Raw genomic sequence first — 288,358 nt, 5'->3', positions numbered from 1 at the left:
AAAACACAGTAAATCCTGCAGGGTCATGACTACAAACCTCAGAATAAAATGAAGTGTTCAGGCTCCAGGGACCACCCTTCCAGCTGCAAAAATGCTACAGACTGAGCATCTTTGTCTTTCAAGGAGACCAAACAAAGATCAAATAATGGAGGGGGTGGGCAGTGGGAATACAGGACCCTCTAGCTTATTGACCTTGACACTGCATGAGATCTGGAAGCTTTGTTGGATCACATAAAAATCAGTCTCTTGGGCATTTAAAAACACATGTGTTAATAGTTATTTCATATCTGCATAAATAACTCAACCTATCCCCAAAGCTAATTAATAAGTCTTAACGAGGGCAGGTGTCTTGACTTCAAAGTGTTAGAAATACTCATGGGACCTGGTGAAGATGGTATCTGTCTAAGGCAATGGTTCGGCACCCTGGTTGCACATTAGAATCACCTGGAAAGTTTTAAAACATTGATTCCTGGAATCTAGCCTCAGAAATTCTGATTAAATGGTTTCATGGTAAGGCCAAAATATTATTTTTAGAACTTCGTCAGGTGATTTTAATGCAGGGAGCCATGAAACACAGATACTGGGATCCCAAGCTCTCCTAAACAATACTACCTTTCCTATGAGGTACACGGAGATGAAAACAAAAACAGATAACTCTTTACCAGCAGCTTGGGCCCCGAGTCTCCCTGCAGTACTTGTAGTGAGCTGGGCTGGAGCCAGTGATGAGTGCTTTGGCATACACCTGAACAACCAAAAATCAAAGCCAAGTAAGAGCTAACTCTCTCTCCATCCCCATATCTGAACCCAAGTCTCAGTTGTTACCACTCCAACAAGAAGGACAGCCACATTCACCAGCAGGAAGCGGAATAAACAATATATTTGCAACTCATATTTTCAACAAAGAGAGCATTCATAGCTCAAAATACAAATCAGTAAGAAAATAGCCACAACCCAATGGAAAAGCGAGCAAAGGCTATAAACAGCTACTTAAAGAGTAGCCTTGATAAACTAATAAACATATGAAAAGATCTTCAACTTTGACAGTGATCAGGGAATGCCAACGATAATCACAAATGAGATCGATACCATTTCACACTTAGCAAAATTACTAAAATCCAAATGTTTGGTAATACCAAAAGTTGGCAGGGATGCTGAGGAACGAGAACTCTGCTCTATTACTTGTTGGGGTATAAACCTGCACGATAACTCAGAAAAGCAGTTTTTAATATCTGCTAAATAGTAATGTAGAAGACGCGCATACCCTTCAAGAAGTCAGTTTCCCTTTCAGGTATATGCTGCTCAGATACTGAAGGAAATACAACACAGGGGTGTCCACTGCAGCATTCGCTGTAATGTGAATAGGTTGGAAGGTTACCATCCTCCAAGAGTGGAAGAGATAACTGTGGTTTCATCACCATACATGAAATAGTTTGGCCAGTTACAATGAATAATAACACTTACCTATTTCAACACAGATTAATCTAAAAAGTAACACTGAATGAAAAGTACAAGTTACAAAAAATCGTTTTCAGTAGGATACCCTTTATGGAAAATATTAAAACACAAACAGTATATATACTGATAAACAAATATGTAGAAAGAATATAAAAATGTGAGCAGGAAAAACCGTGCATGAACAATAAGAAAGTTACTACCTTTGAGGAGTGGTACTTATCTTCTCACGTGAGATTGGGAAGGCATTTCAACTGCAACTAGATGTTTTCCTTGCTTCCTTCCCTTCTTCCTTCCCTTCCTGGCTCCCTCCCTTCTTTCTACCTGCCTTCCTGCCTCCCTGCCTGCCTTTTCTTGTTTTTAAATTGGAAGCAAATGTGGCCAAATGTTCATTTAAAAACCTGAGTATAGGTAAATGAGTGCTGTTCTAGTTTTATCTGTATCTTATCATACATGGAAAATATTGAATAATTAATTTAAAATGTTTTTTTATTATTTTTCTTCTAATAATTAGCTTTTAAAAAACTTTCTAAGGAGCAAATAAAGAAGCCATAAGCATCTCCTTCAACAGGAGCTTCAGTGTATTTCCTCGCATCCTTTAATACTGAGATGGCGAAACAGCTGTGGTGAAGAAGCCTGCTGCCAGCTCCCAGGATCCATTGGTTGATGGGTGGAGACTTCAGGGCTCCCAGGTTGCCCATCCCACAGCCACCACACCAGGCTCTTGCTACATCATCGATGTCCATTCTCCACTTTGGAACGTAAGAGAGATTTAATCTGACCTCTGGAGAAACACAAACTCTAGAGTGAAGGACTCTCCTTACTTACATAACCAGTGTTTTATGTGGGAAAATTACTGGAGTTGTATTGAACCTACCTTTGATGTGTTTCACATGCTCTGGTCCCTACAAAGATCAGGTTATGGGTCACTGACGAGCAAGTCGAGGGGACCCTGGGAGCACCTGGGATGCCACTGATGCAGAGGAAACCGAGACCATAGAGGCAGGGGCTTCACAGAGCCTGCAGCTGAGCCACTGCTGCAGCCAGGGCCCCGGGTTCATGCCTCCCTGCCCAGTGTTCAGAGACCCTGGGCTGCCAAGGTGTCCTTTTCAGGGACAGACGAAACATCCTCAGAGGAGAAAGCTAGAAAAAGGTGAAATTTCTTGCCTATATCTTTTTCCCTCCATGGTGTTATTTTATTTCTACACTTAAAATTTACAGAAACTATGCCCTAAATAAACATTTTAGGTAACCAGTTTATTTGAAAACCCTCAAACTGAAGGATACGTAAGAAAAAGTCTTGATATCTCCTTTTATTACTGCTTTCAACCATGTCCTGTCCAATCATTCTCTCCATCCCTTAGTGTCATTGTAGGCAGATCTGATATCTCTCAGATCACTTTTAGATATTAAAACCTCTCCAAACTCATCTCATAAGGGATTCAAAGCTCTTCTCTCCTTCCCCAGGATAGGCTTGGAGTGTGTACTTCTGTGTGTGTGTGTCTCTGTGTGTTGGGTGTGGGGGATAAGACTTGGTTCTGACACCGCCAGCCTCTTGCTTCTCAGGCCCTAGCGTACTTGCTAGGGGCTTTTAGAGGGAAAGGAGAAGCTTAAGAAATGTGTTACTGTGACTAGCAGTCCTCTGTTGGAGCTGGGGACTGCTGGTATCACACTGCTTTGTTGTGATTCTCTCTGAAACTAGAGGCCTCTGGTGATTTAAGGGCCACCAAGAGTCCATATCAGAGAAGGTAATGGCAACCAGTACTCTTGCCTGGAAAATCCCATGGGCAGAGGAGACTGGTAGACTGCAGTCCATGGGGTCATGAAGAGTCGGACACAACTGAGCGACTTCACTTTCACTTTTCACTTTCATGCATTGGAGAAGGAAATGGCAACCCACTCCAGTGTTCTTGCCTGGAGAATCCCAGGGATGGGGGAGTCTGGTGGGCTGCCGCCTATGGGGTTGCAGAGAGTCAGACAGGACTGAAGCAACTTAGCAGCAGCAAGAGTCCATATGGTGATTGCAGCCATGAAATTAAAAGATACTTACTCCTTGGAAGAAAAGTTATGACCAACCTAGATAGCATATTAAAAAGCAGAGACATTACTTTGTCAACAAAGGTCCGTCTAGTCAAGGCTATGGTTTTTCCTGTGGTCATGTATGGATGTGAGAGTTGAACTATAAAGAAAGCTGGGTACAGAAGAATTGATGCTTTTGAAGTGTGGTGTTGGAGAAGACTCTTGAGAGTCCCTTGGACTGCAAAGACATCCAACCAGTCCATCCTAAAGGAAATCAGTTCTGAGTGTTCATTGGAAGGACTGATGTGGAAGCTGAAACTCCAATACTTTGGCCACCTGATGTGAAGAGCTGACTCATTAGAAAAGACCCTGATGCTGGGAAAGATTGAGGGCAGGAGAAGGGGACGACAGAGGATGAGATGGTTGGATGGCATCATTGACTCAACAGACATGAGTCTGGGTAAACTCCAGGAGTTGGTGATGGACAGGGAGGCCTGGCATGCCACGGTTCACGGGGTCGAAAAGAGTGGGGCACGACTGAGCGACTGAACTGAACTGAAGAGTCCATATGGTGCCTATACACTACTATGTATAAGACAGATAACTAACGAGAACCTGCTGTAGAGCACAGGGAACTCTCTTCAGTGCTCTGTAATGACCTAAATGGGAGGGAAATCTAAAGAAGGTGGGATATATGTATATGTGTAGCTGATTCATTTTGCTGTACAGCAGAACTAACACAACACTGTTAAGCAACTATTGTTGCTGTTCAGTCGCCAGTTGCTCAGTCATTTCTGACTCTTTGCAACCAATGGACTGCAGCACTCCAGGATTCCCTGTCATTCACCATTTCCCAGAGCTTGCTCAAACTCATGTCCATTGAGTCAGTGATGCCATTCAACCATCTTGTCCTCTGTCGTCCGCTTTTCCTGCCTTCAATCTTTCCCAGCATCAGGATCTTTTCTAATGAGTCAGCTTTCGCATCAGAGGGCCAAAGTATTGGAACGTCAGCTTCAGCATCAGTCCTTCCAATGAATATTCAGGACTGATTTCCTGTCCAATTGACTGGTTTGATCTCCCTGCAGTCCAAGTGACTCTCAAGAGTCTATATATACCCTCCCAATAAAATTTAAAACAAAAGAGTCCACATGGTGTCTAAGTCAATGAGAAAGGTGTTCCACTGGAACCTAAGGCATCCAGAGGAACTGTCCAGGATCTTCAGTCAAGCCCTTCAAAGCCAAGGGTAGCACAGAGAGCAGATTGCTGGAGAACACCAGCTACACAGGCATGGATTTTCCAGGCCCCACCGCCACCCAAACCCACATTGGCATCAAGATGCCTTCACTGATTCTGTGGAGCTGCCAGAAAGAGACTGAGTCCCTCTCCAACTCAAACAAGGCCGTGCTTTTACCCAGAGAGGAAACTGCTCTAATCTATTAAACTACAGGCTGGGTATTGAATCCTCCTGAATAATGTATCAGCACTTGTATCAGCGTTCTTTCAGTGAGGAGCTAGGAAAAGAGGGAGAGAACAATGGGCTGCACCCATCCAGGTGGTAATATATAAAGGTGAGAGAGGAGGCATTCAAAGCACTCATTCAAACGGCCATTTCATTGTTTGCTTGTCAGGAGGAAGGAAAAGAGGAGTGGGGGTGGGGAGGAAGACATGCCTGTTCTAATATATATATATATATATTTTTTTTTTTTTTTAAGAAAGGAGGTCACTAGGACGTTATCTCTGGAGAAAGCGTTAATTCCTCATCTGACCACGTCTGCCCTCTACAACCTTTACCTGTCCCTCCACCTCCAACTTACTTTAATGAAGGCTTTAGGTAGAGATTTCTTCTGAGGCTGACCTGTGTTTTAGACTTCTCCACACCGAGGGGTCTGTGAGCATTCAATTACTGAAAGGAAGCTGTCCTTAAACACAGGGCCCTCCACACCAAATGGCAGGTCTTTGGCTTTCTGGACCTTGTCAGGGACCTTCCATTTTTGATGGAACTCACCACATTTCAATCCCTTTCAATTTAGAGATCTTAAGCATTTAAGCATTCTTGCCTGGAAAACTTCATGGACAGAGGAGCCTGGCTGGTCCATGTGGTTGCAAAGAGTCAGACATGACTGAGCACACGCATCCACACACGTGTACACACACACACACACACAAGCATTTAAGGCTCTGTTTCTTATGCGCTCTTATTTAAAATGCTGTTTTTAGTGTCAAAACTTTCAAACCTTAGAAGGGTCACTACATGTATCTCTGGGTAGAAATGAATTTGAACTATACAGATCCTGAAAAAATCAATGGAATACTCTGGTTAAACACTACAATCTGTATATTAATGTTATTTCAATATTTTTCATGTTGCTGGGATGTTCCATAATCAATACATATTCTGTGCTTGAAAGATGTTTCCATTTCACACTGGTCAGAAATTACAGAAATGACATATAGTCAATATAAACTGCACTTATATCTTATAAATGTAGAGACCTAAATTCTACCAAACATTAAAAATAACATTCTGAGGGTAATGAAGGATATTCAGGGAAAGATTTTGTTTCTTTACATGGTCAACAAGAAAGTCTATCTTTTTACCAATTAAACATGCATTTTTTATTTTTCCCTCTTACCTTAAATTTTCAAGACATTAATTTCCCTTTCAAATGTCTAATCATTATATTTTATGTCATTCATGTTAGTTAAAATTCTACTATCCTTAAAATATTATTTAAAAACCCCAAATATAATGCTTTCTAGCTTTCTGATCAAATTGTGAGGAGCAACTTGGTATGCAATTCAGAGATGGAAGGATAAGTCACAGCTCAGATGAGAAGAGCACATGGATCTGAAATAATTATAATGTGGGCAGGTCAAGGGTAAACGCACTTGAGGGTGACTGAATGTGTGAAGTTAGCAGGATGCAGTGTCTAATGATAAAGTGACAGCTGCAAATACCATAAGCCTCTCTAGCTAAATATACATCTTCCAAATTTCCCTGGAACAGTTTAGTGTGTCTGTCATTAGCAGTTATCACAGTGATGGTTTTAAAGAACTACCACATCCTTTTGTAGAAGTGAGTCGCTGGTTCATTCTACCAATCTAGACGTGAATGAAGGCTCTAGTTTCCCATTAGAGAAAATTATATGGGTTTAAAAGGTATGTGTGAGAGAGAGAAAGACAAGAAGTCCAGGAGCCCAGTCATAAACGCACCCTTGGGCACCCAGGCTGCTAATGGCAGATCATGTATCGTGTGTTTTGCCTCACCTGACCCCTTAGGATGATTTAGCAGAGGCACTTTCTCTAGAGTCACTGAGAATTAACCCAGAAGTGCTGGCCAACAGGGAACTTTCCTTCAGCGGAAGTTTTAAAGCAAAGAAACTCCCTGGTTTTCTCTCCTGCACATCCCCTCTCTCCACCTCGAGGAAGTCAGTGAAGACCTAACTTCAGCCAGAGCTCTTATTGCTCTGGCTACTTGAGAGCATGACTCAAGGAAACTTCTTTTCCCCCCAGGGCAGTTTGTGTGCCTTGACCACTCTTATTCTACTCCAGGTGTCTATTAATTTTCTCATCTTTTTGTATTTTGGATAGTTTATGCTGGGCTTTTAGTTTTATATGCTCCATCTCAGAGTCTTTTTATCATGTCAAGGGAAAACGCTCACATTTTCCCACCATCAATTGAGCTGGCTGCTTGACTATAAGGCACATTATAGAAACATGTGTAGAAACACAAGCAGGACACTAATGTTTTTATAGTCTACTCAGCTGCCTTTCTCTGTGGTGAATGTGTATTGTGTCCATGTAGCTAAGCTTGGACTACATGTCCCAGAAATTCTCTTCCTTACACAGTTGGCTTGGGTCAGAAGAGAAACTCTGTTTGGGATTCAGAAAGTGGGAATGAGGCAGCCATATTCTTTTATGCTCAACTGGGCTGATGTTGGTGTGGGGTGTGACTGCCCCTCACAGGTGTCATCGCAGATGTGCTGGTCCCACTGCTTGGGGTGGGGCAGTGGCCTGGCCCACAGCTCCTCTGGATCCCACTAAGTCTCCTGGGTCAACTTCTCTGACTCCAGGACCAAGTCCATGCTTCTCTGTGAGAGAGGGTACCAGCTTATCCTGCAGGCCCCCTGTATCCAGCGTTGGAGGCTTGGATGTAGTTGAGCTTCCATTCCAGTACTCAGAACATTTTAAATGTTTTTTTTCCCAGCAACTTTTCTTTAGGTTCTCCGACATGAACGATTCTGGGATGGGTAGTGGAGTACTGAGAGGCCCAAGTATAATCTTGACTGCTGGGAGTGTCCTGCCGCCAGTCTTTTATTGAGGCTGGGCAGTTCAGGGCACCACAAGGCCCTCTGATCTGCCCAATAAGCCTCCCCACATTACAGGATGGGTTAAGAAGAGGGCTTCTTAGGGAAAACAGTAATCTCCTTTGGTAGCCAAGCAGTGAGAATTCATTTGACTCTTCTACGTGGGTGGTTCTGTTGATTTTAAAGGATGTGTTTTAAATTAAGAGAGTTGCCCCAAAGCCACAAAAATACATTTTGGTTATATGTGTGTTTATGCACAGAGTTGGTGGGATCTGGAAAACCCTTCAGGAAATTCTCAGCATTGTTCCCATGGTTGAACTTTCTTGAATGCCTTTTTTTTTTTTTTTTAATAAACAAGAGTTTCTTCTGGATCCACTTAGGTGCATGGGTCATGACTCGTACTGGATCTTAAATAATCTCAAACCTAGATGAATAAGGGCAGTTCCCAAACACAGCTGCTTGACAAAGAAGATTGCCAATGTTCTTTTTATGAAGGGAAGGAAAGGATATTTTCAGAAATCTGTTTTCTTTCCTCCTGGAGTTTGTTTTTCACTCAATCCCAGAATGAAGACTTATTTTTTTATTAACTCCAAATATCCATCCTTGAAATAATTTGCAGGTAGTTTTACTGCCTTAATCATCTTTACACCTTAGCTAAATGATGCTTGCTTCATTTTGTGTAAGTTCGAGAAAAAAGACTAAAATCATATTATGCTTAGTGAAATAAGTCAGGCAGAGAAAGACAAATACTGCATGGTATCATTTAACATGTAAAATCTAAAAAATAATACAAATGGATGTAGATGCAAAATAGAAACAAAGATTCAGAAAACACACCTGTTATTACCAAAGGGGAGAGGGAAGTGGGGAGGGAGAAATTAGGGGTATGGGATTAACAAATACAGTCCACTCTGGACAAAACAAATAAGCAACAAGGATATACTGTAGAGCACAAGGAACTACAGACAGTACCTTGTAACAACCTATAATGGAGTATATATATATATATATATATAGTAAAAAATCACTGAATTTTTGCAAAATAAGCCTGAATTTTTGAAAAAGCTGAATCACCAGGCTGTATACCTGAAATTAATATAATACTGTAAATCAATAAAAAATGAATAAAATAAAATGGCTTATGAAAAAAGACTAAAATCAGTCCAGCTAGGCCTATACATGTTCAACTACATGATTCTGGCAGGAAAAAGTTAATAGACATGGAAGTCAAACATTACCCAAATAAATGGGACTACATCTTTTGATGCTAGCTCCATATTCAAATTTAACAGTGTGGGTCATTAGAAACTTGAGTGTCCCCAGGCTATACCAGGCTGAGGATACAGAGGATTTCATGCATTTAGGGTTATTCACACATAATATCTTTACCCAATTGAGTTCAATAAAAAAAAAATTAAGAACTAGACACAGGTCTCAGAAAAAATAACAATCAAATTACTGGCTTCATCACTGATTAAGTCTAAGTTAGAGGATACAGCTGGGTTGTGCAACAGTAGGCTTATTCCATGCTGTCCCAGTCAAGGCACAGCTGGACAACCTCAGTCCTCAAGCACAGGGTCAAAGGCTGTCCACTAAGCTTCCTGCATAATCAGGAATACATGAGTCAGGAGATCCCAAGAGAATGCAGGAATGAGCTGAGCACGCCTAGTTCTTCCACCAAAAATCCCCCATCAGAGGAGTCTACTTCTCTAGCGGGGATAGTGGAGTAAGGGGTAGGGAGAGAGACCAAGATACTGTTCTAGGGAAGTTCCTCCACTGGGACACTGCCACCCTTCCTGAGCTCTGCTTCAGTTTTCTACCAGGTTCCACCAGAACTTCTGGAGCTGTCAAGGAACCCCATGATCTTCCTCAAAGCAGGAGAGAATTTATCTACTCTTTGTAAACTTTAGTGGCAGTATCTTGCTAACACAATTCCAATTCTGCTCAGGTAGGCAATATAACAAGCTAACTATAGTCTTCCCCAGCCCCTTTGCATCAAGGGATGGCTATGTGACACAATTTGGACCAATGACACATTAACAAAAGTCTCTTGAGCTTTTCTGTGAAATATTTCAAACTTAAAAGATATATATATATATATATAGAGAGAGAGAGAGAGAGAGAGAGAGAAAGCTATTAGCATGCTCTCCTCCCACTCCCTTCTTCCTCAGATTGGAAATGATAGATTTGTAGCCATCTTGCAATTACAAAGAGCCAAGGATGAAGATGAAAACTGGCACATTAAGGATGGTGTGACAGATACTAGGTGCCTGGTGGTACTATGATCAGCTGTGCTAAACAAGTTTCAGCCTACTTTTGTGTTTCCTATTTTGTGGGAAAACAAAATCAAGACAGAAAGACATTTGTGTAAGACACTTTGAGATGGTTTTTTGTTTTCTGTTACTTGCAGATAACTGTAATCTGAACTAACAGCAGCTGTTTCCCCAGGCAGCTTCAGGAGAGAATTTCATGAAAGCAGTAAAGGAGGAAGGAGGCACCTCACCCTCCCTTCCCTCTACCACTCAGCCAGCAGAGCACCCAAAGTAACACGGGAGACCACAGGGATGAAATCTGTGGCCGCCTGACCCCCACCCCATCCTCACTCAATTACATTGTGGGGCAGAGCCCTTTTCTTCACTCTTGTCACCCACATATTTAAACTCCACTTTCATTGCCTATACCAAGCCACCACCTCACTGACAGTAATCACAGAGTCCATCGTCCTGGCTTTCTTGTTTAACCTAAAGATCGGCTAACTTGCTGAGTCATCTACCATTTAGAAAAAACAGGGTAATTTGGAATGGTGCTTCTAACAGAGAGTCCATTTAGAATAAGTTATTTGGTCACCAACGTCTCCAGCTTTGGACAACCAATTGCTTTCTCAAAAAACCTCCAAAATTGTTACCTTCAAAACCAGATCTGTATTGAGTAGAGACAGAGGCTGAGTTAAAGAGTTTCCTGATATTATAGAGTAATAAAGAAATCATATTCTCACCCCTTAAGTGGTGTATCCTCAATTCCCAGGGAGCGCCATCTAACAACTCAGCAGTATTCTATGCTAGTCAAAGAGGTCGGAGGATTCAGGGAGGGAGAGAAACCACCACCACCTCACGCTCTAAGAGGCTGCTTCCTGACACATACAAACTTGAAAAAGATTATAAGCCAAAAAGGTGTCTGGATGCTTGTTTTATAATAAGTAGAACTATAAAATAATATATTTTTTTTCTATCAGGAAATATTAACAGATCCAGGGAGCTTTGCAACAAATAAATTCTTACCAGGTTATTAGTTTTTCACTTCCTTCTATAAGAGAACTACATTTTTCAAATTAATCTGTATATTTGTTGTGATGTTTCCTGTTCTTGTGTGGTTTCTATACAGTTAGCTCTGTGTGCCAATAGGTTTTAGTTTTGTCTGGCTGCATCAGTTAGAATGCACTGAGTTTCAAGTAACGGAAAACCTAATAGTGATTCAAACCACAAGGACATTTATTGTTATCAAGAAGTCTTAAGGCAGTCTGTCCTGGAGTTTATTCAGTGACTCGGTGATGCTGTAAGACAACATCATGTATCAAGGATCTTTCTATCATCCGGCACCACCCTCCTCAAACAGTTGGAGATGTTTCAAAATGGCTGCCACAGCTTCCAGAATCAGTCCGCATAAACAAAAAGACAAAGCAAAAAGGATTTTGTTTATGGGTCTCACTTCTTTATCAAGGAGGAAACTTTTCACAAGAGCAGCCTAGCAGGATTCCTCTTGGATTTCATTGGCCAGGAATGGGTCACATGGCACACGCTGGCTGCAAAGGGGGCTGGAAAATCCAACATGGCATTTTCAACCTTGTGCATAGGAGACGGGCAAAGAGGAAGGGCATTGGAAACAGCTGCTGGGGAGGCCACAAACATGTGCCACAGAGTATAAGCCTTTAAAGATCACCAATTCATATTTTATTTGCTCTCTGTGTCCTTTCATAACAAAACAAAAAAATGAAAACTATAATGGTAGTAAATATATTCAAATAGTACTTTGAAAAAAATAGAAGAAAAATCACCCATAATTCTATCCTTGTTACAAAGATTTCCTTTTTGTGTATTATTTTATATTCACTGCCCATAGTCTACTTATAAACATTTTTACCTTTTTACAAACTAATTTTGTACTTTTTCATTTACTATCACATCATAATTATTTTCCATTTTTCTATATATTTTTCATAATTATAATTTTTAATGTAAAAATAAATTTTTATAAGATCTAATATACATCACAATTTACTTAACCATGTCCCTATTACTGAACTCAGTTGACTTTTCATTTTGTGGCTAATATAGATTATAGTGCAATAGCATCTTTCTGTGCATACATTTCTGTGCAAGGAGGTTAAGTGTTGAAAAAACTACAAAGTCATAGGGAGTAAGGTATAGCATGGTGATTATAGTTTAAAATAGTAGTAAATTTGAAAGTTGCTAAGAGTGAATCTTAAACACTCCATCACATGAAGAAAAAATTTTAACTATCTATGGTAACAGATGTTAAGTAGACTTAATGTGGTGATCATTCTGTAATAGACACAAATATAGAATTATTATGTTGTATATGAGAAATTAATGTTATATATCAACTGTGCCTCAAAAACTATGAATATTTTTATAACTTTTAAAATGTCATAATCTCAATCTGAATGACTGTTCAAATTTAAAATACTACTAATTATATATATACACATATGCAAATTTCATCACAGCCTAACATGGTGCTATCATTATTTAGATGCTTGTTTGTTTGATCACTGATTCACCAACTATAAAATGTTAACACTATATTTTATTTCCATTATTTTCATTTTTTCTGACAGGGAGACCAGAGAACTAAGCTAGCGAGATCTTATTTGACTACCTTTGGAGCAAGACAGTTTCTTACCCAGAGCTAAGTTAAACCAAAATGCTAAAAATCTTTTGAATCTTTCTGAAAAGTATGTGAGAGAAATTTTGTCTGATTTTTATTTCCTGCCATGTTTTTTTCTAATTACACTATATATAGAGAGAGAATTACTTTATATGTATTTAAGCAATTACAATATATTATTTCACTTTCAATGAGTTAAACTTTGACAGCACTGTCATAGATGTGTAAGCAAAGAAAAGAGTCCAAACAAGTCATCAGAACATGGAGAACCTAAGAATACACAGATGGGATATACAGCCAAGGCTTGGGGAGTCCACACAGACCAGTGTCCAGATCAGCAGTCAGGAAGCTAGAAACAAGGGCTGAGGGACAGCTGCTTCTGAGACAAGGCAGAAGACAAACCAGATCTTTAGACTATGGAAGGAAGAACAAATTGTACCTGAGATTACTGCCTACGCGTCTTCTTACTGTTACTGTTCTTGACTGAATTATCTATTCACATCCTAAAACCTGCCTTTGTAATTATATTCATTCATTTCACAAATGTTTGTCGAATACTCCTTATGCACCAAGCACTGTGGTAAGTGCTAGGATGCAGTATTAAAGACAACAGACATAAAGTCCCTAACCAGAGAGGAAGGTTGACTGTCACAAAGAAAGGAAAAGAAGGACAATGGTATAGAGCGTGTCTGGCAGAAGAGGCAAGTCTCTCTCTCATATAGCAGGTCCAAGAATGCTTCTCTGAAGAGGTGACATTTGAAAGGGACCTGGATGAAAGGAGAAAATAGGTATGCAAATACCTGAGCAAACAGTCTTCTAGACTGAGAGAGAGAGAGAGAGGAAGCGAGCGAGCGAGCGAGCGGAAAGCACTCCCAAGATCTGAGTGAACTGGATGTGTTCAAGTAAGTGAGGGAGAAAGTGGTAAGAGATGTGACTGGAGAGAAACCTAGAAGCCAGATCCCATAGCTTTCACAGGCCAAGGTAGGAATTTGGGATTGTGCTCCCAGTATGGGAAAAGTAGTCGGGTTTGCAAAGACTTACGTTTTAAAGGAACCATGCATGGGTGCTGTTTGGAGACTAGACTGGGGGTGGGGGATGCTGGAGGCAAAAACGAAAGCTGAGACTTATTGCAATAGCCTAGGTGAGAGGAGCTAGGGGTTTGGACTGAGGCGGAGGTGATGAGCTAGTGAACAGCTGTCAGATTCCTGATTTTTCAGGATAGAGCGGCCAGAATTTGCTGATGGACTAAATGTGGCAAGCAAGAGAAAAGGAGGAATCCAGTGTGACTCCTGGGTTCTTGGCCAGGTGAATCTATAGTCCTTTGTACTGCACTCTGGAACACTGAGGGAGGGGCAGGTATGGACGAGAAAATCAGAAGCTCAGTTCTCTTAAGTGTGAGATTAGGAGTTCCATTGAGGATGTTGAGCTGGCAGTCGAATATATTTCTTTGGTGTCCTGGGCAGAAACTGGGACTGGAGGTTTAATTTCAAAATCATCAGGTATAGGTAGTATTTAAAGCCAAAAGCCCAGATGGGATGACCTAGGGAGTGAGTACAGGTGGAGAAGAGAAGCGGCTCTCTGTCACATGGGGCCTGGCACAACCAGGAGGATCCAGCCAAGGTCACTAAGGAGTGGCCAGAGAGGTGGGAAGAGAACTGGTGGGTTCAGGGTCCTGGAAGCCAGAGGAAGACACTATTTCAAGGACTATTGCAATTAACCATGTCAAATGCTACCAAAAAGTTTAGTGAGGTGAAGACTAAACGTTGATCTGCAGAGAGTGATGTTCCAGCGCTAGGTAAACTCCCACATGCCCAAGGTGGATCAAAGCATGAAAAGCAACCCCAGCAACCACCTCTCCCCAGATGCTTTCAAAGTAACACTGAGGATTCGGATCTGTCTTTATGTAAGTAAGGACTAGTTGGCTGGTAGCTGGAAGTCCCACAAGTTGCTGTAATTCCTTGTTGGAGATGAACGCTCTGGTATTCCTGAGGTTATTTTGAGAGGATTAAAGGGGCAGTAAATGCAAAGCATGAGGCACAAGGTCTGGCACATTGTAATCACCCAACACTATCAGTGTGAACTCTTACTGTAACCCTGGTGAGTCTCACCTAATGTTCGGCTCTCATTTCAGGCCACTGCTTAGCAGTCTTCCAAATATAAGCCCTAAGTTTTCTGGAGATGATTGAAAGTCATCACAATGCCTTATAGCTGAAAGGGCTACAGAGATTAATCACTCCATTCTCTTCACTTGACAGATGAGAAAACAGAGATCCACAAAGATTAGGTGACTTTCTCAAGGTCACCTACCAAATCTGTGGCAAGACTTAAACCAGAGCACAGGTCTCCAAATGCCAAATTCTTAAGAATTAGAGTAAAGCTTACAGTTAGAGAACTGAACATTCCATTCCAGGGGATCTCTCTCAGATAGCTAAAGCTTATTCTTTTTAACCAGGGAAATTTACCAACAATCATTATCACCATCATTTATCACTCTTGTTTAAAATCTTCTACTGCTTTTGATTAAAACAGTTCTGCAGAGTGGAGTTATTTCAGCCTAAAAGAGCTGAAATCCTTAGAGGAGCTTTTCTTGTTACCTCATTTCTTTACCAGCTGCTTTAAGCTTTGAGCCATCCCTTTGACTTATAAAGCAAGTGACAACTTCATTATGATAGTGTTAGAATATTGTCAAAGTGATCACTTGATATTTTCTGAAAAGACAAATCTAAGGAGTTAAGAACAGCAACAACCACATGATTCCGCATCTCAGAGTATCCACGTTATGAGTACATTTATTTATATTATATATGTATATGTAGATTTGTAAGTGTATTATCATGGAAATTTCAGTGCACAACACAGATCTGAAACTCATGGAGGAATTAATCTTAAATGAGTCTGTGTTATCTTTCAGTTTTTCAGAGTACACATGAGGCTCATATATATTTAGTTATTGAAAGTGTCTCCATAGTATTTTTCTGTAGAGAGATTCTGAACATCACTTCATTAAACACCTAAAGACTCCTATGAGAGATGAGGAATCAGATATTACTATTCCTATTCTAGAAACGAGAAAGCTAACATCCTCACATGTTAATATGCCCAGAGGACCTATATGAACAAGAACAAAGTCCTGTTCTCCCTTTGCCCTCTCATCAGGCAATCTTTGAGTCTCTCATCCTGGAGTCTGAATTTAGCCCTCAGGATTTTCAGCTGTTCCAGGAATAGGCCTTGCCAGAAAATAAAGCCCACTGATTCCTGATGCTTACAAATCCACCCTCAACTTTTCCCATCTCTGGTGACCTCAGGCTCAGCTTCTGCCTGCCTTTGAGGTCAGGGGGTCTCTGTTGCTACAACAACCATGAATCCATCGCTGTTATAAGGAAACTGCCAGTCACTTACATTGGCCCAATCTTGTTAGAGCAGACGAGCTGTGTTATCTCTAGAGTGGAGTAGCAAATAACAGGCCAGCAAAGGATTCCTTCTCTGCCTCATTAGATTTTGCTGCCTTTGAGTGATGGGAGATATGGCTGGATGTTGGGCATGTGAAAAGTCCTGGAGGAAGAAATGACACCTGAATAATTACAAGGTAGTTGAAAGGATTAATATTTAAAAAGGTAACATGTGTGAAGTGCTTGCTCAAGGGTCTTGCTCAAAGAATGTGTTCAACAGATGTTAGCAGTTGTTAGTATCTGTAGGTTAGCTGGTAGAATTTGCAAAGAGCTGATTATCATGATCACGATTGCCATTTATTCAGTTGGACTTAAATTTCACAGCAAGATTACAAGGTGATTGCCATTTTCCCTATTCCACAGAGCAGAAAGTGGCAGACTTGGGATATGACAAAGATTTCTCTGATTTTACCAAGCTTGTTCATTCATTCATTTATTCATTCACTCACAAGTACTAACTAAGCTACTGTGTACTAGGCACTGAGTTAGGCAAAGAGGAGAATAAGACAGACCTGTTCCCTGTCCTCACAGGATACGGAGCATAGACAGGAATACAGTCGGGTAAAACCCAAGGTCATTATATCCCCATTCTTGCTCCGTCACCTTGAATGCAAGCCTCTTCCCTTCTCTTCATCTTCCTAAAAGAAATCCATTCTATCAGGCAAGGAAGAAAAGGATATTTGACTGGAGAACACATAGGGGAAGAAGTTTACATTGCATAACACACAGAATTTCTCTCCATAAGTCCCCCACAAACTCTTTGTTTTTTTCTACCGGATCAACCCTAAACCTACTCACCCAACTCTACTTTACCCCCAGCCTCCCAGCCCAGGGACAGGCCCTGGCTCCTCCTTCCTTATGCAAACTAGTTAAGTCTTACATCTCCAGTACCAAAGGTCTTCTTATTAGCAAGATACCCTTCCTTATAAGATGAGCAGAGGATTCAGTTCAGTTCAGTCGCTCAGTCATGTCCAACTCTTTGCAACCCCATGGACTGCAGCATGCTAGGCTTCCCTGTCCATCACCAACTCCTAGAGCTTATTCAAATTCACATCCATTGAGTCGGTGATGCCATCCAACCATCTCATCCTCTGTCATCCCCTTCTTTTCCTGGCTTCAATCTTTCCCAGCATCAGGGTCTTTTCCAATGAGGCAGTTCTTCACATCAGGTGGCCAAATTATTGGAGTTTCAGCTTCAGCATCAGCCCTTCCAATGAATATTCAGGACTGATTTCCTTTAGGATGGACTGGTTGAATCTCCTCACAATTCAAAGGACTCAAAAAAAAAAAAAAAATTCAAAGGACTCTCAAGAGTCTTCTCCAACACCACAGTTCAAAAGCATCAATTCTTCGGTGCTCAGTTTTCTTTATAGTCCAACTCTCACATCCACACGTTGACTACCAGAAAAACCATAGCCTTGACTATACAGACCTTTGTTGGCAAAATAATGTCTCTGCTTTTAAATATGTTGTCTAGGTTAGTCCTAGCTTTTCTTCCAAGGAGCAAGTATCTTTTAATTTCATGGCTGCAGTCACCATCTGCAGGGATTTTTGAGACCCAAAAAATAAAGTCTCTCACTGTTTCCATTGTCTCCCCATCTATTTGCCATGAAGTGATGGGACTGGATGCCATGATCTTAGTTTTCTGAATGTTGAGTTTTAAGCCAGCTTTTTCATTCTCCTCTTTCACTTTCATCAAGAGGCTCTTTAGTTCTTCTTCACTTTCTGCCATAAGGGTGGTGTCATCTGCATATCTGAGGTTATTGATATTTCTCCCGGCAATCTTGATTCCAGCTTGTGCTTCATCCAGTCCAGCATTTCTCATGATGTACTCTGCATATAAGTTAAATAAGTAGGCTGACAACATACAGCCTTGACGTACTCTTTTCCCAACTTGGAACCAGTTTCTTGTTCCATGTCCAGTTCTAACTGTTGTTTCTTGACCTGCATACAGATATCTCAGGAGGCAGGTCAGGTGGTCTGGTATTCCCATCTGTTCACGGTTCATGTACTGTTGAAGCCTGGCTTAGAGAATTTTGAGCATTACTTCACTAGCATGTGAGATGAGTGCAACTGCGCGGTAGTCTGAGCATTATTTGGCATTGCCTTTCTTTGGGATTGGACCTTTCTCAGTCCTGTGGCCACTGCTGAGTTTTCCAAATTTGCTGGCATATTGAATGCACCACATTCACAGTTTCATCTTTTAGGATTTGAAATAGTTCAACTGGAATTCCATCACCTCCACTAGCTTTGTTTGTAGTGATGCTTCCTAAGGCCCACTTGACTTCGCATTCCAGGATGTCTGGTTCTAGGTGAGTGATCACACCATCGTGGTTATCTGGGTCATGAAGAGCAGAGGATTATAAATACATTATTTTTTCTTGGTCCCACAGAAAACAGTAAACAAGCAGATCTACTGTAGTATGTAGAAGATCATAGAGTGTCTTGGAACTTGGACTTACTTAGAGAGGCAGGGCAGGCGTCCTGGGAAGTGACATCTAAAGTGTGGTGGACATTATGGTTGCCTTCTGAACATCTATTGTTTAACCCTTGGTAATTGCTCTAATTTGGCTGGAGTGGAGTAATATTTGTATCCACAAGCTTTGGGGGAACAATTCCAAAGCCCCAACTCAAACCTCACTTCATCCCCATCCACCTGACCTCACCACAGTTATTGGTTCAGGGGTGAACAAAGACATAAGCTAAGCCAGTAAGACTGATAAAGATGTTGTGGAAAAGAGGAGGGGAGAAATGGGGAAAGGTCTAGAAAAGAAACGCTGTCTCCTCTTTAATGGATATAAATAAAGAAAGGCATGTGTTTAATCAATACTGTTGGCCGCTGATCACAAGGACCACCAGCCTCAGCAGGAAGGTTATGTGGCCCTGCAGACTGAAGAACGAAAAAGAAACTAAACCCTTTACTACCTGGTAGAGCTGCCGAACTAACCTCAGAGATGTGAATCTCTCTTATCTAGGGCAGTTTGGCTTGCGTTTTCTGATACCTACAATCACACCCAGCCTAACTGATAGAGGTGAGATTAGATCAACAAGTAGGTAGGCAAGTCTCAGATCTACAACATGAAGTTCATTTAAATAAAGATTTAGCAAATCTGTGAGGAAGAGACTTTTTTCCTTAAAACTTTATGAGGAATCACAAACAGAAAAAGATAGGCACATTCACATATAAATTTTAAACTTCTAGACAATAAAAAATATTAAAAACATAAAAAATACATAATATGAAAAATCTATAGCATATGTAACAAGTGACTGGGTCATAAATAAGATATAAAGGGAGTTTATTTAAATGTATTAGCTATATATCTTTGCTCTGATAGATAAATGGGCAAAGAACATAAACCAGCAATTCCCCCCAAGGAGAAAAACAGTAAATAAACACAAGAGAAAATGTTCAGCCCTGGTAATAATCAAAGAAATGCAAATTAAAGCAACCTTGAAATATCATTTGACACCTACTAAATTATTATTTTTAAAAAAGATGGGCTGGCAAGGTGACAGTGATATTGGCACACTCATTCATTTCAGGTGGCAATGCAAACTCGTACTGCCTTTGACAAAGCACTATGGCAACATGAGAAACATTCATGCCTTTTGACCCAGCTAATTCCAGTTTTTCTAATTAGTACTAAGGAGCATAATTTGACAGAAGCAAAGAAACACCCTCAGCACTGTTCTTCAGAGCCTTGGTGATTCAATTAAATTCAATTAGCATACATTGTATACCTTCCACCTGCCAAGCAGAGGCAACAGGGAATCAGAAATTAATAAGATACCGTATCTGACCTCAGGGGGCTCATAGTCTGGCAGAGGAGGCACGTAGGTAAATAGCTGCATTACAAAATGGTTCAGTAAGTCCAGCAAAAAACCCACAGGTGCTGTCAGGTAAGCTAGACTTTTATGATGGGGATGAGTGAGGTAGGTGAGCAGAGAGCAGGCAGGGTTAAGCAAAGGCTTACAAAGGGGACAAGGTGAAACTCCAGTCAAAACGGCAAAGAGAGTTAACACAGGGACAATGAGTGGTCCAGTACTATGGGAACAGAGATTCCAGGAAGAAGTCTGTGGAAAACCAAGATTTGTGCGCAGAGTGGAAGAAGAATTTTATTGCCCTTGTTTAACATCTGTAATCGCCAAAAAAAAAAAAAAAAAGGAACATTCTTAAATCACCAACATTGGAAATATCTCTTAATGAATTATGATACACAATGGACCACTATCCCACATGAAAAATACATAAGACACTTCAAAACATTTACGATATGCAGGCAGGATACCTAGGGGAGAGTGGCTGGCCTCGACAGCCCTAAGCATTGCTCCAAAATTCCCCTTTCTCCCTTTTGTCCTCAATTTTTAAAATTGAAATATAACTCACATACTATAAAATTCATTCTAAGTATACAAGCCAGTGCTTTTAATATATTCATAAAGTTGTGCAAAATTCACCACTAATTCCAGAACATTTTCATCACCTGAAAAAAGAACCCATCAGCAGTCACTCCTCATTCCTTCCAGCCTCTGGCAACCACTGACCTACCTCCTGTGTCTATACACTTGCCTGTTCCTCCTCACTTTGCCCTTGGAGTAGCCTCCCAAACCCCTGCTGTTCTCCCCAGGCCTGGTGACCAGGGGCAACATCTATTTGATGTGCTGGCCCTCCCCGGAGTGCAGCTGACTGAACATAAGTAAACACCATCCATTAAAGCCTCAGACAGACTACAGGGGAATTCAACATGGATTCAAGTGAAACTAAAGACTCTGCCACCGGAAGAGTTAGCTTGCTCTGTGGGGCGCTCAAGGTCATAAGCCAACTTGAGCCCCTTCTCCCTCAGGTGAGCATCAGCTTAGCTTCCCCTCCACCCCCAGCTTCCTTCTTTATATATCAAGAGCCAAGAGAGCAGGACCAGTGAAAACCAGCATGAGGAGAAAACGAGGGCAGGGCAGGAAGCACACCATCCTGAGCTAACACACACAAAGGAAACACACGGTACATTTTCATTTTTCTACTTTGGCACTTGCAGGAGGCCGCATGCTTCATGGGGCGGCTTGGCCTCCGGCTGCCTTCACCTAAGTGATTAACTCTTTTCCTCTCCAGCCTTATCTCCTGTAGGACACTGTTCTGTTCCTTTCTTGGTGACATTGAGTGTAAAAGCTCTAGTGCCCTGTGGAAATGACCACAGATGCATTTCTTTGCAATTTGGGTTTGTCGTGTTCTCCTGACCAGTTAAGGAGGACACTGTATATTTGATGGTGAAGTTTGACTTCTTTGTCACTAGGTGTCTCAAACGTTAGAAGTGGTCCCAGGGGTTAGAAGGCCTTACTCTTCACAAACAAACAACAGAATAGTTTATCACCTCATTCCGCCCAGTTTCCTGGTAACTGTGAAACACGGTGTTACAAGTTCAGTCACAGAGGCAACCTGCTGATGTGGCAGGTGGAGCACTGACCCAGGAATCAGGATCTGGCTGTAGCCTCTGCTCTCAGTTCCCTCACTGATAAAGTGAGGGTTGGAATAGAAGGAGCCCACAGGACTTGCTACTAATTGAAATTCCACAGTTTCTCTAAGTTAGTAAGGTTGAGAACCAGGCCTTTCTGTTTAGGAGTCATCTGGTCTCAGGCTCCTTGTGAGAGAAAAAAGGGGAGGGGAAGGAGAGGAGGGGACCTACAAAAAACATGGGAAGGGAGGGGAACTTCAGGAGGTGATGGAAGGAAAGGGGGTGAGAGGGGATAGGGAAAGACACAAAGAAAGGGAGGGGAGGCACAGGAAATGGGGGACAAGAGGAGAGAGAGAAGATGGACAGATGGACAGGAGGGGAGAGGAAAGGAATGGAGCGGACGGAACAGAACCATGGAGAGGACAGGAGCAGAGAAGAAGGGCAAATGAATGAGACTTCTTTGGAAAAAAGATGAGAAGAAGGGAACATTTCTGATATCCTACTAGATATTACTTCTCAAAACTGCCTCTAAGGTATGTGCCGCTACTGCCCTCTCACCAATGGGGCCCTGAAATTTCAGACTCTTCAGTACCCTCTCCTGTATGTTGGCTGAGCAATTCCTCTCTCCTCCAAGAGATTTCAGTGCAGTTGGACAGGCTCTGTAATAAGCTTGGCTAAGTAATGTGTCCAAAGTCTTACACTGAGTTAATCACAATGCTGAAATTTAGACTCAGGTCTCTCCAGTCCTAAGACCTTGTTCTTTCCACTTCTGCTAGGAAGCAAAACAGAAAACAGAAAGAGAAGTGAGGACAGGTTTCAGAGTGGATTCCTCTTCAGGTACATAATAAGAAATGGACTAAGAAACCCTCTCAATAAAATCCATCCTCAAAAAAAAAAAAAAAAAAAAGAGGAAGGAAAGAGTGGGCTGAGTTAAATCTATTCAATACAAGGGAACAGATTTAAGATAAAGTCTCAGAGGCATTCCTTGAACAATAGACTTTTTCCATAATTGACACATCTCCCTCTGCACTGGGCTGGCAATAAGTCTTACTGCCTTATTCTTTAACAATGATCTTGATGTAACAATAATGCTTTTCATTTTAAAGCACACTAACCATTTTTAAAGCATGTACACATTTATTATTCTTTTTGACACTTAACAATAACAATTATAATAGGCAGGTCAAACCAAAGTTTTGGAATAAGACCTCAGTTTGATTGACACCTTGGCCACTTATGAACTGTATGACCGTGGGCTGATTAGTTAACCATTCTTAGCCTCAATATTCTCTCCCATCAGATGGGATAATAAAAGTACCTACCTCACAGAGCTGTGGTGAGCATCCAAAGAGATAATACATGTCAAGTGTTGCCCAGCACATTGTCAGTGCTTAAGAAACACTAGCCAAGTATTATTTTTACATGTGCTTGTCAGAAAAATTATCTAGCATTCCAAAATAGAGGACTTCCCTAGTGGCTCAGACGGTAAAGTGTCTGTCTACAATGCAGGCGACCCAGGTTTGATCCCTGGATCAGGAAGATCCCCTGGAGAAGGAAATAGCAATCTACTCCAGTACTATTGCCTGGAAAATCCTGTGGACAGAGGAGCGTGGTAGGCTACAGTCCATGGGTTCGCAAAGAGTCGGACACGACTAAGTGACTTCACTCGAAAATAGAGACTATTGGGCCTTCTTTCAGGGCAGTAATGGAATTGATTTTCCGCTGTGCAGAGGCTAACATGAAGGTGAAGATACAAATGTTGTGTTGTTGTTTAGTCACTAAGTCATGTCCAGCTCTTTGCAACCCCATGGACTAGAGCACACCAGGCTTCTCTGTCCATGCGATTCATACTGGAGTGAGTTGCCATTTCCTCCTCCAGAGGATCTTTCCAACCCAGGGATCGAATCTGCATCTCCTGCATTGTGGGCAGATTCTTCGCCACTGAGCCCCCTAGGAAGTCCAAAGATGCAAATAATTTCTGTTTAATAGGGCAGATAAGCACAAAGATTACAGTTTATTGTCATGTTGGACATTAACCTGTTTTGTATCTAACTTGGCAATCTATTTTTAATTAAATTATATACACACACATAGCTCTAATGCTCTTTGAGCCAGTTTTAACATCTTAATGTTCCCTCAATAAATAAAATCTTTGACATGTATTCATATGATATTTGACTGAGAGATACGGTTTTACCCTTTTATATTGTAACATACTAACTAATTCAGACAGGCCTGCCCCATTTACTGAGGAACTCTGAAACTCAAAAGTGATTTCAACTTGCCCAGAGTTAGGAGCAGAATTTGTTTTCTCAAATTCCAGTCCTGTAGTTTTTGTTCTATCTTTTGCCTTTGTGCAAATGATTTATGAAGATAGGACAATAACAATGAAGAATATAAGGCCTCCTCTCTCAGGCTTTAGCAGCTCCCAGGCTATCTTCACAGCCATCACTCAATCAAAGAGGAATGTGAGAAACACCATGTGAAGCTGCTTTCAAATGTTCTACTTTTCTAAATGATTTTCAAACTTGTAGAGGAAAAGAACACTCTTTAACAAGACAGCAATGGTCGAGCAAAGGGATAAGGTGGGAAATCTGATATTTCACTAAACTGGTGAGTGGAAAATCAAAACTATTCTATGCAACATAAAGGTAATCTATATTGATTAGGTGGAGGGAGACTGAGTTGAATCTATCTTGGAATTTAAGCAGACTCAGCGTCTCTGAATATTTTATATTCTCTTTTCTCGGCATGAAAGGAAAGTAAGCTCTCAGAATTAGAGGGTAATTGAGAACGATCCCTGTGCCACTGGACTGAACGTGCTGTAATGCCCTCAACCCGGAAAGTAACCAAACCTAGCATGTTGCTCAGAGACCAGAGGCCCAGGCCTTTCTGGAAGGCAGAAGCACAAGCAGGGGAGAGCATGGAGCCAGGGTTAATTTAGATGAAGCAGTGCCTGAATCAAGTAAGAGGAACTACCTGTACATGTACTACAACTGTGGGTTTATTAAAACTACATAAATGAAGAGGGGTTTTGGTATTTTAAAAATTTCACCAACACTGCATTTTGGTACAGATGGCCCCTCATTTGTGCAATTCTTTTGTCTTCAAATTTCCCTGGACTTCCTCCTATCTCTCTAGCTGTTCCTTCTCAGTCTCCTGATTGTTTGCCCCTAATTCCTCAGTGTCTATTCACACAAGAGTCATTCATTCCTTGGCCCTATCTTTTCACCCCTACCTGATTTAAAAGTCATTCATAGACTAAGGCTTCCCAACAGCCTCAACCTCTTGCCTGAACTTAGAACTAATATATCCAGTTGCATATGTGAAATCTCCATCAGATGCCAATGATCAACTTAAAATGAGTATGTTCAGGACAGAGTTCTGATTTTCACACCACACCCCTGTCCCCTAGAGAACAAATTTCAGGTTAGGGCCTTTGCATAGGCTCTTCCCTGGGCCTGGAACAGACTTCTCACAATCATTCATGGAACACTCATTCAGATCTTGTCCAAACATCACTTCCTTCAGGGAGCTGCCTCTGAGCCTCCATCTGAAGCAGCTCTCCCTTCCCCAGCACAGATCATTCCAGCAGTCTTGGAGATGACCTGGAAACTGCTCCATAACCTCAGATTTATCACCATATGGACATCTGTTACTTAAGTGTTGACTTGTGACCCCTGCCCCCAAGTTCTGCCCCCACCTCAACAGAAAATGAGCCTCTGCGAGGTGGGACTCATATGTCCTAGTCACTGCTATTCTATCAACACCTAGGAACTCAATAAATTGTTACTGTATGCATACACACATGCAAAAAATGCACTTCTAGAGATCTGTTTTTCCGGAAAACTGGAGCGTAATTATCACAAAAAGCATGCATGATGACTGAGAAGGAAGAAGATACCAGTACAGTCATGACCTTGAATTTCTAAATTGATTCAGAGTTAGTAAATGCCATTGGGGTGATGAGGAGAGCAGAGGATGTGTGTGGGGGTAGGGGGAGGGGAGGAGGGGGGAGCAAACAGAACACAAGGAAGTGAATTGTTCAATTTCCAGACTCTGAGATTCCAATAATTCCTAAAGGCCCAGAAAACTAAGAGACTGACATAATCATTTTATTTATTTTGCCAAGTAAAATGATTAAGGGGAAACGTTATCATCTACTGTCACCACCACTGTCATAAAATAAAGGACATTTAATTTCCAAAGAGTAGAAAAGATGTAAATTTCACATTTTTTCAAGCTGAATAAACTTGGTTTCATGTAAACTTTCTATATTGACTATTTCTCTCATTGCTCTATGGTCCTTTGGAAAGGTCACCACGGACACTGTGGGGAAACACTGATTTAAATGACTGGTTAAGATCAATAAGGAATCACTGGGAAGTTTCCCAAGTCTGTACTTGTCGACATGTCTCTGGCTAAGTAAAGCTCTCTGATAAATATTCTCTACTAGGGCATTGTAATGTGCATGTGTCCTCAGAAACTTGGCATTGAAATGTTACTTAGAATTTTTCTCATACCTTAACCAATGATAGGGGCAGGCATGCAAAAAAAAAAAAAGGAAAGTATCTGAAATAAATAAATGAATATGTGAGTGTGCTTGCATGGGTGTGTGAGTGTGCATGTGTGTATAAAGAAGTTGGTGGTGGATCAATAGTGGTAATACGTAAAAAAGATCAGTAGATCTACTTAAATTAATAACCAAGACATCTCAGATCATAGTTCCATTACATAAAATACAAAATAGAATTTCTTTCATTTTACTGTAACTTGTTTTTAAAATAAATATTTTTTCAAAAGAGTAAGATTAAAAGGAGCACATAACAGAGACAAGCAAAAAAAAAATATATATATATATGTATCAAGGGTTCTTCACATTTACTGCTGAACCAATTCTCCAGGAATAAAAAACTCATATGAGAAGGAGAATATATTTTGAAAATGGAAATATGAATAATTTCCTCAGGTGATTTAGTTTATATGAAAAGAGAAAAAGCTGATTGCAGAGAATATGCAGGACACAAATGACAGTGAACAGAAACAAACTGGAAGGGGAGGAGGAGAGAAAGATCTGGGGCGAGGAGGCATCGGCCAAGCCCGTGCAGGAAAGAAGCAGGGGTGGCTGGGACCAGTGTCACAGCGCACGAGATGCCACTTTAAGAAATGAATTATTCAGGCTCGGGGGAGCACTGGGTGACTGTAGCCAAACAAATAAGCAAATAACAATAAGGACTACGTGTTCTGGTTACTTCACTGACCTACGGCTCCTGGAGGGCAGTAAGCAGGGACTAGGTGTCTGGCTATCTAGATACATAACAACAATAACAGAAAATAATAAGAGGAATAACGGCTCCGATATGTAACTCCAGCTCTGCAGGCAGCCGCATAATCCACTCAAGTCAAGAAGTAAGAAAACTCAATTAGCAGCTGTCTCGCCGCCCCCTCGGATGCGGGAAAGGAGGAGAATTTTCTCCCACACACTCTCTAAGCCGTAGGGGTGTCTTCTGAGCTGAACAGCAGTCAGGAAATGAGGCTATTCAGTAAGTTGATACTGTGAACCACACGTCCCCCGAAGAGCTTAAGCGGAAAATAATACCAGAAGATAGATTGGAACGCCCAAGAACAAACACCAAAGCAATTCTTTAGTTCTAGTATAAATTGTATTTTAAATAAACATTGTACTACTACATTTGTGACTTAGAAGCAAATTCAAAATCTTACCTTTTGACGCAACAAGGAGGCAAGCCTTTTACTGCTGTTCGGGACAAACAGTTGGTACCAAGTTTCTTGGAGCAGAGACCTTCCGCCCTGGGTGCTCCCCCCGGAAACAGCGTGAAAACAAAATGGCTCCTAGACCTTCTGGTTTCCCTTGGTTACCGCTGTCAGTGCGCTTCGTGGGCTTCAATACTGCGTACTGTCCGAGATATTGGGTTGGCCAAGAGGTTCATTTGGATCTTAAGGGGAAAAACCCGAATGACCCTTTTGGCCAACCCAATATATTCCCAAGCCGAAGACAACAGACCCAAAGACCCTGACCTATTTGAATTTTAGTAAAAAGGTTTCAGAGATTTCTATCATTTGTTCCAAAATTCATCTCAGCTGAACTCAGGTTAGTCTTTCACTCACCTGGAGAGTCTCTGTGACCAGCGAGGGAAGACAGGAGAGAGAAGGAGTCAGGAGACCTGGATTTGGTCTGCCTGGACCAGCAAGCAAGGCTAGTGGTGGTGGTCAGGCCTTGTCACTTACTTTCACTGTACTTTCCGTTCCTTGGCTGGGTAATTAGGGTATTGAGATCTCTCTCTCTCTCTCTGTCTTTTTGTGTACACTGTGGCATGCGTGCCAGATCTTAGTTCCCAGATGAGGAATCAAACCCCTGCCTGAAGCATTGGGAGTCTTAACCCCTGCACCACCAGGGAAGTCCCTTGGTGATCTTTAAGATTCTTTCTAGTTCCAAAATGATATGATTTGATGTTTGTAACTGTGTGATTGGACACAAAGTTTGAATAGGTCTGTTGCCCAAGAATAAATTGGCAATATCATTCAGTTATTTGAAATGACCAGGATAACTAGATTAAAAAAAAGAAAAAAAAAAAAAAGCTTGGTCGATTATTTCAGTAACACTGACATGACCATGGCTTCCCTGGTGGCTCAGAAGGTAAAGTGTCTGCCTGCAGTACAGACATGACCATGAAGCAGTCCTTTTGATTGCTTCTTTTTGTTGTGCTTAGTCGCTCAGTCATGTCCAACTCTTGATGACCCCATGGACTGCAGCCTGCCAGGCTCCTCTGTCCATGGGGATTCTCCATGCTAGAGTACTAGAGTGGGTTGCCATGCCCTCCTCCAGGGGATCTTCCCAACCCAGGGGTCGAACCCAGGTCTCCTGCATTGCAGGTGGATTTTTTACTGTCTGAGCAACCCAGGAAGCCCATGCTTACTACTACTACTACTAAGTCACTTCAGTTGTGTCCGACTCTGTGTGACCCCACAGACAGCAGCCCACCAGGCTTCGCCGTCCCTGGGATTCTCCAGGCAAGAACACTGGAGTGGGTTGCCATTGCCTTCTCCAATGCATGAAAGTGAAAAGTGAAAGTGAAGTCACTCAGTCATGTCCAACTCTTCGAGACCCCATGGACTGCAGCCTACCAGGCTCCTCTGTCCATGGGATTTTCCAGGCAAGAGTACTGGAGTGGGTTGCCATTGCCTTCTCCATTTGATTGCTTAAGATAGCTTAAAAAAAAAAAAAAGAACAGCAATCCATTGATCTCCATCACATAATCTGATCTTGTTCATGGATATCTTGAGACACGAGTCCCACAAGGTTATTTTGTAAACTCTCCCCTAGAGCACAGCGTTTTTGCTGCATCCTGGATGCTTCTTCTTGCTCTGTTTTCCAACGCCTCTTTGTCTGCCCACTCCCTACATATTACTTTCTTAGCGCTCCTTCTCAGAACTTTTCCTCTCTTGTTGTATTTGCCTTCTTTGGATGATTTCACCCTCAACCCACAATAGTGTGTGGTAAATGTTAACAAGCAGCTCTTCCAGGAGGATAAAAAAAAAGCCCAGATTTGTAGTGGTTGCTGATTTCTGTAGTGTACATGCGTTCTCTCTCCACCGTTGATTCCGTTCAGTTCAGTTCAGTTCAGTCACTCAGTCATGTCGGACTCTTTGTGACCCCATGAATCGCAGCATGCCAGGCCTCCCAAGCTACCAATCATTGTGGAGCTGGGAACTGATGCACAAAGTCAGCCCTTCCCATCTGTATGAGTCCGCTCCAACACACCACTGCACCACCAGTGCTAACTACCACCTACAGGCTCAAACCTCTCTCTTTTGTGTTGGTACCAAACTCAAATCTACTTGAATGTCATATCTTTTTAACATCATCAAAGGCAAAATGGACACACAATCTTCCTGTAAAACTTTTCCCATATTCCATGTTTCTTATGGTTTGTGCTCAGTCACTCAGTCATGTCCAACTCTTTGTGACCCCATGGACTGTAGCCCACCAGGCTCCTCTGTCCATGGAATTCTCCCAGCAAGAATACTGGAGTGGGTTGCCATGCCCTTCTCCAGGGCATCTTCCCAACCTAGGGATCAAACCCAGGTCTCCTGCACTGCAGGCAGATTCTTTACCATCTGAGCCATCAGGGAAGCTCTTCCTATGGTAACTGTGATTAAGAATTGATTTCCCAAGCCTATGGGAAATATGCTAGCCTTAAGCTCTTGTGTGAATGCATCTTTTGAGCAATAATAGAATACAACCACAGGCTGGTGGGTAGATATGGAGTTTCCCTCAGGAGAGAATGGATGTTTTTTTCTCCATCATCCTGTGAACTGGCTTTTCTTAGGACAAGAAATAGGAACAGGGGAAATACTTTGAACTGGAAGAGGAAACAAAGCTATAGGATTTAAGATCAACTGAGTCTGAACCTCAGATACAGAGAAGTCTAGAGTCATTTCACTAGCACCAGCAGAGTAACTGATGCTGTGACATGGAGGCAGTGAATGTTAACATCAAGTCTCTTAGCTAGCAGTAACGTGGAGGCTGGAAATGCGAAACAAACAAACAAACAAAGAAGAGGAGGAGGAATGGTGGGGAGGTGGGGGTTGGGGGGCAACTTGTGGAAAGTTGAGGCAGACTGCCAGACTGAGGCAGCAAATGTGGACATAGTTAGTCCCTGGAGGGCACATCCCATTTCCTTGGCTGGAATGGGGGTCCACAGGCAGCCATACTCATAAGTCATCTGATCCTGAAGTCCTGATCTCTGAAGGGCATGAACAGTAGCAGCAGCAATGAAGCAGTAAGATTAGAAGGTTAGAGGGGAAGAACCCAAGAGACTTGCTCTGTGACTCAACTGAGAGGCGCTTAAAGACACAGTCAGAAATAACAAACAAGGCCCTCTGACAGGAGCTGGTTTCTAGCAAGTGGTTTCAGGGCAGGCACTCTGCTATAGGGGTTTAGCTAGACTAAGGAAAAAATCACTTTCCACAGGCTAGTGGGGCCAGCGTATTCCTTCAGGATTACGTTTATTTTTATCTAAATCAGACCATTTACCCCAATGCCTAAGCCTCAAAACTAGGTATCATTCTGCATCGTATCTAACCCACCACGGATAATCAGTCACACAGTGCTGGCAGTGCCATCACCATTTTCTTGAATCCATCCTTGTGCCCACAGTCATTCCTTCATTCAGGCCTTCAACCTTTCTCACACGGATTTCTCTGAAAGCCTCCCAACTAGCTTCCCCGATTTCTATCTTGCTTCTTCCAATCAGACCATCTACCACATTGCTACAGAGAGATCTTCAAACAAAAACCAGTTCAAGTCACTCCTTTGCTAAAAATCCTTCAGCATAAAATCCAGACACCTTGGATTGGTGTGTGGGATCCTTGATAGTCTTTCTCAGCTCAGGTCATCCTCCCCTCTCCTCTCTTTCACACAGAGTCAGCTAGGTAGGAGAGAACTTTGGACCTTTGCCCTATCTTCTTTTTTTTTTTTTATCGTAATAATATGGTTTTAAACTTTCATGCCTTTTATTGTTGGTGGGAGTACACACTGGTGTAGCCACTATGAAGAATAGTATACAGATTCTCAAAAATTTAAACATAGAACCACCATGTGCTAAGTCGCTTCAGTCATGTCCAACTCTTCACAACACAGTGGACAGTAACCCACCAGGCTCCTCTGTCCATGGAGTTCTCTAGGCAAGGATACTGGAGTGGGTTGCCATGCCCTCCTCCAAAGGATCTTCCATATGACCCAGCTATCTCACTTCTGGATATTTATCCAAAGAATACAAAGCACTCATTTGGAAAGATATATGCACACCTATGTTCATTGCCACATTTACAATAGCTAAGATATAGAAGCAACCTGGGTGCCCATCAGTGGATGAATGGATAAAGAAGATATGGTGTGTGTATATATATACACATATATATGTATATGTATGCCATAAAAAGATGAAATCTTGCCATTTGCAACAACATGGATGCACCTTGAGAATATTATGCTAAGTGAAATAAGTCAGACAGAGAAAGACAAATTCTGTAGGATTTCGTTCACATGAAATATAAAAAACAAACAAAACAAAAACAAACCCATAGAAACAGTGAACAGAGTAGTGGTCATCAGAGGGAAAGGGGTGGTGAGCAGGAGGGTAAAATGGGTAAAGGGAATCAACTGTATAGTGACAGACAGAAACTAAATATTCGGTGGTGAGCATGCTGTAGAGTATACAGTAGAAATACTGTGTTGTACACATGAAACTTATAAACCAATGTTATCTCAGTTTTTAGAAATGAAAAACTGTGGGCAAAACTCTCATGCCTTTCTTCTACTATATTGGGTTGGCCAAAAAAATTGATCAGATTTTTCCATAAGATGTTATGGAAAACTTGATAGAATTTTTTGGCCAACTCAATACCACTCTCTTCTGGTTTTCCTCTTACGTCTCTGGTTGTTTCTTCTCACTTTCTTCCTCCTCTACTGCTGCTGCTGCTGCTAAGTCACTTCAGTCATGTCCGACTCTGTGTGACCCCATAGACGGCAGCCCACCAGGTTCCCCCGCCCCTGGGATTCTCCAGGCAAGAACACTGGAGTGGGTGCCATTTCCTTCTCCAATGCATGAAAGTGAAAAGTGAAAGGGAAGTCGCTCAGTCCTCCTCTATAGATGCCTTAAATATTGATTTTCCCCAGGGTTCTTTCCTCAGTTCTCTTTTCTCTCATCCTGGAAAAAGAAACTCATTTCTGGGGCATCTGCTTTCATCGAATGCTGAATACTGTTGAATCTTTGCCTTCAGATGAAACTTGACCTCTCAACACCTCTACACTGTGTTTCTTAGGTATAGTAAACTCTAAACATCTATTTCTGCTTTATTGACTATGTGAAAGCCTTTGACTGTGTTGATCACAATAAACTGTGGAAAATTCTGAAAGAGATGGGAATACCAGACCACCTGATCTGCCTCTTCAGAAATTTGTATGCAGGTCAGGAAGCAACAGTTAGAACTGGACATGGAACAACAGACTGGTTCCAAATAGGAAAAGGAGTATGTCAAGGCTGTATATTGTTACCCTGTTTATTTAACTTCTATGCAGAGTACATCATGAGAAATGCTAGGCTGGAAGAAGCACAAGCTGGAATCAAGATTGCCGGGAGAAATATCAATAACCTCAGATATGCAGATGACACCACCCTTATGGCAGAAAGTGAAGAGGAACTCAAAAGCCTCTTGATGAAAGTGAAAGTGGAGAGTGAGAGAGTTGGCTTAAAGCTCAACATTCAGAAAACGAAGATCATGGCATCCGGTCCCATCACTTCATGAGAAATAAATGGAGGAACAGTGGAAACAGTGTCAGACTTTATTTTTCTGGGCTCCAAAATCACTGCAGATGGTGACTGCAGCCAAGAAATTAAAAGACGCTTACTCCTTGGAAGGAAAGTTATGACCCACCTAGATAGCATATTCAAAAGCAGAGACATTACTTTGCCAACAAAGGTTTGTCTAGTCAAGGCTATGGTTTTTCCTGTGGTCATGTATGAATGTGAGAGTTGGACTGTGAAGAAGGCTGAGCGCCAAAGAATTGATGCTTTTGAACTGTGGTGTTGGAGAAGACTCTTGAGAGTCCCTTGGACTGCAAGGAGATCCAACCAGTCCATTCTGAAGGAGATCAGCCCTGGGATTTCTTTGGAAGGAATGATGCTAAAGCTGAAACTCTAGTACTTTGGCCACCTCATGTGAAGAGTTGACTCATTGGAAAAGACTCTGATGCTGGGAGGGATTGGGGGCAAGAGGAGAAGGGGACGACAGAGGATGAGATGGCTGGATGGTATCACTGACTCGATGGATGTGAGTCTGAGTGAACTCTGGGAGTTGGTGATGGACAGGGAGGCCTGGCGTGCTGCGATTCATGGGGTCGCAAAGAGTCGGACACGACTGAGCGACTGATCTGATCTGATCTGATGTGTCTCAAACAGAGTTCTTTGACCTTCACGTGGGCTTGCCCTCCTATATCCTCTCTCTCAGTTTATATCTGTTTGGAAGTCATATCAGTTATTTACTGTTGCCTGACAAATCACTCCCAAACAATGGCTTAATTCAATAGTCATCAGTAGTCATTTATTATTGTTCATAAGTCTATGGGTCAGCTGGGCATTTCTGCTGACTGGAACCAGACTCAGCTGATCCTGGCTGGGCTCTGTTGTGTCTGGAGGCTTGGGTGGGACAACTGGACTAACTTGGGCCCTTATGCTCTCTCACCCTCCACCAAGTTAGCCTCAGTTTATTCACGTGGCAGACGGGCAGAGTTCCAAGAGAGAAAGCAAAACTATTCAAGGCTTCTGGAAGCCTAAGACAGGAATGAACACACCATTACCTTCATTATATTCTATCGACCGAAGTCACAAAGCCAGTCCAAGCGCAAGGGATGGAGCACATCAGCTCTTGATGGCAGAAACTGCAAAGTCAAATTATAAGTGATGTAGAAATGTAGAGTGATATAGAAGTGCAGTAGTTTTTCAATCTACCACAGAAGTAATCCTAGATACCTCCTTAATGATAATGTGCTACTACTGCTGGTGGTATGGTGGCGATGATGACGATGGCAGTAAAGTTTCCTGATGCCTAGTGCCTACCTTGCTCTGAGTTAATGTCAAGGAAAATACAAATCCTGCATTGTTAGAGGATATTTATTAAAATCATCTTTCATTTTATTTATAAGAAAATCTCAACTTTATGATACAATATAGAATATGTGTACATTTAGTCAACTTATTTCATAAGGATCAAATCAAAACAAAATACTTGTCATTTAGTAGTACCTTTGATTTACTAGTCCCCTTGTACTGGACTGTTCTAACTATAGCTTTAAAGACTTTCTGAATATTTTCTCCCAAATTTTTTATCAACTAAATATGGGCAAAGAAAACTGAAAGATGTAATCTTATCATCTTCAATAAAGTACATGTTCATATTCTCTAAAATACTGCATTTAGAATATGATACAATATTTATACATATTCCACAGTTGCATGTATTCACAAAGAAAATGATAGAAAATAAGTGCTGAGACTTTTTAAAACTGTTCTCAGTCTTGCAAATTTAATAATAATAAACAAATACATTTTAATGATAAATAAATTGTATCCTCTGGTTTTAACTTTAATTTTGTTGTTGTTATTCAGTCACTCATTCCTGTCTGACTCTTTGCAACCCCATGAACTGCAGCATGCCAGGCTTCCCTATCTATCACCAACTCCCAGAGCTTGCTCAAACTCATGTCCATTGACTCAGTGATGCCATCCAACCATCTCATCCTTTGCCATCCCTTTCTTCTCCTACCTTTGATCTTTCCAAGCATTAGGGTCTTTTTAAATGAGTCAGCTCTTTGCATCAGGTGGCCAAAGTATTGGAGCTTCAGCATCAATCCTTTCAATGAATATTCAGGACTGATTTCCTTTAGGATTGACTGGTTTGATCTTGCAGTCCAAGGGACTCTCAAGAGTCTTCTCCAACACCACAGTTCAAAAGCATCAATTCATTAGCATTCATCCTTCTTTATGGTCCAACTCTCATATCCGTACAGACTACTGGAAAGACCATAGTTTTGACTATATAGACCCTTGCTGGCAAAGTGATGTCTCTACGTTTTAATATGCTGTCTAGGTTGGTCATAGCTTTTCTTCCAAGGAGCGTCTTTTAATTTCATGGCTGCAGTCACTATCTGCAGTGATTTTGGAGCCCAAGAAAATAAAATCTGTTACTGTTTCCCCATCTATTTGCCATGAAGTGATGGGACCGGATGCCGTGATCTTAGTTTTTTGAGTGTTGAGTTTTAATTAAGGCTAAATCAAATATATCTGGGGTTTTTGTGTGCATACTAAGTTGCTTTAGTCATGTCTGACTTTTTGCAACCCTATGATCTATAGCCCACAAGGCTCCTCTGTCCATGGGATTCTCCAGGCAAGAATATTGAAGTGGGTTGCCTTGCGCTCCTCCAGAGGATCTTTCTGACCCAGGGATCAAACCTGAGTCTCTTAGGTCTCCTGCATTGGCAGGTGGATTCTTTACCACTAACGCCACCTGGGAAACCCATTTGGGATTTATATGAACTTTTTTCCAAATAGGTACTTTTTATTAGCTCATTTAGTTCTCATAATAATTCTAAAAGGAAGTTATTGTTTTTATTAATTCCTTAATTTATAGTTGAGGTAATAGAAGTTTAGTATGATAAAATATGTAGCTCAAGGTCACACAGCTAGGAAATGATGTGTCTGGATTCATGTAGTCTGACTTCAGCTCCACTCTTAGACAAAACGCTATATTTTTATAGTGTTATTGTTTTTATAGACAATAGCTATATTGGCAATTCTCTTTCCTTATTCCCCATTGATCTGCCAATTTGATCTCTTTCTCATTTATTGACACAACCCCTCCTCTCCTATCCGCTGGTTCTAAGTTTGTTCAGGCTTTCTTAAACTCTTGCCGAGATTATTCCTGTAGCATTCTGATTAGTTTCCATGTTTCTAGTACTGCAACTAAAGTACAAATCTGATAACTTCCCTCCCCTATTTAAAAAACTTTGAGGAGTAACATATAAATTAAAACTCGAATGTGATGCCACTATTCTATTAGCCACCTTGGCTTTCCATAACAAGATACCACAGATTGGGTGGCTTAAACAACATATGCTTGTTTCCTCCCAGTTTTGAAGGTTGGAAGTTCAAGATCAAGGTTCCAGCAGTGTTTGTTTCTAATGAGGACTCTCCTCCTGGCTTGCAGTCAGCTGCCTTCTCACTGTGTCTTCACATGGCGTTTCGTGTGTGTGTGTGTGTGTGTGTCTGTGCCTGTGTGTGTGCAGAGAGAGAGAGGTGTCTGGAGTCTTTTTCTCTTCTTTTATGGACACCAGTCCTATTATATATTAGGGCCCCTCTCTTATGACTCAGTTTAGTCATAATTACCTTTATAATGGTTCTAATTTCAAATACAGCCACAATGGGGGATTAGGGCTTCAATATATGAATTTGAGGGTGAGGCAAAATTCAGCCCATAACAATTACACACACATGCACACGCACACAATGGCTAAAATGAAAAGGACAATATCAATTGTTGGAAACTGAAACAGCTGGTACTGTCATACATGGCTGCTGGGGTTTTAAATTAGTCCAACCACTTTGTAAAGCCAGAAGAATCCAATTAAGCTGGATATCTACTCAGCTTGTGACCCAGAGATTCCACTCCTGGGTATTTTATCCAGTGGAAATGAGTACATATACTCACCAAAAGACATGGACAAGAATGTTCACAGCAGCACTGTTCGTAATAGCCTAAAACTGGAAAGTACTCAAATGTTGAAACATAATAGAAATGATAAAATTATGGCAAATTTATAAAATGAGGTCTTGTTCAACCATGAGACTGAATGAACCACATCTCTATAGAATGGAACAGGTGGTTCTCAGAAACATCATGCTGGCTGGTAGGAAACACATGCGTATGTGCTTAGTCGCTCAGTCATGTCAATCTCTTTGTGACCCCAGGGACTGTAGCCCACTAGGGTCCTCTGTCCATGGGATTCTCCAGGCAAGAATACTGGAGTGGGTTGCTATTCTCTTTTCCAGGAGATCTTCCCAACCCACGGATCAAACCCAAGTTTTCTGCATTGCAGGCAGATTCTTCACTATCTGAGCCACCAGGGAAGCCCAGAAGACAACATATTTTACAATTTCTTTTAAGTAATGTTCAAAGACAGGCAAAATAAATCTCCCATGTTAGAAGTCAGGCCAGTAGCCCCCCTTCAAGAGGGAAATAGTGACTGGAAGGGAACAAGAAGGGCTTCAGGGGTTCTGGTTACATTATGACCTAGTTTCTGACTACAAAACTGTGTTGAAGTCGTAAAAATTCATCCATCTGAGCATTTGTCATATGTGCATGTTCCTGCACATATTTTATACTTCGATAAAAATTTTTTGAAAAAAGAAATATTCTGAAGATTCCATTTCAACCCAGAATAAATTTACAATACTTTGTGTCTATGCTCAGTCATGCCCAACGCTTGCAACCCCATGGACTGTATGTAGCCCATCTGTATGTAGTCTTCCTCTGTCCATGGAATTTTCCAAGCCAGAATACTGGAGTGGGTTGCCATTTCCTACTCTAGGGGATCTTCCCAACCCAGGGATCAAACCCACGTCTCTTGTGTCCCCTGTGCCATCTGGGAAGCCTGGCCTAAAGTCCTTTGTGACCTGGTCCCAGGCCAACCTCGCCAGCCCTATCTATTCTACTCCGGGCCTAAATTCCAGCCTAAATAAGCCATCATCAATACACACAAGGCATGATGCTCTCCCTCTTTCACACTCTCCCCCTGCCTTCATACTCTCCTCACTTGGTTTATTGGTTAACTCCTTTCTCAACTTTCAAAGTCAGCTCAGACCTCATTCTCCACTCAGAGGCTTTTCCTCACTCCACTCAACCCACGCTGAGTTAGGAGCCCCTGCTCTGTCCTCGTTCAGCGTTCTATGTACGTACACCCTTACTACATGGCACCGTCATTTATGGTTTATGCATCTGTTTTCACTGCTGGACTGTGAGTGTGATGAGACTAAGGACTGTGTCCTTTATCTCTGCATTTGCAGCATCTAATAGTGTCCAGCACATAGCAAATACCCAGTGAACAGCAAATGACTTCATAAAAAGATTAATGAAATTCCCCTTGCATCTTCATTTGGGCACAGAATTTTTCTTCAGTCATTCTAACAAAAAAAAGAGAAAGAAAGAAAGAAAAACTAATTTGATATAGATTACACCTTGCCCAAAATTTCATTCACAATGACTTCTTTGTTCCCTTTGAACATTCATGTCAGGGAAACGAAACACACGTTTCTTAAAACATATAATAGTAATATCGCTCATTCCCTAAAGACTGTCCAACTGTACAAAATGATTGCATTCCTCTGGAATATGGGTGAAGTGTTAATGTTCTTGGTTGGCTTGAAACTCAAGAAATTCCTCTGACATCTAGATTGGCCATGTTGCTTGGTGGATCTGCCAAAAATTCCTCAGATAATGCAGTCTGGGATTTATGGACTGAGAGGTTTATAATATTTTAGAGTGTAGAACAGGCTATTGTTTTATGTATTAGACAAGTCAAGCAAATGCAGAGAAAGCTGTGATTGGGCTGGGGGCCCAAAAAGCGAACCTGGTTGACAACAGTCATTTTCTGTGCAAGTTTAAAACAGACTTAAACCAAGCAAAATGCCAAGCAGTGATTATATTGATTCATAACAGTGCGCCTTTTTACTTTCAAGCTTGGGTGACAGATTCGGCTTCATAAGTCTCCATAATCAAAAGCCAGAAAAGGCATTAGTGATGACAGGTGGGATGATGGAGAAATTGCCATGACAACGATTTGTGGTGAATAAAGGTACACAAAGTGCAACAACAAGTACAGGTGGGAACCCAACTGCTTGTCATCCAAAAATGTTACGGCAAAGGTAAAGAGGTAGGAGTCGAACTATTTTAATAAATGTATAATCTGGGTAGTGAACCTCGGCCTACCCTTAGGTCATTTACCCACCCACTCTTCGCAAGGACTTCTCACCCTCTCCACCCCAAGGATCCCCCTAAAGGCTGATGTGTACTATCCCTTACTCTATACATCCTCTTGAGCCACCAGCTGATAGGACCAGACATGGTCACTTGGCTCAGGCTGGACCAATAAGATGCTCTGGATTTGGAACTGAGCTGCAGTTAAACCAGGGCTCCAAGCTAGAGGATGTGCAGAACCGTGCGCCCTGCTATTTGGAGTGTGAAGTAGTGGGGAAGCAGAAAAAGTGGTTTGCAGAGAGAAGGGAGAGATACAATAAACTATCATGGCGGGAGAGTGGTTGGCAAGAAGAGAGATCAGTTCCTGACACCTTTCCTATTTCTTTTTCCAAGCCTCTGGAAAGATCTGATATATCCCCTGCGCAAGTCCAGCCTGCTCTTTTCGACAAAATACCACGTTTTGTTCATGCTGCTGTGGGTGGATTTCTGAGGTTCCAGGACTAGGACACAAGCATTGGTATTTGGGTAGGTCTGTCTTCACTCCCCCAGTGCTTTCAGAAAAGGAGAGATGGTGTGAATGAGCCTAGATCCACAGCCACTGCTGGCTGGAGTTTTAGCTCTGAGTGCTGGGGCTTCCAAACTGCTGGTTTGTCGGGGTGTTACTGTGGTTCTTTAAAAAAAGGAGCAAGGCATTATGAATGTTGACATTTGAGCATCAACAATACAAGATTGAGCCTGTGGAAAATTTTAATTAAGATAACTGACACAGGAAATTGTATTTATGTATGGAGACTAAATTTAGAAGCCTGGACAGATTGACAGGATCCTTCCTAGATCCATGTAAACAGCCTATGCCAGGTGCCAGGAAGTAACTTCCTTAGAGGGACTGGCTAGGCCAGTAGGGCCATTGGCTGTCCTAAAATCTGAAGAAAGAGAAAGGACTTTCTCTAGCAAATTATATTTTCAGAAGTCTTATCTTCCAGAGTAAGAGAGAATGGACAGTTTTTGAAAGAACCATTTTCTAGGCGGTGCCTATTCTTTCTAGGCTTGGTGTCCATAAACAAGGAAAGGGTGTGGTCAGGATTTGGATTTGCTCTGGGTGATGTTTATGCAACCCGGCCAGCTGCCAGACAGGACCCAGTGGAAAAGGGGAAACGTGAGTGCGGGTGAGGGGAAATCTCTGTGCTTCCTACTCTTAGGGTTCCCTGCTTCTCACAGCATTCCTCTTCAGCTTCCAGTTCCAAATTGGTCTCAGAGGCAGAGGGGAGACATTAATGGTGGCTGAGTAGGGTAAAGACATTGGAACTGGGCAGACATGTTTGGAGCCCTTGTCAGCTTAAAAATAGTCTTAACCTAAAGATTGAGAGTTATGTTTTATTCTGTCGGAGTTTTTAGGACTTCAAGCCTGGGAGACAATATTGCCAGTAACCCTGAGAGAACGAGGAGGGTGTCAGGTTATATAGAAGTTTGCAACAAACGGCAAGAAATTTGAACATTGGAAGAATTTTTGTGAATTAAAGAAAACCAGATATCTCAAGTTAAGGAATTTAGCACTTAACTAAAATCATGTCATCCGGTCCCATCACTTCATAGCAAATAGATGGGAAAACAATGGAAACCATGACAGACTTTATTTTCTTGGGCTCTAAAATCACTGCAGATGGTGACTGCAGCCATGAAATTAAAAGACACTTGCTCCTTGGAAGAAAAGCTAGGACTAACCTGGACAACATATTAAAAAGCAGAGACATTACTTTGCCAACAAAGATCCATCTAGTTAAAGCTATGGTTTTTCCAGTAGTCAATGTTTGGATGTGAGACTTAGACTATAAAGAAAACTGAGCACTGAAGAATTGATGCTTTTGAACTGTGGTGTTGGAAAAGACTCTTGAGAGTCCCTTGGGCTACAAGGAGGTACAACTAGTCCATCCTAAAGGAAATCAGTCCTGAATATTCATTGGAAGGACTGATGCTGAAGCTGAAGCTCCAATACTTTGGCCACCTGATGAGAAGAGCTGACTCGTTAGAAAAGACCCTGATGCTGGGAAAGATTGAAGGCAGGAGGAGAAGGGGACGAAGAAGATGAGATGGTTGGATGGCATCACGGACTCAATGGACATGGGTTTGAATAAACTCTGAAATTTGGTGATGGACAGAGAGGCCTGGCGTGCTGAAGTCTTTGGGGTGGCAAACAGTCAGACATGACTGAGCAACTGAACTAAACTGATGTGTGGGAAGATGCAAGAGTCTGGGCTCACTGAAAGCATTCCTTTCATATGCATCTCCACTATCTGGGGTCAGTATTCTGCAGTTTTTCCTCAGTGCTCACTATAGGGAGTGGCTGCAACCTGATGGCTGCTGGATAACAGGTATTATTCTCCTTCCCAGCTGCCCTTAGGGCTCAGAAATTCACATTTGGAGGGCCAAAATGGATGATGACTGTGACAGCCTTGTTTACTGATATGGCAGGAAATACTCCATTTCTCACTCTGGTACTATGACCAATGCTACTGTCAGATCCAGACAAGCAGGTCCTCTTCTCTGGGCCATGAGCTCTAGAGGGCTCCACTGCAGCCCTTCTCAAGGTGTGCTTCATCTCATAGAGTGAAGGACAAAATGCAGGTCAAAAAATATGCCCCGCAGAGCCGATATCCACTGCTCTAGACCTTAATAAACACCAGAATTCCCTGCCAGTAGCCATGAGCCTGCTTCCAGGACCTGTGCAGGCTCCTTCCAGGTGTGTCCTCCCTAAGGGTCATATCACCTAGATTTCAGGATGCCTTAGGGGCAGCTGTTTGTAGAGTATGGACAGGAGTAGGTCATGGATGCTGGAGAATCTGTATGTGAGTTTCAGCGGTGAGAAGAGAAGGGCACTAGGCCAAGGACTGAAATCTAACTCTCTGCACCACCTCTTCTGGATCAAACCAAGAAGTCTGAAAACTAAATCTGAATCTGATCTTTCCAGATTGTTTCAGAGACTTATTTTTCAAAGCAAGAGAAGAGAACACATTTTATTTAATTTTAGACAAATGAGTCCCCAATTGTACTTTTGCTACAATCCTCCAAATGTTAGGGGTGGGCTCTGCCACCACTTCAACACTGTATGATCTTTAATCAGTTACTTGCCTCTGAGCCTCCACTTCCTTCTCTGCAAAATAAAGGCAGTATTAGTAATAGTTACTCTGAGAATTTAAAATGTAGTTAGTTTAATTATTATTATATTCCCTTTGCAAGTTATTTACTCTCTCTCTGTGCCTCAGTTTTCTCATCTGCCAGGTGGGACGGTACTATTTCTACCTGTCTTATAGGTGTTTATCAGTTGATGCGTACCAAAGTCTTGGAACAGTGTCTGGTACATAGTAAATGCTATGTAAATGTTAGCTGTTACTGTTATTATTATCCACTGCCCATGACGGGATTAAAGGAAACAGCATATGCCGTTTGTAGGTCATAGTGAAACACGCCTCTGGCACAGTTTTTAGTTACTTTGAGACTTGCCTCATACTCCAGACTCATCCTGTGATTTCAAAATCCCTACCAGACTTAGGAAGCATGAAGCCTGTTCTTGCCTCCAACTGGGACTGTTACTTTGGCCAAGTGTAATCTGATGAATACAAACTGAGTCCTGTCCTGGGATAACCCTTCTTTTTCTCTGTGAAGGGCTTTGAGATCCACTCAAAAAGGTGCAAAATAAATCTTAAGTCTCTGGGCAGAGACACGGTGGTGGCAGTGAGTGAAGAATGGGGTGGGACATTGACCCCTCTCCTGAAATCCACAGATTACCATTCCTCGCTATGGACGAGTTTCTTCAGCCCTTGTTTTGGCAGGCACTCAGGGCTAGGCTGTCTTTGGGAATTAACTTAAAATATTAGTTTTGTAAATATCTAGAGAGGGGTAATCTTCCTGAGGAGGAGACTTGATTGTATAGGAAGAAGCTATAAGCTAGAGTAAGCTACAAAAGTGTCTCCCACCTGCAAGTCCCATTTCTTACTCCTACACAACACTGCTGCTGTGAAGTAGCAGCTCTTTCTTTTGCTCAGGACCCAGGCAGCTCACTCTGCTTTAGCTTTGTGAAGGATCATCGACCCAAGAGGCAGCTCAGACACTGGTGCTCTGCATGGGAATGAAACTTACAAGGGGTACCGGGAGGAGCCCAAATGTTCATTGCAGGCAGGTTCTTCCTATATCCTTGAGCTCTGTGTACACTTATCTCAGCAACATGCTATTCTTTATTCATATTAAGAGATGAGTAACTCAGAACAGCATACAGTATTATACCTATTTCAAGTATTTTCATTTTAGAAAGACTTAGGAATGCCCTAAGCCAAAGAAATAAGGAGATTTCAGACAGCAGTTAGCAGTTAGAGAGGGTTATTATCACATTAGTGGTCCTGGGGAACCACAGGCCTATTCCAAAGTCCTTCTCATCTCAGGATCCATTTATTCAGTCTTGATGCTTCTTTATTTTAACTTTCAGGTATTATATTAGGGATCACTCCACAATATCACTGACATCACTGTGGTTAGGGGGCAGTATTACAACTATTCCCCAGGGCCTATAAGCTGTGACCAGTGGCCATGGTTTCCAGCAAGATCTTTGCTTTGAACTTCGCTTCACATTAGGTCAACAACTTTGAGCTCTATGGACAGTCATGGAATGGTGCCTAGACCACCTTTGATTGTGTTGGATGGTTCTGACCACATACATGCACTGCTACATCATAGGAATGGGATTATTTGAATAGCTTGGAAAATGTTAGAGAGAGGTAAAGCATTGCCAATGGAAGTACCTGATTTCATTGGCTTGAGCAGTGTATTTAAGATCCAATTTGAAGCTGGATGTAAATATGTAAGTTGATTTGCATGCTATGCTGAATGAGTCCAGCAATAAATTATAAGCATCTTTGTGACATTTCTTAAAGGAAGTAGTTGCTGTGTATGACTAGTAACCACTTTTTCAAGAGTTAAACATCTGAGCTATTTAAATTGCTCCACAAAGTATGAAAAGCATATTAAGTCATCATGGCACAATCACTCAAATCACAAGGATGAGGAGTGCAGTCGATTTTGGGTTTTTTGTGTTTTTTTCTCCTTCTTTTAACTGGTGAGGTGATAGGAGAACATTGAATCTGATTGTCAAAATTCAGTCTCAGAATCTCTGACAATTAAAAGTTTTTAAGAGATAAAGATCCCCCAAAGAGTACTAGCTAGGATGGATGTCCTTGTGCCACAATCACAACAACATGTATTTGATTGTTGACTGCTGTATACCACAGAGTGTGTGTAAGGCCAGGGTGTGGGGAGACCATTGTACGAGTGTGTCGTGGGTGTGTCTGTGAAGCAGCAGGATTATTTTTCTCAACATTCTGTTTATGAAGCCTAATTTGTTGAACAGCTGTTGAGAAGTCCGACCATCGCTTCTCGGCCTTTTGGCTAAGATCAAGTGTGAGAAGTCCGACCAAAGGATATGATCATTAGCATGTTTCATCCATAAGACCTAATTAGAGTAAATTTAACAATAGTACTATAAGCTATATATTATACCAGCTCTTTTCTGTAAAAAAAAAAAAAAAAACACAGAGATATTGCTAGTTTGTTTCCCATGAAGGAAAAGTTTTTATTCCATCCTGAATGTACCTTTGTTTATTTGTAAAGCAATTTCCTTTTTTTTCTTATCAAAATATTTCAGCTGTAGCTTAAACTGAGAAGGTATTGGAGGCTCTATCCCAACAGAGTCAGATGAATGTGTTTAATTACAGCCCTGAAGCTATGTTAGCAAGTAGAGCACTTAAAAAAAAATTAAAGGGAAAATATTTTTATTTCAGTGTCTCCCGTGGGGAAAAAGGCAGATGGGAAGAATAGCAGTGTTGAGACAAAATTAATATATCCATATTATATAACAACCGAAAAGGCTGCTGTGTAACATTTCCATATTTCCTTCTACAAATAATGTGCATTTTTTTCTTTGAATATGTGTTTAGGCTTGAGTGGACAGTAGTCAAGCCTTAAAGGCATAGGCTAGATAATTGACTTCTGTCCCTTTAAAGAGATTTTACTGTCTCGGCCCAGTGCCATTATGTGTTGATTTCATGGTTTATCACTCAGAAAGTATGTTTGTTTCCTTATTTCCTATTCCTTGGCTGTATGTATTTATTTCTCTGTTTCCTATTTTGTGGCTGTATTGGGGGTGGGGGTGGTTTTCTTACTTTTGCCCTCATGAACCTCCTCAGTTCAGTTCAGTTGTTCAGTCGTGTCCGACTCTTTGCCACCCCATGAACTGCCTACGTGTGTGAAATCAAATTCTGAAGTAACATATTCTAACTCCCTCTAGATGACATACGAAAATATTTTACTGTTGGAGACTGAATGTATTTCTGATTGCTGACAAATCCAGCTCTGAGATATCCAAAGTTGGAGATTTTCCCCTTTCTGTTTCTTTCTATAAAGGAGTCAATAGTATTGAACAAGAAAGAATTGCATTACTTTTAGGGCAGAAAAGGGCAGGCAGCACTTAGGAGAGGTAAGAGTGAATCACGTGTCCTAAATGGAGCTGGCGGCCATGTGCCTAGTGCATCCAGTTAACTAACCTTTAATTTGTGTACTGGGCACAGAGCCAGCACCTCCAGTGGACCGGGAGAGATGATTAGGGAGAACATTGTGAAAACTGCTGACCATAATTCACTATCCCAAATATAGGCATCTCTGAAGCTAACAATCTTATTCACAGGAAATGCAATGACATGATCCAAATTGTGAGAAAAGGATTCCAACTTGATTGGGATAGGAAAGACAAAATGAAAACAACAAAATTTTGGTCCACATGTCCTTTCTGTTTGGAAAGATTTCTAAAGATTAATCTTAGGCCTACAGTGCACCTAACAGCAAGATCTGCAGGCTGCTATAATGCCACCCCAGAACCAAACCCAGCAGAAAATTAAATGGACAGAGTCTACCTTCTGAAGATGCTGTCTTTTTCTTTTTTTTTCTTTTCTAGAGGGTGCTCATCTTATCAGAGCTTTCTGAGACCTTCCATAGTGATGGTTTCCAAACTATGCCCAGCCGTTGCAGGGGGGTGGGGGGAAGGGGGAAAGAGGGGATTTGTCCATCTGTGGACATTGGATTCAATTCCTTGCATCCTATTTCCAGCTTCAGAGCAATTTCTGCCTCTACCTTATAACCCACCACAGCACGATTTTAAAGAATCTAAAGTCGTTTATTTTTTTGACAGAAACTGGCCACAGAGAAAACATTACCCACTTTCAGTTATACATATAATATATGTATGTGTATAAATACATAGTGAAAAGTGAAAATATTAGTCACTCAGTCATGTCCAATTCTTTGTGACCCCACAGACTTAGGTCATCAGGCTCCTCTGTCCATGGGATTCTTCAGGCAAGAATACTGGAGTGAGTTACCATTCCCTTCTTCAGATGAATACATAACATTTATTTTATTCACACTAGAGATTTAAATCAAATGGCTGTTCAGGCTCTTTTCCCTATGTGGAGAGTTCACAGAGAAGGATCTAAACATGGTGTCTTCCTAAGTTAGGCATATTCTTTGGAGCACATTTCATAGGATGTTACTGAAGTATTCTAATTATCTGGACAAAATAATTATTTATACATACAGAAAACAAATGGTTAATTTCCTTGGTATAAAAATGAGCCTTAGACATCAATAAGTAAAAAAAACAGTTCGGTAGGGAAATAGGCAAAGGATATATACAGATCGTTCAGGGAAAGGAACAAAAACAGGAAATAAGCATGTAAAAATATTTACTCAACTTCGCTCATAGTTTAAAAATTCAAATGGTGATGAGATAGCAATTTTTACTTCCCATTAGCAAAGATTAAAAAGAGTAGTAATACCAGGATAAGATGTGAGGAAACCATCACTCTCATGCATTGTTGGTGAAAGTATTGATTGGGGTAATGTTTGTGTGGTGGCAAGTTTGCAATATCAAAGTTGACCCAGAAATTTTACTCCTAGGAAGGTAACCAGAAACACTCACATAAGTACACAAATATACATGAATGATGATTGCAGCATAGTTCCTTATAGCCAGAAGCTGGAAACAAACCCTAAAAAAAAAAAAAAAATGAGGTATACGTAGAACACAGAAAGTATTCTAAGATATGGCAACCAGTAAAAGGAGAAAGTTACAAAAATGACATAGAAATGGTTCCATTTTTGTTATATCCAAAGGAAAGAAATCTAATGGCATATATACTAAAATATAAATACTGGTTATTTCTAGGAGTGGCATTTTGTAGCACCTTCCATTTCTCCTTATGTATTTCTATAATATTTGATCTCATCTAAAAGGTAAAATAAAAAAGTTTTTAAAATAACAGTATGAACATCACTGAAGTCATTTTTCTGCCAAATATTAAATCTGAATCTCAACTTGAGGAGACAATCCCGTAAATTCAGATTATGTAATATTCTACAAGACATCCAGGCCAGACTCCTCAAATTTATCAGTGTTTTGAAAAATAGGAAGAAACTGTTTCTAGATTAAGAATAAAGAGAACTAATAACCAAGTGCAGTTTGTGATCTTTGATTGGATCCTGCATGCATAAAATATATTATAAAAGACCTTTTAGGACACAATTGCTGTGGTGAATCCAAGTGAAAGAATAGGATTTCTAGAATTATATTTTGGGAAATATTAGTATAGGAGATGCCCCTTTAACTGAAATGTATTGATGGCCTGTAAATGCCAGATGGTCCCATGGATATATTATCTTGCAAGAGAGGAAGATACTTCTTATTGGAGCTAAAACTTTAATTATTACTATTACTTCCAAGGGATACCAATAGATTCAATTCCAGAATATATTAACTGGTTTACAGATTTCCAATTAGTGTCTACATGCCAGCTAGGATTTGTTCAGTGGTAAAGAATCTGTCTGCTAATGCAGGAGCTGCAGGAGACGCAGGTTTGATCCCTGAGTCTGGAAGACCTCCTGTAGGAGGAAATGGCAACCCACTCCAGTTTTCTTGCTGGGATAATCCCATGGACAGAGGAGCCTGGCAGGTTACAGTCCATGGGGTTGGAAAGTTGAACACTACTGAGATCGAACACTTGGGGAATTTCAGAGCTAGAAGGTGTCTTTCAGATGACATGGCCAACTTTCATGGTTTTTAAGGATGGAAAAAAGGGACCCATTTGGGCTATGAGGTACCCATACTCAGAAGGAAAACTGGTTTTGGAAATCTTGCCGTAATTGAGTACACTTAAATAAAACCCTGTAGAATTATTGAACTCTTGCTGAAACATCAACAAGGGACTAGGGATCATAATGGTCCATCCTGTGATGGGCCCTTTCTGCATAGAAAGAGGCTTAACACTTAGAAAGAAACTGGGTGATAATCCCCAAAGCGCATAGAGCCTCCACCTCCCAGCACTTGTGATAATGTCGGCAGACTGCCGAGTCCAAGACGAACCAAGGCATGCCCTTTGCTTGACTTTTTTATTACATAAGAAAGCACGTGGAGTTCCACCCAACACTTTTTTTTCTCCATTAAAAAAAAAAAATACAAAAGCAAAAAGAAGTGCTTGCTTACAGAAGGTGGATAACAAAATAATCCTAAGTCCTTTACTATCCTCCTGATAAATGTTTCCCTCACGACATTCCCAGAGGACTTCATTCCATCTGGCGGAATGATAGGAGAGAGATTAAATCACTTTTTCTCTTTAAAATGTTTGTACCTCCTTCTTGACTAGACCAAGACTCCAGGTTTACATCCCCTATTTTATATTTCCTTCTGAGAAATAATCTCCTGACCTACATGGTGAATTAAAGAAAATCAAAAAGCTCCTCTCCATAAAATTATTTCCCTGACTGGCTTATCCTCTCCAGGAGTCCCACAATGGTGGTGGTGGAACTGTGACTTCTTGTAGGGGGGCAGGTACTGGCATGAGTCAGGCAAAAGTCTCTAGATGACACAGAGAGCACACAGGTGGACCAAGCTAACAATTGTAGAGGGAAGTCCAAGTCAAATAACTGGAAGAACATATACAAAGTCAAGTCAGGAGTCAACTGAGCTTGGGTTTGCTGCCTCAAGGGTTTGGAACTGAATGGAAGTGGGCTTGTAGGACAGACAGTTCAGAGCCAGGCAAGGTTTTTTGGAAAACAGTCCCAGGTTTGATCTGGCATACATGGCTCACCAGCTGTGACTGTCAGGACCTGGTGTCTTGAAACAGGATCAGGTGGACTTGGAAGAATCACTGGTCAGTGAACAATAGTTAAAAGCACCAGGGCCTGCATTAGGGTCTGGAACAAAAACTGGATCCCCACAGAAAAGGGGATCAGCATGATGTAAACTCAAGGATAAACCCATTGCTGCTCCAATAATCAAATCAAAGGAGGAGTAGGAATGGAAGCAGAAAGCCCCAATGGGAAGCAGCCAAGGTTGTCAGTATTGGAGATGTCCACATGGCGCTGGGGTGGGATGGGTTAGAGTGATGCCAGAATCAAAGGGTGGATGGTACGGCCACTCTCCATTCTGTTCCTACTGCTCTAAATGCGATGCGTCTTATGCCATCAAAAGTTCTACCAGAATATTTGTTTCCTCTGTTTCCTGGCAATTAACTGAGAGTGTGAAGGAGAAAGGACATGTTTGCTTATGGGGAAGATTGTATGTTAGTGTTGACAAGAAATTTGTCTCAAAAAGAATTCCAGAATTTTGATCCTGCAGGCATTCCTATTGGAATCTGCTGGGACAGCAGGAAATGGGGAATGCAGCCAGAAGGATTGCCCCGTGATCAGCCTCACTGAGTTTTCCAACTAACTCGTTGGGGATCCGTGAGTCAAGCCAAGGTGTTCTTTTTAGAAAAACTCTGTGAGAATGCACTTGCTTTGGGAAGGATAGGGAACATCAGCACACACTCAAGAGCTTTAACAGCTCAGCCAAGAGACAGTCATGCATAAGCCTGGAGAGAATGGAATGGAGGAAGCTTGGGTTCCAAGGAAGGCAAAGTTTCCAGCATGGCAGCCTGAGAACAGAAGGCACCAACAGGGCAGGAGGCAGAGGGAGGCTGCACCCTAGGCATGCTCCAGAGCTTGCTTGGAGGAGGCGGAGAGTGGAGCCAGCAGACCGGATGCCAAAGTACCCACCTTTACCTCCACTTCTACCACAGTAGGTCAACCTGAGTGTGTTTTGCACAATGAGTTTCTGTGATTTTCTTTCATTTGGCTTTAGATCACCTGAAAAGCACCCCTTGACACCAACAGCACTAAGTGTCGTCTATATTCTCAGCTCAGTGTCAGATGCTATCTTAGTTATTCATGTGGAAACCTCTCCTCCAAGAGTTTATATTCTCTCTGGAAATTTCCATTTTCTCTAATGGCAAAAAGGAGAGAACGCTCTAGGGTAGCACGTAAGTGCTAGGTGTGAGGGTCTAGAAGTGAATCACAGGTGCAAGAGAAAAGAAAGAGATCTCTGGGCTATGGAGGTGAGGGGCCATGTCAAAAAGGTACCCCCTCAAAAGTGGCATCTGACCCTTAAAGGAGACGAGGAGGAAAAGTGAGGAGGGTATTCTAAGCTGTGAGAACAGCATGAGCAAAGGTGTAGGGATAGGAACGCTCAGGGCCAGCTTGGAAAATAGTAGATGAAGAAAACATATGGATGACTGACTGTTTTCCATTTTCTAAATTACTTATTCAGACTGTATCCTGAGCAAGAACAATTTCCTGTGGTTTATAAATAGGTCTCAGTTATTTTAGTAGAATGTAATGCTGATGATCATTCATGGAATGTTCCACAGAGACTTCAGTTTTCCAAGAGTCAAGAGAAAAAGTATAAATGGATAAGACATAGGGCAGTATATGAAATATTATTCATTACCATAGGGTCATCAAACCTAGCACAAAGTTCATGCAGAAACCAAGTACTGGTCTCTGTCTCATTCTCTCTCCTGGATTTGTTCCTGATTTACTATGCAAAGTGGCGAAGGCTTCAGATGACATGTACCTCTGGATACAAAAGAAGAAGAGAAATCGGGAGATTGAAAAAAAAAAAAAAACAGGCACAAGAGATAAAGTCATTTGTTTGAGCTCACAGGAGGGTGGTGTCAAGGTTACAATTCAGGATGACATGTCAACTTTCCTTTCATCTAATATCTTGAAAACAGCCTGCTGCTGCTGCTAAGTCGCTTCAGTCGTGTCCGACTCTGTGCGACCCCATAGACGGCAGCCCACCAAGCTCCCCCATCCCTGAGATACTCCAGGCAAGAACACTAGAGTGTATTGCCATTTCCTTCTCCAATGCATGAAAGTAAAAAGTGAAAGTGAAGTCGCTCAGTCATGTCTGACTCTTAGCGACCCCATGGACTGCAGCCCACCAGGCTCCTCCATCCATGGGATTTTCCGGGCAAGAGTACTGCCTACCCACCTCCATAACAAGAAATCAATAGAATTGTACAGAGTTCCAATTCCTGTGATTCCTAAAATGAGGATTTTTTTTTTTTTACTAGGCTGGTATGTTTCTTGGGTTGTGGATCCCAATAGCCTATACTTGAGAAACATTCCAATGTATATGTTTCCACACAGTCAAAGGCTTTGGTATAGTCAATAAAGCAGAAATAGATGCTTTTCTGGAACTCTCTTGCTTTTTCCATGATCCAGTGGATGTTGGCAATTTGATCTCTGGTTCCTCTGCCTTTTCTAAAACCAGCTTGAACATCAGGAAGTTCATGGTTCACATATTGCTGAAGCCTGGCTTGGAGAATTTCGAGGATTACTTTACTAGTGTGTGAGATGAGTGCAATTGTGCGGTAGTTTGAGCATTCTTTGGCATTGCCTTTCTTTGGGATTGGAATGAAAACTGACCTTTTCCAGTCCTGTGGCCACTGCTGAGTTTTCCAAATTTGCTGGCATATTGACTGTAGCACTTTCACAGCATCATCTTTCAGGATTTGGAATAGCTCAACTGGAATTCCATCACCTCCACTAGCTTTGTTCGTAGTGATGCTTTCTAAGGTCCACTCGACTTCACATTCCAGGATGTCTGGCTCTAGGTCAGTGATCACACCATCGTGATTATCTGGGTCGTGAAGATCTTTTTTGTACAGTTCATCTGTGTATTCTTGCCATCTCTTCTTACTATCTTCTGCTTCTGTTAGGTCCATACCATTTCTGTCCTTTATCGAGCCCATCTTTGCATGAAATGTTCCTTTGGTATCTCTGATTTTCTTGAAGAGATCCCTAGTCTTTCCCATTCTGTTGTTTTCCTCTAATTCTTTGCATTGATCGCTGAAGAAGGCTTTCTTATCTCTTCTTGCTATTCTTTGGAACTCTGCATTCAGATGTTTATATCTTTCCTTTTCTCCTTTGCTTTTCACTTCTCCTCTTTTCACAGCTATTTGTAAGGCCTCCCATACAGCCATTTTGCTTTTTTGCATTTCTTTTCCATGGGGATGGTCTTGATCCCTGTCTCCTGTACAATGTCACGAACAAAGACTTTGACTGTGTGGATCACAATAAACTGTGGAAAATTCTGAAAGAGATGGGAATACCAGACCACCTGATCTGCCTCTTGAGAAATTTGTATGCAGGTCAGGAAGCAACAGTTAGAACTGGACATGGAACAACAGACTGGTTCCAAATAGGAAAAGGAGTACGTCAAGGCTGTATATTGTCACCCTATTTATTTAACTTATATGCAGAGTACATCGTGAGAAACGCTGGGCTGGAAGAAACACAAGCTGGAATCAAGATTGCCAGGAGAAATATCAATAACCTCAGATATGCAGATGACACCACCCTTATGGCAGAAAGTGAAGAGGAACTACAAAGCCTCTTGATGAAAGTGAAAGTGGAGAGTGAAAAAGTTGGCTTAAAGCTCAACATTCAGAAAATGAAGATCATGTCATCCAGTCCCATCACTTCATGGGAAGTAGATGGGGAAACAGTGGAAACAGTGTCAGACTTTATTTTTCTGGGCTCCAAAATCACTGCAGATGGTGACTGCAGCCATGAAATTAAAAGACGCTTACTCCTTGGAAGGAAAGTTATGACCCACCTAGATAGCATATTCAAAAGCAGAGACATTACTTTGCCAACAAAGGTTCGTCTGGTCAGGGCTATCGTTTTTCCTGTGGTCATGTATGAATGTGAGAGTTGGACTGTGAAGAAGGCTGAGCGCCGAAGAATTGATGCTTTTGAACTGTGGTGTTGGAGAAGACTCTTGAGAGTCCCTTGGACTGCAAGGAGATCCAACCAGTCCATTCTGAAGGAGATCAGCCCTGGGATTTCTTTGGAAGGAATGATGCTAAAGCTGAAACCCCAGTACTTTGGCCACCTCATGCAAAGAGTTGACTCATTGGAAAAGACTCTGATGCTGGGAGGGATTGGGGGCAAGAGGAGAAGGGGATGACAGAGGATGGGATGGCTGGATGGCATCACTGACTCGATGGATGTGAGTCTGTGTGAACTCCGGGAGTTGGTGATAGACAGGGAGGCCTGGCATGCTGTGATTCATGGGGTTGCAAAGAGTCGGACACGACTGAGCGACTGATCTGATCTGATATGGTTTCCAAGAGAAAAAAGATATTTATAGTGGTAATTAATTAGGTTAGGGATGGATCTGTATTCTGTTGCAATTAGCATTATCCTCAGTTCCTGTTCCATTTTCCAATCTGCTTCACTAGCATTTGCTTCAGAGAAGGCAATGGCACCCCACTCCAGTACTCTTGCCTGGAAAATCCCACGGGCGGAGGAGCCTGGCCGGCTGCAGTCCATGGGGTCTCGAAGAGTCGGACACGACTGAGCAACTTGACTTTCACTTTTCACTTTCATGCACTGGAGAAGGAAATGGCAGCCCACTCCAGTGTTCTTGCCTGGAGAATCCCCGGGACGGGGGAGCCTGATTGGCTGCCGTCTATGGGGTCGCACAGAGTCAGACACGACTGAAGCAACTTAGCAGCAGCAGTAGCAGCAGCATTTGCTTTACTATATACTATTCACTTTGGCCTAAGAAAGATTATGAATGAACACATTTTTTTAATTTGAATTTTCCTTTGGGCTCCTTTTCTCATATAAGCTAAGGATAAAAAATGAACTGATGATAAACCTCAACATCCCACCTTCTAGTAATAATGCAGTTGATAAAAAAGGGAGCCTAGACTTCACAGCTTTGAGTGGTGAAAATTAAGTTTTAGTGGCAGTAGCAGCAGCAGCAGTAAACTACTTATTACAAAAAATTTCTTATAAGACAAAAAGAACACTCAGTTCTGTCTTGGGGCTTACTAGGTGGCTCAGTGATAAAGAATCTGCCTGCCAAGCAGGAGACATAAGAGACATGGGTTCAATCCTTCAGTCGGGAAGATCCCCTGGAGGAGGAAATGGCAACCTGCTCCAATATCCTTGCCTGGAAAATCCCATGGACAGAGGAGCCTGGCGGTCTACAGTCCACGGGGTTGTGAAGAGTTGAACACGACTGAGCGACTAAGCACGCACACATGCACAGTTCTTATACCTAAACTGATCACTCTCAAACATCCCCTAGACTACAAAATAACACTACAAGTGATTCTATAAGTTTTTGCAAAAATTTGAAACCCACACCCCAGCTTTCAAAATAAGAACAAATGTTATTAAGTAGCCTTTTTATTCTTAAAATTAGGTCAGCTTATTGGTAACAAGGGCTTCCCAGGCTGTGCTAGTAGTAGAAGAACTTGCCTGCCAATTCACGAGATATAAGAGACGTGGGTTCAGTCCCTCAGTCGGGAAGATCCTCTTGGAGGAGGAAATGGCAACTCACTCCAGTATTTTTGCCTGGAGAATCCCATGGACTGAGGAGCCTGGCAGACTATGGTCCATAGGGTCACAAAGAGTCAGACACGACTGAAGCAATTTAGCATTCATGCACATTGGGTAATAAAACCACCATCAATAGCATTTTGGTCATTCCAACAATCCTTCCCCAAATTCTTAAAATACTACCAAAATTGAAAAGGAAACTCCACCCAACTTACCAAATGTATTAACAGTTGCCTACAAAAATGTCCTTTGATAGGTAGAATGTGTAGCCAGTCAAAGAGTATTATTTTCACAGTGTTTAAGATTGACAGAATCCTTTCTTAATGCCTAAAATTTTGCTTAGTTCAGTCATGCCATGTGTAAGTTTTATACTTTATGAGGATTTTCAGAAGGGAGAGGGTGAAGGTATTCTTTTTTGGACATGTTATCATATCACTATAGTGATAAGAGAGCAACCGTGGATTACATATTAAACCACCAGCTAATTGGAAATTAAGTTCACAGGGATAACCCAATCCAGCATGATCTACATATATTTTTTGGTTTCTGACATCCAAACACATTTACTTAGAGTATGAAAAAACTAGACTAGGAATTGGGAGATTTCTACCATAGAAAGCATATCAAGTTTTTCCATTTTGATCCCTAAAGCAAACAATTAAACAAAGACAAAAACAAAAACCCAAACATACTGGGTTTCTGAGATGTGGAAGTTTAGATAAGGTCTTTTCTGTGCAGTTCTCAGGAAGTAAGATTCAAGTGCCCTTTGTATTTCAGTGTTGTGTATCTACGAAGAGAGGCCACAGACCCAGGTGATCAGGAAACACACCTTTCCTTCCTTTCTTCGGGATGCTCTATGTAGGCTTTCCCAAACTAGTCAGTGACCTCCCAGGGCCATTTCCACTGAATGTGATCTGAACAAAGGGCTTGGGAGTGGTGGGAGAGGAGGACATCATGATAAAATTAGCTTCAGAAATGTGAGACATATACCTTATGAAGTATGGTAGTGTATTGACATCTGAGAAAATCTGCAGTTGTATTAAGGTCTGTTTTGGATCATCTGAGTGTTTCCCAAGCCAGGCTCACCCCAGAAGCCCATTCCTCTCTAGGCCCTGGACTAGCATTCTGTGGGCTATGTTTAGATGAGCAAGAGCACTGGCTTTTGCTGGTACATGGGGTCTTCAAAGGCTTTCTCTGCCCCTTGACAACTTTGAGAATTTGAATAATTCACATTCTCAGGGGCTTCCCAGGTGGCACTAGTGGTAAAGAACCCACCTTCAAGGCAGGAGACACAAGAGACGCGGGTTTGAACCCTGGGTCGGGAAGATCTCCTGGAGGAGGGCATGGCAACCCAGTCCAGTATTCTTGCCCAGCGAATTCCATGGACAGAGGAGCCTGGTGGGCTACAGTCCATGGGTCACACATGAGGGTCAGAGTCAGACATGACTGAAGCGACTTAGCATGAATGGACCCTCTTAGGGTCCTAGTTTTCCCATTTAAATTATGTAGAGAATAAATCTAGCTCTGCCCACCTGCCCTCAGCTCCACCACAGTGCCAAGGAGTGAACCTGGGACCCACATGCTGGTGGACACCCAGTGGAGCCGGCACCAGCTGCCTTCAGACACCCTGATGTCCAAGTAGCACAGGATTCCAAGTCTGTGGAAGACATAAATAACCTCCTGCCTGCCCTTCTGCCCTGCTCTCTGGCCTTGCTGGTGTCTCAGGATCTGAGATGCTGACCTTCACTGCTCAGTTAAAGGCTCAAGAACCCATCCAGCTGAGTAAACCTGGGATGTTGTTACACCTGAGGGAAGTGAGGAGTGGGTGGTCAAGGCGCCGGAGCAAGAGCCTTCTGTGACTCAGGCAGAGGAGTGAACCTGTAACCAAATGGGAAGATGAGTGAACTTGGGGACAAACTGGGCTGACATATATAGAGAAACCCCTGCTGAAGAAGAGGTGACAGATTGACTGTACTACAGTTAACAAACCAATGAACTTTGTCCGCCTGACTCACATTGGGTCTTTGGTGGTGGGGCCAGAGATCGACTTGCCATGACAGGGACAGCTCAGGAGCAGACGAGATCCAGGTGAAGACGAGATCCAGGCTAAGCTGAGACAGGCTGGGGAGCAATTCTAGATGCTCTAGACACCATGGTTCTGCTTTGTGTCTAGCCTTCACTCTGTCCAGCCAGAGTTGCTGCCCCCACCGGTTTCCCTCTTGCCCTGTCTGTCTAATAGAACCTCAAAAGGCTTGGGGCTGGGATCCCTGTACTCCCTCTGGCTAAATCCCATCCTGGAAATGGGGTCAAGGTCACACGACCGACCAAGTGACTGCTGGTTGGCCAGAGGAGCTCTACTGTAGCCCTGGACACTCTCAGATCTGAGGTAGATTTCTGGGAACCTGGAATGAGTTCCCTTCTCCTGATTGACAGACTAGGTGCCATATGTTGTTAAACTCTTAATCTGGAACTCCTTAAACGGGGTGGGTAGTGAGACAAATCCAGTGTCCTTGCCTGGAGAATCCCAGGGATGGGGGAGTCTGGTGGGCTGCCATCTCTAGGGTCGCACAGAGTCGGACACGACTGAAGCGACTTAGCAGCAGCAGCAGTGAGACGACCAGAGCTGAAGCCAGCTTTGCTGAGAAGCCCCCTACCTCCCTGCCCTTTTCTTTCCTCCTGGAATGAACCCAAGCAGAGGTCAAGCATGGCCTGGGAGGGTAACCACTGGCTAGTCTACTCTTTTCTCTTTAGATCTCAGACTTTAAACTCACAGTCCCTCTAATCTCTCTGCCAGTACTAGGGTCTTTCTCCAGGTAAGCCTTTAATCCTGTGTTTCTGTAGCATTGCTGGCTCCCTAAGATCTTTCTTTTTAAATTAATTTAAAATTTAATTTAAAAAAGAAAATAAATCGATCTGTCATATTTTGAAGATATAGTGTATATTTAATAAACATTTACCTCCTTTTCTTTGTAATTCATGATAGAATAAATCTGTGTTTCAACAAGTGTTCCAATATCCTTTCTAAAACAACCACTTTTTTGTTCAGTCTCATTTCCCAGTAACAGGAAGAAATATTATCACTCTTTTAAAGCCAGACTGTCTAGAATGTAAACTTACTAGCTGCATGAATTGTGATTTAAGGCCAGTTACCTACCCTGTCTTTGCTTGAGTGTTCCCACCTGGAAAATGGAGCTAATAATGGTAACTGCTTCAAAGCATTGTGAAGATTAAAGCACACTGATAAAGCACTCAGAATAATACTTTGTGTAAGGCGCTCATTACTTTGCCGACAAAAGTCTGTCTAGTCAAAGCTGTGGTTTTCCAGTAGTCCTGTATGGATTTGAGAGTTGGACCATAAAGAAAGCTGAACACCAAAGAATTGATGCTTCTGAACTGTGGTGTTGGAGAAGACTCTTGAGAGTCCCTTGGACTGCAAGGAGGTCAAACAGCCAATCCTAAAGGAAATCAGTCCTGAATATTCATTGGAAGGAGTGATGCTAAAGGTGAAGCTCCAATACTTTGGCCACTTGATGTGAAGAACTGAGTCATTGGAAAAGACCCTGATGCTGGGAAAGATTGAAGACAGGAGGGGAAGGGGACAACAGAGGATGAGATGGTTGTATGGCATCACTGACTCGATGGACATGAGTTTGAGCAAGCTCCAGGAGTTGGTGATAAACAGAGACACCTGGTGTGCTGCAGTCCATGGGGTCGCAAAGATTTGGACACAGCTGAGTGACTGATCTGAACTGAAGTGCTCAATAATCTCATTCAAGCTACAGTAGTTTTATCTTCTAATTATATTTCATATTCCAGACATATGTGGCTCTTGGATACCCAAACTTACCCCTGATGCTTTCCCACATCCAGGTCTTTGCTCTTGCTGATCTCTTCACCTGGAATGTCCTTCTTAACCTTGTTCTATCTGTTGAAATCCTACCCATTCTTCCAGACCCAACCATGAACACTACCTTCCTGATGAAGCCTTGCCAGATTTCCCTTAACCTGGTTATCTTCCTCTTCAAAGGACTCTCCTCAGGGCTTCATAGCTCTCTAGTGGCTTTTGTCATGTTCACTTTGGATCCAGGGAATTTTATGCTCCTAGAGGAGCAACACACACACACACACACACACACACACACAGAGCACTGAACAGTGTGATCTATCAGGGGCAACTTCAGGATGGGAATCAGGAAATCTGGAATCTGGTCCCAGAACAACCACTCTGTAATCTTGGGCAAGTCTTATTTATACACGCCTAAAGAGACCCTGGTCTCTGGCTGGTAAAGAATCCGTCTGCAATGCAGGAGACCCCAGTTTGATTCCTAGGTAAGGAAGATCCCCTGGAGAAGGGATAGTCTACCCACTCCAGTATTCTTGGGCTTCCCTGGTGGCTCAGATGGTAAAGAATCCGCCTGCAATGTGGGAAACCCAGGTTCGATCCCTGAGTTGGGAAGATCCCCTGGAGGAGGGCATGGCAACCTACCCTAGTATTCTTGCTTGGAGAATCCCCACAGACAGAGGAGCCTGGCGAAATACAGTCCATGGAGTCACAAAGAGTCAGACATGGCTCAGTGACTAAACATAGCACAAAGAGATGCTGGGCAGGTATCTCTTTTAGAGAGAGAGGTTCCCTGTTAGAATACATAGAAATTTATTTATTTATTTATTTGGCTGCAGTGAGTCTGAGTTGCAGGATCTGTAGCTAAGGCATGCAGGATCTAGTTCCCTGACTGGGGATTGAACCCATGCTTCCTGCATTGGAAGCATGGAGTCTTAGCCACTGGAGCACCAAGGAAATCCCTAGAGTACACAGACATTTTAAAAGTGGTTGCCTATAAATTGCTTCGGGTAGTATACTCATTTTCAGTATATTGATTCTTCCAATCCATGAACATGGTATATTTCTCCATCTGTTAGTGTCCTCTTTGATTTCTTTCACCAGTGTTTTACAGTTTTCTATACATAGGTCTTTAGTTTCTTTAGGTAGATATATTCCTAAGTACTTTATTCTTTTCGTTGCAATGGTGAATGGAATTGTTTCCTTAATTTCTCTTTCTATTTTCTCATTATTAGTGTATAGGAATGCAAGGGATTTCTGTGTGTTGATTTTATATCCTGCAACTTTACTATAATCATTGACTAGTTCTAGTAATTTTCTGGTGGAATCTTTAGGATTTTCTATGTAGAGGATCATGTCATCTGCAAATAGTGAGAGTTTTACTTCTTTTTTTCCACTTTGGATTCCTTTTATTTCTTTTTCTGCTCTGATTGCTGTGGCCAAAACTTCCAAAACTACCTTGAATAGTAGTGGTTAGAGTGGGCACCCTTGTCTTGTTCCTGACTTTAGAGGAAATGCTTTCAATTTTTCACCATTGAGGATAATGTTTGCTGTGGGTTTGTCATATATAGCTTTTTGATTCAATGCAATCCCTATCAAACTACCAACGGTATTCTTCACAGAGCTAGAACAAATAATTTCACAATTTGTATGGAAATACAAAAAACCTTGAATAGCCAAAGCTATCTTGAGAAAGAAGAATGGAACTGGAGGAATCAACCTGCCTGACTTCAGGCTCTACTACAAAGCCACAGTTATCAAGACAGTATGGTACTGGCACAAAGACAGAAATATTGATCAATGGAACAAAATAGAAAGCCCAGAGATAAATCCACGCACATATGGACACCTTATCTTTGACAAAGGAGGCAAGAATATACAATGGATTAAAGACAATCTCTTTAACAAGTGGTGCTGGGAAAACTGGTCAACCACTTGTAAAAGAATGAAACTGGAACACTTTCTAACACCATACACAAAAATAAACTCAAAATGGATTAAAGATCTAAATGTAAGACCAGAAACTATAAAACTCCTAGAGGAGAACATAGGCAAAACACTCTCCGACATACATCACAGCAGTATTCTCTATGACCCACCTCCCAGAATATTGGAAATAAAAGCAAAAATAAACAAATGGGACCTAATTAAACTTAAAAGCTTCTGCACAACAAAGGAAACTATTAGCAAGGTGAAAAGGCAGCCTTCAGAATGGGAGAAAATAATAGCAAATGAAGCAACTGACAAACAACTAATCTCAAAAATATACAAGCAACTCCTACAGCTCAATTCCAGAAAAATAAATGACCCAATCAAAAAATGGGCCAAAGAACTAAATAGACATTTCTCCAAAGAAGACATACAGATGGCTAACAAACACGTGAAAAGATGCTCAACATCACTCATTATCAGAGAAATGCAAATCAAAACCACTATGAGATACCATTTCACTCCAGTCAGAATGGCCGCGATCCATAAGTCTACAAGCAATAAATGCTGGAGAGGGTGTGGAGAAGAGGGAACGCTCTTACACTGTTGGTGGGAATGCAAACTAGTACAGCCACTATGGAGAACAGTGTGGAGATTCCTTAAAAAACTGGAAATAGAACTGCCTTATGATCCAGCAATCCCACTGCTGGGCATACACACTGAGGAAACCAGAATTGAAAGAGACATGTGTACCCCAATGTTCATCGCAGCACTGTTTATAATAGCCAGCACATGGAAGCAACCTAGATGCCCATCAGAAGATGAATGGATAAGAAAGCTGTGGTACGTATACACAATGGAGTATTACTCAGCCATTAAAAAGAATACATTTGAATCAGTTCTAATGAGATGGATGAAACTGGAACCTATTATACAGAGTGAAGTAAGCCAGAAAGAAAAACACCAATACAGTATACTAATGCATATATATGGAATTTAGAAAGATGGTTCTGAAAGAGATGGGAATACCAGACCACCTGATCTGCCTCTTGAGAAATCTGTATGCAGGTCAGGAAGCAACAGTTAGAACTGGACATGCAACAACAGACTGGTTCCAAATAGGAAAAGGAGTACGTCAAGGCTGTATATTGTCACCCTATTTATTTAACTTATATGCAGAGTACATCATGAGAAATGCTGTACTGGAAGAAACACAAGCTGGAATCAAGATTGCCAGGAGAAATATCAATAACCTCAGATATGCAGATGACACCACCCTTATGGCAGAAAGTGAAGAGGAACTACAAAGCCTCTTGATGAAAGTGAAAGTGGAGAGTGAAAAAGTTGGCTTAAAGCTCAACATTCAGAAAACGAAGATCATGGCATCTGGTCCCATCACTTCATGGGAAATAGATGGGGAAACAGTGGAAACAGTGTCAGGCTTTATTTTGGGGGGCTCCAAAATCACTGCAAATGGTAACTGCAGCCATGAAATTAATAGACGCTTACTCCTTGGAAGGAAAGTTATGTCCAACCTAGATAGCATATTCAAAAGCAGAGACATTACTTTGCCAACAAAGGTCCGTCTAGTCAAGGCTATGATTTTTCCTGTGATCATGTATGGATGTGAGAGTTGGACTGTGAAGAAGGCTGAGTGCCGAAGAATTGATGCTTTTGAACTGTGGTGTTGGAGAAGACTCTTGAGAGTCCCTTGGACTGCAAGGAGACCCAACCAGTCCATTCTGAAGGCGATCAGCCCTGGGATTTCTTTGGAAGGAATGATGCTAAAGCTGAAACTCCAGTACTTTGGCCACCTCATGCGAAGAGTTGACTCATTGGAAAAGACTCTGATGCTGGGAGGGATTGGGGGCAGGAGGAGAAAGGGATGACAGAGGATGAGATGGCTGGATGGCATCACTGACCCAATGGACGTGAGTCTGAGTGAAGTCCAGGAGTTGGTGATGGATAGGGAGGCCTGGCATGCTGCGATTCATGGGGTCGCAAAGAGTCGGACATGACTGAGCGACTGAACTGAACTGAACTGAACAATAACCCTGTATACGAGACAGCAAAAGAGACACTGATGTATAGAACAGTCTTGTGGACTCTGTGGGAGAGGGAGAGGGTGGGATGATTTGGGAGAATGGCATTGAAACATGAATAATATCATATATGAAATGAGTCGCCAGTCCAGGTTTGATGCACGATACTGGATGCTTGGGGATGGTGCACTAGGACGACTCAGATGGATGGTACGGGGAGGGAGGAGCGAGGAGGGTTCAGGATGGGGAACACGTGTATACCAGTGGTGGATTCATGTTGATATATGGCAAAACCAATACAATATTGTAAAGTTAAAAAAAAATCTGAAAGATTTACAAATATTCCTGGATAACTCAGGATAATATGATTAATGATTATGTCTGAAAAAAAAATAAAAAATAAAAGTGGTTACCCATGGGAAATGGAGGTGGGGCTGTGAGGTGAGTGGGGACAGAGTGAGAGAGAATTTCAATACCATTTTATACCTTTCAATACCATTTTGTTTATTTTAAAATGTGACTGTATTGCTTTGGCAAAGAAAAAGCTAGAGTTAAAAGAGAAGACTCTGACTGTGACTGTATTTTAAACAAAACCAGATATTTATCTTGTTGATTTTCAGTTTTCAGTGAGGCTAGGAAGGAACTAAGGAATGATTTACCAATTTATTGCCACAGCTTTGTACTGGGGTATAAATCCCTATGGCAAGCTTGTCATTGGAAAGAAGAAACTTTGGCAGTTGATATGTTCCTGGAGTTTTTTTCTCCAGTGAGCCACATGATGTGTCCAGTTTCTGACACAGATGCTCGGAAACCAGAGGCCTTCAGCTGTCTGGGGTGTGGCCAGTCATTGTGCGAAAGGCCCCTGACTCCAGCATCAGCACCCCTACCCTTTCTGGAAGATGGGGGAGAATTCAGTTAAGGAGGGGGACAGGGTCAGTCTAAGCAAATTCTCAGGTCCACTTGGAGGGCAAATTAAAGGAATTTATGACTGGAGTCGGCTCTTCTCTCATGGACAGGAGACAGTTGCACCTACCTGCTGATAACCAAAACATAATTTAGAGAAAGCTTTTGGATAACCTCCCCATATAATCTACCCCTCTGCATAAATCTTCCCACCAACTGGGTAAATCTTCAGTTCTCAAATTCAGTTAGCCCACCACCATAAGAAACTTAGACCTCAAAATATTTTTGTTCCTACCAGAGTCCCGCAGCAATCAGAAATCCAGTATTTGATTTTTCTCAGCTTGCTTTGGTCTCAGGTCCTCTTTGGAGAGACTCCTGAGTGTCAATTACTTGCAGCTGAGAAGGGCCCATACTGACCCAGCAGGTACCGTATCAAACCCCAGCATCCCGCCTGGCTGCTCCTGGGAAGACTTCAGAAGAGCTTTTCAAAGCAGACCTCATAAAAACAAACACTCCCACCTCTACTCCATCCTCCTGTCCCCTTCAGAAAACAAACAACAATACAGCTCTGTTCACTAAACACAGGGGGGTTTTCTGTTTCAAGTATTTTTTTCTTATTCCACATTGGCAGCACTTATTAAGGAACGGATGACTTTCAAGTTGGGTGAACTTTGAAACATAAGCACAAGAATCCAGGTGCTTAACATTTTTTCAAACTTAGACACATCCTTACAGCCCTTGCCTGAAAAATATCTTTTTAACGTTTTATTAGAACTATGTCAGTTTTTTTTTTTAAGATGACTTTGACCACGTATCTCGAATCACTGTTTGCTTTTAAAGCCTGTAGTAAAATGACTAAGATCCTATTTCTCTTTTCAAACTTTTGGAAACAGCTTTGGTGTCAGATGGACCTGGGTTTGAATTCTGTTTTCATCACCTGTTAGTTTTAAGACCTCAGGCAACTAACCCAACCTCTTTGTGCTTCAGTTTCTTCATCAATAAGATGGAGACAATTAGTACATACCATATAGATTAGTTGTGAGGGTTAAATAAGTACATGTAAAGTACTTAACAGAGTGCCTATAAATTGTTGTTGTTCAGTTACTAAGTCATCTATGATTCTTCTGTGACCCAGTGGACTGTAGCCTGCTAGGCTCCTCTGTTCATGGGATTTCTCAGGGAAGAGTACTGGAGTGGGTTGCTATTTCCTTCTCAGGGGACCTTCCTGACCCAAGGATCAAATCCACATCTCCTGCAAGTCTCCTGCATTGCAGATGGATACTTTACTGCTGAGCCACCAGGGAAACCCATGCCTATAAATACATTGTAAAAATAATAATGTTAAAGCGATAACAAAAAATTATTATACCTTTTATCGCATTTGAGGAAAATGCATATTAACTGAAATTTAGCAAATATTTCTTTTTGTGATTTTTTAAGGGCCTCAGTTTCAGTCTTAAATGAAGGTTTATTATTAAAATTGAACTCTTATTTCCAATATGTGTGTAAAATAAAGAACCCAGAACCAGTCTGCATACCATGAAGAATAGGCAAGGTCAGAATTTCATTGCCTCTAAGGCAAATGTTCAGATATTGTTTTTGTCATGTTCTGAGAATCAGATGTAACATTTGTGCTGTAACCTCACATCCCCACTCACCCAGTATCTGAGGGCACAGGATGGGAAATAAGGATGCCCCGATGTCAGAAGTGTGATTAGGGGGACAAGATCCAATCACACAATCCAGACCAAAGAGTTTCCCCTCAGACCAGCTACATGTTAGACTTCTCTGACCTCTGGAGGGAAGTGGTTTTTCTCTCTGTTTCTCATTCCTCACCCATCAGTTCAGTTCAGTCGCTCAGTCGTGTCTGACTTTTTGCGACCCCATGAACTGTAGCACGCCAAGCTCCTCTGTCCATGGGGATTCTCCAGGCAAGAATACTGGAATGGTTTGCCATGCCCTCCTCCAGGGGATCTTTCCAACCCAGGGATTGAACCCAGGTTTCCCACATTGTAGGCGGATTCTTTAGGGAAGAACACTTAACACTGTTCAGGGAACAGGGAAGCCCAAGAACACTGGAGTGGGTAGCCTATCTCTTCTTCAAAGGAACTTCCCAACCCAAGAATCCTCATCCATCAGCCTATGAATTTTTGCCATTTCTTGAATGAATTCTAGGCACGAATCTAGTCCACTTCTGGAATCCTTTACATAGGCTGGTAAAATATGTCAAATTGGGGTGGGTGGGCGGTTTATCTTGAGGCAATGGCATGATGTCATCGCCAAGGTCATCTTTGGACTTTCCAAAAGAATGACACCAGTCATGAAGACATTAGCCATGCCTACCTTCTGCTTTCAAGAAGAATCATGGCTTGCTGCCCACAGATACCAAGGCCGTTATGATGGAGGCATTATGGGAAGCCTGGGAGTTGGAAACGACCTCACTTTGGAGTCTTTGTTTTGTGGCATATTCCAAATTCTAGTTGCTTTTCTTCAGTTTCCTAAACTTAAATAGTCAGGATGCCAGTGATTGAGGTCCCTATTGAAAATGTCTGGAACAGAGTTACTCAATAGAATTATAATGTGAGCCATATACATAATTTTAAAATTTTGCAATAGTTATATTTGAAAAAAAATAAGAAAAGGTGAATTTAAAAAACTTTTAACCCATTATACCTGAGATGCTTCCCAGGTAGTTCAGCTGGTAAAGAATCTGCCTGCAATTCAGGAGATCTCAGTTCAATTTCTGGGTCCAGAAGTTCCCCTGGACGACGGATAGGCTACCCACTTCAGTGTTCTTGGGCTTCCCTGGTGGCTCAGATGGTAAAGAATCTGCTTGTAATGTGGGAGACCTGGGTTCAATCTCTGGGTTGGGAAGATCTCCTGGAGGAGGACATGGCAACCCATTCTAGTATTCTTGCCTGGAGAATCTCCATGGACAGAGGAGCCTGGTGGGCTATGGTCCATGGGGTCGCAAAAAGTCAGACACAACTGAGCGACTAAGCACAGCACATATCCAAGATAGTATCATTACAACATACAACTGATATTTTTAAAACAGAGATATTTCCACTTTTTAAAAACTAAGTCTCTGATTTTAGTATGTATACAAATTTCATAAAATGTAAGTGCTCACTAGCCATGTGTGCTGCTGCTGCTAAGTCGCTTCAGTCGTGTCCGACTCTGTGCAACCCCATAGACGGCAACCCATTAGGCTTCCCCATCCCTGGGATTCTCCAGGCAAGAACACTGGAGTGGGTTGCCATTGCCTTCTCCAATGCATGAAAGTGAAAAGTGAAAGTGAAGTTGCTCAATCGTGTCCGACTCTTAGCGACCCCATGGACTTCAGCCTACCAGGCTCCTCTGTCCATGGGATTTTCCAGGCAGGAGTACTGGAGTGGGATGCCATTGCCTTCTCCGAGCCATGTGTGGTTGGTGGTTATTGTACTGGACGGTGCAGGTTGAGAAGAAGAAGAAAAGTGCAGGTTGTTACCTGGAGCCTTTGCACTCTGCGCTCTTCCCCTCCTCATTCTCAGCTGCTACTGACCAAAAGGAGATTCCAAGAAACTCTTTTCTAAAATTTCTAGTTTTATTCAAACAATAAGGACTCAGAATCGCTTTTATATTCATGTGGTGGGATAATTACAATCAAGCTGCCTGAAAATATGCAAGTGGAATAACTAGTTTATATCTGAGAGGTTAACTGTGATAAACCCTTTCTCAAGAGGAGCATGCAGGAAAGTGTTAAAGAATATGCAGAAGCCCATTCACCTGATGTGACAAGTGGTTGGTTGGTTGTTAAAAATGATGCTAAATGGGGAATAAATTTTTTTTCAATTTTTATTTACATTTAAAAACTGAATGAAATTCAAATAATATAAAGGTATCCATTTTAAAAAGCAGAGGCATTACTTTGCCAACAAAGATCTGTCTAGTCAAGGCTATGGTTTTTCCAGTGGTCATGTATGGATGTAAGAGTTGGACTGTGAAGAAAGCTGGGCGCCAAAGAATTGATGCTTTTGAACTGTGGTGTTGGAGAAGACTCTTGAGAGTCCCTTGGACTGCAAGGAGATCCAACCAGTCCATCCTAAAGGGTGTTCCATCCCTGGGTGTTCATTGGAAGGACTGATGCTGAAGCTGAAACTCCAGTACTTTGGCCACCTCATGCGAAGAGTTGACTCATTGGAAAAGACTCTGATGCTGGGAGGGATTGGGGGCAGGAGGAGAAGGGGACGACAGAGGATGAGATGGCTGGATGGCATCACCGACTTGATGGCCATGAGTTTGGGTAAACTCCAGGAGTTGGTGATGGACAGGGAGGCCTGGCGTGCTGTGATTCACGGGGTCGCAAAGAGTTGGACATGACTGAGCAACTGAACTGAACTGAACTGGTCCATGTTAAAGCAACTGTTTCAGCGATATTTAGTATATTTGCTGTTATGCAATTATTGCCTCTATCTAGTTCTAAAACATTTTCATGACTCCAAAATAGAACTCCATACCCATTAAACAGTTATATCCCATTCTCATCCCCATGCCTCCACCAGGCCCTGGTAACCACAACCTGTTTTCTCCTGTATGGATTTACCCATTCTGAATATGTTATATAAATGGAATCATAAAACATATGACTTTGGGGCCTGGCTTTTTTCATTTTATGCTAAGGGTTCATATGCTAAGTGTACAATGTACCAAAACACTGTAGCATGTACCAGTGTTTCATTCTTTTCATGGCTGAGTAATATTCCACTGTGTGTATCCAACACAGTATCCATCCACTGATGAACTTTTGCATCGTCTCCACCTTTTGGCTATTGTGAATAGTGCTACTATGAATATTTGTATCCAGGTGTTTGAGTACCTGTTTTCAATTCTTCCGGGAATATAGCTAGGAGTGGAATTATAATATGGTAATTTAGTTTAACTTTTCGAAGGACTGCCAAACTGTTTCCCACAGCAGCTATACCACTTTACATTCCCACCAACAATGCATGGGATTCCAATTCCTCCACATTCTCACCAGTAATGATTATTTTCTGTTCCCTCCCCCTAATTTTGTTGAGATATAATTGACATATAGCACTGTATAGGTTTAAGGTATACAACGTAGTGACTTGACTTACATGTGTCCTGAAATGATTATGTAAATATCAAGTTTAGTTAATATCCATCATCTCTTAAATATACAAAATAAAAAAATTTTTTTTGTCTTATGATGAGAACTGTTAGGATTTACTGTCTCAAAAACTTTCACACACATCCTGGAGCAGTTGTCATCATGTTGTACATTATTTATTTTATAGCTGGAAATTTGTACCTTTTGATCATCTTCGTCTACCTTCCCCACATCCAACATCTCTCGTGACCACAAATTTCATCTCTTTCATTTTACTTTTTTTGTTGTTGTTTTAATTAAAGCTACCCTTGATCCTAGTGGTTTCATTTCCCTATGACTAATAATACTGAACATATTTTCACAGGCTTGTTGATCATTCATGTATCTTCTTTGGAGAAAATTCTACTCAACTCTTTTGCCTATTTCTTAATTGGGTCGTTTGTCATTTTGTTGTTGAGTTGTGAAAGGTTTTTATATATTCTGAATACTACATCCTTATCCGATGTATGATTTGCAAATATTTTCTCCTATTCTGTAGATTTTTTTCAATTTCTTGATACGTCCTTTGGTGCACAAAAGTTTCCATTTTGCCTATTTTTGGTAAAATCAATTTTGTCTATTTTTGTTATTGTTTATATTTTTGGTGTCATAGGTGTAGCAGCGGTAACGAATTCAGATGCCAGTGCAGGAGACGTGGGTTTGATTCCCCAGGTAGGGAAAATCCCCTGGAGGAGGGCATAGCAACCCACTCCAATGTTCTTACCTGGGAAATTCCATGGACAGGGGAGCCTAGAGGGCTGCAGTCCATGGGGTCGCAAAGCATCGGACATGACCGAGTGACTGAACTGAATGGAACTGACCACACATAATCTGATGGTAATATTTTTAGCCTTTCATCAGACATTTCAAAAATACACCACTTCGTTTCCACTGAAAGAACTCTTTCATATGCATATTTAATTGGTTTATATAATGCTTAATTATAATAAATGTAATTATTAGGTATAGTAAGTATAACTGGCGTAAACAAGTTTGAGGAGAGACATAACTGCCTTGGTAAATACACAACACAACTGGTGGGAACTGAAATACACAGATATAGAAGAGTAAAGCCTTCCAGCAGGGTGTGTTTATTGTACCATAGACATCAGTGTGCATACAACACAGCAAGTAAACAGTGTAATCTAACATGTGGGTTAAGTGAAGAATCGTTGAGAACATCTAATCTACTATTCCAGAGTAGAAATCTAAATTCAGAATTACTTTAAGAATTAAAAAAATGTAATATATACATAGTATTTACCATCTTAACCATTTTTATTTATTTTTTGATATGTCTTCATCTGTTTGCTGACTAACAGTCAATGGACAAAAGAGTCTATAAAGTACTAAAAATATTTTTAAACATTTTAAAAAATACTGCTTTTTGTTTTTTAATTGGAGGAAAAATTGCTTTACAATGTTGTGTCAGTTTCTGCCAAACAACTTGAATCAACCATAATAATACAAATATCCTCTCCCTTGTGAGCCTCCCTCCCCTCCCCCTACCCTACCCCTCTAGGTCATCACAGAGTGCCAGGCTGGGGTGCCTGTGTTATATAGCAACTTCCCACCAGCTCTCTTTTACATATGATAGTTTATATATGTCAACGCCACTTTCTCCATTTGTCCCACCCTCTCCTTCCCCTACCGTGTCTACAAGTCCATTCTCTATGTCTGCGTCATTCCTTCCCTGTATCGGTACTATTTTTCTAGATTCCATATATATGCCTTCAGTTCAGTTCAGTCGTTCAGTTGTGTCCGACTCTTTGCAACCCCATGAATTGCAGCATGCCAGGCCTCCCTGTCCCTCACCAACTCCCAGAGTTCACTCAAACTCACGTCCATTGAGTCGGTGATGCCATCCAGCCGTCTCATCCTCTGTTGTCCCCTTTTCCTCCTGCCCCCAATCCCTCCAGCATCACAGTCTTTTCCAATGAATCAACTCTTTCATTGGTCAAAGTACTGGAGTTTCAGCTTTAGCATCCTTCCCTCCAAAGAACACCCAGGACTGATCTCCTTTAGAATGGACTGGTTGGATCTCCTTACAGTCCAAGGGACTCTCAAGAGTCTTCTCCAACACCACAGTTCAAAAGCATCAATTCTTCAGCGCTCAGCCTTCTTCACAGTCCAACTCTCACATCCATACATGACCACTGGAAAAACCATAGCCTTGACTAGACAGATCTTTGTTGGCAAAGTAATGCCTCTGCTTTTGAATATGTTATCTAGGTTGGTCATAACTTTTCTTCCAAGGAGTAAGCGTCTTTTAATTTCATGGCTGCAGTCACCATCTGCAGTGATTTTGGAGCCCCAAAACATAAAGTCTGACTCTGTTTCCACTGTTTCCCTATCTATTTCGCATTAGTATACAATATTTATTTTTCTCTTTCTGACTTACTTCACTATGTATAACAGGCTGTAGGTTCATCCACCTCACTACCACTGAGTCAAATTCATTCCTTTTCATGGTGAGTAATATTTTATTGTTTATATGTATCACATCTTTATCCATTTGTTAGCACTTTAACCATTTTCAAATGTACAGTTCAATGTCATCAGTTCAGTCACATTGTTGTGCCCCCATCACCACCATCCATCTCTAGAACTTTTTTCATCTGGAAAAGAGAACTACTTTTTAATAATTAATATGCAATGCTCAAGCACACGGCTCTGATGTACTAGTTTCTAAGTAGATATCACTGTTACTTAGCACTTGTGTAAACTTAGAAACTCAAATTATGTCTCAGTTTTCTCATTTATAAAATGGGGTTAATATCTACCTCACAGAACTGACAAAAGGACAAGAAAGTATGTTATTTGCTGCTGCTGCTAAGTCGCTTCAGTCGTGTCCGACTCTGTGCAACCCCATAGACGGCAGCCCACCAGGCTCCCCGGTCCCTGGGATTCTCCAGGCAAGAACACTGGAGTGGGCTGCCATTTCCTTCTCCAATGCATGAAAGTGAAAAGTGAAAGTGAAGTTGCTCAGTCGTGTCCGACTCTTAGCGACCCCATGGACTGCAGTCTACCAGGCTCCTCTGTCCATGGGATTTTCCAGGCAAAAGTACTGGAGTGGGGTGTCATTGCCTTCTCCGTGTTATTTGCTAAAACACTGTAAAAACTGGAAAGTACTTTATAGTTGCTACTTACTGGGCTTTCCAGGTGGTGCTAGTGATAAAGACTCCACTTGCCAGTGCAGGAAACAAGAGAGACGGGTTTCATCCCTGGGTCAGGAAGATCCCCTGGAAGAGGGCATGGCAACCTACTCCAGTATTCTTGCCTGGAGAATCCCATGGACAGAGGAGCCTGGTGGGCTGCAGTCCATAGGGTTGCAAAGAGTAGGACACCACTGAGGTGACTTAGCACGCACACACATGATCCTTACCATTGTTAACAGAAAATTTTGAAGATCCTATATAGAAAGCTGAGACTATTTATTCTGATCATGTTATAAATACTGTTTCTAAACATTTATATTACCATATAGTCAGATTAATAATGATACATATATTGTACTTGTTTATTGATCATACCCTCTTCTACAATGGAAGCTCCCTGAAGGCAGTGATTTTTTTTTACTGTTTTGCCCACTGCTTTATTTCACAGCCCAGAACAGATTAAGGCATACATATTTCTTGAATAATTGAAAGAATGAATTATTTTACTGAGCAATAAATGTGCTATTGGTGCTCAGAAACTATTCATTAATGGTAATGATACTTGAAACATATAAGTCTGGAGGTTTCCCCAGTGCAAAATAAATATGTGTAAATCACCAGATGGAACATTTCTAATATGAGGAGACTTCTCAGACTAGTTCAGCGTGAAAAGGAAGTCAAGTTTAAGAATATTAGAAATGAAAAAAATTTATTCAAGTTTTCAAAATGTGTCCTTTTAAAATTTTAGCATGTTAATTAGTACAATAAAAGATGGGCTTTCTTTTTCTAAATTTTTATTGTGGTAAAATATATACAACTTAAAGTTTATAATCTTAATAATTTTTTTGTTATTTTAAAATATTGTCTGTATCCTCTGTGTTGTACAATATGTCGTTGTAGCTTATTTTATACATAATAGTTTGTAGGTATACAGGTATTAGTTGGGCTAATATAATCAAGTAAATAAAGTACCATTTCCTCTTTTCTAAATAAAACAAGTGGTGGCAGACATCACTATTGTTCATCAATCTTTGATTTTAGTTGTAGTCACCTGACAAAGCAAGTCATGTAAAATGCAAGTGGAGAAAACTTTGTGCCATTTCTGGGCAGAAGTATTTCTGATATGAAGGTACCATAGCATCTAAGTATTCCAGAATGCTGAGCTGACATTTGGAAGACAGCTTCCTCAGAGAGTTTCTTGGAACCACAGTTGACTGTGTATAAGCAACAAAGTTTTTGCTGATTCGTAACTAGCATATTATACTGAGATTTGGGGACTGGGTATTACAGCATCATAACCTAGTCTATACTGACTAATAAGTAGGTTGACAAGATTTCCCCCTACATTTCTAATGGAAAGTTAAAGTAACTATATATATCTGTAAAAAAATTTTGAAATAAAGTGCTATATCCACTTTATTGGAGACAAATAATGCCTGGCGACAAAGCCATATATACTCACAAGGTTTTGAAAATGGAGAGTAGGAAGTTACAGAGAGGACACTGATGAGTTTTAGGTTCCTTTAAATCAACCTTAAGTCTAATATGAGGAAAGACTTCAAAGCTGCATCTGAGATACTTAAGAATAATCCTTTTGAGTTACCTTTATTATTGCCTAAATGTTTTTTCTTTTTCTCGGTTCTGTCCTTCTACAGAGATATGTGCCTTCTTCAGTGATCTCTCCAGATTGACTTTTTTGGGGATGGGGGACATGTTAATTTTTCCTGGTCAGTGATACCCTGGGCTCTCCTGGGTGATGTTTTTTTCCCACCAAAGGTTGCTATCAGGTATTTACAGTGAAACTCTGAATCCTTGTCTTTCACATTTTTTGAATACTTGCTGCCACTTTACTGGAGTACCTTGCTAAAGATATGTCTGGCTTCCCTTTCTGAAGGAAAAATTTTTAAAGTAAGGGGGAGTAGACTGGGGTACGGCAGGTGACTCATCCATCAAATGAAGATTTATTCGAATACTGTTATCTGTGATAAAGGAAACAGTTAAGAGTCACAATTTCAGAATAACACTGAAAGAATTTAAACAGGCATTTCTCAGTACTGCCATTGTTTTCTTTGGTATTTCATTAACATTGTGTGTGGGGTGGGAAGGGGCTAGGGGCTCTGGCACAAAATAAGTGAAAGGGAAACAACTTTTATTTCTAGTCGGATTTCGCCTTACCTAATAAGGGCAGCCACAGACATGTTGATTCTGTTCAATTCAACAAGTATTTTTTGAGTACCTTTTAAATGCCTACTATGTATAAACAATGGACAAAGAAACCTGCCCTTTGAGAGTTCACCTGGCTGTGGTGATCAGCCTTGTGAGAAAAATGTTAAATTATTTGCCTTCCTCAATTTTTTTCATACAGTTCAAATATAAACTTTGGTCAAACATTCAAACATATGGTGAAGGCCTGAAAGGAAGGATCATCTTCACTTTGCTGAGATGATTTTGTTTAGTTTTATTTTTAAATATTCATTAAAACTACATACAAAAATACAGTAAATCTACCAGGTCCACTGATTGGAGATATAAGCATGATCGCATGGACCTGGTTGATTTATAGATCTCTCATGGTCTATTATTATTGTTATTATTAAAAAAAATTTTTTTTTTAAATTTAGGGTTTGAGGGTCATATCTTCAGGAGAAAAGCCTTAAGGCTTTAAAAACAAACAATGGAGAAAGGCCTCTTCCCTCGGAAGGCTTACACTGCCGCGTTGGGCACTTACAGAGCAGGCAGAAAGTCAGTTTCTCCAGACTGCTTTCTGAAGAGCGTTTCTATTTGTGGTCCTGGTGATGACACCATCTTTTCTCCTCAATAGTGGCGGTTCCAGAATTTCTACATAGCCCGAGGCATTGACAGGGTGAGCAAACTGGTTGAGAACCTGCTCGCACACTCGCCGAATCTCGAGGAAACGTCCGGTGTCCGTCTCACGGTATGTGGGTAAGAGGAGAACTCAGCCCTCCCGCCATCGCCGGGTCGCCAGTGCACCGGGGACGCCCCCACTCCGCGGGAGCGGCTCGGGAAGGGCACCCAACCAGGCTAAAGTGAGCGTTGGGGCGTCAGGCGAGGGAGGCAAGAGTTGCACGAACCACTTGTGGGGTCTATTACAGCTACCGCGAGGGAAAGGGTGAAAAATCACTCATGAAGGACGAAGATGTTGACTTCGCCGAGCAACAACCGCTCTCCTTCCATCACCCAGGTTCGTCACCATCGCTCTTCATCAGGCCGGGCAGAACCTATAAGGCATCACCAGCTAGATCTAAAACTAAACCAACCAAACGACTTTCCAAAGCCTCCCTCCACACGCTCTCTCCATCGCGTTTCAAACGCTAACGTCGCGGGCGAAAAGAGGCTGCACAAGTCACGTAGAAAATTAGGCTGCCCCTTTCCATGGCGATAATCGAATTAGCCTCAAATGAAACGTGAAATTGGACTTCGCCGGCTGTGGGGACAAAGCCACCACCGTCCCTTGGCTCGGAGAGCGCGGCGTCTGTGCCCACCCTGCCCAGGCCAGCCCCGGACAGTACCGGCGGCAGGGGACAAGGCTGGCGCTTGGCCAGGGCAGAGCCTCCGCGGGGAGAGCGTGGACGCGCCCGAGGTTCGGGTCGCGCGCGGAACAGGCGCCGGGTGGGCGACTGCGGGGCTCTGGACGAGCGCAGAGGTCCTGCGCTAGCGAGCAAACGAGGAGGGAGGAGCGCAGGGGCGGGGTGGAGGGTGTGCGGGAGAGAACGTGTGAGCGCGCGTGTGTGCGCGCGCCCGGCGCCCGCCCGTCCGCGTCCGCGCGCTCCTCTCCCCGCCCCTCGCCCCCTCCCTGCAGCTCCCTCCCCTCCTCCCCCCGCCCCGCGCTCCAGCCCAGCCCCCGGAATCAGTGCAGCTGTTGCCGTGCAGGCTGCGGATTCCTCCAGTCCCTCCCTCGGCCGCCTCTCCGCCCGGAGCGAGCGCGCAGCCCCGCGCAGCAGCGCCCACTGGTCCCGTCCTGTGAGCCCCGGCCCCAGCCGCGGACAGCCCCGCGGAGTCGCTTCCCGGCCCACCCGCCCGGCCGCCGAGGAGCGGGAGGAGGACGGGACCCCGGCGCCCCCACCCCCCTATCCGCGGGAGGTAGGTAGGGGGCCGGAGGCTGGAAGATGCCAACTCACTGGGGCTGCCTCCCGGGCTGGCTCCGGGGCGGCGGGAGGAGGGGCGCGGGCCCAGGCCGGGAGGACGCCGCTGCCCCGCCGCTGCCCTACGCCCGGGGAGCGGCGTGGGGGCAGGGAAACTGCAGAACCCGGGCGGGGGCGGCGCGGGGAGCCGGGTCCCCAGTGCTTCTGAGTACTCGGGCGGTGCGGGGCGGGGGTCGGCGGGCTTCTCAGTGAGGTGGCTGCACATCCGCGGAGCGCACCGCGGCCGCCTAGCCTCATCCCCTGGGCCGAATCCTCGTTCCTCCCTCCGCCGCCTCTTCCCTCCAGCTGGGGGCCGCTGCGCGGGGGTGGTTGCGGAGTGGGCAGACGCAAGGGTATATTTTCAGGTGCCCTCCCTCTAGCCCCGGCTGGTGGCGAGCGGGGGCGGCGTTGACAGGGCCGGGCTCTGAGCGTAACGGTACGGGGGATGCGGCCAGGCGTGGTCCCGGCTGCGCCGCGCTGCAGCTGAACCGGAGGCGGCGGCCCGGCGCCCCCACTCCCGCCCATCTTCACTCCCGCCCCCGCCCTCCCTGCGGTCCCTGCTCTCCCAGGGCTGGGCGGGAGCCGCCTCGGGGCGCGGAGCTGCCGCTGCGCCCGCCCTTCAGCTCCTGCCACCCTCTCTTCAACAGGTTTGTGCCAACGCGGGGACCCTCCGGGCCTGACTTTGGGGAGGTGAGCTGAAAGCCCCTATGGTCATCAGCCCTCACACCACGCCCGCGGCCCTCTTTTGCGGGGAGCCTTCCCTTTGTTTTTGTGATAGGAAAGATGCCAAGTGCCTGCCATCAGATAGGGGTGGGGGGGAGGAGGAGTGTTGTGGGGCTCGGTACACAAGCTGTGCCCGTTATTTTTCCAGTCAAAAGCTGGGCGAGATAGTGAGTGAGGAGAGGGCGAGTGTGGGGGGTGCTTCGGCGGAGGAGGAAAATGGATTCAGTAGGGTTTATCTGGACGGGGATGTGATTTTTTGGCAAGATGGATGGCTCCCGTTGCCTTCGCCGTGATGCAGCACAATGCAGCAGTATCGCAGCCTCCCCTGCTTCTCGCTGGCGGGGCTTGGCACGGCCACTGGGCGCCTGCGGCCCCCGCCCGGCCCCACCCAGGCCCAGGGCTGCCCTTGGCTGAGACCCGGAGCCGCTTCTACCTTGTCATGCTGCTTCAGCTGGATGGAGCGTAAGGAGGACCAGGTCACCTAGCTGTGAGGGGGGGAGGCTTCTCTTGGGGTGACCCCCGGCTGCCTCGCCTGTTGGCCGTTCTGGGATGAAGGGGTGTCCTGCAGTGCTAATGCGGGGCAGAGGGAGTCGGCCTGCGGCTGCGGACCGGAATGTAATCTCTAACCGAGGGACCTCAGCCTCGGTAGGGAGGGGCTGCGGAGAGGACCCGGCCCCAGCGGTGTGCGGAGGCCATGGTGCACTCTGTATTGGGAGTCTCAGCGTCTTTTGGTGGATCACCTGTAATCCGTAAACCACAACCCAATTCTCCATCAATTTCATCATATGTGGAAAGTTGATATTTATTAATTGAAGCGTTACAGCTACGGGATTACAGTACCTCTTTGATCAACACTATGAATTTTTCCTATAGGAAACCATTTTTTGAAATGAAACAATTGATATATTTTAGTTCATATGTCCCTGAGATATTTTTAAAAGATATTAACATGCAGTAGATTGTTTTAAAAGGAATTTACATACGTTTTTGACAGATGGTAAATGATTTCTTTAACCTGTATTTGCTTTGTTTTAGTCGTTTGCTTTTTCTGTATTCAAATACAATGACATATTTGGATTCTTTATTAAGGATTATTTAGTAAATGAGTATTATGATTGATGGTACATTGGTATTCAGGTTGGTTTTAATAGACGGGTTGTCTTCCGTCATGAATAGTGGGATTGTGGTAGTAACTGACTGCGTTTGTTTGTTTATATGTATGTATATTTTTATGCACATTTTTTTTTTGCAGATGGGGACCGGGTGGAGAAGGGCAGACCACTAAGGCCTGTGTGGCTCTATCTGGTTAGAAGGAGACGTTCCAGCGTCCTTGTCTATTTAGTCTGGGGTAGTACACAAGGAATTTCCCTTCTAAATGCCACTTCTACAGTTCAGTGTGGGATGGCCAACGGGATACATTTCAGATTGTGCACCCCTCCCCCCTCCCCTTTCTAGAATGTAGAGGTGAAAAGGGAATTTCAGTATGCTAACTGGAAGGGAAGATCAGTGTTTCAAAGCAAGGGTGTGTCTGCTTTTATTTTTTAGATCTCTAATTAGTCTAGGTTAATGGCATTTGATTTTCTGTAGACCAGCCACAGAAGTAGAATCTACTGCAGACTGTGTGGTTTACGTGCCTCATTTTGAGTTTCAGTAATAGAGGGCCATTAAAATATAGAATTTTTTAGATTTGGGCTTCGTTGTTGTGCTGGTTGTATAAAATCATGTTGCATTGAAATGTTTGGGAGTATTGTTTCCATGGATTATCCAAACATTTTGGATTTACTATGTTGTAAGAATATATCCTGTGTTGATGTCACCAGAGGTTTAGCTGTTCTGACTTAACCAGGTGCAGAATTCTGTTAGGTCAAGCTCTTTGTAGCTCTGTTGGCTCTGGTCTGACCAGAACCTTCATCAGAGAGAATGAGAAGCATCAGGCCAGTGAAGAAAATGCTGTCACTTGGTGGTCTCCTGCTGTGCAGGCTTTCAGTAAAGAGCAGCCCTTGGATGAGAGTAGTAACAACTGTCTGTGATGTTGTTGGAGCAAGGGACAAGACCTTGCTCCCCTTGTGACAGACACATCCTTAGCAGAGACTTGACAGTGGCAGAGTTTCCCTGGAAGAGTATTGAAGTGGTTATTTTGTCTTGCTGTATGGATTTTAAGTACTACTAAACAAACATAGACATGACAGGTGGAAATTATTTGATATTTTTATTGAGATAGTAAACTTTTCATTTTAAAAGCATACTCTTAGAATTTTAAAGCCCAACATATATATTTTTTACATGCAGTGATGTTATGCTCCACAATTGTGTTGTTCTCGCCACCACTATCTGCATCATAATCAAGGCTTAATTAATGCTCTGTGAATATCGTTTATGGTTGTCCTGGTTTCTTCTATTGAGACTGTTGGGAATGTAAACCATTATTCCATAAGAAAAGAGCTAATACCTAGGCTGAAAGAGCTACTTCTTTAGATCTCTGGAGGTGAGTAAAACCTCTCATGGAGTTCTCTTGTAAATTTTCAGTCTTTGCTATTTTCCCAAAGCACCTTTTCTTTGCAAAAGACCTAGTTAAGTATTCTTGATTTTTGGATAGAGATGTCCTGTATCTAAGTTTTTGTAATGTAGGAATAACGTCATCAGTCTCTACTTTGGGGGCAGAATGAAACTATCTGTACTCTTATATTTACATTTTTAAACATCACCAGAGAAGGCATTTTCATGATATCTCACTATCATCCTGAGGTTCAGCACAGGATCATTTACAAAATGGGAGCTTGTTGCATATGCAAATTCTTAGAGGCCCAGTCCTCCCAAATAGCATTTGCATTTTACCGTGACCCCTAAGTGATTTGTATGCACATTAAATAAAAAAACTGCTCTACACCTTCAGCTAAGGGACCTCCGTATCAAAAGGGTCCTTCTAGTATCTTACTTCTCTTTTGCTGAAGTATCAGCACATTTCCCCCCTTGCATCATTAAGAAATTGATACACATACTATATATAATACAGAAATACTTTTTAAAGTTCTTCTGTAACTTTTAGGTGGAAGAGTTCTATTTATTAATATTATGTTTATTTAGACTAGTCAATTTCTTTAGGTTCTTTTCTGAAACACCTCTGAAGTTGAAAAAAACAATCTTCTCCTCCTTCTCCAGAAGATGGTGTTAGCTTTGACACAGCAAAACTGGAGTCCAGGAGGCTAAACCCCTGAGCTCTACCTCTGGCATCTTGTTTTTTCTTATCAGCTGTTTTTCCTGGTATATTCAGTATCCTGACCTTCTGGCTCATTTTTCCCCCCTTACAGTTGTTTTTTATTAAGTGATTTGTATATACAGAATAATGTTCATCAAAGATGCTACTGAATCATAAACCAGTGAACACACAGGCAGTCAGCACCTAGTTCAAGAAGAAGAAACTGTCATACATTCAGAGTCACCCATGTGCCCCCCTATCATCCCATCTGAAACAACCACAGCCCTGAATTTTGTGTTTATCATTCCTTTGATCTTCTTTATGGGCTATCCTTTTTAAAATTCTTACTTATTTTTTTATGTTTCTGAACTTTATATTATATAAATGAAATTATACTTTATGTATTCTTCTGTGACTTGTCCTTTTAGATTAACATTCCTGAGACTCATTCATTTCTTTGCTATAGTTCATTCATTTTCATTGCTGTGTAGTATTCCATCATGACTTATTTATTCTTTCTACTGTAGATGGAGATTTGGATTGATTCTAGTTTTTTTCTTTTTTCTTTTATAAAAGGACAGCTATGAATGGGTCCTCTGCATGTCTCTTATTAAGTATGTAGGCGTACATGCATATGCACACAAACATGTTATTTTTCTCTCCTTCTCAGGAATGAAATTTGCCAGATCATAGGGTATGTGCATCACCAACCTTACTAGATAATGCCAGAGTGATTGTACTGATTATATTCCTACTAGAAGTATATAGCTGTTATAGTTGTTTTACAACCTTGCCAGACTTCAAAATGTTGTCCAGTAATACTTGTGAAATGTTATCTCATTAAGCTCTTTATTTGAAATTTCCCTGATTATTGGAAGTTAAGTATGTATTATTGACCTTTTGGGTTCTTTCTTTTGTGAAGTCCTGATTTAGTCATTTGTCTGTATTTCTTTTAGCTATTTTCTTATTGACTGATTTAATATAGATTGTCTTATAATCCGTTGTGGATTTCATGCGTTGCAAAAACTACTTCCCAGTTTATGTTTTGTTTTAAACTGTGGTTTCTTTTGATGAGCAATCACTCATAATTTCAGGAGAATCATAATCAGGTTTTGTTCTTTAAGGTTTGTGGGGATGATTATGTTATTACAGAATAACTTTCCTTAGTTTGGGAAGAACTTAGATTTTAGAGTCAAATCAATCTGGGCTCAAATCCTAAATGCTGTTATGTACCAGCCATGTGCTCACATCTAGGTCCTTGGGTTAGTTCATTATTCTTGAAACCACAGTTTCCTCATAAGTAAAAAGGGAATAATACTTCCTCATACAGTTGTGAGACAGCAGCGTACAGTCCTGGGCACCTAGTACGTGTTTAGCTGATAACAGTTCCATTCCTTTCTCTTTGGACTACAAGCTATACAAGCCACTAACCCCCTCTTGGAGTGTTTTCTCAAAACTACCTTAACATTTTTATGTCAAAAGAGCTTTATTCTTTTATTTTTTAAAATATTCTGTTACCAGTGGAATTTTTATATTGATTAACACAGGCTGTGCAAGACCACTTAGTGAAAACCCTTTGTCAGTTCAGTTCAGTTTCCTGTTCTTGAAAGGAGTGCTTCTTCTTCTACCAAGAAGCATTTATATGAATGTAATGCCTTTGCTCCTACTCTAAAGTTACTTTCCAGTATGATTTTTAATGCAGTAAATAATTATTGAGTACTATCTCTTGCCAAGACTTGTGATTGAGTTAGGATGATGGGCTGACCTACAGTTGAGTAAGAATCAGTTCTGATCCAAGGACTGTATACTCCTACTGTATAGAATATGCCCTGTTGCTGTGATGGAGGACCCTGCCCATCTTGAGCCAGGCTGAGGAGGTCACAGGGCAGCCGGGAGGAGGGCTGGACGCCTTGTGACAGTTGCCGGCCTCAAGACAACCTGGCTCTTACAGAAGAGCAGGTTTGGACACTGGTGTTCAGTTAAGTTCAGTCGCTCAGTCGTGTCCGACTCTTTGCAACCCCATGAATTGCAGCATGCCAGACCTCCCTGTCTATCACCAACTCCCGGAGTTCACCCAGACTCACATCCATCGAGTCAGTGATGCCATCCAGCCATCTCATCCTCTGTCGTCCCCTTCTCCTCCTGCCCACAATCCCTCCCAGCATCAGAGTCTTTTCCAATGAGTCAACTCTTCGCATGAGGTGGCCAAAGTACTGGAGTTTCAGCTTTAGCATCATTCCTTCCAAAGAAATCCCAGGGCTGATCTCCTTCAAAATGGACTGGTTGGATCTCCTTGCAGTCCAAGGGACTCTCAAGAGTCTTCTCCAACACCACAGTTCAAAAGCATCAGTTCTTCGGCATTCAGCCTTCTTCACAGCCCAACTCTGACATCCATACATGACCACAGGAAAAACCATAGCCTTGACTAGACGAACCTTTGTTGGCAAAGTAATGTCTCTGCTTTTGAATATGCTGTCTAGGTTGGTCATAACTTTCCTTCCAAAGAGTAAGCGTCTTTTAATTTCATGGCTGCAGTCACCATCTGTAGTGATTTTGGAACCCAAAAAAATAAAGTCTGACACTGTTTCCACTGTTTCCCCATCTATTTCCCATGAAGTGATGGGACCAGATGCCATGATCTTCGTTTTCTGAATGTTGAGCTTTAAGCCAACTCTCTCACTCTCCACTTTCACTTTCATCAAGAGGCTTTTGAGTTCCTCTTCACTTTCTGCCATAAGGGTGGTGTCATCTGCATATCTGAGGTTATTGATATTTCTCCCGGCAATCTTGATTCCAGCTTGTGCTTCTTCCAGTCCAGCGTTTCTCATGATGTACTCTGCATAGAAGTTAAATAAGCAGGGTGACAATATACAGCCTTGACGTACTCCTTTTCCTATTTGGAACCAGTCTGTTGTTCCATGTCCAGTTCTAACTGTTGCTTCCTGACCTGCATACAAATTTCTGAAGAGGCAGATCAGGTGGTCTGGTATTCCCATCTCTTTCAGAATTTTCCACAGTTTATTGTGATCCACATAGTCAAAGGCTTTGGCATAGTCAATAAAGCAGAAATAGATGTTTTTCTGGAACTCTCTTGCTTTTTCCATGATCCAGAGGATGTTGGCAATTTGATCTCTGGTTCCTCTGCCTTTTCTAAAACCAGCTTGAACATCAGGAAGTTCATAGTTCACATATTGCTGAAGCCTGGCTTGGAGAATTTCGAGGATTACTTTACTAGTGTGTGAGATGAGTGCAATTGTTCGGTAGTTTGAGCATTCTTTGGCATTGCCTTTCAGGGTACAGGAAGTTCCCACGATGGAGTTTTCCAACATGTACTTTCCTTTTGCATGCAATAAAGTCTTCAACTTAAAAAAAAAAAAGAATATGCTCTGTATGTGTAGAAGATAAAAGATCTTTTACTGACCAGGTATATGACTTCAGCAAGCCATTAATCCTTCTGGTCTCAGATCTAAATTTATAAAATGAAAAACTTAGGTGAAATCATGAAGAAATGAAGTGTTAGTCGCTCAGTTGTGTCCTATTCTTTGTGACCCCATGGACTGTAGCCCGCCAGGCTCCTCTGTCCATGGGACTCTTCAGGCAAGATATTGGAGTGGGTTGCCATTCCTTTCTCCAGGGGATCTTCCATAGTGAAGGTTAAAATCTGCCACAAGGGCACCACTCTCTGTGTCCCTAGCAGGCATAGAAAATCAGTCAGGGCACTCTTTCCACAGAGCTGATCTAGAGCTCCAGAAACTCTCCACACAGTGTTTGAATCCGGAACTACCAGCTGATCGTATCTGTTACTTAGTTTTTAAGATCCTGTACATCTAAAATTCTGTGATGATAGTTGAATAACACAACACTTCAGCCATGTTCAAAACACATGGAACAGAAGCTAGAAGCAGGGAGACAGGAACGAGGTGATGGTGTGAGTCCAGAGGTTAAGGGAGCAAGTGATGGTTGGAGGCTGAGAGAATGAGGAGGGGAGGGCTGGGAGAAAGGTTGTGAAGACTGGATCCTTTGCTGACTCTTTGTAGGATGACTGGATGGGAGTGGACCTGAGTGGATGAGAGCTAAAATAAAGAGTTCATATTTGAATAATGACAAAGAACATGGTCGTCATCACGATGAGAGACATAGACAAGTGAAGGGGAAGAGTGGATATCTCATTGGGAAGAAAATCAGTTTTCTTTAACTGTGCTGAATTTGAGGCTCTGGAAGAACTCTTAGTGGAGGTAATGTTCGAGAAACTGAAGGAGACAGGTCAGGGCTAGGGTGACTGGGGAGAGGCTGTTGGATGCGGGGGTCCCAAGCCTTAGGCCCTGGAATTCCTCCACCAGATCACTCCATCCACTGACCCTGGGCAAGCTGCCTTGACCTGTCTTCAAGCCCCAGTATCTTCATTTGCAAAATGGTAGCATTAAGTTTCTGTCACAAAGGACTAAGAAAGTTGAGTGGAATAATCCAGTGCCCATCACAATACATTTTAATTGTCATAAAATGTGGAAGTTTTGCTTAGTTTGTGTCACCTTTATGCTTCCTTGCAAATAAGTAGTTTGATTTATTCAGAAAAGATACATTCCCATAAGCAATACCATCTTGCACCTAAATAATGCTGTTTAGTCTATATTAAACTTGTCCCTATGTCTAAATTATAGGAAAGGAAAACCTAATTAATACTTATTTTTAATAAACAAGAAAATGCTAAAACCCTAGTGCTTAGGGAAAGGATAGGAACATAGTTTATAAAAGAAGGTAACAACGAAGCCAATAACCATATTCAGTTGTTCAAACTCAGCAGTAATATGAAATATTAACTAGAACAGTTAATTTTTCACTTAAACTGGTAGATAGGTAATGCTGTCTGGGATGCTGTGAGATTGGACCTCTGCATCACCTGTTGGAAGAATATTTGGATTAATACAGTTGTTGCTGCTGCTAAGTCACTTTAGTCGTGTCCAGCTCTGTGTGACCCCAGAGACGGCAGCCCATCAGGCTCCCCTGTCCCTGGGATTCTCCAGGCAAGAACACTAGAGTGGGTTGTCATTTCCTTCTCCAATGCATGAAAGTGAAAAGTGAAAGTGAAGTCGCTCAGTTGTGTCCGACTCTTAGCGACCTCATGGACTGCAGCCCACCAGGCTCCTCCGTCCATGGGATTTTCCAGGCAAGAGTACTGGAGTGGGGTGCCATTGCCTTCTCTGATACAATTGTTAGTACAGTAATAATAATATACATGTATTTATATGTATATATATATATAACCAAAAACATAAAAGTTTATACCATTTGGACTGAAATTCCCCTTGTAGTTCTGTAATCTAAAGAAAATTAAAAATAAGGACAGGTTTTTAAACAAGAATTTTCTTAGCATTATTAATAGTGAAAAAGCAAATGTGGCATAGTCAAATATATTATGGAGCAGTACATAGGATGGAATTCAATGTACTGAATGGTTTGTTAGAGTCTTACTGAAAAGGGCAAATGCTAATAATATAATATTCAGTGGAAATATCTCTATGCAAAGCTGTATAATGTGGTGTAACTCCTATTTTGTTATATTAAATAAAAGCCTGGAAGGAAATACGTGAAAATGTTAATGGTTTGCTTTGGATGGTAGGTTGATGGATGATTTCCTTTCTTGTATGAAAGGAAATTCCTATGACTTAATGTTTCTCATTTGGAGTTTTAAAATATTTTACAAATAAGAGTGCAATAAATAATAGACTACCATGAGGATCATTTTTTTCTTAGCCAAAAAAATCAATCAACCCTTTAATTTTTAAAAAAAGAAAAGAAAAAAGTAAGCCTGGCCAGTTGTAGATTATTGTTAGGGAATAGTTTAAGATTCCAAAGGATTGTCATATCTGTCTTCTGCTCTTATGTGGAGCAGTGGGAGAACATCAGCATGTGTAAGTCACTTCTGAATGAGTTTGAGAGGGCTAGAACATTCACATATGCTGGAATGCTAGCTTGACTTCACAGTCTGCATCAGTTTAAAGAGTGGGGAAGACCCGGTTTCTCTTATTATGTCCAAACTGTACAGTTGCTCGAAGAGAGCAGTGGAATTCTGTGACATATTTGTTCTCACTTGCAGAAGCCCAAACACTACTGCTGGAACTCATTTTGTAACCATTAGACCATCAGGTTTCATTGGAATTGGTCAGAAATGCAGAAAAAATTCCAAGTGAAAATGTTAAGATAAATATGACTTCCGATTTAGATTTTCTTCCAATTAATGGTTTCTTGGCATTTTGAGAATATTCAGTCTAAGAGTAGGAGGAATGAATTTTAATACTGTCCTTTTTTTATGAAAAGAGATTCTTATATAATGTTATATATGATATTTCTGTATGCATATAATGATATCTTTTTGTCTGTGTGTCACATAAATGAGAAAGAGATGTGTGTGATTGAAAATCCTCAGCCATGAAGGGAGACAAAGGACTATTTTAAGACTTTTTAAGTGGGGAATTTTATCGGGATAGTGGTTTGAAGGTGAATCCCAGAAATGAGTCACTTTGTCCTTAGCCGGTGAGGGAAATGTTAGAGAGGAAATAATATTATTAATGTTTTCTGGTTTATGGTCCAAGCCCTCAAATGTACTCAGTTCAGTTCAGATGCTCAGTCGTGTCCAACTGTTTGCGACCCCATAAACCGCAGCATGCCAGGCCTCCCTGTCCATCACCAACTCCTGGAGTTCACCCAAACTCATGTCCATCGAGTTGGTGATGCCATCCAACCATCTCATCCTCTGTCGTCCCCTTCTCCTCCTGCCCTCAATCTTTCCCAGCATCAGGGTCCTTTCAGATGAGTCAGCTCTTCGCATCAGGTGGCCAAAGTATTAGAGTTTCAGCTTCAACATCGGTCCTTCCAATGAACACCCAGGACTGGTCTCCTTTAGGATGGACTGGTTGGATCTCCTTGCAGTCCAAGGGACTCTCAAGAGTCTGCTCCAACACCACACTTCAAAAGCGTCACTTCTTTGGTGCTCAGCTTTCTTCACAGTCCAACTCTCACATCCATACATGACCACAGGAAAAACCATAGCCCTGACTAGATGGACCTTTGTTGGCAAAGTAATGTCTCTGCTTTTTAATATGCTATGTTGGTCATATTATTTTAATATTTTATATTTTAATTATATTTTAATAGTCTAGGTTGATTATAACTTTTCTTCCAAGGAGTAAGCGTCTTTTAATTTCATGGCTGCAATCACCATCTGCAGTGATTTTGGAGCCCAGAAAAATAAAGTCAGCCACTGTTTCCACTGTTTCCCCATCTATTTGCCATGACGTGATGGGACCGGATGCCATGATCTTAGTTTTCTGAATATTGACTTTTAAGCCAACTTTTTCACTCTTTAACTTTCATCAAGAGGCTCTTTAGTTCTTCACTTTCTGCCATAAGGGTAGTGCCATCTGCATATCTGAGGTTATTGGTATTTCTCCCGGCAATCTTGATTCCAGCTTGTGCTTCCTCCAGCCCAGCTTTTCTCATGATGTACTCTGCATATAAGTTAAATAAGCGGGGGGACAATATACAGCCTTGACATACTCCTTTTCCTATTTGGAACCAGTCTGTTGTTCCATGTCCAGTTCTAACTGTTGCTTCCTGACCTGCGTACAGGTTTCTCAAGAGGCAGGTCAGGTGGTCTGGTATTCCCATCTCTTTGAGAATTTTCCACAGTTTATTGTGATCCACACAGTCAAAGGCTTTTTACTTTGTAAATTGTAGCTTAGAAAAATGAACTTAGTTTACATTCAGGAATTTTGTGTTTTTTCCACCTTGAACTTTAAATGATTGATTGAGAAGGGTTTCAGGTGAAGTGTGCTTTGAGATATGAAGGTAAGATGTTATAATTTCAAGATTGCTATAACATTGGCCCATGTACATAGGCATCATAGTTCCATTCTTTGTGAACTCTTAACAGTACACGTAAACACCCAAATGGTTTTAGAACCATTTGGCATCTCTGCTTTAGAATCTGGAGTGCCTTGCTGGTTCTGATCTTTTAATACATTAACTTGAAGCCATTAGCTAGTCAATAAAATCTGTATCAGAATATAACTACAAATTTTTTTTACCCAACAGATAAACTAGGAAATTTAGAATGGTGTATAATTAGAATTCATTCTTTTGAAGTGTGTATGCTCAGTGTTTAATTTGTATAATAAAATATGTCTCTGCTTAGTAAGTTCATTAGTCTAACATTGATTATCTCTGGGTATGGGATTGTGGAGGAATTCTAATTTCATCTCTGCATATTTTGGAAAATACTTAGCAATAAACTTTTGGCCTTTATCAAGAACATCCTGACACTTCCTGTAACAAACCTCATTTTAGCTGGATAAAGACTAATGAATGAAATAATTAATTGGCTAAATATATGCCCTATTTGTTTCTACTGGGGCTTTCAGAAATGCAGCATTCATAGTACTGAAGGTGTAAAGAATGCTGAAGTTTTGAAAAGATTTTTCCATTCCTCATTTAAATATGCAATTTGTTAGAGCCTTGCCATTTCCGTAGAGTGTGGGAAAAGATGTAGAAACTGGGCCACAGGGGAGCGTGATAGGAGCATCCTCTGGCTGAAGGCCAAGCCTTTGGTTCTGGATGAAATTTTTTTTTGTTGTTTTCCTACCCTCTTGGGTGGCTGTTTCAGGGATAATTTTTGTCCAGGTATGTTTGCTTCAAAGCCAAATCTAAATATTCATGGACTACACATTTTTCTGGAATGTTCTTCACCAGCTATACAGAGACTTCGGGGTGGAACAATACATATTTTTATTCTGCTCTAGGGCTTTTTTCCCCTTTTATTTAAAGGGGAAGGAAAACCTAGATTCTTCCTTAAGACAATTTTTATTTATTTTTCTCTGTGATGTTTAAACATTTTCCTTTGTATTTTTTAACCTGTAGCATGGCAGTGCTCTGATAGTACAATTGTCTTAAAAGTTAAAATATTCATTTTTTCCACCTTTTTAGAATCCTTGAATTTTTGACAGTGTCTGCTAATTTATGCAGTATGCATAGTTTTTTCTGAACAATTTATGAAGAATATATACTTTCAAAAAAATGTAAATTAGCGTAAAGTCACCACAAAATAAAAATTTTAAAAATGTCAGGAACTTCCCTGGTGGTCCAGTGGTTAAGAATCTGCCTTGCAGTGTGGGGGACACAGGTTCAGTCTATGATGGGGGAACTAATATCTCAGATGCCACGAAGCAGCTCAGCCCTGGTGCCACAACTTCTGAGCCCTGGTGCCACAACTAGAGAATCCCTGCATAGTAACAAAATGCGGTAACAGTCTTTGTGTTGCAGTGAAGATCCATGTGCCACAGCGAAGACCTTTGCTGTTGTTGTTCAGTCACTCAGTCATGTCTGACTCTGCAACCCCATGGACTGCAGCAGGCTAGACTTCCCTGTCCTTCATCATCTCCTGGAACTTTCTCAAACTCATGTTCGTTGAGTCAGTGATGCCATCCAACCATCTCATCCTCTGTTGTCCCCTTCTCCTGCCCTCAGTCTTTCCCAGCATCAGGGTCTTTTCAAATGAGTTGGCTCTTCTCATCAGATGGCCACAGTATTGGAACTTCAGCTTCAGCATCAGTCCTTCCAATGAATATTCAGGACTGATTTCCTTTAGGATTGACTGATTCGATCTCCTTGCAGTCCAGGGGACTCTCAAGAGTCTTCTCTAACACCACAGTTCAAAAGCATCAATCCTTTGGTGCTCAGCCTTCTTTATGGTCCAACTCTCACATCCGTACATGACTACTGGAAAAATCATAGCTTTGACTAGACGGAAATTTGTTGGCATAGTGATGTCTCTGCTTCTTAATATGCTGTCTAGGTTGGTCATAGCTTTTATTCCAAGGAGCAAGCGTCTTTTAATTTCATGGCTGCAGTCATCATCTATAGCAGTTTTAGAGCCCAAGAAATAAAGTCTGTCACTTTTTCCATTGTTTCCCCATCTAAGATTCCCTGGAGAGGGAAATGGCAACCCACTCCACTACTCTTGCCTAGAAAATCCCATGGACTGAGGAGCCTGGTGCAGGCTACTGCCCATGGGGTCGCAAAGAGCCGGACATGACTGAGCGACTTCATTTTAATGGGACTGGATGCCATGAACTAATGGGACTAGATGCCATGATCTTCATTTTTTGAATGTTGAGTTTTAAGCCAGCTTTTTCAGTCTGCTTTTTCACTTTTATCAAAAGGCTATTTAGTTCCTCTTCACTTCTGCCATAAGGGTAGTGACATCTGCATATGTGAGGTTATTGGTATTTCTCACGGAAATCTCCCCACTCCAGTACTCTTGCCTGGAAAATCCCATGGATGGAGGAGCCTGGTAGGCTGCAGTCCATGGGGTCACTAAGAGTCGGACACGACTGAGTGACTTTGCTTTCACTTTTCACTTTCATGCACTGGAGAAGGAAATGGCAACCCACTCCAGTGTTCTTGCCTGGAGAATCCCAGGGACGGGGGAGCCTGGTGGCTGCCGTCTATGGGGTCACACAGAGTCGGACACGACTGAAGTGACTTAGCATAGCATAGCATAGCATGGAAATCTTGATTCCAGCTTGTGCTTCATCCAGCCTGACATTTCTCATGATGTACTCTGCATGTAAGTTAAATAAGCAGGGTGACAATATACAGCCTTGCTGTACTTCTTTCCCGATTTGGAACCAGTCCATTGTTCCATGTCCGGTTCTAACTGTTGCTTCTTGACCTGCATACAGGTTTCTCCAGAGCAGGTCAGGTGGTCTGGTATTCCCATCTCTTTCAGAATTTTCCACAGTTTGTTGTGATCCACACAGTCAAAGGCTTTAGTCAGTGAAGCAGAAGTAGATGTTTTTCTGGAACTCTCTTGCTAAGACCTAATGCAGCCCAATAAATATTTTTTTAAATTTCAAAATAATATTTATTAGCAAAATAATAAATATTGTAGAGCATATGGAAAATAAACATAAACACAAAGAAGAAAATTAAAGTTACTGACTCCATTTGGTGACCCCAGAAACATGCAGTTGTCATTTTGATGTTTGTCTTTTAAACCCCTTTTCCCTCTGTACATATTTGTTCATCTCATAAATGAAGATCAATTCTCAGACCTTAAGCTCAGTATGTGAATTTTTCACAGTCTAAATCATCCCTTGGTGTTTATCACCTTTCCAGTTTGTACACAAAGCATGACAGGACATAATATCTTATTGTTACTGTTCACATTTAAAACTGTGGCTTATGGATACTGTCGGTTTCCCCGAGTTGTTTTAGTGGTGAAGGTGTTAAGGAAAATGGCAAAGATTTAGAGAACCCCACATGTGCTTATTATAGATACTTTCTTTAAAAATTGTTTTACAGTGGAAAAGTACCAGAAATCAAGTTCTCATTAGATAATGTGTGCTTTCTGTTTTGTTTTAAGAGGAATTCCCATCAGAGTTGCATGAATTCCCTTGAGCGAGATCCCTCTATGCTTCAGACAACAACTGATTTTATTTCTGTCTTTAGATTTCAGAGTCTGAAACAGCTACCCTAGAAAGTGTGGTGGATAGGATGGAGGTGGTTATCATAATCTTGGTTTTAAATGTAATAAATTTTACGGGGCTGGGTTTGGTGGTAGCTGTTGAAGGCACACAGTAGGGCTCCGCTTTCCTAGGGTCTTTCTGTTAGCTGAACTCTTGAGAATTCTATCTTTGGATCCAGAATCTATTTATAGGAGAAAAGGCAGTATTGCATACTTGATTATGCAGACCTGTTCCTTGAGTCGTGGGGCAGCCGATGGATGGATGTGATGCGGATGACTTGCTGGTGCTTCTCTGTTGCCTTAATTCTAGTAGGTGGCCTCTTGAACTCCTGAAGAAGGTGGTAAAATGATTTCTTCATGTGCTGAGGGAATGAGGATGTGAGAAGAGGGGAGAAATGCCCTTTCATTGGAAGAGAAAGAAAGCCTTTGCCATCAATTTCTGTGAGGTTCTTTGTGGTTCTCACTTGGGTTGGTTGGCCCCAAGGAAAAGTGGCAAATGACCTTCTTCCCATGTTTATACACTAAGGCCAGTGGTAGCTCCTTGTGCAATTTAGAGGGGAGATCTGAGCTGGGCCCAATGATGGATGGGGGTGAGTAGATGGATGGAGCAAGTTTGGGTGATGGAACTCAGATACATTGTGTGAACTTAACTCTCTCCAAATGAGGAATTCTTCAGAAACTCCCAAACTGATGGGAACCATTTTCTTTGAGGGTGGCCAAATGCTTGATGGTTAATGTGCCTGGGCTGACCGAAGTGTGGAGCTGGGAGGGATCTCAGCTGACCTACAGGCAGCTACAGACATTGAGTCTTGACACGAGGGGAGGCATTGAGCGGAGACAGCGCCCAGAGCCTGGCCGTGGTACCCCAGGGTGGGGAGAGCAGGAGGCTGGAATGTAGCGTTGTCTGGCCCTCTGACTGGGTGAGCATGCCTGACACTGTTTTAGAAGGTATTGGTCAGCGATATCAGTCGGGTGACTTCTGTGAGAGGGGTCTGGTCCTTCTCACAGTGAGGTTGACAACTCTGCTGCCAGCTGTCCTTAAATACCCATCTTATCTCCTGGGGCGGAGTCCTGGTGCTTCCTGGAGCAGAGACATTTGTGTGCCATTTGAGCAGAGGAGAAACCAGGGCACACTTTGTGTTTTATTCTCTGTTTTATTTAAGGTGGGTTTTGTGTGTGTGTGTGTTTGCTGGTTTTACATTGGCATCCGCTGCTAAAAGAGTTCCTGAGTTTCCCTGATAATCAGGGTGATTTCTCATTTTGAAAGGATTGTTTTGCTTTGGAAGTATATGTTCCTCGCAGTAAGAACATCAGTTTTCATCCTAGTTCTGAAAATCTCCTCTGATTCAGAAAGGATGAAAGTTTAATTAGAGATCAGGCTAATTTATTGTCTTGTTCCTGGGGAAGACTGTTTCTTGTCTGTCAGTTGAGTTTTATATATATTTATATGCATATATTTATAAATATATATTTCCAGCTCTGAAGGATGATTTTGTTAGTATACATTTACATGAATATTTTAATCTAAATTATAGTATAGATTTCCTTTGGACTATACCCTTGTAGAAATGAACTTGTTCCCATGAAATAAATATATCTTTAGTGGGTCATGCTTGAGAACTGCTTCACAGTCTTCTCAACTTTTGAAGTGAGTAGTTATTTCATGTAGAGCCTGTGTCGATAGCTGGCCTATCACTGGAATGCTGTGCAGCTGTGCAGAGCATAAGGATCAAATGTGCTAATTAATTTTTTTTTTTTTTTAGCAAGAATGGAATGTAACATCGTGTGGTTAACCATTCCAGTTTGTTTTTGAAGAGGACTTTTTTTTTTTTTTTTTGGCCAAATATGAACAATTAGAGAGTACATTGACTTAGAGGATGTAATGCTATGTTAAATCATTCTTTTTATGGAGGTAATAGGACTCATTAAATACTGAGATTATCCTTTAAAATACACTCTGATTAATAATCTGCCTCAAAATGTAGGCAGTGGCAGCATGCCTGGGGTCTAACATCTGTAGTCAGGGTTTGAACTTGCTTTTGTCCTACAGTATCAATTCTCCTCCTGGGCTAGTGTGTAATCAGCCTTCCTCAGAACACTGTCACACAGCATTTCCTCCCAGTTTGAATAATATTCTGATCCATCTTTTGGGAACCCATGTGAATTAGATCATGTGGATTTAGCTGCATCCACGCAGATGGTGGTCTGATTTTTTGTTGTCATTGGGCAAAGTGAACGGATGGGAATAAATGGCAGGTTGGTTGTGTAATGTGGCAACATTTTACTTAGTGTGTCTTTAAAGTTAAGTGGGGTGAGATTCCAGCAAAACTGTGCATAAAAAGTTGGAATGTGTTGGAGAACTGCCAAGATTAGGAGCAAGCTGTGTGACGAGCACTGATGCGTCTTTGTCCTGTCTTAAAATAGCCACCATTTAACAAAATATCTTGAAACTTGTCATTTCACTTGAGCAAGTAAGTGAAACAGAGGTGGTGGCTTTCATGTTTAGTTTAGCAAGGTTTATTTTTACTGATTTATCTTTTTGTTCCAGTTATCTTAAATCTTGTGATGATATGGAGGCAAATATTTCTGTGTAACATCAAATCTTGAGTGGTTTTCCCTGGACTAATGAGACCTCATGTGGAGCATCCTCTACCCCACCTTTTCCACTCAAGGCAAAATATGCAATCTTTGTGGTTTGAATGAAAATTGGGACCCTGAAGTTAAAAAAAAAAAACTCCTATATTTTATATATCTGATAATCATTTGGATATGAATTATTGATGGTTGGATGCTAAAACATTGTAGAAGTAAAGCAAAAGGCATTGGTTGCTGCTGCTAAGTCACTTCAGTCATGTCTGACTCTGTGCGACCCCATAGACGGCAGCCCACCAGGCTCCCCCGTCCCTGGGATTCTCCAGGCAAGAACATTGGAGTGGGCTGCCATTTCCTTCTCCAATACATGAAAGTGAAAAGTGAAAGTGAAGTTGCTCCCTCATGTCCGACCTGCAAATTTTATTTTTTCTTTGATTACTCACTTTTTGACTTTGTTCATTGGCCATTTGTCTGTAGTACCTGATTCTTATGTGTATTGATGTGCTTTGTAACTGTAGTCTTTCAATTTTTTTTTAAATTGAAAGTCTTGTTTTTTTAAGTCAACATGATAAAAACAAGGTGGGTGTGGGGCGGAGATGTGCAGTCTTGCTGTGCAGGTCATTTGGAGCCTGATGGTGACATGAACAGCACATATGGGGGAGCTGAGGGGGCTGGATGAAGGCAGGGGGCTGCCCGTGTGGATAATCTGAACAACCTATCAGTTTGAGTTCTATGAAGATGAAATTTTCTGATACAATATTTGGATTACTGAGTGGAAATAAAAATGGAGGATTTCAATGTTAAATATAATATGAAAACAGTGAATGAACTTTATCTTAAAGGGCTTATATACAAACCAAGTTCCTAGTAAGAATTTTCTAAAGGTTTGTTTTAACAGATATCTTAATTATTCTCTAATTTAAAAGCCATTAGAAGTCTGGACTTAGAACTAATTGTAATAGTTTTATAGCTTTCTAGGGGACCGTGCAAATGGCTTTGTTTCTTTTATGTTGCCATCTTCAGATTTATATTTTGAATTTTGCTTTGCCACTTTTAGTATCTTACATTTATTTCAGAGGGCTTCTCCTTGTATAGAGACATCATTTCTGGCTCTATGTAGGTGCCTCATACAGAGGCAGATACTTAATAATTCTTAGGCGTTTGGTTAATAGAGTTAGGGTTGCTTTTCTAGGTGGTTTCAGAATCTTTGAAGAACATTTTGGTTTTTTACAACATGAAAAAGTTTTGTAGAAATTGTGGAGATACTTCTCAGAAGTATTGATCTTTTTAATTCTTAAATGACAAATGAATTCTCTATGTGATATGGTTGACATATTGGAAAATTTATGATTTCTAAATTTTTTAAATTAGTTTTTTCATTTCCCTTCTTTTACACATTCCGTGTCTTTTAAAACATGCTCTTGAATAGCCTTACTGGTAAGTTGAGTTCAGAAGGTGTGAAATGTGAGCCAGAGCCAGCAACCTTCCCTTTTTACGTACACCATAGTCTGATCTGCTTTCGAGATTCCATTTTGGGTTGTTTTCATTTCAAATCATTCCTTTAATATGGCAGAAGAGTTCAGTTATTCTCTGTAAACAGTGAAAAGCAAGCAAAAAGGAAAGTATTTGAATATCCCTTTTCTGGGTTATGGTCTAAATTAGAAAATTATTCGTTTCAATTTTATACATGCATATTGCATTTTATCTCTCTCTGTATGCCTTGTATTGTCAGAGCTTATAAGACTAGGAACAAATAAGGTTAGCATTTAAAGTATTCCAGACATAAAAATTTACAAGCATTTGCTTATGTATGTTGGGAGATGCACAGAACAGACCCACGGTTTTAATTGGTTCTTTGTGCCCTGTGAAGGCAGATGGAAACATTACAGACATCTGCTGTAGATGGCAGTGGGGTGGACAGGTGAGGACCACATGGAAGTTCATACCAGGGGTAGGTGGAGCAATGAGTTGGTTTATGAAATGCTAGCTGCCTTAGATGTTTCTACAGCTGTTGTCAGCTGAAAATAAATTGAACTTGTTGAAATGGGAAGAATTTAGCTGTCTGAATAGGCTTAGATAAAATACTGCTTCAGATGCCTATAAAAATGTCTATTGTAACATTATTATGTTAGAAAAAAATGGTGATAACCCAGATGCCTGTCATTGGTAAATAAGAGGAAGAAATATTATGGAGACAGTACAGTATAGTGGTTTAGAGTGCTCACCCAGAGGCTGCCTGGGTCTGGATCCCAACTCTACCACGGATTCACTTTGTGACCTTGGGCAAGTCGTTAACCGTACTCTGTCTCAGTTTCCTCATCTGTAAGATGGGGTCAGTTGTAGTACAGACCTTGGAGAGTTACTGTGAGGATTAAATATGTTAATATAAGTGAAGCGATTAGTCTAATACCTGGCAAATAAGTAGCTATTAGTTCTTATTAGACTGATAAAAATACTATTATTGAAAACCTCCTAATAACATGGAAAAGTTTTTAAAATAAGGGGAAGAAAGCAGAACACAGCCTTATATATGATGTGATTCCAACTATATAGAAAAACAAAGAAAAAAAGAAAAAAACAAAGGAAAAGAGATAAGAAAAATGCAAACATTAATTTTGAGGGGAGAGTGATAGGATGACTTGTGATTTTTGCTTTTGTGTCAGTGCTTTTCTGTATTTTCCACTGTTCTACAGTGAGTACATCTTACTTTTATAATTTGAAAAAATAAATTTTTTTTTGAGAAGTGCCTGTTATCCTTAGTAAGCAGTTAGTATGTTGATTATAAGTACATCCTGTTTATTCTTTAAAAGCTCAAGGTCTTTCATTTGAAAGTTTGGGCCTTTTTGATTCTATAATACTTTTACATTCTTACAAGGTGCATTAGAGTAATGATACTCCAAATTATTTTTTTTTAAGTTTCCTGATTTAGATATTTCTACTAATTCAGACTAGCAATATAAGAAAAAGAATATAGACACCTATAGTTCTATAAATACCATTTATTAGTGGTATGATCTTAGGCAAATTAGTAGAGTTTTCGTTTTCTCATGTGAAAGGGAGATGATGTGAAAAGTTACCTACCAACTATCGCAGAATCAAGATTAAAAGTAGCAGTCTGTACACTGTTTCTGAGTCTGGCACAGTATGGGCACTGGTTGAGTGATGTTACTGCTCTCACTCCCACCTGTGCCAACAAACGAAACTGCAGGCAAACTAAACTTGGCCACTTCAGTTTAGTCCATGCCATGGTATTTACTTTTAGCTCACTGATCTTTTGTTCTTGACTTAAGATTCTGTAGACCAAAGTGGCCTTCTTAAAGATGCATTCTTGTTGTATCTACCTTCCCATCCTTCAATTATTTCTATCTCTATATGTATCTTGTCTCTTAAGTCAACTCATTGATTTAAGAAAATCCACCCCCCGCCCCCGCGTCTCCCCACAAAGTGTATTAGGCAAGTTAACTGGTGCTGCAGTAACAAACATCTCCAAAATTTCAGTGACACAGAGGTGCATTCCTCATTCATACTCTATGCCCATCATAGGATGGCAGGGGGCTCTCCCCCATTTTTTCTCCCTCAAGAACTCTGACTGATGGGTCCATATGAGTTAGTAGCCAGAACTAGTCACATGACCTTGCCCAGGTGCAGGGGAGCAAGGCAAGTGTAATATGGATACCCATGTGACCAGAAAGAGAAGAGATTGGGTATGTGTGGGCATTAAAAGTTTCTGACCAATAGTATATGATAGTGTAGGTAGTATGATCTAATTCGGCATTCCTTATCAAGTTCTTCGAAGTACTAGTTTTGCAGTATGTTAACGTGTTATTTAAAAAGAGAATGCCAGGCGAAACAGACTGTAATGGGTTTCTTTCTCAGAGCCTTTATAAATAGGCGTTGTAGAAAGAAGAATGATGTATGTTTCCCAGACTTCGCTGACTTTGGAATTCTTTTTTCTTTTTTTCATAGCTTCTCTTAGATCAGGGTTTCATAGGATATACTTTGGGATGCTCTAGTCTACTCTGTTCTCCTACAAAGCAAAGCTACTAGAATCATGTTTTAATTATTACATATGCTGAGAAGAAGCTTTGTTTTTATCCTTTGCTAGAAGAGTTGATTGAAGAGTCTGATTTCTGCTACTATGAGTCAAATCACAGGCAGTGTTGTTTTAAAATTTTAGTCTATTGATTCCATGCCTGTGTTGAATCTGTAAGGTTTTGTTTTCATGTAGTTGCTTTTGTGTTCTAAACGTACCATTGAAAAGAGAAAGGTAAACAAATCGCGACCACACGTCTTTGTGGTGATAAAAGCCTAAATTGGTTTGAGCAGATGGCCTAAACATATATAATTGTTTATCGGTTTCTGCATTTTTCTTGATTCTCTCTGACTTTCCAATACAAATTTTCTGGAAGTTTCAACACTACTGAAATGAGGGCTCTGATAAGAAGCAGAGAGACAGGTTTTGTCAAGAGGTATTACTTATTTCTCAACCAGAAGGCTTTGGTTTAGTTTAAACATGATGCTTGTTGCCAGGGATTTTATGCCTGCAAATGTAACAAATCTCAATAAGCAAGTTTTCACTGAAATGTAAATTTCATGTGGTAAAACTTCGGGTGAGAAGGTGCTCCTCCTGTTTCATAACTATGCGTGAGTAGAACTTTATCATTACTAACTCCCCAGAGCGTTGAGCTTATGAGTTATTTTAAGTAATGAATTCAGTTTCTGTGAAAAAAAATCATGTGAAATCCAGGCTGAGAATTCAGTTTTTATTTTCTGTGTTTTTTTTTTTTTTTTTGTGAGTGATAAGACATGAAGGGCCATTGCTGTTACGTGACAGAAAACACACTTTTAACTCTATCAGTTGAATCAGCAGGCCCCGCCCCACCCCTTTCCCACTCCTGTTACAATTAGGACCTGACCAGTGTATATGCCTTTTGAAGGTGACTTGTGAGGATTTGAGGCAGGAGGAAAAAAGCTTCTTTGGAGCCATGATTCCTAGCTTTGTCCTTTTTGTTGATTTTACTGTCATTGTAGAAAAAGCATTCATGACCCGTCACAAAAATAAACATTGGAAACCATTTTTCACATGGCCTGGGGGTGACCGGAGTCAGGCTTAATGTATCAGCGAGTACGACAGACACAAGAACATAACTGCTTACCAAAGGCTGCTCCCGGGCCAGGTCACAGGACTGCCATCTCTTATGGTCTTTAAGGTGTTTGACCCCCTCAGATGCTTGTGTTGGCTTTCCACAAAAATAACTTTGGTTTAAGTCTGCTTTTAAGAGAGAAGTGTTGATTTCCTCACCTTTGGGGACTTGTGAAAAAAGGGAACGTGTTAGTCGTTCAGTTGTGTCCGACTCTTTGCGACCCCATGGACTGTAGCCCACCCGGCTCCTCTATCCATGGGGTTCTCCAGGTGAGAATATGGAAGTGGGTAGATCCCCCTTCTCCAAGGGATCTTCCCAACCCAGGGATCAAACCTGGGTCTCCTGAATTACAAGCAGATACTTTACTTCTGAGCCACCAGGTAATGCTGTGCTTCCGTAGACCATCCTTGTGGACCGGCCAGCTGAGAAGCCAGATGTTAGGAGAGTCTGTGGTGGAGCAGAGTTTTTACATTGTAGGTTGCAGTGGAGAAGGAAATGGCAACCCACTCCAGTATTCTTGCCTGGAGAATCCCATGGACAGAGGAGCCTGGCGGGCTTACAGTCCATGGGGTCGTAAGAGTCGGACACGACTGAGCGACTTCACTACTACTGCTAGGTTTCGGTACACGGTCAGGAAGACTGAAGGGAGCACATAGAATCAGAAGTTTCAGAATCAGGCTGGGCCCTGTGGACCTTAGTCCATCCTCTCCTTTGTATAAGGAGGAGGTAAGCTGGGAGAGGCCAGGGGGAGTCATACAACTTCAAGCGTTAAGGGCTGAAATTACCACATTAAGTGGGTGACAGTTTTTGTGAAGCATTTGCAACTGTGTGGGAACACTCAGTCTGCTTGTGACCATTTCCTTGTCCTGAGCCTTGAGGGGCATCTTACCTGTCCTTAATGGGACCACTTGTCATGCATTTCACAATGAGGTATATGAGGGGAGCCTACAGGTTATAAAAGTTCCTGTTCACTTTCTTCATGCTGTCAAACTAGCATTAATGTTTATTGGGAAGCATTTATTGGGAAAATCATGTTTTATCGAAGATTTTATTAGAAAAAATTTTTATTATTAGGGAAAGACAGGAAGTTCATTGTGTATGTAACTAAAAACCAGCACACACAGTATCTCAGTGGTAAAGAATCCACCTGCAGTGCAGGAGACTTGCAGGAGATATGGGTTCCATCCCTGGATCAGGAAGATCCCCTGGAGGAGGAAACGGCAACCCACTCCAGTATTTGTGCCTAAACAATCCCATGGACAGAGGAGCCTGGTGGGCTACAGTCCATTCGAGTGCAGAGGAGTCAGACATGACTGAGCGACTAAACAAACAGTGTGCTCACCTTTGTTTTAATAAAAATAGCCACAACCATGCTCTGGCTGCCTGGACCCAGCTGAAGGAAGATGAAGGTCATTCCAAAATAGAAAAAGATCTAGTTAAATATTACTCTGATTAGTTAAGTTAGTTTAAAAATTTTCAGACCCTGTGATGTGGATATAGCTTAGCTGAGGAATTCTCTCTGCTCACAAATGATTTTTGCTGGGTATTATCAATGATTTAAAGGCAGATAAGGGACAGATGTGAAAAACATGACCTTCACCTCTCCCCCGCCTTTACCCCACGTTGATTTGTAACCATGTAGGAAGCCTAGGGTATAATGGATAGACGGGAAAAGGTTAATCCCATCTCATTTTGGAATCCTCTTCCTGGAAGTTAGGACTGGATCCCTGTGTTTCAGTGGCTGGTTTCTGCTTCTGGAGCTGCACTGCCTAGATGGAGCCCCGCCTTTGCTACTTACTGACTGTGGGGCTTTGGTAAGTGACCATGTGCCCATCATCCACACTGGGTAATTCATGAGCATTTTAACAACTGTGCCAGCACAGTGGGCATAAACTGGAACTGTCTGAGGCAAGCTAGAAAATATTATCCCCCTAGTCTTATCAGATTACCTAATCTCTGTGTCTTGGTTTCTTCACCTTGTAAAGTGGACGTGATAACAGTACTCACTTCTTAGGGGATTAGAATTAAGTGCACTGGCGCATGTAAGGGGTTTGGAATGTTGTTTGGCACATTGTAATTGTTCAATAGAGTTAGTTATTTTAAAAAATATTGTTTATGGTGCTTAATTCACATAATAATCCCTTATATATTCAGTTTACTTTCTGTTGTCTTCATGTGATTTCTCCATAGCAAGTTTTGCTTTTAATTTTATTTAATCAATAATAGCATTTACTAATGACTTCTTCCATTTAGGGTACCATCATACTTAATGGCTTGTTATATCTGAGCCCTTTACCCCTGGCACTGTTTTATATAGTTAGCATCTGTGGTCCAGAGAAGCATAGAATTAGGACTCTTGTTTATCAGAAGGTGGCTAATTAGTAGCTGCACTAGAGGGCACAGTTTTCACAGTTGACCTTGAGATACGGGAATGGTTAGGTGCTTGAGTTCCCAAACTAGACTTCTTCCTTGCCTCTCTCAAATTGAATTTTCCCAGCATACTGATATGTAGGGTTGCTAGATTTAGGAAAAACAAGCAAGACTACTTCAAGTTTAGATTTCAGATAAACAGCATATCATTTTTAGTGGAAATATGTCTCATGGAATATATATGGGGTGTACTTGTACTAAAAGTTCATTGTTCATCTGAAATTCACCTTTAACTTGACATCCTGCATTTATCTGGCAGTTCAGTTATATAGTTGAGAAAGGTTTTTTATCCTGTAACCCACATTCAGATGTGTATACAAAAGTATAATCCCATTCCTATTAGAAGTACCGTGTCAGCTTTTAAAAGTCCATGTTTTTTATCCTCCATTGGAAACGACAGTTGAGAAGTTGTTACTGAGTGGCTGCTGCTGGGTATCCACTAAGACCAACACAAAAAGGACTTCAGTCTGGTTTGCCACAGCCTCAGGGATTACATTTGTTCCATGAGAACTTCTTGGCTGTGAGTGTGGGTGGACTCAGTCCAGCTCTTTCTCCTTGGAGGGGAGTCCATTTGTTAAGGTGACTTACTGAAGTCTTGACTGATTTTGGAGAGTTCTTAGTTTGAGATTGAACTACTTTGGTAATAATTTGGGAAAGGGATTTAACTTTGGATCATTTATATTTCACTTGTAGAGGCAATAGCTGTTAAGAGTGACCTTCAAATACTCTTCCCATTAAAATCACTTTTCCCGATTTTTTACTTTCCCATAGTGCTGTCTTGGAGAAGGCAATGGCACCCCACTTCAGTACTCTTGCCTGGAAAATCCCATGGACAGAGGAGCCTGGTAGGCTGCAGTCCATGGGGTCGCTAAGAGTTGGACATGACTGAGCGACCTCACTTTCACTTTTCACTTTCATGTATTGGAGAAGGAAATGGCAACCCACTCCAGTGTTCTTGCCTGGAGAATCCCAGGGACTGGGGAGCCTGGTAGGCTGCCATCTATGGGGTCGCACAGAGTCGGACACGACTGACGCGACTTAGCAGCAGCAGCAGCAGTGCTGTCTAGAAAATGCTGGTGAGGTTTTTGCATCAGTCTTGGAACTCTGTTAGCATTCAACCTGAAGGGTCCTGCATACCTTTGGGAAATACTGATTGGAGGATTAGAGGTCACGGAAACCTGAGTGTCTTGTATTTTTTCTTTTTTGCACTCTGGATATGATATCTCTGTTAAGCCAAGTCTCAGAGAAAAAGCTTCACCTGGTTAAGGATACACTGGGTGAGATTAGTAATGGCCAGTGAAGGTTGCCGCTGTCTGCTGAAGGACAGTGAGGCAGAGCGAATGGGTTTTGGACCAATGCTGGCATCTTAATTGCTACCATTTAAAAAGTTTAACACACCCAGTGAAAAAGCACAGGTTTCAGATTATCTTTTGAAGAAAAATGCACAGTGGTGAGAGCTTACTCTGAGGCACAGATAGTGTGTGGGTGGGTTAGCCAAGGAGAAAAAAATCCAATTATAGAGCTGTTTGTTCAGAGTATCCGATTTTGAGGTGGATTTTATCGTTAACTGGTAGCTTTCCAGAAAATAAATTACTTATGTGTAAGGACTCATGCTAGCTAGGCTTTGAATGCTGATGATTATTTGGAACAACTCTTTCTTTCCTTTCGGAGCTGGTCTCCTCATTACCTTTGATGGCCTTTTGCCTTTGGACAGAATTTGCTTCTCAGGCTACAACAAGCCTGAGGTTTATCTGACTGTAGTAGAATTAATTTGCAGGATGGCTTGAATATTCAACCTAGTTGTTTAAATGGCTTAGTACTTGGAGGTGTCTGATTGGATGAAGGTTGGCTCTTCATGGTAGGAATTTTCACCTTTTAGAGCAGTGATTCTCCATCTTGGCACCACATTGGAAATCCACTTGAGATTTTAAAAATGCAGAAACCTGGGTCCCACCCCTAAAGAATTTGGTTAAATTATCTGGGGTGCAGAATGGGCACTGTGGGACTTTTAAGGATTCCCCAGGTAATCCTGGGGCTTCCCTGGTGGCTCAGGCAGTAAAGAATCTACTTCCAATGCAGGAGACCCAGGTTCAGTCCCTGGGTTGGGAAGATCTCATGGAGAAGGGAATGACTACCCACTCCAGTATTCTTGCCTGGAAAATTCCATGGACAGAGAAGCCTGGAGGGCTACAATCCATGAGGTCACAAAGAGTCAGACGTGACTGAGCGACTAACACTTTCAGGTGATTCTAACCAAGTTTGCACATTAGCCTTTGGTCTCCTCAGAGTTATGGCTGTAATCTGTGCTGTTTGGAAGGGAAGCTAGGAGCCTTAGTGTGGCTACTAATATTTAAATTAATTAAGGAAAACGAAAGCCTCAGGTCCACGTTTCAGATGCTCAGTTGTCACATACAACTGAGAGCCACTGTAATGGATTTTGCAGATGCAGAATATTTGCAGCATGGTTGAAAGTTCTGGTAGACAGCCTGCATTTAGGCTGTCGTAGGATGTCAGCAGAACTGGGGTGGGGGGTGGGGAAGCTGTGAACATTTGAGAAGTCTGACACAGGAAGGACAGGCTTGGAATAGAGCGAATCCAGCAGGACTTGCCAGTACCAAATTGCCACATACATTTTTAGCAGCCTTTTTGTCAATGGTCTTTTGGCACCAGAAGCCCTGCCACAGTTGGTGCGATGTATTAGGTATCACATCTTGCTGAAAGGTCCGGTTTAGAGCAGGCTAGCCTGAAGGGGTGTGGTAAGCTCCGAGGGCAGGAAGATGTGAGCCCTGGGGAGTACAGGGCCAGGAAGGGGAGAAGTAAGTTTTATTCTTGCAGAGCTAAGGAAAGGCTCTTTTAGGGACCAAAGCCTGATATGTGGGGTAAAACTGGGTAGAGTAACTTCTGTCCCTTCTGTTCAAAAGACACCTGCCTCAGTCACTTGCCTCTCATGGCTCATCTCTAGTATGTGGGAGAGAAGGGTGGTAATGGCACATATTTCCAGAGAAATAAAGTTCCATGTGGGCCCCTGTGTTCTTGGAGCATTGAGGAGATAGGGCTTGAGAGGATGGGGAAGAATGAAATCACGTTTATTCAGACATCTCACCTAGACAGCCAAGTCGGGTAGGGTCTGGCAAAGAAAAGGGATAGAGGAAAAGAGGAGGACGCTAAAGGCTTGGATTTTCCAAACCACTCTCCCTTTGGGCAGGTCCTCTGCAGGAGTGGGAAACCTGCCAGGTGGAGAGGCTGCCATGAGGCTGGCGGTCTTGTCTGTACCCTCCAGCCTGAGCCCTCTCTCTCATGTTTCTCTGGACATTAGCACCTCCCCAGGAACAGATTTCTGTTGGTTTCTGTGAGCCCACTGAAAAGAAAATGCCAAGTATTCATGGGCACAGGGCAAGCACGGGAAGAGCTCTGATAACGGGAAGAACTCTGATAACACATGAATCAAAAGAATGCAAGTGGTTCCTGGTTGTGTGTGTGTGTCTCAATAGGGTCAATAGGGTCTCTGAGTCACTGGAGTTTTTCCTGTGTTATTTGTCATTGTCTGCTGTTAAATCAGGATGAAGTGTCAATGCCTGTCACAGGGCTCATTTCCTCACTTTGGGACACTTGCCAGGTAAGTGTTCTTGACATGGTTGCATCTAAATATCTGTATTACCAAATTATAACCACACAGCACTGCCTGCTTGCCCCAGTGGAGTAAGTGGTCAGGACATCCCCCCCACCCCCATTACTTACACTCTGTACTTTGGAGGAGGGGTTAATATTTTATTTATTTTTAATTTTTAGGATTTTTATTGAAGTATAGTTGATTTACAATGTTTCTGGTGTAGGTGCAGTGATTCAGTTTTATATATGCATACACACATACATATATTCTTTTTCAGATTCTTTTCCCTTATACATTATTACAAAATACTGAGTATAGTTCCCTGTGCTGTGCAGTAGGTCCTTGTTGGTTTTCTGTTTTTTCTACAATAATGTTTATCTGTGGGCTTCCCTCATGGCTCAGTGGTAAAAAAAATCCAGCTGCCAATGCTGGAGATGAGGGTTCGGTCCCTGGGTTAGGAAGAGCCCTGGAGAAGGAAATGGCAACCCACTCCAGTATTCTTGCCTGGGAAATCCCATGGACAGAGGAACCTGGCTGGCTATTGTCCTTGGGGTCACAAAAATCGGACATGACTTAGCAACTCAACAACAACAACGTGTATATGTTAATCCCAAGCTCCTAAATTATCCCTACCCCCTGTCCCCACCTTGCCCCTGTGGTAACCGTAATTTTGTTTTCTATATCTGTGGCTGTTTTTCTGTTTTGTAAGTAAGTTCATTTGTATCATATTTTAGATTCCACATAAAAGTGATATCATACGATATTTGTCTTTCTCTGACTTACTTCACTTAGGATAATCTCTAGGTCTTGCTGCAAATGCATTGCATCGTTTCCTTCTTTTTATGGCTAAGTAGTATTCCATTGTATATAGATACCAAAACTTCTTTACCCATTCCTCTGTTGATTGGTTGTTTCCGTGTCTTGGCTTCTGTAATGGTGCTACAGTGAAAATGAGGGCTCATGTGTCTGCTCTGCCTTTGACTGTTGGAAAAGAGGTATGTTTTCTTTTTGTCCCCTTGTCCGTAGTTTATACACACTTTATTAATGCTCATCTTTTATTTTGAACTACATCCAACACCTACTTTGCCTAATTTTCTGTATTCTCTTTTCTTAAGCTCAGAGAGCTAGAAAGGAAATGTTAACTTTTTTAAAAAAGCAGGAAAATGGTAGATTAGAAAGACCAAAAATAAATGCTAAGAAGATTAATAGAAAAGCAAGCATTGATTCATCAATATCTTGTGTAGTAGGAAGCCATCCTGGTAACTCATGGAGTGCAGCTGGTCCTCTTTTGCTTGTGGATTTCAGAGGTCTTTATAGAATTGAGTTTTAAAGGGCAAGTAGGAAACTTACCCCCAAACTATGGAAAATTTGTGTTCTGTAATACTGTAACCTTTCAGTTTTTAGTGTACTAAGTACACTGAGAAATCTTCCGGAAATAAATAGACCTGGATTCTTGACAGTGAGGTTAGGTTGCAATTAAAAAGATGAGGTGGTACCTTAGAGATCCTCTTGTTTGGTGGTTTCCAGACATGTACATCAGAATCACCTGAGAAACTTTTTAAACAATCACAGGTTCTGACCACATCACATCCCTGGTGAATAGAATTTATAGACATGGGCCCAGGAGTCTGTGTTTAAAATTCCTAGGTGATTTCCTAGGTGATTTTGGTCAGAGAAGGCAATGGCACCCCACTCCAGTACTCTTGCCTGGAAAATCCCATGGACGGAGGAGCCTGGTAGGCTGCAGTCCATGGGGTCGCTAAGAGTTGGACATGACTGAGCGACTTCACTTTCACTTCTCACTTTCATGCATTGGAGAAGGAAATGGCAACCCACTCCAGTGTTCTTGCCTGGAGAATCCCAGGGATGGGGGAGCCTGGTGGGCTGCCGTCTCTGGGGTCGCACAGAGTCGGACACGACTGAATCGACTTAGCAGCAGCAGCAGGTGATTTTGGTGAGTTGCCAAGTTTGAGAACCATTTCCTTCCATTTTCAGAAGAATAATCTGAGGACTAGGGAGGTGAACTGATTTCCTTGTTGTTACTGGCAGCCAGAAGGACGACAAGACCAGGGACCTTCCTAAGTCTCCCCCACCACCCCCAAGAATCAGTGATTCTCCAGTTTCACCTTAGTCAGATGTGATGTCTACCTCACTCTGTAGTCTTCTTTTTGAAATTGACTTCACGTTATTTTTAAAATTTGGCTGTCTTGAATTCTGCTCCCGTTTCCTTCCCAGAGTCCTATTTTTTTTTCTCTTCATTTTAAAAGGTGGCATGTTATAGGTCCTGTGTGGTCACACAGCTGGTGTGAGCTTGGAGGGTGATCTCTGGAACCCCTTTTCTCAGATTTCAGTGTCATTCGTTGTCTCATCCCAGTGGCAGTGAGACACTTTGGGATTTACCATTTCTTCTCAGCATTAAAATAAAAAGTCCTATCTCCTGATATATTTTTGGCTGCAAAAATAACTCCAGATGGTATGTTTTGTATAGGGAAAAAAACAACAGAGTTTTTCACACTTTCTCCATGAATTATTTTCCAGCTTTCAATTTTGATGAAGTTATTAATCTTACAAAGGACTCATTCTGTAGAGAGACTAAGCACTGAACAAATGCACTTGTATACAGCATTTAATTTTACTGGCAAAAATTAAGAGAATTGTTACTCTTGAATCTTTACATAATTTGTTACTCTTTTACATCTTTAACACCAGATGTTAAAATAACAGTCCAGTTTTCTAGAGATAGAAAATTAACAAAAAATTTTAATCCTTGGATTTGTCATTGAAAAGTGAGTGCCAAAAATGGGATCAAATAAAATGACATAATTGAAAGTACCTTGAAAAATACATGGCAATATACAGATGTAAGGTACTGATTTTTTAACTTTAAATTTATTTATTTAGTTGAAGGGTAATTGCTTTACAAAATTCTATTTGGTTTCTGCCAAACATCAATATGAATCAGCCATAGGTATATATATGTCCCCTCTGTCTTGAACCTCCCTTCCATTTCCCCAAGGTACTGATTTTTAAAAATCACAATCCTGATTTGATAGCTGATATTTTTCAGATGATTAAGAGCTTTTGCAAAGAGCATGCATACTGAAATCCCTAATTGGGACTTTTTTGCAAAATAGTATGTGGGTTATTTATAGATAATGTTCTTTGAAATGATCTTTTCACTGGGGTCTTTAATTAGTTGGATTTTTCTGGATCAAGGAGAGGACCTGTGATTATTCTTCAAGCCTAAAATATATTTATTCCTAGCTGTGTGTTTCCATAGGAATATGAGAGTACCTCAGCATTCCTCATTCAAGATTCAAGATAATCTCTCAGGCCACCCCAAATCTGTTTACTTTCGCTGGGTTGATGAGGCAGAGAATAGAAAACAACTCTTTGGAGATTTTATAAACAGATCTTTTTAATTCTGGAAGTATCTAAGGGGTCTCCTCTGGTAATGCTTTAATTCAGGTAGGGGCCACCAAAAAGGGAAAATAGGACATTTGCACAGTCTTCAACACGGAAATGGTGATAAGCGCATTCTTTCAAAAGGCAGTTTCTCCAGAAATTTTGGATTGAGAATGAGCCCTTTAAGATAACTGGATACTGTGATAAACTGACAGTGTCTGAGTTTCCTCTGAGTGGCAGAGGTGTTTTATGGGACTTAGTAGGGCCACTGCCTCACTGTCATTGGTGGACGTGGAGCTTCAGTCAGAATGTTGAGTACTTCCCTTTACAGACTCTGTGCGGGCACCTGGGCACAGAAACAAGACAGTTCTTCTCTTATGGGGCGAGTGCTCAGGGAGGAAACAGGGAACCAGTAATAAGTCTTTGTCCTGATCGGTGTAAACTGCAGGCACAGAACTGCTGTATCTTGGGCAGGTAGGTGATGGATAGGTGTAGGGACACCTTTCTGAAGAAGGATGATGCCTGAGATGACTCTTGAAGAATGAATGGTGTTAGCTGGAAAAATAAGGGTGTGGGAGGTCCCAAGCAGAGGAGGATCTCCCTGCATAAAAGGAAGGAGAAAGAAGATAGTATGCTTTGGTCAAAGGGCTCTATTACAGCTAGAACAAAGGGAATGTGTTGAGGATAAAGAGAAGTGAAGCAAGATATAAGGTCATGTACACCTTGAAAGGAAGTTTTTCCCAAAAGACGAAAGGGGGAGGGTGTTGAAAGATTTTAGGCAAGTTTGTGTGTTTTTCAAAGCTCACTTGAGCTCCAGTATGGAAGAGGATGAATTTTAGTGGGCATAATGGCAGAGTAAGCAATAATTAAGTCAAGAAATGCTCTAACCAAAGTCAAGGTTATAGTTCATAATTTTGGGGGGAGCCAAAGAAATTGCTAATAATAAACCTGACTGACAGGAAAAACTGTATCCCAGGGCATCATGGTCCATTACTGTGAGGGTGTCGGGTTAAATTGCTTCAGTCATGTCCGACTGTTTGTGACTCTATGGACTGTAGCCTGCCAGGCTCCTCCATCCATGGGATTCTCCAGGCAAGAATACTGCAGTGGGTTGCCATTTCCATTTTGACCTTTTCTCCCACATAGTCCTATATTATGAAGAGTCTCCAGATCCATATTCAAAAGTTGAAGATTTTTCCTACATGATTAATAAGACTCAAGAATTTTCAAATGTGTTCTCTTCTGATTACTGTAGAGTTAGGTAGAAAAAATTTTCATCACCTACTAGATATTAAGACTTGAGCTATTGTAGTAGTCAACGTTCTTGGTGAAGAACTGGTCAGAAATTTTTAGTCGTATTATGTTAGAATGATTTTTTGGAGTAACATATTCCTGAAGAGCTGTACGTGAAGTAAAATTTTGAACATTGTGTTTTAAGTGCCCTCTGAACGTGCAGCATTTAAATTAACCCTTTTGAAACTTCTGTGGTTTAAACAATCGCTTTTATGTAATTTTCTTCCTATTTTTCTCTTGTCTAAATCCAGATTTTCCAATTAGCCTTTGTTTACAGGCCCTTGAAGAAATTAACATCTGGCATCACTGGGGAACTTAGGTATTTCTTTAGATGTTTCCAGAGAAATAACATGGTACTATAAGAACTTAAAAAAACTGGTAAAATATTTGTTTTGCTAGTATATTGTAATTAAAATTAGCTTCTGATTATGATAGCAATACAGTTCTATAATCCCTTTTAACAGTTTAGTATACTTCTTCCTGGTCTTGCTTATTTGAACTTGCTCACACACACTTGTGTCCTTATTTAACACTTTTTAAATCGTGTTCATTTTGTTACATTATGTGTTGTATCCATGTTAATAATGTTTTCTGAAAACTTTTTTTCTGTGACTGTAAGATCCCTTATTAGGGATTTAAGTGGTCTTCAAATTTTTTCGCCCCTATAAAAAGTACAAGATGTGAGCATCATTGCACTCAAATTTTTATCCAAATACAGCTTTTCCCATACATGCCTAAGACAAGAATTGCTGAAACTAAAGAGTTTCATTTAACACCTGTTTGTAAAGCTGTGCTTTCCAGTAATCTCCTTGCAGGTATCTTACTGCCCCTGTGTTGACTGACTGACTTGTGTGGCAGATGCCTTCAAACTTAAGCAGGCTGCTGCTGCTGCTGCTGCTGCGTCGCTTCAGTTGTGTCCGACTCTGTGCGACCCCAGAGACGGCAGCCCACCAGGCTCCCTCATCCCTGGGATTCTCCAGGCAAGAACACTGGAGTGGGTTGCCGTTTCCTTCTCCAATGTATGAAAGTGAGAAGTGAAAGTGAAGTCGCTCAGTCGTGTCCGACTCTCAGCGACCCCATGGACTGCAGCCCACCAGGCTCCTCCGTCCATGGGATTTTCCAGGCAAGAGTACTGGAGTGGGGTGCCATTGCTTTCTCCAAAAGGTTTGCTTCTGGAGAAGTAAAGTGAAGTGAAGTTGCTCAGTCATGTCCGACTCTCTGCGATCCTGTGGACTGTAGCCCATCAGGCTCCTCCATCCATGGGATTCTCCAGGCAAGAATACTGGAGTGGGTTTCCATTTCCTTCTCCAGGGGAACTTCCTGACCCAGGGATCGAACCCAGGTCTCTCGCATTTCGGGCAGACGCTTTAACCTCTAAGCCACCAGGGACGCCCAATGTAAATCAGTGGTTTTCATGCTGAGGACACATGGACAAGTGTCTTATGTCTCAAGCAAAGATATTCCTAGCCTCCAATAGAAATGTAATTGAATTTCTACTGGGTGGGTTTCCTTTCTTTTCATGTGGAATAAGAATGAGATTTATTGGCTTATATCAACTAGAGCAGCAGAGTTAATAGAAATAATAAAAGCTGTCAGACTCTGTTTATCTCTATTATGCTTTTATACACAGATTCTTTTAAAACTATGTTTAGAAAATTATTATTCAGTTTAATGCATCTTCAGAATATTTAATACAATATTTACCAGAAAACCCAATCCTTTGAAGTTTAGATAGGGCCAAAGAGCAGTTTTCTTATAATTTTCTCTAGGCTCCTTATTACTTTTATATTCTATAAACCATATGCCTATATGTGTTCTGAGTTTAAATGGGTCTAAATCAAATCCCTTATGATTATACAGTGGAAGTGAGAAATAGATTTAAGGGACTAGATCTGATAGAGTGCCTGATGAACTATGGACAGAGGTTCATGACATTGTACAGGGGACAGGGATCAAGACCATCCCCAAGAAAAAGAAATGCAAAAAGGCAAAATGGCTGGCTGAGGAGGCCTTACTAAAAGAAGAGAAGTGAAAAGTAAAGGAGAAAAGAAAAGATATAAGCATCTGAATGCAGAGTTCCAAAGAATAGCAAGGAGAGATAAGAAAGCCTTCCTCAGCGATCAGTGCAAAGAAATAGAGGAAAACAACAGAATGGGAAAGACTAGAGATCTCTTCAAGAAAATTAGAGATACCAAGGGAACATTTCATGCAAAGATGGACTCAATAAAGGACAGAAATGGTATGGACCTAACAGAAGCAGAAGATATTAAGAAGAGGTGGCAAGAATACACAGATGAACTGTACAAAAAAGATCTTCACGACCCAGATAATCACAATGGTGTGATCACTCACCTAGAGCCAGACATCCTAGAATGTGAAGTCAAATGGGCCTTAGAAAGCATCTCTACGAACAAAGCTAGTGGAGGTGATGGAATTCCAGTTGAGTTATTTCAAATCATCAAGTTATTTGAAAGATGATGCTGTGAAAGTGCTACAGTCAATATGCCAGCAAATTTGGAAAACTCAGCAGTGGCCACAGGACTGGAAAAGGTCAGTTTTCATTCCAATCCCAAAGAAAGGCAATGCCAAAGAATGCTCAAACTACCGCACAATTGCACTCATCTCACACGCTAGTAAAGTAATGCTCAAAATTCTCCAAGCTAGGCTTTAGCAATATGTGAACCATGAACTTCCTGATGTTCAAGCTGGTTTTAGAAAAGGCAGAGGAACCAGAGATCAAATTGCCAACATCCGCTGGATCATGAGAGTTCCAGAAAAACATCTTTTTCTGCTTTATCGACTATGCCAAAGCCTTTGACTGTGTGGATCACAATAAACTGTGGAAAATTCTTCAAGAGATGGGAATACCAGACCACCTGACCTGCCTCTTGAGAAACCTATATGCAGGTCAGGAAGCAACAGTTAGAATTGGACATGGAACAACAGACTGGTTCCAAATAGGAAAAGGAGTTCATCAAGGCTGTATATTGTCACCCTGTTTATTTAACTTCTATGCAGAGTACATCATGAAAAGCACTGGGCTAGAAGAATCACAAGCTGCAATCAAGATTGCCGGGAGAAATATCAATAACCTCAGATATGCAGATGACACCACCCTTATGGCAGAAAGTGAAGAGGAATTTTTAAAAAGTGTCTTGATGAAAGTGAAAGAGGAGAGTGAAAAAGTTGGCTTAAAACTCAGTATTCAGAAAACGAAGATCATGGCATCTGGTCCCATCACTTCATGGCAAATAGATGGGGAAGCAGTGGAAATGGTGGCTGACTTTATTTTTCTGGTCTCCAAAATCACTTCAGATTGTGATTGCAGCCATGAAATTAAAAGATGCTTACTCCTTGGAAGGAAAGTTATGACCAACCTAGACAGCATATTAAAAAGCAGAGACATTACTTTGTCAGCAAAGGTCCATCTAGTCAAGGCTATGGTTTTTCCAGTGGTCGTATATGGATGTGAGATTTGGACTATAAAGAAAGCTGAGGGGTGAAGAATTGATGCTTTTGAAGTGTTGGAGAAGACTCTTGAGAATCCCTTGGACTGCAAGGAGATCCAACCAGTCCATCCTAAAGGGGATCAGCCCTGGGTGTTCATTGGAAGGATTGATGTTGAAGCTGAAACTCCAATACTTTGGCCACCTGATGTGAAGAGCTAATTCATTGAAAAGACCCTGAGGCTGAGAAAGATTGAGGGCCAGAGGAGAAGAGGACAGAGGATGAGATGGTTGGATGGCATCACTGACTGAATGAACATGGGTTTGGGTGAGCTCCAGGAGTTGGTGATGAACAGGGAGGCCTGGCATGCTGCAGTTCATGGGGTCGCAAAGAGTCGGACATGACTGAGTGACTGAACTGAACTGAAATTGGAGAGGGTCCCAGCCTAAGTGTCAAGATAGGATATTTCTATGTAGAATTGCTTTCTTTTTTCAGCTTATGTTGTACTAACTGCTGAATAGGCCTTTGCACAGAAGGCCTTTTAAATCTCCCAACTCATTTTGGGTGCTGATAGGGTGGCTGTCAAAGGCACAGAAAGTTACTATACCTCCCCCAAGTCACATGAGTGGGTTACTGTCTTTTCTTGGAACACATACAAAGAAGGATCCTTTTCAAGACTGATATAGTTACCACGTCATGCTCTTTCTTACAACACTGCTCTAGAGACTTCCAGTGAGAGAAGCAATTGAATGGTGCCGTCCAAATCCTGAAAAGAACAAGGCTCAGTGTAGGGAAATTGGTCAGTGGACAGAACGCAGATTTTTATATAACTGTAATTAATATAGGCATGACTCATTTGCATGGTAAAAAAAGCTTCATATGTGAAGATTGAATTTTAAAAGTCACAGAGAATGTTCACACTGTAAAATGACTCGTCTCTTATAAAAGGATTTATTATCTTTCTTTAAAAAGGATATTCCCCTGGTGCATCTGCTCATTGATTTCTGCTTTTTTAAAAAAATTTTATTAGAATGTCCTGTCGTGCAGTTTCTTTAAAAAAAAAAAAAAAGATCATTTGACCTTTAATATGACCCAAGGATTCCTAGGCATTTACGCAAGAGAAATGAAAGCACATTTTCCACATAGTAACTTGTACACAGATGTCCATAGCAGCCTCATTTGTGGTAGCCCTAAATGGAAACAGCTCAGGTGTCCATCACAGGTAAGCAGATACATAAGCTGAGTTATAGCCATATAGTTGAATACTACTCAGCAATAACAAAAGAATCAGTTATTGCTGTATGCAGCATATGAGTGAATCTCAAAATAATTGTGCTGAGTGAAGAGGCCAGACAGAAAAATAGTTCATACTAAATAATTTTATGTATATAGAAGATGCGGACTATAATCTGTGGGGACATAAAGCAGATCGGTGGGTATCTGGGGGTCAGAGATTGGAGGGGGGCGGTTAGGTGGAAGTGGGCCAGGAGGAGCGAAACATAGAGGGGAACAGAGAACCTTTCTGGAGTGATGGATATGCTCATTTTCTTCATGGTGGTGATGGTTTCACGGGTTGGTGTATTTATGTCAGAACTTATCAACTCATGTAGTTTATGTATGTGCAGTTCATTATAGCTATTAATTGTCAACTCTCCCTCAAGGAGTTCTGTCTCCACTTGTCTACTGACTCTCCCACTCTGCTTGCTGTATCCCTCCCAACTCACTCACAGTCAAGAAGGTGGGCAGGAATGAGCCGATGATTGTGGTTCAGTATGCAAAATGCTGTGCACAGGGATTACCATGAAGGCCCCCTGTGGGAGGGGAGCTTGAGCTGAGTGTGAGTGAGGGGTGTCTCAGTGGACATGCAGAGTCTGGGAACTGTGAGAGAGTTGAGCTGCCGAGAATTGAGGGTGTGCAGGTTTGTGGCAGGGGGTGACACTGGGGGAAAGCAGGGGCCTTGTGTGCTTATCATATAGTTGGAATCTTTCAAAGTTTGAAACTTTGTTTTGAAAGCCTCGGGGCATCATTGCTGGATGGTAAGCAGGAGAAAGATAAAATCAGCTCGGGCCTTTCCCCATGTCTATTGTCTAGGAGGATGGGGAGGCGGGAATTACCAACTTGAAGCTCAAGGAGCCCTGATGAGATTCCACTCCCCAGTCTGTCCAGAGAATGTTCCTGCCAGAGAGAATCTTGTTATCCAAGAGGGGCTGCCCTGCCAGACAGCTCTGCACTGTCCAAGAAACTGGACACCACACTGGAATCCCACCTGTAGAAATACTTAACATTTCTCCTTTCAAAAAATGCAGTGTTCTTTGCAGAAACTAAGGAGAACATGGTTTTCTTTCAAAAATAAAATTTAAATTGCCTTTTATACCATCACCCAGTGCTAAGAACTACTTTTAACATTCTGGTGTGTATATTACTCCTGATAAGTATACGTTTTCAAACAGAAATAGAATCATCATCTGTTTATTTTGTTACCTGGTATTTCATCTGAGCATTGTTCCATGTTTTACACCTAAATATTGATGCATGAGAGTCAACATATTACATATATCATGATTTATTTAACCAAACTTTGTTTTGGAATATTTTTTGTTATAAGATTTTATTATAAAGTTTTTAAAATTCTGGAAAAATGCAGAATTTTATTAAAATTAAATCTATGAATGTACAATTTATTAAAATTTGATTCAGATGTATTTTTTATTTATATTACAGAAAAATAGCCTTGATCTAGTGGATATTATAACTAAATGAAGGAGAGGGAGGTCCACTGGTACAATTACATGTAGATACATACAGTGATTCTTTGTTATCCAGTGATAATTATTTCATCTGTGCTGTTCAGAAAAAGTAACCACCAATGTGAACTCTATTGTTTCAAAGAAAGATTTCTTATCAGAAATAAGTTAAAAAGTATAAATAATAAGTTATTTTTAATGTTCTATGAATTGTTTTAAGCTTTTTATATGCATTAACTCAATTCTTTAAACAGTTTTATGAGATAGAGAATTATTATTATATAATAAGTGATATTATTATTATATATTACAATATTATAATTATTTTTATAAATTATTTTTCCTGTTTTACAGATAAACGGAAGCATAGAGAAGTTAGTAATTTGCCCAAAGAAGTGATCAGTTTAGATAATGAAAACGTTCAAGGTCACATCATTAGTAAGCAAAGACATGCAATTGAATCTCCTTATTTCTTATCTTAATTGGTGTGATCAGGGTGAAAGGAAAACAGGCCCTCTCCTGCAGTGCTGGTGGGAGAACCCATTTTTCCAGGGTAGTAGGTTTCTTATCTTGAAATTGACCCTAACAAAATAATGGACACAGTTAATAGTGATATTACCACATTCATGAAAATATTTTTGAGAATAGTGAACAAAACTTCCCTGGTGGCTTAGAGGGTAAAGCATCTGCCTGCAATGTGGGAGACCCGGGTTTGATCCCTGGGTCGGGAAGATCCCCTGGAGAAGGAAATGGCAACCCACTCTAGTACTTTTGCCTGGAAAATCCCATGGATTGAGGAGCCTGGTAGACCTACAGTCCATGGGGTCGCAAAGAGTCAGACACAACTGAGCGAGTTCACTTAGTAGGAACTTGGTTAAATAAAGTTATAGTACATCTATACTGTACAACAGCACTCAGCAGCAATCACAAATGATGATGTGAGCACATGTCTGTGGAGATAGTTGTTCAGGAAACTGTATTCTCATCTCTTGGTATCTGGGGGCATTGGTCCCAGGAACGCTCTCCCACTCCATACAAAATTCTACAGATGCTCAGGTCCCTTATATAAAGTGGCATAGTAGAGGCGGCCCTCTGTGGATGAACCCATGGATGCAGAGGGCCAGCTGTGAATGGGGACAGCCATATGGCATGGAACATGAAGATCTGATGTCCAGCCACATTGAGCTCCTGCTGCTGCTACTGCTAAGTCACTTCAGTCGTGTCCGACTCTGTGCGACCTCATAGATGGCAGCCCACCAGGCTCCCCTGTCCCTGGGATTCTCCAGGCGAGAACACTGGAGTGGGTTGCCATTTCCTTCTCCAATGCATGAAAGTGAAAAGTAAAAGTGAAGTTGCTCAGTCGTATCCGACCCTCAGCGACCCCATGGACTGCAGCCTACCAGGCTCCTCTGTCCATAGGATTTTCCAGGCAAGAGTACTGGAGTGAGGTGCCATTGCCTTCTCTGATTGAGCTCCTGGTTGTGGGTATTTGATGCCACCACCCCCACCCTGAGCCAGGAGGCCAGCATACCTGGCTCCCTCCTCTGTTTACTGCCAGAGAAACTTGTCATCTGTTGACCCATATGATGCATGGGTGTCAAGGAAACCCTGGAGTTTCTGTGGGGAACCCTCTGGAGTTCTCTGAAAGGAATCATCATTTTTTAAAAAATGCCTAGTTTAGAAAAGGGAGAGAAGGAATGCAAATATAATATTTTGTTATAGATCTTTTATTGGCTTCATTTAACAGAGAGAGAATTTTACAACTGGGACAGCCACAGCAGAAGTATGAATTCATTCTGTTTTGTTTGTTTTCAGTCTTCCTACTTTCATTCTTCTTCCCTTGATACTCACTCCACCCAAAGTTTTTTCCACTTTACTTCTTTGTTTTCCTAGCCCTTAGTTCTGGGACTTGACTCTTTTTCTACCAAAGTTTACCCGCCCTGTGTCTCATTTCCCCTTAAGTCTTTTTGGGTTCAGATGTTATATTGAACAATGATGTGATGTGTTACCCTTCTTAGGTAATTAAACTTTCACAACTGCTATTTTGGGAGTTGTAGTTATTTTGGGAGTTGCAGAAATCCTAACACCCCCTCCAGTCCACCCCTCAAAGGCAGCCCACTCTGAATCCTCCTCTGAGACAGAATTTAAAGCTGCCTTGATACCAAAAGCTTTTGTTTCCATGTTACAGAAAGAACCACATGTGATATGCGTTTTGCATTTTTTTTTAATGTCCACAAATATTTTGGGAGCTGAATTTTGGGAAGGGCTACCCTCTGGCTGAACTCTGCTTACAAAATCTATAAAACAGAATTTCTGCCCTTCACAGCAGGACAGGTGCAAGTGTGCACCAGTGACCTAACAGCCAGAGACCATTTCTGCAGACATCCTGCCAGGAGAAGAATAGAGTATAACAAAGGAAAAAACAAGCCCAGCTTTCTTGTTGAGGACATCTATCAAGAGTCAAGCTGCTATCGTTTTTACATACTTTTGCTTGAAGAATGGGTGTTACAGAACTCCAGTTGGAAAGCCCCTTCGTGTTCTATTTTGCTGCACTGGGGGCTCAGCACGGAGGTGGGAGTGCAAGGTCTGGGGCCACAGCCAGGTGGAGAGGCCGCAGTGGGGCATCGCCTGAGAGTGGAGACCACGCTTCCAGTGGGGCTTTCTGCTGTGGGGGAGTGTTCCCCCAGGCATGGTTCAGTTCTGTCGCCCTGAGCTACATGTGGTTCCTGAGTGCACATAGCTAGTACATTGAGGGGTTGAATTTTGATTTTCATTCCGTTTTAATTTATTTAAAATTAAATAGCCTCATGTGATTGCAGCAACCATATTGGACAGCAGAGGATAGACTCAGGAACTAGACTGGTTTCAAATCCTGACTCCACTAACTTTCTTTGACCTTAAGCAAGTTCCTTCACCACTCTGTGTCACAATTTTCTCATCTGTAAAATGTGAAAGATAAGCATGCCTGCCTAGAAAAGGACATTTTGAGGATTAAACGAGTTAGTATTTGTAAAGGTCAAAGACCTGACACATAGAGTTCTTAATATAAGTGTTTGTTAAGTAATACAAATATACATACATACATAAAATTAAAAATTACAGCCAGATCCATGTTATATTTCTTTCAGGAAGCTACCAGACATCAATCATCAATGCATCTTTCTTAAAATCCTTTAATACTGCAGAGGTGAGAAAAGTCATTATTTGGTAAATATTGATTGAGCCCTTACTTTGTGGCAACTGCTGTGCTAGGTGCTGGAGATACACACCGTGGGGCATAAGAGACATGGTTCTTATCCCTCGTCCTAATAAAATAGGTAACAGTCTAGCAGAGTGTTCTCATCTAATGGTTGTTGGACTTCAGAACAGGAAGGGACTTCAGAAGTAATGTCCAGGTAGAGATGCAGACGCCTGGAGGAGCCTTGTGCCTGTTCCTGATCAGGTGACTTGGGTTTCAGTGTTCGTCATCTGCCTACCAGCTTATGCTTCCCTTTGCACCTGTGGGACCAGGTGTGTCGTGGGTCGCTCACTGCCCACTTGAGAAGCCTGATGTGAGATCAGCGTTTGTCCTCTTCTGCATAGGGTACATACAGATCTTTGCATTTTCCGATGATGATGGTGATGGTCCTTGGAGTCTTTATAGAATAGTGGCAGTATCACGTAGTAGTCTTTCTTGTTTGTTGTAGTTTTTGTTCTTTACTTAATAGAAGTTAGAAACCTGTATTGGTCCCTTTTTTGTTGTTGTTTAGCTTTAGAGGTTCATGAGATTGAAAAGCCTGTACTGGACTTGTACCACTCCGTTTGGCTTTTATAAACGTTTCAAGAAAATGATAGAAACCCCAACATTTATGAAGTACTGAAAGTGAGAGACTTTTGAGCCATAATTGATGTGACAAGAAATGGACATAAGGAAAGAAGGGGACTGGTTGTTGGTCTGGTGATTTGTTTTCCGCACTTGCTAAAGAGTGGAGCCAGAGGGGAAGAACACTGACCGGTTTGCGTTACATATGAAAGATATTAAAATGTCAGCATGGCCCAGCCACTGACGTAAGAAAAATTGTTTAACGTTAAGTATCTAAATGATGTCCTAAAAATATAACGTTTGTAATTACCTAATTAATAAAGCCTCCAGGTAATAGAAATAACGTGGGAGGCATTTTCTGGCAAATAGAACTTCAGAAACGTTCACATCTGCACACGATTACGAAGCCCCTGTTGTTACTTCGCTTTCTCCATTCCCTAGCCCACGTTTCTCACTGTGAACTAATGGTACATAATAATAAAACCCTGGATGTCAGCCAGTCCAGAGTTCTGGCTAACTTTTAGAGTGTTTGTGTAAGTTGAAAAACCAATGCAGCTGTTATCCTGGGTACTTTCCAGCGGAGGATATGTTTTCCAGATGAAAGCGCAAATAGTGATTGAAATGTAATCAGTATTTTTGGCATCTTGGTATTATAATTCTTTTCAGTTTTTTGTTATGTTAATTGTTCATTTCTTAGGACTTGTTTTATGTTTTTTTCTGTGATCTGTTATCCACTGAAAGTGAGGAGATGAACGAATGCTTAAGTAGTTTTTCATTCTTTGTTTAAAAACAAATCAACAATGGCAAACAGTCTCATTTGTTAGCTGAAGACTTATTTAAAATAACCACAACATTTTCGTTGAAGATATAGTTTATTGTGAGACTCATGTTTCAGGCAGCATAGGGAAGAAAATCTAAATCCCAAATCCAGTGTCCACATTTCAGAGCTGACTGGAAACTTGAAGATCCTTCAGGGCGGCTGCAGCCTCTGTGCTCATCCCGTGTTCCTGGGGCCGGGATGGCTTTGACAGTACTTGCCTTACTTAGCAGTGCACTCACTTTTTAAATCCCCATCCACTGCCCTTTAAGGGGAGGAGCGCAGATGACGTCATTGATATTTGGGGCTTAGGAATTTTTTTTTCTGTTTAAGTTAGAAGGGGCTCTAGTTGATCCATTATTCTCAACACTTAAGTAAAGAATCGGCCTGCAATGCAGGAGACCCTGGTTCGATTCCTGGGTCGGGAAGATCCACTGGAGAAGGGATAGTCTACCCACTGCAGTATTCTTGGGCTTCCCTTGTGGCTTAGCTGGTAAAGAATCCGCCTGTAGTTCAGGGGACCTGGGTTTGATTCCTGCGTTGGGAAGAGTCCCTGGAGGAGGGAAAGGCTACTCACTCCAGTCTTCTGGCCTGGAGAATTCTATGGACTGTATAGTCCATGGTGTTGCAAAGAGTCGGACATGACTGAGCGACTTTCACTTTAGTTTTACAGATCCTGCTGCCTGAGTCTAATTTAATCACAGAATCACCAAAAGTGATTGTAATGTGTGCACAGGGTTGGGAACTGCTGTTCTGGCCCAGTCCTCTCTATAGACGAGGCAGCCGAGGCCCAGAGCCTCTGGGTTACCTGTCCCAAGCCTCCCCTGGTTCTGACCTGAATGTGGGGTAATTGGTTTCTGGAAGGGACAGCAGAGTCTCTGATTGCAGATCCCTGGTGATCTTTCCCCAAAGGCCCTTGGACTGCCCTGTGCAGAGTCAGGCCAGGAGGCTTCGGAAAACAGGACCCAGTGCAGAGGACAGGGCCTTGAGCTCCCTGTCCCTTTCCCCCAAGTAGAAACCCCCTCTGTTTTCCCACTGGAGCTGCCTCATTCCTCAGTGAGAAGGGAGGTGAACTGCCTCAGGTTCTTCTGCCCCACAGCCCGGATCCCCCCCCACCCCCCAGAAACAGATTTGTAATTAGCTAAATGAGATGGTAGCTTCTGGACCACTTGCTGTTTACCACCAAATAGCCGGTCCCCTCCTGCATCTCCCAGATGCTTCCTTCTCTTTTAGGGAACAGTATGTATTAATTAGGCACAGTGTTTGCTATAACTGACCATGGCTAATGCTGTGTATGTCCATTAAGGATAATTTAAGCCAATTAAGTGCTAACCTGCTGGACAACAAGGTGCAGGTGTGTGGTATCCAATGAGAGGGGATGGACCATGTGCACTCTGAGTTGGTCGTTTCCACCTCTTCTCATGTCTTTGTCTGCGAGGCCCTCCTCAACTGTACTTCATCTTGGTGGTTACTGCTCCGGCAGGTGGGTGCTCTGGCTGTGTGGTGGGCTGTGGTGCTGGGGGTGGTGACCCGGCTCACCCTGTCTGCTCACACCGGGCACTCCACTCGGGGGTAGAAGCCCCCTCTCCTAGAGGAGAGGAGATCACGAAGAAGGAGGACTGGGGAGTTGTGAGAGGAGAGGAAGCCAGGGGGTTGGAGCAGTTTATGTGCATGGAGACTTTTCTTGAAAGTTTGAAGAAATTTTGGTAAGTATGTATAGCTCCCTGAAAATGTGTGCTGCAGTAGATGATTAGCATATTTTGGAATGTGTGATAGAAAAACATTTGCATTGTAAAGCAAGACTGGACTAAAGAGCTTCGGTTCATTTCCAGACCTGCCGTCTATTCTTGTAATATGACAGTATCTGTTTCCAAATGTGGAACTCAGGGAAATGGAACAAATGAAGGAAAGGAAAATGTGTGTGTTTTTATTCTCAGGGTGTCAGTTGGAGAATTCACACATCCTTTATTTAAAGTACTCACTGGCCTTTGAAGTGACCCTGCACCCACACCCCTCCCAGAGAGACTGTGGCCGTGATGGGGAAGCTGGTGATTTTCTGCTTTCTGGACCTGAATACCTTAGCTCTGCTGTCATCGAGAGGCTGATGTGAAGGTTTGTGACTCTAGGAGCCGGTCACAAGGACCTGAGAATTGTAGGCTGCACTGGGCAGCGTGCGCTGAGCTCCTGTGGGATGGTCAGGCCGCCAGAGTGGTCTGATTTCCCTGCCTCCCACCTGCTGCTCTGTGAGGAGCTGGTTTACATCAGAGAGGCTGCTCCTGACCTCACTGTCTGTTTCTGGCAAGAGAGGCACAGCAGAGATGGAAGAGACCTCCTGCCATTCAGAGGAAGTCAGATAAATACTCACTTCAGAGAGTGTGTCTTGAGCCAAAATGCATATGAGTAGGTGACAGCTCCCAGCCTACATTGCCTGCACAGTCCTGGATGTAAAGATTAACGGATTTCTATTGGAGAAGGAAATGGCAATTCACTCCAGTGTTCTTGCCTGGAGAATCCCAGGGACGGGGGAGCCTGGTGGGCTGCCGTCTATGGGGTCGCACAGAGTTGGACACGACTGAAGTGACTTAGCAGCAGCAGCAGCAGCAGCTCTGAGTCAGAGACGTGTTAATGAAAACTCTCCATCAGTGCAAAACCAAGGGCAAGTGCTGGCCTTGCTGATTTTGTTTTCTTCTTCTTTTTGAAATGTACGCTGAGAGCAAGGGGGAGGGGACTCCTCATCCTTCACCTGGAAAGCCTGTCGAGCTGGTTAGCAGGAACTTTCTGGAACTTTAGAGAGAGTTCCTGGAGTGTGTGTGAGTGGTGAGCAGTCAGGTTGAAGAGAGCGAGTGTTTGTTGGCTGTGCCTCCCTTCAGTCAAGAGGGAGCTCTGCACAGAGTCCAGGGCTGACACAGCAGCCAGCTTGCCTCTGAGGAGAGAGCACTTGTCAGCACTGCATGGTCCCTCTGGGGGTGACCCTCCCTGCCTGCGAAGCTGGCACTGGATTTTCCACTAAGAAGGGCTTCAGCAACTGAGTACATTCTTAGTCTTCTGGTAGTGATCCCGAAGTTTAAAACAAATTTTGTTCCCTTGTAGAGCTTATTCTACTGAGCTTATTGGTTTAAAAGAAGAGACATTTTTGGACCCTGGTCATCCAATCTCCACCTGCCCGCAGAGGCTGGAGTCTCCATTCTGATGTATTTCACTCTGTTTCTTTCCATCTGGAGACAGGAGAATGATCTCGCGGGAACTTGGCCAGTCTTTCAACACTCTGTGTACACGGAAGACTAGGCGTCATGTGAGGGGTCTGTTTGCTCACTTGCTTAGTGCCTTTGCAGTCAGAGCATACAAAGAAGACCAGCACACTTCCTGTCATCCTTCTACAGACCAGTGTGGGGCAACATGCATTTTAGAGAAATCTCTTCGACAGCGGCTCCCTAGTCCCTCAGAGAATCTGAGGAATTTCAAAGTATCCAAGGTGAAAATGCAAAAAGTCTCCATAAGCTTGAGAATGATCATCATTGTAGGTCACCATGTTGATCCATACTCTCATCCCTGGTCTTACAAACAGGCCTTCTCTTTCTGTCTTTGAATATATCAATCAGTTCTTTTCAAGAAGCACATCAATGTCAGAGACCCATCTGACACTTTGTGACCCCAGGGACTATACGGTCCATGGAATTCTCCAAGCCAGAATACTGGAGTAGTAGCCTTTCCCTTCTCCAGGGGATCTTCCTAACCCAGGGATCGAACTCAGGTCTCCCTCATTGCAGGCGGATTCTTCACCAGCTGAGCCATAAGGGAAGCCCTAGAGACCCATCACCATAAGGCAAAAACAACCAGCTTCTGGCTTAGGAACTGCTAAATGCCTAACTCTTCATTGTCCCATAGCTTAGTGTGATTGCAGTGAATGGCTTTCTCATGTTTTCTTGATGCTTCCAAACATGTACGTTCACTTTTTTTCAGACATGTTTTGGTGGTATCATGATCTGCCTATAAAAAATGGGTGAGATAAGGATGCTTCTGGGAACTGCATTTTAAAATAGCCAAAATAAAACCAGTTTGGCAGCAGTGTGGTACCTTGGTTGTATATCTGGTTTGTCACCAGCTCATCTTCTGAGTATCCCCATCCTCATGTCAGAACTAAGCTGCAAAGTGACTGATGCTGGATATGTGAGCACCTTTAAGTACAGTGGGTGGGACTGATGCAGTCCAGTCCCCACCGTTAGAGCAAAACTCTGATCAGGAGAATCACAGAGTAATTTCTTAGGGAAATTTGAAACGCAGGTACAGTCTCCTCCTCAGACTGAAGAATCAAAGAAAGGTTTTCGTATAAGCTGTATCAACAGAAGAATTATAACGCACAAGCTGTTTCATATTGTGATGTTCTGTGACTTCCTTAGATTAAAAACTTTTTGCATCTTCACACCTGTTCAGATAGCAGGAATGTCTCCACTTTTTGTGAAGGACAAAATCCCTGACTCAGTAATAATGCCCTCAAAAATATGTCACATCAGCATGGGCAGTATTTTCTAAGGAAGTTTTTTTTTTTTAATGAACAGATGTTTTATTTGCTACCTGTGATATTAAAGAGTATAAACTTAACTAATAGTTGCAATGATAAATATTTCCAGTGGTACTCTTAAAATTAATGTTTGCATTAAAATATAAAAGGCATTCTCAAAACCTTTTGCCCATTTTTTTCCATGGGGTTGTGAAACCCAATGTGAATGTTTATAAATGTTTGCAGAAGAGTACTTTTATTTTAAAGAGAATGGAGACATTCTCTTAATATGAAAATACCCCAACAAAGAATGGTTGTAATTAAAGTAATAAAAGATTCCATTAAAAATACGAAAAACCGTTCTTTCGGAATATGCTCAGCCCGACGGAAGAGGGTATGGTGCATGCCTGGGGAACCACATTGTGAGCACTGTAGTTATGACTACAATGTGTGATCAGAAGAACGGTGAACACTTTGTGGTTAACCAAATCACAGAGGCCTGTTAGTTGAAAGGGATGTTGGAATTCCTGCAGCCCCTCTTTGCACCCAGTACTCAGCATGCTGCGGCTGCTCTGTCAAACGATACTTACCCACCCTGGGTGAGCCTCTGCCGATGCTGGTGAACTCCCTTGCTCTCTGGCCAGCCCTTTGCATTTTTGGACAGCTCTAGTTGTTAGAAAGCTCCTTCTAACCCTGAGTCACTATGAATTTGTTGCTCACAGCCTGCCAAGGAGTCTGTGCCAGTGCCCACATGAGAGCTCCTAAGCTACTTAAAGAGAGTTGTCTGGTGTTGCTTTAAGAGTGTTTTCCCCTCGGGGGTCCTAAGTTTTGTCCTGGACTCCCAAGGTGTCTTACAGCCTGGCTGCCCGCGTCTGGACCCTCTGAGCTGCTCAGAACCCTTGGTGATTATTTTATTTCTGACAGTTGCCCTGCCTTCTGCTGGTGCTTCCTATTGAGCTGACCACATTTTCTTTGCACTGCTGTCAGTTTTCACCTCTTCTAACTTTGGGTAGTTAAAAAATCTAAATGTAGAATGTGTTCTTAAATAAATAGGAGCCCCTTCTTGGTCCAGGGTCCTCTGTGTTGCTGACTGTGCCTTCTGATGAGGAGGAAAGTGTTGACCAGCCTGGGCGCTAGGCTTTGAATCTCTCCCACTACCTTTTAGTTTTGCAGTCAACCCTCTGAGTATTGCTATTCAGCCAGCAATAAAGACTTGACTTGGGAAATCAACCTTTGTAATTTAGATAGACATTTGAGGTTGCCATTTGAAGTTTTTCCTTTGATGATTATGGGAAATCAAAAAATTTAATGTTATAAGTATAGTAGAAAATGTAAAATATAAATAATTCTTAGATTTATTTCAGTTTTGTTTGAGTTTTTACTATTTATGGCTTTAATTTGAACAAAGTTACCTTTGGATAAACTGGAAATTTTTTGTTGATACAGCTGCTCTGTTAGGGACAGTGCCTCTAATACCGTTGGATGATTAAAAATTTTTCCATATGAAGTTTATTCATTAAATGTTTACCTATTGTCTACCATGTGCTACGCATTATACCTAGGGATATGTTGCTAAAAAGAGATACCTAGTAATTCATAGAGAGTATGGTAAATAAGGTGAGCTAATCTTTTAACAGGTAATTTTTTAAACACTCTTGGTACATGCCACGAGGAAAAGATTTAACAGGATGCCCTGGGTTGGGGGCTTCAGAATAGCCTTCCTGGAGAAAGGAATGTTTAGGCTGACTCAGTTCTTATTTGTCTGTTGTCCCTATCTTTAAAGTCACAAATGATTGAGAGAGAACGTCTCTGCTGATATGAGATTAGAAAGCCTTCCTGGGACTTCTCTGGTGGCCCAGTGGCTAGACTGTGTACTCCCAGCACAGGGGGTCCGGGTTTGATCCCTGGTCAGGGTACTTGATCCCACATGCCACAACTAAGACATGGCACAGATAAATAAATGAATATTTTAAAAAAGAAAGCCTTCCTAATTAGGATACTTTCTGGGTTGAAATTCGCATTTAATGCAGGAAAGGCAGCTTTAGAGTTCTCTCAGACACCACTAAAAATTGAGCCCCTGCTGAGGTGCCCACTCCATTTTCTCTCTGCACAGAATCAACGGATGCTAACATAATTTGATTCCCTCCAGTTCTCTAAATTGTCCTCCTGTCCTGTTCATTCTTTACTCCGTTGCTGAGTTTGACAAAAGAAACAGCAAACTTCTTTGAAAGTGTTTGGAGGAAGAAAAAACTAAAGTGTGTGTTATGTTGTAGATATTTTGGGAAGTAGAAAATTGGTTTATTAATAACGTATTTTTAAAATACGTTATTAATCACATAACAAGGAGATGACAGTACAGGCTTGACTTTGGTCAGATAAGAAATTTAAAAATAGTTTCCAAAATCACATCACCAGGGAACTCTTAAAGAAAGTCAAAGCTGTTTGGATCCTCTGATTCTTGTTCTTTTAAGCCTATATCCTTCTGCAGGAACAGGGAAGGTTGCTGGTTTCCTTTGCATTCTCTCCTTAAAAAAAATTTTTTTTTAATTATCAATATTTTAATTCAGGTATAGTTAATTTATAGTATTATGTTAGTTTCAGGTACGTAGCATAGTGATGCAGTATTTTTGTAGATTATACTCCATTGTAGGTTATTACGCTTGTTCCTACAAAGAAAAGGTATGACAAACCATGTGTTAAAAAGCATAGACATCATTCTGCTGACAAAGGTTGGTATAGTCAAAGCTATGGTTTTTCCAGTAGTCATGAGTGGATGTGAGAGTTGGACCATCAAGAAGGCTGAGCGCCAAAAAATTGATGCTTGGACACCAAGGAGATCAAACCAGTCAATCCTAAAAGAAATCAACCCTGAATATTCATTGGAAGGACTGATGCTGAAGCTCCAATTACGTTGACCATCTGACGTGAAGAGCTGGCTCATTGGAAAAGACTCTGATGCTGACAGAGATTGAGGGCAAGAGAAGGGGGCAACAGAGGATGAAATGGTTGGATGGTATCACTGACTCAATGGACATGAGTTTGAGCAAATTCTGGGAGATGCTGAAGGACAGGGAACCTTAGCATGTTTCAGTCCATGGAGTTGCAAAGAGTTGGACACAACTGAGCAACTAAACAACAGAAAATAAGTTGTTTCAAGATAATGACTGTAATTCCCTGTGCTGTACAGTGTAGCCTTGGTGTGCTTTTGCTTTTGAACCCGATTGAGGACTTCACCAGCTAAGACCTCATTTTCATTTTGAAGTAATTTGAGCAATAGAGCGGGAGCCAAGCAAAATATGGACAGGTTGTGCTTGCTGCTTTGCCTTTCTGCCCAGTTTGGAACATTGGTTGGGTTCTGGCTTGGCCCTTCAGTGGATGTGTGTGCTTGTGTCTGGTCACCTACAGTGAACACATACTTGGTTGTGTATCAGAGAGATCCTCTGTAATTCTAAGCTTAGGCAGTATTTTAACCAGGGTAGCTCATTTTTCTCCTATGCCATGCTAAGTCACTTAGTCATGTCTAGCTCTGTGCGACGCTATGGACTGTAGCCTGTCAGGCTCCTCTGTCCATGGGATTTTCCAGGCAAGAATACTGGAGTGGGTTGCCATGCCCTCCTCCAGGGGATCTTCCTAACCTAGGGATTGAACCTGTGTCTATTACATCTCCTGCATTGGCAAATGGGTTGTTTACCACTAAGGCCACTTGGGAAGCCCAATATCTGTGTTTAAATATTACCAAAAGTGAAAGGGAATCTCCACATTTGCTTTAACTGACCTTTGTTACCAGGCTTGGTGCTGAGGACCTTTGTAATCAAGTTTTAAACAGTAAAGTGTAAGATTCATATGGATTTCAGTCTGTATTGTTAAAAGTTTTTTTAAAAAAGAACAAACTTTTTTTTTTTCAAATTGAGAAAGTTTAAACAAATTTTGGTAGTAGAGGTTTGATCCTGTTAAAATGGTGATTATTTGAATGTTTCTTTCCGGGATTGATGTCATTTTTCCTTTTCGAGTATCATAGGCCAACCTTTACTCATTTTGTTTATTTGAAAAGTTGCAGATTTCTAAATAGTTTGGGAAACATTTACCAGTCACACAGAGGGGAGGGTTTGCTGCTAAAGTGTAAATCCAAGCAGTGAGGCTTGTTTGAACTGCTCTTCAAGACAAATGAATTCATATTATAATATTTAAACCTTTGGAAATTGGTATTATTAGACAAGCCTAAGATCTTAGCCATTTTGCAAAGGAGAATGATTCTCAGAATATGACATATTTAAGATCAGTATGTTTATTTATCCCAAATGAGATTTGTGAAATTTGTGATTATTCCATTCCTCTCCAGATAGGACCCTTCATACTTTGTGAGTTGAAAAGAAATTTCTTATAAAAATTCATTCTTTCCTAAATGAATCTGAGTTAGGAGACTGTCACCCCTTACATAACAGTTACAGTTTATCTGGATCCAGGATTCATAGAATTTAGGCAGAAGGAGGCATTGTGGCCCAGCATTAGAATGTTCCTTGGTGACACTGCCCATGCCTCGCGCCGTTTTCTTTCACCATTGTTTTTGAGCATCTGCGGGGGCTGAAGTGCTGGTGCTGAGGGTATAAAGGTTAGCAGGACAGGGAGGACCCCAGCTCTCACGGATCTTAGTGTGTGTGCCTTGTTCATCATTTCCTGTAGCGCTGCCTTGCGTTGTGGTTTTACATTTTTCTGTCATTTGATCATTATTCCAGAAAATTGAGATATGCGTTTTCACTTGATAAGATTTGCAGAGGATTTTGGCAATGGGCTGTTCTAGAAGTAAAAGTCAGCTTCCAAATAGCACGTTATTGCTCCTGTGTTGTGCAGGCACTCATTCCTGATACCATTTCCCAAAGAATAAGGCTGTGAAATGCCAAGCTCACTCAAAGTCAGGATTGGCGTTTTGGCAGCAGTACCATTAGACCGACATCCTAATGTAATTTAAAACTATCTGGAAGTAAAAGTAAGACCAAAGTGGTTATTTATGGTGGCTCAGAAACTCCACGTTGGCTATAAGACCGTGATGTTAGGTCTGCATTGAGGTAATGATTTCAATTGTAATTGCCTTTCTATGTTAATAGAACAAAAACAAGGATAACTGTAAAGTATATGAGGAAACCTTGTATTTTAATAGGAATTATTTTTAAATGTTTTTAATTGGTTCACATTAGGTGATTTTCAGGCTTATAGGTAGATACAGGAAAAGCTGACCTTACTTTTGCAAGTCTTTTTTTGAAATAAAGCTAGTGCTAAAAAATTTTAGACCTTACAAATTTGTATTTAGAATCTAGATGGTATCATATGTAGGTAGAGAAAAGAAATAAGGTACTTTGTTTAAAATTTTAATGTATGAATAGTACATGGGGATAAATTTCTATGCAGTATATAAGAATTTTTATTTTGTTTAAAGACACTCAATAAATCTGTTTATAATTTCACTGTTCATTGTAAAGTTTATAAAATGGGAAATGCTTTGTTATTCCCCCTACATTGTAATTTTCCTTAGAGAATAATATTCTTGGCCATACTGTATAGTAATGATAAGTTTTTAAGCCACCTTGATGTGATATTTTAAACAGATTGTTATAAAATGAATTATGGTCAGTGTATCTTCTGATAGTGAATCTTTTAAAATATGTAATTTTCTTTATAGTAAGGGTTAATTTTGCTCCTCCAAGTAGTAGAACCTATTTTAATTTGCCCATATTAGAAAATAAAATTTATCGCTAGAACTTTATTCATAAAATTAGAACTGGCCTTCCAGTGGCATCTATCATCTGGATAGTAAAGAAGTTACTTCTGAATGTTGGGAATGAAAGGGTCTTAGTCTGTATGGGCTGCTGTTACAACATATTATAGTCTGGGTGGTATATAAACAACATTTATTTCTCGTAGCTCTGCAGGCTGGAAAGTCCACCATCAAAGTGCTGGCACATTTGGTGTCTGGTGAGGGCCTACCTGCTTCCTGGTCCGTGTCTTCCTGGTCTGTGTCTCCTGCTGTGTCTTCACATGATGGAAGGAATGCCGACACTCTGGGGTTTCTAATTCCATTAGGTGACCTAATCACCTCCCAAGGCCCAGGTCCAAATGCCGTCACATTGGGTGTTAGGATTTAACATGTGAATTTTGGTGGGAGGGAGCACAAACATTCAGTCTGTAGCAGAAGGTTTGTTGTGAGTGCTTTAGGCTTTGAGTGTTGTAGACAGAAGATGGCTAAACCATCACCGCTTCCCTGAATTACTTATGTTAGTGTGAGGCAGGAGTCACTACTGTGAGTTTTTACATCAGAGATGTGATGAATGGGACCCATGGTATATGAAATTCCAATTCTTTAGTACAAAGTAATGTGCTCTTATGTTCTTGTCTTCTAAGCCCTGCCTTCAAATCTTAATTTGTTTAAAGGTAATACACACGTTTTCTTTAGCCTGAACAGTGGTTTCTTAACCTGTTTTTCATATTCCTTCATATCTTTTCACAGATATACCATATCTGTGCTTACATGAAAGAAACTTTTTTTCCCCAACCCCCAAGTGGGAATTTTCATTCTTCGGGAAATATTGTCCCCATTTGGGAATATGTGAGCTAGGACATCTGGCTACGTGGGTTGCCTGCCTTACATGGTAATTAGGCTTTAAAGGAGGCTAATCTATTTTCTTATTTATTAAAGAACTTTGGGTCCATTAGATAGTTTTCTGATATGGATCACTATTAAAGGGTTGTTCCTCAAAACACAAGCTATTTATTCATTCATATAGTCATAAATACTTGGTTCAAACCCTCCTGGCTTCCTCAGTTCCTTGCTCCACCACCACTGGCAGAGCAATTAATAAATAATTAAATTAATAAATATTAATTAATAAATTTATTAATCTATAAAATAAGGTAATAATGGTATCTAGCTCTGAAGGTTACTGGAGATGACTAATGAAAAAGCAAATAAAGCACCATGCTCAGCATAAAGTAAGCCAGCAAAAAAATTAAGTTGTTTTTAATAGTACTAGAGTTCTCATTCGGAGAAGGCAGTGGCAACCCACTCCAGTACTCTTGCCTGGAAAATCACATGGATGGAGGAGCCTAGTAGGCTGCAGTCCATGGGGTCTCGAAGAGTCGGACACAACTGAGCAACTTCACTTTCACTTTTCACTTCATGCATTGGAGAAGGAAATGGCAACCCACTCCAGTGTTCTTGCCTGGAGAATCCCAGGGACGGGGGAGCCTGGTGGGCTGCCGTCTATGGGGTCTCACAGAGTCGGACAGGACTGAAGCAACTTAGCAGAGAGAGAGAGCAGAGAGAGAGTGGTCATTGATTGCCAGCCTCATCAGCTCTCTGCATTTTAAAGATTAGATGATTCTAGTGGCTCTAGATTCAGTGGTGATAAAAAATTACAGATGTTGGGTTCATGGCTGTATGATTTGATCCTATTGTTTTAAGTCTTCAGGCCCCAGTTTCCACATTTTGTTAATTAAGATAGAAAGCAAAATAATTTGGTTGAAACTTCAAATATAGCAGTAATCCTAATAAATATACATGGGTTATATTTGCCCACTAACTGACAGACTCTTGGATTAGAATAAAAAATAAGAGACATACCTAAAACAAAATTAAAGAGCAGAATGAGGGTGGGGAGGGACAGGCAAATATTACTATCAATAAAAGTAGAATTAATATATGCATGGGGATAAAGTCAGAATATTTCATAATGTTGACAACCCACCAAGAAGATAATTATGATTTTGCATGTATCCAGGGAGCTACAAGGAAAGCGTGTTAATCCACAATCATAGCGGTAGATTTTAACACACTCTGTCACTCATAAGTAAAGCAGACAGATGTTAAGATGACTATAGAGTATTTGAAGACCACCTTTGTTAGTGAGATTTAAGTTTAAACAGGTCTTTGAGCACCCTTCCCTCTCAAAATGGTCTGAGTCGATGAATTTAGGCTGCTTTATGCAGCCGTATCATACTCTGTACAGTAGATGTGTTCCCATAAAAAGTTTCAAGTAAACTAGATAATCGCATAAGTGAATGGTAAACGTTTCTGAAGGACTTTGTGTGCCTTTTGTTATGTTGTCAGCTATCACACTGGGACTTTTCCTGGGCATCCTGGTGTTGGTGAGCAGAGAGCGTTGTTTAGGATGGACTTCTGGGCCTTTTTGTGGAACTGGCTCCATGAACCTGAGCAATGCTTGGTTAGCCAGATTTATTCATCACAGTGATTCCAGGTGTGGCTTCTTGCAAAGACTCCTCCCTCTTGGCTGACACGTGCTGCGCTTCAGAAAGCTTCAGGAGCAAACTGTGAACAGGGTGTGACTCTCTTGCTTTCTGGCCACTGAAGAGTTGAGAGGGTTAAGGCAGAACTCTCAGAGGTCCCTTTCTGGAACCTTTCAGATGTAGTTTGGTCCCTCCAGAGTCCCAGAGCAAGATCTTTTTGTTTTTTTAAGATGAGACCACCAGCAGTCCAATGTATCCTTTTTCAAGTTTTTTTTGTGAGCGAAGTGAGAGGGTTTTTTTTTAAGTGTTTGAAGAACATTTGGATTTGTAAGTCCTGTTGAAGTAATGGTTAGCATATGGTTTTCCTCCTCAAAAAGGGTTGGCAAATGTTAAGTCACCTTCTTCTTTATTTAGTTTATTTAAATCTTTAATTAATATTGGGTACTAATGAAGTATGTTTGTGCATGTATGTAGTGCCAATGGAAATTCCATTTATTCTCTCTTTGTTGCTTTGCTGTTTAATATCTGAGTAGTTGGGACAAAAAATAAATTACTTTCATGGACAAAAACTAAATTAAAAAGGGAAACATACATTTTAATATATGTGTATAGAGAAGCACTTTATTAAATGTATGTTCATTTTCATTAACTGCCTAGTCTAAAAGAGTGACTGCCTTGAAAGCAGAGAGCCCAGCATATCTGGGTAGCTCAGGAGAGTGTGTGTTCTGGGCTTTATATGACTGATGGAGATGGTACCAGTGTGGCAGCTTGAATTGCCGTTGCTTCTGTGGCCTCACCTTCCCATCTTCCATCCAATCTCCCACTCACCCAGCCAGTTCATAAATAATTGGCCAGCACTTAACTTCTAGGTACCTTGCTGGGAGTTGAGAAATATAAGGACATTGTGATGGAGACTTGAACTTAAGAGTTTGTGTCCTGCTGATGGTTAGTAAGTAGATGTTTTGAAATTATGAAACAGTCTTACAGTGATAGGGTAGAGGTGTATGAGAAGCCTAGGAGGGAGGACATAGGTGGGCTGCCTAACTCAGACCGGGTGGTGGTGGTGGAGGAAGCACCAGGTGTGGCTTCCGGGATGAGGTAACAGCTAGCATCTGTGGGAAGAGCAAAGAGTTGTTCTAGGCTGTAGTTTGGAGGTGAGACCAGAGTGTGCCTTTTCCTTCACGAGTTGTAAAACTTGAGAAGACTATTGAAACCAGGCTGGAGAGCTGGGCTGGGCCCTCACAGATGTTCTCATTTCTCTTCACAGGGTTCTGGGCATTATTCAGAAGGCATATGGATTTTTTATTCTGAAGGTTGGGGGCATTTGGTGGATTTTAGTTGTGGGAATCAAGTGATTAGAATTACATAGTAGAAAGGTCCCGCTGGTGGCAGTGTAAGGGGAGTGGGTTAGGGATTGAAATCAGAGGTGAGGCTCTGGAATGAGAAGCTATTGCTTGAGCCAATTTGAGATTTTTCAGGAGGTGCAGCAAACCAGGGGGCCTGCATATGGGAGGAGAGAAAAGTGAAGGATGACCACAAGGTTTCTAGCTGAGGTCGGTTAGGAAAATGAGGTGTCGTTCAGTGAGGGAGTGAGGCAGCAGTAAACGGGATTTGGAGGAAAGAATGAGTTTAGTTGTAGACACTGGCTTGGTGATCCTTAGGAGACTCTGCCCTTAGCCATCTGGGTTGTGATTGTTGGCACAGAGTAGCGGATAACATCATCCCACAAAACAGAAGAGGGCGTTGGAAGGAAACCTGGAGATAAACCATAAAGAACAAAACCCTGTGCGTTGATCTAATACCCATGTGACAGGGAAAATAGATTTAGTACCTTGGAAAATAAACAGATCATGTTTTCCCTCTAGACTTTGCCAGGTGTTGACTTTCAAAGAAGAGGAGAACTAATAACTCAACTCCCAAAGCTGGGAGTGGTGAAGCTCCAGTTTCTTTTCTGTTGTTTGTGACCTTGTGGCCACACAGGCCAAAGCCGGTGGCACCTCTTTGCCTCGTAGGGCTACAATAATAGTTTCCTCATCTATTTCTGTCTTTGCCAGCTTGAAGGAATAAAGTTGTCTTCTTCATGAAGTAGAAAATGATAAAGCTTTGTGGAATGTCTGTATTTTTGGAAAATTCCAGTTCATAGGAATTAGAGAAGGACAGAGGATTAGAGCAGACTAATTTGTGGAGGGGGCTTGTCTTTTTAACTTATTCCTTACTTAAACACACACACACACTCTCACGTGGTAAGAAAAGAGCAGAGATGCCCTTCTAATTATCTTCCCAATATGTAGCCACAGAAGACATGGGTTTTATTCATATCACATCTAGGGTATCAGTGATTTTTATTCACTCAAGGATTATTTAATGGATTCCTGCTGTGGTGATCAAGTCGGAATTCAGGCCCTCACTGAGCCAGGGAGGCAGTAAGAACCCCTCTCAGCAGTGGAGGTGGTTTTATCTCACGCCAGCCTTAAACAGTCCTCTCCAGCTTTTCTGATGGCAGACCAACCACCAGGCAGGGTTCCAAGATGGGCAGCCCTCCTCTCTTCTCTCCTCCTAATCTTCCCACAGCCATTGAAGTACAGATTGCTTCACTGGCCCTTGGGACACATGACTGATAGCACCTTGGGAAAATCTAGCCCTTCATAGATAACCTCCTGGGGACACCTGTATGTGTGCTGCAAGTTGGCCCCGCAGCTGACACCGTTGTCCTTGTTGAAGTGGGTTATAGGATAGTGATGTGTGTTGCTTGCTGGGCTTTCTGGAATCCCTGTGTCAAGGACATGCGCTTGTCCATGCTCTTGCCTTGTCTCTGAAGTTCCTTCACCGTCAGGTTCCTGCACGGTTGCTCTTGAATACCTAGAGGCACCTTTTCACTACGGCCCTGATGGGGAGGTGGGATTTTCAGCTTTGACATACCCCTGAAGTTTTTTTAAAAATTTTGTCATCATAAACACTCTATAGTTTGGCACGGGTATTGTCTTTGGACAGAGAACATTGAGGAAAAAAATGCCCCTGGTATCCAAGTTCTTAGGAGCTCAAGTGAAACAATCAAAAATAATATAATCGTATTTCTTTTGTTTATAGACTCATAGGAACTCTTGTTTCCCAGTCCCCTCTTGAGGTTTGGAGGAGCAATGGCATTATTAAAGAACACCATTAAAGAAGAAAACTTAGAGGGACTTCCCTGATGGTCCAGTGGTTAAGACTTAGCCTTTTAATGCAGGGAGTGCAATTTGATCCCTGGTTGAGGAATCCCGCATGCCTTATGGACAAAAACCTAAAACATAAAACAGAAGTAGAATTGTCATAAATTCAGTAAAGACTTTTAAAATTGTCCACATCAAAAAAAAAAAAAACTGGAAAAAAAAAGAAGAAAATGTAGAAAACCTGTGCTTATATTCTTAAAATTACTTATTTTAAACTTGCGTTAAGGACCCAATACTTGCTTGTTGAGGAATTTGTGGATAAGTCAGTGGTTGGAAGATTTATGGGTTGTAGTTGGTCTTACTGTATAGTCAGAGGTTGGCGGAGGTCAGGGTGGGGGGTGGCCGTTGGTGGAGCCCAGGTTGGTCACTGCCCTGACGTGGTGTGGGTTGCTCTCATCGGGCAGCAGGTGGCACCAAATAGCCAAAACAAATCTGGAAAGAGGTACGTGGTAGTCAGATTTCACCTTGGGTTGGCTTAAACATTTTGGAATTAACAGTACTTTCACATTTTTCCCCTTAGAGATCACATCCTCCAAGGCTAAATTTTGTAGAAATCTTTGGTTTTAATGGAGTCCTAAAAATTAACATCTCCAGGTTAAATGGTACATAACAATATTGATTTTCTTTTTGAAGGGATTATGACTGTGGATGTTGAAAGCAACTGTAAGATTCTTCTGTAGATACACTCACTGGCTTAGGTGTCTGAATTTTACTGTTTTTATGAAATCTTCTAAATACATTGCTAATGGAGGTGTTAAAATTAATCTACTGTTAAATGTATGTTGTTGACATGATAATGTCTGCCTCGATGGGAATCTGGGAGTGTACTCCCATCCAGGAAGTTTCTGTTTGAGCAGAGGTGGCTGACTCTGTGAGTTACAGCTGCGTGGCTCAGTTGTGAGGTGGACACGATACCTCTCACTTAGGAACATGGAGGATGTGCTGGTCGACAGCTTGTGAGAAAACAGCTAGTGATGAGAGGGGGTGTCTGTGCTTTTGGCACCACAAGGTGAACTGCACCTCAAGCAGTGCTTTTGTCCACAGCTCAAGTGGTCCCTTTGGGATTGCCAGGTGGTGTCTGGTTTGATTAGAGCTCCAGCGATTGGGTCTGCTGACTCTGGTCTCTGTGCGCATTCTTGGTGCACACTGAATGAGGTTTTCATGAAATGAGCATCCAGGTACAAAATCTTATCATTTTTGAATCTTAAGATGGGGCAGGTGGGGCAGGATAGTTGGGGAGATGACAAACATCTTTTTCCTTGGGACATTTTCCCACAACTAAGTGGAGGAGGGTAGGCATCTTTCTTCCTCTTCCCTTTTTTAATTTACTCGGATGGTTGTGTATACAAAACATGCAGGAATTTGACTACACTGATACAACTTAAGCACATATCGTTGCCTCCTAGAATCTGTTTTTCACACAGCACCAGGATTGACCTTTTAAAGACATTCGTCCAGTAACGTCAGTTTTTGGGTTAAAAGCCTGCTGTGTCTTCCATCACACTTAACAGCCCTTCGTGTCTGGCCCCACCTGCTGTTGTATCCCCATCTCCTTGTCTCTCACCCTGCCCACCTGACTCTGGCCACACCGAGCTCTTCATTCCTCCAACAAGCTGTGCTGGTCTCACTGTAGGGCCGTTACACGTGCGGTTTCCTTTGCCGAGAACGTTATTCCTCTTGATCTGAGTGTGAAAGATCATTGAGGTCTCAGTTTACATACTGACTCAGGCCTTCCCTGACCCACCACCAGCTCTAAAATAGCCATTCATCCATTCTTCTCTGTTTTATTTTTAAATTAAGATATAACCGACATATAAGATTAAGCTTGTAAGTTTAAAATGGTGTAAGATATGTTGTTTTGATATGTTTATATAATATAGTGTGATTACCACTGTAGCATTGGCTAAGACCTCTATCACTTCGCATAATTATCATTTCCTTTTTGTGGTAAGAATGATTAAGTCTGGCCTCTGAGCAGCTTTGAAGTTTATAACACAGCTAACACAGCATTATTGATGTTATCCTCTGTCACATCGCTATAGCTTCGTTTTATTTTCTTTCAGCTGTCTTGCCTTTTCTTGTGTGCTGTATGTCCAGCTCACCCTACTAGGGCGTAAGCTTCACTAGTGCTGGGTCCTTACCTTGTTTACTGTTATCCCCGGCACCTGGAACAGTGCTGAGCATGTACTGGGTCCTCAGTACATTTTGGTTCCATGAATGAATAATAGCTATATTGAAGGGAGAAGCTATATATTTACAGCTAAATATGTTTCACCTAACTCTCTTGAGGGCCCTGTGATAAAGCAAAGATGTCAGTGGGCCAAACATTGAGACCAAAGTTCTGAGAATTCCCATTTATCCCTGTAAAACACTGTGGCCGTGGTTGGGCCCCTGAGGCGGGGGTATTGGGGTTGGTAGTAGAATTTGAAATAACACAATCATATACGTAATTTCAGTCATTATTTAGTCACTTTTTTGATGCCTGTTAAACACCACCAGTACTGTCACTCAGTTCAGTTCAGTTCAGTTCAGTCTCTCAGTCGTGTCCAACCCTTTACGACCCCATGAATCGCAGCACGCCAGGCCTCCCTGTCCATCACCAACTCCCGGAGTTCACCCAGGCTCACGTCCATCGAGTCAGTGATGCCATCCAGCCATCTCATCCTCTGTCATCCCCTTCTCCTCCTGCCCACAATGCCTCCCAGCATCAGAGTCTTTTCCAGTGAGTCAACTCTTTGCATGAGGTGGCCAAAGTACTGGAGTTTCAGCTTTAGCATCATTCCTTCCAAAGAAATCCCAGGGCTGATCTCCTTCAGAATGGACTGTTTGGATCTCCTTGCAGTCCAAGGGATTCTCAAGAGTCCTCTCCAACACCACACTTCAAAAGCATCAATTCTTTGGTGCTCAGCCTTCTTCATGGTCCAACTCTCACATCCATACATGACCACTGGAAAAACCATAGCCTTGACTAGACAGACCTTTGTTGGTAAAGTAATGTCTCTGCTTTTCAATATGCTATCTAGGTTTACTATGTCATTTAATATTAGGCATCAGTTTTCTAACATGTAAATGAGATGGTTAGATAAAGTCATGTTAGTTCTCTCGCATCACGTTGTATGAATTTCTAGGAGAAGCTAAAAGCTTACAGTTTATGATGACATACAATAGAAATAAATTTGTTCATTCAGGGACTTCCCTGGTGGTCCACTGGCTACGACTCTGTACTCCCAATGCAGGCGGCCTGGGTTCAATCCCTGGTTAGGGAACTAGATCCCACATGCTGCATCTAAGACCTGGCACAGCCAAATAAGTAAATAAACATTAAAAAAAAAAATTTGTTCATTCAGAAGCCTGAGGGAGGTGTTCATCCAGCTCCAATGAAATTCTAAAATTACAAAGTTTAAGTATTAGAAAGAAGGAAGAACCCACCCTTTGTTGGGCATCTATCATCTCATTCAGTCTTCTCAACAATCTGTAGAGTATCTTCCCCCTTTAATGTCTGGGGGAACGGAGTCTCAGATGTTAAGTGCTGCGGCCAAGGTCACACACATGTTATGAGGCATTGCTGACCTTACAAACCAGCTCTTATGGACTCCCAAGACCTACTCTTGGCACGTAGGACCTGTGTTACCTTCTGCTCACCTTTGCTCAGTAGATTTGTAGGGACCAACGGCTTAGACATCTGACTAGGGTTTTCCTTTTCTTTCTCAGAGACCTGTAAGAAGGCGCTGATGTGGAGGAGCAGCTGAGACGGTCCAAGATGACGACCACAGTAGCCACAGACTACGACAACATTGAGATCCAGCAGCAGTACAGCGATGTCAACAACCGCTGGGACGTGGACGACTGGGACAATGAGAACAGCTCCGCACGGCTCTTTGAGCGGTCGCGCATCAAGGCTCTGGCAGGTAGGTCTCCCTCCCGCCCCACCGTCGAGGCCTGGGATGCCTTACAGATCCCTTTGAAATCAGGCACTCTGTTGCCCTTGCACGATAGACTCATATCTACTTGACCATGTCCTCCGAGAGCAAGCTGACCATTTTAGAAGATGGCCAGTCCCCTATTTGGAGAATGGTCGGTCTCAAGGCCAGAATGATTCAGAGCACAGGGTGTTTGTATAGCCATTCAGAAAGAGTTGCCCTGTGTTTGTCAGACTGTTTTATTTTTAGCACATCTTACGTTTCAGAATATTGAAGTGTACTGTACCTTAGACATAAAAATACAGTTGACCGTGGAACGACATGGGAGTTAGGGACACTGACCTGCTGCACATTCGAAAATCCACATTTAACTTTTGACTCCCCCAGAACTTAACTTCTAATAGCTCACTGTCAGAACTTAATACTAACATCCCACTGTTGACCTGAAACCTTATCGATAATATAAACAGTTGATGAATACATATTGTGTAAGTTAAATGTATTATATATTATATTCTTGCCATAAAGTAAGTTGGAGAAAAGAAGAAAATGTTAATAAGAAAATCATAAGGAAATACATTTACTGTGTATCTGTATATTTATTGAAAAAAATTGTGTAAGTGTACCTGCACAATTCAAACTCATGTTGTGTGAGGCGGGGGTCCCCAGCCTCTGGGCCATGGACTGGTACTTCCTGTCAGATCAGCAGCAGCTCTAGATTAGAAATAAAGTGCACAACAAATGTACTGCACTCGAATCATCCCAAAACCATCCCCCTACTCCTGGTCCATGGAAAAATAGTCTTCCACGAAAGTGGTCCCTGGTGCCAGCAAGGCTGGGGACTGCTGGTGTAAGGGTCAACAGAATACAAATAAACACGTTTACTTACGGACTGTGCTACATGAATTAACCAGATGTGTTACAGTACTCACTTTGAGTGGCTAAGGTTAGTTTGTATCACATGGCAGAAGTTTTTGATCTGAAGAGCAGTAGCTTAATCTGGTGAGGGCACATTTAATACAGGTAAGTCTGCCATTGATCAAGTTGACAGGCACGTGTCCCCTACGTTGTGATTTCTCACCCCCTTGTTGCTGTTCAGTTCTTAAAGCACACTTTTACCAGGGCCCTAGGTGAGCAGGGAGTGTTCTGTCCTGAGATGGCCCTGAAGATCAGGAAGGGGCTCAGTCACAGTGAAAAGTCAGCAGTACTGAATACATGTAAACCATGTGGAGTTTATTCAGAATCTTGCCTCTGTACTTTGAGATTTCAAATAAAATGATTTCTGAGTGAGAAAATCAGGTTTATGTATTTTTTCCTGATATCTTTAATTATGACCTATAAATTGAAGTCACAGCTTAAAAAGGTAAGTTTACTGTTAATTGTGAAGATAGCTCACTTTTTTGTTACCTTTACAGCATAATGTGATTAAGAGGCATGTACTGCTTAGAGGAGGAACTTAATCCTGAATGGTTTAGATGACAAAGAGAAGTGACAGAGCAGTAGATAAATTCACCTTTAAGCTAGACTTGCTCCTGACCTTAAATGGTGTGACCAGGATCCATTTTCTGTCTCTCTGCATTTTGGCTTTGCTTGCTGGTGTAGACGCCATTATCAGGTAGGCTTTTGGGTCCTGGAGTCCCAGGATGGCTGCCCCAGGTTCCGGATCTGTCTGAAAGGACATCCAGCAGAGAAGCACACCTCTGATTGCCCAGTCTTGTGCTTCTCCGAGGCCCTGGGATCGCCTCACCAGCTTGACTGATTATGCTCATTTCACATGCCTCTCTCAGAACCTTTCTCCACTGGAGTCACAAGAGGTTATGCTGGTTGACATCAGCTAATCAGGGTGCATCTTGGAGTGCAGGGAATGGGGAGTGGTGGGGTTGATGAGGGGTCAGTCCCACCCAGACAGCTAGGTTAAAAAGTGTGGAATATAATGGGAAAAGAGGAAGAGGGAAATGGATGTTGGGGATGAAGCCAACTGAATGCTGTGGGAAAATTTTCAGTTGCCCTTAGGAGAGTTTGTTTCTTGAGTGGTGGTGACTTAAAGATCTTTCTTGAACTTACCTGACTTGAGGTAAGTTGACTCAAGTAAGTGACTAACCAGATAGTCACTCTAGAATTGGAGTGTTGTTTTCTAGCTTATTCACTAACATGGAACCTCATGGAAACCATGATCCTGTCCTGTGCTAGTGGATTGATTTGTACTTCAGTCTCTTGCCTCATTTTCTTGAGTTTTCATTTGAGCCTTTAGACCAGTGTGGTACTATAGTGACCAGTCATATTTGATCACCAGTCAGCTGCTTTCTGGTTCCAGACTGCTGTGTACAGTTGACCCTTGAACAATGGGGATTTTTAACTGTGTGGAGAATTGGTGTCCCTCACCCCTGTGTTGTTCAAGGGTCAACTGTAGTATTTTGCTTTTACTTGCCGATTGCAGAGCACATCCTTGTTCTTTGTTACTGTAGTTCCAGAGGAGGTCCCCATCTGTTCTAGGATTAATCAGCTGTCCTTACACTTCCTAAAATGTCTTTCCTTCTGTGTTATCCAGGTGCTTGAACAAATGATAATGATAGTAAACGTGCTTCCTGTGTGTCAGGCACTATTCATGGCATATTTTAACAGTTAATCCCTTAGCAGTTGTGGGGGAGGTTATTATTACCTGCAGGTAAGCCCATGAACTGACTGAACTGACAGGTGAGGAAACTGAGGCACAGGTAGATTAAGTAGCTTGCCAAGGTCACACTGCTGACAAGCGGCTGAAGGCAGACCAGCTCTGAAGTGTATAGCCTACTATTTTTTTATATTCGATAAAATGCAAAATGATTCAGAGCTCATGGGTGAGAGGAATGATAATGGGTAATTCAGACGTGTTAGAAAGATCTTGAGAAGGCTCAGGAATGCATCCTGTGGCTTGAAGAAGCCATGAATAACTGTAAGGAGTTATTGAAAAGAAAACATGCTGCCTCCAGGATATTTAACGTGAAAAGAAAAAAGAAATTGCTTTTAGTGAATCCAGAAGACTCCAGGAAAACTATCTGTTTATTGAGGAAACTATCTTGCTTGTTTTCTGACTTCCCAGGTCTGTGTGACAGAACAATCTCTGAGCTCTCCAAAAAGCCTACCATGCTAATGGCAGGAATAACAGTCCAGTCCAGCAGTGTCTAGAACCGTGGTTCTGGAATTTGAGTGGGCTTCAGAATGTTGTGGAGATCTTATCAAAGCACAGATTATGGGCCCACTCCCAGAGTTTCTGATCCAGTAAGTCCAGGATGGTACTTGATGATTTACGTTCCTAGCAGTTTCCCACATGATGCTATCACGGCTGTCTGGGGAATCATGTGTTGAGACTGGTGTAGAGGACTGATGGTCATCTGGTCTACTTTGTCAGGTGTCTGAGGCCATTTCATCTAGAAACAAAACAAATGAACAAATAAACCAGAAACAAACTCACAGAGATCAGATTAGTGATTACGGTAGGGAAAGGGGGTGAGAGTGGGTAATGGGGGTAGAGGGTGTCGACTGGTGAATGGATGGTAACTGGAATTGTGCTGGCAATCACTTTGTAGTGTATATAGATGAGAATTCTATTGCTGTGAGCCTGAAGCTTACATGCTTTTTTAAAAAAAAGCTTTTACTCTTTTAAAGAAATGTAAAAGGTAAATGTTTTCTTTTTACAAGTGATGGGTGTTTATGGTTTAGGTTATATTTTGTAGAATCAACACAAATTAAGGCAGGTAGAAAAAGTAATCTTTTTTAAAAGTGTAACATTTAGCCTGATAAAGTAATTAGAATTAATATCTTTATATCAACACTCATAAACAGTGAATTTTAAAAAATAGGAGGCTGTGTACCAAAATATTTCGTGTTTCTTTCTGAGTGATTTTTTTTTTTTGTATCTGTATTTGAACTTTTTCCTGAAATAAATCTGAACAATTTGGTAATTAGGGAAAAAGCATAAAAACATCTTAACATCTAATATCACATCCCAAAATTTTGATTAATGTCCTCCCCCCCAATATAATGGCACAGAGAAGTAGTAGGAGAAAGCCTGTGTACAAATGAACATTTCAAAAAATGTCAGAAATTAAAACCAAAATGACTTTGGGAGTTGTCACTCATCAGCATTTATGAGCTAAAATTTTTCAGGAGAGCCTTTCTGCAAAGCTGTGGGAATGACAAAAGAAATTGACCTTGAGTTTATGTGGTTGTGGAGAATCAAGGAAGCTGAGAAAATGAAGTGAAAGCACCTAACTGTATCTTTTACATTACATGGATAGAGTAAATAACACTTATTTAGTAACTATGTATCAACTAGATTCCCTTTAAAGGGAAGTTTTCATTGGGGTGACCAAGCATTTCTTGCTGAAATCCCTGTCCTCATTATAGGCCCCTTCAGGGTGGATCCTCCTCCAGGAGGTGATTGAGGTTCCCCCCAACCCCCACTCCCACCCCCAGGCCCTGTGGTTGTATGGGTCTTTTAATTTGTAATCTCCGGGAGAGCAGGAAATTTCTTAGGGCACTAAATGAGCTCTCTAGTGCTAATTAAAATTAGTGGGGACGTTTCAAAACTATATCCTAAAAAAACTCTGCAGTTACAGATAAAAAAACTTAGGCCGAGGTTTTCTCCAGAAGAAAAGACCTGGATTCTATACAATGAGAGTTAGAGCAGAACTTGCCTCTACTTTCTGCCCGTTGATTGCAAATTTCAAGCTATCATTAAGGTTACATACTTATATGATTTAGTATACTTAATTCGCAAATGGGTAGACCTGCACAGATGGTGGAAACTTATTTTGAAACTGCAGAAGAGGAGATTTCCCTGGTGGTCCAGTGGCTGACTCTGAGCTCCCAGTGTAGGGGGCCTGGGTTCGATCCCTGGCCAGGAAACTAGATCCCACATGTGTGTGCTAAGTCACTTCAGTTGTGTCCAACTCTTTGACTATGGACCCTAACCCGCCAGGCTTCTCCATCCAAAGGATTCTCCAGGCAGGAAGACTGGAGTAGGTTGCTATGCCCTCCTCCAGGGGATCTTCCCAATTCAAGGGCTGAACTCCTATGTCTCCTGCATTGGCAGGCATTTTTTTTTTTTTTTTTTTACCACTAGCGCCACCTAGGAAGCCCGGATCACATATATCATAACTAAAGATCCTGCATGCTGAAACAGACCCAATGCAGCCAGATAAATTAATTAAAAGCAAAAAAAAAAAAAAAAAAACAGTAACTCCTGTTTAAAAAAAAAAGTAGAAGATTTTTTTAATTTACCTTTTTTGAGAGAGATGTCTTATTTTTTCTACCAGTAATGAGTTTTTTAATTAGATGGTTTAGATACTGGCTTCATATTTTTTAAGATCTCCTGTACTATAGTGGTTTTACATAGAATTCTGCTTCCCAGAATACGCCTGTTAATGTACAATCCATCACCCCTGCCAGGATGAATACATAAACAAACAAATATATATAAAATATTTTACTTCCTTCTAGTGAAAGTATGGCGCCAGCTTGCTGTTGAATATGCAAAGAGATCTATAAAACATGGTCTGGAATGATCCAATTAGGAAGATAAAAGCCTGTTTATTTGTATGCCAGTGCCAAGAAAGTAGTGTAGGCAACTAGCACTCTAGTAATTTAGAGAGACAGATTGATTGCAAGAGGGAAAAAAACCAAAACCATTTTTAAGAGTCTGAGTCTAGTAATATAAAACCCATTGGAACTTGGAGAGAGACTGAGTCTTGAACCTTTGTGCAGCTGCTTCCGTTTCCACTGCAGCAGAAGAGGAGAGGCTGGGCTGCAGGGCTCTGAGAATGCCTTTTATGAAAATAGAAAGCACTTTCAGCCTTCCAAGATGGTACACCACCTTGAGCTTGGACTCATTCCTTGAAAATTAAGCTAGAGCTTTTCTTATTCGCGTGCTCACCACCCTGTTCAGATGGAACACTTTTATGCCCCAAGGGAAAGGCTTTTTGCATGATGGAGTGGGGGGCTTCTCTGGTAGCTCAGTGCAGGAGACATGAGTTTAATCCCTGGGTCAGGAAGATCCTTTGGAGAAGGAAATGACAACCCACTCCGATATTCTTGCCTGGAGAACCCCATGGACAGAGGAGCCTGGCAAGGTTGCAAGAGTCAGACAGGAGTTAGTGACTAAATCACCAGTCTCTGTTCTCATCTACTCTTGAGGCTGTTTGCCTAAATTATGCATTATTTGGGATTATTTCTGAGAGCGGCATGGTCCCTAGTGCCCAGTAAATACACCACCTATTGTTTGTGAAATCTGAATCTGGAAGAATATTTCATATCAAAGGGGTTTATGCAAAGTTATTGAGAGAAAGTCTGTTTAGGTCATTACATGCAGTCCTGGATTATACCCTCAATTTATTTTTTGTATATATAAAGCTTCAGTAGTGTCCCATCCGTAGGACTACAGAAATCTTTTCTTTCTCTTTTAGATACAGATTCCTCAGATTTCCCTCCCATCTCTTTCTCCTTGCTGCTGTAGATGACCCCCTCCTGACTTTTGAAATCTGCTTGGATTCCTGCTCCTGTTCCTTATAGTCTTCAAATTCTCTCTCATCTCAGCAGTGGCTGAAACTCCATAGTAGCTGAGATGAATGATCCTGTCTGGGAGCACCAGCCTCTTCTTTATCAAACCTCTTAACCACACACCATTCCTCTTCCTAACCCAGCCCCCATTCCTGCCCCTCAGTCACTTTCAAGTTTTATTCATTTGGCAGAGAACTTCTCTATCTTCATTCCCTTATCATCTCTTGCTGCATCCCCGGTGGCTCAGACAATAAAGAATCTGCCTGCAATGCAGGAGACCTGGGTTCTATCCCTGGATCGGGAAGATCCCCTGGAGAAGGGAATGGCACCCCACTCCAGTATTCTTGCCTGGAGAATGCCATGGATGGAGGAGCCTGGCGGGCAACAACCTATAGGGTCGCAAAGAGTAGGACACAACTGAGTGACTAACACTTTTACCTTCACTACATCTTAGCCCTTTTCTTAACTTCTCACCCAACAAGAAAATTTTCCTTAAGTCAGTCTCTTATTTTTGAGGAACTCCGATCACCATTTTTAGGGGGAAATTCCTTATATTTTATGGTTGATTTATGATTTAACTTAGGGAATGTGACCTGTCTTTTGTTGGAGACTACCTAGGTAAGCAAAAGAGGAAAACATTATCATTTTTATCCAGTCTTCTGCTTTTCCTACTCTCTCTGCATATGTACACCCCCTACCCACAGCCATCTGTCTGTCTGTTAAGTATCAGCTTTATTGAGATATTACTTCAGTTGCTCAGTTGTGTCCAACTGTTTGTGACCCCATGGCCTGCAGCACGCCAGGCCTCCTTGTCCATCACCGGCTCCTGGAGCTTATTCAGACTCTTGTCTGCCAAGTCTGTGATGCCATCCAACCATCTCATCCTCTGTTGTCCCCTTTTCCTCCCTCCTTCAATCTTTCCCAGCCTCAGGGTCTTTTCCAATGAGTCAGTTCTTCGCATCAGGTGGCCGAAGTATTGAAGTTTCAGCTTCAGCATCAGTCCTTCCAATGAATATTCAGGACTGATTTCCTTTAGGATTGACTGGTTGGATCTCCTTGCAGTCTAAGGAGGTATTACTTACATATTGTAAAATTTACCCCTGTAAAGTATACAATTCAGTGGTTTTTAATATACTCACAGTTATATTTAATAACACTAATCTCAGAACATTTCATCACCCCCAAAAGAAGTCACATACACATTAGCAGTCACTTCCCATTTTCATTCCTCCCCATCTCCAGGCAGCCACTAATCTAGTTTCTGACTATGGATTTGTCTACTCTGGACATTTCAACTAAATTGAATCCTACAATATGTGGCTATTTGTGACCAATTTCTTTTACTTTAGCAAAATATTTTCATATTGCTTGCAGTGGCGTGTGTCAATACCTCATTTCTCCCTCTGTTCTCTTATGTAAGTAATGGTGGTAGATGAGTGGGAAGAACAGAAAAAATTCTGTAAAAGTTGCCAACACCATAATACTGTGATTTTATTTGGCAGTTGCCTTGGAGCAGGTGGCAGATCTCTCGTAGGCATCTGATACTGTGGAGTTAAATACTTCTTCATTTACTTGGATGTGGTCACCAGAAAAACCTACTGATGGATGTTTGGTCATCTTGTATGGTCATCTTTGTTCCCTCTGTTGAATTCACTTATACCGTTCAACTCTTTAGCCAGTGTTCCACCAAAGCGGACCCATGAGCAAATAAAGAAGAAAATATAAGAAAGTAACAAGATAATATATCATTTACATGCAAGGCATTTATAAAGTCTTGTCCACTTTAAAAACACATCTCACAATGAGAACAAACTAAAAATATCACAAAGTCAATTCTACAATGAAATTCAGATAGCTACGGTTTTTTATTTAACTGCCATTTTCAGCAGTACCATTCAGTTTAGTATTCTAATTTGTAGAGAAAACTGATCTGGGGAGATGTTAGTTTCTTGAATTACAGTTTTGATGTTTGACACCAAGCTGATTTAAGAAGATGGCTTTGGTTATTAAACGGTGTATCTGTCATGAGTTTTTACATGATCACATTCAATACAGTAATCCAGTGGGAAGGTTCTGGGTACCATGGTAACAAGCATTTGGTTTATGCCTGCTGATGGGCTTCTCTGGAAAGAATTCTGCATTCAGAATTATTATGGCTTCGCCCTTTCTGGTTGTCAGAAACAGGGATTCACTTAAGTATCTGAATAAAAAAAGGTAGAGTGTGGTGAAGTAGGGGCACAGGTTACTGCAAAGCTTCCAGCTTGGGAGACCCAGAAATTCGTTAGTGACTGAGGTTGCGGTAGGGCTGGAGGCGATCTTCATCTTTCAGGTGGGGTGGGTGCCTCGCTGACGGGAGCCCTTTGCATAGTGCTGGTGTCTGCTCACCATACGTCAGCTCACACGTGGCTGTGGTGTGTTGTAGTTCCAACTCTACCTCCTGCCAGTCTTTTCTGTTCTGGTCTCATTGCTAAATGATTCAATACCTTGGCTTCTCTAGTCCACATCTCTGTGAGGTTGAGCATGGAGATGGGGCTCCAGTTGGCCCAGAGAATCTTTTTATACCAGGTCATGACCAACTGATTACTTACAAATGACTACCTTTAGGAGCAGTATCCATAACATTGGTGAAGAGTAAGAAGCTATGTGGATAAAACACACCAACCCCGTCCATCCATGGCTTAGAGAGAATTCAGCTGGCAGTTGGAGGCTGTGGTTGGCATTTCTCATGCAGAATTGTGGTGTGGTGGGGGAAGGCACTTTATGTTAGGACTTTGGGGGAAAGATACTGGTGTATTTTGTGTGACCAAGGGAAGAGCCAAACAGCCGATCAGAAGAGAAGGCAAGGTGCAGACAGGCCCCAGAACAACAGAAAGTAAGGGTTTCTATTCCTCAGTCTGTTGATTTTAGCTTCTATTTCTGCTCCTGCAGGTAGTCTTCCAGGTAGCAGGGAATGTAGCTGCCATGTGCCCCTGAGCTTTGCTATCCACCTCTTGCCTCATTTTTCTAGTTTCAGTTGGCAACATTGGTGGCTGTTTGATAAGGAGGCTGTAATTTACTAGACTTTGGTCAAGGGGTAACTCCTGAACGGGTGAACTGTGATGTGGGGGTGCAGAGGGATGGAAGAACATGGTAGCTCTCCCTGGAACCACATGGAGCTCTTCCTACAAAAGGGGGTGGGTGCTGGGCAGATGGCAGTGCATAACAGTAGATGCTCATGGCCTGTTTTCGGATAGATTGATGTTCTTGATTCAGAGATAAAACTATTTTATAAAATGGCACGGTGACTTTCACCATTGATTAACTGCTTCTTTAAAACAAAGCAACCAGTAAGCTTATAGCTTCCTTTTGGTTAGTCGCTTAGTCATGTCCGACTCTTTGCAACCCCATGGACTGTAGCCCACCAGGCTCCTGTGTCCATGGCATTTTCCAGGCAAGAATACTGGAGTGGGTAGCCATTCGCTTCACCAGGGAATCTTCCTGACCCAGGGATCGAACCCAGGTCTCCTGCACTGCAGGTAGATTCCTTACTGTCTGAGCCACCAGGAAGGCTCAGCAGCTTCCTTTAATACCTTTGAAAAAATATAGAGAAATGAACATTAGTGTGTCAGTCTTTAGAGTGTGCCTTATTAGAGTTAACTGTTCAGTTTGTACCTAAATTAACTTGTGAATTTGCTTGGTGATTTAGGGACTTGGAAACAGTCTAGACTGTTGTTTCTTTTGGGGCCTCAACGACCAGAAGAGTGTGACAGGTGCCTGGTAATAGCATGTCACTCCAGATTTCTTAGCAGTATAGTGACGTAAGTACATTAGCATGTTCCTTACCAGTACATTTTCTATTTTGGGCAATAGGCTATATAAGACAGTCAGTACATGGGACGGTTATATCAAGGTGTCACAGTTTCCCAAAATCTGAATCTTAGTCTCCATTTTCCGATTGATAAACATACCCATTTCCCACAATTCTGATTTCAGATTATCATTATTTAATTTTCAAGGGAAGTTTTGATCTCTTTTCTGTAGACCTGTGAGTTTTCAGAACCCTAAGGTAGTGATGTATTACTGGGTGAGGCTGATAAAAATTTTGCCACACACGTTTAAATTTCTTCAGAGTCCTTTGATTTTTTGAGCATGTATGTGAAATGGCTTTATTAGCCACATGATTGTGTCTGTAGGCATCGTAAGAAACAGATAGCTGAAGTCAGGGAGATGCTGGGCCATTTGCCAGGTCCCCAGGCACCCTCTGCATTGCACATTACCATTTGGGTCACCTTCTTAAGTCTTCGGGAATACCAAGCTCTCACTGCTGCTCCAGCCTGAGTCTTATTAATTTTGTGTGTGTGCTCAAGGTGGATGTATCCGTGCTTTGTCTCTCTGGCTGATTGCTAAGAAGTCCTCAAAGACAGTAAAGGTGTGTCACATTTTTTCAACATTCTTTGTGTAAGTCAGAATGTGATACTGCTACTTGTGCTGAAGAACCAGTTTATGGTCAGAACTAATAAGTGTCACTTCATTGGGGAAAATTTCTCCCTAATTTCTGTAATACCCATTGAAAAATTAGTTCTATGTATTTAAGACTTTTAGCTTAAAATATATTATAAAATATTAATATTGCATTATATATCATACTTTGCAATACATGCACTGTAAAAAAAAAAAGAAAATCCAAACTCTTTGGAAGTAGACAGTGAATGTTCCCCTCCCCCAAGCCTGTCTCTATTCCTAAAGATAATTCCTTTTGAAAGTTTGATGTATGTCTTGATGACTGTTTTATACAGTCTATTTCCTCAAAACAGATTCCATGTTGGTGAGGAACATGCTGATGTTGTGCTTAATGTCACCATACTGGGAAAAAAATCTAGAATGGCACTTTCTTACAGGGCACCTGTCGTACTATAAAAGTTTGAAATATTTTCCATGTAAATTATTGTGAACAGTAGCAGGACCAGCTGATTGTTAGAATTGGGAGTTTAGTCTTCCCCCACCAAAGAGCATTGCTTTAGACTTCTGTCCTTGCAGGATCTGATCTCCCTACTGCATTGTTAATTGACAGTGAGGTTTCTAGGGGTTTGGGAAATTGTTTGGAAGCTGCTATAGACCATTATACGGTGGATCAGACATTCTTCCACGAAGCCGTCAGTATGGCCCCTGCCTCTTTTTGTTCTGCACAGGTCTGCCCCTAGGTTTTTTTGTCTGTTTGTTTATTTGTTTTTTGGCCAGAAGAGTTAAAGCTGAAGATTTCTTGTTTTGTCTGCTCCTCCTTCGGGTCACTGCAGTGTTTCTGGGCCTCTTCCCTCTTTGTCTCTCTCTCTCCCATGTTTCTGGGATACTATAGATGCTTAATGTGGGGCATCTCTAAAGAGGCAGGCACTCCTGGATGGTCCTGAAGTTTGCCTGTGTTCTCCTGTGTGTCATTGTTAACCTCAAGTGGGTGCCAGCAACTGGCGTTTGATAATTTAATGGTTCATCACAAATTTGTATGTCAGCCAGTTTTCCTCCTGGAATACTGTATCCTGACTTTAAGGGCATAGGGAATTTGGTACATGTGGTGAACATGCATGACAGAGAAGGGAATGCTATCAATATAGTGTGTGGCTCCTAGATTACTTCCCATTTTGCTGCGGTGGCTCAGATGGTAAAGCATTTGCCTGCAATGTGGGAGACCTGGGTTCGATTCCTGGATTGGGAAGATCCCCTGGAGAAGGAAATGGCAACCCACTCCAGTATTCTTGCCTGGAAAATCCCACAGATGGAGGACCCTGGTAGTCTATCGTCCATGGGGTCAGAAAGAATCGGACACAACTGAGTGACTTCACTTTTGCTGTGACAGCCAAGGACCACTCCTCTGTCCCCCAGACTAGGCTCCAGGTGGACTTGAGTGCTGTTGTCATGGTGGTTGCTTTCACTGTTGTATAATTTAAGCCTTTTTTTTTCTGTGGTTAGCAACAACAGAAACAATCTAGTAACTTTCTAAATCCACAGCGCTAGCAGCCTGTCATTTAGCCAGCTTGGCCCCCCGGTCAGTTTTACCTTTCTTCTAACCAGTATGTGGGTTTGATAGTTCCATGGATTGATAGTCCCAAAGCTGTGTTATATACTGATCTTGGAGAAATAAGATTAGAGATGAAATCTGTTACCCTCCGTGTGATTCTGCAGTGAAGATACAGACTTTTGTATTTGGAACTGGTCATTCTGCAGAGGATCAATGTATGCCTCCCGAGTTTGCCCTGAGCACACCATCCCTGGAACTGCCTCCAAGCATATGAGGGAAAGCCCATGTTCATAGGATGCTTGTAAATAATGGAGAAGTATTTAAGACTGCCTTGAGAAATACAGGATGGCAAGGAGGCCACGCTGGAGGAGGCACTTGATACTAATTTGAAACCCCAAACCCCTGGCACTGAATTAACAGGTGTGCTTGTGCCGTCTTTGTGCATTTAATCAGCCATAATCTTCAGGTGTGCCCACATGTTTTTTTTTTTTTTTCTTTTTAACTCTTTCACATTCAGGGAGCCATTGTAATTGGCACACTCAACATCATTATTATCTGAACTCAATTTTATCACGAAGCATGTAGTTTCTATGTTTTTAAAACTGAATGGAGGACCTTAGAGTAATCACATTGATCTAACCTATAACTGATTTAAGATTTTGAAACAAAAAATTTGAGGGAAATAATCAGTAAGAAATGAATTTTTGTAGCAGTACAGTATGCACATAAATTTGTGTCCAGATCTTCAATGAGGTTATGTCCTGATAAACCCATCAGCAAGTTGAAAATGTCACAAGTCCAAAATGCATTTAATACACCTAACCTGTCGAGCACCATAGCTTAGCCTAGCCCGTCTTAAATGTGCTCAGAACCACTTAATATTAGTCTGACTCTAATAAAGCCCGTTTGATAATAAAGTGTTGTCTGTCTCATGTAATGTATAGTGTACATGTAATGTACACTAAAAGTGGAAGCCAGAAGGGCTGTAGGTGTATTTGCCCTCTTGGTTGTTTGCCCTCTTGATCACCTGGCTGACTGGAGCTGCTGCACAGCATCACAAAGCAGTATCATAATGCAGACTGGTACTCTGGGAAAAGATCAAAATTCACAGATTGAAGTATGGTTTCTACCGAATGCATATTGCTTTTGCAAAATTAAGTTGAACTATCCTAAGGGACTATATATGGGTATATGTGTGTGTGTCCACCCACATTTGAATTTTGCGAAGTAGTGTTTACATGTATTTCATGCGTTGCTCTGATGTTTTCAGTTTCTATTTTTTAATGCTAGTATTGATATCCTCCTGCTGCTGCTAAGTTGCTTCAGTATTGTCTGACCCTGTGCGACCCCATAGACGGCAGCCTACCAGGCTCCCCCGTCCCTGGAATTCTCCAGGCAAGAACACTGGAGTGGGTTGCCATTTCCTTCTCCAATTCATGAAACTGAAAAGTGAAAGTGAAGTCGCTCAGTTGTGTCCTACTCTTAGCGACCCCATGGACTGCAGCCTACCAGGCTCCTCCATCCATGGGATTTTCCAGGCAAGTGTACTAGAGTGGGGTGCCATCGCCTTCTCCGATATCCTAGTTCGAGTTTATAGCAAGTGTTGGAAGATCCTGTGGTAACAGGTTCATTTGAAAGTACATCTGCATGGTCTCTGTTTTGAAACTATGAATCACGATGATTAGAGTGATTATTTCATGTTTTGTTTTATTCACTCATTAGTGAATGAATGAATGAAGTAGTTATTGAGCATTCATTATGTGCCAGGTACTGAGAATAGCATTAGAAATACAACTGATCCTGCAACAATGCAGGGGTTAGTGATGCCAACCCTCCATGCAATAGAAAATCTGGATATAACTTTATAGTCAACCTTCTGTGTTGTGGTTCCTCTGTATGTGTGGTTTTGCATCTGCTGGATTCAGCCAACCACGAATCATACAGCACTGTAGCATCTACTGTTGAAAGAAATCCATGTATAAGTGGACCTGCACAATTCAGACCCATGTTGTTCAAGGGTCAACTGTATAGAGATAGATGATGAAGTGGAAACAAGCCTGTGGTCAGCAGAAAAGATTTTCTGTAGTTCTTGCAGAGGAGAGACAGTGTCAGTAGATGCAACAGAGTTTCACGGTGAGCAGGTGGTGCCCTGAATGGCATGATGGTGCCCAGCTCCCTCGGGGAGCCACCAGAAGTGAGAAGGATCTCAAGCGAGAGCCATAAGAGTAAATGAGGAGGGCCTCGAATGTCATGCCAAGGAGTTCAGTCCTTCGTCCTTCAAGCTAGTGGCTTTCTACACTTGAGTTCAGGAGAGTTTTTAGGTAGACTCATACTTGTTATTTCAGTATGTAAAATGGCAAGCCTGGAGCCACTCTGCATGAAACAGAATGGCCTCACCTGGTTTTTTTAGCCCCAAGGATCCTGAACCTTCTGGTGACTTAACCTGAGAACACTGGTAGGTGGGACTTGAGCCCTCCTGGGGACACCATGGAGGAAGGCCAAGGAGAACAGCTAGATGGAGGGAAGCCATTTAAGGAGACTGTCAATTTGTCTGGAGATGAGGAGGAGGCCCTAAAACTGGGGCGATGGCCAAGGGTTTGAGAAAGCAAGGACTTAAACTGGATCTCTAGGCCTTGCTCTGTAGTGGACTGTTGAGGGGTGGGGTGGGAAAGGGCAGCTGGGGGAGAGGGAGCTTGGTTCTGCTCATATGAAGCCTCATGCTAAGTTGTTTGCTCTGGTGCCAGAAGCTGGGGTATCTTCAGAGTTTCGTGGGGCATTTTGGTCGCAAATATGCAAGGCAGGTCACTGTTAATTTTTATTTGTTTTTGCTCTATCCCATGGCCTCCAGTTTTCAGGACTATATTATGTTTTCCTTAGCTTGCATTTGCCTCTATTCTCCCTGGCTTTGGGGAACCATATGGGCCCTAGGGCGCTCTCATCTGCTTCCCCACACACCTATGCGCAGGTCCTCCTAGGGCCTGAGCACCCGGCTACTCCTAGGTTTGAATTCAGGCATCCAGGGCTGCCCATCTCCGGTCTGATGCTGAGACAGGAGAGTGGCTTTTGAGGCCTGGAGTCTGGGATTAAATGCCTATTCTGCTGCTTACCAGCTGTAAGGTAGTAGACAAAGTTAATTCTATAGGATGAGAACCATAATATCCTCCCTATGGAACTGTTGAGAGAACTTTAACATGGAAGGTGCCAAGCTCAGCATCTGTACACGGTAGGCATGCGGTAGGGGCTGTGAATTATAACACTGCATTAGGAAGAAGGGTGGCATGATAACCCACTCCAGTATTCTTGCCTGGAGAATTCCACGGGCAGAGGAGTCTGGGGGCTACAGTCCGAGGGGTTGCAAAGAGTCGAACCCAACTGAGCACCTAAGACACACACACATTTGGAAGATCAGTCTTGTGAAGAGAGGGCTCCTCTCTCCTCCTACAAGGAGGCCTTGCATATTGAGAAATGACACATGAATGCACAGTGGGTGGATCAGAAGTCAAGTGGAAAAACAGGAACGCGGGCATATGTCTGATGGCCTGAAGACAGGGCTGACCTGTGCCCTTTTGTGCTGTGGTGTTCACAGGGCATTTGTGAGGCCAGGCCTTCTCCTGGGAGTGGGGAGGGGGTGGGGGAGGGCATTGGAAAAGCCTCATTTTTTTAATTAAAAAAAAACTCTTAAGAAGTTCTTCACATTTGTGTCTTCTCTTGCTGCATTTTCCTATTTTGGGGTTTTTGCACTCAGTGCACATTACATGATCAGAACCTTAAACGTTTCTTGAGAGAATGATTTAGGGAAAGCGTGTCATAAAAAATATTTTAAATCTTTTCTTGGAGTGGAGGTTGAGAAAAAAAATTTTTTTTCTCTGCAAATAGCTAAGATTGGAGGGAGCGGGAGGGATGGAGATGTAAGTGGGAGACTCGTGTTCCTTGGAGGGAGACAGACGAGCTTAGCATAAATCATCGAAGTCGAGGGACTTCCCTGGCCATCCAGGGGTTAAGACTCTGCCTTCCAATGCAGGGGACTTGGGTTCAATCCCTGGTTAGGGAACTAAGGTCCCACATGCTGTGGGGCACAGCCAAAAAAAAAAGAACATCCAAGTCAAGTTGCCTGCACTTGCTGGGAGAAGGCTGGTCCTCTGCGGGGGTTATTAGCTTTAGGGCCCTGTTCCCTTTTGTTGAGACAGCTGTAGTCTGGTATCAGGGGATAGTAAAGAAGAAATATTGCTAGATTTTCAGGGGGATTATTTGTAATACTCAAAATTTGTGTATCACTTTCATCTTGGGCAAGATTATAAAAATATTACTATAATATTAAGAGCAGTCTTCAGTAGGGGGCATTAGCCCCTGTTTCACAGATTTCAGTCTGAGATTTTCTGAATTAGGTTGTTATTTGCCCAGCCTGCCTGCTTTAGTGGTGGTATAAATCAGGGGCCCTGCGTTCCAGGGCAGTAATTGAAAGCCTCTGATGCCTATCTGTGACCCAGCTTCTCTAACTCCCTTGGAAATTGTCCTCCTTCCCATAAGTATTTGTTGGCCTCTGAACACCCTTTAATTCATGGAAAAAAGAATATTGTACCTCTCCCTGTTAGAGAATTATGAATAAGACTTTGAGATACCTTGAGTAAACTTAGAAGATTAGAACTACTGTAGGAACAGATATTAGAACAAAGCTTTTAGATTTTTTTTTTTAAAGTAATGAATACTCATTTGTGGCATCAGTGGTGATTAAGCAGACTTTAAAACCTTTCCTGATAGAGTCAAATGTCACCAATGTTTAATAGGAAAGCTGAATAAAGAATCAGATATTTTATAGCGTTCTTTCTTCTGATTGTCAAGCACAAGAGAAGTGTGACCAGTTTTAAAAGGGAGACCTAAGTGACCTATTTTTTTTAAAGGTCAAACATTTGTGTTAAGTAGTATACTAAAAAGGTATGATGGTATAAATTACCTTATAAGGTATGGAGGTATAAAATATATCCTAGATATGACTGTTGGTAGGTTATAGAAACAACTTGGAAAACATCTTTTGAAAAGTGGTACGTTTTATTTAAGGAAGGATGAAATTAAATTAGTAAAGGTATCCTAGGATCCTGCAAAGTGACTGGGCACTTTATTTAAATACCTACTGTCCCACTGCTCTTCTACTGTTATAGAAAAGCCAGACATTAAAGATGGGCATTAAAGTCTAGGGAAAATTATTTTTAGGTCCCAAAGCTGTTTATGGCATTGATGAAAGTGCTGCTGTCAATACTATTAGTGCAGTCCGGAGATTGGGATGCTGCTGGGCTTGGCTAGTTGAGACTTTAGAGAAATCATCTAGCCTCTCTCAGCTTCACTGTCCTCATTTGAAAAACAAGGAGGTGGACTGGTTAGATATAATAAGGTCCATAGGCCCCCATGGACATGTGGTACTGGAGAAGACTCTTGAGAGTCCCTTGGAGCTCAAACCTAAAGGAGATCAACCCTGAATAGTCATTGAAAGGACTGATGCTGAAGCTGAAGCTCCAGTACTTTGGCCATCTAATGTGGCCAAAGAGCCAAAATGTGAAGAGCCAACTCATTAGAAAAGACCCTGATGGTGGGAGAGATTGAGGGCAGGAGGAGAAGGGGGCGACAGAGGATGAGATGGTTGGATGCCATCACTGACTCAACGGACATGAGTTTGAGCAAACTCTAGAAGATAGTGAGAGACAGGGAAGCCTGGCGTGCTGCAGTCCATGGGGTCACAAAGAGTCGGACACAATTTAGTGACTGAACAACAATAGGCCCCCAAGAGTGTGTGTGGGCTCCTGAGGAGTTAGCAGACTGCCTTCCTGTGGTTGCCAGGGTGAGTTATGGCCTCTTTTCCCAGTGGTTTGTGTGTACACAGTGAGATGTAGACTGTGTATTGATAATAGCAACCTTTGTCCTTCTCCAGGAAATATTAAATGCCATGTGACTCTGACTCAAGTCCTAGTCTCTTGTTAATTTTTTGTAAACTTTTTATGTTTGATGAGTCAGAAATGCAGGCTCTTACAGAGTGTTAACAAGACTTTGAGTATAATCACGTCCAATTACAGGCCCTTCTTCTATGTAATGATTTTTGCCATTTGCCCTTCCATACTCTTACCTAGGCAGGATGGAGGACACTTTGATCAGTCAGAGCTGTGATCCATTGCTTAATGGGCCCTTTTTACATGAAAATTATTCTTGACAGAAAACTATGGATGTACCCACACTAAGAGGGTATCAGTGAGTCTGAATATTTCAGGAGAGTTGATGATGGAGTATCACAAAACCTTAGGAGTATGGAAAGCATTTCTGTTTAATATCTGCCAAGGTGATCCTGTGCACCTGTGGGCCTGCTCATGGAGACACTCACTCACACCTGTACCCACACCCAGATTGTATAGGTGTGTGCATGCCTGCTGAACTATGATGTGTTGCCACTGATTCTTCCTAACGTACCAAAAACTGCTATTACAAATTTGTGGTTTGGGGATTCGACCTCAAAGAGGCTGATTGAAAAAATAATTTTTGAACAATTTCATGAAAGTTGGGCATGTAGAGATCAGAAGGCCTGACGTTAGGGGTAACTGGGGTGAACGGAAGTGACTCTGGAGGACTATGTACGCAGACATGAGGCTTGGAGGCAATTTGGAGTCAATAAGTAATTTATTGGGACTTTTGTTGTAAAAATGGGAGTTGGCAGAATTCCCATCCAGGTTTTTCTTTTTTTCCTTCTTAAGGGTTAAAGAGAGGACTTGAAGGAATCAGTGTGTTGGTTGATAGCTTTTGAGAACGTTTTGTTCAAGTTTAGAGTCATAGGCACGAAACTTGGCCTTAGATCTGCTTTTATAGCCATGCCCAGTAGTGGGTTCCCCCTGAGACTGTAAGACCTTTTTAATTTTATTTTTAATTGTGGTTAAAAAAACTCATTACATAGAATTTACCATGTTAACCATTTTTAAGTGGACAGGTCAATAGTGTTAACTGTATTGACATTGTCATGCAACAAATCTCTAGAACATTTTTATCTTGCAAAACTGAAACTCTATTCCCGTTAAACAACAGCTCCCAGGTTCCCCCTCCCCCAACTCCTGGCAACCTCCATTCCACTTTCTATTTCCTCGAGTCTGACTGCTCTACATACCTCATGTGAGTGGAATCATACAATACCCATCTTTTATTTTTAACTTTTTTATTTTGAATTGGAGTATAGGTGATTGACAATGTCATGATAGTTTCAGGTGAATAGCGAAGGGACTCAGCCATACGTGTACATGTATCCATTCACCTCTGTACTCCCCTCCCATCCAGGCTGCCACATAACATTGAGCAGAGTTCCATGTACTGTAAGTACCCGTCTTTTTATGACTGGCTTATTGCATAATGTCCTTGTAATGACAGCATAATGTCCTTAGGGTTCTTCCATGTTGAAACATGTGACAGGATTTCCTTCTTTTTTGTATGTATATGCCACATTTTCTTTATCCATTCACTCCTTCATAGACATTTGGATTACTTCCACCTCTTGGCTGCTCTGAATAATGCTGCGGTGAACATGGGTGTGCAGATATCACTTTGAGATTCTGTTTTCAGTTGTCTTGGGTAAACCCAGAATTGACATTTCTGGATCATCTGTAATTCTATTCTTAATTCTTTGAGAAGCGATCATACTGTTTTCCATAGCAGTGGCACCGTTTTCCATTCCCGTTAGCAGTAGACAAGGGTTCCAGTTTATACCCATCCTTTATTGAAGCATTTATTGTTATTAAGTCAAAGGTGCAAGTGGAAAAAAGGTATCATCATGGTTATAAGGCCTGGTTTTCCTGGTAGATGGTAATTTAAAAGGGTGATAGAAATGGTAGCAAAAGATGAGTGGAGAGGTGGTTATAAGTGAGCATAGCAGGTTTTAGAAAAGAACCTAGTCTCTCTCCTCTCTCTCATTATTTACCTGTCATTGAAGTGCTAGCTATAGTGAAAAAATCCATTGGTCAGATTAAAAAAAAAAAAAAAAGCCTCCTGAGTAAACTGTTCCCCTGAACATCATAAGAACAATAGAGGAAAGTCCAGTGAAGAAAACTGAGAGAGGTCGGGGCCGGGGTGGGGGGGGCGGGGAGGGGGGTGTCTTTGCACAACAGGCCTTGGGATTCAGGTTTCTGGTAGCTGACTGAGTCCAGGTCTCTACTAGGCTGGGAGGGTGGTATCAAAGAGGCCAGTACCATAGTCCAGGGCCTCCTTGTCTCTCTGCTGGTACAAGTTGGATATCAGAAAGATATGGGCCATCTGCCACTTAGTACCAGCCTGTAGGCTCCGTAGGCTTGGTGTTGGATGCTAGACAGGAGGCAGGTTGGATGCTGCAAAGGAGGCAGGTTGGATGCTGGAAGGGAGGTAGGAGATGGGATGAGTGTGCCCTTTCTCTGATTTCAAGCCCTGGACTCACTTCCCTGACCATAAGGCACAAGAAATGCGTGCCACTTCCTTTGTCCTCAGCCCCTGTTACCTTCAGGTTTTCCCTGGAAATGAAAGAGCAGCAAAGATTCAGAAGGCGTGCTTTCTGATTGCTGGTGTGCAGCAACTACCTGTGTCTCTGGGCATGCTGCTCTGGGCCTTGTTTTTCTTCTCTGTAAATAAGATGGTTGGCTCAGATGGGTGAATTTTGAGAAGGCCCTTTTTGACCCCGGTTTGGAGCTCTAGCTCTCATCCTCTTGTGAAAGATTAAGGTATGGACAAGGGAGTATAACATAAGGTGGACAGGCCCTGCAGTTCACCATAGAGTGTCAGTTCCCTTCACAGAGCCCTGACTCTGTTCTGTGTTCAGGCTTCTGATGTGGCTGTATCGCTTTTGAACAGTTGTTTCTTAGAGGATACTGGACTAGGTGTGAAGATTATGTGAGACTTGCGTCTTCCCTAAAACAGATCATGATGTATTTCCAAGAGCATTGTATCCATAGGACCCTGGAGATTTGGTGCTTCAGATCCCTTGGTTTTTAGCGAGAACGTTGTGAGCAGCCGAGGGACTTGAGTCAGGTCAGCAAGGCTGGTCAGCGTCAGTGGCTGAGACTGCAGCCCACTTTTCACTTCTGTGTAGCTGGTGCACTTTCCATTATTTTAATTAGGTAGATAAGACCGGTTCTTGGGAAGAGATAAGCAGTACTCTAGGGCAGCGGCAGCCCATGAAAGGTGCCAGACAAGGGGGGCCGACAGTGCAGGTGTAGGGTTTCTGAGAAAGAGCCAGAATCCCAGCTAGGATAGTCTGGGAAGCCTTCCTGGAGGAGGGAAGTTTTGAGCTGGGCTTGAAGGATGGGTGGACTTCAGACAGAGGGAGAGGAGAGGGGAGTGCCAGGACTGGAGGCGTGGAGATGGGAAAGCCTGAGACAGGTGATGGGGCAGGGACTGGTCTGGCTGAAGCAGACAGACAGGTAGGACGAGGGGATGGGGACTGACATTTATGGGGCATCTGTCTGGTGTCAGGCACAGCATCTGGCCCTTTACCTATGCATCTCAGCATGCTGAGCAGGGGAATGACACCCTAACCAAGTACTTGTTTGAGGAAGTCACTCCCCCGCCACTCAACACCATCTATACTTGGGACCCTGTCCTCCTTAGAGTAAAAGTCAACTACATTTAGATCTGGTGGAAAAGTACTTGGTTTCGCTTGGGAAGAAAAAGAGCATGGGGAAGGATTGTCAGTTCCTGTAAAGAAGGTCTCCGAGGTAGTTGATAGTATTTCATTCTTTCATCGTAGGCCTGGAGCCTGCCTCCCAGTTAATGCCAGCTGGCGGGCCTTGGCACTACTGAGTGACTGGGCGGACAATGAATTATTCAGGGCCTGTGCCCAGTGGGTGGCTGCCTCACCAGGCCCTGTGGGAAGGAGGCTGTGCTATCTCCTTGAGGGATCAGCAGAGGCTCAGGTGCTGAGAATGAAGAATGACTGCTCCCTTAAAGTATTTCACGCTTCGTCATGCTGGGGCCGTGAGCACTCTTCCATGGCCCTGCAACTGGGTTATCGGGGCCTGTTTTTCCAAGAGCAAGAAATCACATTTCTGCACCCCCCTTCCCCCCGCAATTAATAAACGCACTTACACTCGTGTTCGTATGGCACACGTTGGCAGAGATGTGGTGAGAAGCCACATTGAAACTGCTGACAGGATGGTGTGGCAACAGAGAGCGTTTGGGTGGAAGGAAGCCTGCTCTGCTCTGTTCTTCTCTCAGCAGGAAGAAAAGTACTGTTGTTGATCCATTCAGAGTGGTCCTCGCTGTGACTGTCACTAACCTAACTGTTAGGCATTACCACATCTTTGCATTTGGGTGTGTATGCGTGTGTTCTGTGTCCTCCACTAGGCTGAAAGTGCCTGCAGAGAAGAAATCACTTATAACGCTGTAGGTCCTTCCAATGGCCGGAGCTGGGGACATGGGGGGCCGAGAACTTGCTGGAGGGGTTGGCTTTTGCACTCCCCAGACCAGGAGGGGCGGGGCCTATGTCTTAAATGGAGTTTGCACCCCCTACTCCCTTTCCCTCCTTTCCTCTCCAGGTGCCTGTTCAGCCTGCTGTATTCCTCTTATTACAGCCTGGTCTGTGTTAAGCTCCTGGAAAAGATAAAGTGGGTGTGAATACCGGTGGGCAGGGTCCAAAGGCCTATTTTCACAAAGAATAGATTTGTATTTCCTCTTTTCCCGGGTCTTTCCCACGAGTTGTGCCACCAGGAAGCAGCGTCTTGTCACTGTCCCATCTGCCCCTTTGTGAAACGCTGGCCTGATGGCTCTGAACACCTGGGTGTCAGCCTTTCCCCTCCAACTTGGAGGTGGGGAGCAGAACCAGAAATCCTGGGCAAGAGCAGACCTGGCCCCAACTGCATTCCTCACATGTTCTTTCCTTTGAACCACTCTACCTGTGTACAGGAGCCTTGGCTCTGCCTGGTGTTGTATATTCACAGGCATAGCAACACCTGTTTGCCAAAGGTGGGGCTTCTAGACTGGGGCATTCTTTTGCCTGTATGGGGAAGCTTTGCATGTACAGATAACAGATGAGATAAGAATGCAGGATTAGCTTTGGCTGGGCTAGAAGATTCAAAAAACTGCATTCCTTCCTTCTCCGGGACCTTGGGTGCTTGTTACTGAGTGTAACTTGCCATTTTTTCTCCTTCTCAGCAGAGATGTCGGTCGTTTGTATTCAGTTCTGCTGTGACCCGTGAAACAAGAAACAGGAAAAGGATATAAATAAAAATTAGGTTTGCCTGCTTATTTCAGCCATATATAACTAGATGATTTTGTGGGAGGGGTGAGTGAGGTGTGTGTGTGTAAAGAGAGAGATCCATCCATCCATCCATCATCTTCAAGGCACAGAGACAGCAGTTGTGGATGCAAAATACCTTTAGCCCTCCCTTTAATCTTTGTTCTAGTTACTCTTAGTCTTGAAGTATCATATCTGATGTGCGTGTGTGCTCACTTGTGTCTCACTCTTTGTGACTCCATGGACTGTAGCCTGCCAGGCTTCTCTATCCATGGAATTTTCCAGGTGAGAATACTGGGGTGGGTTGCCATTTCCCTCTCAAGGAGATTTTCCTGACCCAGGGATCGAACCCGCATGTCTTGTAACTCCTGCATTGGCAGGTGGGTTCTTTACCACTGCACCACCCAGGAAGCATCAGCCCCACCTCAGAAGAACATTGGCCTTTCTAAAAACATAGGCCTTTTGTAACTTGTTTTATAGTGAGTACTGTGTTCTTACTATCTCTGAGATATTATTACTTTGACTATAAAATATGGTTTTGAATATGCCTTTCCCAGTGCATAATAGGGTGAGTTAAAGAAAAGGGAATGGGGTTTGTGAGTGCTTTCCAGGTGGAGGACTGGTCTTGCTCTTCCAAGTTGCCCTTGTCCCCACATCCAAAGGGATTCCCAGCCCGAGAACAGTGGTTTCATATGGAACCTGCAGCATCCTCCAGCTGGGAGCCTTCTTGGTGAAGAGGTGGGGCAGAATTAGTTTTGAGATTTCCTCCATGAGATGTTTAAAGACTATTACTCATAGCTGCTATGATGGCACTAAGATCTCTAAACATTTAACTCACTTAATTATACTCACTCAGTGAGGTTGGTACCATTTTTGTGCCAGTTTTTCAGTCTCAGAGAATCACAACAGTTAGAAAGTGGCAGAGCCAGCTGCCTAGATTCCAAGTCTGTCTTTAACTACTTTTCCCTCCTCTAGCTTTGCATTTCCAAGCCCTGACCCAGACCCTCAGTGGGCAGTGCTCCAGGGTTAAGTGTTGGGGTGGTCTCAGCCCTGATCCCGGAGTCGTGTGGGTTGTGAGGGAAGGGGAAGTGCTGCTGACTGCTTCCAGCTGCCCAGGCCCTGAAAATGGAGACATTCTGGAGAGGCTGGCAGGCAGGGAGCGATGGCACAGAAATGCCAGCGTCACAGATGTGTCTGCCAGTGGGACTTTGTGAGAATTGCTCTTTGTGGTGGAAAGAGGAGGTTTCAGATAATTTCTTGTTTCGGGGTTTTGGCTGGATTATGGTTGTATACTTGGTTGGTTGGTTGAGTTTTCTTCTAAGTGAGGCCCTTTCGACTGAGAAAAGGGATTTTTTTTTCCTTTCCTGAGAGCAGCTGCTTGCTGAGCAGGCTGTGGGGAGTAAGGGCAACGGTAATAGGTAGTTATTGTGTGGGAGGCTCTCCAGGCATTATGTATGGAAATAGAAGGAGAATGAAGACTGGAGGAGGTGGGCAGGAGGCTCCTGGAGGAGGGAGTGGCTGGACCAGAGAGGTAAGACAGACTGAGAATCAGGCAGATGAGACAGAACGATAATGATTGGAAGCTTGCTGGTCTGTCTGGCCACATGCTTGGAAGAGGATTATTTTTGTAGTAGTATTTTGGTTTCCTGTAAAGAACCGCTTGGGAGAAATTGGCTGTGGTCGTCCAACTGTCAAGAGATTTGACGGCAGTGAGCACGAAAGACAGATCTGGAAACCACAGAAGAAAGTGGCAGAGAATTTGGCAAAACAGTTTGTATGTGAAACCTTGTTTTCTGTCGCTCCCTGTTCCTACCACTGCTTTCCCAGCTTTTCAAGTCCTTGAATGTGCACAGATCCCATCACAGCTTAGCATTTTGGCCATCCTCCCCAGACATTTCAATCTCGCTAATGTTTAGATGTTCAGGAAATGAACACCCCGTGGTTTATACCCTGTCAAGCTTGCTGTGATGCAGGAAAAGCATTCCTTTTTTTTTTCCTTTTGACCTCCCAGACTACGTAAAGCCTTTTGGCACAACCAGAGGTTTAATCTCAACCCCTTAGTGTTCTCACATGCTCCATGCTAAATCATACTGAATGTTAGTTACAGGTCCACCAATTATGAGAAAAGGAAGAAAAACAAGACCAAACAAAACCTGTTCACAACAAGAGGACCCTCCAAGTGGTGACTTCGGTGTGAACCAGCAGAGAATGTGCCTGATCCTGACCCAAACCGAGTTTTGTCTAGGCGTGTGGAGGCTGTCTTGGGTTTTAGGTTCACCTTAATACCATTTCAAGAGTCTTAGGGCTTCCCGCATGGCTCAGCAATAAAGATCCATCTGCCAATGCAAGAGACGCAGGTTCAATCCCTGGGTCGGGAAGATCTCCCAGAGGAGAAAATGCAACCCACTCCAGTATTCTTGCCTGGGAAATCCCATGGACAGAGGAGCCTGGCAGGCTACAGTCTATGGGGTCACAAAGAGGTAAACATGACTTAGCAACTAAACAACAACAGGATTTTTCTGAGAAGCGCAGACACCATTAGTTAGCTGATATTACACTCTGAACACCTAGGAGAAACAGCACTAGACCAGTAGGTCTGCTGTCCAGCTGTGGCTCCGACTCAGCACCTGTGGGCCCTGGGCCCGCTATCTCTCTCTGAACCTTAGTTCCCTTGTCTGAAAAATGGACACCATACCTACCTTACTTGAGAAGATGCATGTGAAGGGTACAAGGTGCTATAATAATGTGATGTTGTTATTGTTATGGCCACTCAGTTTATGTGGAGATTGAACCAAAATCACTCATACTTTTAGAACCAGAAGGAGTTTTTATGACCATATATTCCAACCTGTTTGATTTGGGGGCGAGGATTGCAAGGTCCAGGGTGGTAAGGCACCCATGCAATTACTTAGCTCCTTGGGAGACCCTCAGGAGTTGAGGTGATCCTGAGTACCTGTCTGTGGACTTGAGTCTTTCCACCACACCCTAGCACTTCTGATTTGTGCTGTCTGCAGATAACCATAGCGACTGGGCTTTTCCCGTTCTGTCATCACAAAGATAGCAGATACATGTTACTTGGGCTTCAGTTGCTTTAGTCCCATAGCTGACTTGACCAGTTGTGTCCATTCATTACACCTTGGAACCGTTTTTTGTTTTTTTTTTCTTGGCAGTGCCATAAGGCTTGCAGGATCTTAGTCCCCTGACCAGGGATCAAACCTGTGCCCTCAGTAGTGAAAATGCCGAGTTGTAATCACTGGCTGCTGCTACTGCTGCTAAGTCACTTCAGTCGTGTCTGACTCTGAGCGACCCCATAGACGGCAGCCCACCAGGCTCTGCCATCCCTGGGATTCTCCAGGCAAGAACATTGGAGTGGGTTGCCATTTCCTTCTCCAATGCATGAAAGTGAAAAGTGAAAGTGAAGTCGCTCAGTCGTGTCCGACTCTTTGCGACCCCATGGACTGCAGCCTACCAGGCTCCTCCATCAATGGGATTTTCCAGGCAAGAGTACTGGAGTGGGTTGCCATTGCCTTCTCCGACCACCAGGGAATTCTCACGCCTTGAAATCTTGATGCAACCTGAAGGCAGGCACAACCAGTCCTCAGGGCTGGCCATGCGTGTTGATATCCTTGGCATGGGGGAGGGACAGTAATTTTTTAAGTTAGAGAAGATCGGCGGGGATAGGCCAAAATGGCAGGGGCTGTTTCTGTGGGCAGCTTAACTGTTGAGCGTTTTGACCCCTGATGTTCCTGACGCCATCTGATGTTCCTATTCACATGCTGCATGGTTCTGCCATAGGTGTCCTCAGGATTCTTTTTCATAGGTCACTATAAATAAAACTGTGACTTGGACCCTTGATTTCTTGCTTTATCAAGTTGGAGTTGGGCAAAGAGTGAAAGTGAAGTTGCTCAGTCGTGTCTGACTCTTTGCGACACCACAGACTGTAGCCGGCCAGTCTCCTCTGTGCATGGGATTTTCCAGGCAGGAATACTGGAGTGGGTAGCCATTCCCTTCTCCAGGGGATCTTCCTGACCCAGGGATCAAACCCGGGTCTTCCACGTAGCAGGCAGAGTCTTTACCATCTGAGCCACCTTAAAGAGCCTTAGAGATGGGCAAGCTCCTTTAAATTCCTCCTTTCCTCCTCAGAATATCTCTAGCCCTCTGGCCTCTGAAGGTAAGGGGGCCCCCTCTTGGCTAAGACAGCCTGTCCACACCTGTGAGCCGTTTCCCATCGGCTTTTTCCTGCCTGCACCAGCTTGAGGTTGAAGCGAAGGACATGCCAGCCGGACCGGCCCTAGAACCCTTTCCTAGTCCTGAAGCTCTCTTCCCTCATCTTGACTTCACCATAGCTACCTTCTTGTCCTCCATCTTCCCTCTTGTTCTCCAACTCCCCGTGGCCTCGCTTCAGCTCGTATTATCCCCATGACCTAATTCACACACTGGACCACCTGTTCTCTGTTCCTTGCTCTTTCTGCAGCACGTGCTGCCATCTGTCTGCCACCTTTCCTGCTTGAGTATCTCTTCCCCTCTCTGACTCCCTTGGTATCTCCACTGTTGTTTCTCCTTCCTCCCAGACACCAGCTTTCCCCACAACTCCCTGCTCGGCTACTTGCCTCTTATGCCCTTTCCTAGACCTCAGCTACTGCAGTCTCCACTCTGACCCTGTACGTGGACTTTATCTTCAGCCTTGAGCTCTGTTTCCACGTCCCTGACCACATCTGGACATATCACCCCATGGAGCTGCAGCCTGTCTGGAAGGAAGTGTTCAACCCACCCTGTACACCATGGCCATCTCTAAAATCCCCAGAGTCTGAAGTTCAACCCTGACCTTTGAACCTCCCGATGACTTTGAAGTCCTATAGGACTCGAGTTGGTTACCAAAGTCCTGTGGATTAACTCTTGCATCAGCCCATTCCTTTCTGTTTCTATTGCCACATGCTAACTAGCCTTTTGACCTGGACAACTGCAGTGAACACCTAAGTGACCTTGCTGCCTTTGGTCTCTCTGCTTTCTATTAATTCTACCTACCCTACCCTGCCAATTAATCATCCCTATAGCCCAACCCAGACCCTGTCCACCTCTGGTTCACAAATTTCTGTGGTTCCAAACCTGACTCTTTTGGCTTCTCTCTTGCCCTATCCCCCGCTGGTGCAGTTCCTTCAGTGCAGTCCCGCTCTTTTACTTGGGCTGCTCCCCGCCCCCAACTAGGAGAGGGGCTTCCCCCTCATCTTATTCTGTAGAGGGTCTGCCTGTGCTCCACGGTCTGGCCAGATGCCTGTCTCTCCTGGAGTTGTTCGTTCCTGCCTCCCTAGGCAGGTGTGCCCTTGTCTTCTGAACTCTAGTAGGTCCCCTGCCGACCCCACCTTCTGTTCTTCTGGTTTCGGACTATTGGCATACGTATCTGTCCCATTTCTTTTGGCCACCAGCTCTCCCAGTCATCTCTGACACCTCCAAAAACACCAGGCAGCGTGCCCTGCACACAGTTGGTGTCCAGGAGATACTGCATGGAATAAAGACTGAGCGCCTCTGGCCTGCCTTTCCCTTCTCCTCCCTGCTGAGGTGGAGGTGGTCACGTGAGCCATTAGGGTTGGGTCCTTTCTTCTTCCTTGGCCCCATCACACCAGACATTCTCACGTTTCACGTCTTGCCCCTAGGGGGTTATTTAACCCTTTGCTAACCTCAAAACCTTTCTAATATTTACACATGTTCACTTTGCCTGGCTTGTTCGAAGTCTGCTCTTTAGGATCAAATGTGGCTACAATAGTCCCAGCCGTCCCCTCCGCCATATCACATGTAACCTGGCTAATTAGAAAGCTTATTTTACCTAGTTCCCTATATCAGAGGGAACTGAAAGGGAGACTAAGAGTGGGGTGACTCATACTCTATTCACTAAGTGGCTTAAAGATTTAAATTGTGTTGTAAGTTGGCAAGCACTTTGCAGTCCCATTTTCTGTACCCATAGCTAGACACTTAAGAGACTTACCACACCACCAATATATTTAATAGTGAAGAGGGGCCTGTTAGGAGGACATTTTCAGTTCTGCCCTTTGTAGCTTTGATGTGATACATAGGGGGAAAATAAAATACTCCTAATTGTGAATACTATGATGACTTTTAGGGCATTTTCACATCATTCCCTCAGTAATCTTGTGGGTAGGCATTAATTATCCCTGCCTGACAGTGGAGATTTAGAAAGAATCCAGGGTTTCTTCTAAGGTCATAAGTGATTAAGCGGCTTGGCCAGGACTAGAAACTCAAGTCTTGGGAATCCTCCTCAAGTGCTGCTTCCAAGATCCCACATTTTGCCACCTTGCTGTCAGTGTTTTGAACTGCAGTAAAGTGGCTTTAGAAAATGCTCTACCTCTTGGAGGAGGAATAGCTTCGAATCCTGGGACTGGCTTTAGCACGCTGAGGGTTGACACTGGATGTATTAAAAACCCAGCAGTGTGGATGGGAGGAATGGAGGTTGTTCCAAGTTGAGCAGTTAGCTGGATGCTGGATTTGTTTTAACTTTAGCCCTGAATAGGATGCAGTTGCTTGAATTACAAGTGCCCTGGGGACTAAAGTAAACCTGTGGTGGAGGCCCACCTCTTTAGTGCAGGTTGGAATCCTTTAGGAATGAAATTACCTTCTTCAGCAAGTATGGCTGCAAGGCTCCACGCTTGAAACCCCAAGTTTGTAATTTGTTGTCTGCCTGTAGTTACTAAAAAAGGGGATGGCTGGGCGCGGGGTAATTAGGGTCAGTTATTTTCCAAGAACACATTTTGATCACTGTTCTATGTTGGGGGCTTCCCTGGTGGCTCAGACTGTAAAGAATCTGCCTGCAATGCTGGAGACCCGTGTTCCATCCCAGGGTCAGGAAGATCCCCTGGAGAAGGGAATGGCAACCCACCCAAGTATTCTTGCCTGGAGAATTCCATGGACAGAGGATCCTGGGGGGGGGGGGGACACCCCATGGGGTCGCAAAGAGTCGGACACGACTGAGCAACTAACACAGACATTTCCTATGTAGAGGATTTTATTTTGAGTTGAGATTGGTGGGAGAAGCCAGGGAGGAGAGTTTTAAAGTCCTGAAGAACTCAAAAACTGAAAGGTTTCGTTTTAAAAATCACAATAGGATTTGAGCGGGGTTTCTTTTATCTCCTCACTGGTTCCTCAGATCATCCAGGTCAGTGATCCCGGAGGTGTTTACCTGTGTACCTTTCTCCCACAATGCCTTGCAACATGGTGCTCCCAGAAATCTTGCGTCGTTACTGTTATGGGGCTGGTGTTACCCAGAGACCCTCCGCTTAACATGGCGTGCCGGCAGCAGAAGCCTGCTGAGAAGATCCTTCCGTGAGACTGAACTTACAGCGCTCCCCCCATCCCCTCGCTGTGTCCCTGCCCCGGAGCCCAGAGAGACTTTGTTTTACTTTCACCCGCCGACACGGTGCCACCGCCGCGTGGTCGGCGCCCGCGCGCTGAAGACAACGAGCGCCCAGGTGCGCGGTCCGCGTGGCCTCCTCAGACGCTGCCTAGTGGATGAGCCGCCGCGGCCGGGGACCTGCGGGACTCCTGACCCTCCAGGGCCGCCTTCTTTTCCTGTGATAGTAATCGGAGACTTTTCCGTTACGTGAGGCTCTCAACAAAAGATTGTAATTCCAGCAGCTTGGTTCGGGAAGGTACCACCGCAGCAGGCGCGTCCTGGACCCGGCCTGGGGGTCGGCGGCTCCGCGGCGGCCGATGGGTGGGGGGCCGCGGCCCGCCGGCCTCCCCCGCGCCCCTCGTGGTACAGCCTGCGTTTCCTCTACAATGCTGTTATGCTAATCAGGTGACATCACCGCCCAGCGCACGGCGAGTGGCTCCTGATTAAATTACAAACCGGCGGCCGCCACGGGCAGCGGGGAGGAGGTGTGTGCGCTGCGCCCGCGAGCTCCTGGGCTCGGCGACTAGGGCATACTCAGGATTGGCCGTATTTTTAAAAAATTTTAAGTGGGATTTGCGGCCTCCCTCCCTCCGCCCTCCCGCCCGTTCTCGGTAATTTATTTCAAGCCTGGAGCCAAGGGCCACAAAAGGAAGGAAAGCCACAGGAATTGGATGCGTGAGTGACCGGGCTAAGGTAGACTCTCCTGCGGCCAGCTTCCTATCAGATCACCCTGCTGGTCTTTCACACCGGCATGGGGCTTGCCTAAGGTCCAGCCCTTTTCGCCGGGGCCGAAAGCCAGGCGTTGCGGAAGCCGCTGCGTGCTGAATGGGGGTAGGAGGAGGCCGGAGAGGGATTTCCACCGTTCAGCCCGCCGGGGCGTTACGCTGGGCATAATGGAATTGCAGAGGACGTCTAGCATCTCCGGGCCGCTGTCGCCGGCTTATACGGGGCAGGTGCCTTACAACTTCAACCAGCTGGAAGGGAGATTCAAGCAGCTCCAAGGTAAGCTCCGCACTCTAAGGCCGGGCCTGCCCTGGAGTCGTGCCTCCGGGGTTCTGAAGCTTTATTTGTGCCATATGGTACGTGACCCTGCTGAAGCCCGGCGGCCGCATGCCCAGCTCCAAAGCCTCTGGTTGGCTGCAGGCAGCCCATGCACTACTTAAAGGAGACGGTTTCTCACTCTTGACTCCAGAGAAGCCACCATTTGGAGTCTCCCTCTCCAGTTTCCTTTGGGCTCTCTCGGTTGTCAGGTATCTACTGCCCACAGCACACACATTTTCTCCCTTTTTAACTGTCCTTGCATTTCAGTAGACCAATGCTAATAGACCTATTAGTATGCAAATATTTGATTCCAGGACTTCTGTATCTCCCAGTCCCTAGCCTGGGAAGCCTAAAGGTGTAAAGTGCACTGCTGGACACCCTGTAGCACAATGGCAAAGGGAAGGAGGGAGTGGTCTTTTTGAACCTAAGCCTTGGGTAAATTACAGTTTTGATTCCGGAGCTTAATTTTAACTCTTTTGATGTTTTGTGTTGGGATAGAGCCTTCCCATCAATTTAGTGGGCTATGTAATTTATAATGAAAACCAGTTATTGCCATTCCAGCGCTATTGGGTTGGATTAGTTGGATCAATTGCAAGTTTCTTGGAGTCTTTATTAGTCTCAAACAGTTGAATGAATCTTTTACCGCACGTACTTTTATGGGGAGCACTTTGTGGGGGTAATGGGCCTGCAGCCTGTGGCTGGGGTGGGCCTTGCCCTTGGCGGGCCCTGCCCTGCCCTGCCAGCAGGCCTGGCCGGCGGAGTCTCCTAGTTGATTCATGAAAAAGGATTCATAACTGAAAACACAACTCCTTCCATTAGGAAGCCCCCGGAATCAGCAATAGACTGGAAATGACTCTGGTGCTCTGAAAAGTAGCCTTTGCAGACCTCGTTTGTGTTTCTTATTTTAACTCCTCTCAGTGCCACAAATGTGGTTCCTGTGAGGAGGAGGAAGGAAGGAAGCAGCCCAGTCTTCCAGTGTTTTCACTGGAAAGAGGGGGGAGGATATATTTCATTCACAGGTTTATTTGTCTTGTGAAATAGTTGACAGTAATGACACTCTTCTGGAAAACAAGAGGCAGAACAGGACGTGATTTTAAACATTAGCTAGGCTGTGCTGCATTCCTCCAGCAGTTAGCTAAGAGGAAGCTCCATTCCCGCTAGGGAACAGTTGTGGGTCTTTGCCTCCTTTCTCTCCAGCTCTTCGAAGGTAGAATTTGCTTTTTGGTGCAAATTTAGCGAGGCCGGAGCTGGAACTTGCAGGTGGAAACTGGAGGAGTTGGGTGTGTCCGTTATCTTCTGGGTGTGTGATCAAAGGCCCCAGTGTGAAGTTTGAGGTTCTGAGAATTCAGAATGCACCTCTTCTTCAAATGACCCTTTCTCCCCACTTCATTGTGTCACACTGCCCAGGAGAAAACACCACAGGCTGTCCTCGACTTGAAAACCTGTTGCTAAGGTCCAGTCAACACTCTCCTGTAGTCTCTGGAGAAATACAGAACCAAGGTGAAAATATACAAAGGTGTGGGGAGGAGTGTGCCCACAGGGCCACCCATAACAAAAGACTGTTATTCTGAAAGGTTTGAGGACGGTTGTAAAACTGCTCTCTGAGAAGGGTGGAGTTAACACACAGGAAATGTCTTAAACTGTCCTCTCTGGAAAAGTAAAATTTAAAGTTCAAAAAAAAAAAAAAAAATCAGTGTGTCCCTTTGATAGTTTATCTCATAAGTGTTTCCCAAGGAAATTCCTTCAAAAGGGATGAGCTTCACATTTTGTGTGGTGATTTTTTTAAAAAAATGACCTTTGCCCCCTCATTTAGTTCCAGATAGCTTTCTTATTTCTAAATATCGTGGTTTAGAAGTTGCACAAGTTTAGTGTTGGTATTTCTATAACCCATGTTGAGGAACTGAGAAAGGGTGAATTAACTCCCAAGTGTGGTGAATCCCAGGAGAATTACAAACAGTTGGCATCGTCCTTCGTTCCAAATGGGATAGATTGCATTTGAAGCACCTTGAGGAATTTTTTTGATAAAACTTTTCCCCATCCCACCTGCATCCCCTGTGTGGTGTATATTACTAGTTTTTTAGTATTTGTAGTTCTTCCTATCATCATATCTTTGATAACATATAGATTTTGTCTGCTGATTTAATTTTGTACATGCCTATTAAGCAACCTTTTCCCTCTTTTTAATCCTTCCTAGTACTTCCAACCCAATACTAGCAAACAGTGCCTCTGAATCAGTATTGATTTTTTCTTTTTCTAGTGCTTCTTGTTCTAACTTATTCATTTAGCATCTATACCTGAGAGTACTGTGATTTTGTAGGAGATATTTCTGCATTTTTGTTGATTTCAAATATTTTCACACTGGATCCTAAAAATCTCAGGAGGGACTGATTTTTGATGTTGTCGCATAGGGAAATACAATGTTATAAAATGAGCCTGGTCTTTTAGATAAAATAGTTTATAGAGATTTATCATAAGTAAATAAGTACAATTAGAAACAAAACCTCACTGACTTAAGGGACTGAGATCTTTTTCATACTGATGCTCCTGACAAAGGTAGGACCTTCCACCTGTAATGGCTTCAATCGTTAACCACCAACACCCAGCACACACCTGACAGGCACACCCCTGCACACTGAGATCTCTTTCGAATTTTTCACCTGTAAGATCAAGTTACCACCTTACTCAGAATCTGTTCATGTAGCTAATACAGTTGGATTTGTTGTTTTGTTTTTCTTTGTTAAGTAAGAGAGGACTGCTGAAACACAACAAAACTCAACCTCACATGTTTTTAAAAATGTGTTCGTAGTAACAGAGAAGTTCATGATGATACCTTTTCTCCAGTTTCACATCAGCTAGCTTCCCTTCTTATCAGCTGGATACTCCTGCTCCTCCCCTACTCAGAACCTGTCTCGCCTGCCTCTTGCATAAATTAAATTCCAGGCTCCTTAGCCTGGCATTCAGGACCTTCCTCCAAATGGCCGCAGACCACGAAATTCCTATACCAGCTCTTACATTCCTACCGAATAAATCTTCCAGGTGGGCAGCCTGCAACTCTTCATGAAACCCAGCACTGGGTTTTGCCTTCATTGTCTACCTTCTGCCTCAAAGGCCCGGTCCTTCCATTTTACCAATAGAAACCCTTCCTACCGTTTTGTTTTTTAAGACTGTGCTTACGCTCTTTTATTCCAGTATGGTTCTCCTTGTCTCCTCTGATGAGTTGGTTGGAAAAAGATTTCATGGAGTGCTCACCATGCATCAGATGTGTTAGTAGGAGCTTTGTCTATATCTCATCTTGTGTGCATACCTGTAAGGTTTTTTAAAAATTGAAGTATAGTTGATGTACAGTATAAGTCACTCAGTTGTGTCCGACTCTTTGTGACCCCATGGACTGTATAGTCCATGGAATTCTCCAGGCCAGAATACTGGAGTGGGTAGCCTTTCCCTTCTCCAGGGGATCTTCCCAACCCAGGGATCGAACCCAGGTCTCCCGCATTGTAGGCAGATTCTTCACCAGCTGAGCCACAAGGGAACCCCAATATATAAGTTACAAGTGTGTATAGTGTAGTGATTTGCAATTTTTAAAGGTTGTACTCCAATTATAATTACTATGAAATATTGGTTCTGTTTTCTGTGGTTACAATATATCCTTGTAGCCTTCATCCCTTATCCCTATATTGCCCATCCCTCTGAGGTTTTAAAGATTCGGTGAAATTGCTTGTTCCAGGTCCCAGGCCGTACTAAGCTCAGGCTGCATATTGTTATTCTAGAACTTTCTCCTCCCAGACTTCTAGATACTTAGATAAATTAATACTTAATTTCTACAAAAAGAAGAGACAAGGTGACCTTGTGAAGTGCTTCCCTCTTCTTCCTACCTGCCTGCCCCTCAGAGCACTGATCCTATCAGTTCTAGCTGTGGAGTTGTAATGAAGACAGAATCTAGTTGAAAAACATCAGAATGAACTTTTTCCTGCCTTCTTTGCATCCTGACCCTGATGTCCAGCACCTGATGTTTCCGGAGAAGGTATTTTCTCTTAGCTGTCTTGGTTCCGTGAATTTTTCCAACTGTTTAGAAGGAGAAATGGAGAAATTCTCCACTTGTCTTCTTTGGGACATTGGAATGTGTTACTCTAAAGTTTATTACATGCTATCTCAGGGTTGCCTCCTTGAATTTCTTCATCTTTTGGTGTTGATTTCTAAACTGCTAGGGAAAGAATATTGCTGGTTTTATACCCAAGGGTCATGAGGAAAATGCATTCTTAAGTTTTTAAAAAGAATGTTTCCAGTTTGTTATGGTACCTAGATGTTTGTCTTATATAATTTCATAAAGCTTATAGAGAGATGATTGCTAGGTTTACACCTGCTTGTCATGAAGAAAACTTTTAATTTCTTAGATATAAAGTAATAGCCTTCAAATACTTCCCAATGTGACAGTGGAAAGAGTTGGTGACAAATGATAACCCTGATCAAATGATAACCCTGGTTGGCGGGGTGGATGGGTGGGTGGGGAGCAGCAAAGATTTATAAGAACATTCTGTGTTTACCGAAAGCGTAAAAGATTGGGGTTTTGGTCTGGATACTTTGAATACTGTACTATAATACTATAGATTTTCTAAGCCCAGATAACTATGTGGGACAAATCATCAGGTAAAATTATTTTCACCAGTTTGCCAGAGTTTCAGCTTAAAATTTAGAAGTTCCTAAGAGATTTGTAAATTTGAATCCTTTTTGAGTGATGTGCTACTACTGCTAATTATTAATATTTATAGCACTTTAATATGTACCATCTTCCTTAATTAACTAAATGAGATTATTCAGAGTGCCCAGCATGGGATCTAGTACTTTGTTCTAAATAAGTGGGCATTTCCTTGGAACTAATAATAATCCTGTGGGGTATTCTCTTCCTTTTTATAAAGAAACTGATAATGGGTTAATCAACCAGTATGATGCTGCCTTTCCCAGAATCCAGGTTTTCTGTTTATTTTTTAATTGGAGTATAATTGCTTTACGTAGAATCCAGGTTTTCTGACTCCCAAGTTCAGTCTCCTCCTGTAGGACCATGCTGCTGCTGCTGAGTCACTTCAGTCGTGTCCAACTCTGTGCGACCCCATAGATGGCAGCCCACCAGGCTCCCCCGTCCCTGGGATTCTCCAGGCAAGAACACTGGAGTGCATTGCCATTTCCTTCTCCAATGCATCAAAGTGAAGTCGCTCAGTCGTATCCGACTCTTAGCGACCTCATGGACTGCAGCCTACCAGGCTCCTCCATCCATGGGATTTTCCAGGCAAGAGTACTGAAGTGGGGTGCCATTGCCTTCTTTGTGAATACGTTTTGGTGACATGGAAAATTAACAAGCCCAGAACCGCTCAGATTTCTGAACATGTGACACCTTCAAATTTTGATGAGCTTGAAACACTGATTCTTTTAGCTTAAGTCCAGTGTTTGACTGGGATGACTGTTAAAAGGACTCTTGGAGACTAGTTAGGAAAAAGAGGAGGGACATAGATATTCCCTTTGAGGAAAAGATACCACTTCTCTTAAGGGAGTAAAAGAATGGGACTGTAAACATTGTGGCTCAAGGAAGTTTTTGGGTGACTGTTGTCAAGTTGTCTCCTCTTACACTTTGAACCTAGAAAGGGGTTTGTCTACAGCCCCACTGCCTCCTGCTCTGTGTTCGTCTCTTTCTGTGGTTTCCTTATGCCCAGCTGGCCCCATGCAGCTGCCCTAGCCTCCCCAGAGGCAGACTCTGATAAGAGATCTCCCTGCACAAACATGTGAGATTTGACTCTAGCCAGCCTTCCCACCTCCAGCTTTTCCTACTTCTAGCTCCACAGTATTCAGGATTCCCTAAAATTCCCCTGCATTTTCCTGGCTTTGAGACCCTGCTCACCTGATCTCTTCCCCTAAGAATTATTTCTTTTTTCAGGACCTTTTTTTTTTATTTTGAGGTTCCATTCAGATGCCACTAAATTCTAAGTATTCCTCAAGGGAGAGGTGATCAGAATCTTTTCTTGGTTTCTTTTCCTTTAAGATTTAAAGTCTAAGTACTTGGTCATTCTTTTGGGATTTTCACATCCTGCCTTTGGTTACAGTTTGAGAATCTGCCTCTGCATGCTTTACATTTCATGAAGCCTGGGTGGGTAAAGATCAAAGTCTGATACAGCCTGTCTTACCTGTAGCAGTCACTAAGTATTTGTTAAAGGAGTAAATGAATGAAGGTAGTATTATGAACTATGTTATGGGAATGGTTCTCGAAATGAGGTTCCTAGACCAGCAGCATCATCATGACCTGGAAACTTGTTAGAAATGTAAATTCTCAGGCCCTGCTTCTGACCTAGTGAACCAGAAACTCTCAGGGTGGGGCCTGTTCATAGGGGGTTTTTGAATTATTATTCAGTTCAGTTCGGTCACTCAGTCGTATCTGACTCTCTGCGACCCTATGAACCGCAGCACGCCAGGCCTCCCTGTCCATCACCAACTCCCAGAGTCCACCCAAACCTATGTCCATCGAGTCAATGATGCAGTCCAACTATCTCATCCTCTGTCTTCCCTTTCTCCTCCTGCCCTCAATCTTTCCCAGCATCAGGGTCTTTTCAAATGAGTCAGCTCTTCACATCAGGTGGCCAAAGTATTGGAGTTTCAGCCTCAACATCAGTCCTTCCAATGAATATTCAGGACTGATTTCCTTTAGGATGGGCTGGTTGGATTTCCTTTAGTCCAAGGGACTCTCAAGAGTCTTCTCCAACACCACAGTTCAAAAGCATCAATTCTTTGGCTCTCAGCTTTCTTTATAGTCCAACTCTCACATCCATACATGACCACTGGAAAAACCATAGACTTGATGAGATGGACCTTTGTTGGCAAAGTAATGTCTCTGCTTTTTAATAGGCTGTCTAGGTTGGTCATAACTTTCCTTCCAAGGAGTAAGCGTCTTTTAATTTCATGGCTGCAGTCACCATCTGCAGTGATTTTGGAGCCCAGAAAAATAAAGTCAGCCACTGTTGCCACTGTTTCCCCATCTGTCTGCCATGAAGTGATGGGACCAGATGCCATGATCTTCGTTTTCTCAATGTTGAGCTTTAAGCCAGCTTTTTCACTCTCCTCTTTCACTTTCATCAAGAGGCTCTTTAGTTCTTCTTCACTTTCTGCCATAAGGGTGGTGTCATCTGCATATTATTGATATTTCTCCCGGCAATCTTGATTCCAGCTTGTGCTTCCTCCAGCCCGTTTCTCATGATGTACTCTGCATTATTAATTTATTTTTAATTGAAGGATAATTGCTTTACAATATTGTGTTGGTTTCTGCTATACACCAGCATAAATCAGCCATAGGTATACATATGTCTCCTCTTTCTTGAACGTCTCTCCCACTTCCCACCCCTTCCCATCCTTCTAGGTTGTTACAGAGCCCCAATTTGAGTTCCCTGAGTCATACAGCAAATTCCATGGAAAATACACTACCATACATTCATAGGTTTTTAACTAGCCTGCCAGGTGACTGTGATGCACACTCAGGTTTGAGAAACACTTTCTTACTGGATCATGTGTACCCTCTTTACAGTTTGGGGGTGGAAGGGTTTGGGAAGAACAGACTGCATGATTTGTTCCCAGATAGCAGTAAATACTGTTATCTGATTTATTACTAAAGAATGAAGAGTTGGGGAAAGTATATTTTAGAACAAAATTGTGTAGCAGCGGAAAAGTATTTAACTAGTCAGGAATGAGCTCAACCCTGCTCAACTAGAGGAGCCGTTTAGCATCTGCAGGCCTCGGCCACCTCATGACTGCCAAACGGGTTCAATCATCTATCTGGGCTTCAGTTTTCAGGGAACCAGAGCTTCACAGCCACTCATCTGTTCCTTCTAGAATCACACTTATGCACATTATCAAAAATACGCCAGGTAGATCCCAGCTGTTCCCCCCCCCCCCCAGCTGTTTTTAGATCTTAGTGCCTGGGCTTCCCTTGTGGTTCAGCTGGTAAAGAATCCACCTGCAATGTGGGGAGACCTGGGTTTGATCTCTGGGTTGGAATGATCCCCTGAGAAGGGAAAGGCTATCCACGCCAGTATTCTGGCCTAGAGAATTCCATGGACTCTATAGTCCATGGGGTCGCAAAGAGTCAGACATGACTGAGTAACTTTCACTTCACTTTACTTCTTTCTCCCTTTTGCTTGACAAGCTTCTATCAACTCCTTGAAGCCTCAGCTTCAATAATAATGGGGGGAGATAAGTGATAGAGGCATTGTAATGCCTTTTTGCACTTCAGTATTTTTTGCTTAATTGGCTTAATTAAACATCTGGCAGTTTGTATATTATGGGTGCAAAGGACTTGTCATTTAAGCGCAAAGTTGTTGTTTAGTTGCTAAATCGTGATTGACTCTTTCTTGACCCCATGGAGCCCGCCAGGCTCCTCTGTCCACAGTAGTATTCTCCAGGCAAGAATACTGGAGTGGGTTGCCATGCCCTTCTCCAGGGGATCTTCTCAACCCAGGGATTGAACCCGCGTCTCCTGCATTGGCAGGCATGTTCTTTACCACTGAGCCACCAGGCAAGCCCATAAAAGGCCAGTAGTTGGTTACTAATCTAGGCTTTTTTAAAGCAAGAAGATTCCTAAGAAGTAAAATGATAAAACTGATTTAAATAACATAGGGCTTGCTTTTGGTTCTGTTTATTAATGCGTAATACTTTCTGATTGCCTGCTTTTCAGTAAGCAGCTGTTCTCTGGTTAGGAATCCTGTGAGTAAGCGTGGTTCGGTTATGCTGGAAATGCTGGCCGAGCTGATGAGTAGAAGCAAGTGGAGGAATAAACATGTTCCAGGTGAGAGCCCAGGTAGGCAGAGCTCAGAGTACAGAGAGAGGAAGGGTTGTTAAGAGGGGTTCTAGAGGCCAGAGGATGCATGGTGGTGTCAGTCACGTCAGGGAGCTGGGGAGTCAGTCAGGCAGTGGGAGACTGCTGAAGGATTTTAAGTGAGTGACTTTTTCAAATGATTTCTTTCTCCTTAAGGGAAAGCTGGTCTGCTTCCTGAGTGTAATAATTGTCTTGGAGGGTGGATGATGGTCAGGTGAGGATGTCGGAAACCACTTAAGCTATTGCATTTGCTGTGAGGAGAAACAGGAACAACATAACCTCCCTGAATTTTGAACTGCAAGATATTTAGAACCTTATTACTCAGTGTGTTCTGTAGATGGGAATTTGTTAGAAATGCAGAATCTCAGGCTCACACCCCAAACTCACTGAGTCATAATTTCATTTCAACAAAATCCTCAAGTGGTTTGTAGGCACAGCCAAGTCTTCTAAGAAGCACTGCCTTGGAAATAAACTCTGCCTACTCCTCTAGCCCTTGAGCTGGGAAGGACATGGCCTAAAGAGGCTATGACCCCTCTAAGGTTTAACATTTGTGTTTCATACAGAGTCTGCTTTAAAGGAAGGTGTTTTGGGGGGGTGTGTTTTAAGCAAACTGGATTATTTTACCTGTAAAAATAATATAGTATCTAGATAAATAATAGTTAATTAAAGCAATTTATTATTACTCTAGGAGATTACAGGGCTTTAAAGCATGGTTGGTTAATTCCTAGCTTTGTAAATCTTTGTAGAATTTGGCTAGGATTCTCTTACTTAATAATCCTGCAGTTCTAGACATTTGTGAGATTTATTTTTAAAAACCCGCAAGTTTCTTTTCATTTATCCATTTGGTGTTAATAGAGAATTAAAAAAATACTCGGGAGTACTTTCTCTAAGTTCTTCCAAAATTTCAACATGGTGTCCTGGGAAGTAGAGGCTTATTAAGTCCATTCTTGCTTCATGATTTAAACCTTTTATATACTTTTAAACTATTTTTTTCCAGCAAAAATACCCCCTTTCTCCCACACTCCATCTTAATAAAATAATCCCAATTAAATGAATGTTGATGTTCTTACAGTTGGTTAGACTTCAGTCCAGTCTCATATATATCAGACTTACCCAGCAGTGCCTTTAGGTTTTGGTGTTAAAGTGGATTTGAAATACATTAAATATCTGTTACTTGAGAAGTGCTCATTTCCTGTGAGCCTGCAGGTGAAGCTTCAAAATGACTGGTTATTGATTAGGTAGGGGAGAAAAAGCACCTGCTGAAGCTTGTCGGCCAGAATTTTTCCCTTTTAGAAGAAAGAAAAGGGGTGGGGAGAAAAGTGACTTCTGTTCTTGACTGGCTTCCGTCCAGAACCTTTGTGACCAGGGAAGGGGCGTGGGTACTGAAAGAGTAGTAGTCAGGAGGTGACTCAGATGGTGTTCTTTCAAAGGCAAGGTTGAAAGTTATTAATAGACAAAGTTTAAACGTTTAGCTGTTCTTTGTATTACTTAAAAAACTTTTTTTATATTATTATTTCATAGCCATATTAGGTCACCTCCAAAAGGAATACAAATGAAACAGTAATCCTGCAGTCCCAACAGATCTTAACTTTCTTAGAGTTCTTATCTACATACAGTGTAACACTGTTATAGTCATTATGTTTTGATTCTTTACTTAGCATTTTATCATACACATTTCATATGTGATTATTTCTATGCCTCTTGCCAAATTGCTTTCCAAACCAAGGCAATTTATCTAACGACCCGAGCCTGCTGTCTCTGCTATGGGGTGGGGTTAATACAAGTTCTTTGTAACAGGATTGTAGGAAGAATAAGGGAGATTGTCCATGGAAAGTGTCTTGGCACATAGTGGGCCCTCAGTAGTCAATGGCAGCCTTTATTATTACAGGTCTAGGTGGAAAGGCAAAGCAGAACCCAGCAGGGGCGAGTCTTTGAACTTGAGTGCCTCAACCCCCACCCCCACCCCTGAAACCTGCTCTGGGTGTGGCTTCCTTTACCAGGTTTAGAAAAGTGTCAAGTTTGCCTGAAAATGCACCCAGCCGGAACATGGCCTTTTATGTTTCCTTTTAGAAAGTACACAAGGTTGGCAGCGCTCTCTCTGACCTGGTGACTTTTGATGTAGGTTGAAGACACAGTAGTGGGGCCTCTTCCGAGTTCATAAAAAGTATGCGGAGCAGCTAATGCTGCAGCCAGAGCATCCACCCCATCGTCAGAAGAGACTACTGTAGCCAAACTCACATTAACCGCCCTCTGTGGATTGTTGAATGCCTCTTCTGTGTTTGCTTTTGAAAGGCCTTTCTTAGCCTTTCTCTCTCTCTCCCCCAACCTTGTTTTCAAGTAGCACAGGACCTTTAAGTCGGAAATCCAGTAATCACACACAGTAGCATGGAGACACAGGCTGGCCTATATTTGGTCTCACAAAGGCCCTATGAAAGCTCTGGCCTTAAAGTCTTTTTTTAATGCTTAAATGATGCGAGTGGAAAGTTAATTTGAGGATCACTGAGGCACGCTTCATTCATGAAGAATGTGAGCAAAACATAAAAAGTCTGGAGGCTCTGTTCTCCTGTGGCAAGGAAATTACATAGGGTGTGTCATTACTTGGGTGAATTTTACCCCCGCCAGCTGAGGGTGCAGTTGTCTTGGAATTTTGGAACGAGAGCTGTGGGTTTAAGCACAACCAGTTGCAGGTGTGTGTGTGTGTGTGTGTGTGTGTGTTTTGCCTGAAATCCTTATGCAAACCATAGACATTATTTTGGCCACACTGACAGGCAAAAATGGTGGTTATCCCTTGGAATGTGGCCTTGGCATTTTGAATTAGGTTTTCTTTTTTCCTTTTTTTAAAGAGAAACTTTGAAGGTCTGTTTTAAAGTGGATGGAGCCTTTGAAAATCTGCCTAGTCTGTTTGAACTGTTAAATGCCAGTGAGTTTCTGTACATTGCTAGCTTGAATGTATAGTAGTTGAGAGGTGAATACAACTTGAGTGCAAAGTATGTTCTTGGTGCTTGAAACATACTTTTCCTGATTCCTATTGAGGGAGACGTTTATTCCTACAGAGGTTTAAACGACTTGCTATAAAAAAAATCTGGCCTTATAGTGGTAGAGGGAGATTACGTGTTATCTGCGAACAACTGCCAAGCAGATGAAATCCCAGCTGCACTCAGCCTGTGGTGGAGGCTGGGTAGCAGCAGCCAGGGGAGAGCGCTCAGGGAAAGTGGTCAGAACCTGGAGGTGGAGAGAAAGGCTGTCGTGTTCAGAAGTAGGACATTTTCTCTGTCATTTCAGAAACACAAGGGTGGTGGAAAGCACACGGGCTGTGGATTCACAGAAGCCAGCATTCACATTCTGGTTCTGCCAGGGACCTCATTGAGCTCCATGTTCTTCATCTATAAAAACTGGGAAGAATAAGTAGCCCCCGGAATGGTTGGGAAGCATGAATTAGTATATTATCTAAGCAGGGTGACCACTCATCCTGATTTGACAGACTCTCCCAGTTTAGCACTGGGCGTTCCACATCCAGGGGATCACTCCAAGTCCCAGGCAAGCTGGGCGCTGGGTCACCCTAACTGTGTATGAAAGCACCTGTTACTGTGTATGGAGGACAGAGACGATGTCTCTGTGTGTGTGTGTTAGTTCATCCCTGCATTCCTTCCTGGTGCTTGGCACATAAACAAATGTTTCACAAACGAAGGAACGTATGAATGGATGAATAAAGTAATGAAGGCAGTAATATCTATGGAGTTGTTCTAAAATGAGTTAGCAGCTTTTCTTCCGTGTTGCCTCTTACTCCCTAGGAAGAGGTGGCCTCATGGGCCACGTGGTGAGAAATATGTTGAATGAAAGAATGAATCACTCACAATAAAGACTTTAGCTCTATGATGTGCCTATATTATAACTTCAGGAAGGGCTTATCTGGATCTTTCTTCTTTTTTGATAAAATGAAATTTTGGTAAGACCCTCGGGACCTCCCTTAAGTAGTCCCTGTACCCTGAGCAGCACCGGGAGACTAACTGAACTTTGATGGGGAGGAGAGAAGGGCGCCCACAAGCACTACTGCAGTGCTTGCGAGAGGGGAACTGGTGCCTGGAGATTAATGTAAGCATGGGGTTGTCTCTTCCTTTTGTTGTTTTTCTTTTTCCTTGACTGAGTGGCCAAGAGTAGTTGGACCAGGAGAAAAGTTTAAGGGTGATGTTAATACACGGCAAAAGAGGTAAAAGTGTGCCCTGAGAAACCGCCATCCATTCTTCTGGGTGTGGTAGCCATTCAGAGTTTTACATTGTATGGCTGTAAAATAAAACTCATGATATTTCTTTCTTGGAGTGATGTCGCATGAGTAATGTTTTTCTAGAAGACAGGCGGTTAGTAATACTCTGAGCAAATAAAGGCAGAGCCTCAGAAATTTAGATACCAGATAATGTGCAAGCTTGGCCTTTGAAACGGAAGAAACAGCCATGGAGAAAAGTCATTTTGGCCCAAGAACTACTACTTCCCAACCCTCAGCGCCTTCCAGTTTCTACCCCCGCCCCCCCAAAAAAAAAGAAAGGCACAGTTTTCCTCAGTAAATATGTATGATTTCAATTTTGAGATAGGTTGTTTTTTCACTGGACACACAAGGAAGCAATTTTTAAAAGTCATACTCATTCTGCAGTGGGCTTGACTGTAGCTGGGCTTAACCAGGAGTCCTTGGCCCCAGAACCACACGCACTCTTTATCAGGGTAGCAAATTCACATGGCCCTCCGGGAAGGGAGAGGATTGCAACTGAGGGAGGGACATTGGACCCGGCTGCCTCTGTGAGGATTTGCCCCCACCCCCCGGTGTGCTGGTGGTCAGAGGGGAGGGCAGGCCCAGATGTCCATCCCAGCCATTGTCACCCAGGAATTCTGAAATGACCTCTCTTACCTCATTTTCCTATGAGCTCATAGTTGTCTGCACACATGAATTGTGTCCTGGGTCCTGGCTCCCCCTTTGTTTGATCAGGAGCCGCTTTAATGCTCAGGTGCTTTTTGGGAGAGGAAAGTGAGGCCCAGGTGATGCATCAGTTGATTTGGGATCTTCTGTCTTTGTCTCCCCACCCCCACCCCCTCCATGGAAATTCACACTATAAGTCATTTGCTAAGGTTCCCTGCATGAAAAACCCAGAAACCAAACTTCTATTGGAGCAGGAGACCTGGTTATTAGAATAATGAATGGCGTTACTCAGCCCCTGTTGAGCTTTGTGCCTGATGAGGGCCTCTGTCTGTAGTTCCTTGCTAGGCAGTGGGGTACAATTTCCATCTGTGTCCTCAAGAAGCTCACAAACAAGAGACAGGAAAACCATTTTTGTAATAGGATTTGATTGGGTGTCTATGAGGAAGGGGAATTGCTTTGTATACTTGCCTAGTGGAGAACACCAGCCCTCCCCTAGCTTCTGGGGTTGCTGTAAGAATCAGTTTACATGATAATGTACAAACTCCCTGTGAAAAATACAAATTCGTAATTGATTCTAAGAAGTTTTTGGTGCGGAGAAGGCAATGGCACCCCACTCCAGTATCCCTGCCTGGAAAATCCCATGGATGGAGGAACCTGGTAGGCTGCAGTCCATGGGGTCGCAAAGAGTCGGACACGACTGAGCGACTTCACTTTCACTTTTCACTTTCATGCATTGGAGAAGGAAATGGCAACCCACTCCAGTGTTCTTGCCTGGAGAATCCCAGGGATGGGGGAGCCTGGTGGGCTGCCGTCTATGGGGTCGCACAGAGTCAGACACGACTGAAATGACTTAGCAGCAGCAGCAGCGGTTTTTGGTAAGAAAACAAAAGGTGAGACTGTCCTCATGCTCAGATCTACTCAACTGGCCTGGTGTCCCCGGAGGACAGAAGCAGAGACCTTTCAGTAACAGTAACCTAACTGTGCCATGTATCACACACATTACCTCGTTGCGCTCTTGAGAGAACGCAAGAGATGGGCACAGATGTTATCTCTGTGTACAGATGAGGAAACCAAGCCTTGGAGAGGTGAGGCAACTTGCTCAGCGGCAGACAGCTAGTACTCGGTGGGCCTGGAAGTCATACCTGGCTGTGTGTCCACAGAACCCTCCTCCTCACCGCCTCTCAGAGATCGTTATCACCCGAGAGGGTCTAGGTGTGGTGCGGTGTGGAGGGAGCAGTTGGACCACATCTTCCAGCAGCAGCCCACGTGGTTTCTTGTCTGCTTTGAAGCATCTCTCTCAACACTGGCTCCTCAGAAAGCGTCCTCCCCTCTGGGAGTGAGATTTATGATGAGGTTTCCTGCCTCCTGCCTCTGGAGGCCAGCACTTCTGCCCCAGGGTCAGGAAGCCCCTCCACTGCTGGAGTCACTGCCCACCCTGTGTTCAGCAAGGGTCATGCCTGTGTCACCCTGCGGTGAGCTGGGGTGCTGTGAGTGCTGTATCAGTGTGGTCTGGTTTGGAATTGGAGGTCACACCCTTTCCATCACATTGTTCATGAGTCTGCTGATGCCGGTGATACAGAAGTTCAACCACAAGCTGCTTTCTCTTGCCCTGAATGTAACTTAAAAAACGTTTTTGTGGGCCCTCCAGCCTGAAGTCTAGGTGTAAATCAGGTGCCATCACCTACATAGGATTTACCTGTCCATTAGCCCTGTGAGATAGTTGGTATCACACCTGCTGAGCAGATTGAAGAACTGGAGGATCAGAAAGGTGCAATGAGGTGGCAAGGTTCTTATCCAGCATGTGGCAAAATGGGTGACTTTGGGAAATTCTGTAGCAGGAAGGAACCCTTTTCAGCATTTCTTTGAGCTTGAAGCATGTGCTTTTTCTAAATAGATGGAGGCCGATAGCACGGCTTGTGTACATGGCTGTCAGCACAGAGGTGGACTGCATTGGTTTTTATTATTGTTTTTAATTTTGTTTAAAACCTGTATTCAGTCATTCTTATTTGCGATCTCACCCAATTCACAGGTGTTTAAAAGTGTACCATTTAACCTAGGAACACATTGAACACATGCTTGAAAACAGAAGGCTAATAGTTTTCTCATGTGTCAATTTCTGATAAGACTGTTGTTATTGCTGAGTAAATCCTTCCATTAAAAACAGTGTAATCTGCTGATTTGCTTATCATTGATATTTCAAGGGGCATAACATTGTGGGGATGGGTAATGTATCTGCCTGTCTTAAAGCAGTGATCCTCGACTCTTTTGGCACCAGGGACAGAATCTGTGGAAGACAATTTTTTCACAGACTGGGGGTAGGGGAAGGTTTTCAGGATGATTCAAGTGCATTACATTTATCACACACTTTATTTCTATTGTTGTTACATCAGCTCCATCTCAGATCATTAGGTATTAGATCCCAGAGGTTGGGGACCCCTGTCTTAAAGGACAGAGCTAACGCTCACCCACGTGTGGATACAGTGTTTGGTAAATGCACTTAGGCTCTTTGTGGGGAGTGGGGTATTGAGCCATGTAATAGCCTAAATTCAGGTGATTTTTCAGCCTTGGCATATCAGGGTCCTTTTGAATGTAGTTATAGACATGGATATAGATCCACTGCTAATACTGTAGGGCACTGGGTACTGAGTTGTTGGCCATGAAATACCTGCAGCCAAGCCTCTCTTGTGATACAGTGGTGACTCAGTGGCAACCAGACTGCTCAGCTTCCTATATACCAGAGGCTCACTTGAACCTGCCCACAAACCTCTGAACCAAAAGGGGAGGGAAAAACATGCTCACCTACATTTGGAAAACTGGGTCCTAACACGCCTCTGCTTAGGCCATCGTGGAAACCTTGTATTTCTTCCTTTCTCCTAGGTGAGACAGGAATCGACCTGTAGCATTAGAGAAACATGTTTGGGTGGGTGCTTAGGACAGCTTCCAGAGCCTGGTTCAGTTTAGGTTATGGCAGCAGAGTTAGAGGGAAAGGTGGATATGTTGATGGCCTTTGTTGATTCCTGTCATCACCCAGATCTGCCTTTTCTGCTACCTTTGCTCAAATAATGACTTAAAGCTAGAACACTGATGGGAAGTTTTGAAGATCAGAAAAATTGCTGTTGGCTCTAGTTTCTTTATTTTGGTGATAAATATTATCTAGAACTTGTCTTGAAAATTCAGCTGTCAAAAAACCTGAGAGTCAGTTGCTTAGAATGCACTCTAGTTGTTTTCCCAATTCATACTGGTGATTGGAATAGAGTAGCCTGCACCTCTAATTAATAAGAATAAGTGCTATGGAGGGATTCCCTAATGGCTTAGTGGTAAAGAATCCGCCCGCCAATGCAGGAGATGCAGGTTCGATCCCTCAAGTCGAGAAGTTCCCCTGAAGAAGGAAATGTCACCCACTTCAGTATTCTTGCCTGGGAAATTTCATGGACAGAGAAGTCTGGTGGGCTATAATCCATGGGCTCACAAGAGAATCAGACACGACTTAGCGACCAAGCAACAAGTTCTGTGGATGAAGGCGGTTAAGTTTTTAGAACACCTTTATAGCTCTGAAATCTCTAAAGGAGCCAATGAATCCATTTACCCATTCAGTCTGCAGCAAGCACAAATGAACACGTTACAGTACTAATAAGCAAACACTAGAGACACAGGACTTGATGGACACGAGTTTGAGCAAGCTCTGGGAGTTGGTGATGGACAGGGAAGCCTGGTATGCTGCAGTCCATTGGGTCACAAAGAATCAGACATGACCGAGCAACTGAACTGAGAGACACAGAGGTGTAAAAAGGTAGCCACTGTCTGAAATTATGTTCTAAAAGAGAATACTTGGTGGAAAGTGGCTGGTATTCTGAGACATGCAGGTAACATCCCTGGGTTGTGGGATCTGAGAGAGGCTTTTTGTAGGAGTTGACATTTGAGCTCAGGACCAGGATTAGGTAATGAGGTGGTGGGTGCCTAGGAGTGGGAATGGGGGCTTCAGAACCTTGAGATATGTTGGAGAGACTGGACCTCTGCCTCAGATATGATGTATAGATTTCAGTTATTAACGCTTATTATTTTTAGTTGGGATTTTTGCCTCCTTTTTGTTAGCCAGCATTCAGCTGATGTTGGCACAGGTACAGGGAATCAGGTGCCTAGCAGCTGATGTTGGTGAAATGACCTTGCACATGCAACTTGCATCTCAACTTCTCTCACCTCTTGGGAAGGGTTATTAGATCATCATTGGGTGCAGATTTAAGGGCCCCTGCAAATAGATGCATTGAGGGTGCTCCTGGCCATCTGTGGTAACTTTCATTTCACCAAAAGCTCCTTTGAGGCCCCACCAGGTAGATGCCCACTGCCAAAAACGTGCAAGCATCTCTGGCTTCTCTGTTCTCTGGCTCACAGGACCAGTCCAGTAGTGGAACTTACAGGCTAGTGAAGAAGGGGAAAGCAAAACCAGCTATATATCCTCTTGCAAAGACAGAAGGAAAGTAGGTCCCTCCTTACAGTCTAGCCTAGCAGTCATCGTGGCTGTAATGGTAATACAGCTAAAACCTCTTGATCTGTAACCCTGGGCCAGCACAGTTCTATATAGTAAGTCCACTGCGTGTGTTGATTCACAGGCTCCTTCCAGCATCCCTGTGAGATGAGAATCATCTCCATCCTACGATGGATGGTGAGGAAACCGAGGTGTAAGGGACCCTTGGCCCAAGGACACATAGCTATGAGTGGTAGAGTCTGCATCCCAACCCAGGCAGGCTGCTTCTGGACTCTGAATCCTTAGCCCTGAGCTGTGCGGCCTCTCAAGAGTATTTCCTACATGATGAGTGAGGCCTATGGCTGTGTAGATCTTTGATTAGCATTTTGTTGCTGCTAAGTCACTTTGGTCGTGTCCGACTCTGTGCGACCCCATAGACGGCAGCCTACCAGGCTCCTCTGTCCCTGGGATTCTCCAGGCAAGAACACTGGAGTGGGTTGCCATTTCCTTCTCCAATGCATGAAAGTGAAAAGTGAAAGTGAAGTCGCTCAGTCGTGTCTGACTCTTAGCGACCCCATGGACTGCAGCCTACCAGGCTCCTCCATCCATGGGATTTTCCAGGCAAGAGTACTGGAGTGGGGTGCCATTGCCTTCTCCAGCATTTTGTTAGGACCTGGGAAACCTTGATTTGGTGAAAGTCATTGCCGACAAGTGGAAATTCCTGATCCTATTCCAACTGGTAAGGATTTCTGCTGCCTTTCGCTCTTAATTGGCAGCAATAGTGAGGGGGCAGCATGATAGATGTGATATAAAATTCAAACCTTGCTTAATCTTGAAAGACTTTGTTTCCTTTTCTTTGATGGTAGTTTACTTTGGCCATTCTGTCAGAATAAGAGGAACTGAGCTGACAGTGCACACTCTGATATTTTCCCCCAGTGGTACAAGTTATTCATCACCATATCATAAACTCACCATTTCTATTCTCACAGTATTGAGTTTTTGTTGTTTAGAAATTTTGGTTTGGGTAGTGGTATTTTTTGTTTGTTTGTGTCTGTTTGTATCTGCCTGGTATCTTGCTAGTATACAAAATTATTTGTAAAGGAACTTTGAGAACATAGAATGAAGGACACCAGCCCTTAAGTATTACTGATAGAATTTTGGAGTTTAACATCTGATAAATGCAGTACTTGGATGCAATCTCAAAAATGACAGAATGATCTCTGTTCATTTCCAAGGCAAACCATTCAGTATCACAGTAATCCAAGTTTATGCCCCAACCAGTAACGCTGAAGAAGCTGAAGTTGAATGGTTCTGTGAAGACCTCCAAGACCTTTTAGAACTAACACCCAAAGGAGATGTCCTTTTTATTATAGGGGACTGGAATGCAAAAGTAGGAAGTCAAGAAACACCTGGGGTAACAGGCAAATTTGGCCTTGGAATATGGAATGAAGCAGGGCAAAGGCTAATAGAACACAAGAGAAGACTCTACACACGGACATCACCAGATGGTCAACACCAAAACCAGATTGATTATATTCTTTGCAGCCAAAGATGGAGAAGCTCTATACAGTGAGCAAAAACAAGACTGGGAGCTGACTGTGGCTCAGATCATGAACACCTTATTGCGAAGTTCAGACTTAAATTGAAGAAAGTGGGGAAAACCACTAGACCATTCAGGTATGACCTAAATCATATCCCTTATGATTATACAGTGGAAGTGAGAAATAGATTTAAGGGACTAAATCTGATAGATAGAGTGCCTGATGAACTATGGACAGAGGTTCGTGACATTGTACAGGAGACAAGGATCAAGACCATCCCCAAGGAAAAGAAATGCAAAAAAGCAAAATGGCTGTCTGAGGAGGCCGTACAAATAGCTGTGAAAAGAAGAGAAGTGAAAAGCAAAGGAGAAAAGGAAAGATATAAGCATCTGAATGCAGAGTTCCAAAGAATACCAAGGAGAGATAAGAAAGCCTTCCTTAGCGATCAATGCAAAGAAATAGAGGAAAACAACAGAATGGGAAAGACTAGAGATCTCTTCAAGAAAATTAGAGATACCAAAGGAACATTTCATGCAAAGATGGGCTCAGTAAAGGACAGAAATGGTATGGCCCTAACAGAAGCAGAAGATATTAAGAAGAGGTGGCAAGAATACACAGAAGAACTGTACAAAAAAGATCTTCACGACCCAGATAATCACGATGGTGTGATCACTCACCTAGAGCCAGACATCCTGGAATGTGAAGTCAAGTGGGCCTTAGAAAGCATCACTACGAACAAAGCTAGTGGAGGTGATGGAATTCCAGTTGAGCTATTCCAAATCCTGAAAGATGATGCTGTGAAAGTGCTGCACTCAATATGCCAGAAAATTTGGAAAACTCAGCCGTGGCCACAGGACTGGAAAAGATCAGTTTTCATTCCAATCCCAAAGACAGGCAATGCCAAAGAATGCTCAAACTACCACACAATTGCACTCATCTCACACGCTAGTAAAGTAATGCTCAAAATTCTTCAAGCCAGGCTTCAGTAGTACATGAACCGTGAACTTCCAGATGTTCAAGCTGGATTTAGAAAAGGCAGAGGAACCAGAGATCAAATTGCCATGATCCGCTGGATCATGGAAAAAGGAAGAGAGTTCCAGAAAAACATCTATTTCTGCTTTATTGACTATGCCAAAGCCTTTGTGTGGATCACAATAAACTGTGGAAAATTCTGGAAGAGCTGGGAATACCAGACCACCTGACCTGCCTCTTGAGAAACCTATATGCAGGTCAGGAAGCAACAGTTAGAACTGGACATGGAACAGCAGACTGGTTCCAAATAGGAAAAGAAGTACGTCAAGGCTGTATATTGTCACCCTGCTTATTTAACTTGTACGCAGAGTATATCATGAGAAACGCTGGGCTGGAAGAAGCACAAGCTGGAATCAAGATTGCCTGGAGAAATATCAATAACCTCAGATATGCAGATGACACCACCCTTATGGCAGAAAGTGAAGAGGAACTCACTCAAAAGCCTCTTGATGAAAGTGAAAGAAGAGAGTGAAAAAGTTGGCTTAAAGCTCAACATTCAGAAAACGAAGATCATGGCATCTGGTCCCATCACTTCATGGGAAATAGATGGGGAAACGGTGGAAACAGTGTCAGACTTTATTTTTGGGGGCTCCAAAATCACTGCAGATGGTGATTGCAGCCATGAAATTAAAAGACGCTTACTCCTTGGAAGGAAAGTTGTGACCAACCTAGATAGCATATTCAAAAGCAGAGACATTACTTTGCCAACAGAGGTCCATCTAGTCAAGGCTGTGGTTTTCGCAGTGGTCATGTATGGATGTGAAAGTTGGAGTGTGAAGAAAGCTGAGCGCCAAAGAATTGATGCTTTTGAACTGTGTTGTTGGAGAAGACTCTTGGGAGTCCCTTGGACTGCAGGGAGATCCAACCAGTCCATTCTAAAGGAGATCAGTCCTGGGTGTTCTTTGGAAGGAATGATGCTAAAGCTGAAACTCCAGTACTTTGGCCACCTCATGCGAAGAGTTGACTCATTGGAAAAGACCCTGATGCTGGGAGGGATTGTGGGCAGGAGGAGAAGGGGACGACAGAGGATGAGATGGCTGGATGGCATCACCAACTCAATGGACATGAGTTTGGGTGAACTCTGGGAGTTGGTGATGGACAGGAAGGCCTGGCGTGTACAATTCATGGGGTCGCAAAGAGTTGGACACGACTGAGCGACTGAACTGAACTGAACTGATGGACTCCTTGGTGCAGGCTGTACAGAAGGTAATCCTGGAGCAGTTTTCAACAGAGATGGCATTAACTAGGAGCATAAAGTTGAGCCCAGACCTACATTTTAAGTTCAGATTCTTGAAGTTGGCAGATTTTTCTTGACTTTAAACATTTTCAGCTGCTGGAGCATTTGTGGGTGTATTTGGGCCAAGTTAGTTACCTTTTGTTCTGTGATTTCCAATGTGTGAATGAAGTAGATAATCCCTATTTCTGGTTTGGCTGCTGCCAAGTGTATGTGAAGACTTCCAGCTGCTGTTCAGATATTTTTCCCCCAGGCCACCTTTTGAGTTCCCTGTAGCAGATAGAAAAGTAGGTTTTTAAGAGGGCCACTTATTCATCCTTACTTCTTGTTCTACCCTAAAAGCACAAGTTTGATTTTGTTTACCATCTATTGTGCATTTGGCATAAAAGAAGCAAGTAATTTGGTTTTCTGTACCCCACCTAGTCCAAGAAATTAGTTAATTTGGCCTGGGCAAGTGTCTCCTGATGGTCATGTGCTTGTGTGTGTGTATGTGTGATGATAATTCTACTGCTGGAGAGTCAAGAATCACAAGACTTGTCATGGGGTCTTTGGTTTGGTGAACACTAGGTTTGTTCTCTCCCTGCACACCTCTATCCAGAAAAATGTGAACGTCTTTCATCTTTCTTGGCAAGGTCTGACATTATTAAGCTGAACGGTGCCATGTCACTGCTCCACATTTTCCCCAAGAAATTTTCTGTTGAGAGTGCTATGGAAAATTCTCATATGGCAAGTGTGTGTGTTGTAAACTCCCATTTTGATCTGAGGGTAAAGCTTATTTTATGGATTTGTATATAGTTCAAGTGATCTCTTTTACCTTATCTGCAGAGATGCAGTGTGCTTCAGATGTTGGAAGGAGCATGCAGTCAGAAGCAAGCATGCAGTCAGAATGAATAACAGCTTCCATGCAGCCTGTGGTACCCCACACGTGAAAGAATGTCCCCCAAAAGAGGCAGAATACATGATTATCAGTTACAGGGTTTTTTTATTCTGTAGAGATGACAGCCAGTGTGTTTGTGATATTATATGATATATGGGTAAACCATATAATATCACAAACCAGATGTTTCTGAAACCACCTAAACTCACAGTCTTTCACATTTCACATGGAGGGACTGTAGCACCCAGTGAGGGTTGCTTCTAATCTGTATAGTAGAAAGAGCACAGGAGACAGGAAAGTGCTGCTGTCTTAATACCAGCACTCTAGGCGGACCAGATCCTCACTAGCTGGGGTGCATGTCCAGAGGGGGCACATCAAGGGAGCTGAGCACCGCTGCTGGTCCTGCTTTTGAATGGGGAACACGTATCTGCCATGTGCAGTTCTGAGTGTTGACCTTTAGGTTTAGATTAATGTCAGTCTCACAGGGTTGATGAGAATGTCGGAACCGGTTCTAGCCACCGTATGAAGACTGGAATGACTGTATTGTTTCAGATCTTTCCAGAAAGTACAGTGTGACAGAGATCCTAAAACTGTAAAAGTAAATACCCTTGAGCAGTTAATTGTATTTACTTTGGAAGCAGGTTATAAACTCGAATCTCTGCTGAACTAATGAGTGTTTCTTTTCTCTTCTCCCAGAGTCAGAAAGCTGCTGGCAAGAACTGCTCTCTGGTGTTGCTAGGACAAATGTTGTATGACCTTTTTTTATGTCAATAATTAATGGGAATAATTTCATTTACATTAAAGCCATCTAGGAAAGTGTTCTCCAGGCTGGCACTAACAGCCTCTGGTCCTCGTGGGGAAGGAAGCAAATGCTGAAAAAATTCAGGCTTCTCCCTAGAGTACCCTCTTCATGGCAAAGATGGCTGCAAGGCTGTTTTTCTTTGAAGTAAAAACCCAGTGTGTGAAGGTTACTCTGGGGTGACTTTATTGTTACATAAGGAGGAGATTTTGTTTCTTGCTGGTATGCTGAATGGTGGAGGTTAAAGATAGAACTATGTGTAGAACTAAAACAAAGAACCTGAAACTTTTAGGAAACCAGCAACATTTAGAGGCTCCTGACCCACTTTGGCCATGCACTTTTCAGTTTTAAGGCCCACACTGGCTCTTCATAGCCTGTTTCTTAAATATATAAAGAGCAGATTCATCCACATTATTGAGAAGGCAATTTGAAGCACAGGCCTTGTCAACTAGGAAGATAACTAGTATTGCCATCAGGGTGTGTGTGTGTGTGTGTGTGTGTTAGGGGGATAAGATTATATAACTAGTATTGCCATCAGGTGTGTGTGTGTGTGTGTGTGTGTGTGTGTGTTAGGGGGATAAGATTATATAACTAGTATTGCCATCAGGGGTGTGTGTGTGTGTGTGTGTGTGTGTGTGTGTGTGTTAGGGGGATAAGATTATATAACTAGTATTGCCATCAGGGTGTGTGTGTGTGTGTGTGTGTGCGTGTGTGTGTGTGTGTGTGTTAGGGGGATAAGATTATATCCGAGTATAGTCAGATTCTCTTTGAACAAAAAACTTCCCTCCCTTGTTGTTTCTTGATAGAAGGAGAAACTTGCTGCTTGTTGTTCAGTCACTTAGTCGTCTCTGACTCTGTGACCCGTAGACTGCAGCATGCCAGGCATCCCTGTCTTTCACTGTCTCCCAGAGTTTGCTCAAATTATGTCCGTTGAGTTGGCGATGCCATCCAACCATCTCATCTGTGCTGTCGCTTCTTCTCCATTTGCCTTCAGTCTTTCTCAGCATCACCATCAGGGTCTTTTCCAGTGAGTCTGCTCTTCACATCAGGTGGCCAAAGTATTGGCGCTTCAGTTTCCCCATCAGTCCTTCCAGTGAATATTCAGGGTTGATTTCCTTTAGGATTGACTGGTTGGATCTCCTTGCAGTCCAAGGGACTCAAGAGTCTTCTCCAGCACCACAGTTCAAAAGTATCAACTCTTCAGCAGTCAGCCTTTTTTATAGTCCAACTGTCAGATCTGTGCATGACTGTTAGAAAAACTATAGCTTTGACTAGATGGACCTTTGTTGGCAAAGTGATGTCTCTGCTTTTTAATATGCTGTCTAGGTTTGTCATAGCTTTTTTCCCAAGGAGCAAGTGTCTTAATTTTGTGGTTGCAGTCACCATCCGCAGTGATTTTGGAGCCCAAGAAAATAAAGTCTGCCACAGTTTCCACTTTTTCCCTATCTATTTGCCATGAAGCAATGGGACTGGATGCCATGATCTTAGTTTTTTCAAAGTTCAGTTTCAAGCCAACTTTTTCACTCTCCTCTTTCATCTTCATCAAGAGGCTCTTTAGTTTCTCTTCACTTTGTGCCATTAGAATGATATCATCTGCATACCTCAGGTTGTTGATATTTCTCCTGGCAATCTTGCTTCCAGCTTTTGATTCATCGAGCCTGGAATTTCGCATGTTGTACTCTGCATATAAATTAAATAAGAGGGTGACAGTATACAGCCTTGACGTACTCCTTTCCCAGTTTTGAACAAGTTTGTTGTTGAATGTCCGATTCTAACTATTGCTTCTTGACCTGCATACAGGGTTCTCAGGAAACAGGTAAGGTGGTCTGGTACTCCCATTTCTTTAATAATTTCCTACTTGTTGTGATCCACACAGTCAAAGGCTTTAGTGTAGTCAGTGAATCAGAAGTAGATGTTTTTCTGGAATTCCCTTGCTTTCTCCATGATCCAATGAATGTTGGTAATTTGATCTCTGGTTCCTCTGCCTTTTCTAAACTCAGCTTGTGCATCTGGAGGTTCTGGTTCATGTACTTTTGAAGCCTAAACTTGAAGGATTTTGAGCATAATCTTGCTAACATGTGAAATGAGCACAGTTGTACAACAGTCTGAACATTCTTTGGCATTGTCCTTCTTTGGGATTGGAATGAAACTGAGTTTTTCCAGTCCTGTAGCCACTGCTGAGTTTTCTAAATTTGCTGGCATATTGAGTGCAGGACTTTAACAACATCATCTTTTAGGATTTTAAATAGCTTAACTGGAATGCCATCATCTCAACTAGGTTTGTTCCTAGTGATGCTTCCTAAGGCCCACTTGACTTCATACTCTAGGATGTTTGGAGTAACCACACCATCGTGGTTATCCGGGTCATTAAGACCTTTTTTGTACAGTTCTTCTGTGTATACTTGCCACCTCTTCTTAATCTCCTCTGCTTCTATAAGGTCCTTGCAGTTTCTGTCCTTTATTGTGCCCATCTTTGCATGAAATTTACCCTTTGTATCTCCCAATTTTCTTGAAGAGATACCTAGTCTTTCCCATTCTGTTTTTTTTCCTCTTGTTTCTTTGCATTGTTCATATAAGAAGGTCGTCTTATCTCCTCGTGCTATTCTCTGGAACTCTGCATTCAGTTGGGTATATCTTTCCCTTTGTCCCTTGCCTTTTGCCTCTCTTCTTTCCTCAGCTATTTGTGAAGCCTCCTCAGACAACCACTTTTCCTTCTTGCATTTCATTTTTTATGGGATGGTTTTGGTCATTGCCTTCTGCACAGTGTTAATGAACCTCTGACCTTGGTTCTTCAGGCACTCTGTCTACCAGATCTAATCCCTTGAATCTATTGGTCACCTCCACTGTATAATCATAAGGGATTTCATTTAGGTCATACCTGAATAGTTTTGTGGTTTTCCCCATTTTCTTGAATTTAAGCCTGAATTTTGCAAAAGGAGCTGATAATCTGAGCCATAGTCAGCCCCAGGTCTTGTTTTTGCTGACTGCTTAGAGCCTCTCCATCTCCGGCTGCAAAATACATAATCAGTCTGATTTTGATATTAACTGTCTGGTGATGTCAATGTGTAAAATCATCTCTTGGGTTGTGGAAAAGAGTATTTGTTATGACCAGTGTTCTCTTGACAAAAACTCCGTTAACCTTTGCCCTGCTTCATTTTGTATTCCTAGGCCAAACTTGCCTATTATTCTGAGTATCTATTGACTTCCTACTTTTACATTCCAGTCCCCTATGATGATGAGGGCATCTTTTTGGTGTTAGTTCTAGAAGGTGTTGAGAGTTTTCATAGAACTGGTGAACTTCACCTTCTTCAGCATTAGGGGTTGGGCATAATAGACCTGGATTACTGTGATGCTGAATGGTTTGCTTTGGAAACAAACCAAGATCATTCTATCATTTTTGAGATTGTACCCAGGTAGTGCATTTTGGACTCTTGTTGACTGCGAGGGCTACTCCATTTCTTCTAAGGGATTCTCGCCCACAGTGGTAGATAATAATGGTCATCTGAATTAAATCCTCCCATTCCTGTCCATTTTAGTTCACTGATTCCAGAGACATTGATGTTCATTCTTAACATCTCCTGCTTGACCATGTCCAATTTACTTTAATTAATGGACCTAACATTTCAGATTCCTATGCAGTATTGTTCTTACAGCAAAGGACTTTACTTTCACCACCAGACACATCCACAGCTGAGTGTCATTTCTTCTTTGGCCCAGCCACTACATTCTTTCTGGAGCTATTCATCTTAGCTCCAGAAAAAATGGAGCTCTTTCCCATTAGCATACTGGACACCTTCCAACTTGGGGGCCCCCTCTTCTGGTGTCATATCTTTTGCCTTTTCCTACTGTTTGTGGGGTTCTCTAGGCAAGAATACTGGAGTGGTTTGCCATTCCTTCCTCCAGTGGACCACATTTTGTCAGAACTCTCCACTATGACCCGTCCTACTGGTCATAGGACGGCCCTGCACAGCATGGCTCATAGCTTCATTGAGTTATGCAAGCCCCTTCACCACGACAAGGCTGTGATCCATGAAGGGGAATTTGCTGCTAGTAACTAGTTAGTTCTGAAAGGATTTGGGTTCCTGCTGTGCAGTTTTTAAAATGATGATCCAAGCGCAGGATGGAGAGCAGAAGAGATTCCCTTTGTTATTAAGTGCTGCTTCTTCATAATTAATAGCCTTTTAAATATTCTTAGTTTTGGGGAGGAAGGGATGCTCAGAATTGAGGATTCTCTGTAAGATCTTCAGTGAGACATAAGATGGTGACTGTCCAGCTTCCCCAGGGTGTGGTCACTCTTTGATGTTGACAAAATTTGGTGCTGCTCCTTTGGGAACTATGGCTGGTGCCAAGCTGCCACAGCCTCTGGGCTCCCATAGCCACTCCTCCTCATCTGGTGAACCAGCTCTGGGGAAGCCAGCATTCATGCTTTGGTTTCTTTGCCTTTAAAAAAGAAAAAAAAATTTGTTTAATATGCCCTGGGACCACTTTGAGGTTTTCAGGAATTTTCTTGGGGGTATAGCCCCACAGTTTAGGAGAACTGTCCAAGGCCTGGGCTCATAACAGGAATAAAGCCCCTTTTCCCTTGTCAGTACTGCTTTCCTCTTCACTGACTAATTAGCCAGCTGCTGCAGGTCTCATTAAACTTCATTAATTCTGAGCATTTGTCTATTGGAACTGCCTCAAGATAAAAAGGGAGAACTCAGCTAAACACTTTGGTTGCTCCTGCTAATTACCCCGAGCTATGTATTTTTATTAAATAATTGCTCTACTTACTTTCAAATCTGAATGAAGACCTTTCCCCATGCCAGACATCAGGCGTTTCTCTCTGCCCTGGCTGAGGAGGCACTGCTCTGTGGTTTGGTATGTGGAGTGCCTGTAGTTATCAGGGCCAAAAATAGGATGGCTCTGGAAACCAAGCTAAAAGGAAAACACACCTGGAGTCTGGCTGTGTATAACCTAGGCCTGTTCAAAGCTTTGGGTTGATATTGATGCCTTTAAAAAAAAAAAAAAAAAACAAGTACAATGTTAAATGATCTCATCTCTCTGAAAAAATACATGATGGCAAAACAATCACAAAGCTATTTTCTTGACTCAGTGGTTCCAGAATCTAAAAAAATACTTTAAATGGGGTTTGGGATAGGAGAGAATCATAAGACATTTCTGTGTTATAGCTAAAGGTGATGGCAGAAAGAAAGGTGTTGATCTTGGGTTTGGATTGGTGGTGACTGAGGGCACGGTGAATTACACCCCTCCCCAGTGGGAGGCAGGGGAGAAGAGCACCTGCCTTGATGTACCTTGAAGAGACCCTGGTGAAAGGGGAAGAACAGCTGAAAACATGGAGGGCTTTCTGATGAGGACCTCTGCCATCATTGAATTATAAGTAAAAGTTTTGGTTTTGGAATTGTCAGGAATTAAGGTGGATGGAACTAAGGGAATTAGTTCTACATAGTCCCTGTAGGTTGGGAATAAACCAGTTCATCGTTGAGACTTGAGCCTAATTTCATATTAATTATGCTGGTAAGGTCTTTGCTGATGTACAGTTCTGTTTGGAGTAGTGAGAGCTGTGGCACCAGTCCTTGCGTCTGGCTTCTGGAACTGTGCTTGCTTTGTGACTGTGGGCAAGCCACTGAACCTTTCGGAGCCTTATAGTTTATTCTTAGGCAAAATATGTTTGATGATAAGAGTACCTGCTGCACAGTGTGGTTGTGAGAATTAAATAAGTTTGGGTGAAGTGCTCAGAAGGGCGTTGTGTGGCCCTTCTGGTAAGTGCTCCATAAACTCGTAAGTATGGGGGTGGATATGGGAGATCCCCAATTGTTCAGGATCACGTCCGTGGAGCTTCCCACTTGAGTGGCTGGAGTGCTGGTAGGTAGATCAACCCCAGCTGGTGGGCTCTGATCCTCTCCTTGCTGCTGATTTGTGATGTCATCTTGAGTCAAATCTCAACTGTGAAGCTTTGACCCCTTGACTCATGTCTGATCGGTTAATCTCTCCGGTGCGTTGCTTGTTCCTCATTGCCGTGCAGTATAATTACCTGTCATCGAGGCTGGTGTGTCATTAAACAGTAAACTGCATAATATCTCTCTTTATTTCCCGTTGCTCAGTACAGCAGTTTGCAAATACCTTTTAAAAATAGAATTTGTTTTTCCCATAAATCTGAAGTGGAACTCCAGTAATGGAATGTTTCTGACCAAAGCACAGGTGAGAAAGTGTACTTGGAGCATGCCCTTGGGGATCCTGATTTGAAAACTAGTGTTTCTTCAGTGATTGTCACTAATTTTTGTGTTATAATAATATCCTCAGTTCCCTATTGAAAGGGAGTATTAATATTTGTTTGCCTTATTGTGCTTATAAGTGTTTTATAAGGTTAAATACTCATTGAGTAGTCTCCAGAAGAAAGACATGGAAATTCAGGTTGGTATTTTATTTATTTAGGAGTGCTCACTGAAGGCAGCATTTCACATTTGACCCTTTGTGGTGCCCAGGGAGAATTTGTTTTTCTCTGGTGAGTGCCCCTTTTTTCCCCCCCATACTCATCAATCTCAGACCCACTGGTGAACCTTAATTCTCTTATCAAATAAAAATGAGTTACATGTTTTTCTCTGCAAATGGAAATGCCCTTGACATATTTAAAAAATGGTATGTGTTCATTAACAACAGCAAAAAAAACAGTGCAGAAATACAGAAACAGAAATGCCTTCTACATCTGCTGCTCTCTTGGGATAATTAGAGTTAATGGTTTGAAAAGTATCTTCCTATACCTTTTTATATACTTAAACGTAAATAAATAGATACTAATAGGATCATGCAAAATATATATGTGATTCTCTAAGTAACTCTTCATTCGTTTCCCTTACTCTATTTTGGCATGTATATAGTGTTCTTTTATATGAATGAATCATAGTTTAATCAGTCTATTAATATATTTAGTTGTTTTTGGTCTTATGGTTTGTTTTTTTTTTTTGTAGGGGTGGGGGGCAGTAAGGGCTTCTCCAGTGGTGTAGCGGTGAAGAATCCGCCTGCAGTTCAGGAGTTCAGTCCTTGGGTTGAGTTGGGAAGACCCCCTGGACAAGGAAATGGCAACCCACCCCAGAATTCTTGCCTGGAGAATCCCATGGACAGAAGAGCCTGGAGGGCTACAATCCATGGGATCACAAAGAGTCTGACATGACTTAACAATTAAACAACATGTTGTTTTTGCCCTCCATTTATTACAATTATTTAAAAAAATCTGCAGTTCATATCCTATACATCTTTATGTACAAGTATTTCTACAAAGTATATAGAGGTGTGATTGGTACATGGAGGAAATGCATTTAAAATTTTTTTATATTGCCCACTTAGCCTCCTACCCAGTACATACTCATATGTCCATTTCTCTGTGTCTTTGGACAAGATTTGTTTTTCAAATTCAAGAAACAGTTTATTTTCGCCTTCCTTCACCTAGTCCTGGAAGTGGAATTTCTGCTATCTACCACCCCAACGGAACATCTCTGAGCCTCCAGCCCTTCCCACCCAGTTCCAAGATTATTATCTTTATAGAGTCTGTTGAGGAGAAACAGCCAAGGTCTTTATTAAGCAATAAAATGTCCCAAAGAACAAGTCAGCTATAGCAGTAGAGTTCCCAGGCCACGTCTAGGTAACCAGGAGTCAAGCTTCTCCTGTGACAGGCCCATTCCCTTACAGATGGATAAAACCACAGCAGCCGGGTCAACACACCTGTCATAAGCCCTCAATGTTGTGAAGTGAGAGTTAACATATTGCTTGTAGTGATGGGAGAGAAAAGGGATGGGTGAGGGCCTGCATGTGGGGTGTGTGCTTTGGGACGTTATATAAGTTCTATGGAGGGACTTTCCTAGTGGTCCAGTGGCTAAGACTCTGTTCTCTCAATGCAAAGGGCCTGGGTTTGATCCCTGGCCAGGGGACCAGGATCTCAGTAACTCAGGTCTCACATGCTGCGACTAAGAGTTTGCATGCCACAAATAAAGATCCAGCATGCCCCAATTAAGAGCAGGTTCAGTTCAGTTCAGTCTCTCAATCATGTCTGACTCCTTGTGACCCCATGGACTACAGCACACCAGATTTCCCTGTCTAACACCAACTCATAGAGCCTACTCAAACTCATGTCCATTGAGTTGGTGATGTCATCCAACCATCTCATCCTCTGTCGTCCCCTTCTCCTTCTGCCTTCAATCTTTCCCAGCATCAGGGTCTTTTCAGATGAGTCAGTTCTTCACATCAGGTGGCCAGAGTATTGGAGTTTCAGCTTTAGCATCAGTTCTTCCAATGAATACTCAGGATTGATCTCCTTTAGGATGGACTGGTTAGATCTCCTTGCAGTCCAAGGGACTCTCAAGAGTCTTCTCCAACACCACAGTTCAAAAGCATCAATTCTTCAGCACTCAGCTTTCTTCACAGTCCAACTCTCACATCCATACATGACTACTAGAAAGACCATAGCTTTGACTACATGGAGCTTTGTTGGCAAAGTAATGTCTTTGCTTCTTAATATGCTGTCTAGGTTGGTCATAACTTTTTTTCCAAGGATAAATAAATATAAATAAAAAAAATAGAAAGGTTCTGTGGGAAGACACTTGCATTTAAGTTAAGCAACACTGTGCAACAGATTTAAGTTTCTAAGACAAATAAAACAGCGAAAAAACTAATCTTCCTGTTCACGCCCCCTTTTGTTACTTTTTCATTTTAAGAAATTAAGGTAAATGACCAGTTGTAAGCTAGGAAGATTCCACCAGATCTAGGGCATACCTGGTGCATTGTCTTCTGTAAAACTGTACTTTAAAGCTTTGATGAGAGTTCCCATCAATGAGAAATAGATACTGATTAAAAAAAAAAAAAAAACTAGTTAACTGTCCTGGTCTCCTTTGATTAGAGTGAGGGCCTGTCCAGGGACACCCTCCGCCCAGCTGTTTGACTAGATCATTAGAGGGTTTGACTGTGAGGCCATCTCCTCCTCCAGTTTTTCTGTCCTCCTTTATTAAAGCAAAGTACTGTACACTGTGTACTTATAGAATCTGCCCACCAAAACTGTACTATTTGGCTTTGTAAGAAATCTTGGGTGACCACTTATTCTATGTGTGGGGTTGAGGAAAACCACAGAGGAAGTTAGCAGAATTGTTTAACCTGTGAGTGATAATTTTCTCTTTTTCATTTTGACACCCTAAAAATAACTAAATGGTAGTTGAGCATGGGCATCAGTTATCTAGTGCTATGAATTCTTAAGGAATTGAAAATTGCTGGTAAGCTTTTTAAAATTGAAATGCAGTTGATGTAAAGTATTACCAGTTTCAGGTGTTCTATATAATGATTTAATGTTTGCATATATTAGGAAACGATTACCATAGGTAAGAACTCAGAACTTTTAGGTGTTCTTTCCAATGTCTTTATAGCGTTTACTCAATAAATCATTGCTCATTGGTTGATAGATTGACCCAAGTTGGGAAAAAAAAAAATGACCGTAGACCTGTATGGCTGAGTGTCAGATACTAGACTGTAGACCATTTTCTGTTCTATGTGGAGTCAATTTCCAGCAAAATAGTTGGCTGAGTTAAATATATAATCGAAGATTGGGTCAGAATTTATCATTCAGTTATTGCTTCTTGGATGAAGAATATACAGTAAGAAGTGAAATTTGGGTTTGATGCATTATGATATCATGTAGAAAATAGTGCTAAGCTCTAGAATTATTTAGTGCAGTCCAGAGAGGAGCTTATCTTTATAGCATTATGCATTTTGTATTTTCATCTTGGCACAACTGCTAGTTAGAAATCCAAGTGTAGTTTGGACGTCTTTCCCCAAACACACATGAAAGCTTGGGCTTATTTAATTTTGAAGTTTGGCACTGAAGTTGAGACAGCCTTACTTAATTTATTATTCTGCCACTTCATCCCTGATAGTTTCTGCGGTGCATCGTGGTTACTGGCAAGAAGGGGTTTAGGTGACTAATTTGTAATGCTCTTCAGGAAAGAAGCCAGTTTTAAAATTGGCCAGTTTTAAAATTTTGTTTCATTTGTTTTTATACATAACTTCTCTTCTCACTAAGTGAAACCTTGTCATCATTATATAGATACAAGTGATAACAGGCATCACTGTGGCTTCTTTGTTTCAAAATGCCAGTTCTTTTTAGATTAAATTTACACACATAGCCTTCTTTGGAGGCCTTCCATGATACCTTAGATTTTTGTTACATGGGCACTTCCATAGTCAATTCATTCAGAGATGATTATTTTAGTAAACACTATTGTTGTTGTTGTCATTTAGGTGCTAAGCCATGTCCGACTCTTGGGACCCCATGGACTGTAGCCCACCAAGCCTGTCTGTCCGTGGGATTTCCTAGGCAAGAACACTGGGGTGGGTTGCCGTTTCCTTCTGCAGGGCATCTTCCTAACCCAGGGATTGAACCTGCGTCTCCTGCACTGGCAGGTGGATTCCTTACCAGTGAGCCACCAGGGAAGCCCAGTGAGCACTATGTATGCATGCTAAGTCGCTTCAGTTGTGTCCAACTCTTTGCGACCCCGTGGACCATAGCCGGCCAAGCTCCTCTGTCAGTGGGATTCTCCAGGCAAGAATACTGCAATGGGTTGCCATGCCTTCCCCCTCCCTCCAGGGGATCTTCCCTATCCAGGTGTCAAACCCACGTCTCTTACATCTCCTGCATTGGCAGGCTGGTTCTTTACCATAGTGCCACCTGGGTTTTCTTGTTGCCTCTGACAGTAAACACTATACTATTCGTGAAAAGCAGACAACTTTAGGGTGACTTTTAGGTCTTTGCTCCTTCCTTCTTGTTTGTGTGGTTTAAAACAAGAGTCTTTTGGATCTGAGCTTTTTGTCCTCAGTGAATTACAGTTAATTTGGACATCCTCACTGTATAGACTAGCTATCAGGAACTGTACCGAGAGGCTGGAGTTGGAGCAGTCATCTTGTTGGCAGCATCAGCCTCTTTGAAAACACCAAGTAGTAAGTATCCTCTTGTATCTTGAGTATCTGACAATAATGTGACTCTAGTGTATGAAAGACATTTCAATTTTACTCCCTGCACCATTGACCTGAAGAATTCTGGAAAACTAGAGAAGAAAAGTCATCAAGAGCTAGGGCATGCGCTGTTTGATTTTCAGTGTACTGTCCAGAATAGCTCCCTTTTTTGCTCATTACATGAAAAAAGATGCATAGCAAACTCCTCTCTCACCACACGTACCTGAGAGTCCTGTAATACAAACCTCCCTTTAAGCCCTTAAAAATGAATTGCAGGAAAAGCCCTTAACAATGACTTGCAGAATTTTACCTTTACCTGTGAATTTGTGTGCCATATAGTAGTCTGGTTTAGAATATATTATTCACTGTTTCTTTAGTTGTTGCTTAGAAAAAGTAATACCACACACACACCATCATATATTGCAATTAAATTACCTTCATAAAGGCTTTAGTGTACCTATTATGTTTGCCCCTTAGAAAATTCTCTCCTAGTTAGTCTGTATTAATGTGAGCATTCTGCATAAAAGTTTATTAAGGATGTACCATCTTTTTAGATCCAAACCTGTTCCATCTTTTGAGTATATTCACCTTTACCTAATATTTTGTAATCTCCCAGGAAGGACTAGGGAGGAGAGGTGATGGTGAATAAAATGTCCTTCAGAGTAAGAATCGAGAGCCTGAGGTGTGTGTGTGCGCACGCACGTGTGCAGGGGGCAGGGCGGGAGCCTGGAATCTGGGCCCAGCCTCATGGCCCTTCCTCATCCTTTGAACAGGAAGTGAAGGTGTGGCCTTGAGTTCCAGCGTGTGGTGTTCACCATGCCTTGTCTCTCCTGACAGCCAGGGTAGCGCTGTTAATCCTGTTGTGTGGTGGTAACCAGATAAATACTCCTCAGCTGAGAGGGTCCCCCCACCTCCTCACCCCGCCCCTGCCTGACCCGATGTGTGGGCAGAGTCCTAGTAAAAAAAAAAAAAGGAAAGGGCATGTGGCCATAGCACATCAGCCTAGCTGCATGTCCTTGAAAACAGAAGCTAGCAAATGGGATGTGAGACCAAGGATATTCTAAAAGATGTTTTAAACCTGGACTCAACAGACCTTTTCTGTGGAGGTCAGATAGAAACTATGTTAGGCTTTGCCGCCATGCAGGGTCTCTATCTTGTCTCCTCATCCTCCTTCAGTGACCCTTCCCAACCCTCAAAAGAAAGAAAAAGCCCTCTAGCTCCCAGGCTGTACAGAAACAGACTCTAAGGCCAGAGTTTGCTAATGCCTGTTTTAAATTTTGGTCATGAAGAAACTGAGCCAAGATGGATGGCTGAGGTTTTTGTGCTGTTTGGGAGATAACGTGTTTTCCGCAAGCACAGTAGGAGGGGATGTGAGTGGGAGCTTCAGGATTCCTTTAGGCTCTGATCCTGGTGTGCCTTTGCTAGCCGGATGCCCTCAGCAGAATCCCCAGACCCTTTCTGGGCCTTGTCTAGTCAGAACTGGCAGCTTACAATAAACAAGGTACTGCTGCAGCGTCCAGCAGTGCATAGGAGTGAAGGAGGACTCACTCCATCCCTCACCCTCTTGATTTCCCTGGCTGTAGTTTCAGGCTGATCCCTGCTGGCCTGACCCACAGAGATGGAGAGTAGCAGAGCCAGTGGGATGGATTTCTGTCTGTAAAGGTGTTTTGAAGCATGCCACAAATTTCTAGGCAGGTTGAGCAGATGATTTCAGAATATTTCTTCCTGAGGTTGTGTCTCTGTGTTTCAAGGCACTCACTCGTCCCTTCTGGTTTGGTGGTGTTCACCCTGGTTCTCATCTCAGGGGAGTCAGTGCTACTGTTCTGCCTTGGTTTCAGAGTTGGCCCCTACTGTCACCTCTGGCTCCTCCACAGCCTTGGTGTCGGTGTTTGTGACTTTAAGGGGCTCACCTTGAGGTGATAAAATGGCAGGGCGGGAGCCCTGGAATATGGCCTGCTTTCTCAGTTCATCACTGCAGCCTCCTCCAGAGCTTCCCCCTGTGTGCCTTGGTTTCCACCCTGGCAGAGCCGGGCTGTGCTGCTTACAAGAAAGACCCTCAGGAAGCTGCAAGCCCTGCCCCCTGACATAAACTGTAGGCGCCGGGTTACGGGGAGTTCACGGTTGTTTTATAGTCTGCACATCAGAGTGTTAAGTGTTAGCAGAGAATTTCATATTTACTACACATGCATTTAGAACAGATGTTTACATGTGTTTTGTCCGTGAAGCTGGTTAAACTGTTGGGAAAGTATTTTAACTCAAGTTCTATTTATATACAAATCAGCAAACATAAATTAAAGGCCCCCAGACTAATCCGTCACAGGGCCTTCAGTCAAAAGATTAGTTTCCTTCCTTTTGCTGCCTCAAGATAACAGTTTGATTCTCTATTATCAATTCAGCCAGTTGCCTGTTTCCGGTTTCCTGCTCTGTGTATTTTGCATGTCACTCTTGGGAAATGATTTATTTATTTTTTCAAGCCAAGGCACATATGGGGCCTCCACCCTACTGTATTCTTTTGTTTTGAGTTAGAATTCTTTAAAAAGAAAAAAAAAAAACCTCAAGAATTGGGCTTTAATGGATAAGTTGTTAAAATTAGTATAAATTAAGTCTTGTGACTTTTGGCTTGTTTGGGTCATGTTGAAATAATGTTATAATTATACCCTTCTGTGTTTTTGTAGCGTCACTCTTATTGTATGGGCATGTGGTGGCAATTGTTCCCAAACAAAGCAGAAACAAAATTCTGTGAAACTACTTTTTAGATTAGCTTTTGGACCCCTTCTTATCTGAAAGACAATATCACAAAATTGCATTTTTATCATTTATCAGACCCCAAAGAACAGTTGCAGTTCAGTTTTCTTCATGAACAGTTGGAACCAGCAGTGGAAGCCACAAGACTTAACTTGAGAGCTTATTTGTTAGGCACTGGATGTTCAGCAAATGTTTATTGTGCATCCTCCACCCCCCAGTCTCCAAGCGCATGCTAAGGCTCTAAGCGGATATGGAGTTGGGTCCTTGGCCTGGATGCAGTTACAGACAGATAAGGAGATAGGACACAGGGTACATAATAAACAGAGGAGAGAGAGACTTCATCCCATCAAGTACATTCCTCTTAGAAGAACTAATCTTGACTTGGGTCTTAAAAGAAGTACTTTCCAGGTTAGAATGGTGTAAGCAAAGGTGGAGGAAAGGAATGTGCAAAGTGAGTGTTGAGAACATGATGAGTAGGGATCTTTTGGGTTGGATTTGAGCAGGGAGATGGGTGGGTATTGGGAAGGATCCCAGAGAAAGCAGGTGTCCTGCCAGAGGCTGCTTAGGACCCTTGAATGCCAGGCTTAGATTTGAACTGTCTTATAGATGGCTGGGGGACACTGAAGGTGCTGGTGCAGTGGTGCCTTTGAAACACCACTGTTTGGAGGAGACAATTCTGGCACTGATGTTTAAGAAGGGTAAGGATAGGAAAAGCACGAGGCAAGGGATTTCAGTAACTGTTGGATGATGGGGCCTGAACCCATCCTAACTATAGTGGGTTTTACCCTCCAAACACCCAAAAAATAAATTGCTGAGGTCATCCTCATGGCAGCTGTACTGCTTTGTAATATTTTTTGTTATTTTTTAACTTTCCATGTAGTTTCCCCAGCTAGGCTTTCAGTTCATCAAGGGCAAGTCTTGCGTAGAGAGTTCTGCATGAAGTATGCACTTTGTAAATACTGCAGCTTATTAATACTCTCCACTTCAGATGAGTCTTTACTCAGCTTGCTCTACAGTATTGTTGATTTAAGTAGCTACCTGTGGGATGTATTCATGGAATGATTGTCTTGTCTCCTTTTGATTTCTGCTTCCATTCTGTACCTCATTTCCTTCTCTGAACCCAAGTCTATACCTAACTTGACTGTGTGTTTATATAGAGAAAAATTACATGGTTGCCAACTCTTGCTTAAGATAGGTGACTATCTTAGCATATCTGAGGAAGATCCTGATAGAAAACACTAGGTTACACCAACAGGTTCTGACTGTTTGAAAAGTAGAAGAAAGATTTTCCTTCTTTCAGTCAGGTATAAATTCAGTCATTGAGAGAATAATAAATGGAGGCATTTGTCAGTCCTTGTTTCTGTGTTTCCCTTATTTTTCCATCCAGAGATGGTTTCATGCCTCCAGGCCTTTCTTCATCCCTGGCTGCCATCCGTCCCTTTCCATAGCTAGAGCTGAAGCATATGGTGAATATGGTTATGTTTAGCTTTCTGTACAGAGGGTGTTGTGGAAAGATACTGTACAATCATTTCCATAACACAATGCCCTTCTGTTCGTCAAAGCTATTTCTATAACCTGTAGCTTAACTCGTGCTAACACAGTGTTCATTTTTCCAGTTAGAGTCAGTTCTCTAGAGTAAGTTAGTTTTAAAAAGTGTTCCAGCCTTCCAATACTGATCATAGTTATTCCCTAAAAAGAAAGTCAGTTATGTGCTTATAGAAGGCGATGATGAAGAGGATATTCGCAGCCCTTTGGTTGAAATTAAGCAGGTATGTTTCTCTGTTCTACATATCTCATCCTCTTTCTATGAGACGTCTTCTGAAAATTTCAGATTAGGCTATAGTCCATGGGGTCACAAAGAGTTGGACATGACTGAGCAGCTAAGCACGTACATACACACACACACACACACACACACACACACACACACACACACATCAAAAACAAAAGACAATGCGTCTAGATAGCAGAGGAAAAGATCCTAATCCTTCTTAACCTAAACAGTGGAAGAGATAGAGTGACACCTCAGGACACCCAGTACAGTCAGTGTCACTGGTGGCTGATGACACTGAACAGCCCACCACCCCCCCCAAGCCTCGGGCTTTGCTGGAGAGCACGCTGGTGTCCCACATCCCTGACCAAGTTAGTCTTCTGAGTTAGTGAGCTTTGAGAAAGTGTAAATTATTGTTCAGAGGCATGATAGTGTCATCTTGTAGAATTCTATTTTCAGGAAAGAGCACCATGCTAGAAAGTCAATGTAATTCACCCCTTCCAATCAGAGGCCAATGCAAATGTTGTTACTCACTCAAGGTTGGGTTTCTTATTTGCTTCCCAGTGGTCCTCACTGACCTGGTGGTTGGCTAGTTCCTGTCTGAGCCTGTGGAGCTAAGAAGACTTAGCTGGTTGGATCTTCGTGTTTGGAACTGCTTTTCAGTTATAGGTTCTCAGGGTTCCACAATAGAATTTGTGGTCCTGGCAAACTTATTTTTGAGAGCAGCCTTACAAGTCCTTTCTGACTGCCAACCCCTGCACCTACACACTGACCACCTCACCACTCTCTCCCTCCGAGGGCTAGGGCTTCATTTTGCCCTTCATTTTGCCCTTTCCTCACGTGGTTCCCCACTTTTCTTGTATCTGAGGGTTGCACCTCTGATATGTTTGTTGTTTAGTCACTCTTTTGTGACCCCATGGACTGTAGCCTGCTAGATTCCTGTCCATGGGATTCTCCAGGCAAGAATACTGGAGTGGCTTGTCGTGCCGTCCTCCAGGGCATCTTCCCGACCCGGGGATTAAAGATCCCCAGTTAATGCTTCTGGACTGCTGTTGCTGTGGCTACTTCAAGTCCGAACTTGTATTGGTAGGTGTTCGGTGATATTTAGGTCTCCAAGAGGTGGTCAAGTCTTCAGGTACCATCTTGGGTTTCAATCTGTGCACCACATTGTGACCGTCATGCAAAAAGGGATCAGTGAGGAGTGTTCAGACCTGAAGGCTTTTATGTGAAGGACTGAGGAAATCTATTTTCCATAGCATCAGAGGTGGAGCAGGCTTCCTCGGCAGGCCACAGAGCCATCTAGTCTTGATGGAGACAGCACCCCAACAGTTGGAGCTGCTCAGTGATGGAGTGGACCCTTTAAAAAAGTATAAACTTGGATTACGATGGTGAGATGAGGGTGATTCATAGTATTATCATTGAAACGTGTTTTTTTGAATATTGTGGTAGAGGCATCATTGAGTAGTGATTGAGAACTGGGCTCTGGAGCCAGCCTGCCTTGGAGAGTTAATAGGTCCCACGTCATGGAATAGTTAGGGGAATAAAGTACACAGATCGGTACCAGGGATACAGTAAGTATGTGGTGAATGGTATTGTTATTTTAAAGAGAAAGAACAAGTTGTTTTCTTTCTGTACAACTATTAGCCTCCTGCTCTACTGTATACACCGGAGAAGGCACTGGCGACCCACTCCAGTACTCTTGCCTGGAAACTCCCATAGACGGAGGAGCCTGGTAGGCTGCAGTCCATGGGGTCGCTAAGAGTCAGACACGACTGAGCAACTTCACTTTGAGTTTTCACTTTCATGCATTGGAGAAGGAAATGGCAACCCACTCCAGTGTTCTTGCCTGGAGAATCCCAGGGACGGGAGAGCCTGGTAGGCTGCCGTCTGTGGGGTCGCACAGAGTCGAACACGACTGACGTGACTTAGCAGCTACTGTATATACACAGTTCCCCCTTTTAAAAAAAAAAAATTAAATAGCTGGTTCAGGTGCAGTAGAAGGGAGTTTTTGCTTTTGAAAAGAAGTTGACTCAGGGACTGCCCCGATGGTCCAGTGATTTAGACTTTGCCTTCCAATGCAGGGGGTGTGGGTTTGATCCCTGGCCAATAAAAAAATAAAACAGAAGCAATACTGTAACAAATTCAGTAAAGATTTAAAGAAAGAAAAGAAAGTTGACTCAGATGACTTGCAAGGCCTTGTTCTACCCTGAGATATGATTCCATGATCCTTGGGAAGGTACTTGAATGGTTGGGGTTGTTGAACAGACTACTTTGCTGGGAAAGGGAGAGGGTGAGAGAAAAGTGTGAGAGTTAGAACGTGACAGGCACTTTGATGTCCTCTCATTGAATGCCAGACCCACCTTTAGGTGAGTCCCTCTGCGTAAGCATAAGGCTGGAGGTGAAGGGCAAGCATGGCTGAAATACATTACAGGGAGCAGCTATGGGGTACCTGTTCCTTTCAGACACCACTGCTGAGTTTGGGGCAGACATGGATGGGAATTTGCCACAATGTCAGGCTCCTCAGGGTGAATTCTTAGGCGGAGATACAGGCGTGATTTGGATTGATTAACAGCAGTATGTGGCCCTGAAAGGGCAAAGACGGGTGCAGATGGCATGGGGGACAGAAATGCCCATGTCACACTGACCACCACTAAGCCCACTGCCTGTCCTACCCTGCCAGAAAGTGGCAGCTCTTTGTGAAATTGAATGAGCCTGAGGGCAGGGAGTTTCTTTTGCCATCAGCCAACAAGCACACTATCCAGGTCAAAAAGCCTTTGACCTGGGCAAAGGGAATAAATGAATAGTACCCCTGCTGGGGTGTCCTAGTGTCAGCTTCAGTTGGTGTAAGCCCAGAGGTCTAACCCAGGATTTCTCCTGGTTAGTTCCTTGTTGCAGGGTCTGCCCTGTGCCCTGGAGGATGTTTAACAGCATCTCTTTACTTCCACCCACTCGATTCCCAACATCACCTTATGTGCTCTCAGGAGCAGAGTGGCCCCCAGTTGAGAACCACTGGTCTAAATAAGCAGATCAAGTGGAGCTTATAAGTGCTCCCTTTTCCAGAGCTGCTCCTATTTGTAGAACTAGAAGTAGGCGCTCTTTTTCTCTGGTGCTCTGGCTGCCTCCTTACTTAGCTCAGGCCCAGCAAAAGCAGTTTGAAGTGGGGAACATGCCTCTGAACTGTCTTCCATTGTCTGCCTCTAGGGCTCCCAGCTCCTCCTTGGGCAGGCATCTGGGCAGATCTACCCCGGCCTTGCTGGGTTGGGAGTGCAGGGGTGATGTCACTGCGCCTTCCCGGGAAGGGCAGAACAAAGGATGGAGTCCCCAAAGACAGGAGGCCTCATCCTCAGCTGGCCTGCTGGGGAGATTTTTTTCCCCCTCCCTTCCCCTCCTTCCGGCTTCAGAAATGTTTGTTGTTCACCAATTACTCCATTGTAAGAGGAAACGCTAAGCCGGCCCGGCTCTGTGTCTCTCGGCTGAGCCCATTTCCTGCCCCTCATGTCGTAGGGCATTGGTTCTGGACCAGTCCCTGGATGGAATCTTCCATGCCTTTTCCAGTGAGTGGTGCAACCCTGAGGAACTTGAACCCTCTAGTTTTTCTAGCACGCTCACACCACGCAGAGCTTGCTCTTGAGGCTGGAGGCAGAGGAGAGAGCGAGATGTGGGAGAGGGGGCTGGAGAGCAAGTTCTCCTTCTTTCTGTTTAGATTTGGTCTTGAACTTCTCTTTCTCCTCTTCTTTCCCCACTTCTTCCTGGAGGTCCTGGGGACCTCAGTCGCCCTGGAGAGCCTCCCCCTCACAGAGCCTCAGCCTCGTCTCTTTCCGCTCAGCTCCCTCTGTTCCATCCCCCTGTGGCCTCATTGTTTGCATCTTCCCAAGGACAAGGGTTGGGGTTGGGCTCTGACTCCTCGGGACAGGGTGCTGTAGGGGTGGCTGACTGTCTCTGGAAGGAGATCCTCAGAGTCTCCTCGTAAAGGAACCTCTTCGTTCAGAACCTGAAAGCAGCCGGAGGTGTTTCTATAAGGTGAGATTCACCTGAAGGAGTGACAGTTGGCTGGGGGCACATGTGGTACTTGTTGATACAGGAATAACTTTATTCAAGCAGGTTTTCATTTCCATCTTGTTCCCGTGAGAGGCTGGGTGTGGTAGTGACATGGAGCCCCAGACCCTTTAATTACAGCCTAAGATACTATCAAGGGCTTTATTAAAGACATTTCCAACCATGTAGCACATAAAAGATATATAATTTAGAAAGAAATTAGCTGACCCTGAACACCTCTGAGCCACAAGTCACTCTCCATCTGTGGCATGCCCCGAGGGGAAGCCTTATGTGTCTGTGTGCTCTGCTCTGGACCTGCTCTTTCAGAACAGCCAACCTAAGGCCAAAAAATGCAGCTCCCTTGTCCCTGTTGTAAAGATACCAGCCATCAGGATGATTATGTGATTAATAATGCATGGGGTCTTTTCTCTGCCACCAATCATGATGTTATTGGCGCAGCTCCTTTTTCAGTCTCCACTCTGGCCCTCACTGCCTTTTTCCTTGTTCTGTCAGTCCTGCCCTCTTTGATCTTTTGTCTGTTTTCAGTAGGCCTTTGTCGTGGGGGAAGGCCCTCTTTTCCTCTGGTGGGCTGTTCTCTCGGGAGATTGGGTCCAGGCAAGCTGTTGGCTGTGCAGGTGGGCAGCTATCTTGGAAGGTGCCCCGGTGGCCTCACCTGCCTGGTTGGCAGCAGTAAACGCTCATCTCTTGTCTCTGTCTCAGATGGTAAAGAATCGGCCTGCAGTGCAAAAGACCCGGGCTTAATCCCTGGGTCAGGAAGATCCCCTGGAGAAGGAAATGGCAACCCACTCCAGTATTCTTGCCTGGAGAATCCCGTGGACAGAGGAGCCTGGTGGGCTACAGTCCATGGGGTTGCAAAGAGTCGGACACGACTGAGTGATTCACACAGACTTGTCTCTGTCTAGCTTCCTCCCTGTGGTGGGTGGAGGCCTTAGCAGAACCTTCCAGGCAGATATTCCCAGGGCCCCCTGACCATCCTAGGAACCCAGAACATCCAGGCCACCAAGTACACGCCCCATCAGCAAGGCTGCTTTTTACTTGCCACTTGGTGGTGCAGAAATACATAAAACGTTGTTGGAGTCTCCTCCCTTTCTTGTAGTTTCTTCTTGGTGGGCTTGGGCCTCACACAGGAAAGAGGAAGTCTTGGGTCCTTTCAGGACAAATTCATGCTGTTGGCGGTGGGGTGAGTATGTGATTAAAGGATAGCTTGGTAGAGGACAGTTGGCGTTTGAGTTAGTGGGCCTGGGCACACTCTGTGGCTCTCTGCTGAGCTTGGTAGAGAACAGTCAAGGAGTTTTAATCAGTGGCCTGGGCACACTCCATGGCTCTCCATTGAAGATCTGCAATGGCCTGCGTTTAAAACACTCTGCAGAGCAAGGAGATGGGAAGCCTGTTTGTATGGGGTGCGAAGGGCCTGTTCTAGGCAGTTGGGTCTAGAGTTTCTGGCTTTGGCTTGGACAGACTGATCACTGAGGCTTGGAAAGCTTAATCCTGTTTCCTTGATGATTTAGATGTACAGCCACCCCACTTTAGACTGTAAACCAGCAGTGGTGTTTTCCACGAATGCACAAGCTTCCACGAAAGCTTGGAAATGATGGTCGTCCACTCTATGGAAGGGGACACTGAGCCCAGGGTCTCAGAACATATTTGACCAAGTCTCCTCAGGCCCATGCCCTGCTCTCCCAGGGCTTGGCCAGCGCTCCTTGTACTCTGCCACACTGCCCACCATCTTCTCTGTTGTTCACTGAACATCCAGCTAAGCAGGCAAAAGGGTCATAGTAGATCAAGGTCACAGGTGAGTTTGTCCTGTCAGGTGATGCCTGACCCTTTGTACATGAAGAAGCAGTTGCTGGCCGTCTGCTGAGTTTTTCTGCCCCATGTCCTTCTGCACAGAGTGCTTCTCCTGCACTTGCCTTAGAGGAGTGACTGCTGTGACGCACACATTAGAAACTTCGCCAGCCAAGTATATACTATCGGGCGGGACTGCCCACTGTGGCCTTCCATATCCTGCTGCCCCCTCAGCAGAGGTGGAGAAAATGAAGTGAGTGCAAGCAAAGGATGCTCTGCCGGTGGTTATGCTTAGGGGCTCAGACAGTCAAGGGTTGTCCAGTTCTTCTGTTCCCGAGTTGTTGACTTTGAGGTTCATTACAGTTGAGCTTTGCTCTTCTTCCTTTGGCTGGCATCTCATGCCCCTCACCCACCACCCCCAGGCTGTGATTGGTGGTAAAGCAAGTTCTCCTCTGCTTACAGATGAACGTGAAGCTGTGCAAAAGAAGACCTTCACCAAGTGGGTCAACTCCCACCTTGCCCGGGTGTCCTGCCGGATCACAGATCTGTACACTGACCTTCGGGATGGACGGATGCTCATCAAGCTACTGGAGGTCCTCTCTGGAGAGAGACTGGTAAGGGGGGTGGTGGGTGGCGGCTGTGAAGTGTCTTGTACCATAGGTGGGGAAATGTTTTTGAAAAATCAAGTCTGGGCTTGTCTCTTGCAGATTTATGTGGTTAATGACTGATACTTGTGAGGTGCAGAGACTTGATGAGTGTGATGAGCACGGTGGGGAAAGCTCCAGGGTAGTTTTGAATCTGGATGATTTTCTTGAACTGTAATGAAGTGGCCTTGTTCTGGTTATTGGCAAAGTTATTGTCTTTGGTCAGAAAGATCCTGGCTGGTGTCCCCTGTTAAACAGCATGATGCCGGAAATTTAAGGAGCAGTCTTGGGCGCTGGCCTCCGGGATGAATCTGTATCCCTTGAGATCATGGAATAATTCTAAGCTTGGGTCTTAGTGATTCTTTGGAAAATCTGAGGTGCCATTTTAAGGTAGCAGGAACTGAGTTCAGTAGTGTCTGGCGTTTTTTTGTTTCTTCCACACACACTTTTTATTCTGGGCTGGAGGGAGAGGCTGGTGTTTTGTCTCCTTGGAAACGTGGAGCTTCTGATGAACTCACCCAGCCTTTTTGGGCAGAGGAGTTGTCAGCCTATTGTGAAAATGTTCTCCCCATTCTGTTTGCCCAGAGCTGCCACCGCTGTCTCTGATGTGACTTTTGTTTGTGAACCTTAGACCCCAAAATCTTAATGCAGTCACTGTAACTGGCCCAACAGGTTTTGTCTGGCCTTGGTGTAGAGATGGATGCCGTCTTCTACCAGAGCATAGACAGTTCCATAGGTGGCAGTGGGGCCAAGCCAAAGGCTGACGCCCAGGGATCGAGCCCACATCTGCAGTGACATCACCAGGAAAATATGATGCTGGTGGTTGGCAGGGCTGCCAGAAAGCCTTATTTTTAACTTGATCTCCACCCTGCAACTTGACAGCCACAGTGGGTCTGTATGTAGACCAACCCACACACCTCTAACCATAGGCAGAGGTTGTCCCCTGTTCTAACATTATCCCACAGACAGAACTGCCTCTTTGAGCCCGGGTAGTAATAGTCAGGTTTCTGTCTCCTGAGCCCTCCGTTCAGGAACAGGGTCCCCAGAAGAGAGCAAGCACTGTCTCTTCTTCAGCACCTCTGGTCCATGTTCTTTGTTCCTGAGCATGCATGTCTTGCTGCCTCATTTTCTTTGAGGTTATGGGTCAAACTGGACGAAACAAACAGACAAAGGAGTCTCCTGCCTCCATGGCCATGATGCCTCCTTGAAGGCAGTCTGTGAGGTGGGAGTAGGGGCAGTGGGTTCACACGGGGAGGACTGGTCATTTAGTGCATTTTGGTTTGTTTTTTGACAGTCTAGACCAGAAATATTGTGATATGCACCTTTAAATATAATTTTTGTAACCAGAGTTTCTCACCAACACCACCCCCTTTTCCCTCTTAAATGTTCAACTGAGTGTAATTGTCTGTTGATTTGGGGTAGGGGGAATGATGTTCTGAAAGTAGCTAAAAAAATCATTAAAGGTTATGTGAAAATTAGTTTGAACATTTATTTTTGCCCCAGTATGGTCTCATGGGGAGTAAATGGTTCACCCTGGAAGGCCTGTAGTTCTTTTATACCAAGAAGATTGTTGTCTGTGATAATGTCCACATAATAAATGGGGTCAAGCCCATTGCCCTTCATTCTGAACAGGGCAACAAAAATATGAGAAGAAGAAAACAGCCAACAAAGCATAATTCTTGGTTGTTTGTAGAAACCTCCCACTCCTGTCTTTATTTGCTGCCAGCAGGATATATATTTCCTTTTTTTTTTTTTTTGCAGTGTCCTAGAGGCCTGGGGGAGCAGGGGAGCAGGGGTGGAGGAACACGAGGGGGCTGCTGTCTGCGTCCTCTCAGGCAGTCACGGGCAGAGATTGTCTTTAGCAGTGCCCTGCCACTTCGTAAAACCCCGAGTGCCTTGGCTTCTTTTACTATCCATTCCTCCCAGCCAACTCTGACTGTTGGTTGCAGAGTCTTATCGGTCTTCTTATTCCAAAAGTGAGGATACCATGGGGAGTTCCCTGGTGGTCCGGGTGGCAGGACTCTGAGCTCTCACTAATGAGAGCGCTGGTTCCATCCCTGGTCAGGGAGCTGAGATCCTACAGACTGTACCACAGGGGGAAAAAAAAAAAAAAGAATGTTAAAAAAAACAAAAGTAAGGATACTATAGATAGGCTTCCCTAGTGGCTCAGATGATTTAGAATCTGCCAGCATGCAGGAGACCCAGGTTTGATCCCTTGGTTGTGAAGATCCTCTGGAGAAGGGCATGGCAACCCTCTCCAGTTTTCTTGCCAAGAGAATTCCATGGATAGAGGATCCTGGTGGGCTACAGTCCATGGGATCAGGAAAGAGTCAGACATGACTGAGTGACTAACACCATAGAAAGAGCGAGCTACAGCTCTTATTCATTTGTACTGGAGATTTTTGGCTCTTTTGGCCCTGTGGCTTATCTGGAGTCTTCTGGAAAAGACACAGACCACACTCTGCTGTTGGCCACAGATGCTGCCAGGGACTTACATTAGAGATGCTCCCCAAGGAAGATAAGATTCATCCATGAGGGGTTGCCCCAAATGATTCTTGAATCTTCAGATTCCAGAATGAGCGCTATTGCTAGAACTTCCAGGCCTAGGTAAATTAATGTCCACAGATAAATGTGTCTCATCAGATAACATTCAGTCAGCTCTGGGCTTTCTGCACCAGTGATCCAAATCCCTGGGCTACACAAACATTTGCACTCCATCTGCAGCTGTGTCTCCGGCGGCATATCAGCACAAGCACGCACCACCAACTTGGCAGTGTGTAGGAGATAGATGTTTGAGGGACTGGAGTATCTAAATTTATTTTATTAGCAGATTCTTGGAGCCAGCTCATCCTTCTTCACAGAGGAGGAAGTTTTTCTTGATTTTTACTGTACCAAGTTCAAAAAAACAGATTCACTTAATGATCCACATCATTTCACCCTAACCCCACCCTGCATTTCTACTTAATAAAATCTGGGTTAGATTTGAGCAGGTTTGGGGTTAGATGTTGGAGTTATCAAGACACTTGATTCTTAAGTACTGTAGAACATGAGAAGGCAGGAATCTCCCCCACCCACCCCTAGTCATGACTTGGGTTGGCTCCATGTCGCTGTCTTTGCCTCAAGGTGTGTTAGCTCATGAGGCAGTGAGGAATCTCTGAGGCTGAGCCCGGACGCTGCTGCAGACTGGGATTGGGTTGATGACAAAACCGTTCCTTTCCAGTGTGTTACTCTGAAATTACCATGGACTATAACTTCATAAATATCTGACTTTAAAGTTCCAGAAAGAATATAGACCGCCTCTTACATATATACAATGGAATATTACTCATCCCATTATAAAGGATGAAATAATGCCGTTTGCAGCAACATGGATGGACCTGGAGAGTGTCATACTGAGTGAAGTCAGTCAGACAGAGAAGGAGGAATATCCTATGACATCCCTTATATAAGGAATCTGAAAGGAAATGGTACAAATGAACTTACAAAATAGAAGGAGACTCACAGACTTAGAAAACTAACTTATGGTTGTCAGGGAGAAGGGACAGTTAGGGAGTTTGGGACGGACATGTACACACTGCTGTATTTTAAATGGATAACCAACAAGGACCTCCTGTATAGCACATGGAACTCTGCTCAGTGTTATGTGGCAGCCTGGATAGGAGGGGTATTTGGGGGAGAATGGATACATGGATATGTATGGCTGAGTCCCTTCACTGTTCATCTGAAACTATCACAGCATTGTTTATCAGCTGTACCCTAATATGAAACAGAAAGATAAAATATAAAGAAGGCCCCCCAAAAGAATATAGACCGCCTTTGACTTTGGCGTCAACCGACCAGATAGAAGCGGTGAGCACAGAACTGTGCTGGTCACTTTGCCATTAGTTGCAGGTCCCAAAGCCAGATTAGAAATGGGACATGAAGGGTTAGGGTTGCATGACCCACTGATATTTGGAAGGACTGAGGCCTCTGGACTTTGGGAGTGAAGTAGAGCCCACGGGTCCTCATCCAAGTTAGAAGCTGGCCTGTGCCCCCTTCCCTCTGTGGGCCTCAGCGTGAAGACTGGTTCTGTGTGAGATGGTTTCCTGCCTTGCTCCTGCCAGACTGAGCCCTCTTCTCTGACTGAGAGGACAAGGTTTTCTGAACACCTCTACTCTCCCGCAGCTCCCACCATTACCAATAACAGGTATCACTGATTTCTGCTGTCCTGTTATTTTCCTAATATTCTGTCTTCTTATTCTGTTAATCAGTCTCAAAGAAGACAAAGCAACAAAAACAGGTTTTTTTTTTTTTTTTAACCACCGTTACTTCCAAAACAGGCTGAACTAGGTGGAGAAGATAGACTTACCGTGAGATTTGCTAAGCCTTAAATAAATCCCATGTTGAACTACCCTGAGTGCATTTTATATAAAATCTTTGTTAGGAGAGCCGTGCTGGCATGTATTGTTGTAGAGATGGGATTTTATGGACTGGCCACAGAACCTGCCTGTTTTTTATATCTCTTGTGAGGGAGCATTTGCTTTTGTTCTAACAACCAGCCAGAGAAGAATGTCCCTGTTAAATTCAGGTCTAATTGCACAAATACAAAAAATGAACTAATAGTAACAGGTAATAGTAATACCATGTGATAAAAAGCTGAAAGAATGGCCCCAAAGCACTAGAGTTCAGAAGAGGAAGTGGGCCTTCTGGATGGAGTGTCAAGAAACCCTACCCATTGGGTGGGGTTGCAACTGGATTCAAGAGGAGAGGCTCAGGTGTGGATGGCCATAGAATAGAGGGGCCGTGTGTCAGCGTGAGGAAGAGTGAAGAGAGCACTTGGGGTGGCCGTCAGGAGGAAGCTGGTGTAGGGAGAGCATCCTGGCTAAAGTGGAGTTTGCTTTCAGAAGGAGTGATGACAGTCAGTCACTTTCAGTGTTTGCTGTTATACACATAATCTGTTTAATTCTCAGTCTAATGAAGTGGACAACTTACACTTTAGAGAAGAAGCAGTATCACCACTGAGGAATATAACTTAGATTCCAGCCACTCTCCTGTATGTTGGGCCCCTCATTTCTCATTGAGCCCTACTGAAGGAGAAGATTGTCCTGGGGAATGGGTCCCCACCAGGAAGGAAATGGGCAGGAATTAATGAGATGCGGTATGTTGTTTCCCCTTTAATTTTAATTGGACAAGAATCATTTTATACTCTTCTTAAAACTGAAGAGTGTGATGTGTAGGGAGGTGTTTGGGGACTTAATGTGAAATAAGTTTGACTGTTGTATCAGACGAGATTTTGGAATTAGTGTTTCCGTCCTCCTCTCTGTATTAAGTAGAGGCATGCATATGTGTGTAGCAAGCATTGATTTTTGATTAAAAGGCAAAGACATAAGCAAGTCTCCGTCACTCTGGCACACTGACCTGTAGTGTCTTTTTCTCTATTTCTTCTACACCTGAATGAGAGATGAGCAGGCACTTTAGAATTTGCTTTGTGTGCTAGTGAGTCGTTTCCCCTCCAGCTTACAGACTGTGTTTATAGCTGGAAGGGACTAGGGGCCCCAAAGCTAGATCCCTTGATTTCACAGATGCTGTAACAGTAAGCAACCAGCAAAGCCATCCAGCTGGTGTTCGGCAGTCAGCTTCTCCCAGCTCCCAGGATTGGCTTTCTGTCTCCCTGCAGCCCTGGAGATCTATTGCTCCAGGTGGCTTCAAGGTGGCTCTGGACACATGGAGAAAAGTCAGAGGGAGCGGGGCTTAGCAGGGTGGAAGAGTGGCCCAGCTCCCCTGAGTCCTCCCAAAATCCCCTGCCAGGAGTCCTCCTTCAAGTCATCCTCCTCTATTCATGGAGGCTAAAAATAGCTCCAGGAAACGTTTGCTTTGTCTTTCCCATCTCTGCTGCTGCTGCTAAGTCGCTTCAGTCATGTCCGACTCTGTGCGACCCCATAGATGGCAGCCCTCCAGGCTCCCCCGTCCCTGGGATTCTCCAGGCAAGAACACTGGAGTGGGTTGCCATTTCCTTCCCATCTCTAGGCTCTGACAAAAACCCTGCCATTGTAATCACTCCACCGTTCTACAAACCCAGATGCCCCACAGCGTGTAATTGGTCTAAACTCAAGGCTGAGTCCACCATGAACCTGGAGGGGCCATCCAGCTCCCTTTTCCCTTTCTAAGGCGAATTTGCCCAGGACCACCCCACTTCTGAGGGGCGGGGCTTGAACTGGCTGCTCTACTAAGCAGTTAAAATTACCTTGTCAGTTGCTGGAGGTTGGTTACTTAGCCCTGTCATTCCCACTCTTTTGGAGCTGGAAAGATGATGGGTCTGGAGCCAGCCCAGATGGATTGGAGCTGTGGTTGATAAAGATTTGGGACCAGAAGGGACTAAGGAAGGGAAACAGGAAACGTGACCACAAAGCAGAGGAACACAGCCCTGGTGTGGAAGAGCAGGAACCCTTGTTAGGATTTAAAGGAGGAGCCATAAATACAGGCATTTCCTCAGAGGAACCCAGGCCTGCAGCGCACCCCCCTTTGTTTGAGTTGCACGCGAGTCTGGTATTGATCCTTGACTCCACATTCATGGCATCTCAAACTGCCCCATCAGAAAGGACAGCAGAAGACAGAAATGTGCATGTTGCCGTGGGAACGGACCTTAGTCACACTGGGAATTTGACAATAATTAATGGAGACAAGACAGGGAAGGTTTCTCTTCCTGGCAGAAAGAGCCATTCTTGGGGTGAGGCTTCAGAAAGTGTTTATTACTGAGAGATGCGCCCCTCCCCCAGATCCTTTGTGTTCAGTTTTCTCCATTGTTATCTCTTCTTTCTTTTGAGAAGGTGGAAGTTGAATAAAATAAAAATAGCTCTTCTGGAAAAAAAAAGGAAAACTGTCTGCCAGATCGGGACCCAAGCCTCGTTATTTCCTTTCACATACTAATGTGTTTGTACTGCACTTGGTTCCCGGTGTAGCCTGAAGGGGGCACATTATGGAATCCCAGCTCACCACACCAGCCAGCCATGCCATCACCTCACCCCTCTAAACAGATGTGTTCTCATCTGTACAATGACAAGAATAATAATTGTTATTACTGTGTAGTGTTAGTGTGAAGATTAAATGTGATAAGATAGAAACCACCTAACAGGTTAACCCAGTCGCCCAGAAAATGGCAGCTAAGAATTGTTAGATATTGAGAGCTTTGCTGTTTTCATGACCTAATATATGTTTCTGCGTGTAGGTCTGTGCAATCATTATTAACCCTTCTAAATTAATTCCCTGTGATGATTCTCCCTAAACCTGCCCAAATACCATTTAAAGCATCAAAACACTTCAGAGACCGTCTCTGAACACATCTTAGGAGTTGCTATTCTTGAGTTTTAGTCTTAATTCCTACTTCTCCTCCTGTATCATCTAACCTTGCCACATCTGGTTTGTTCATTGGGTTTAAAGGAGATTCATGTGCCACTGAAGCTGAGTGAGTTTCAATTAAGATGAAATGTGGGAAAGTGTTTGAAAAACATGGAGAGAGGTGCAGTGAGGCGATGAAGCAACTTTCACTGCCTAACAGTTAACCTGGCTTGAATTACTAGCTGCACAGCATAATAGTAATATTTAAGCTATCTCTGTAAATCATGCTTTCTAACCTTGTTTCCTAATACGCTTTGAATTGCAGAGGTCTTACTATGTCTAGACACCCCAAGTGTCGAGGTTTGGGTATCTTCGCATCCTTGCCCCTCCCTCCTTCCATCTCCTCTTCCCTCCAGATACCAGCTAGTCATAAGTTTTCTCTACCACCATTTCCTTTTATTCCTGTAGAGTACCATTTAGGGTGTCAGGATTAGAAGAATAATATCATTACCACTGTTTGGGGGCACATTCCAATCTGGTATTAAATTTGTCTTTCAACTGATGTGTATCAACTTCTCTGGCTCTCAGTGGGAGAGTTCTATCTAGACCCTGAACATTTCTTGTTTGTCTACAGAGAAGTGTGTTATTTCTAAACAATTTGAAATTCAGGTGGGGCATGCTCCCCCCGCCCCCCCCAACAACTTTAAGAAGAATTGTTGGGAGGAAAATCCTTGAGGTGCCTCTGTTTGTAGACCCATTTTGTGGATTTGAGAACACCATAATGATTAGTTCACCATTTCATTTATGGAGCAGCTGTTTGAGATTATTACCGATATTATCCTCATGTTAGAGGTAAAAGTTGAGAAACAAGGCGCCAATTTGCTAGAAAGTGGGGAAACTGTAACTTAAATTGTGGATATTTTAACAAGAGCAGCAGCATCTATACTGAATTGCCCAGCAGAAGCATATTCATGGATCTGGTTTGTTCGTGTTTCATATTTTAAAAGATGTAATGGCCAGGAGCAGTAGGAAAATTAAAAATAAAACAACTTTAGAGAGAGAAAAGCAGAGTATCAACCCCTGCCCAAATCTTGGTTTGATTTTTGGAAGAATTGCAAAAAAATAAAACCAAAGTGGGGTGAGGGGTCTCCTGAAAGTTTTCCATTTCCTCGACTTTTGGAAATGGGTGAGGTTTGTTTTTTTAACTAAGAAGTCTAATCATTTACCCAACCAAAGAGGTTTCTCTGCCATCTTTATTTCAGTTCCTTCCCTTGTGTTCCATGCAGTAGTGTTTCTGATGGCTGGTGTTAACAGGAACTTGCGTTGCATTTGGGTCAGGGTGAACCATCCTCAGCCCCCACCTGGCATGGCCAGTCAGCATCAGTGCGGGGTCCCTGCCACTTGACACTTTTCCAATCTGCAGGAAAGCATTTGGACCCCTCCCGTACCTCCCACACCCCTGCACCCCATATTCATATGGAAATGAACACGCAGTCCACTGGGATTTTGTAGGAGAGAACAGAGGCTTGAGGGGTCTCCTGCGTGTTTGAGGTTGTTCTTCAAGATCAGGTCAGAAAGAACTGTAGTTAGGCCTGGAGCAGCCTGAGAAGGTCCTGACAGCCCCCAACGTATTCCCTATCTTGCTGCTCAGATTCTGTCAGATGACAGAACTAAAACGGTGTGGTAGAGAGTTTGATGTCTTTTATTCAAGGGGACATAGTCCATGGATGGGGCAGTGCTGCCTCACAAGCAGTGGTGGAGCTCTCTGTCTAAGAGAGTGACCCTTTGTGTTCAGGCTCCTTGACAGGCCTTTCTCTCCAGTGCAGGCTGACTTAAGTTTGTCATGTGGGCGACCTCTGTTTTGGGAGTCCTGATCTTGGTGGCTCAGACCCTAAAGAATCTGCCTGCAATGTGGGAGACGTGGGTTCGATCCTTGGGTTGGGAAGATCCCCTTGAGGAGGGCATGGCGACCCACTCCAGTCTTCTTGCCTGATGAATCACATGGACAGAGGAGCCTGGTGGGCTGCAGTCCATGGGGTCACAAAGTCAGACACGGGCTGAGTGATGAACACTTTCACTTGACGTGTACACAAGTTGACTTTACAAACGCTAATTCCACCCACACTGTTTCTCTCACAATGAGTTAGGATGAAACCTTTTCTGGCCAGTCAGAGGCGGACTTGGGAGACTATATGAAACCTTTTCTGGCCAGTCAGAGGCGGACTTGGGAGACTATCTGCCACAGTTAGCACAACATTTGCATCCTTGCCACTCTGCAACTCCAGGCCCAACCTGCACTGTGTGGTCATGGGCTCACTGGTCAGGGCACAGGCCGCGAAGAGGAAGAGGCCTCAGAACAGCCCTGAAGAATGCCAGGAGCCCTCCCCCCAGAATTCACATGCTTTCTTGGAGGCAGTGAGTCCACACCCCTCGACTTCGGTCCAGTTTCAGCAGGAACCTCAGTTGTCCACCTTGACAGGAGGAGAACGGGGGCTCACTGTAGGAACCTTAGATGGAGTCCACCCCTTTTTATGGACATCTGAGATCAGACCTTTTTCTTACCTCCCAGATAGCTTGATTTGCTGTGCCGTTGTCACTTGACCTAACATGAATCACGGATCCTAGCATTCCTGACATTCCAGGAATGTAAGTTGTGAGTATAAAGCATAGTCCATGCTCCCAAGCCAGTAGTCGGGTTAAAAGTAGTAACAGTACATGTGAGTAACAGCAAAAATGTAAGATATGTGATGAGTTCCTGAACCCTGTGGTCCAGACCATAAATGTATGGGTTTGGGGGGAAGGGGGTCCTGTGACAGTTGAAGTGGTTGGAAATGACTTCTAGCAGGAAAGATGTGCCTTGACCTGAACCTCGAAAGGTGGGTGGGGTATGATGAGAAGTCTCGGGAGAGAGGATGGCAGCCAGATCAGGGACATCTCTGAGCCAGGATGGGTATGTGCAACCTGGTGGCAGCTTTGTGGGCTTGTGAGATCAGCTCGAGGTGCAGCTTCCATAGAGGGGGGAGTTATGGGTGAAAAGAGGGGTAGGAAGGGTGGAGCCAGGCAGTGGAAGCGTGAGCTTGCTCTAGACACACAGGAGGTGATAGTGACCCATTGAAGATTTTTGAGTGTGTATCTTTATCTATTGCTTTGTTTATTTAAAATATTCACCTTGAAAGGGCCTTTTTTGGATTTTAATATAACTAAATAAAAGGAACAGACATTTTGGGGCATTCCAATTAGACCACTGTTGTATTTTCTTTCCTTTGACTTTTCAGCAAGTCACACCCTTTTACTCAACCCCCTCCATCATCCTCACAAACCACCACTTGAAAATTCTCCTGATTTTATAGCATGTCCTCCCTTTCTCATTTTGAGCAAACTTCAGGAAACAACCCAAACCAGCAGGTGGCAAACCTATTTTTACATTTAAAGCAGCCAGAAAATCCTCAGCGGTGTTCTGCCATGCATCTGCAAAAATTCCATGGATGGCAGTGCTAGCTATGAAATTCTTTGTGAAAATTGGGCTCCTTTTTCTCTGAACTTCCAGCTTCCATGCTCACGTAAATTATGTCGCTTCCATGATAAAACAAACCTCTGAAGGGTGATCGGTTACCATCCCTTAAGTAAACTTCTCTTTTTCTCTTTCTTAGTATTAGATAAATACTGAATGAACATATATTTTTTTAACATTTTGGTGTGGGTTGGAGAGCACTGCGTGAATGGGCCTATGTGAACTCTCTGGACTGTAGCTCTGAGCTGATTTCTGCCCTCCTGGATGATCTGTTTCTACCTTCTGCTCTTCTGTTTTAGCCTAAACCCACCAAGGGACGAATGCGCATCCACTGTCTGGAGAATGTGGACAAGGCCCTTCAGTTCCTGAAGGAGCAGAGAGTCCATCTTGAGAACATGGGGTCCCACGACATCGTGGATGGAAACCACCGGCTGACCCTCGGCCTCATCTGGACCATCATCCTGCGCTTCCAGGTAAGGGACTCGGCCTGGCCACCGGGCCTCCCTGCCGAGTGTGAGCATCCCTGCAAAACTGGGCTCCCCTTCCAGGGCGACCAGAAGGACCAGGTGGAAATGGCATCTCAGAGTCAGGTGTGCTGCACATCACATTCGGCTGCCCTCTGGGCATGTGGCAGCTGCTATCTCCTCCCTCAGTTTTGCTGCTCCTGAAAGTCTCGACTCTCTTGGCAGTTAAGGGGGTTTCTGGGCCTAGTCTCAGCCCACCACTGGTGTCTGCTACTCAGCTTTCAGGAGCAGAGGTGTATAGGTGTGGTCAACGCTAGGTTACTACTGGTAGACTATCTGAACTTCAACAGATCATGGTATGCGTTGCAGAATATTTTAGGCTAAGCTGCATAGGATTGTGACATCTGTGTGGGTTCTGTTTTCACCTTCTCATTCTCCTTTGGGTGTAAGGAAGCAGTTTTCAGGGGAGTGTGCAGAAGCCTTATGCTCGTTTGAACTGACGATTTTATGGGTTTGTTATACCCAGGGGTAAGGTTATAAGTATAGAAACACTCTCAAGGTCATTCTGTCAATTTGCTTCACTTTGTGAGGGGAGGGAGGAGCCTTGCAAGGATCACGAGGCCAGTCAGGGCTGCCACGCTTGCTTCTGACCCCTAAGGAGAGAGCTCAGCCTTTCCTGTCTGTGTGGCACCTCCGGCCTGATGACTGGTTCTTTCTCCAGGCTGTTGCTTCATGCTTCTGCTTTTCAATTAAAATCTGAAACGCAGGAAACGCTTCTTACCTAGCATCAGGTTACTTTGCAAACAAAAGTTCTAACAGTTCTCTCTTCTCAGAGTCTGTTTTCTGTGTCTTCCCTCTTCGTTAAGCCCCTCTGATGATGCTTGATTGATTTTTTCTTCCCTAGGTAAATAAAAAGCTCACCAACAAAGAGCCACAACAGAAATCACATTATTCAGTTCATTTCAGTTCAGTTCAGTCGCTCAGTCGTGTCCGACTCTTTGCGACCGCATGCCTCCCTTTATATTCTTACTAAAATGCTGAAATCACCCTCTAACCCGTCGCTTTCCTTCTCGCTTCCCTTGGGATTGGGCTATAGCTTAGTGGTGTGGGTGGGTATGTGGAAGGAGGCTAGGGGTCTAAACCAGAGCTGTTCAGAACCTGAATGGGGGGTTCCTAAGCCTGGACCGATAGATCATCTGACTTCTTGGGAAGGCTTTTTACTCAGGTTCCCAGGTTCCAGCCCCCAGTGCTTCTGATTAAATGGGTCTGAACGGAACTGAACTGAGGCCAGGAACCATTGTTGAAGATGACATTATTAATGCAGTGACTTTATTTTGCAAACAGAACTCTTCTATAGGTTTCTGTTGTTTGGTTCCTGAATGATTTGAAAATAGAGTGAACACCATTAAATTCACTGATCACTGCTCTTGGCCTTAGGCCAACAGAGGTGAACTGAGCAGGCCCTCCTTGGGCCTTGCCTCAATTCCCTGGAGTAAGAAGTTCTGTTTCTCTTGCCTTTGGCCTGTAATCAGAGCGTGGAAGGGCATCCTGACAATGGCCTCCCTTGACAGCAGGTTGGTGCCCACAGCCCTTGGGTTGTGAATTGGGTTGAGTCACTGACTAATTAATTTCTGGCCAGCTTGCCTTTTTCTGTGCTTAAACCTGTAAATGCCAATACGTACTTTCTCCCTTTCCTCTAAGGAAAGAAACACAGGCTTATGTCACTGCGCGGCCTGTGGGGATTGGTGTCTGCCATGCCCCTGCCTCCTGAAGCAGTTTTATCAATCCATCCCCTGTTCTGCAAACACTTACTGACTCCTCCCCAGCCAAGGCCTAGCTAACATTCTGCCTCCTCTGTGAGGCTTCCCCACGTATTTGCAGAGACCTCTCTCCCCACCACCCCCCAGCTCCTGAATGTACAATCTCGTCTTATATTACCTGTGTGTGTGTGTGTGTGTGTGTGTATGTGTCCAGGAGCCCCCAAGGTGTGGCCAGCCCTGATGTGTGTATCAGGTGTGCATTAAATACCAATGGTGACTGACAGGTTTTATGCTGCTTTCCCTTTAAAAGAGAGTAAAAGATGATGTGAGAAACTGGAATAAAGGTCTTTGAGTTTGCTTAGTCCACATAGGGAGATGTCTTCATTTCAGAAGGGTAGGTTCTGTTTGTGAATGACCAAGTCTGAAAACAGATTCCATTCCTGAAATAGAGGAAAGCTGATGGAGGTTAATGTGTAAAATTCCACCTGCTTTCCTAGTAAGTCTGCGTTTTACCCCTTGAGCGAGGGTTACTCTTGCATACTCTTTGTAGTTTAGAATTTATGCAAACTCAAGACTTCTCTTGGAGAATTTTTTTAGAAGCGTAATAATTTCAATTTCTAGGTGTTTTTCCTAGTTGAAAGTTTCTAACTTTTTAATCTTACACATGTCTCTGTTTTATCCTCTTCCTACTTCTTTTTCCTAAAAAGAATTCTGGGGTATGTTTCTAGATTAGATGGAAAGACCTTTGACAGGGGCCAGGACTGGAAAACTTGGAATGGTTAGAACTGAGAGAGAATGGATGGCCTTCTAGGCTGAGACCATTTTCCTGCACTCCGTTCCACATTTTATTAGTATAGTCAAGAAAACTGAAGACAGAAGAGCATTCAGAGCATTTGTCTAAAAATCACATAACTGGTAGGCAGCCCGTGATCCAAAGAGCTGACATGTAGGTTTCCTTACTAAGAGCCCAGCTCTCCATATTTTGCATTTCTTCAAGTGCACAGCAGTGCCCTGAGATAGCCACTCCTCAGTGGGGAAGCCGAGGAACTCACTCAAGGACACGAAGTATGTGAGGGAACCTGGATTCAAACCTAGGAAGTCTGACTTTGGTCCTAGTAGACCAGGCTCTACGTCCTGTTGAGATTCAGCAGACTATGAGTACCTTACGAATATAGGCTGTCTTAGTCCGTTCAGGTTGCTAAACAAAGTGCCTCAGGCTGGGTGGCTTCCAAGCAATAGACATTTATTGTTTACGGTTCTGGAGGCTGGAAGTCTGGGACTAGAGTACCAGCAAGGTCAAAGGACAGCCCACTTATAGGTCACAGACTTCTCTTTGTGTCCTCACTTGGTGGAGGGCTCTAGGAAGCTCTCTGGAGCCTCTTTTATAAAGCACGCATCCCATTCATGAGGCCCAGGACTCCCAAAGTCCCTACCTCTTCATAATCACTTTTTTGAGGGGATTAGGGTTTGAGCATAAGAATTAATGAGAGTTGGGAGCACAAATATTCAGACCATGTAGCACAGAGCATGGAAGCACAGCATTTAAGGGCACTGTTTCTCTGAGAGTTTGGGTCAGTTTTCAGGAAATGGTGCATACACAGTCCTCATCAACAAAGGACTCACTGACTCTGGTGTGGGAAATTTTTGGTTGTGCAAAAACAGTATTTTCATAGAGTATGCTGGGATTCAAAGTGTACCATACCAGCCACCATTCTAGCCTGTGGTTGAGAAAGATGGGCTATGCTGGGAGTAGAAATGACCCCTGATAGGTTCTAGGAAGTCATGGCAGGTAACTAGTCTTCACTTTACTCTTTGTGCAAAGTACAGAACCTAGTTCTGGTCGTTATTTCCAAGAAGGGGGAACCCTGGCTTCAGAAAGCAGTTTTCATTGATCCTCAGAGTAGACATTCTGCAAGGCTAGGTGTTGACCTAAAGTTTACTCATTATGTATATGCAGACCTGACATATCTGTTCGTCTAATATTTCTCTGTAAACCTTAGATCCAGGATATCAGTGTAGAAACTGAAGACAACAAAGAGAAGAAATCTGCCAAGGATGCTTTGCTCTTGTGGTGCCAGATGAAGACAGCTGGGTGAGCATGAACCTGGGATTTAGGGGCTGCTTCTCCCCAGACTCAGTTTTAGCAGAGTCATCACTTGATCGGTGTTGACAAGTATCTTTTCCACTGCTTCCACTGAAATGTCTTGTTAACTTGTAAGCGGTTGAGACGTTGACATTTCAGCTAGCTCTTGGGACGGAATGAGTTGATTTATATTCTGGACCTGTCATCTGCACAATCATTTTTCTTCTGTTTGATTATTAAGGAAGTTCCAGAGAGAATTTTATCTTGAATTTTAAAACCCTGAAACTGTGTTTAAAAATCTCATCCATGGTATTTGTAAAAGTTGTGGGCTTTCTCCTCTAAGTTCTGTGCTTTGGGAAGTTTTGTGCAGTAAACTTAAGTGGACAAATGTAATGTACAAACTTAATCTCTGTATGTTATCTGAGTTTGCCTGCCTTTTAGTCTTTCATTGAAATTTCAGTGAAGATATTTCTTAGAGAACTGCATCTTGTTTATTGCTCACTGAAACTGTTGAAGCTCCCAAGTACTAACTGAGAACTGGTTTTGTCCCAGGTTGATTTTTTTTTTTTTTTTTTTAGTTTCTATTGAATTTGTTACCATATTTCTTTTGTTGTTTATGTTCTGAGTTTCTGGCCATGAGGCATCTGAGATCTTAGCTCCCCAACTGATCAGGGATGCAGGGATCAAACCCACATCCCCTGAATTGGAAGACAAAGTCCTAACCCTTGGGCCACCAGGGAAGTCCCCCAGGTTAATCTTGTAGGTCAGGGCTACATGGAAGACAGTTGTAACTGTAATGGGCATGATCAGTCAGTGATAACTGTGGAAACCATAAAGAGTGTAAGGCTTAGTAAGGGGATCAAGTGAGGAATGAACTTTTAATCAGCCACGGATAAAAAGTTATTAATAATCAATATAGTGTAGAGTAGCTGATTGATTATTGGTAAGCATTATAGGGAAGTGTTTCAGGAAGGTACTTGATTTATGAAACTTCATCCAGTTCAGTGATATAAGGAAGAAGGAAAGCTGAGTGTTTGAACAGGTAACCCCGGCTACTTCCTCTCCCTAAGTGATGTGTGCACTCAGGTATCGTGTTTGCAGGCTTCTCATAGCTGCGCTGGGGGCATGGAAAGCCAGTGAAGCAAGGAAGCCTTGGAGGCATCTAGTCAGGGTTGCCTTTTTCTCAGTAAGCGTGGTGTTTTCAATCGAGGACACAGATCACAGGTCGAAGTTACCAAGAAAGCCATGTGAATATGTGTTTGTTTTTATTTTTCAACAAGCAGAAGTTTAGGCAATCTTAGCTTCAGCTTGATTGTCTTCAGTGTCTTTATTTCGTTACTGTCTCACATTTTCTCAGTACCAACAGGCTTTTCTTTAAACACTGCATTTAGCAAAACACAGAACTTTATTTGGTAATTACCTTGTGTTGTGTTTCTTAGGTACCCCAACGTCAATATTCACAATTTCACAACCAGCTGGAGGGATGGCATGGCCTTCAATGCACTGATACACAAACACCGGTGAGTCCTTCGCGGTCACGCTGACCACATGGGGGGAGAATGTTGACACCCTTTTATAGCCAACCGGGGTGATGTTCCATCTTCACATTCGTTGCCTTAGATTTGCACCACGGTGGAAATCCCTGCCTTCTACTTGAGAGTGGGAGAGAGTGTGTAAAGTGTCCCAAACAAAGGAAACGAGTCTGCCAATTCTCTTCAGTTCTCTTAATAAACTTTGAGGTTGTTTATTCAAAACTTGGGTTTCATTGTTTGATGATTAAATAATATCTAGGTTTTACTCCTAAGCGGACACCATTGGTCTCATGGCGTGTTTTCAAGCTGCGGTTTCTGTTATGTTCCACTGTTGTTCTCCACAGGCCTGACTTGATAGATTTTGACAAACTAAAGAAATCCAATGCACACTACAATCTGCAGAACGCCTTTAACCTGGCAGAGCAACACCTTGGCCTCACTAAACTCTTGGACCCCGAAGGTAAGGAGTCGAGGGGTAAGAGGAGTAAATAAAAAATCTGCTTCATGTTGGTTTGTTTACGGGCACCGTGTGCTTTGGGAATTATCTAAGGAAGAGGAGCTTAATGTTGGTCTATGAATTACTTGAGGATTTGTGTAAAGGATTATACCTGAAAAGGCTTTGAAAGGTGAGTATGATTTAAACATGTTCCAAAGGAGAGGTCATGGTAGGCAGAGGGATTTATATGAGCAGAGGAACCAAGAAAGAGGAAGGTATAACAGGGGACTAACAGTTCATTGCGGGTAGTATTAGCTTAGCAGTAGGAAAAATACAACCAGAAAGATGAGTGGGGGCCCATCAGGTAACAGTTTTTCGAGGTTATTCAGTAGGCAGTGGGGAGTCACCATAGGTGCTTAGCCTCTGTGTTTAAGGAAGAGGGCGTGAGCAGGCTCTCCGCACTTGTTGGTTGACTGATAGTCGGCCCACTGGGGCAAGAGCGTGGTTTGGCCTCAGGGCAGGAAGGTTTAGGAGCCTCCTTAGCAGACTGCGCAGTATTTGCTTCTGGGTAAGAAGAACTTAAATGAGGACAGTGCACCAGGAGCCTGTGGGTGGCAGAAAGAGTAACACGCAGTCCCTCCTTGTGGCCCGCTGCTTGGTGGCACAGCACCTTACTCTGCACAGAACCAGCCTCTCTCTGCCCCACAGATCCCTGCAGCAGAACCTCAGAGACTGACTGTGGACGACACAGAGCAGACCTGTGTGGGGCAATCCAATGGGCTGTAACTCCTTTATTAACAAAATCCTAATTGTAGGCTTCATCTTAACATGAGCTATCATAATGTTTTCTCGTTTGGAGAAGTATTCAAAATGCAAAAGGATTTGTTTGTAGGGATGGAGCTTTTTAGATGCTCTCAGCTGTGAGCAGATACTGAGAAAAAGCTGTTTGTGAGTGAAAGTTTAAAGTTCTTACAAATATAGAACAGGAAGTTAAACTCCCCAAGGGCAGATCGAGGTCATGAGGCTGCCAGGCAGGCTTCTTGCTATTTTCCAGTGCATCAGATTCCCTGATAGGTTTACTGCAGGAAGCTGAGATAAAATTATCTTTGTGCCAGCCCGTTAAGTGATTTCTCAATATAAACACAAAACTAAAATTCCTTTGGCTGTGATAAATCTTTGTACTTAACCCCTGCCTTACTGTGGAAAGACATCCTCCCTGAGCCATAGATGCTGAGATAAACAATCTTTTTTTGAAATCACTGTGATAAAAAATTTAATAACTTGCTCATTAGTTGATCTTTCTAATCACCACCCAGTATGAAAAGGGGATTGATGTTCCCCAGGTCATTTGAAGACAAGGAGCTAAAAAAAGCAGTTGCTGTCATTCATCCTGTGGTTTTGATCTTGATTATTATTTGTCCCTAGCTATTGTTAGTTGCCCAGTGTCCCAGAGAGCATCCGTTTAAATACAATTGTAAACAAGTTTAAAAAGGTCTTGCCTGCTCACTCCTTCCCAGTCATTTCCCATTTTGTGTTTATTAAATTATACACAGGGCCAGGGCCGGCACTTTTTCCCTGACCTTCCTCCAGTTCTGACTCCGTGGGGCCCACATTGACAGAGCCAGACACAGGAGTTGGTCACGGGGGCCCTGGAGTGGGAAGAGTAGCTGTGGCCCCCTCTTCTATTGGCTGCCTCAGTGATCCTGGGCAGGGAGCTTTCCCACCCTGTGCCCCGGTGGTCTTGTCTTTAAGAGAAACAACCCTATCCACTTCTATCCTCCTGGCAGCAGTGGAGGTGCACAAGTGAATGCACATTGAGAAAAGAGCCCACTGTGTCAGCAAAGAGCGTTCCATGTGTTCTCTCCTCGGTGTATCCTGAACTGAGTACCTCCATCATTGCCATACCCCAAAGACTGGCCACCTTCATTCATTTGCTCCATCCCTCAATAAATACTTATTGACCACTCACTCTCTATATATACAGCACGTTAGGAGGGCAGGGGCAGAGTGGCACTCAGTCTTACAAGACTAATGAAATGTGCATAAGTAATCATAGAGCCTGACAGAAAGCAGAGTATAAACAAAGTCCTTTAGAGGACAGAGGAGACAGTCATTCCAGCTAGAAATGACTGTGAGGGAGTGTTAGTTTCTAAACTGGACCTAGAGGATAGGAAGAATGTGATGGGGGAAGGGAAGGCTCTTTCAGGAAAAGGGAAGTTGAAAGTGGAAGGAATATTGGAAATTGCTGGGGTGGTGATGGTGAATAGTTCAATTTGGTTCGGATCTATGGCGCCTTAGAAGAACTAGTAGGCTATAGAGTGAGAAATGTCTAGAATGGTGCTTGCCACTTAGAGGAAGCTTGATAAATATTTGATGGATGGATGAAAGGAAGGAGGGAGGGAAGGAAAGTTACGGGAAGTTGTAGAGGACTTCGGGACTTATTTTTCAGACTGCAGGGCACTTTTTAAGTAGTTTGGGCTTAGAGGAAGTATGCTCACAGCTCTGTGTCTGGAACATCAGCTGGGTGCAGTGTGTAAAGGGAATTGAGTAGCAGGGAGACCCATTGAGGAAGCCATTGCTTCAGGTCGGGCTATGTGACCGTGAGAGTCTGACCTGAGAGTGACAGTAGATTCTGTGAATAGAATCCTTTGGTCTCAGCCCTGGTGACTGACTAAATGTGAGTAACAAGGAGATAAAGATGTCCATAGGCTTAGTGACTGGGAAAAACTCTGGTGCCATTGGCCAAAATAAGAAGCACAGAGCAACCTGGGGGTAGGGGAGGTGAACATGGTGTGTCTGGGTAGTACCCACATCGCTGAGTTATCTGACTCAATTCTAACTATGTTATTCATTTCCATGTAGTAGTTTGTGTGTATTTCATCATCTCAGTGGCCTAGGATTCTTGAGAGAAAGAATCAGGTCTTTTAAGATTTTTGTCTAAGAAAAAAAAAAAAAAGAACAAAAAAAAGATTTTTATGTTTTTATTGGCAATAGGAGGCAGTTTTGAATGTTCATATAATAAAAGAGGCGGTGAGGTGGTTTCATCTTCGTTAGTTAGCCTTACAATCAGCACTCTGATGGCAGAACTTTCAAGCCCCCCAAAAATGAAGGCACGGGCCTGTTGAGTGTTGAGCAGCTCTTCTGGGTTGTTCCTGTTGCCTGGGTGGCAATGCAGTGAGCAGAGCACTGAACAGAATCTTCTCTGGGTTACAGATATCAGTGTGGACCATCCTGATGAGAAGTCTATTATCACTTACGTGGTGACTTACTACCACTACTTCTCAAAGATGAAGGCCTTGGCTGTTGAAGGAAAACGAATTGGAAAGGTGAGTTCACACCAGTCCTGTAAGTTGTGAGACGTATTGAAGGTTTGTGTCTAAATGTGTCGCCACCATGCCTCAGACACTGAGGTGCTGGGAGTTCTTGATGAAGTTCACCAATGGCAGGGCAGTGGGCAGAAACCTGCCATCCCAAAGAGGAGCAGGAGGTGGGGGTGGTGGCTGAAACACTGAGGAAGAAAGTACAGGGGGTCTCACACCCAGGGCTTCCCTGCTGGCTCAGCTGGCAGAGGATCTGCCTGCAGCGTGGGAGACTCTGGTTCCATACCTGGGTTGGGAAGATCCCCTGGAGAAGGATAGGCTACCCACTCCAGTATTCTTGGGCTTCCCTTGTGGCTCAGATGATGAAGAATCCTCTTGCAATGCGGGAGATCTGAGTTCGATCCCTGGATTGGAAAGATCCCCTGGAGGCGGGCTTGGCAGCCCACTCCAGAATTCTTGCCTGAAGAATTCTGCCCCATGGACATAGGAACCTGGCAGGGGCTGTAGCCCATGGGGTTGCAAAGAATTGGACATGACTAAGCAATGCTGCACACAGGCACACAGACCCGAAACACCCCTCCCCTACAGCCTTGCCAGAAAATTGGATATTAAAAATCTGATTGAGTTGCCTGATGTTATAGATGTGAAAATCCTACTTAACATGCTTGGAAAGGCCTTAGAATAAGGCTTTTAAAATTTTTTTGTTTGGCTGATGCTCCCGTGCCATATATTTCAAAACACCTCAGACCAGAGGCCCTTGTCTTCCCAGTGCAATTGAATGGAAAATCCACAGGCATTCATGGAATATGACCAAACCAAATAGAGCCCTTTTTGTTTCTCTAGGAATTTTGGAGCCCAGGCATCAGGAATCATTCAGGATCTTAAACCCTTTGCCTGGGGGTTGGGAGGTTACAGAACCAATTACAGTTGAGTTAAGCTGTCATTGCTCACAAATAATAGCCACAGTTTGAGTGCCTATTAGCAAATGGTTCTTGGAGTTTAGTGCCAAAGTCTTGGAGAACCATTTCAAAGCCAGTCATTAAGCATGTGCCGCCTCTTGGAGGGCTGCAGTCAGGTTCCCCTTACGTAGTGATACTATCTTGCTTTTCCATTTTTCTAACCCTTGTTTACAGGTGCTTGACAACGCTATTGAAACAGAAAAAATGATTGAAAAGTATGAGTCCCTTGCCTCTGACCTTCTGGAGTGGATTGAACAAACTATCATTATTTTGAACAATCGCAAATTTGCCAACTCACTCGTTGGGGTCCAGCAGCAGCTTCAGGCGTTCAACACTTACCGCACTGTGGAGAAGCCCCCCAAGTAAGATGCAGATTGGAATGCATTACCCTTCCTACAACCACAGACCCCTTTTTTCTGATTCACATGGTCTCATCTCAAAGTGAATGCCTTTCCCCAGTGGCCTGTCCTATTTCTTTTCATCTGAGTCTGTGTTGCTGAGATTTATTACAAATTGTACCCACTGTGAGCCCTTTCCAGTAGAAATGTGCCACTGGGACATGTGATACATGAGAATCCTAAGAAATGGTGCAGGTCCCCAGTTCCTTCTCCTGAGCGCTTGTGCCTACTGTCTTTCAGAATTCCATCATTTCTGGGATTTTAGAGAAATAGCAGATATGTTGTGTGTTATAAACCTCCAGGTAGTCTGAGGCTGTTACTCATAATCAAGCCCACTAACGTATCAGTAGCAAAACATGTAAATATTCACAAAGTGTGAATGAAGAAAAGATAGTTTCATATCAGTTCAGATCAGGTTTTGTTGCCCCCCCCCCAGAGTTTGATTGTTCACATATTTTAAAAATTCATAATTGCCCAATAAGCATTGTGGATCTTATCTCTTGCTTATTATGACTAGAGTCATTCCTCCTTTTTTCTGAAAACTCCACTCAGTAGTAAATTCCTGGCTGAAGTCCCTGCAGCCTGTTGACAGTGACACTAGGTGGTTGTTTGAAATAATCCTTGTTGAATGCATTCAACTGTGAAGCAAGTTCATCATCCAGGGTTGGTGTCTAAATTTTGATGGAGTTGATTAACAAAAGAGTAGCACTCTGTGCCCCCAAATGTAAATGTCAGGAACAGTAACCACCCGCAAGAAAAACCCCACATTGGGCACATATTGAGGTCTGCGGTACCCAACAACTGTGGTTTCTGTAACACACACGTATTTCGCATAAATCAGGATGGCGAGAAATGGCTTTTAAAATTGCGAGGCTACATGAAGTGTCTTTTTCTCCAGAAGCAGATGAGTTTTCCCCTTTGAAGAAACAAAATATAGTAGATAATGTTTGTGGCTGGTTTTCTCTGCCTAGATTTACTGAGAAGGGGAACTTGGAAGTCCTGCTTTTCACCATTCAGAGCAAGATGAGGGCCAATAACCAGAAGGTCTACATGCCCCGGGAGGGGAAGCTCATCTCTGACATTAACAAGGTATAAGACCCATCCATCTGGCCTGCTCTGTGGGCCCCAGCCTCCTGTAGGTTTTCTGGTACTCTCAGTGGGTCTTGATTGCTGAGAGATCTTGGAAGACCCCTTCCTGGCCTGTCGAGTTACTGAGTGACAGTCGTTGCTCAGATAGTGCTCAGGATCAGTGGAGTGCTTGTGGTGATTTGGGGGACTTTACTGGAGGTTTGGGGGGATGTTAGATTTTATCAAACCAGGTTTAGCCTGTTTACCTTGCTACTCAGATCCACAGTCAGTGTACCTCTCATCTGTCCCAGGCTGCTGGCTCAGCCATCTTTCAATTGCAGAGAGGAGAATTCAAAACCTTATGTATCTGGAATCCCTAGAGGTTAGGGCTTAGGATTTTGACGCCTTCTGTCAGGGAAGCTGTCAAAAAAATTGTTTCTATACCTGTTATGTCTGCAAGTATTTCTTTTTTTTTTTTTTGCAAGTATTTCATTTCGTTATTTTTAAGCAGAAACTTGAAAAAAATCTAGAACCATGATCAGTTGTACACATTTAGATATCTTTTAAGAGGACTTTGTTAAATAATGTGAAATAAGATATTTCACAGGAATGAATTTAATTGGTGAGGATTTAGAAAAAAACACTCAGATCTATGAATTAAAAATAAGTGGCTCAGAGTGCAGTGAATGAAAGATTGATAATATGATTTCTTAGAAGAAGTCGTTTATCTTTTTTATATGCCGAGAGCTGTTGAAGATACTTTGCTTCCTCTCAATGAAAGTTAAGAGATTTGTAACTTAAGTTACGTTGTTCCGTATCTTCACTGTTTTGTTTTCCAGATGTAACACAGGATCTTTAAATTTAGATAGGGGAGAGTATTCCCATGGGGCTCAACTGAGAGACAATGATTTTTTTCCCCCAAGGCTAAGAGTCACTGAGGGTGGGAATGGGATTCCCCTTTTAAGTTCTTAGGTCTTTTTGAGAAGCACTGGCTGTTAACTGCAGCCTAGGAGTGGTTCCTTGAACGTAGCCAGAAACCATTCTCTTTCATTTCCATAGGCCTGGGAAAGACTGGAAAAAGCAGAACACGAGCGAGAACTGGCCCTGCGAAATGAGCTCATAAGACAGGAGAAACTGGAACAGCTCGCCCGCAGATTTGACCGCAAGGCAGCTATGAGAGAGACCTGGCTGAGCGAGAACCAGCGTCTGGTGTCCCAGGTCTGCTCCAGAACTGTGTCCCTCAGAACCTAGGCCACGCCCAGGGGCCTTCGGACAGCTGTTGTCCACATCCAGCATCCCATCTCATCCACTTCCCATGGAGAGGATGTTTATGATTTCCAATACAGTTTCTCTTCTACTATTTATCTAACTTTTCAGAGATCTGGAAGTAACTCAAACAAAGTTTGTTGAGAGCTAGTGGGTGTGTGTGACCATTCATATTTGTATAGTTTTTAAAATTTTCCCTTTCTTCCAGCCTTTGGCCTTCAAGGCAGCTAGACTGGCCTTGAAATAAACCAGTGGCTCCTTTTCTTCTTGGCTCAGCATAAGCCATCACCTGCTCCAGTCTCATAGGTCAGGTGCTGCATACATGCCTCACACCTCTGTAAAGTGAGGTGTCACTGGTTTGCTCTGGGCCCATGAGCAGTTCTGCGGGCCTCAGGGAAGGCAGAGTCCAGTGGGGTCAGGACTCTGGAGTCAGTGTTTGACTTTGGAGACCCCCCACCCCCAAAATTAATGGGTGTGCTCAGGACTCCACTTCCATTTTCTGTTTCTTGGTTGCGCACTGATGGCTTTTTGAATTTTGTGTTTGTTTTTTCTGTTCCCTTATCTCTTAGGACAACTTTGGATTTGACCTTCCTGCTGTTGAGGCCGCCACGAAAAAGCATGAAGCCATTGAGACTGACATCGCTGCATATGAGGAGCGCGTGCAGGCTGTGGTGGCTGTGGCCAGGGAACTGGAGGCAGAGAACTACCACGACATCAAGCGCATCACAGCACGGAAGGACAACGTCATCCGGCTCTGGGAGTACCTGCTGGAGCTGCTCAGGGCGCGGAGACAGCGCCTCGAGATGAACCTGGGGCTGCAGAAGATATTCCAGGAAATGCTGTACATCATGGACTGGATGGATGAAATGAAGGTGAAAGACATGCCTGCCTACAGGCTGGAGCTCATTCAGTCAGGCCTCTCTTCTGGGCCCCGCCTACTAACCCCCAACACACAGTAATGCCCCTGGTCTAGTCGCCCACGTACAGCCAGCAAAGGGCCATGTCACTCATGGGAAGGCTTGTTGGCTCACATGTTAAATGAGCTGTGAAGTGAGAAGTTGTAACAGGACCAGTTCCATAGCTGAAGGTCTGCTGCTGTGACTCAGATCTAAGTTAGATAGATTCCATAGTAGGTGATCAGTAATTGTGATTTTCTGTGGTTTTAATTCTTTAGCATTGAGCCAGATCTCTGTCTCATTGGTCTATGTATGAGTGGCTCTGCTTTGGGGAAGGGCCCAGGCAGGTGGTATAGAAGAGCAGGAGGCAGCGTGGACAGAGTGCAGCCCTGCCACCAGACAGCCAGAGTCCAGATCTTGAGTGCCACAGCTTTCCTGCCTTCCTCTGCAAGTGGAGGATGTGCTTACTGTCTCCCTTGTGCGGTTACAGAAAGAATTAAGTGTAGGACACGTGTATGTATCATAGGACGGGGGCTGGAGGGTCTGCCAGTGCTCCCCTTCTGTTACTGACAGCTCTGAGTATGGAGTTCCCAGCTCCCTCCTGACCCAGGAGGAGCCCTGCCTGTCCTGTCCTCTGATGCAGGCCCCTGATGAGAGCTCACTCATGCCCAGCCATTCTCCTCCAGCGTTCAGCCCCGTAGCCAGGGCAGAGTAGGGCAGTTTTCAGGCAGGACCATGAAGCCTCCTTTATCTCGCACACTGTGTTCATTTCCAAGCTTGACCTCCTGTGAGATTTCCTTCCTGGGATGTAAGCCCTTTCTTGTGCTTACCTCTTGAACTGTTCCTGGCAAGGGTGGCAAGGTCACTTCATACCATTAGTTTTTCCCTTTTATGGTCCCAGATTTGTGATGTTCTCATATATGTTCTCATTAATCTTAACCACCTAAAATAGAAATGTTCATAAAATCTAGCAGAGAGGTGCTTTGCACTTTAGAATTCATCCTCCACTTTGTAACTCAGATTGGGCCAGAGATCTCCTCATAAGTAAGAGTGAAGTAGAAATTCCATCTGGAGAGGATGTCTGATGAGACCACCCTTCTCCCCAAATTGGGGTGATGGAAGAAATGAAAGAAAATGTTAGCCTGTTCAAACTTAAACCTGAGACATTGCTTAGGGCGTTGTCCTAAGGATGATAGTCACCTGAGCTGACCCTGTTCTCCTTATTTGATTAAAGATGTGGTCTGTAAGGAGCTTCCCTAGTGGCTCAGATGGTAAAGCATCTGGCTGCAACATGGGAAACCCGGGTTTGATCCCTGGGTCAGGAAGATCCCCTGGAGAAGGAAATGGCAACCCACTCCAGTACTCTTGCCTGGAAAATTCCATGGATGGAGGAACCTGGTAGGCTACAGTCCATGGGATCTGTAACCTGATGCCTTTTCCCATTGGCTGTGTAAGTACAGAGGTATACCAGGCAAGGAGAGCATCCAGTTAAGGGGTCAGCAGCTTCGAGGAGATGTCTTTAAACTGTGATATGAAGCAGCTTTCACCTTTATTGTCTTTTCTTGAATAGTTGTTACTGTACCGGTTTCTTCTTGAAGGCCCAGTTTATTTCATACTGATGCCCCCTCCCTTCCTTTTTTTCCCCCCTATTCTATACCTTTTAGTGTAGGTTTGACTTCTTATTCAACATAAATGATCATTAGTTTGTTACGTCTCTCCTGCTGCTCTTGGGTTTGTTTTGCTCTGATTTTCTTGCCATCATCTTCCTTTAAAGATACGGGGAGGGTGGCTGGAGGGACGGTACAGCTTGGCTGCTGGCTCGCATCCTGTCCACAGATTATGAGACACTGAAGTCCAGGTTGCGCTCACGGTTGTCTTCTCTGTGCCTCTTGTGTACAGGTGCTGTTATTGTCTCAAGACTATGGCAAACACTTGCTCGGCGTGGAAGACCTGTTACAGAAGCATGCCCTGGTTGAAGCAGACATTGGCATCCAGGCAGAGCGGGTGAGAGGTGTCAACGCTTCTGCCCAGAAGTTTGCAACCGACGGGGAAGGTAAGGATGGACCGACCCCCACAGTACCTCATCACCAGAGGCCCATCTCTAGAGACTTGGATGAGCTATGTGTGGTAGTGCAGCCTTGAAAGGTACCAGCCACTTGTGGGTTCCCAGTGGGCCGTGTTGGGGATATAACATGATGCTGTAGGGTGGCCTTCTGAACACTTTTAACTCCTTCTTACATTTCTGAAATGGACCTATCTTTCCCTTCAGTACCCAAGTGCTACTTGCTTATGTTGGGCAGTGAACTTTGCCAGACCACACTCTGCACACCCACTGCCTGGCATGGCTCTCTTGGCTTTCACACCTGGTCGTGCAGATATTTGTTCTAAGTTTGTTTGGAAAGGATTGGTTTTGTGCATGTTCAGAAACATTTAAATGCAGCTGCCTTCTTGCTTATAGTTTGCCTCGTTTTTTGGTTCCTGAGTGACCCAAAAGAAAAGAATACTTCGGGGGAAAAAAATAACATTGCTCCTCCCTCCTCTACTAATCAAGATTCTAGAAGGTGGCCCTGCACTTTGCATGAATGGGGGACCTAGGAACGAGAACAGGGGTGTAGCCGACTGCCTATTGTGCACGGGAGCCCATGCTACTGCTGTCACACCCATGTGCCCGCCTTGATGTTACACAGGTTACAAGCCCTGCGACCCCCAGGTAATCCGAGACAGGGTGGCCCACATGGAGTTCTGTTACCAAGAGCTTTGCCAGCTGGCGGCCGAGCGCCGGGCCCGCCTGGAAGAGTCCCGTCGCCTCTGGAAGTTCTTCTGGGAGATGGCAGAGGAGGAGGGCTGGATCCGGGAGAAGGAGAAGATCCTGTCCTCCGATGACTACGGCAAGGACCTCACAAGCGTCATGCGCCTGCTCAGCAAGCACCGGGCATTCGAGGATGAGATGAGCGGCCGCAGTGGCCACTTCGAGCAAGCCATCAAGGAGGGCGAAGACATGATCGCCGAGGAGCACTTCGGGTCAGAGAAGATCCGGGAGCGGATTGCCTACATCCGCGAGCAGTGGGCCCACCTGGAGCAGCTCTCGGCCATCCGCAAGAAGCGCCTGGAGGAGGCCTCGCTGCTGCACCAGTTCCAGGCGGATGCCGACGACATCGATGCCTGGATGCTGGACATCCTCAAGATCGTCTCCAGCAACGACGTGGGCCACGATGAGTACTCCACCCAGTCCCTGGTCAAGAAGCACAAGGACGTGGCGGAGGAGATCGCCAACTACCGGCCCACCATCGACTCGCTGCACGAGCAAGCCAGCGCCCTGCCCCAGGAGCACGCCGAGTCCCCCGACGTGCAGGGCCGGCTGGCGGGCATTGAGGAGCGCTACAAGGAGGTGGCCGAGCTGACGCGGCTGCGGAAGCAGGCGCTGCAGGACACTCTTGCCCTGTACAAGATGTTCAGCGAGGCCGATGCCTGTGAGCTCTGGATTGACGAGAAGGAGCAGTGGCTCAACAACATGCAGATCCCAGAGAAGCTGGAAGACCTGGAGGTCATCCAGCACAGGTGAGTGGCTGCCGTGGCTTCGCCCACCCACCCTCCCACCCTGCACAGCTTCAGTGACCAAGCAGTGACTACTCTGTCGAATTGCCTTTGCAGATTCGAGAGCCTCGAACCGGAGATGAACAACCAGGCTTCCCGGGTGGCAGTGGTGAACCAGATTGCCCGGCAGCTGATGCACAGCGGCCACCCAAGTGAGAAGGAGATCAAAGCCCAGCAGGACAAGCTCAACACGAGGTGAGCGTGAGGGCAGTGGCGGCAGGCTGGTTCCTATGCCCAGCCAGGAGGCTCGGGGTTGGCCCCTGAGCCTCATGGTCAGGAATTTCCCACATGGGGTCACGGACACTGTGGCGCCATTGTCATGGCATCAGCATTTGTCCTTTGACATACCTTGGTTTTCTGAGAAGTGTCCCTGGGGGCAGCGTGGTTCAGGGCATCCCTCCCCCATGTGGGAAGTGAGAGCCTGCGTGAGACCCATGCCCAGTATAGTGGGTCATGGCATCAAGGTGGCACTTCTGCTGTCCCTTTTAAAGTGACTTCTGGAACAGGGTTTTAGCACGTTTGAGATGTAATTGGTGGACGAAAGTCCTAATTACCAAGGTAGACTTTTGTCCTGGTCTTAACCTTTCTATTGAATAATACGTTTGAGTGGGTCGTGGTAGCAGCTGAAGCCTTGGGGGTATGGGGCATGTTTAGTAGGTGCAGCTTGGAGGTAAGAGGTGCATTGCAGTCAGGAGTTAAGTGACCTCAGGGGACAGATGTCTTGTCATTGCTCACCTTTCCGCTCTTTAAGGCCCTCTCCTTGTCAGGCTGCTTACAGATTAGAGTGTGTCCTTGAGCTTTTGCAATGGTGGTACTTGGTGTCCACATACTGAGGGACGTGGTTTTCCAAACAGTACGTAGTCAGAGCAGAGATGGCCGGAGAATGGCAGCTCTGACCGTCACTATGAATTTCATTGTCCAGCCACCGCTTTTTGTCCTGTCTCTCACACTGCCTTCTCTGCCACCCTGGCACCCACAGGTGGAGCCAGTTCAGGGAGCTGGTGGACCGGAAGAAGGATGCTCTCCTCTCCGCCCTGAGCATCCAGAACTACCACCTCGAGTGCAACGAAACCAAGTCATGGATCCGGGAGAAGACCAAAGTCATCGAATCCACCCAGGACCTGGGCAACGACCTGGCGGGTGTCATGGCCCTGCAGCGCAAGCTGACTGGCATGGAGCGGGACCTCGTGGCCATCGAGGCGAAACTGAGTGACCTGCAGAAGGAGGCCGAGAAGCTGGAGTCCGAGCACCCCGACCAGGCCCAGGCTATCCTGTCTCGGCTGGCCGAGATCAGTGACGTGTGGGAGGAGATGAAGACCACGCTGAAGAACCGTGAGGCCTCCCTGGGAGAGGCCAGCAAGCTGCAGCAGTTCCTGCGGGACCTGGATGACTTCCAGTCCTGGCTCTCCAGGACACAGACGGCCATTGCCTCGGAGGACATGCCTAACACCCTGACCGAGGCTGAGAAGCTCCTCACGCAGCACGAGAACATCAAAAACGAGATCGACAACTACGAGGAGGACTACCAGAAGATGAGGGACATGGGTGAGATGGTCACCCAGGGCCAGACAGATGCCCAGTACATGTTCCTGCGGCAGCGGCTGCAGGCCCTGGACACAGGCTGGAACGAGCTCCACAAGATGTGGGAGAACAGGCAGAGCCTCCTCTCCCAGTCCCACGCTCACCAGCAGTTCCTGCGGGACACCAAGCAGGCCGAAGCCTTCCTGAACAACCAGGTAAAATCCCCCACCGCTTGGCGTGCTCCCCATCAGGCTGGGCCTCGGCTGCCTGTGGGCTGCTGGTTTACACCTGCTTATGTGAAGTTAGAAGAGCAATGGGCAGACATTTGTTTTCCCTGACTTCTAAGGCACTGAAACCCATCGCAATGAAGGGGATAGAACTGAAGATTCCCATGGAGGCTGCCTTGCCTTGCAAAGTACAGTTCCACCACAATAACGGTCCAGGACCTCTTAATGTCTCATAGTATGTCATCATACTGTGATGTAGTTCATTACATGGGCAACATTCTGAGATGTATTAATCCAATCTAAAAGTATTTGGGGGGACCTTTTTTTTTTTTCTGAATGGTTCTGTCTTCCTTGCTCTTAGAAAGGTCAGGGTCTTGATCAAGTGACACAATGCAGAAATTAGAGAAAGAGCTAAGGATGGTCACCAGCAGCAGGGTTGATAATGTCTCTTGAAAGATTAGGTTTGAAAAAAAAAAAAAAAAAGAAAGATTAGGTTTGAAGTGTCTGTTGCTATCACCTTATGGGCACCTGAGCGGATCCTTGTGGCTGATGCACAAACCTTCATTTACTTTCCTCACTTGCTTTGGAGGAAAAATGAGAGCATTTAACCACTTTTGGGAATCTAGTCACTTTCGGCATCTCATTGGGATTTTCCCCCGCCTCCCAACTTTTTACATTGTCTGACTCCATAGATAATTTTAGCTAAGTGTGACAAAGCAGTTGTTGCAAAGTGTGTTGCACGGAAATGGGGAAGACTGGTTTGTTTTGTTTTTTTTTTAATATTCTGACAGGCGGGGATACTCACCACTATACTAACGAGGATGGCTGCTTTTTTTAATATTCTGAAGGCAAGTTGTATCTCATGATTTTTCATCCTGCTGTGATTTTCCCTTTTTAATTAAGGAGTATGTTTTGGCCCATACTGAAATGCCCACCACCTTGGAAGGAGCTGAAGCAGCTATTAAAAAACAAGAGGATTTCATGACCACCATGGATGCCAATGAGGAGAAAATCAACGCGGTTGTGGAAACGGGCCGGAGGCTGGTGAGCGATGGGAACATCAACTCGGATCGCATCCAGGAGAAGGTGGACTCCATTGATGACAGGTGCGGAGTCCTGGGGCTCTTAAGGGAGTCTTGCACCCTGGGGATCTCAAGCATCTGTACCATTGGCCAACATCTTTGGGGATGTGGGTTTAAATTCCAAAGTGGGCAGGATATGGGCTTCTAGTAAAATTTAATCTACAAAAGAAAGCCTGAAAAGCCAAGCTAATCCCTAATCAAAGACTGATAGAGCTGGAGTGCTGAGTAGCAGTGGCGTATAAGCCTGCCCTGTAAGAGGTGACTGACACTCAGCACATCACCCAGTGGGATCCTGAGAGCCAGACACTTCCCCATCCAGCCAAACGCACGTTCACCTTCATCCAAGCAAGACTCCTCTGAGGTCTCAGGAGGGGTAGGGAGGAAGGGCAAGGTTTGCTTGTCCTGAGTACCTGGCAGAGCCAAAAAGGGAGCATCATTAGGCCTTTATTAGAAGGCCTAAGGATAATGCTGTATTGGCATCTTGTTTATGACAAAAGACCTTTTCCTCTTCAGCCAAGCTCTCTCCACCATTAGATGTTGTTTTGTTTTTATTTTCAGTTCCAAGAGATTTTTCTTCCTGGCCACATTCTGTGTCAGACCCTCTCTCCTAACACTCACTCTGCCTTGGTTATTACTAAAGCGGGAAGTCTAGTGGATCTGGTTTGGACACACAGCCTGGCCTGGTTCTGGCCTGTTCTGAGCTGGCCACTTCTCTCCAGGGATGGTCTATCTGAGTCAGTCACCAGTTTCTGTTATAGCTGATCTCCTCTGGTCCCAGTTTGGGCCAGATTTACAGGCTCATTGTAAGATGATGTCATCAAGAAACAAACTCTTCCTCAAGGCTCCTCTAACCTTCCAGTGCAGTGAGAAGGAAGACCTGCCAGTGGGGAGCAGTTCCTTACTTACCGTGTCCGAGAGGGTGTCCTGGGACCCTGGGCCACACAGACATGCCATGATCTGCAGTGGAGAGGGGACCAACTCAGTGCCCGTAAAGATCGCGCCCCTGGCTTTAGCTAGTCCTGTGCACTGATTCAGATCCTAAACCATATGCTCTAAAGATGGTACTGTGGAAATAGGATATAAGGCAGATTATAATTTTGTATCTGTTGCTTTTAAAACAGCTACAAAAAAAAAAAAATCTCTCCATCTTCAAATGAGTATGAGAAACAAGGATTGAGCAAGACAGTTTTAACAAGGAGAAAAGAATTTCCTTTTCTCCTGGTATTAAATCTCACTATTTTGTAAACATGATATCCCACGTTCCTCCACGTTAGGTGCACACAGCTGGTTTCCTGAAGATGGGCTGAGCCACTGGGGACACTTGTGTTTAGGCGGGCGTGCAGCTGCCTGGCCGCTTCCTCAGTGTGTTGATCTCCCCCCACCTCACTCCCATGCCGCAGCTGCAAGGGCTTGTTGGAAGCAGGTGATGTTGTCAAGACTGGAGACTCCTGGATAAGAGAGAACATTTTAGCAGCTCTTTGTTGCAGCTTAAGCTTCCTTTTGTCCTTGACTCAGAGCCTGGGTGCCTGGGGCTCCACGGCCTCCTGGGGATTTCTGTTGTTAAAAGCAGTGGGAAGACGATCCTCTACTGTCCTTAAGCTTAACAGAGAGAGAAGGGGCGGGGCTTTCTGGTGATTTACCCTCAGAAGGATTACATTTTCTAACTTTCCTCAGCATTTGTTCCCCGATTTCTGGTTTCACTTTAATATCCCCAGAGACCTCAAAATCTGAAACTTGACCCCAGAGGATACTGGTCTATTATAAAAATATACAAATCTGAGTTCCAGGTGGTGTCGGAGCACTAGCTAAGTAAATATCTGAACCTTCGGGATCTGATCCCCATACAGAAACATTCTGATGCTCCCATGAAGCTATTTTTGTAGAATGCAAAATCATTATAACGTACTTACATTCCGGAAATCTTGTCAATTACCGCTGAGTCCGTTGAAATCAAAGTGCTAGAACAAAGACACTGACTTAACAGATGTGGGTAGGGTTTGAGTGGCCTTTATAGTGCCTTTGACGTGGTGGGAAGGAGCCTGCAGTCCAAGCCTGCTCAAGGGGAGTAGGAACGTGTGAGCTTCCTGGCTCAGAGGGAAATTCTAGCCACAGTGCAGTCCTGGGAGAAAAGGAAATCTGTCCAGTTTCATAAAGCCAGACCCTATCTCACATGGGAACAAAACTTAAAAATTACCAGCACGCTTTACTCATTTACCTGTGGTTCTTCACTTTTCATAAGAGCCAGAGTTGAACCTAGTATCTGCCTCTTGTGGTGAGGAGCTTTTGAGTCTCATTATAGGGGTAGGAGGTGCGGGATAGAAAGAAAGCAAGAAATTTAACCTCATCCCAAACAGCACTCTAAAGAGTAAGAGAAACTATGGCCAAGTTCTGGAAGGTCCTTCCCTTTAATTAAATCCATGACCCAACCTTGAAGGACCTCCCTGAGTTTCACTATCTGTTGGGCATGTGTGAATCTTTATTTTATAAGAGATACGTTCAAGATTCCTTCTGGTGGTATTTCTCTCTATGTTGAATTTTCTTAGTGTCTGAGGTTATTTTTAGCTGTTACTTCAGTGAGCTTCAAGGTTGCACGACCTGTTTTAACCGCCCGTGTCTCTGATTACTCCTTGCCATGACAGCATTTTCGTGTGATGCTCGGGAAAGAAATGAGATCTTTTCTTCCAGGCCTTTGACTCAAAGCAAAACTCTTGCATTTGTGACTTAACTCCAACTCAGATTACCTTCCTCTGAAAGACTTGCTCTATTTTTCTTAAACCACCATACAAACAGTGACTGGAACTTGAGGGTTGGGAACTTGAAGGACTTTGCTTGACATTCCTTCCCCACCCACGTTTTTAGAAGACTAATTCCTTTAATCCGAAATCACAATCTTTAAAAGAAAGTTTTTTAAAGTTTTCGTCTTTGAGAAAGGATCGCACTGAAGTAAAGGGATTTAGGCCTTTTAAAATTATTATTATAAAAGTCACAGTGTTAAAAATGTGGGGGTAGAGGGTGGAAACTACTACCTTTTAATCTCACCCTTAGCACATGCCACTTTGGTTTTTGCTTTCTAATCTGCCTTGGAATTTTTTTTTTTATCATTGATTATGCATTAACTTTTTTTTTAATTTAGCATTATATAAGAAGTAGTTTTCTATTGTTGCATTTTGCTTAAGTGGTATAAACATATTAAGACCCCTTTACCTGAAGCTACAGAATCTCTTTCAACTAAAAACAACAAAGTAAAATGTCATCTTACGTGTTGAGCAGTTCCCTGACAGTGTTATTTCCATTCACATCGTCCCTGTGATCTGGGACCTGAAGGAGCAGTGAGTGATTCCCTTTGGTCCGCAGGCAGATGGTGGCAGCAGTGCTATCAGTGTCCCTTGTCAGTACTTACTGCAAACCTGTGTGACGCGTGGGTCATTACGGTCTTCTTGCACTTGAAGAAGGTATTTTAAAAGCCAGCCTGTAGCAGGTACTCCCTGAGCTGCCCTTTCTTGGCTTCATGGAGAATCAGAGGTCATGTTCTTCCTCCTCCTGGCCATGGGGGTTGTTGGGGTTGATCACGAAATCTTGCCCAGACACTGCAGCAAGAACTTGCCTTGGGATTTGGCAGGAAAACCCAAACCTTCCCATTTGCACTCTCCCTTCGGGAGACCTGGGTTCATCCCTGGGTTGGGAAGATCCCCTGGAGAAGGAAAAGGCTGCCCACTCCAATATTCTGGCCTGGAAATTTCCATGAACTCTATAGTCCATGGGGTCACAAAGAGAGACACGACTGAGTGATTTTCACTTTCCCTTTTCACCGTTCTTCATACCCTGCACTTAGGCCAGCTGGCACTTGGGTTCCTTGGGAGTGTGAGGAGCTGTGTTACGGTGATGCTTCTCGATTCTCGGTGTAGTATGGCTCTTCTCGAGGCAATAGGAGCACATGAAGGCAGTAGTGTCCACGGCACTCACAGCATTCACGTGGCTCTTCTTCACAGTCCAGTGGAAAAGCCCCTGGGAGTGGAAAGAAGTCTTGCCGGGGGCTTCCTGTACCTCCATGGTGTGTGCCAAGAAGCCCTGTGGCTGCATCCGAGCTGTGGGGTGAGCGCCCGGTGTCGCTTGTCATTTCACCAAGTTCAGCAGCTCCTTCTAATTCTTCTGAGTTTCTTGGTATAGGTTTTGTGCTTTAACTTTTGTAAGCCTTGGTTACCCTTATGTATTGATAAAGATGGGGATTGAGTAGGTAGACAATCTCACAGGTCTAAAAATTTTCATTCTTTGTTTACTGTTGTTTGGGACAAGTTTTCTCATGATGAGAATCTTATCATCAGGAAATGTTCTTTGAAGCCAGTTACATGGTTTTCTGTATTTTCTTAGCCATGTACATGGTCTGTCACCCAGGTATGAGCTTCCTAAAGATCAATTTTATTTTTTCCCAGTTTCTAAAATGGAAAGTTGTGCTGAGTGCCTGCCCATGGTGTCTTTCCCTAGCACCAGAGTCACGAAGCTCTGTTGCTTGCATCCTGGCTAGCTGTGTGGCTGGGACAGGTGTTCTGGCTTCTTGTACCATGGCTTACTCATTTGAATGCTTGACTCCCTTGTTTATTTTGTCTCCTTGACATAATCAAGAACTGTCAGCAGATTGTTTTCAACGTGTGGAGAAACCCAGAAAAGAAACTGAATTGTAAATTCTGTATTTTAAGAATTCCTTTTTAAAAAATCATTTTTATTATCGTTATAACAGACACAGGAAGAATCGCGAGGCAGCCAGTGAGCTTCTGATGAGACTGAAGGACAACAGGGATCTTCAGAAATTCCTGCAAGACTGTCAGGAGGTACATCGCCCTTTAACGCCTCCTTTCCTCTTTTCTAACAAGAGCCACCAAGCATTTGGCAGAAGAGCCCTTGGGATTGTAAAATGAACTGAGGCCAGAAATTCACATCACTTATATAATTTGCAGGTGGGGCAGTGTCAGTTCTCCAGCCTACAAGCTACCACTTAGAGTAACCAGATTATTACAGTCTAGAACTGTGCTGTTCAACACAGCAGATACTAACCACATGTGGCGGCCTCATTTTAAATGGAGTTAAGACTGTAGTTGTTCCATCACGCTGGCTGTACTTTAAGTGCTCAGCAGCCAACTGTGATTCATGGCTGCCATATTGTATGGACAGTGCAGATGTAGAACATCACCATGGTCAAAGACACTGATATTCTCAAATATTCTATAGCCTAAAAGCATCTATTATTTAAAATAAGGCAGAGTTACTAGTAGGGAAGGAAAGAAATGAAAGGAACTGCAGTTGGCTACCGAGGTAAGAAGAAAGATTTCAAAAATACACACGGTTTTCTTACTCACTGAAGACCTTGAAATATCCATCCTTCAGTCTCCTGCCAAGAGCAGTAATCCTGATCTCAAACTCTTGACTTTTAACATGTGGTATTCATCTGATGATTCTCAAACTGTTTCATACTCCCCTGATACATGCATAAACAAACTGGGAAAACTAAAGTTAGCCAGTAAAACGCAACCTCTCTGCAAGCTGGTTGGAAGGAAGCATCTAGCTGACTTCACATGCATGAGATCACAAGCACATCATATTTCACTATCCACCAGAGAACCATGGTGAGACTCGGTCGTCTCTAGTTTATTAGACTAAATCTCATCAGAGGCAGAAGTGGAATGAAAAATATCCAAGGGAAGCTGTAGGGATCTTGGGGAAGGGGAACTGGAGATGGAGAGGGGAGGATCCAGGTCATATGCTAAGAATATGACCAGACTCTTCACGAATCCTTTGCATGCAAACTTGTAGCTGTGTGTTAACTATGGCTCTTATAACAGTTGAATCAGAGCCAGAGACAGAAGCAATCCTTCGTGTCCATTAAACTGCTCTCTTACTGTGAATCTTAAAATGGGTGCTCCAGCAGCTAAACCTTATGAAGAAAGCAAAGCCCCTCAACTGTGTGGCTTAGGGTCTGTTGATGTTCAGGGCCACGCTGATGAATCTGGGTCACTGGAGGGGTTTGCCTGAAGCCAGACAGGCGAGGCCAAGAGTGCCTCTTCAAGTCACTCCCGAGCATGAATAACCCATTTGAATAGGATGCTTGTTTAAAGAGGCATTCATGTCTCCAGACAAGACCAGGGAAGAGTAATGGATTCAGGGTTAGCTGTGTAGAGTCGCATGATGTGCTGCAGTGAATACCAAGTGGCCCTTCAGCCCTGGAGGGAGTGAAAAGTTGTCAAGAGACGTTTGCAGCCTGGGCTGTGCCCTCCCCAGATTGGAAGTCCCTGAAGTACCTTAACGTTGCCCCTGAAGCCCCACCAGTGACTTGTTTTAACCTCACATCAGATGGGAAGGGGGTCTGCTGGGGAAACCAGTGGGACCCCATCCCTTTGCTTAAAGAACAGATTACTGAGATGAAATCCATTGACCTGAGCATGGTGAAATCTGGACTGAATTTAGGGAAAAGAATGCCAGGAAATAAGCAGGAAGTGAGGGGACAGAGGAACCTTTGAGAGAGGCTCAGTTGAAATTTCCAACCTCTGATTTTCCACTCACATCCGTGTGGATTCATAAATAGAAACATGTGGGAAAAGTAAGTAGATAAGATGTAGTCCTTCCAAGTAGAATCACAGGAAATAGTTTTCAGTAGATCTTTAGATCTTTGTTAATTCTTGTTCCAGATGAGCGTCCTTGGTTATAAGGAATTTACTCCCTAACACACACCAGTGACCTATAGGCACACCCAGAGGGCTCAGCCCTGTGTGATTGCCCCTCCAAGAGTGCCCAGAGGTTTTGGCCGGGCTTCTTCGTCCTGGAGATGATTTGCAGGTCTCTTTGTGACTGCTGTGTCAGGTCTCCCTGGCTTATCTATTTTTTCTTTCCTTGAACCTTGTTAAAAGTTAGTACAACCATAGGATCTGCTGGGGGTACCACCTCAGCATATATAGTTTACAAATAAAGACTGAATTTAGGTCAGATTTGTCAAAATGTGTCAAAGTGTTAGTCACTCAGTCGTGTCCAACTCTTTGTGACCCTATGGACTGTAGCCCGCCCAGCTCCTCTGTCGGTTCAATTCTTCAAGCAGAACTACTGAAGTAGGTAGCCATTCCCTTCTCTAGGGGTCTTCCTGACCCAAGGGTCAAACCCGGGTCTCCTGGATTACATGCAGATTCCTTACTGTCTGAGCCACCTGGGAAGCCCAGTAGTTTCTACAAAGTGACAGAATTTAGGTCAGGTTTGGGGGCTTCAAAACCCTTGGTGTAGAAGTACCAGCAAAGGGTGCTACTATTATTAAGGAATATTCTTCTTTATTAATTGTCCATTATTTAGCCTCATTAAAATACGCCCGTTTTAAACCAGAATCTCTGAGAAGGAGTCTGTGGGTGGACTAGCCCTACATATGAAAACCTACTTCTTACTGTGTTGGTGGATACTTACAGAGCACCCAGAAGTCAGATTTAATGCTGCTGCTTGCTGTTGGTACTGTTCAAGGTCTAGGAAATCCAGATGGTCTCCTTGCCACACCTGCCTCCTGGTTGGTTGGAGGCTAGAGGAGGCTGGGTTGTAAGCTCTGCCATTGTTGCCACCTACCACAAATATTTCCCGGAGCGGGGAATTCATTGCTGCAGTGCAGGGAGGATGAGCTGCTGCTGCTGCTGCTGCTAAGTTGCCTCAGTCGTGTCCGACTCTGTGCGACCCCCTAGACGGCAGCCCGCCAGGCTCTCCCATCCCTGGGATTCTCCAGGCAAGAACACTGGAGTGGGTTGCCATTTCTTTCTCCAATGCATGAAAGTGAAAAGTGAAAGTGAAGTCGCTCAGTCATGTCCGACTCTTAGCGACCCCATGGACTACAGCCCGCCAGGCTCCTCTGTCCATGGGATTTTCCAGGCAAGAGTACTGGAGAATCCCATGGATGGAGGGAGGATGAGCAGGGCCTAGCTAATCACAGTTATAGATGGCAATGCAAAGAGCATCATGTTTTTTGTGTTGTTATTTTAATATGATACCCTGAAAAATGAGTGATTTAAAAAGTCCTGCTTTTCTATTCTATTCCTTGTCTCCATACCTCCTGTTTTCTGAAACTGATTTCTTCCTCCCCTGGAGGGCAACATAACTAAACATGGTGGCACCGGCATAGCGGGTTCAGCGCTTTGCTTTGAGCTTAATCCAGTAATCAAAGCATTTGTTCCTATCCTTTTCCAATCTGCACAGTGTTCTATTCTGCAGAGAATGAGCATATTCTTAAATGACCTTTGTCAATGCCCACGGGTAATAACTATGGGTCTGATTCCAGAATGCTGGTAGAGGTCTGATGAACTAGCAAGTTCCACAGCTCTGTCTCATTGTGCTGTGTCACATGCTGCTTTATCTGTAGGATGATGTGTTCAGCAAAGAGCAGATTTGTTTATAAGCCTCTGATTTTTATGTGGCTCCTTTTTCTTTTAATCTCTCTTGGGTAGGTGGTTATGAATAGAGCAAATATGTGGATGTCCTTTGCACTTTGGATCATTGCCATTTATTATGTTTAGTGTGCACGTGCAGAATACAGGGTAAAGTTTTTCCATTTGCTTTCCTCTTAACATCTTTTCTCCTTAGATTGAATAGCCTTAGCCTTTCAGGCCTTAACTACTCAGATAACTGGAAGGGAAGTAGGTGATTCTTTTAAAGTAGGAAATTCAGTGCCTTGGTTGTTGTGTAACAAATCTATGGTCCTTGCTTACCAAGGGCTTTATAGGACTTGCCGTTTTTTCCTTAATAGAGAGTGACATCAAAAATCTCACTACTTTTGCTTTTGATCCCCCTCCCTCCCATACATGGTGGTTGGTCTCCTGAAAAGGGTAGGGAGGGTGCCTGGGGGTTCAGCCACAAGCAGAGCTGGGGTCCTCCCGGGACCTGCATCCCCCTCCTTGACGTGGTTCCCAGAGAACAGACTTCGTGTTGTGGGAGCCCTCTTATGGGGAAGCCTCTCCCAGCAGCTGCCCAAAGTGCAAGGGAATGGCCTCAGAATGGTTGGTTGTGTAGGGGTTTATACACCATTTCTAAACCCTTGGTGGTGGGCCCATGACACAGTTTGGGTGCAGATTTGTTATGGCAGCAGCTGGTGTAAGAGTGGCTTCTTATGGTCACATGGAAGAAGGGCACTGCCCCTGAAGACTTACTGGCTTCTGGTTCCAGGCTGACCCTGCGTTCGTTTGCGTATCTTCCAACTGGGCAAACTGAAGCTCTCTCTTCCTGGTAGGAATTAGGACCCTGGTGTGGCCAACTGCAGGCAGGCAGTGAGGAGCCAGGCAAGTTGAGATGAGAGCCAACAAGCGGAATGTGTCCATGGCCTGGGCTAGGTTCAAATCTGTCAGTGGCCAGCAGCGTCTGTGAAGAGGCTTCCCAGAGTTCAGATCCAAGCAAACACGCTGGGTCTCAGAATCCAGTCCTGTGAAGTGTTCTTGATCTTAGTCAGTCCTGTGAAGTGTTCTTGGTCTTCTACAGACAGAGGCTGTAGAAGAAAACTTGAAGGTGACTGAAACATGAAGGGAGCTAAGAGGGCATCGTGGTTGCCTCTTAGCAAGCAAGTTCCTCATGCTGTTTGTCATCCCCGTAGATAATGTCCGCGAAGAAGAGGGAGGGTTGAAAGAGTAGGCACTTTGGTTTCTTTTATAGTAGAATTAAAAGAGTAGAAAGATTACCAAATGTAGTAGAGACAGTTAATCTTGTTTAGCATGGTATAGCTAGCCATGGGTATTTGAAAAAGAAAGAAGGTTGTGACTTAGCTTGCTTAGCACAGAATTTTAAACACAAGTGTCTGGAGGGAAAGCTGGTTAAGAGTGCCAAACAGTTTGAAAGCTGGCTCAGCGTGCTTTCTACACTTCTGGATTTATTGTTAGATGCATAGTTTGGAGCAAATCTCAAGTACAGCACCCATACAGTGGAGATAGCTGTTGTGCTTTTTACACTTCTGGATTTATTGTTAGACGCATAGTTTGGAGCAAGTCTCAAGCACAGCACCCATACAGTGGAGATAGCTGTTGAGACGGGTTAGAGTTGTAAAGTGAACGTTTGGTTGTCTGTCGACGTGGAAACATGGTGCTGCGCCTAACAACGTAACAGCTGTTTTCAGGCAGAGAAACGGCTGCTGTCTGTGATCACAGTCTCTGAACCTGATTTTTTTCTTTCCTAGCTGTCTCTCTGGATCAATGAAAAGATGCTTACAGCCCAGGACATGTCTTACGATGAAGCCAGAAATCTGCACAGTAAATGGTTGAAGCATCAAGCCTTTATGGCAGAACTTGCTTCCAACAAAGAATGGCTTGACAAAATCGAGAAGGTGAGTCTAGGGATTGATGGTTCTCCATCGGTGTGGCTGTGGTGAGAAAACTAACGGGGTGGAAATGAGCTCCTTTGTATTTAGCGTGTTTTCCAGCATATTTGAGTCCTATTTGACCACATACGGAGTTACACAGCCAGGAGCAGTCCCACTTTTCACCTCCCAACTCCTACCTTCAAGCCAGCAAGAAAGGAGACAAGCAGAAACGCAACCAGGTGGCACAAAATGCCTGCCTTATCTTGTAAAGAATCCTAGGAGTTGAGTTTCTGTTGTGTGTCTCCTCTGTTGCACTTGATAGACTGCCAGCCCCTGGGGCAGCATCCTCACTCTGTTGATCATATTATGTGTGCTGGACTGTGACAGACACTGAGTGGATCCACAGAACTTAGAAATATTATGTATTTTAAATTTCTCATTTTAATAATTTAAACTGTATTGTTTTGGCACAGCAAGATTCTCTGCTGTGTAACTGAACATGAATGTGACATTCCCCACCCTCCCTTCTCTTCCTTCATATGCTATATTGTTTCAAAATCTTAACAGTTTAAGTGTTAAGGTCTCTTGGGATGATGTGGAAGGGATGAAGTTTTAGGTTACTGGCAATAAGTATCCCAGAGCCCCAACCATCACTTGCTGCTCCATGCCTGTGAAAACCAGTCAGGCCATCACTGATTTTGTCGAGCAGTAATTCCATATAGAATGACTTGTTTGTGTGTGCAAATGTGTGTGTTGAGTGAATAGGTAACTCATAATTCAAATATGTCAGGCTTGTTTTTCACAGTGACACCTGTTCTGCAAACTGTATTTATGTGTGTTTTCCAGGAGGGAATGCAGCTCATTTCAGAAAAGCCAGAGACAGAAGCCGTGGTGAAGGAAAAACTCACAGGTTTACATAAAATGTGGGAAGTCCTTGAATCCACCACACAGACCAAGGCCCAGCGGCTCTTCGATGCGAACAAAGCCGAACTCTTCACCCAGAGCTGTGCAGATCTGGACAAATGGCTGCATGGCCTGGAGAGTCAGATTCAGTCTGACGACTATGGCAAAGACCTCACCAGCGTCAACATCCTTCTGAAAAAGCAGCAGGCAAGTGCCTGGGCTGGCGCACCACAGGCTGTTTCCCCGCTGTGGTCCTGCTGGTCTCAACTCGCCCACCATGTCCTCAGACATTCGCTTGGAGTGTGAAGGGATTTTAACACACCCAGCACAGTGGGCTCTGGTGGTGGCATCAGGGGACATTTCCAGAATCAATTTGGAAAGACACCATAGGAGTACTGGGGTCCATGCATGGGAGTATATTTTCATTATCATCTTAGTTGATAGATGGTATCACCACCTAGCAGTATGGTGAATGTTCACTTCATCTAGTTCCACAGTTTACTTGAAGAAAAGTTACCATGTTTGCATCCTCATTGTATAATGTCTAAATATGTGATAGTTATCTGAGTGGTTCAGGGCACTTCTAGATAATAAGCGAAATTTGGGGTTTTTGGATAACAATAGAGTCCTTCTCGGAGAAGGCAATGGCACCCGACTCCAGTACTCTTGCCTGGAAAATCCCATGGATGGAGGAGCCTGGTAGGCAGTCCATGGGGTCGCTAAGAGTCAGACATGACTGAGCGATTTCACTTTCACTTTTCACCTTCATGCACTGGAGAAGGAAATGGCAACCCACTCGAGTGTTCTTGCCTGGAGAATCCCAGGGATGGCGGAGCCTGGTAGGCTGCCGTCTGTGGGGTTGCACAGTCGAACACGACTGAAGTGACTTTGCAGCAGCAGCAGAGTCCTTCTAAGAGCAAATGAATTTACATTGATGAGAGGAAATAGCTGTGATAAGATTAAGCAAGCAGGTTGGTGGTAGTATCTTTCAGGAGCTCCCCAGGCCGAGTTTGCAGTGTGTGGCCAAGTGCTCCCCTAGCTAAGAGAGCAGTCAGTGTATTTGCCAGCCTCTTGTCTCTGGGGAGAGCAGTGTGGTCTTCCCAGGGTTGTGTTTCCTGGGCAAGACACCTCTGCTATGCTTTCGCCCTTTTCCCTCATGTAAGACAGCAGTTAGGCTGTCTTCAGCTGCTATCGAGTATTTTTTAAAAAAAGAATCAGTTTTCTGATTAAAGCAATTGGGAGGAGATGGTTAACGTTAGCTATCCTTCTGGCCTAAAAGAACTGGAAACTGAAGACCTGACTCCTTCCTGGTGATTAAGCTGGCTTTCAGTGTCTCTGTGACTTCTGAACAGGCAGATGAAGACCATCCTTTCCCCATAATTAATTATTTCCCCTGTCATTTGCCTCTGAAGTTCCTAGATAAACTTGACTATTGCTCCCAAGTTTAAAAATCCTTAGAAAGGGAGGTTTTTGTTTTGTTTTTTGGAAAAATCAGCTGACAAAGTGGAGCACTAGTTTCTGGCTTGCTAGCCATGCAGAACCATTTCTTGGGCTCTCCACTGTATCAGTTAATATTCCCAAGTCTTCTGTTTTGGTCAGTGCCAAAGGGGAGCATGTAAAATCACTGTGTTTCCTTTGTCTCGGGTGTGAAGGTGGGTGTGTCTTCCATCTTCAGATGCTGGAGAATCAGATGGAGGTGCGGAAGAAGGAGATAGAAGAGCTCCAGAGCCAGGCGCAGGCCTTGAGCCAGGAGGGGAAGAGCACGGACGAGGTGGACAGCAAGCGCCTCACCGTGCAGACCAAGTTCATGGAGCTGCTGGAGCCCCTCAACGAGAGGAAGCAGAACCTGCTGGCCTCCAAGGAGATCCATCAGTTCAACCGGGACGTGGAGGACGAGATCGTGAGTGCCTCCTCGCATGGCTGACCTGCATCCCGGGTTCCCACTGCCGTACCTGGCCTGCCTCAGTCCCTGGGTGGGCTGAGTTGTCACAGTCCTGCACTGTGTCCACACAAAATACACCTCCGGATTTCTGTCTAGTTTTCTAAGGATAAATTGAGGGCTTTAATGCCCCAGAACAATCGTTTTAACAACAAATAATAGGGATTCCTGGAGAGTCTGGCATTGTGGATAAAAGTAAGGTCTGGAAGACTAGCCTGTACCCTTCATTGGAGAAGGGCAGGCTCCCTGGGCCGCCCCTCCCAGTGGGGTAGTTGTTTATTTTTTCTTTTTTAAAGAATTCTTATTAAAGTATAATTGATTTACAATGTTGTATTTCTGCTGTACAGCAAAGTGACTGACTTACAGATACATATATTCTTTCCCTTTATGGTTTGTCACAGGACATTGAATGTAGTTCCCTGGGTTGCACTTTAGGGTCTTGTTGTTCATCCCCCACTAGGGTTGAACAGGCTTCCTCTCCCATACTGGCCTCCTTGCTCTCCCCTCCTGCCCTTGTCTGCATCAAATATTTGTTCCTTTTGAGTGGCCCTGACTACCTGTTTACAATTCCTTCCAGTTGTGGGTTGGAGAGAGGATGCCTTTGGCGACCTCCACGGATCACGGCCACAACCTCCAGACTGTGCAGTTGTTAATAAAGAAAAATCAGGTAAGCGTGTCTGCTGGGGCGAGCTCCACGGTAGGAGGCAGAGAAAGGGGAGCTCAGAGGACAGGCAGGTTCTCCTCGGCCTCAGGGCCTGGCACAAGCAGCGTGCTGCTGTGGCTCAGTGAGCTTTGGGTGTGTATTCCCCAATCGAACAGACCCTCCAGAAGGAGATCCAGGGGCACCAGCCTCGAATCGATGACATCTTTGAGAGGAGCCAGAACATCATCACTGACAGCAGCCTCAACGCCGAGGCCATCCGGCAGAGACTGGCTGACCTGAAGCAGCTGTGGGGCCTCCTCATCGAGGAGACGGAGAAGCGGCACCGGCGGCTGGAGGAGGCGCACAGGGCCCAGCAGTACTACTTCGACGCGGCTGAGGCTGAGGCGTGGATGAGCGAGCAGGAGCTGTACATGATGTCCGAGGAGAAGGCCAAGGTGAGGAAAGAGGCTGAGCCTGTCCCTATGCCCGGGGAGCCTCTGACTCAGACCTGAAGCTTGTGCTGCTGGGGGTGGCATCCTCGTGCAATGTCTGATTGTTGCCTTGTTTACGGGGGCAGCGTGGTGGAAATAAGTGACTGGAACCTGGCTATTTGCCCCTTGGTACAGAATTTTCTTTTCTGAATCATGGTATTTATCTGCTCTCCCCTTTTTTAAACAGAAATTTGCCAAAGATTGTCTTTTACAATATACTAGATGCTTTTGAGACAGTTTAAAAGTACTTGAAAGTACTCCAACCAGAATGCTATCATCTACATCTGTTAGATGTGGAGAGTTTTTCCAGCCAAGACACACTTGGTTTTCCTGGGCTTCGCCTCATATATCTCAGGGTCCTCGTCACTGCACCACCCTCATGGCCATCTTTCAGAGGCTCCTGCAGCCCAGTCCGCCTTGCCACCCCTGAGATGCTCCGTATTCCGCTGCCCATATCGCACTTGGGGCTTTTTTTCTCTCTACCAAGTCCTCCTCCTGCTCCCCTGTGCTGTGCAGTCAGCCGGTCCCGCTTTCAGGTAGCTTGGATTTGGGGGTGGGGGGCGGCTGTGGGTGTGACGGTCCCCTGTCTGTACAGGATGAGCAGAGTGCCGTCTCCATGTTGAAGAAGCACCAGATTCTGGAACAAGCTGTGGAGGACTATGCGGAGACGGTGCACCAGCTCTCCAAGACCAGCCGGGCCCTGGTGGCCGACAGCCATCCTGAAAGGTGCGTGCCACTTCATGAACGTGAGACTGGCCTGGCAGTTCCTCCTGGTCAGGGCCTCCTGCTTGAGTCTTTGGGAAGATTTTTAAAACAGACCCAATAGGCCTGTGCTGAGCAGAAAGGGTGGGCTGTTATGTGATAGGTGCTTGCTCTCACGGGTTAACTGTCTCCTGCTGGCCAAGCCCTATTGAGAGATTATTGGTGTTGTGAGTCAGGAGTGCAGATGGATTTGCGTGGGTATACAGGGTGATAGGAGCACCTACGCTTGGGTTTAGAAAGTCATCCATTTTGGGGAAGTGTTGTAGTAGAGCGGTGTGTGTATGCTCTTAGTTGCTCAGTCATGTTTGACTCTTTGCAACCTCATGGACTATAGCCAGCCAGGCTCCATGGGATTCTCCAGGCAAGAATACTGGAGTGGGTTGACATTCCCTTCTCCAGGGGATCTTCCCAGCCCAGGGATTGAACCCAGGTCTCCTGCATTACAGGCAGATTCTTTACCATGTAAGCCACCAGGAATCGCATAGTAGAGCAATGGATAGGGATATGTGGACTTGTGAAATAAAAGAGCTTCCAAGAGAACAAAATGATGCCACTCTTAACTCTTATACTTTGAGTCTTGATAATGCCTCAAGAATAAGAAAAAGAGTGTGTGGCACCCTGCCCTGTTACGTACCAGACTGACACACTCACTGCAGTGGTAGCCATTTTAGGCTTTCTCTGGAACTGCCTTTTGTGTCTCAGACAGACAGGGATTGGCTTTGGGCATTAACCAAGGCAAGTTGGAGGTGAGGTCCTTGGCTGTCTTGGGATGAGGCTCTTTCAGGAAGGTGGCCTTCCTCATCTCCAAGGCTGGGCATCAATGAGTCCTTGTCTGACCACTTACCTGCTGGAAGGCTGTCCTTGAGAGAAGTTAGAAGCAGGGTGGAGGGGTGGATGCTGCTCCCCCAGGACCCAGGAAATGGGAGCAGCAGGGCCCGCCTTCCTGGCAGGGAAGAGCGTACAGCCCAGAGAAGGTCAAATGCATGCAAACGGGGATGTCTTCTGTCCCTTTGGCAATGTAGCCCGTGAGAACAGAGGACGGCTCCTGCATCCTAGGCTAATAATTTTTTAACGTCAAAGGAAATCCTGACATTCAGAGCCATCAGTGCAGAGCATTTTGATTTCTCTCCCCACCCTCCATCATCACAGTCAGGGTGGCCTTTGTCCTTAATGACTGTGTTTTGTTACATGTTGGTGTTCTGTTACCTGAAGTTGAGGTCAAAGTTGACTTTTATTTTGGGCTAACTGAGTTAACCTTCAGATTCCTTTGAGAAACTTTGTATAATGTGCCCTCCTGGCATTTGCCTTCATTTGCTGTCTCCCTGAAGAAAATATGGCATTTAAGGTCCGCCCCCATCTCACCCCGTCTCACACCCCTCAGTGAACGTATCAGTATGCGGCAGTCCAAGGTGGACAAGCTGTATGCAGGCCTCAAGGACCTGGCCGAAGAGAGGCGGGGCAAGCTGGACGAGAGACACCGGCTGTTCCAGCTCAACCGCGAGGTGGACGACCTGGAGCAGTGGATTGCCGAGAGGGAGGTGGTCGCGGGGTCGCATGAGCTGGGCCAGGACTACGAGCACGTCACGGCAAGTAACACAAGCAGAACTCGGGTGGGCGTGCAGCACACAGTGGGCTGTGGAAGGCCCCTTTCGTTCCCTGTCTGTGAGCAGAGGAAACACTCCAGACTCGAGTCAGAGGTCATGGGGTTTCATTTCAGCTGGGCACTTTTATCATCAAGCAACTTGGAAGTTGTTGTGTTGGAGCTGTGCCTTTCTCTGCTGCCATGTGTGAGAAGGAAGCCTGATTGACATGAGGCTTTGGATCTGACATCTGTTAAGTCAGGTGTTCTTTTCCAAAGGTGTTCGAGTGATCAGTAAATGATGTGTTCATAGTGGTCTCTCTGGTTTCTTTATGCCCATCCCCATTTCAGATGCTCCAAGAGCGATTCCGAGAGTTCGCCCGGGACACGGGGAACATTGGGCAGGAACGCGTGGACACAGTCAACCACATGGCAGACGAGCTCATCAACTCCGGACATTCAGATGCCGCTACTATCGCTGAGTGGAAGGATGGGCTCAACGAGGCCTGGGCCGACCTCCTGGAGCTCATTGACACCAGAACACAGATCCTCGCTGCCTCCTATGAACTGCACAAGTTTTACCACGACGCCAAGGAGATCTTTGGGCGCATCCAGGACAAACACAAGAAACTCCCCGAGGAGCTCGGGAGAGATCAGAACACAGTGGAGACGTTACAGAGAATGCACACCACCTTTGAGCACGACATCCAGGCCCTGGGCACCCAGGTAGGCGGGGTGCCACCCTGGGCCGGGGGGAGGTTCTCTTTCCATACAGTGTCTTTGTGCCCCTCTCAACATCTCCCTCCCTCCTTGGCTTCTCAAGCATGCCTCAGAGAACGGCCCAAATTAAGTGCACATGCGTGTGCACACACACACACACACGTTAGCCATTATTGTAATGCTCCATTTAGGAGAACTTACCAGGCCATAGTGCTCTCTGTCCCATTTGCAGACACTGTCGGATATCCATCCTCCATGATTAAGATAGTAAACCAGATGTGCACACACATTTACAGGTTATGGACCTTCTCAACAAAAATTTGAATTCTGTTGGCATGTCCATCCAGAGTCAGCTTCCCAGGTGGTGCTAGCGGTAAAGAACTCATCTGCCAGTGCAGGAGACGTAGGAGACATGGGTTCAATCCCTGGATCAGAAGATTCCCTGGAGAAGGGCATGGCAACCCCCTCCAGTGTTCTTGCCTGGAAAATTCCACGAACCGAAGAGCCTGGCAGGCTACAGTCCATAGGGTCACAAAGAGTCGGACACGACTGAGCACATCCATTCACAATAATTTCCAAAATGATACCTTGTTGTTTTGCATCAACCAGAGTCTGAGTTATGTATTGGAGAATAGAGAAAACAAGATTCTAACGTTTTAGTGTGCCTGGCCCTTTCCCCTCTCATAGAGTGGTTAACACTCAGGCTTTGTTTAAAAGATTTCTGATAAAGTGGTAACAATATAACAGCAAGGATCTGTAGTGTAGTCACTTTCTAGTTCATATACTCATTTCTGCAGTTTCCTGCTCAGTCTTATATCTGTTAGATGAAAAATAAATTGTATCTGTTTTTTTCCCTTAAATTTCATGATCTTAGAGAAGTCTGTTTTATTAAAGATATCAGCCCTGAGGACATCAGAGGATTTGTTTTTGTCTTTCAGAAGCACATCAGTGATCTAGTACAGGGCTCAGCAGACTTCTGTAGAAGCCCAGATGGTCCATATTTTTGGCCTTTGTGGGAGATACAGTCCATTACAACTACTCTGCTCTGCCATTCTAGCATAAAGCAGCCATGGACAATCTGAAAATGGAGGGCGTGTCTGTGTGCCAACAAATCTTGGCACAAACAGGCAGCCTGGGTTCTGCCAGCCCCTGAAACCTAGTGTGTCTGCCTCCTTTGGTGTGCTCTGAGGGTTGCTCTATGGAGGGAACGCCTTTACTGCCATTCTCTTCCCCTTAATCTGCTCCTTATAGAAGGAAATGTAGGTCACAGGCACAGCTCCACTCAGATTAAGTGGCTTCACCATGTCCATCAAAGAGGTGGAAAATGTGGGGGGAATATTTAAAAGAAATATGTGGAGTGGCTGAGGGTCTGCATCAGGCAGAATTTAAAAGAGCCCACCATGCAGTGTGAGGGTTGCTAGTCTTTCCTTCAGAGCTGGCAGTCTCCCTGTTCAAAAGTTCATCAGCTTCCCATAAAAGGTCCTGGAGTTACCATGTGAGCATGTCAGGATCCTGAATGCAGTCTGATCTGTTGTGCGCTTGGAGCGAGGCCACTAGAGAAGGTGAGACCCAGGCCTGAATTGAGCTTATCTCACTATCTCTGGGAGTTTAATTTTCCTTTCTAACCTTGAGTTCCATAATGCTTTTAACGATTACAGCGTGTACAGAGCATACGCCATAGCAAGAACTCTATTTGTTGTTGTTTAGTCGCTCAGTTGTATCCAACTCTTTGTGACCCTGTGGACGACAGCATGCCAGGCTTCCCTGTCCTTCACTAACTCCTGGAATGAATGTTCTTTAATTATTGTTACCATTTCTAAAAAGCTTCAGAGAACTTCCACAGTACCTAGAAGGCTTACTAGCAGCAGGTCTTTCCTCTGCACCTATAAAATCATTTAGAACTTCAAGAGACTCCAGAAATGGGGAGTTGCTCTCACTGTTTCATTAAATTCCTTCACCATGTGAGGCTCAGAAAGATGAGGGAGCCCACTGCGAGTCCAGGAATACCCAGGGCAGGAATCTGCTGTCAAGCCTGATGGTGTACACCTCTCCGTACCCGATGGGCTAGGCCATTTCAGCCACAGAAGTGTGTGTGCCCCACCCCTCATGCACTAACAGCAGAACCAGAGCGTAAGGGAGGGCTTGTGGGTGGACTCCAGAAGCTGGCAGAGTTTGAGGCCAGCTGACCGCCATCATCCTCCATTCTGCGGGGAGCAGAGGACTGAGGGAGCTCAGTGATGCTCTGCAGGGACTTCTCAGACAGTAGTTCGTTCTCGCACATCCTACTGTTGCTGTCCTCGTCCATCTTGTTTTCTTGTTGTGAGAACAAATTAAAAACAAGTAGAGGCATAGGAAAAGGTTGTTTTTGGTTTTTTCTTTACTTATTTGGAAAGATAGGTTAGCCACACAGGAGACTGGGCTTCCTGGGTGGCACTAGTAGTAAAGAATTTGTCTGCCAGTATGGGAGATGCAAGATAGGGCTTCAGTCCTGAGTGGGAAAGATCCCTTGGAAAAGGACCCATTCCAGTATTCTTATCAGGAGAATCCTGTGGACAGAGGAGCCTGGCAGGCTATAGTCCATGGGGTCACAAAGAGTCGGACATGACTGAACACGAACACACATATGCACACACACACAGGACACTATCTATTCAAACAGTTTCCTAGGAACTTGCTTATTGTCATTTGAGTGTATACCTGAGCCATAATTGCAGAATACTTACAGAAGTCTCTTAGGATATGGAAATCAAATCACATATATGGCATTACTATTATGTACTTTATGTAAAACATAACAGAGGGTAATTTTTGGATATCAGATAAGCTGTGGTTAGGAGTTTCTCTCGTAAGGATGTATCCTCCCTCCACCCATCCCTATCACCCCCACCAAAAACATGAAAGCCTCTTCTTCGTTTTTTCCCCTTTTTGCACAGAAAGTTGATATTCTGTACACTCTGTATGCTTTGCTTTTTCTGCATAGCCCCGTCATCTTGGAGCCCTTTTCCTACAGCCTGTCCCCTGTCTTTATCGTGCCTGCCTGGGAGCCTGTTTGCCACATTTGCAGACACTGTTGGATGACCATCCTCGATAATCAAAATAAATCAGATGCACTCATACACATTTACAAGTTAAGGACCTTCTCAATAAGAATTTGAATTATATAATTACTGTTGACATAATTACAGGCACTGTGACAATAAATAACCTTACATGTATATCATTTCCTAAAAGTGTAAAAGTATATGTAGGATAAACTCCGCCAAGTGGAATCATAAAATCAAAAGGCACGCACGTTTGTGGTTCCGGTGGGTACTGCCTGTGCCTCTGTAGAAGCTGTAAGCTGTTTGTACCAGCAGTGGTGAGTCAGCTCACTGGCGTAGACATCACGAAGCTTCCATTTTTGCCAAATGAGAGATGACAAATTACAGTATCTCCATGTAGCATCTTCTCGTAAGACTTATTTTCATTCTTGTTCCCCAAAGCTTTTTGTTGAAATTTGGCTGTTAAGATTTTATCTTTGGCATCAGTTTTTATTTTTTCCAACTATGTTGAATGTGGCATTTTTGTTTTTCAAGTTGGAATAATCTGTTGTGGGAGCTCTTACAGGTGATATGTATGTACTGTTTCCAGCAGCAACATCACGTAGCAATGGAAAAGGCGTTTTCAAAATGAGTTGTTCTTGGCAGTTTTTCTCATTTGTGATAAGGAACACCTTCTATACCATGCAGGAGCAAATTAGGTATTGATTTTTGGTATGTGAAGGCGTACCGTGTGTTTCTGTACCAGCTTCACCCGCCGGGCCACCTCCAAGGACCTTTCCTGACCAGGGCTCCATCACTGGCCGGGGACAGTGTGCAGAGGGAACGGGCAGTGGGGGGTGGTAGCACAGAGGCCCAGCTCTGGCCCGGCTCACCTCCCGGCGGCTCCACAGGTGCGGCAGCTGCAGGAAGACGCGGCCCGCCTCCAGGCAGCCTACGCGGGCGACAAGGCCGACGACATCCAAAAACGGGAAAACGAGGTGCTGGAAGCCTGGAAGGCCCTGCTAGACGCCTGCGAAGGCCGCAGGGTACGGCTGGTGGACACGGGAGACAAGTTCCGCTTCTTCAGCATGGTGCGCGACCTCATGCTGTGGATGGAGGATGTCATCCGGCAGATCGAAGCCCAGGAGAAGCCCCGGTAACGCTGCCTGCCTCCCTGACCAGGACCTTGCCCCAGAGCTTCCTGTCCAGAGGAGGGCGGGAAAGAGCCTGGGGGCGAGTGGGGCACCGCTGTTTCACTCTGCACACAGTTGTCAGGGAAGGAGGCGTCCAGTGTCATCAGGAGCCCTGTGGAGCCCTCCCTGGTCCTCCCCTACCCTGTCCCCAGGGTCCACGCTCACCCAGGCCCTCCTACCCTCGTCTGTGGGCCTCATGCCTCACAGCAGCCATGGATCTCGGGTCTGATTAGTGAATGTTACCCCTGGAACAAGATGGCTTTTCTGTGTCTGTTAGGTTAAAAGAATACTCTGTCCTTTCTTATGCACATTACTAAAGGTACCTCTGACCCTCCACGTCTGCTCTAATGGGGTCCTGGGATTTGTATTTAGTATTTGTCCTATATCTTCTCTTTGGCCGTGTTTCATGCAGAGCAGTGAAAAGAAACTTGTAGGTGAACAGGCAGGCATGCCCACAACCTCCCGTTCACTCCTGCTGGCTCCAGCCCCCACCATAATTGAGAAAGGGACTGTGCCCCAAGAGGAGAAATGTGGTTATTACATGTATGAAGCAGTTAACGTTTCCCTTGGTCATTCATGACTTCCAGTCAGTAGGTTTTGATGGATGAGAAGTCTTCATGGTGTCATTGATTTCTTAGCTGGTTTCTGCTCTGTCTTCATGTCTAAATAAGGAGACAGTATTTACTGCTCTTTGAAACATGTCCTGAACCTTTGGGAGTTCAGTAGGGCATGATCAGGGATGCCTGTTACTCGTCTGAACCTTCGTGAAGAGGATGAACTGGATTTTAAACTAGAAGTTTGAACAGAGATCCAGTGGTTTTTCTGGTCTCCATTGAGAAGAATGACTAGAGCACAGACATATGCAGAGAAAAGTGGGCAGGCCACAAAGCTGGCCCTGAAATACTACTCTCTGCTGCAGCTCTGTGACCCAACCTGGGCTCAGACTGAATCAGACACTGTGCTGTCAGTTCCCATCAGAATAATTATGTGTTTAGAAACCTGCACGAGCATTTGAAAAGCTTGGTCTCATAAAGAAAGTATTATTTGTATAATTTTAGGGATGTGTCATCTGTTGAACTATTGATGAATAATCATCAAGGTATCAAAGCTGAAATCGACGCTCGTAATGACAGTTTTACGACCTGCATTGAACTGGGGAAATCCCTGCTGGCAAGGAAGCACTACGCATCTGAGGAGGTATGTGCTGCTTTGCTCTGGGGCCCAGGGGTGAGCGCAGCTGGTGTTCAGGTGTAGAATGCCTCTCTTGGGTGTGTATGTGTGTGTTGTACGTATGTATGTGTATGCGTATATATTTACACACACAGAGAAATCTGTGTTTGCATTCATACATACATAAGCACATGCTTACATGTATTTCAAAACTGCTTGCTTCTTTCTTGTGTGTTAGAATAAGGCGTTTAGGCAAGACTGTAGGTCTAAAACCAATCAATTTGTGGCCCAGAAGACAATTTTCAAGGACCATGGCTGAGGGTTCGTCACTCTCACCTCCTCCATCAGTCCTCCACATGGGTGACACCCCTTCTCTGTCCCCTATGCCCTAGATCAATTTGCTCTTTAGTGCATGATTGCTAAGTCAAGTTACGATGCTGGTGATACAGAGGTAACTGGCTATCAGTGTGAGGCCCCCTTCTAGGGCTCAGACGTGCCCTCAGAGAGCTTAGGCTTGGCCCTCTCACTGCCCTTCTCTTCTGCATGTGTGCAACCCGGGAGCCCCGGAGTCTGGAGAGGGCTTGAAACGTTGTTGGCCACCTCACAATAGAGCAACTTTGGGTGGAGCTTGGCCTTCCTCCCAGCCCCCTGGAAAGGAACGTCGCCATGCTTTTCTCTCCTCTCCTGGCACACAGATGGACTGAGTGGTCCTCTGATCTTTCCTATATTAGTGGTGATTTCTATGTAAAATGTGTTTTTCATACATAAAGTGGCCCATCAAGGGGCAGACTAGGAGGATGTGGTCCAACCTATTAAGATGTCCCTGGGGTCCTTCTTTTCTCACAGATCAAGGAGAAGTTACTGCAGTTGACAGAAAAGAGAAAAGAAATGATTGACAAGTGGGAAGACCGATGGGAGTGGTTAAGACTGAGTAAGGATATACCGAATTTCTCTGCTCTTTCTGGGTCCCCACTGAAAGCAAGCAAGTTTATTTACCTGCTTTAATTGGTTTGATACAGTGTTATCTCTTACTGACTTTTGGAGCCTCTCTGAATGTTTGTTTTTTAATATCTTATTTAACTCTTCCATGCTAGTAAGTATTTTTCAGTGGTCCCTGTGTCACCTTCGTTGTCTCGTCCCATGATTGGCCTCAGTGCTGTGAGTGGTGTCAGGTGTGCAGGAGCAGCACGGGGACCACAGCCTGTGCCTCCCTCTGGGGGAGTGCAGTAAAGAGACCGCCACCCAAGTTATCTTGAGGAAGAATTGTTACTGCACAGTCAAGAAGGTGGAAAGTTGGCTTGGTTAGGTCTTAATGAAAGCTAACAATGACAAAGAATTCTCAGTGAAGCAGGCATTATTCTAAGTATTCTATATGTTTTTTCTTTATTTACTTTGCACAATAATTTTCTGAGGTAGCTTCTATTTTTAGTTTCATTTTATAGGAGAATGTGTGAGCTAACAGAATTTATAACATGCAGTATTGGGAGTAGGATTTATGAACACCAAAGGTAGTCCAACTGAAGCATCACGTACCATATTTACTGTATTCTGCCATTCTGTGCTTGGGCCTGCAGGCTTCAGCCTTATTCTCAGGTACCAGAAGTGCTTTCTAGAAGCAGAATCCGAGGGTCCTTTTCTAAAAAATGTTAGGCCTCATTTCTTGAGCGCCTCAGCTCAAGAAGTGCCGCTCTTGACCATTCTCTGGGTGAGAATTTGGTCTGTTAATCTCGCCCACTCCCTGGGCAGGTTCATTTCAGTTCAGCAAAGCCCAGGGTACACCCCGCACTGTGAGCTAGGCACCAGGTTGTGTGCTGAGCGGTCCTGATGAGGTGAAGGGTCCCTCGTGTGGTGCAGTGTTGGGGGCCACCAGTGTGATGCCGATGCTGCCCGCAGTGTTTTTCTTACCTGAGTGGCCCCAGGCAGTGCTGCTTAGTGTGTAATGAAAGTGCTGGCCAGCCCTAGCACAGACAGAGCAGGATCTGACCTGCCTTCTCACAGTGCAGGAGGTGGAGGTCACGCTGTGTGTCTCGAGTGGAGGACAGAATGCATAAAGCAGAAGCCCTGTAGCCCATACCATCTCCATTTTGTGTAGGGCTCCCAGACCCTTCCCTCCCTTTCAACCCCCAAAGTAAAACATAGCACTTCCAACCCAGAAAGTGTGATCAGTGAATGGCTGCTCCATCAGGTTCGTCTGGTTGAACATAGGTTGTGAATTCCTGCAGGGCTCCAAAGCTTACTTCACTGTAGTAGGGCTGAGTGAGCAGAGCGTATATTCTGGTCCTTCATGGTCTTGTGGCAGCTACTGTTCTCATGGGGCTCTTTAGAACCTGTACTGGGCTGGTCCAAATTCAGATGTGCTCCAAGTATAAAATTTCAAATACAGAAGAAAGACGATGTAACACAGCTCAGTACTTTTTCTTTTTTTTACTGATTACATGTTGAAATAGCACTTTGATATATCAGGTTGTCTAAAATGTGCTTCTAAAATTAATTTCACCTGTTTTTAATGTGGCTAGTAGAAGTTGCATGTATAGCTCCCCTGATGTTTATGTGGACAGAGCAGGTCTGGACTAGACGGCTTGTGCAGGCAGCTGCCACTAGAGGGCAGCACCACCCCCGGCTGCCCAATCACCTGCCCACATTCTCACTCTTGGCTCTCCTGTGCAGTCTTAGAGGTCCATCAGTTCTCAAGGGATGCCAGTGTGGCCGAGGCCTGGCTGCTCGGGCAGGAGCCCTACCTGTCCAGCCGAGAGATAGGCCAGAGCGTGGACGAGGTTGAGAAGCTCATCAAGCGCCATGAGGCTTTTGAAAAGTCTGCAGCGACCTGGGACGAGAGGTTCTCTGCCCTGGAAAGACTGACGACGGTGAGTGACCCCTGGGAGCCAGGGTGCTCTGTGGTGGTTCCCGTGGGCAGCTCTGCTTCCCGCTCACCTAGACCTGGGAGCTCATGTCATTGCTTTGTTCCTAAAAGCATGAAGTGTCTTCCTGGAATTGGTGTTTCTCTTGGTACTGGACCTGGGGAGACGGCCCAGGGTGACTGCCCCCTTAGTCACTTCCTGGGCATGGAGATCCGTGATCACTTGCTGTCTGGGCATTGATTGATTGGGGTTTGCTTTCCTCTTTTGATCTGATTTTCTTTCCTATATCTCATAGAAGCTGGTTCCTAGGGATCGTAGCCATACAGTTATCTTCCGATTTCAGAATTGGAATTCCCATCAGGCAGGAGTAGCTTATCCTAGACCACCAGGCTCTCCCCAGTCCTGATGATCTCTTCTGCCAAAATAAAGGCTTTAGAATAGGGCTTGCTCACTGGTGATCTCTCTCCCAAGACACTTGCACTGCCGGTGGAAAGCTGATTCTTTATGCTGTACAGAAATGGTGTTCTTCTTAGGATTCTGGGCTTCTCAGCTATGCATGTATACTTCTGTGCTAAAATGGAATGCTGTGGTACTCACATACTGCTCGTGAAATGGGGTAGTTTCAGTTGGACTAGTTTGTGGCTTTTTAAAATGTGTTATTGGGTTTTAGCTAAACCCAATCCCCACTGCAGCATAAGAAGCCTCGTTGGGAGTTACTGCAGTGCTGACTTAGTGGTGTTTGAGCTCTGATGGGAAGTCCGGCACGGATCTTCCCACTCAGCTGCTTTCTTCCTCAGTGAATTCAAAGGCTGCAGAGTTCATGTAGCAATTAAACTCAGTGTCCCAGTGCCACACACAACTCCCAGGGATTCAGCCAGCGTGTACAGTGGATCTGCTTCATCATGCAGACCTTGGTTTCCTGTGGCTTGGGGTTGTAGCCTCAGTTCCTATGACCTTAATGAGCTTTTGCTTAGGATGTCAGAGCTCCAGATCGTCCTGTGTGATCCAGTGTAGAACACTTAAAATAGGGCTCACCTGGAACCATTTCCTTAAAAGAGGCAGAGTTTGGGGCTCTGCCAGACATCATGGTGTTCTCCCTCAGTTGGAGCTACTGGAAGTGCGCAGACAGCAAGAGGAAGAGGAGAGGAAGAGGCGGCCGCCCTCCCCCGAGCCGAGCACGAAGGTTTCCGAGGAGACTGAGTCCCAGCAGCAGTGGTGAGTCACAGGCAGCCCACCTGCCCGCACCCAGCTTCAGTGACAAGTGGGGTTTAGGGAGCACGTTTCTGAGCCTGTGCTGCGCTGTGCCCTTCCTGTCAGTCATTGCCTGTCAGTCATTCTGCAGGCAACATAGACCCCACACAGTCACATCTGAGGACACTGACTTGTCCATAGTAACATTGCTGTGTTGGCAGAGAAAGTGGAATGTAGACAGCACTCTCTCTGCTGTGCACACGTGTGTATACACACACACAACTTCCCCAGAAGTAAATGGATGGAGTGAACCACCTGGATTTCAGGCCAGTGACTGCATGGTGATGCTTTCTGAAAGTTCTGGGTGATTTCAAACAAAGGGCAGAAACTACTCTCTGTTTCTGAAAGGCTGAGTATTTTGCTGTGGTTAAAGCTCTGTGACAACTAATGCCACCTCTATGGGCACTGATGCCTGAGGTCTCACTCTATAGAGTCCATTTGAAACACTTGAAAATTTTTAGAAAGAAATCCCATTATGCGAAAGAGGGATGTTTATGTTTTTCTGAGAGAGAGGCTCTAATAAAGTTGATCTGTGTTCTCCCCCATCCTGCCTTACTCTTCTCTTTCTCCTCTTTTCTTCTTCCCTACCTTCCATCCTTCCCCATTTCCTCCTCTCCTCTCCTCCATCTTCTCTTCCCTTTTTTCCCAACAGGGATACTTCAAAAGGAGAGCAAGTTTCCCAGAATGGTTTGCCGGCTGAACAGGGATCTCCACGGGTTAGTTACCGCTCTCAAACCTACCAAAACTACAAAAACTTTAATAGCAGACGGACAGCCAGTGACCAGCCGTGGTCTGGACTGTGAAGTTCGCTACTGTTTGTCAAGAACCACTCTTTCCAAATCCCATTGGTTTGACCTTTTGGCGTCCACTTCACCCACAGTGTTAAAAATTTTACCGAATTCGTAGTCTTCCTTGGTTTCATATTTGTTTGCATTTAATTCATGTTTATTTGAGTCTTTTAACTGATGGATGCTCCATTGCCTGAAAGCAACCTACATAATTTTTGTTTATTTATCGTGAGCTTTTTACTTTATTAAGATGTTGCAGCAAAAGCCTTACGTGAGTAATTGAAATTAAATGAGATTACAGCAAAATGAAGAAGAAAACTAGAATCGACAGGTATGGCACATCCAGTTGTACTAACAGGGTGCAGTCCTGCACCATACGTAGCTCCCGTCACAGATGTTATTAACCTGCGGCAGTTCACCAGGAACTAGGAAGACTGGTGGATGAGGAGGGAGACCTCCGGTACTAGGATTAAACCTAAGGTCAGCTGTGTAACATTCCATGAAGGATGCAGTCATTTATTGAGAAACAGTAGAAAAGAGTTGAAGCTGCTTTAGGTGCAGAATCTGAACGGTTTTGAGACCCTCAGGTCATTTATTACCTTTTTACAAACCAGTTCCTCTATTTTTTTCTGCCAAGTCCCGAGCTGAGAGTGGTAGGCTCGCTTACAGCAGTTAACACAGCTGGCCTCAGGAGTCAGGTGCCTCCACCTCCATCTGGGTCACCGTCAGTGCTGCTGGGGCGTGGATCCTGGCGGGTGAGGCAGCACTTCTCGGCATCTCTGGGAAGCCTGCCCAGCCAGACTTCCATGCCTTTCCATCCAGTTGATGACTTCAGGGTGTCAAACTGTTTAAATTTTTCCAACCAGTGGAACAAAAGCCATGCTGTTTCACCCTGACTACTTGAACGATGCACTTGAGAGACCACCCCAGGAGCCATTGCCTGCCTTCAGGCTCCAGAAGTTCTTTCGGTGTCTCTTTAGACATAAATTCCATTGTGTGTCTCGTATGGATCTTCCAGTTCATTTTTCATTTTCTTAACGACTTTTTGTGGCACTCTCTAATAAGGAGTCTTTTAAGATATTGTTATCAGACCACCAGCAGGGATTGAAATGTTTTATCAGAAATTCTATTCCTTAGGAATAAAAGCTAAAGAAAGAGATGATTTCCTGGTACCGATAAAGACAAAACCAAACCAAGTCCACATTACATGAAAGCCGTGTGAGACATTCACTTACTCATTTGCCATATTTAGATGTTAGTGGAATCAGAAGACCTGTTTTGATATGTGTTCTCCATGAGTTAAGTCTAATTTGTCTTTTCATTTCATGATGCATGTCTTTTTTTTCTTTTGTCAGGATAACATCATATAGCATCTTGTTTGTTTTTTCCTTATTTCTATGTACATATCTATCTACTTGGCGGCTGTAGATGGGTATATAGATAGATGCCAAGCTTCTTATGTTCTGGGAGTAGTATGCACCATTGTTGGGTCTCTGCCTTAAAACATACCAAAATTCATTTTAGAAAAAAATACTGCTTCATCTTTGGTCATTAGGGAGCCCAGTTCCTGGCTCCAAATAGTATGTGTCATTGATCTCTATGTATATATGTGATGTGTCCATATATATATGTTTAAATTTTGTATCAGTAGGACTAATACACAATTTTATGCCTTTTGTATTCAGAAGACCAAAAAAAACAGAAGCCACATAAGCATAGAGGGAAGGAGTGCTATGATGTTTTTGGCATTTGTTCTCATGCCTATTTTTAATCTAGATTTTTAAATTGTAGCTTGCCAGAACAAATTTTTAGTTGTAATTGGATTGTATCAGAAGAAGAAAAGCTCTTTTCATTCTTCTGAGTTACAGTGCAGAGACTCAAGTTAATGACCTTTCGACAGTAGCGCTGCTTCGTGCACTTAGAAACCGATCAGGCCTTCCGTGTGCTACTAGTTGTCACGTCGCGTTTATGTCCACCTTCTGATTGAACTATCTCAGGTGTATCCAGCCACTAAAGCACTCTGGACTAATTGCTAAAGAGAAGCAATGTTGGGTGGGGGCGGGGGGATCCACGGTACCCACTGTTTGGTCACAGCACCATGATTTGCTTTTGATGTTTGTCTCTAGTTGCGTGTTGTCTGTTGGCATGCTTAAGCACATGTCCATTAAAATTCATTTTGTTCCTTTTATTTTTCTTGTTTTCTTGATTAGTGATTCATTTGCATAAACATTAATTATCTCTGCATACTGGTTTGGGGTTTTCTCTTTCCTTCTAACTCTAAAGAAAAAAATTTTTGCTGCAGAATTTCCCCCAGCTGAGGCTTCCCCTGGCCTTCACCTGCCTTGGAGTCTGACCGAGTATGAGAAATTTTAGCCTTTTCCCAGTAAGCATTCCGCTGTCCAGGTCATTGCTGTCACTTGCAGTTTTTGAGTCACACCTGCAGCACTAATTTTTTTTTTAACCTGGTTTCTGTCCACACTAACCCCATGTCTCCTTGGACTCACGCCTGACACAGGCCTTCCAGACCAATCTCATACTTCCTCCCCACTAGAAGTCTCTTGAAATCTCACACCAAAACAGACTAGTCAGCCTTAAAGTCCACTCACTTTCTTTCGACTCAGGGGTGTTTTATTGTTTGGTCATTATTTCCCCTCTGTCTCTCCTTTAAAAAAGTGAAAGGCAAGAGAGATATTTAAATAGCCCATTGCTTATAAGCACATGTCTGCAGGCTGTCACTTGCAAGGCCAGGATAATCACCATGCATCTCCTCGCCCATGCCTCTCTGCCCTCACGATCCTGTTTCCACATTGCTGTGTGGATAAAGAGGTCTAATCACAAACACCCTTCAAGTGCCTTGCCTCTGGTCCCACCCTAAACTCCGATGCTGACAGTGATAGTTTGTTCAGACAGAATATAAACTTGACTCCTGCCCTGTCACTTAGGTAAGACCCAGCAGAGACATTCAGTTTCCGAGAGTTGACATATCTGATGTTCAAGCAGTGGTGGCCAGTCTGCCATTGATCCTGTCGAGGTTGTTGCTGCTAATTTGGTGTCACTTGGTTCTGGGCAGCAGTGGTGGGGGACGTTATCTAATGAGCGTGCCATTGACACCTCCATGTTTGTCCGTGTACAAGGGGTGCAGGTTGTCTGTAATCCACTAAAGCGTCAGCCACACCCAGCTTTAGTAACTCGCTAATCCCACACCCTGGGTGTATCAGCCAGGGGCCTGCTACAGTTCATGGTACACAGTTGATGGCACACAGGCTGAAAGCGATAATGAATGGAGACCCTACCGCATTTCCCAAGCCGAAAAGCCGTGAGGGTTACCATAGCAATGAGCTTGGGAAGGAACAACTCCCGAAGACGACTCCAGCCTGAAGGGTCAGAGCTGCAGGAAGCCTGGCTGGCTGGGCTTCCTCGTCTCAGTGCAGCAAGGCACCGTGATCAACCAGCACGTGATGGGGAAGGCCCTGGTTCTGTCTTTGTTTGGGGGTAAATAGCCGTGTGGTGTTGAGTGACTGTGATTGGCTTTTCCAGCTCCTTTAACACAAACTACAACCCACTCACGATACAACTTCGGCAGACGTGGTTACATTGATGTTCGTTGACTTGCCTCATTTCCTTCCAGCTCTTAAGTTCCAAAGTCTAACGGGGATGGTAGACATGAAGTGCATGATTGCTGTCTTAATTTCTGCATGTGTTTATGACCACGTGTCGGGGGGTGGGCGGGGAGGGGAGCTGGAGAGCATTTTCAGAAACTGAAGGTCTTTTTTGTCTGACTCTGGGGGAATGCTGTGTAGCTCTGATAGAGTTGTCTATCCATCTGTTTGTGAATGCCCTTTCGCTTCAACTTCCAGCCCTTCTGGTGGCGTCCTTGGTTGTAAGGTGGCTGCTGTATAACGTCCGCTCTTTCATATTTAATACGTGTGATTGTTACTGTTGTCCTTTTGTTTTAACATAACCATAAGAGGAAATATCTGAGTTCTATTAGAGAAAATGGATTGATCAGAGGAGCAGAGTGCAGTAAAACTCATCCTGGCATTTCGCTTTTCTCATCTCCCCGTAAATGGGCGGGTATTAATCCACCCCCACCTTCTAATGTCCTTGGTGTCCAGCTGGCTTTGTGGGATGTGCAATGGTTTTACTGTACTGCCTCGATCTGTGCCAGGCATTTATACACAGCCACGTGTGCGAGTCAGAGCGTATGTGGTCCCCCCCAGGGCTCACGGGGTTAGCTGAATGGCCTCTCCGCTGTCCCTAGATGGCAGAAACAGTGGACACCAGCGAAATGGTCAACGGCGCTGCAGAACAGAGGACGAGCTCGAAAGAGTCCAGCCCCATCCCCTCCCCCACCTCTGATCGCAAAGCCAAGACTGCTCTCCCAGCCCAGAGTGCCGCCACCTTGCCAGCCAGGACCCAGGAGACACCTTCGGCCCAGATGGAAGGCTTCCTGAACCGGAAGCACGAGTGGGAGGCCCACAATAAGAAGGCCTCGAGCAGGTAACAGCACAGAGGCCGGCGGTCCTAGGGGAAGTCAGCCCGTTAGAGGTGGAGGTGGACGGCTCTCGATTGAGAGGGGAGTGTGTGTGCATGTGTCTGGTTGGTTCTGTAGCTTCTTGGACATCACATCCTTCTGAGGAAGTGGGAGTAGAGTGCTTTTTATTCACCAAGACAAGGAAGGGTTAAGTGTGTGAGAGAACAGGAAGAAGAGGCCTTAGTAGGCCTGAGAAGGAATGCCACTAGATTGAGAGGGAGGAGTCTTCCCTAGAGTGAAGTGATTTCACTGTTATTTTTCCTCCTTGTGGGTTGTTTAAGTGGGTTGCTTAATGTGGGGTGTTTAAGTCACCTTTTCTCCTAGCAGTCTTTATATTGATTATCTCCCAATAGCCCTACTTTTATTATGTTCATAACTGAGGCTCTGGGAGGTTAAGAAAGCTCACCCTGTGTAATACCCTAGTAAATGGCACAGCTGGCACACCCTAGTAAAACTTACCAGACTCCACAGCCTGTGTGCTTAACCAGTAAACTAAACTGCCTGGGACCCACCACTACAGTTGTACAGGTTGTACACTGTACAAGGGAATCCCATCTAAGAGCTGCCATCCACATTGAGAACGGTATAATTTATTTGTTAACACAGGAAGGTGGCAGTAAAGTGTCTTCTGGTAAAAGCAGTGTCTTAGGGTAGTTTGCCATGTCCTGGCAGGAGGAAAGCTGCCTGTTTCTAACTCAGGCAGTGCACCATACGTGTTCATGGCCCTGAATCTGCTTTCCTATCAGGTTGCCAGGCCACATTACAGAATGAAGCTGAGATTGAAGAGCCACTTAAGGACAGGCATGTTTCCAATAAGGAGCCTGGCCTGTACCCCATTACCACGAGAGGGTATCAGACACCCACAAAAAGCTTTTGGGTCAGAGCCAAGAGTCCCTTTCTTTAATAGAAGAGGACACTGTGTTTTTCTTCAAAGTCAGAGCAAAAAGTATCCTTCAAAACCTGCCATTGTAGCAACATATGGTTTTGTCTTGGGAGTCTGCAGAGGAATTTTGTTGCACTGTTTATGTTTAACAGAATTTAGGAAGGGCTTTTACTATAACAGGGAATCGTGCCATGTTGTGTGGGGACCATCTTCGTATTAAACGGACTGTCAGTTCTTTAAGGGGGTGTGGCATGGAGCGAAACCTTGTCGTGCCTTTCTTTATGGCTCAGGTCCTGGCACAATGTTTATTGTGTCATAAATAACCAAGAGATGGGTTTCTACAAAGACGCAAAGACAGCTGCTTCAGGAATTCCCTACCACAGCGAGGTCCCTGTGAGTTTGAAAGAAGCCATCTGTGAAGTGGCCCTTGATTACAAGAAGAAGAAGCACGTGTTCAAGCTCAGGTGAGAGTTGCTAGAGAGTGGGTGTGTGTTCACACCAGGCATTGGTTTTCTTAGATGCTGTGATCAGTTGGTTCCTCTTCTCTACCGTTTAAAAAGTTCCCAACAGAGTGATAGACAGGATAGGCACACAGCTCAGTTAGGGTCCCCAGCGTCTCTGTGGTGAATGGCACAGCTGAACATTGCAGAAAAGGAGCTTTCATTTTTTATCAGCTGGAACTTAGTATTTCTAAGACAAGGTGAGCTCGTCACATCTCACAGTTTAAGGGACACTTAGAAAAAGTTTCCCCATCGTGCAGCTAATCCAGTCCTAGGACATGCTATTCTTTTCTCATGACTTTTCTGGAGACAGCTCAACTGAGTCATTCAGGAGCCAGATGGAGACAAACCAGAAGGAGGGGGCCCTGTGCTCCCCTGACTCACCCAGTGGATGTTCCAGACGCCTCTGGAACCATCCAGTCCACATGTCTCTACCCTACAGAACACATTCGACTCCCCCAGGAGTGGATCCAAGCTCAGAAGTTCTGCTTATCCTTGGAAATGGGCAGAAAAATCAGGTTTTTTTTAATAAAAACATAAAAAGTGAAAATGTTAGTAGTTAGGATGATACTAATACTAATCTGATCTGCTGCTCTGGGATCTGGAAAGCCTCGGTCCTTGGTTACGGGTGTGTCTCACGCCAGCTGGTCGAGGCCAAGGACCACAAATGAGAGCGATTCAGGCGGTGTGATTTCTTGAGCTCTTGGTGCGCACAGAAGGCAGGTCCGGACCTGGGACGCTTTACGTACCGTAACATCTGGCGCAGACAGCCAGGCTCCCTGGCTGCCTCCCTCTGTGCTTCCCTGACACAGTGTCAGAGGGTTGGGATGTTGGCAGAGAGCACCTGACTCCTGCACCAGTAATGCCCCCTTCCTCTTGATGCAGCCCTCCCAGCCAGTCCCCTCCATGTCACAGCAATGGCCTCACCAGGGCAGTTTCTTCAGTTCCGAGATGTGTTTAAGAAGAGAAATCTAGGAGACCTTTTCTGTGACTTTCTGTCAGTTCAGAAAGTCTGGTATTTGTTAATGTGGGGCATATAAGCTCAGTGGCAAGATTTCAAAAGGGCTTATGATTTTCGAAGAGCTTTCTCTTGCATTCAGTTTAGAGCAGTGATCAGTCATCCAAGTGGTCTTTGCCACAACAGATCGGGTATAGATACATTTGGAACATTTTTGATCCTTCCAGTGAGTGAAACGGGGCTTCCCAGGTGGCATTAGTGGTAAAGAACCCGCCTGTCAGGAGACCTAAGAGACGTGGGTTCGATCCCTGGGTCAGGAAGATCCTCTGGAGAAAGAAATGGCAACTCACTCCACTATTCTTGCTTGGAGAATCCCATGAACAGAGGAGCCTGGTGGGCTACAGTCCATGGGGTCACAAAGAGTCACACACGGCTGTAGCAACTTAGCACACATGCAGTGATTGAAACACACAAGTCACTTGCGTATATTGGCCCAATTGTATGGCCCTTTGATGTCCGGGGGGTGGCTGCTGATCCCGTGCAGGCCCGAACACATTGAGTGATGTGTGCAGGGTTCCGACGGGCATTTCTAGTGTGATTCCTGTGGCCTGCTTCTGTCCCACAGAGGATATGAGAGTTAAGGGGTTTTTTTTTTCTTACATTATATTGTGACTGACTTTCTTCTTTCAAATTACAGACTAAATGATGGCAATGAGTACCTCTTCCAAGCCAAAGATGATGTAAGTTTTTAAGAATTTTTTTTTTTCGAATATAAGTTTACAAGTGTTTGTGGCCTGATGAGCATTATATATTATGATGCTCTTCACATAAGTGATGATCAGCGGTGGCATCTGTCCTCTGGTCTCCACAGTCACAGATGCTGGAAGGTTTTGTGCTCTCCTGTGTCTGTCAGAGGCAGTAAATGTCATCTCATTGTTCTCCTACCCTGGCAGGAAAGCTAGCGCGGGGTCTCTTGAAGTTCATGGAGGAGAACTGTGGGTGACGCACAGGGAGGTGGTCTCCAAACTGGTGTGGAGCCCACAACCCAGCCAGGAGCCTCCCCTCTGTGCCCACTGCACTCCACTGCTTTTAACCAACCATCACTTGGCTGTATGGTCTGCCGATGAGAAAACAACATGTGTAGGGCATTAAATTCAAAAAAACCAACTTCTGTTAAGTTTACACAATGTGGTATATCAAATAGATTTCAATTTCAAAAAAGAAAAAGCACTTTCTAGGGTAGGACCTGACCCCCATGCTATAGGCCAGTCTTCCAGCTCGTCACATTTGTAGAACCATATACTACACTGGGGACCTTCAGGTACTGTAAACTGAATTCTGGTGAGCGTCGAACCATGCTCACAACTGTCCTGATGAAGCAGGCATTTGTTAGAGAGCCACTGTCCCTTCTCAGGCAGACGTGCTGTCCCCAAGCTTTCCAACCCACAGCAGCTCAGACGGTCACCCAGGTGGAGTGAGAGTGTCTCATGTCCATCCAACTTAGATGAGTCTCACCTGTGTCCCCCCTCCTTCATCCAGGAGGAAATGAACACATGGATCCAGGCCATCTCCTCTGCCATCTCCTCTGATAAACACGAGGTGTCCGCCAGCACCCAGAGCACGCCAGCATCCAGCCGGGCTCAGACCCTGCCCACCAGCGTCGTCACCATCACCAGCGAGTCCAGTCCCGGCAAACGGGAGAAGGACAAAGAGAAAGACAAAGAAAAGAGGTTCAGCCTTTTTGGCAAAAAGAAGTGAACTCCTTTCTGTCACTTCCTGCCCTTCTCTTACCTTTTCAGTGAAATTCCAGCATGCAAGCTCAGAACCAACACATTACTCTCTGTGCCTAAATGTTCCTCCATGTGGTTGATTTTTTTTCTCTTAATTTATAGAGCATTTCTCGGGGAGGGTGGGGAAAAATACAACCTAAACACTTTATCTCCAAGTTAACAAAAGTTTGAGGTGCAGAGGGAAGACCAGATTTTTTTTTTTTTTTAACGAAATTATATAGATTAGATCTCAGTATTTAAACTGTTCCTCAATTTTGTGAGGCTGTGTTGGAAATAACCCGCCTCTAGTGCTGTTGGTATGCAAGGCAGCGGTGCTTAAACAATATTTCCTGTGCTCACCACAGATGAGACATACCAATGTCCCGACACCATTCTCTCCCATTTACTCCCAGTGGTTTGACTATTAGAAGCGCCCATGATGGGTCTAACCTGGATTAAACAGATTGTGTGTGATGATCTCGCTGCAGCCACAGTGCAGCCCCACTGTTAACTCTACAGACCAAGCCACTTGTACCTGGCATCACTTACTAACACACGACATGCAGCTTTTCTGCATCAACCTGGACAGCAGTTAAGAATGTCGGGATACAAGAAGGAATAGAAAACCGATACTGTTTTAAATAATCTGTAATTTCAATTTTTTTTTTTTGCTGAAATACATTATATTGTATGTTTGAGATAATTCTAGTACAAAGTATAATAAAACTAGATGTATAATAAACCCTTTAAATCATTGGTAAGTGTACAAGTGGAACCGAGGCATTTACTGGACAAAGTCATGTTACCGTAATGGTTACTTGCTTGTGCGTTACCACACTGTGTTATAATTTGCTTCATTACCTTGCTCTTTGATACATAGTGTGCATTTCTCTGTCACTGTAATGATTATAATGACAAATTTTCATCTTACTGCACAATCAAAATGGCATTGATAGGAATGAACTCCAGAGGCTGGGCCTGACAGGGAGGTTGGTCACTCAGGCCCGGTGCTCAGTCGTATGACCTGTACCTCTCAACTTTTGCCCTATCTGTTAAATATATGCGATGTCATTAAATGCTTTTAAATCTAGCGCGGTGGGTGACTGTGGTTTTTCCTCTCCTTGCGTGCACGCCATGTAGGGAATTTGCACAGTGCACAATAGCAAACGGGAAACAGGAGACTGTCCATCTGGGCTCCTGTTGCGCATTCTTGTGTATGTCTGGTGTGTCAGCTTTGAAAAATCACAGGAAACAGAGCAGTAAATATGGAATGTTTTGTAGCCATACATCCAGATTTTATCTTTTATTTATGAAAATGTAATCAGAAAGCTCGCCAAACCTGAGCTCTGGGACAAGGGTTCAAAGCGTCTTCAGTAACTAGAGATAAGGAGGTGTTTCAGGCTTTGTAGGCCGCACTCTCTGTTGGAACCCCGCCACTGTGTGTTACAGAGGCAGCGGCAGTGATGCGTGAGCCCATGGGCGCGGCTGCGTCCAGCAAAGCCATGTGTGTGGACACAGTTTAAGTTTATATCGTTTCATATGCCACACAATATTATCTTCTGGTTTTTAAAAAACATGTAAAATGTAAAATTTATTTTACACAGATTGTGCAAAACCAGATCACAGGCCATGTGTGGCCCACAGACCAGTTCGCTGATGCCCGCGGTGGGGGTCGTGGCTTAGATACTTGCATTATACTTGTCCTAGTTTACTGATTCTGCACTGCTTGCATGTTTTCTAATGTGCAGTAGCAATGAAGGTTACTATTACAGACTGTCAGTAGTTTATTCCCCAGAGGATATGCTTGACCTGCCATCACAGCTGACTGACATCAGGGCTGTCACCCTGAGGTGAACTGAGATCTCACTGCTTACTACCCACTCCCTCCCCCCACCCCCTCAATCCCCATGCCCCTGTGTACCCAGGGTTGTTTATCTCACCACGATGCTCCCTTACCCTTGCCTTACTCAGGATTGGAATCAAGTTGTTCAATTCTCAACAGGTAGACCTCTGACCAAAACGTTGAGTTTAGAAAAGGCATCTTGGAAAATAATCATGATTGACTACGGCGTGCCTGACAAAGCCAGGCAGGTGGCAGGCGGGCCACCCTCGGAAGGAAACTAAGCAGCAATCCCAGATT

At 43.7% G+C, this 288,358-nt stretch overlaps 1 protein-coding gene across 5 annotated transcripts; it reads left to right on the top strand.

Moving 5' to 3' along the window:
* Positions 1-75,833: 75,833 nt before the first annotated feature.
* On the top strand, positions 75,834-287,308 carry SPTBN1 (spectrin beta, non-erythrocytic 1). Of its 5 annotated transcripts, XM_070379572.1 has the most exons (37): positions 75,834-76,035; positions 76,724-76,766; positions 140,454-140,650; positions 218,354-218,505; positions 229,660-229,833; positions 233,585-233,676; positions 235,107-235,187; positions 235,544-235,659; positions 238,849-238,961; positions 240,089-240,276; positions 241,284-241,401; positions 242,440-242,598; positions 243,216-243,518; positions 245,442-245,595; positions 246,230-247,100; positions 247,194-247,331; positions 248,116-248,872; positions 249,788-249,990; positions 254,702-254,792; positions 260,135-260,281; positions 261,104-261,367; positions 262,836-263,060; positions 263,677-263,766; positions 263,919-264,197; positions 264,829-264,959; positions 266,377-266,581; positions 266,926-267,300; positions 271,226-271,470; positions 272,566-272,704; positions 273,524-273,608; positions 275,345-275,541; positions 276,638-276,750; positions 277,439-277,502; positions 281,836-282,074; positions 283,282-283,455; positions 285,147-285,189; positions 285,989-287,308. In XM_070379572.1, exons 3-37 carry the CDS (start codon positions 140,503-140,505, stop codon positions 286,205-286,207), a joined length of 7,092 nt encoding a protein of 2,363 aa, XP_070235673.1. In that variant the 5' UTR covers positions 75,834-76,035; positions 76,724-76,766; positions 140,454-140,502; the 3' UTR covers positions 286,208-287,308. The 5 variants fall into 5 exon arrangements, with proteins under 5 accessions (XP_070235673.1, XP_070235672.1, XP_070235675.1 ...); XM_070379571.1 differs by lacking the exon at positions 76,724-76,766; XM_070379573.1 differs by lacking the exons at positions 75,834-76,035; positions 76,724-76,766 and adding an exon at positions 76,705-76,723.
* The last annotated feature ends 1,050 nt before the right edge of the window (positions 287,309-288,358 follow it).

Source organism: Bos mutus, chromosome 11 (assembly GCF_027580195.1).
Source record: "Bos mutus isolate GX-2022 chromosome 11, NWIPB_WYAK_1.1, whole genome shotgun sequence".
Taxonomy (NCBI): Eukaryota; Metazoa; Chordata; class Mammalia; order Artiodactyla; family Bovidae; genus Bos; species Bos mutus.
Note: the sequence above shows the minus strand (reverse complement) of the source record. Positions and strands in the feature narration are given on the sequence as shown.

What these genes read in the sequence shown, in the direction of transcription:
- SPTBN1 (XM_070379571.1), top strand. Translation starts at nt 140,503, where the DNA reads ATGACGACCACAGTAGCCACAGACTACGACAACATTGAGATCCAGCAG. An exon ending in ACTGTGGAGAAGCCCCCCAA is followed by an intron (nt 240,277 to 241,283) that starts GTAAGATGCAGA and finishes TTCTCTGCCTAG; the next exon opens with ATTTACTGAGAAGGGGAACT. An exon ending in TCCTGCAAGACTGTCAGGAG is followed by an intron (nt 254,793 to 260,134) that starts GTACATCGCCCT and finishes TTTCTTTCCTAG; the next exon opens with CTGTCTCTCTGGATCAATGA.